General features: G+C 46.5%; 2 protein-coding genes across 4 annotated transcripts in view; one reads left to right on the top strand and one right to left on the bottom strand.

Moving 5' to 3' along the window:
* Positions 1 to 57019: 57019 nt before the first annotated feature.
* On the bottom strand, positions 57020 to 226129 carry PAX5 (paired box 5). Its single transcript, XM_063081683.1, has 10 exons — positions 226048 to 226129; positions 221758 to 221923; positions 216323 to 216520; positions 209265 to 209329; positions 205804 to 205932; positions 172783 to 172958; positions 133946 to 134075; positions 98613 to 98714; positions 63967 to 64053; positions 57020 to 57096 (listed from the first exon to the last, which is right to left on the bottom strand). Exons 1-10 carry the CDS (start codon positions 226127 to 226129, stop codon positions 57020 to 57022), a joined length of 1212 nt encoding a protein of 403 aa, XP_062937753.1.
* A 47684-nt stretch (positions 226130 to 273813) lies between these two features.
* Positions 273814 to 288358, top strand: part of ZCCHC7 (zinc finger CCHC-type containing 7) — a 267332-nt gene continuing 252787 nt past the window's right edge. For 2 of the 3 annotated variants that reach the window (XM_063082280.1, XM_063082278.1), the window contains exons 1-2: positions 274141 to 274230; positions 278614 to 279240. In XM_063082280.1, the coding sequence (XP_062938350.1) occupies positions 278634 to 279240 (607 nt within the window). In that variant the 5' untranslated portion in view covers positions 274141 to 274230; positions 278614 to 278633. Of the gene's footprint in view, positions 273884 to 274140; positions 274231 to 278613; positions 279241 to 288358 lie in introns of those variants that run through there. The other variant, XM_063082279.1, reaches the window with a different exon arrangement.

The following is a 288358-nucleotide window of genomic DNA, read 5'->3' as shown; positions in this document are numbered from 1 at the left end:
TCAGAGCAGAACTGAATGAAATTGAAAACCAAAAAACAATTCAAAAGATCAACGAATCCAAAAGTTGGTTTTTTGAAAAGATAAATAAAATTGACAAACCATTAGCATGGCTAACAAAAAAAAAGAAGAGAGAAGACTCAAATAACAAAAATTAGAAATGAAAAAGGCGATATTACAACTGATTCATCTGAAATACAAGGAATCATTCGAGACTACTATAAACAACTATACGCCAACAAATTTGAAAATCTGGAGGAAATGGATAAATTTCTGGACACACACAAGCTCCCAAAACTGAACCGTGAAGACGTAGAAAGTTTGAACAGACCAATAACAATAAAGGAGATTGAAGCTGTTATCAGAATGCTCCCAACAAAGAAAAGCCCAGGACCAGATGGATTCACAGCAGAATTTTACCAAACATTCAAAGAGGAATTGACACCGATTCTTTACAAACTATTCCAAAAGATTGAAACGGACGCAAATCTCCCAAACTCATTCTATGAAGCAAACATCATCCTGATACCAAAACCAGGTAAAGATATAACCAAAAAAGAAAACTACAGGCCAATGTCCTTGATGAATATAGATGCAAAAATCCTCACTAAAATACTAGCAAACAGAATACAGCAACACATACGTAAAATTATTCATCACGATCAAGTGGGATTCATCCCAGGGATGCAAGGTTGGTTCAACATACGCAAATCAATTAATGTGATACACCATATTAATAAAGTCAAACACAAGGACCACATGATCATCTCTATAGATGCTGAAAAAGCATTTGATAAAATTCAGCACTCATTCATGACAAAGACCCTCTATATGTTAGGTATAGAGGGAAAGTATCTCAACATAATTAAAGCCATATATGACAAACCCACTGCCAATATCATCCTGAATGGGGAAAAGCTGAAAGCTTTTCCTTTAAGAACAGGCACTAGACAAGGATGCCCACTCTCACCACTCCTATTCAACATAGTGTTGGAAGTACTAGCCAGAGCAATCAGAGAAGAGAAGGAAATAAAGGGCATCCAGATTGGAAAAGATGAAGTCAAACTGTCCCTGTTTGCAGATGACATGATCCTATATATCGAACAGCCTAAAACCTCTACAAAAAAACTCTTGGAATTGATAAATGATTTCAGCACAGTAGCAGGATACAAAATCAACACACAAAAATCAGTAGCATTTCTTTTCTCCAATAGTGAACATGCAGAATGAGAAATCAAGAAAGCCTGCCCATTTACAATAGCCACCAAAAAAATAAAATACTTAGGAATTGAGTTAACCAAGGATGTGAAAAATCTCTATCATGAGAACTACAAACCACTGCTGAGAGAAGTTAGAGAGGATACAAGAAGATGGAAAGATATCCCATGCTCTTGGATTGGAAGAATCAACATAGTGAAAATGTCCATACTACCCAAAGTGATATACAAATTCAATGCAATCCCCATCATAATTCCAAAGACATTTTTCTCAGAAATGGAAAAAACTATCCAGACATTTATATGGAACAATAAAAGACCACGCATAGCCAAAGCAATGCTGAGCAAAAAAAATAAAGCTGGAGGCATAACACTACCTGACTTTAAGCTATACTACAAAGCTATAATAACCAAAACAGTATGGTACTGGCATAAAAACAGACACACTGACCAATGGAATAGAATAGAGAATCCAGAAATTAACCCACACACTTACTGCCATCTGATCTTTGACAAAGGCACCAAGCCTATTCACTGGCGAAGGGACTGCCTCTTCAGCAAATGGTGCTGGGATAACTGGATATCAATATGCAGGAGAATGAAACTAGATCCATACCTCTCGCCGTATACTAAAATCAACTCAAAATGGATTAAGGATTTAAATATACACCCTGAAACAATAAAACTTCTTAAAGAAAACATAGGAGAAACACTTCAGGAAATAGGACTGGGCACAGACTTCATGAATATGACCCCAAAAGCACGGGCAACCAAAGGAAAAATAAACAAATGGGATTATATCAAACTAAAAAGCTTCTGCACAGCAAAAGAAACAATTAAAAGAGTTAAAAGACAGCCACCAGAGTGGGAGAAAATATTTGCAAAATATATATCTGACAAAGGATTAATATCCAGAATATATAAGGAACTCAAACAACTTTACAAGAAAAAAACAAGCAACCCAATTAAAAAATGGGCAAAAGAGCTAAATAGGCATTTCTCTAAGGAAGATATCCAAATGGCCAACAGACATACGAAAAAATGCTCAACATCACTCAGCATCCGGGAAATGCAAATCAAAACCACATTGAGATACCATCTAACCCCAGTTAGGATGGCTAAAATCCAAAAGACTCTGAACGATAAATGCTGGCGAGGTTGCGGAGAAAAAGGAACTCTCATACATTGTTGGTGGGACTGCAAAATGGTGCAGCCTCTATGGAAAATGGTATGGAGGTTCCTCAAACAATTGCAGATAGATCTACCATACGACCCAGCTATCCCACTGTTGGGAATATACCCAGAGGAATGGAAATCATCAAGTCGAAGGTATACCTGTTTCCCAATGTTCATCGCAGCACTCTTTACAATAGCCAAGAGTTGGAACCAGCCCAAATGCCCATCATCGGATGAGTGGATACGGAAAATGTGGTACATCTACACAATGGAATACTACTCAGCTATAAAAACGAATGAAATACTGCCATTTGCAACAACATGGATGGACCTTGAGAGAATTATATTAAGTGAAACAAGTCAGGCACAGAAAGAGAAATACCACATGTTCTCACTTATTGGTGGGAGCTAAAAATTAATATATAAATTCACACACACACACACACACACATATAACAACCACAATTATTTGAGTTGATACGACAAGCAAACAGAAAGGACATTGTTGAGGGGGAGGGGGGGAGGGAGAAGGGAGGGAGGTTTTGGTGATGGGGAGCAATAATCAGCCACAATGTATATCGACAAAATAAAATTAAAAAAATTTAAAAAAAAAAATGAAAAGGGGAAAAATATTAAAAAAAAAAAAAAAGATAGATATGTTCTAGACCTACACTGTTAATATAGTAAGTGCTAGCCACATGTGGCTACTGAGCTCTTGAAATGTGGGTAGTGCAACAAAAGAACTGAATTTTTAATTTTATTTCATTTTAATGAATTTATCTAAATGTTAATGAACTTGAATTTAAATGTAAATAGCCACTCGTGGCTAGAGGCTAACATATTGGACAGTGCAGCACAACATTACTATTAAGCTTATCAGCCCAAACACACTTGGGGCTCTTAGGAGGAACCAATGGGGTAGGATGGGGAGAAGAAAGGATAAAGGTAATAGAGACAAAGGAAGGAGTTTAACTAAAGGTAGCTGGAAGAAAGTTAGAGAGGATGTGTGTTTATGTATAAGAGGGCAGCTGAGGTGGCATAAACTGAGTTGTTAACAGCAAGGGGCAAGGAGAAGGGGGTGCTCGACATATTCAATATTCAATAAGGCAGGAGGTGGTGAAGAAACAGTGGTCAGACAGTTCCATGTGTTGGCCAGCAGGGGCCCCCACTGGCTCGGTGCAGCTTGGTTTCTGAGGTGGGGAGACGGAGGATGACACACAGAAAGCAACAGCCTTTGAGAGAGTCAAACAAGAGCAGGATGATGGCTCATCACTTTGTGCAAAGCACCACTTTAAGCACTTTACAAATAACAATCCTATGAGGTAAGTACCATTTTATCATCCCTATTTTACACATGGAGCAACTAAGGCATAGATAATTTAGACAGATAACTTGGCCAAAGTCATAAAGTTTGGGTTAACTAATATGCTCTGCCATATGGGGATCCTGCCTCTCTATGGTTCTAGAGCCCTGCCGAGAATGTGGAGGTAAACTGCTACTCAACTGGGCTATCGCCACCCAACTCATAGTATGAAGCTATTGGGAAGGTTTATGTGAACTACTGTATTCTTTTAACTTTTGTTTTTGCCTACCATCACTCATTCATTTATCCATTCAGGTGTTCAACAAGTCAACATGGGACCTGCTATGTGCTGAGGCTGGGGATACAAAACATCGAAGGAGGCTGCCCTTGGGAACTCACCGCTCAGCAGAGATGTGAAATGGATAGAGGAACTGCTGCACAGTATGGAGGGCATACTACCTTGGGATAGGGACAGAGACAGGAGAGAAAAAAGCTTGGCCAGCCAGGGTGTACCAGAGACTTCTTAGAGGAGGGGGCCCTAGAGCCGAAACTTGAGGGCCAGGCAGCATCTGAACATGTCCACATGTCTCTCTTTTGGGTTTCAGTGCCCTCCTGCCTTGGACTGACAAGCTATGCTGCTGCTGGGAGCATGACCTTTGAAAGGAAATTCAGAACTCAAGTCATCCAATGTTCAGCTGCTGCTGAGTTCCTCCTTTGCCACAGCCTGGTGTGCTGTGAGAAGCTGCCTGTTCAGGCTCCTCCTGCCTCAGCCACACCCTGACCTCCTCCAGCCTTGCAAGAATAGCCAGGGCTGCCTGCTGAGGCCTGACCTTCTGCTCAGGCCTTGTCCACACTCCAGATGCCTGGATTCCTTGGAAGGCAGCTCTTGGGGTCTGTCCAGCAAGGCTTGGAAGCCCAGGTCCCCACAGACCTGCTAGTTAATGAGTTCTGCAAAAACTAGGTCTGTCTGTAATCGAAATGGGAGTATACGGCTCATGCAGTCCCTGAATTAATTCAGTCCTGTTAGAAAAGGAGCAAGGCAGAGTTTCCGCTGCTGCCTGCAGGACCCGTGGAGAGGTTCTGGGCACCAATACTTTCATTTTGGGACCCAGTGTTTTTCATTACTTCAGCACAGTCTGGAAAATAGTCTCCCAGTCTATTATTTCTGTCTCCTGCTGCCACGCTGAGGCAGTTGTTAACAATGCCCTCTGCCCACCCCAGACACCTCCTCCATTTAAATACCAGTCTGATGGGCAAAGAGAGCATTTTATGACTGCTCCAGACTAAAAAGTTCCTATTATTTTATTCCCTTCTTACTCTTGTCCAACTTCCTTCCAGATGGGGATAGGTGGGTATGAAATAAATGATACTAGGATTACAATTGCAAGAAGACAGGTCTGGATGCAGAGGGGAAATTGGATATGGCTGGAAAATTTGTCCAGGTTTCTACGGATGAGTCCCTTGAGATCTCACAGGCCACCACCACTACCACCCCCTCTCCCTGCCCCCCAGTCTGGCTGTTTTCTGAATGGTCTGGGAATGGAGAATCAGAATGACTGAAACTCCCCCTCCCGTTGGAGTGGTCTGAGCATCCAGACTGAATGAAAGGAGAAATTCAGCCCGGGGGTGCTCAAAATGGTAGCCTTCAGGAGGCACAGGCAATGCCAGCCTCAGGCTACCTTGATCACCTGACACTGAGCCCCCGGTATGATGGCACGTGGCCTTTGTACCATTCTTCTGGGATTGTCTTCTCTCCTCTCTTTACCCAGATGCCATCTCCACTGGGAAGCCTTCCTTGATTACCCCAGAGTTAGTTACTTCCTCTTTTGTTCTCCCCCCAAACGCTGTTTGTGCCTCTATTAAATGTGTAATTGGCCTAGGATGCCCTTCTGCAGTACGAGCCTGTCTCCACTTTGATGGCTGGTGACTTTCTATAAAGAGCAGGCTTCTGGCAACATGCGCATTCGAGAATGGCTCCTGTTGCGGGGCTTGCTTGCTGTGTGACTTTGCATAAATTCCTTTTATCTCTGCTACACAATAACTCCCTCTGCAACATGAGGATGATAAAATCTGCCTTACAAGGCTGTTGTAGGAAGTAAATGAGATCCCATTTCCCTTCTCTCTACCTCGCAACCCCTTATATCCACTACTAAGGAACTGGGGTTTTGGTGTCAACCTGGGTTTGAATCCTGGCTCCATCATTTTCTCACAGTCTTGGGCCCTGTTACAACCTCTCTGTGCCTTGGTTTCTTTATCTGTAAAATGATGATGATAACCCCTAACCTGAACCTCATACATTTGTTGGGAGGATAAACTAGGTTAATGCCTGTAGAGTGCTTAGCATAGGCCTGGCACACATTAAACATTCAGAAGTTTAGCTATTATTATCGCTGTTGTTGTTACTAAAACTGTGTGTTGGTGGGGAAAGAAATCTCAGCCTAATCCAGTGCCCAGTGCCCAGTGCTCAGTGAGTGTTGAGTATATAAAGAAAACGAAAATGTTTTGTTATAAGCTGGGGAGCATGATACAAATGTAATGCTCAATAATGTCACCCTTTGTCAATCAAGAATGATTCGAGCGGGTGACCAGAGGCTGCACCAAAGAATATGAGCCTTGGATGGTGCCCGGGGTACCTGCCTTCTCCGATTGTCACAGCCCTCCTCAGCCTCCCAGCTCTTCTGGGCTTTGCTGGATGTAGGTGAGCTGGAGGTGACACTAACCTACTGATAGCCAGAAATTTACCCTGGAAGGAAAGAAAATCCATGGCTGCCAGCTCACATGTGGCTGGGAGCGATTACTAGTGGGTCAAGGTCGATGGCCAGGCAGACGGGAAGAACAAAGGGAAAGACTGGCGTTGGCTGAAGGTTGCTGGTTCCCAAGCTCTGGCCTGTGGTGGGGCAGCAGAAGTGTGTGAAGCTGAGCCACATGGGGCTTGCAGAGGCCTCGGTCTTCCTTGCAGGCTGTGAGGGCCTGGGGCTGTCCTGAGTTGTACCCTGGGAAGATGTAGAAGCCCAGAGTCATGTTCATGTTTATCTCTATGCCTATGTCTCTAGCTATCTAGGATATGGATGTTTACACAGCTCACATTTATTAAGGGCTGATCATGTTCCAGTTTACATGGGCCAAACTTTGTAATATTCAATCCTATCCGTGGTATAGGTGCTACAGTTTCCTCACTGTGAAATAAGGTCAATAACAGGCCCCACAGGTATTATTCAGGATCAGCCACTTTATGCTGTGATAATGAGCATCTCCCAGATCTCAGTGGCCCAAAGTAGCCTCAATCACATGGCACACGTGGGTCAGCCAAGGGCATTGGTCCATGCTATTGTCATTGCCAGCCCAGGGCCCAGACTGACAAGACAACCATTATGTGGAATAATGCTGGTCACTGTGACAGAGAGAGAGAAAGAGTGGCAAATCGTGCACTGGCGCTTAAGGCTTCCTCCCGGAAGTGACAGGCACACTGCTGCTCACGTTTCATTGGCCAAAGCGAGTCTCACAAGCACATCTGTAGTGGATTGAATTATGTCCCCCCCAAACTCCCGAAGCTTGAATTGTGTCCCCCAAGTTTTATGTATTAGAATCTTAGCCCCCACTGTGACTGTTAGAAGGGTGGGAAATCCTATTATGGTAATTGAAAGGTGGAGCCTTGAAGAGGTGATTGGATTGTAGGACCATGCTGTAGTGAAGGGATTAAAGATGGTGGTCGGGGATGTGGTTTTGAGGGCTTTGAAAGAAGAGGAGAGTCTGTCAGTCTGTCTGTCTGTCTCTCTCCCTGCTCTCTCTGCTTCCACCATCCTGCATTGTGAGACCCCTGGCTCACTGTCACCACCACCAGAGGGACTTTGGACTTCCCAGCCTCAGAAACTGTAAGCAGTAAATTTCATTTTTCTTTGTATATTATCCATTCTCAGATATTCTGTCATAGCAACACAAAACAGACTAATAAAACATCTAACTCCAAGGGAGCAGGCAAATGTAACTGTCGAAAGGAGAACTGAAATGTTTGGTGATCAGGAAAAGGCTACCCTATCACCTGATAGTGTGTTTAGGGGATTGAATGAGTTCAAGTACTTCAAGCACTAAAAATGTGCCTGGCACCAGTAAGGCCTGCATGGATACCAGCTAGGAACATTACCACTATTCTATTACTTGCTTTAAAGATGAGGAAACAGAGCATGAGAGGCCAAGTAACTTGCCCAAGGTTGCACATGTGGGTAGCAGAGGCTCCCTGGAGGTTGCACTCCTAACCAGTGTGCTATCCCATCCCACCCCTGAGTGGCGAGCCACACTGCGAGCTGAGGCTGGGTCGAGATGGACATGGGTGCCCCCTTTGCCCTCGAGGAATTCCCAGTCAATTAGGGGAAGACAAGGGAAGCTGTTATTTAGTGAGTGCCACTCACTGAATCTCACTGAATTCTCTCAATGGCCCCGAGGTAGGGATTAGCATTCCCATGGGTAGGATAGGGAAACTGAGGCTCAGAAAGGTAGAGTGACTTGCCCTAAATCAAAGGCTAGTTGGGGGTGGAGCCAGGATTCACATCCTGCCTGTCAGACTCTAAAGCTGGTGGGGCTCCCTCTACTGGGCCACTGCACCTGGGGAGGAGGCACAGACAGAAAACGATGGCAAGCGACCTCTTGGGTGTTTCCCTCAGGGACAGTCTTGGCTGTTCAAGAAGAGTCAGGGTGAATTCAGGAATGAACAAGCCCCACTTTCTACTCCCAAGGAGGAGCTGGGGTGTGTGTATGTGTGTGTGAGAGAGAAAGAGAGAGAGAGAGAGAGAGAAAGACAGAGAGAGAGAGAGAGAGCCCCTTGTGAGTCATCCTGGTGCTGACTTGCTGAGGGAGAAGTACAGGGGAGGTTCTGGGTGATCCCCGAGGAAGCAGGCATAGCTTCCAGTCAGTGCAATCTGGCCAGCCTCAAGGAGGAGGTGGCGTTTGTCTTGGACTAGATTGGGTGTACGTGGAGATGGAGGAGGAAGGTTAGGACTTCCGTTCAGGGTGCTGGAGGAGCCAGAGCATGGGCTGTGGGGACGCAAGAGTGGGACTGGCAGTCAGTTCTGATCATAGCAGCATTACTGCCAATGGTCATACGGACCAACTTTGGACCCGCCATCCACAGCAGAAACATCGCAGAATAGAAGGTTTATCATGACATTCCGGCAGATGGCAGCAAATGTCTGGAGGAAGGGGTGCTGGGCCGGCCACCTCTGTTTGCCCCCAGACCTGCTCTCCACCCTTCTTTCTGCTGCTCTGTGCCCTGGAAGGCCGACAGAGAACCAGTGGGAGTCACCAGCACAAGACAGGAGGGCGGTGGAGAGAGGCTGGAGTGTTTATTCCCTCGGTTCCCTCCCTGTTGGCTTGATGGTGGCTTTGTCCGCCTGTCAAAGACCCCTCTCCAGATGCCACTCTAGTGGGATTTCATAACTGCTTTTTCCTGATGTCCCTTTAAGTCTAAGGGTGGTAACGGTTCCCCTCTGTTGCAAGGGTGTTCTTCCTCCTTTGCTGGGTTTCTTAACCATGGCCACACCTTCGAGAATAGTATCTTCACTAAACTCACCAGTCACCCCTTTTGAGTGAGCCATCTGTCTCTTGCCAAAATCTTGACAATACAGGTTTCAAAATTGACAAAAAATGCTATTTGGACCAGCAGCTTCACAAGTCTTCTGACCTTATTCTGTGGGCCTTTGGGGAGTTATTCTGAGCAGAGGGTGGGGGTCAGGGAACAACCCGGACTCTGTCATTCATGGCGTGGCTGAAGCAAAGATGCAGAGAAAAGGGCGGGGGCATCATGGTGATATCTTTTGTCTTTTTTCAAGACTTCTGGTACCTACTAGGATCTCTGAAAGTTTGTTTGCTATGTTTAATTGAATTCTGCAAGCCAGGGTGGGAGAGGTGGGGGCTAAGGGTGTAAGTCACAGTGACCAGCTTGCCCCTCACTGCTCTTACCTACAGGGTGCAGGCACTGCCTCAGTTTCCCCATTAGATTGTGAGTTCTCCAGAGCAAGGCTTGGCCTCTCCCATTTCTGTCTCTACTGGCACAGTCTAGTGGGAGGACACAGGAAGGTAGCTGGTGAGATCACCTGAGCTAGGCTGAACTGGTTTGAGTGACTTGGAAACCTCCTTTTGGGTGGACCCCTGGTTTCCACTAGAAGGTACACCTTCCCATATCAGAGAAAAGTCTGACTTAAAGGGATTTTAGAAAACACCATTTTATTCTTTTTCAAAATGTATAGCAAGTAATCAAGAACATTCCTCCTGAGTCCAGTGCTATTTCCTCTCCAGCTCACTGCCCCGCAAGCCAAATCCCAAGTCTGCTTTAATGAATATAGAAAACTCACTTGTCATTAGCTGGACAAAAGCTAATGGACTGGAGTCCTTGAGGACAGTGGGTCTCTTGAGCAGATTAAACACTCCTCTTGCAATCTTGACGTCAATGTTAAATTGTTTATCAAACCTTTCCTTCCCAGGTAGCGTTAAGATGAAATTTCCCAAGTTCTGGTCATTAGATCAGGAAATTTTATTGAGCTGGAGACAAGAAGAAGAAGGTAATTTCAAAACGGTTTTGTTTTGAAGAGGAAAAAGGCATGTTGGTTAGGGTCTGGGGAGGGGTCCATAAATACACATCACCTCTGGCATTACTCTTGCCTTTGCCCATGGCAGACATTACTGATCAATCACATGCTCCTTCCTATTAAAACAAAACTACGTGCAAACCAGAGCCTAGAGTAAGTGGGTCTCCATGATTTGGGTACTTGGAAAAGAAGATGAATCCTGGGGCAGAGGAATGAGCACTGGGCTGAGCATTAGAAAGCCTGGCCCCAGTTCTGCTGTATAACGAGGAACACTCCCTAGCCTGTCACCTGAGGCTGTATGAGGATCTGTCAAGGGCTTGGCAGGAGGAGCTTGCCAGGGCTGTGGGGCACTGCCACTCCAGCTGCAGAGTCATGGCTGTCCTGGGCATTGCCATTCAGTACATACAGAAATGAGCTCTCCATAGGAGGGGAGATGGAAACTCCTTCACAGATTTCCTCCTCATGGGGCTTTTGATGATCAGGTCCTGTGTGCTGTGTAACCACATGGCAGCCTGTGGGCTGAGGTGTGTGGTTTGGGAGGCTGTCCTGTGTCCAGGGCTCCCAGGGCAGAGTCAGAGAAGCAGAACGATGGAGCGTAGAGGGGAGGAGATAGGAGCCTTGTCCTAAGTGGCAGAGATTCACTCAATTGTCCATTTATTCATTCATTGGCTCACTCATTAATTCATTCATAAATGTTTTCTGCCAGGGCCTGGCTGGACTGTGACAACTCCCCATCAGCTCAAGTTGGAGCTGGCTAACACCTTCCATGGCCTTGCACAGTCTCATGGTTAAGAGGGGCCCTGCAAGAAGGCGTGGCTTGGGAGACAGGTCCTCCATTGTCCTCGGGTGAGCCATTTCACCTCTCTAAGACTCAGTTACCTTGCCTATGAAGCAGGGGCAATATCCGCCTCCGAGGGTTCTTGTGGGGATAAAATGAGATCATACATGGAAAAATGCCTGGCACATAGCACTCGAGGAACATCAGTCAACTGCTGGGTACCAGGACCAATAACACCTCAGCAAACACAGAAACGGAAGTCAGTGCAAATACCCAAAAGAGCAGCTTTCAGGGTGCCGGAAACATTTTCATATTTGTTCAGGGAGAAAACAAATATTATTTGCCCTAAAACTGTGAGGAGACTGCTAATGGCTCAGAATGAGGCTGTTGGAAATTGAATGACTTCGCTTGCAGACGTTGCATCAATTTCATTCAATTTGTAAGCACTTGTCTCTGTGTTCAGAAGGAAAACTGAATTCAGCTCAATCAATCAGCCTGTTCCTGGGTGGTTTGGAGGAATCCACCCTCTCTCAAAGGCCCGAGAGGTTCGGTGTCACCTGGAGCAGAGCAACTGGAACGTGGTTTTCAGTGGTAAGTCGGGGATAGCAGGCATCTCGTCAACTCCCTTGTTCTTTCTCTGTACTCCCAGGCCAGGCACCTGTAAGGAGTGGCTTTGGGGTGTCTTGGCCCCATGTGCAGGGCATTTAGAGAAGACCAATGAAGGCATGCTACCGCTGCCCCCGTGGCCACAGCTCAGTACCATGGGAGTAACACATGAGCAGAATGGGGTGTGTTCACCTGGGAAAGGCAGAGTGGACAGAAGAGAATTCCAGGAGGCAGCCACTCTCTCTCTTGACCTTTCCTTCCTGCCTCTGTGTCACAATAGTTAAACTACATTGCCCTTAAGCATGCCCCTAGCCCTGGTCAAATACAGAAATACTATTTCTTTGGACATGGGCATTGCTTTGAAAGAACTCTAGAAATGGGTTTCCAATACCCACCTTGTCATTCCTCCCCTGGCCCATAAGAAGAAGTGTCGAAACCAGAAACCAGAGACTTGAAAGGAAAGGAGATCCTAAACACAGAAACCATTTAAAATGACTTTACTTAAAAAAATTTTTTTTTAATAAAATAAAATGACTTTACTTATCCCTTTGCAATTTTCTTTCTCCCTTCTCTCCCCTTTTCCAAACATGCTGGCCCACCTGAAGTTCCACTGGGATTCTTTAAGTTAGGATTTTCCACCATGAGCTGCATTTCGGTGAGTCGAGAGTTCAGGCACAACAGTTGCTACTGAAGGCGTGAAGAAGTGTAAATGACCGATTTTCCCCACTCCCTGGCCACTGACTGTCCTGCAGCGATGAGCAGGTAAGAACACAAATGAGAATGGAACATGTTAGAGTCAGGAGGTATTGCCATGGTGGGAGAAGTGAGCACTTGAATGGGGCCAGTGTTTGCATGTGTCTTGCCCTACCTCCTTGATAAAAGGAAAAAAGGAAAGCGGGGAGGAGAAGGGGTCTCGTGAGAGAATCTCTTGTTAGGCGTTTGTGCTCAGTAGAGAGGACAAGCCGGGCCAGCCTCCAGCACCCCGCAACCCCCCGCAATGGAAGAAGCTCTGATTGTGTTAAATGTTGACTATTCTCATGCCACAGCCCCTTGGGGACAGATTCTGGCAAAGATGATAGATAGACCTTGGAGTGGGAACACAGATGATGTTTGAAAGCACAGCACCGGGGGAGAACCAGTCTGGATCTTGTTCAAGGGAGGTGGAGGGGAGGTTGGAAAATGCTCCTTTTTTGGTCTGCTGTGGAAGCTCGGGCTTTGGGCAGCTGGTATTTAGCATCTTATGCTGCTGTGTCAGACAGAAGCCTCCACTCTGGACAAGGTCTTGTGGGGTCTCTGGGGACACAGAAAGAAATCAGATGTGGTCCCTGCCCTAGGCACCTAAGTCTGGGGGGAGACAGAGCATGCACAGACCAGGATGATAAGAGTGACCCATGCTGTGATGGAACGGGGTGCCAGGGGCTGGGGAGTGGAGGGAGGGAGCCACAGATGTGCATGTGCATGTGCGTGTGCGTGCGTGTTGTGTGCATGCTGGTGTGCAACTGGCAGAAGAGGGACAGGATCAGGGAGGAGGGGCTTCCTACCTGTTTGTGCCTCGAAGGTCTGGGTAATGTGAGGTTTCTTGTGGGTGGTGGCCAGTGCTAGGGTCTCATGAAGAGGAAAGACAGGAGTAAACACTGGAAAGGAAGCAGGAAGCGGTTCATGGTGGGCCTTGAGTGCCAGACCTTTCTCCAAAGGGCACCGGGGAGACATGAAATGGTTTTAATAATGTGAAAATTCCAGTGAGACTGGAGTTTTAGGGGAAAGGTTCCCTCAGTGGGAAGGAGAATGACAGGCAGAAGAGAATGGAGCCCCTGTGAGAGGCAGTTCCATTCAGTTCCTCCCCTCCCCTTGGGGTCCAGGCTGCCTCTGTAAAAACCATGGTTGCCCAGGATCGTTTCCAGGGGCCAGGGAAGTACCTGCTAGGCAGAGGCAAGTGGGACCATTTTCCTTTGGTGCATAGTTACCCAATCAGTGGGCTGGGGCAGGGAAGGTAGAGGGGCAGAGAATTAGGGCGAGAGGAGGAAAGGAGCCAATAAAATACGGAAGTGGTTGGAGCACAGGCTTTGAATGAGACAAACTTGGCTTCAGGTGAACTCCACAACTGTATAACCTTAAGCATATTATTTAACATCTCTGTATCAGTCAGGGTAGTCTAGGTTCTGCTGTAGTAACAAACAGCTCTGAAATCTAAGTGGCTGAAAATGACAGAGGTTGGTCTCTTGTTACATGTTCACTAAGGGTTTGCTAGAGGCTCTATTCATAGCAGTGGCTCCAGAACTCAGGTTTATGAAAGTTTCTTTAGGCTACTGCTTCTGCAATGACCAAAGCATTGTGAAGAGGGCATGGTGACTCACTTATTGGCTCCTAAAGTGAGCCACCTCACTTCCACTGGCATTTCATTGGCCAAAGCTAGTCTGGTCTTACCTATCTTCCCAGGGTGTGGAGAAGTGAGAATTGAAATACTGTAGTTGTGAGTAATCCAGATGATCACGAGTCTCAATTTCCTCATCTGTACAATGGGAATAGAAGTACCAACCTTAGATGGGCATTATGAGTCTAAGAGATAGTGCATGCAATGGTCTAGGTGAAATATAGTCACACTCAAACGAAGACAGCCAAAAGCAAAAAAAAGGTATGGACAAAAGGAGAAGAAAATCAAGCATTTGTTGCTTTTGGAGTCTCCTAGACAGCATGGTTGATTTGCCCAGAAATATCCACCGTGTCCGAATCAGCTGTATTGGGAGCTGCTGCTTCACATGTGATACCAGGATCAGTCCCTGGTGCTCCTGGAACTCCTGCTAGTGAAAGGCTTTCTCCTCCTTCATAGTCTCAGAGCTGAGCTGGGGGTGTTCTCAGAGACAGCTTCAGGCCTCCTCTCAAAGACTGTGCATTTCAAACACCAACCTAACGCCTTTCCTGTGGCTGCCTGCAGCCCTCTGGAAATAGCATTTCTATTCCAAGAATCAGTTCCCATTCATCACCATGAAGCACGATACCTGGGGGGAAACGGTAACTGAGACTTTGTGAGTCTCTAAAGACAGGAATGTGTCTGCATGAGCTGAGTAATTACAGCAGTTTTCTGCACACATGCCTAATCTTTATTTAAGATATTTCACTTAGGTACACATCTAAGTTATTCAAAAGTCAGTTAGATCTGAAGCATGTATATCATCAATTTCTCGTCTCTATTTTAGAATCATTAAATAAGCATCAATAACCATAACTGCAAGTATTTATTGAGGCTAACTACATGTTAAGCAACTGTACTCAGCACTTTACTGGAAATAACTCATTTAATTTTCATAATAATCCTGTATTGTTTCTCATATGAGATACTTATAGGACTCCCCAAAATTTTTCATATGAAGGAGTCTTCAGTAATCCTTAAGGGGAAAGTGGTGAATAAATAGAGTATTTAGTCTGTTCCAAGCATCATTATATATTAGCTCATTAATTCTCTTAATACTCTATGAGATAGATACTATTATCCCCATTTTACTGTTAAGGTAACTGAGGTACAGAGAGATTATATAAGTCTCTCAACATAATAATAGCTAGTAGAACCAGGATTTGAACCTAAATAGTTAGGTCCTTAACCACTATACCATACTACCTCTTGGGGTCTAGCAATCTCAGTGTCTTAAAATACCAGAGAGACTGTCATGTGGAAGGTGATGATAGGAAGACTTTTCACAAACTTCTAGATCAACAGAACCACGACCAATGGTGTAAGCCACAAGAGGCCAATTTTGACTCTTCCTAAGAAAGAACTTCCCCCTTGAGTGAGGTTGCTCAAAGACTAAACAGAGTTCCTTGTAGGTAGTAAATTCCCCGTCACCAGAAATCCTCAAGAATGAACTGGGTGACCACTCCCAGAGAGGTGTGGGTGGGATTCCTTCCTTGGGCTTGAGGTTGACTTAAATGACCTCTCCCATCCTTTAGCGTAATGATCTTATGAACACAACAAGTGCCATGACATCTGAATATGGCAAAACATTTTCAGACTATTATATCCTCTCCCTACTTAAAATTGGGAGCAGATGACAAAGTTACATGGCAAATAAGAAGGCCCAGGATACTTTACCAGAGCTCCATGATATCATCAAACTAAACTCTAGCAAAGCTACTCTGACACGTGATAATGATGCACATAATTGTTGTTATCTGGGTGATCAATTAACCACAGTGCACTTCATCGATTCTAAGTAGTGTTATTTTCATTAGTCAAACCCACATTTTTATGTTTTTCTTTTCTAGCTTTATTAATTTACCTGACTTTTAAAGCGATGCTAAATGTGGTAGTTTCTCTTGATACTACGTAGAGCTTTTTCCTTCTTGGTGCAGCTGTAAGAGGATAGGAAACTTGGGCTTTGCTCGTTGGACCAGAAGAGCCAGCATGAGCCAAGGACCTACATGGGGAGCAGGACGCAAGGGGGCAAGGGTGGGGATGACAGGTACACATGTCAGGTGAGCCTGGGTCTGAGGGGAGCAGACATGCTGGCAGCACTTGAAACTGTAGCAAGCCCATAAGAGGGCTCCAGACCCTCAGGGGCTGAAGCCCAGGGCAAGGAGTAAGGAATTGGTCAGAGGTGGATGAAACAGGGCAAAAACAGGGGGAATGGTCTGGAAGAGACTTGGCCCCGCTTCAGCTTCTGGGCTTTTGTCTGGCTTCCCTGGTGAAGGAGACAATTCTAGGTGGGTGGGCTTAGGCTCTGGATGAGGGACAAGAGATTGCTGGTAATTGATGAGAGCAAAAAGACCCAGCACAGGGGTCCCGGGAACTCCTGGTAGCAAGTCCCTATAAATGTTCACAGACAAACCTCCTCCCTCCCAGATCTTACCCCAAAGGAGGCCGCAGGGCCAGGATTCCAGTCTGAGGGCCGCCCCTGACTCAGGTGAAGACTAGGCAGCATCCCTTCCTTCTCTGGCCTCAGGTCTTCATCTTTACAGTGGGAAAATTTGTCTAGCTATTTCCTAAGGAACTCCTAGTTCTAAAACATGGTGGAGGCAACCCTCAAATATTTTCTTCCCCTTCCAAAGGGCTGGCAGAGAGGTTAAACCAACTATGGGTCTCTCTCTCCTCTGCTTGAGAATTGAGGATTTCTGTGAACTGGAATTTTTGATTTACAGTCTCAAGAGCAATATGGTACAGGAGGAAATAATAAGCTCTTTAGACTTGGAAGCTCCTGCAAGAAATGATGAATGTCCCCAAGGGAAGGTACATCCAGGAAGGTGTTCCCAGGCCTCCAGCAAGAATCAATCTTCCTGTCCCATGAATGCCTGACATTGCCCTAATAGCATTTTCTACCTTGCATTTTGAGCAGCTGTTTATGTGTCTTGTCCCTCAATTAGGTCACAAGCCCCCTGAGTTCAGCGACTGTGCACCCAGTAGGCTCTCAGGCAAGATTTGTGGTATGGCTGCTGACTGGCTAGATGGATGGGACTTCTCTGACTTTCAACCAAGCCTTGAGATGAAAGTGTCCCATGTCATCTTGTTGGGATGATCTACCAAGATCTGTGCTGTTTTTAAAATGGACAAAAGCCCTGGTACTTTGGGGTTCTCTGCATATAGAAAAAATCACGGTGGGGGTGGGGGCGATTCTAGGGGGAAGCTGTCCAGTCACCCCTGGAATGCAGACCCCTTTAGGCTTCGTTTCTGCTAGCTATGGCCCTGACTCCATCAACACTACGATGTGGACCCCTGGGGGCTGGCCCTCAGCCTGCCCTGGTGGCCTCCCAGAGCCTCCTTGCCACTTTCTTAGTGTTGGAGGATCAAGAGCTGAGACCAGGTGGCATCATCTTCTAAATAATAAAAATAATTATAAATAGAGAGCTTACATTTTGACAAAGTCTGTGCTAAGCTCTTTCCCTATGGGGTCCCCACCACAACCCTATAATGATAGAATTATTGTCACCCCCAATTCACAGATAAGGGAACTAAGGCCCAAATCCACACAGCTAAGGATGCTTTTCCTCTGGCTTCTTGCATGAGTCCTCATTCCTGAGGCCTCACCTGTCATTTCATCAGGCAGCCTTTTCGACCACCCTCAGTAAGAAGCTCCTCCATACCCCATCACTCTAGGTCCAAGATCCTCACCCTTGAGCGTGCACCTGAGGCACCGGGTCAGCTTGTAAAAGCACAGGTGGTTGGGCCCTGCCCCAGAGTTTCTGATTCAGTCCCTTGCACATCTAACGTGTTCTCAGGTGATTTGATGTGGTTGATCCAGGGCCCACACTGTAAGATCCACTGCTCAAAGCACTCTATTTCCTTTGAAACACTAATCAGAGCCTGTAGTTATTTAATTTATTTACTTACTTGATTATTATTTCTTCCACCAGATTGTAAGTTTCAGGAGGGCAAGGATGACATCAGTTTCATTCACCTCTCTGCTGCCAGGTCCCAGCACAGTACCTGGCACGTAATAGGTGCTCAATAATATTTCTGGAATGAATGAGCAAAGTGGTGGAGCTGAGATGAACCCAACCCTGTCTGACTGAAGAGTCTGTGCTCTAACTGCTACTCAGTACTATGTCACCCCTGACTTTACACCCTCCAGCTGGTCTGGCTCATTGTTCCAAGGTAAAGGAACACCAAACCTCTAATTATGTCCAAAGTGACTGTTCTGCCACAGTTCAGTCACGTATACCCTGGAAACTACCCAGAATCTAGAGTTACCAAGTATGTGAGGTCTGTGAGAGGCAAGGCTTCTGGTTTCTGACCGTGCCCACATGTGGCAGGACAGCCACGAGCCCAGGACAAGCTGACTTGCCACATCATCTGCCCACCTGGTATTGCTGGGGCTGTGTAGACCCAGCCCAGAAGGCCCCAGATACCCAGGTCTGACTATGGAAGACAGCGGATGACATTGGGACCCTTGGCTGCATGTTCAGGCACAAATCTTGTAGATGTTTCCTCCTGAAGAGGAAGGCAGAGGAAGGAGAAAAAGAGGAAAGAAAGAAAAAAAAAAGACATGAAAGCAAATTGCTCACTGTGCCACTTTTTGGCAAACTAAGTGCTCGTTGAAATTAAGATGAGCTTGATAGACTTCTGTTTGAAATTTTCAGGGCTTATCCGAGAATATCTTGCCTTGAGAGACTTATATTAGAAATGACTCCACAACTAATAATGTGGTCTCTGTCACTTAACTCAAAAGTCCCTCCTGGACCCACACAGTGAAGCGTTAAGGAAATAATTTTTTTTTTTAACATATACAGCAAAGTTTGATTTGTTGAGAACATTCTTCATCTGACAAGTTACAAGCCATGTCTGAGAGGCCCACTGGGAACTTTCAAAATTTGAGCAGCAGTTTCTAATCACTGACGATCATTAGCATTTTAGTGAATAGATTTTTGATAAGAAAATCTTTGCTCTGTGGAAAGAAGGAAAAAACCCTGACATTTGATAATGCAAATGGGGTAGCAATTTTAATTAGGCCTCAGCCCTCCTTGGTGTAGCAAACAATGCACGAGATCCAGATGTTTTCCATCTTGGAGGATGTGAACTTCAGGGTGTATCAAGGACATGAGTACCGTGCACTATACCACTGACTGGATCTCCAGGGCAAACAGCAATGACCACTGTTTCCTGAGCACTCGCTATGCACCAGATGCTCTGCTGTTTCACGTGCATTATCTCAGTCAATCTTCCTGTCAGCCTTAAGACTTAGCTGCCATTATGATCATTCCCATTTTACAAATGGGAGAACTAAAGCTCAGAAAGGTTCACTAACCCAAGGTCCACCGGCTAGTTAGTGGTGAACACACTAACCCAGGTCTGGATGACTCCAGAGTCTCCACACATACCCACTGGGCTGTACTGCCTCCCAGAGACCGTCAAATGGGGACAGGCTGGGTGAATGGGCAGAGGAGCATTAGGCTCTTGCCACGGCTCTGTCACTGAGTGCGCAATGAGTCACGTGATTTCTCCTGGCCTGAGTCTCCTTGTCTGTGGAATGGGGATACTTTCAGCCACATCTCCCTCACTGTACCCTGGGGGTGCTCTGAGGAAGGGGTGACCAAGCTGAGGAGAATGTTTTTTCTCTCATGGAACTAGACTCTGACACGGTGTATCTTCTTTCATTGAGCTTAGCCCCACCCTTTGGGGCCACCCAGAAGAACTCTGATCCCTTGTCCTGTAATCTGTCTTCGGGAATCAATAAACTCTTAGGTCCTCTCAATTTTATATTCTCTGGACTAAACACCTCTGATTCCTTCAGCCAGTCTCCATCTGCCACGGCACTGAGTTTCAATCTCTCTGTAGCAGAGATCTGTTCATCTGCAAAATGGGGATAATAATGGTCATCGTGAGGATTAAAGGAGCTAATGTGTGATGCTCAGAGCAAGGCCTGGCACGTGAGTGTGTGTGTGCATAGCTGCCTGCTCAATATCCATTGTCTCCATTCACGTACTGATAGAACCATGATTTTATTTGGAGCACCTGGAGGACATTATTGCCCAGCTTCTCTTGCAGATAGGGATTGACCTGTGAGGTACAATTTGCCTACAGTGAATTGCTCAGATTTTAAATGTATGTTCCATCAGTTTTCATGAATGAATATTAAAGCAGAACTTTTCCAGGCAACCCCTACTCTCACCCCCAAAGCAACCATTGATCTGAGCTCTGTAAATATAAGTCAGTTTGCCTGTTCTAGAATAAGTGGAATCATGTGTTACGCACTTCTTGTGTCTGGCTTCTTCCATCCGTCATAATAGTTTTGAGATTCATCCATGTTGTTGCATGTATCTGTACTTTGTTCTTTGCATTGCTGAGTGGTATTCCCTTGAATGACTATACAACAACTTGCTTATTCATTCTCCTGATGGTAGACATCTAGGTTGTTTCCAGTTTTTAACTGTTATGGATAAAATTTCTACGACAATTCTTTTTGTGGACATATGTTTTAATTTCTCTTGGATGAATACATAGAAGTGAAATTGCTGGGTCATAGGGCAGATACAATGTTTAGCTTTTCAAGAAATTGCAAAATGGTTTTCAAAAGTGATTGTACCATATTACTCTCCAAACTGCAATACATGCAAGTTACAGCTGCTCTATATTGTCTCCAACATCTGGTGTTGTCAGCCTTTATCATTTCAGCCATCCTAGATAGTACGTAGTGATCTCTGGTTGTGGCTTTGATTTGCATTTTCCTGATGACTGATGAGAAGTGACTTTTTGCGCACTTATCGGCCATTTATATATCTTCTTTTGTGAAGTGTCCGTTCAAGTCTTTTGCCTTTTTATAAATTGTGCTGCTTATCTTTATTATTAAGCTGTGAGAGTTTATACATTCTGGATACAAACCTTTTGCTGGATAATTGTGTAGTGAATATTTTCTCTCATTCTATGGTTTACCTATTAACTTTCTTTTCTTTTTTTCTTACCTATTAATTTTCTTGAAGGCACTTTTTGATGAGCCGAAGTTTTCATTTTGATGAAGTCCATTTTCTCAATTTTTTCCTTTTATGATTTTTGCTTTCTGTGCTCTTTCTAAGAAATCTTTGTTTACCCCAAGGTTACAAAGATATTCTACGTTCTCTCTTAATAACTTTATTGTTTTCACTTCTATCTCTAGGTCTATCATACATCTTGAATTTATTTTTGTGTATGGTGTGAGATAGGGTCATGATTCTTTGTTTTTCATATGCATATGCAGTTGTTACAGCACCATTTGTCAGACATTTTCTTTTCCCCATTTAACACTTAAAAATAAAGTGAAAAAATCAGGGTGGAAAAATGGAACTGAAAGAGAATACAAATCTTTCCAGGAATTTTTTGAAGATCTCTTGTAGCTGTGTGGACCTACGTCTAGACCTTCCATTGATCATAAATCAGTGTTCTATTGATTTATTTGTCTATTCTTTTGCCAAATCTACACTATTTTGATTGTTATAGCTTTACAGTTAAGTCTTAAAATCTGGTAGGAAGTCTCCTCATTTTGTAATTCATTTTCAAGATTGTTTTAGTTATTATTGGTCTTCTGCCTTTTCAAATAAATTTAAAAATCTTTTTGATTGGGATTATATTATATCTTTAGATCAATTTGAGGAACATTAATATAATAATAATATTGAGTCTTACAATTCATGATTTTTTAATTCAATTTTAATTTACTCAGTTTATTTAGGTCTTTTAAATTCCTTTCAGCATTGTTTTATAGCTTTAGTATAGAAGAATTTGACATTATTTGTTAAATTTATTCTTAAGTATTTGAAAGTTTTTTCTTTCTGGAGGGGGGTGGCTGGCCAGTACAGGGATCTGAACCCTTGGCTTGATGTTATAACGCCTCCCTCTAACCAACCGAGCTAACCAGCTAGACCCAGTATTTGATGTTTTCAAATGCTATTATAAACGGTATTTATTTTAAATATCATTTTCTAATTGTTTACTCATAATGTATAGAAATTCAATTAATTTTTATATTGATTTTGTATATTGTGATATTCTAAATTCATTTATTAGCTCTAGCAGGTTGGTTTTAATTTATTTTTTGTAGATTCTTTAGGATCTCTAATGTACGTAGTCATATCATCTGATACAATTTTAGTTCTTCCTTTGCAATCTGTATCCCTTTTATTTATTTTTCTTGTCTTATTATACTACCTAAGCTTTTCTGCTTTAATGCATTCCAAGACACTCTTGATTTTGGTAGAAGTCCGTCTTTGGTAGAAGCCCAGGTCTCAGGTTTTGTGTGGGTTTTTCTTGCCTTCCTAAAAAAGCACAACTAATCAGTTGCAAAAACTCTTTCTACCCACAGAATTGGTATTTTCTAGACTTAAGGACAAGCTCAAGAATTTGGCTTTAATTTTTATTCTCAGCATGGGATGAAATTTAACTTGTATAATAGTTATTAGTGCTGTTTGCCAAGTACTTCTGGTCCTCTTACCTTCTGGGCACAGAAGCATTGCCCTTCTTGGATGCCTTATGTTTAGGTGGGGCCATGTGATTAATTTTGGCCAAGAAGCAAGTGCTGAAATGATGTGTCATTTTTGCACTAGGACATTGAACTAATACTAATGCAAGAGTTTCCAGAACTCTCTTTTTCCTCTAGCACATTAACCAACAATGTCTGGAATGAAAGCTACTCCATCTGCCTGAATCTCGAAGTGTCTACAATGAACAGCACCCCTCCCCCAGCCCCTACTGACACAAAGTGGACATATAGCTTGAGGTAGAAATAAAATTGTCTTGTTTTAAGGCACTGAGAATTTGGGATTATTTGTTTACCTAGCCTATCCTGATTGATACAACTTGCACGAAGTGTTAAATGAAAGATGGCCGAGCAAAGTGGTAAGTGGAGGCAGTGTAAGATAACATTGTTCTCTTTTCTGGGTGAAACAAGGGACATATACCCCTAGAGAAATGATTGGTGAGCCAGATCCCCAAATCTTTATTTTTTAAAAATTTTTTCCAGAAATGGTGTTCCATTTATTCACTGAGAAAAAGAGAGATTAAGCTTTCTTCAGCCATTTCCTTCAATATCTCAAAGTTCCCTACCCTCATTTTTCCAAGATAACAACACACTGAGAAATATGTTTGTACAAAAACCACATATTATTCCCTCCCTCACAGAATTGAGTGGCTGTATTATAGGAATGTAACCAAATTAAAGACATGAAAAGAAAAAGTCACAACTTATACTGAAACATAACATTTCAGAATTCAGGTATTTTAAAGAATTATTACCAGCACAGTAAGAATATTTCCACCTGGATCTTTCAGATTTGAAAGTGATCATATTAAAGACCTGAGGTTACAAGGAACCACAGTATGAACCAGAATTCCATTTTTCTTCTAATACTCCGGGGGAAAAGGTAAGAAATCCTAAGATATCGGAATGAATTTCCTTTGGGAAGGACTGGCAGGAAATAGGGAAAACCCTGGCCATTGAAAGAAGGCACTGGGGTCTTTCTGGAGACAAATGCACTGGAACAAGCTCATTTCCATTTCAACTCCAAGAGTCCAGAATGAACACACAAAAGGAAAAAGGTCTCCTCAGTTCCAGTATTCCAGTACTCTGAGGGAGACCAGGGCTACCTAGGAGAGGCAAACCTGAGGGCTTGAAAGCAAATCTCAATGGTGGTTTTATTTTTTTGCCTTCTGATACTAAGATGCTTTACAAACATCCCCTTAAGCCCCCTACACCTTCTTGTATGTAAAGCTGTACAAAATATTTAGAAAAAGATATCCAAAAGATGCCCCAACTTGGATTCTAAATAATAAAACTGCCCCTTGAGAATGTAAAGTGCAGAAGTCAGGTGTTTCGGAGACCAAGTTCTACCAAAAACACTTTCCCTACTCATGGAAGGACAGAGGGAGGGAAGAAGGACAAGAGAAAACTAAGAAGTCACTCATGAGCAGGGGTAGACATGGAGAGCACAGAATCTTATATAGGTTTGTGTGTAACCGGATCCCTAGTGCCCAGCACATGGTAGACGTACAAAAAAAAAAAGTGCTTGCATTCAATTAAGACAGAGTCCTCCTTTCAGCTTGTGCTCTGTGTAAGTTGAAGCACAGAACCTTCACCTTCCCCGACTATGTTCTTCTTGCCTGCAAATGGGAATGACAAAAACAACTTGTCCTCCAGAATTGTTGGGAGAAATTGTGCTGATTACAAAACGCTTTGCAAAATGTAAAATCCTATCTAAGTGGCAATTTTCTCCATTGCTCTGCCAATTGTAATAAATAAATATTGTTTTTTAAAGCTGGCTCCTGGCTTGCTTTCCCGCTGCCATCCCATCAAACACTCCACCACGCCTGGGGTTATTGTCCACTCTGGATTTGCATGTGTGTGCATGGTGCTTGTGTAATGCTGTTTACTAAGGAGCTGAGTAAGCCCATCTTGTAGCAATAAAACTCGAGAACGATGTCATACCCCATTGGAGAGGTGATGGGTCAGAACAGCTCACTCAGGACAATTGTGCTATGTACTCCCCAAGGGCAGGAAGCCTTGTTTCAGTCATTTCTGTGGCCCTAGTGTGCCTGGATTAGGGAATGTTCTCTGTGGTTATTAAAAATTTTCAGTTCCTGGCCCAGCTTGGATTGGGGCCCTAGGTTCCTGGCTCATGTTATAGCCATGGGTAGAGTCCAAGAACTCCCATAAACTAAGCACCTGCTGGTGGTTAAACTCATGTTCACTGACCACTTACTATGACTATATTCTAGGAACAATGAGGGGTATAAAGATCACTGACATAGTCCCTGACCCCAGCCAGCTCCCAGTTAGTAGGGGACAGGGGAGACATCCATTCATGCATTCACTCTTATACCTATTTCGTAATTGACAGTTACCAATACTGATACACTAATATTGACTGATGTTCCAGGTACAAAACAAAGTCTCAGCTCTCAGGGAGCATATGTTCTAATAGAGGGATACAGGCATTAATCAAATAATTACAGTAATAAATATTTTATTGTAAATTACAATAAACACTATTGAAGAAGAGTTTAGAGTGCTGTGAGCACAAGAAAACAAGGGGAACAGACTTTGTTAGGGGAAGGCAGCCAAGGAAATTTTCTCTGAGCAAGTGACCTTTGAATCGAAACATAAAGGATGACTTAAGAGTTACCCAATCTGAGAACTGACTGGTTAGCTCAGTTGGTTAGAGCATGGTGTTGATAACACCAAGGTCTGGGGTTTGATCCCTGTACCGGCCAGCAAAAAAAAAAAAAAAAAAAGAGTTATCCAATCTAGGGGTGGGATGAGGTGGCGGGAGAAGAACAGCGGACAGAAGAAACAATACATTTAATACAATACAGGCCACATGATAGGTCACAAAGGAGGGGCAGACAAAATGCTAGGGGTCCCAGGACAAGTTGCCTTATTACAAGGGGAATGAGGAAGGCTTATAGGAGATGGTGCCTGCACTGGGCCTAGAAGGACAGGAAGGACTTTCATAGCTGAGTATTCCAGAGGAAGGAAGAAGAACAGCACAGTAAAGACCCAGAGGTAAGAAAGAGAGGATGAGGAATCAGGGCGGACTGCAAAGAGCATTGAATGCCAGTCTCAGTAGTCTGGACTTTTATCCATTGGCAGTAGAGAGTCACAAGATTCTGGAGCAGGAGAGTGATGTGATCAGATCACTTGGGTGAGAGGCTCCATCATTTCCCCTAGAGATAGTCTTGTACATAACCCAAAAAGATCTCAGAACCTCTGGCCACCCTTGAACCCAGAGAGGAATTCCAGTGACAAGCTTTCTTCTGCGCACAAGGAGAAAACCCAAGGCCTTGAGGATACAGTGAAGGAGATGAAAGAGGGGACACAGGGTCCTGCAGCTGGATCCTTTTTCCCTAGCAGCAAGAGAATATGTATGTGAGCCCTGTACTCAAAATGGCTCAGAGTGGAGGATTGTGTGCATGCCAATTGTTGTGTAAAACAGGCCAACATGCCAAAGAGACTTGTGTTTGTTTGGGGACTCTTTCAGATACAAAAAAGAAAAAAAAAAAAAAGAATTCCAACTCAATCTAAAATAAAGACTAAAGAGAATTAATTGATCCACGGGAGTGGCTACCTCCAGGGGGTGACACTGGCGTCAGGCATGGCTGAATCCAGGGCTTAAACCAAGTCATCAGAATTCTTTCTATCTCCATTTCTTGGGTTTGCTTTCATTTTTATATTGACCTTATTGTTTCCTACTACAGTTGGGCATCCTTGATGCAGATAAAGAAAAGAGGTAACTTACATTGCAGTAGAAAAAAGCACTCTGATTGGTCCTGATGGGTCAGATGCCCATTCCTTGGACCAATCACTGTTGCCAGTGGTTGGCCAGGCTTGTCCTAAGACTGGCTGGTAGCTTCAGCCAAATCACACATAGTCAGAGCAGAGCCCCAGTGGAAGCAAATCTGAGCTGATAAAAATAACTCAAGACCCATTATGGTCCTTTTCTCAGGCTGTCCACTGTAGAAGAAATGATCCATGAAAGAGTGTTGACAAATCAGATTGATCATCCCTGAAATCTGGGACGTCAGGTCATTTAAGGAGAGAATAATAACAATAACATCAACTGTATACACACACACACACACACACACACACACACACACACACACACTTTCTTTAGTGGACTTTTGAAGACAGACATGATCAATAATTTCTATATGACAAAATTAATTAAAGCTGTGGAATTCTGCTTTTAGTAGGGATCTAGCTGCTCTTCCATGGGGTTTTGATGCCAAGGGGACAGTAGTTCTGTTATTTGGGAGAAGAGCCCCAGTGGGAAGTCAAGTGACCTGGGCTCCAGCTCTGGTTCACTCTGTGATCTTGGACAAGTCCTTTCCTCTCTTTGGTCCTCAGTTTACCCATTTTACATTTTACAGTGACAGGGTGATGTCTGCATGGACTATGTCCCACTCCTGTAGTATCAGCTCTCTCAGTTAAATCTCTTTGCAGGAGAGATCCACAGCCCCCACAAGCACTGGAGACCCCCACAGAGAACAGATGAATTCTGTCCCCACTGGTTTCCCTCTGAGCACTGAGGAGTCTGGAGCACAGGACTTGTGCTGAGGTTAGGAATGAACTAAAACTCAGCGTTCCTTCCACTGATGGGAGCCCACAAAGAGGGCGTTTACCAGCCGTGATTTCTAAGAAGCAGATGCACAGAGTCCACAGAGAGCTTGGGCTGGAAGGTCCTGAGGGATTCCTGAGCCAAGACCCCTGGCCTATGCAGGAGGCTCCTCCCACACTAGGAGGGTTCTTGTCCAGCCGCCACTGCACAACACAGTCTATCACACAGGCTCACTTCCATCCTTGGACTCCTCAAAGAGTCCAATTTGCCTGAAGACTGAAAGGTTGGCTGAGCAGCATTTGGTGACCCATTAGATGTAAGATACTGCCCAAGTTTGAGAACAAGGGTCGCAGGTGCCATTGGCTGGGATGGGGAACCCAGGAAGGCTTTGGAGAAGGAAGTGAGTTCATTTGGGCTCATGGGGCATATGAGATGTGCGGGGAGCCATCTGGAGATTTCAGGGATAGTAGTAGAGGTGGGAGGTTCAGACAAGTCCCCAGAGTCATGCCAACTCCACAGAGGCCTCAGCAAGGTCTTCTCTACCCTGGGCCTCTGAGGGAAAGCAAGCTCAACTCCAGCTGGTGCCACCGGCTGGTGGCATTCTGTTTAAAACAGGATTTTCACTTCTTCTCTGGAACTTTCTCTGGGAGGGCTCCTAGTCATGGGGTTCTGAGGAGTCAGCAGAGCCTGTGGAGGGCGGCCCACTGGGGACCTGGGCAGCCCTGAGTAGCTCCTGACTTTCTAGGGACAGGGAGATGCCCCGGGGTTTCCCATCCTCAATGACAGCTCCTGGCCAGCGTGGAAGGGGTGGGAGTTGCGGGGGAGGGGGAGGGATGGCAGAGGAGGTGCAGACTGCCCAGTGGGCAGGGCTTGCCACCAGCGCAACCTGGGACAGCACCTTCCTGTTTTACTGAGCATTCCTGGTGAAACATTTCTCATGGGCGGAGGGTCTTAGCACCCACCTCTGCTTAAGAACGGAGCTAGCTTCTTGGGTCCGAGAGGGAGGAAATGAGAGTCGAGGCCCTTTAAGAGGCTTAGGAACTGCTGAGAGCGGAAAAGAATGGATTCGAAGGCGTGAAAATGAGTTTACATACAAAGAAAAAAGACACAAACACTGGCGGGCAGGACCAGCCTGTGTGCGGGAATTAGCAAGTGTGACGTGAGCTGAAGAGCCGGCGGGAGCCCGGTCAGCCCTGTCCCTGTCCTCCAGCCCCGGGGCGGGGAGCGAGGCCGGCACGCAGGCGGGTGGCGACCCCAGCCCTGTCCTCGCTGGCCTTGGCCTTGGGCCGCCTCCTCCGCAAAATGGGACGAGGCGCCTGCGGGGCGGGGGTGGCGGCTCCAGCCAGGGGCCGAGCTGGTGTCGGGCTCGGGGCAGGGGACGAGGGAGCCGGCTGGAAGGCGGTAATTAATAAATGAAACGCCCCGGGACTGCCGCCGAGCCGCCTCAGATGACGTATCTGTCGTGGGCTCGGCAAACCGTTAAATGACCATTTTCTGACAGAACGACTTCCCCGCCGCCGCCGCCGAGCTGCCGTGACTTGCGGGGACGTATTTTCTCTCCCCGCCGTTCCCCCCCGGCGAGCCCCGCCTCGTGCCTCCCCGGCCCGCTCCGTCCACCCGCCACTCGGCCCTGCCCATCGCCTGCTGTGTGTGCCTGTGTGTGCGCGTGCGCGCGTGTATGCCTGTGTGTGCGCGTGCGCGCGTGTGCCTGTGTGCGTGTGCGCGCGTGTGTGTGCGCGCGAGTGTGCGTGTGCGCGCGTGTGCCTGTGTGTGCGTGTGCGCGCGAGTGTGCGTGTGCGTGTGCCTGTGCGCGCGTGTGTGCCTGTGTGTGCGCGTGCGTGGGTGTGTCTGCTGCTGCCCTCCTAGTCTCTTGGTCTCTCTGTCTCCCTTATCTCTGCGTGTCTCGGCCTCCTCCCCCTCTACCCTGGCATCGCTCCTCTCTCTCTCAACTCTCTGGCTCTCTCTTCTCCCTCACTGCTCTCTCCCATTCTACACTCTGGACCCTCCATCTCTCTCTCTCCCTCTCTCTCTCTCTCTGCCTCTCTCTCTGCCTCTCTCTCTGTCTCACTGTTTCTCTCTCTCTCTGTCTCACTGTTTCTCTCTCTCTCTGTCTCACTGTCTCTCTCTCTCTCTCTGCCTCTCTCTCTCTCTCTGCCTCTCTCTCTGCCTCTCTCTCTCTCTCTGCCTCTCTCTCTCTCTCTCTGCCTCTCTCTCTGTCTCTTTCTCTGCCTCTCTCTCTCTCTCTGCCTCTCTCTCTGCCTCTCTCTCTGCCTCTCTCTCTCTCTGCCTCTCTCTCTGTCTCTTTCTCTGCCTCTCTCTCTCTCTCTGTCTCACTATCTCTCACTCTGTCTCTCTCTCTCTCTCTGCCTCTCTCTCTCTCTGCCTCTCTCTCTCTCTCTGCCTCTCTCTCTCTCTCTCCCACTCTCTCTCTCTCTGCCTCTCTCTCTCTCTCTCCCACTCTCTCTCTCTCTGCCTCTCTCTTTCTCTCTCTCCCCCTCTCTCTCTCCCACTCTCCCTCTCTCTCTCTCTCTCTCTCCCTCTCTCTCTCTCTCTCTCCCACTCTCTCTCTCTCTCTCTGCCTCTCTCTTTCTCTCTCTCCCTCTCTCTCTCTCCCACTCTCTCTCTCTCTCCCCCACTCTCTCTCTCTCCCCCACTCTCTCTCTCTCTGCCTCTCTCTTTCTCTCTCTCCCTCTCTCTCTCTCCCACTCTCCCTCTCTCTCTCTCCCACTCTCCCTCTCTCTCTCTCTCTCTCCCTCTCACCCTCTCTCTCTGCCTCTCTCTCTCTCTCCCACTCTCTCTCTCTCTGCCTCTCTCTTTCTCTCTCTCTCTCTCTCTCTCTCTCCTCTCTCTCTCTCTCTCTCTCCCACTCTCTCTCTCTCTCTGCCTCTCTCTTTCTCTCTCTCCCTCTCTCTCTCTCCCACTCTCCCTCTCTCTCTCTCTCTCTCTCCCTCTCACCCTCTCTCTCTGCCTCTCCCTCCCCCCCAGCCTCTCTGTGTCTGGCTCAGCACCTCACCCCCTCGCCCCCCCCGCGGCCCGCTTCCCCCCTCCCCGGCTGCCTGACGGCTCCAGTTCATTTCTGCCTGTTTAATTGGGCCCCGGATGAGTTTGGTCGACAGGGCCATTCATCATGTGGCCGCGGCTGGCGGCGGAGCCCGGGGGAGCGGGGCTGACAGCTCCGCCAGGCTGGGATGCGGCCTGCGTCGGGAAGTTCACATATTTGGGCATTAGTGCAGCTATTAGTTTAACAAGCTTCGTTTATCCTTGTCACTACCACTTCAGCTTCCCATGTAATCATTTGAAATGTAGATTACAGCCAGACAAATGGGACAGCGCAAGACGGGGGTGGAGGGAGTGACATGCAGCTCGTTAGGGCCTCCTTCCCCACCCCATCTTTTCCCAAGCAAGTCTTAGATTAGCTTAATATTCGCATGATTTCGGTGGGAAGCGTCAGTCACCTGTGCCGAGCCAGGCACTGGGCAGAGGTGCCAGGGTGCACCTAGGTGAGGGTGCAGGTCCTCTGATCCAAAGACCACCCAGCCCTGCAAGGAAACATGTCAGTGGCCAGGGACCCTGCAACACCTCCTGAAGGGGTCTTCCTCCCAGGAGCAGGTGGCTTCCAAACAGGCTCTGGCTGTTCCCTCCCACCCTGATTTCGGCGGCCTGGATCCTGGGCCACTGCCTCCCTGTGTGACCTGAGCAATATCTTGCCCTCTCTGAGCCTTGCGTCCCCCTCTGGAAAGTGGGGGACTCAGGCTAGGTCAGGTAGGCCCTTTTCTCTGCATTCCCCTGCCAAGACCAGTCTCACCTTGTTCCTCGGAAGGAGCTGGCCAGCCTCGAGCCTTATTTCTGTTCTTCACACCCTGGACCAAGGGCTCTTTCACAAATGTAAATCTGGCTGTGTACAAAGGCCAGGAGCCCTCAGGATAAAGGCAGAACCCCTTAGTAGGCTTTGGGGAGCGTGGGGACAGGGCTGCTCATCTAGGATTGCCCACCCTGCAGCTCTCCCTTTGGCCATCCCTTCCTTGTTTACACATTTCCTCTCCCTGCACCCCTGTCCCCTGGGGTTTTGTACGTGCTGTTTCCTCTGCCAGGAACACCACTGTGCTCCCTCCCCCAACTCCTTTTCTCAGACACTTGCTTCTCATCCTTCAGATTCTCAGTTGGATGTTCCTCCTCCAGGACACCGTCCCTCCGGGGCCCCTCGGCCCAGTGCTTCTCCTGTGTGCTCCTCAGAGGCCTGGGCCTCCCTGCGACGGCACTTCGCATGCACGGGATCAGACGGGCTGTCTGCTTGCCACCCCTGCTGGACTGTAAACTCCATGAGGGCGGGGCCTGCCTAGCATGGAACCCGGCCCCTGGAAGCTGCCCAACCAATGTTCAAAGAATAGAGGAAGCACAGCAGTGACTTGCTGAGAAGCCTCGAATAAAGAGGCAGCCACGCACCGATGTTCTTATACAGCAATTGCGTGATGCCAGCCCTCCTTCCACCTGGCCCCTCTTCCAGGTCCTGCTGGCTCTGCGCATCCCACATACACATGCCGCCGCTCTGGGAGGATCGGAGTCTGGTTCTCATTGGGAAGGCCCCACCGAATGAGCCAGGGTCCCAGGAGAAAAGGCCTGTCCCACTCAAAGAGTTCAGCTGAGGAGAGTTTTGTTGGGACTCTGCGTGGAGTTGTTGGCAGGCAGGGCTGGGGACCGCCACCACCCCTGGGCCTGAAGGGCAAGGGGGAGGGAATGTTCCCAGAACCCAGGGAACCACCAGGAGCCATGGAAGAGGGACTGCTAAAAGATGTGGCTCTTGAAGGCAGCCAGCACGAGAACAAGGTCAGGTGAGGAGGGAGTGGGCATAAATACTCTGACCTCTTACACTTCTCTCTCCAGCCTCCTGCTGGCCCCTCCCACTGGCTGGAGCCATCCAATCAGAAACCAGAGGGCCAGGGGGTCTGGGCAGTGTGGTCCACAGTGATCAACCTACTGGGATACAGAGCAGGGCAGAGAAAAGTGATGGAGCTTGTTGGGGTATGGGCAAATGGAACATACCCAGCATACCCTGCCCCCTGCCCCCACCATGGTGCCTCAGGCCAGCCCCAGAAGAGCCACAGGAAGAGGTGTCTCAGGATCAAATGGAGATGCTTCTACAGAGGGTTCTACATGGTGTGGACACAGTCATCCCTTCACTGTCACATCTCCCGCCACGCCCAGCTGGGCCAGAGCAGTTCTAAACTCTGAGTTTCTTTTCTCACCTATCCCCCTGCTGAGGAGCTTGTCTCCGTTTTCTTCCTGACACCTTCTGAATAATGACACCAGACCTTGAAACCAACGAGTCGTGAATCAAAGTGGCTTCTTGCTATCATAAAAGAGATGTTCTAAACCCCAAACATAAAGATCGTTTTATCTTTATTAATAGTTTAATGCATCTGAGAAAGCTATTTGACATTTTTTACACCTCCAACTCTTTCCTTCATGCATTGCTGGTCAGATTACACGAGGGTTCATCCACTTAAATCCACTTAATAACTGACTAAATTCTACACTGAATTTACATGGAGCTGCAAGCTGATTCTAGGATACAGATGAATTTTCCAGCACAGGGTCGGGGTGGGGAGGAACCAACACCCTGACTTCAGAGTTGTAAATCTGCTCTAATAATGCAAAAGGAATTAGTCAAACTATTGGGATTGCTGGTGGCGGGGGGTGTCCCGGGCCAGTGTCGGGAGGGCAAGGAAGTACCCGTCACTCCACCACACCCTGGACTCCGGCCCCAGGTAAACTCCCTGTTACTGGGAGGCAGATACCATCTCTGCGGCCACCAGTTTGGAAAAAAGCCTAACGAATTTCTGGTTGGGAATAGTGTGGTAGGAGAGTTCCCAGGTCCGCTTGAACCTGCCGGAGACCAGGCTGCAGGCGGGCACTAGACTCGGTTTATACTGGGGGGATACAAAGGTGAACAAGACCCGAGAAAGATCTACATAGTGCTACAAAGGCACCCAGAGAGACCAGTCGTCTGTGCCCAGCAGAAACCTGGTAAACTTCCTGGGCGACGTGGTGCCGAGCAGGGTCTTGAAGGCCCAGCTGATAGACGAGGGGTGCAGAAGACACGCCCCAGCCCAGCACAGTGTGCACAGAGTGGGGAGACGTGCGGCCAGGGAGGCGGAGACTCGACAGAAACCACACACCCGGTGGGGTCGCCACTGCACGATCTAACAGCCTGGGCCAGAGCACACGGAACAGGGAGAAGTCCTGCACAGGAAGTGAAAGCTCAACAGAGATCACACACCCTGTGGTACGTGATCCACCAGCCCAGCAGAGTCCAAGCTGACCAGAAAGGTGGCTCCCCGGAGAAGCCCAAGACCCGAGGCAACCACACACACAAGGCACTAGAGGCCAACTGAGCAGTCACGGAGGGAGCCATATGAAATTGGCAACCACAGCAACATCCTAGTTAGTCATTAGTCTTAAACCGGTGAACTGTGAAACTCCCGGCCATAATGAATAAACACCAAAAAAAAGATACCAGAAATACAAAAAATCAAGAAAGTACACCACCAAAAGTTAATAAATCTCAAACTCTAGATCCTATAGAACAAGAAGCCCTTGAAATGACTGACAAGGAATTTCGAGGGATAATTCTAAGGAAACTGAATGAGATACAAGAAAACTCAGCTAGACATCATGATGAAATGAGGAAAAGTATACAGGATCTGAAAGAGGAAATGTACAAGGAAATCAATGTCCTAAAAAAAAAATGTAGCAGAACTTGCTGAACTGAAGAAGTTATTCAACGAAATAAAAAACACAACGGAGAGTTTAACCAGCAGGCTTGTCAAAGTTGAAGAGAGAACCTCTGAACTTGAAGATGGGCTGTTTGAAATAACACAAGCAGACAAAAAGAAAGAAAAAAGAATCAAGGACATTGAAGAAAATCTGAGAGAGATATCAGACAACCATAAGTGATCAAATATCCGAGTCATGGGTATTCCAGAAGGGGAGGAAAATGGAGATTCCATTGAAAACATATTCAACAAAATAGTGGCAGAAAACTTCCCAGGTATAGGAAAAATCACAGATCTTCAGATCCAGGAAGCTCAACGATCTCCAAATGTATTCAACCCAAAAAGACCTTCTCCAAGACATGTCATAGTCAAATTGGCAAAACTCAGAGATAAAGAGAGAATCTTAAAAGCTGCAAGAGAGAAGCGTCAAATCACCTATAAGGGAGCCCCAATCAGGTTAACATCAGACTTTTCATCACAAACCCTAAAAGCTAGAAAGGAATGGGATGATATTTTCAAAATACTAAAAGACAGAGATTGCCAGCCAAGAATACTCTACCCTGCAAGGCTATCCTTCCGAAATGAGGGGCAAATAGTATATTTCTCAGACAAACAAAAACTGCAGGAGTTCACTAGCACAAGACCACCCTTACAAGAAATCCTCAAGGGAGTACTGGGTTTGGTTCCTGAAAAATAACTACCACTGCCATAAAAACCCAAGAAAAATCTAAACCCGCTAGTATAATAAAAATGGCATTCATGAAGAGAAAACAAGCTAACAAAAACACTATCTACAACCTAAGGAACCAACAAACACAGAAACCAAACAGTAAATCAGAAAGCAAGGAACAAAAGACACCTAAGACAACCAAACAACCAATAAAATGCTAGGAATAAATCAACACCTTTCAATAACAACTCTTAATGTAAAAGGCTTAAATTCCCCAATTAAAAGACACAGACTGGCTGACTGGATCAAAAAGCAGGACCCAACTATATGCTGCCTACAAGAGACCCACCTCACCCATAAAGATTCACACAGACTAAGAGTGAAAGGATGGAAAAAGATTTACCATGCAAACAGAAAAGAAAAACGAGCTGGAGTAGCTATTCTTATATCTGACAAAATAGACTTTAAACTAAAAACCATAAAAAGAGACAATGAGGGACACTACTTAATGATAAAAGGACTGATCCATCAAGAAGACATAACAATCATAAATATGTATGCACCCAATGTTGGAGCAGCCAGATTTATAAAACAAACTCTATTAGACCTAAAGAAGGAAATAGACACTAATACCATAATAGCAGGGGACCTGAACACCCCACTGTCAATATTAGACAGATCATTTAGGCAAAGAATCAGTAGAGAAACACAAGATCTAAACAAGACTCTAGACCAATTGGAATTGGCAGATATCTACAGAACATTCCACCCAACAACCTCAGAATATTCATTCTTCTCAGCAGCACATGGATCATTCTCCAGGATAGATCACATATTAGGTCACAAATCAAGTCTCAATAAATTCAAAAAAATTGGAATTATCCCATGTATCTTCTCAGACCACAATGGATTAAAACTAGAAATTAATAACAAACGAAACTCTGGAAACTATACAAACACATGGAAATTAAACAGCATTCTACTTAATGACATATGGGTCCAAGAAGAAATCAAGCAGGAAATCAAAAAATTTATTGAAACTAATGAAAACAATGATACATCATACCAAAACCTGTGGGATACTGCAAAAGCAGTATTGAGGGGAAAATTTATTGCATTAAACGCTCACTTCAAAAGAATAGAAAGATGGCAAGTGAACAACCTAACACTTCACCTTAAAGAACTAGAAAAACAAGAACAATCCAAACCTAAAGTTAGCAGACGGAAAGAAATCATTAAGATCAGAGCAGAACTGAATGAAATTGAAAACCAAAAAACAATTCACAAGATCAACGAATCAAAAAGTTGGTTTTTTGAAAAGATAAATAAAATTGACAAATCATTAGCATGGCTAACAAAAAAAAGAAGAGAGAAGACTCAAATAACCAAAATTAGAAATGAAAAAGGCAATATTACAACTGATTCATCTGAAATACAAGGAATCATTCGAGACTACTATAAACAACTATACGCCAACAAATTTGAAAATCTGGAGGAAATGGATAAATTTCTGGACACACACAAGCTCCCAAAACTGAACCGTGAAGACGTAGAAAATTTGAACAGACCAATAACAATAAAGGAGATTGAAGCTGTTATCAGTAGGCTCCCAACAAAGAAAAGCCCAGGACCAGATGGATTCACAGCAGAATTTTACCAAACATTCAAACAGAAATTGGCACCGATTCTTTACAAACTATTCCAAAAGATTGAAACGGACGCAAATCTCCCAAACTCATTCTATGAAGCAAACATCATCCTGATACCAAAACCAGGTAAAGATATAACCAAAAAAGAAAACTACAGGCCAATGTCCTTGATGAATATAGATGCAAAAATCCTCACTAAATTACTAGCAAACAGAATACACCAACACATACGTAAAATTATTCATCACGATCAAGTGGGATTCATCCCAGGGATGCAAGGTTGGATCAACATACGCAAATCAATAAATGTGATACACCATATTAATAAACTCAAACACAAGGACCATATGATCATCTCTATAGATGCTGAAAAAGCATTTGATAAAGTTCAGCACTCATTCATGACAAAGATCCTCTATAAGTTAGGTATAGAGGGAAAGTATCTCAACATAATTAAAGCCATATATGCCAAACCCACAGCCAATATCATCCTGAATGGGGAAAAGCTGAAAGCTTTTCCTTTAAGAACAGGAACTAGACAAGGATGCTCACTCTCACCACTCTTATTCAACATAGTGTTGGAAGTACTAGCCAGAGCAATCAGAGAAGAGAAGGAAATAAAGGGCATCCAGATTGGAAAAGATGAAGTCAAACTGTCCCTGTTTGCAGATGACATGATCCTATATATCGAACAGCCTAAAACCTCTACAAAAAAACTCTTGGAATTGATAAATGATTTCAGCACAGTAGCAGGATACAAAATCAACACACAAAAATCAGTAGCATTTCTTTTCTCCAATAGTGAACATGCAGAAAGAGAAGTCAAGAAAGCCTGCCCATTTACAATAGCCACCAAAAAAATAAAATACTTAGGAATTGAGTTAACCAAGGAGGTGAAAAATCTCTATAATGAGAACTACAAACCACTGCTGAGAGAATTTAGAGAGGATACAAGAAGATGGAAAGATATCCCATGCTCTTGGATTGGAAGAATCAACATAGTGAAAATGTCCATACTACCCAAAGTGATATACAAATTCAATGCAATCCCCATCAAAATTCCAAAGACATTTTTCTCAGAAATGGAAAAAACTATCCAGTCATTTATATGGAACAATAAAAGACCACGCATAGCCAAAGCAATGCTGAGCAAAAAAAATAAAGCTGGAGGCATAACACTACCTGACTTTAAGCTATACTACAAAGCTATAATAACCAAAACAGTATGGTACTGGCATAAAAACAGACACACTGACCAATGGAATAGAATAGAGAATCCAGAAATCAACCCACACACTTACTGTCAGCTGATCTTTGACAAAGGCACCAAGCCTATTCAGTGGCGAAGGGACTGCCTCTTCAGCAAATGGTGCTGGGACAACTGGATATCCATATGCAGGAGAATGAAACTAGATCCATACCTCTCGCCGTATACTAAAATCAACTCAAAATGGATTAAGGATTTAAATATACACCCTGAAACAATTAAACTTCTTAAAGAAAACATAGGAGAAACACTTCAGGAAATAGGACTGGGCACAGACTTCATGAATACGACCCCAAAAGCACGGGCAACCAAAGGAAAAATAAACAAATGGGATTATATCAAACTAAAAAGCTTCTGCACAGCAAAAGAAACAATTAAAAGAGTTAAAAGACAACCAACAGAGTGGGAGAAAATATTTGCAAAATATATATCTGACAAAGGATTAATTTCCAGAATATATAAGGAACTCAAACAACTGTACAAGAAGAAAACAAGCAACCCAATTAAAAAATGGGCAAAAGAGCTAAGTAGGCATTTCTCTAAGGAAGATATCCAAATGGCCAACAGACATATGAAAAAATGCTCAACATCACTCAGCATCCGGGAAATGCAAATCAAAACCACATTGAGATACCATCTAACCCCAGTTAGGATGGGTAAAATCCAAAAGACTATGAACGATAAATGCTGGCGAGGTTGCGGAGAAAAAGGAACTCTCATACATTGTTGGTGGGACTGCAAAATGGTGCAGCCTCTATGGAAAATGGTATGGAGGTTCCTCAAACAATTGTAGATAGATCTACCATACGACCCAGCTATCCCACTGTTGGGAATATACCCAGAGGAATGGAAATCTTCTAGTCGAAGGTATACCTGTTTCCCAATGTTCATCGCAGCACTCTTTACAATAGCCAAGAGTTGGAACCAGCCCAAATGTCCATCATTGGATGAGTGGATACGGAAAATGTGGTACATCTACACAATGGAATACTACTCAGCTATAAAAACGAATGAAATACTGCCATTTGCAACAACATGGATGGACCTTGAGAGAGTTATATTAAGTGAAACAAGTCAAGCACAGAAAGAGAAATACCACATGTTCTCACTTATTGGTGGGAGCTAAAAATTAATATACAAATTCACACACACACACACACACACACACACAAACCGGGGTGGGGGGAAGAAGATATAACAACCACAATTATTTGAAGTTGATACGACAAGCAAACAGAAAGGACATTGTTGGGGGGGCGGGGGGGAGGGAGAAGGGAGGGAGGTTTTGGTGATGGGGAGCAATAATCAGCCACAATGTATATCGACAAAATAAAATGAAAAAACAAACAAACAAACAAACAAACTATTGGGATTGATGTCATGTTTAACAGCACTTCCTGATGAAGACTCCACAGCACATAGTGAAGGAATGTATCTCGATTAATAATTGAGAGTGAGACATTTTCTTCACATATATAATTAAAGTACCACATTTGGAAACACGTGTGAAATTAATTGAAAACGCATGAAATTTGGGGCATAGAAAACAATTTTATTCTTCCCAACTGCTGGCAGGCCCAGCCTACATTAGTGCATGACATTGTGAGGAGGAAGGTTTGGTCATTAATGACATCTGAATTGGAATAACATTTAATTGGCTAATTTTTCTGTTGTAAATACACACACATACACACATCCCACCACCACCACATTGCAAACACATATCTAAATACATAGGACTGCACTCAACATATACACATACACACACTGCAGCCCAGCACACCACACACAAACATATAACCCCACACCTTGCACACATACATGCAAATATTCTCTCAATAGACACATATGCATAGGCCTATATATTACACACAAATACTCCCAAGCAAGACTTAGTGGAAAAAGGTGGAAAACACATTCTTCCTCTCCCCAACTTCCCTGAAAAAAAAATTGTAACTGTCAGAAATGTGATAGGACTGTCAAAGACACATGGAAAAAATCTAAACAAGCCACGTAAGTGGTGAAACATAAATCCCAATTCTATTTGTTCTGCGACAGTGTATAAACCACACATTTTTCATCAAAATAGAAAATTAAAACCCTCCCAGGTTCAGAATTGCTGAGGAAGTTGGATGGAAACCCTAGTGTCCTGGCAAAAGGAGAAACATCTGTTGGCTGGCCGGGAAGTAAAGGATGCTTCAGGACCATGGACAACAGGATTTAGCTGCTATAATGGCCAAACACTCCATAGGCACATTCCCTATTTTACAAATTCCTTGATTAAGCATAGGTTCAACTTCGGAGGAGTCCCAGAGCAGCCTTCATCTCCATATGGCTCCTGGGCTATGTTTTCTACTCCTGCAAATCCATGTTAGTTCTTTTCCCCAACTAAAGCTCACCTGATTCATTTCAAACCTCCAAGTAGCCTGGGAGCTCTTCCAATGCTTTAATTCTGATTGGCTTAACTTCATCTTCACAACAAAGTCTCCCCAATTGCTATCAAATATTAACTAAAATCAGTTTATCCCAGTCCCTAGAGAATTAGATAATGTTATGACATTTCATTTAGAGAAGTGTCTATCCCCACATCTGGTTTCTCTTTCCCCAAGCCAGTTTGTTAAACAAGAGGAAATGTCCCAAGACTTTTTGAAAAGCTCAATGTTTTTAGTAAATTTCCTTTAGAATGTCCCCAAAGCCATTTGAAGACTCAATAATAATATCCTTTGGTTTATTCTCATCCAGACATTATTCTTCCTCAAAGAAGCCTCACGAATCAGGCAGGCAGGCTCTAGTTGCAGAAGCCATGCTCCTCCTCCTCCTCTGCCCCCGTGCTTTGTCCCTCAAGGACCCAAGTCACCATTCTTGAGAGTTGTCCCTTGAAAACTTCTGTTGACAGGCAGTCTGCTGCTATTGGCAGCTTGACACTTGTTTGGCATGGGGTTATTTCCAACGGCAGGTGTCTCATTGTGGCCAGAGCTTTGCAATTTCATTCTCTATGTTCTCCCCAGCTTTTAAGTGGGTGCCAGCATTCATCAAGATCTAGCTTATTGGCCCAGCAGGATAAAATGGCTGGGAGTTTTGGAGGGTCTCTTGAGAGATGAGGGATGATTCCCTGCAGGGAAGGCCAGACCCAAGGGGCCCTCAGTTGCTTTGATTTCTCACCTTTGACTGTGAGTCCTCATGGACTTGATTCCTTGGCTGTGATTCATTTAGAACCACAGACTCACTGGGCTTTGGAGATGGAAGAATTGAAGATCATGTGGTTCAATCTTATGTTCTCTTCCCCATTGTGCAGGTGAAGAAATAGACTGGGTCCCAGGTGAAGACCTTCTGACATGGGTGTGAGAGGAATCAGGAAGGAAGATGACAGTTCTCTCTTGGTGGGGGGGAGGCAGTGTTTCTGCTGGATCCTTGTAAGGTTCTGAAGCAGGCCTGGGTCCTCTGGCAGCCCCACACAGGTTCACCCTATCTCCCATCTCTCTCCAATTCACTTCTACAAACATTTTTTCAATGGCAATTGGTTGAATAAATGAAGCAATATGTCTCTAGGCAATGGAGAAATAGCAGAAATTGCTACTCATGTTCCAATATCCACTCTCTCCTTTTCCCAGACTAATAGAATTTGTAGCTGAACAAACAGGGCCACCCAGTATAGAGATCACATTCCCCAGCCTCCCTTGCAGCTAGATGTGACCACGTGATTCAGTTCTGGCCAATGGGATATATGCAGAGTGTCAGGTGCCGCTTCCTTGAACCTGACTCAAGAGACAGCTAGTTCTCTTTTCTTTGTCTCCTCTGTCCTGCTGCCTGGAATCCTGATGCTGCCATCTTGGGCCTTGGGACTAAGGGACACACGCTCGGAAGGGCCAAGGATGATCGAGGATTGTCCTTGTGGGCCTCCTCAGCCGTGTTGTCATATCAACCATGGACCACTGACCTTCAGGCTCCGTGTGTGAGAGAAGATCATCTGTCTTATTTTAGCCACTGTCATCCTGGATTTTTAAGTCATTCATAGCTGATCTAATTCTAAACTATTACAGGCAGTAAAATGAATATTTCACAAAGATTTGCAAAAAATTCCTATTCTTCCTAACTTTGCCAAGAAAAAATTAGATTTTTCAAAGGGAAATTTTACTGAGAAACTAGATTGTAAATATTTTAAATAAACTGATATATGTATATATGCACATACACATACAATCTCTCTCTCTATATGTGCTTATATAATACATGCATAAATTATCTCTGGAAGAATACAGAGACTGTAGCCATGGGAAAGAGATCTGGGAGCCTCAGGGTTAGAGTGAGAATGAGACCCACTGCCTACTTTTTATTCTGTTTGAATTTTTTAACCACATGTGTTATTTAAAAAATTAAAAACAGAAATTAAAAAATAAATGAAATCCCACTTTACATCATAGAGGCCCCCCATCCAGTTGCTATAAGATGAGCCTTTTCAGTGTCGCCAAAGGGCTGTCCAGCTCCTAGGTGGGCATCTCAGAGACAGGGCACTCACGTCCTCCCCAGACAGCTCTATCTGTGGAAAAGGAGACAAACATGCCAATCTCTCTGAACCCATCTTTTCATCTGGGAAAAATATAGAACCTCCTCACAAGGCCATGGCAAGTGCACCTGCTAGAACTGGCACATTCTAACTGCTCAGTAAAGGTGCTGATTGCTGTTAGCATGCCCCATTACTGTGCGGTCCGTCAGAGCCTGTCATGCCTGTCCCACAGCACCTCGTAGACACTGCTTGCGTAACTACTGTCCTGTTACGGATTTGCCTCCCCACCCACCAGATGGGGCGCTCTCCGAAGGCAGCGACCACGCCTGATTCACCTCTGTCCCCACAGCCCCTGTGCCTAACTGAGACCCTGGCATACAGTGCAGACTGAGGAGGGTTTGCTGGCTAAAGGAAGAAGGCACTGGCAATTCATTTAAAAATGCAGATCCTGACAGCAGTTTCAAGTCGCCCCAGATGTTTCAGGATCTTTACTGAAATTTTAGTTTTTCCTGGATTCAACTTTCAGCTGCATCAAGAAGTGCTAAGGTGGGGCATGGAAGAAGGGCCCTGGGAACAGCTGGAAAGTATCACCAGTAAGTTCTTTTCTTATGAAGGGAAAGAAAATCCACTTGCCAGGTCTTCACCACCTGCTGCTGCAGGGTGCAGGCGCTGAGAGCTCACTCGCTGAGCTTAGCAGCTGTGTGACCTGGGGCGAGATAGCCGAGGCTTAGTTTCCTCAACTGTTAAAGTAGCGATGATAATAACTGTACTTACCTCACAGTGTTACTTGAAGGATGAAATGAGATAATGCATGGAAAATCAATTGATTATGGAGAAACAACTCTTTGGGGAGTGAACAGGAGGGTTTTTTTCCTCCCAGCTTTCCCAGCTGTGCTAGGTAGAGCTATCCCCTCCTCGTTTCTGGTAGGGTGGTAGGACTTTTATGGACATCCTGGTCAGATTCCAGAACTTTCTAGTATCTGTCAGCTACTAGAACAGTTTGGGTTTGGTATTTGACACTCTGTCCTTTTGGTTTTGAAGCCTCATTCCCGAACATGATTCAAAGCTGTTATTCTTCCCCCATCCCCCAGAGCAGACTGGACCTTTCTGTGGCTCCAGCAGCCTCTAGAGAAACTGTATTAGTTTTCTATCGCTACATAACTAATTACCACAAACTCAGTGGCTTAGACAATAGAAATCCATTGTTTCACAGTTCCCGTGGGTCAGGAGTTTTTGTTCTTGCTGTTTGTTTTTTGTTTTGGTGTGAAAGGATGTTTATCATTATTTTTAAGTGGGGTATGGAGTCAATATATGTAGACAAGGTGTGATGATCAAATCAGGGTAATTAGCATATCCATCATCGCAAAACTTAATCATCTCTTTGTGATGAGAACATTTGATCCCCTCTCTTCTGGCCATTTGCTAACATGCAGTAAATTATTGTTAATTATGGATGCCCGTACTATTGTACACCGCTAGGACTTATTTTTCTTCCCTAGCTGTAAAGTCATGTCTGTTAACCCATCTCTCCCTACCTCCCGTCCCCTGTCCCCTTCCCAACCACTAGTAACTGCAGCATGACATAGCTGGTTCTTCTCCTCAGGGTCTCACAAGGCTGCAGTCAAGGTGATAGCTGGGGCTACCATCTCATTGAAGGCTTGGGGTCCTTTTCCATGTTCACTGGTTGTTGACAGAATTTGGTTCCTCGTGGTTATACAACTGAGGCCTTCAGCTTCTTGAGGCTGCTCGCCATCCCCCGCCATGTGACTCTCTCTACAACAGGACACTCTGCTTCTTCAAGGCCAAAAGGAGGCTAACTCTTTCTCTGGCCTCTAGACCCTCTTTTAAAGAAATTGCCTAATTAGGTCAGGGCCACCCAGGATAATCTTCTTTTTGATTAACTTAAAGTCAACTGATTAGGGGCTTTAATTACATAGCAGAATCTCTTTGCCTTTATCCATATGCCTCCCCGCCCCCCCACCTCCTGCACACAGTTCCTGGATGGGAGGTAGAAGTGGCTCTGTTTCTTCTGCTCTTTCTCCCAGCCTCCACCAAAGACCATCCGCCCACAGCCTCCAGCTTCCAGTTGTCCCCTCACTGGAGAGAGGCTCCTTGGGGTGGGGTTCTAGCAGGGCAGCATAAAGGTGGCTATCATCAGTGATGTCACCCCAGCCCACAAGGCACGTGCCTGTCTTTGCCCATTTTCCTTTCTCCTGCTTCAGTAAACACAAGGGTGGGGGAGTGGAATTCTAGTCTCCCTTTCTTAAAGAAAGCTCCAAACTTTCAAAGGATTCTCTTAAAGCCATTGTCCCTTGGCTTTGGAAAGTGGAAGCAGCAGCGCTGCCCACAAAGAGAAAAGGCACTAGCCTGTCTCCTAAATCTACGTATTCCCTGAACTGACCACCACTTCCTCTCTTGGTCCTCTTATATTTATGCTGATGGCGGTGGGGAGGTGAATGGGGGATGTTATTGAGTGGTCAGTTCCTTCCTCGAATTGTCACCTCTCAGCACTGCAGGAGGTGACTAAACGCAACTGTTGGAGGCTTCGTGAACTTTTGGCTTCAACTTGGGGCCTTGACTGTGCAATTCTGGGAGAACAGGAAAAATTCCATTAAGCATCCATGCCTGGTAGACAGTTAAGGCTCATTAAACCCTAATAGGTATTCTTGCTCCACAGCTCAACCCACAGAGTCCTGTATTTAGAAGCAGAGCAAAAGATCAGAGTGGACCAGGAGCAGGGCTGCTGATGACAAGCCATGCAACTCCTTCAGTTCTCACAGGCCAGGAATACACTTGTTCCCCAAGACTGGTGTCAGATTGAGTTGAGCTGAAGGTAGGGCAAAGGTGAGGGGCAGGGAGTGGGGCAGCCAGGTTCATGCCATTCTTCTGCTTCAGCCTTTTCTCTCCTTCACTGCCCCAGAAATGGCAGAAGAGAACTGAGTGGAGCTAAAGTTGAAATGCTCTGGAATTCACAGATGTCACGAAGATACCGTTTAGCTGGCTGTCCACCAGACCCATTTCCTCTTCTCCCTCAGCACGTAGCCAGACTACATTTCTCAGCCTCCCTTGCAGTTGCTTGTGGCCATAGAACTGGGTTCTGGCCAATAGAATGTGAGTGGGAATGATGTGTATCACTTCCAGTCCTGCCCATGAAAACCTCCAAGGCACAATCCTCCAATCCCTTGTGCTCTTTCCTTTTTGGAAGACAAGCAAGGTGAGAACTTGGAAGTTAAAGATGGCAGAACCAAAAGAAGAAAGGCACCTGGATCCCTGAATCACCTGTGGAAGACTGCCTTCATACTAGGAATGCCACATCTAACAGTTATATGAGAGAAAAACACATTGCAATTGTGTTAAGACATTGAAGTTATGGGATATCTTTGTTACATGAGCTGACATCACCTTAACCAATACACAGGTTCAGACAGTAAATGAGAAAATAACTCTGCATCTGCATAGACCATGCTTTAAGAACTTCTCTGAGTCTTAGGCGTTTACTTGCCATCCTCTATAAAGTATGCACAATGTTTTAATTCCACTTCCAAGAAAGGTTTGCTTTCCAAACCCTCTTCAGGGGCCCTCCCTGTTAAAAAGGCCCATTTATAGAAACTACTACTTAGCATTTTTGGAACTTGTTATCCTATTCAGCAGAGTCTAAGTCAAGAGGCTTTGAACTTGGACAATTACTGCTCTTGATTAACAACAAGAACTGATGAGTTGGCCTTTCCAGTGTGCTAAGCAAACTCAGCCAAGCAGAAAATACCACTGAAGGGGAAACAACGGGAAGTGATTTTCTTTTACATTATGAGCCGTCGCGATATTTACACATGTTTGTGGATAATGTGGGAACCTCTGCTGCTTGCGTGCCCTTCCAGATGATACTGCTGGGCTTGAAATGCCGTGTTTCCCACCTGCCCTGGGCTGTAAACATCATCCTGTGATTGCAGGCTGCAAGTCTCATGGAAAAACCACAGACTTGGGAGTGGTCGGGTCCTGGTGTGAGATGCTCACTCTGCCCCTTCCAAGTCTCTGCTCCTCCAGGTGTCTCTGGGGCCCGCACCTAGGCCTAGAGATTAACAGGCAGCTTTTGCCTCATATTGTCAGACAGCCCAGAGGCAGCACAGAGCGCCTATTTCCCTGCACCCTTGCCAGCATTGTGTATTTTTTTAAAAAGATCTTTGTGAAATTAAATCATGTTTTTAATCTTGGATTGAACACTTACTAATATTTAGTATGTGTTTATTTGTGAATGATCTGCATATGTCCTTTACCCATTTCTCTATTGAGGATGGTAGTGCTTTTCACATAATTGCCCATAAAATTTTCATGTATGAAGGGTATTGCTCCTTTTCACATTTTTTAGATTTATTTTTCCAAGTTATTTGTCTTTTGCTAAATTTTTTGGACACATAAAAATAGAAAAAAAATCAAGTACTCAATCCTTTTCTTAAAAGCTTACTAAGTCACATGCCATATGATTTTGAAATATATTCATCTATAACCCCACTAGTTTTATCTAAAAAAAAATTTTAAAGCAACTCTTTAATCCACCAGGAATTTATTTGAATGTAACGTGTGAGGTAAGGATCTTCCTGAGCCTACACTGGAGAGTTGATGTCTGGGGGGCAGAAGCCTCTGGCTTAAACAGATATGGTCAGATGTCTCTGGGTAGAGGTGGCATTGGACACAAGGCATGCTGGGCATGTGAAGAGCAGAGCTAGGCTGGAATTGGATCTGGGGGTCTCTTTATTCCCAGGTGGTGCCATGAACTGAATTGTGTCATCCCCAAATTGATATGTTGAAGTCCTAAACCTCAGTACCTCAGAATGCGACTGTATTTAGAGGTATGGTCTTTAAGAGATAATTAAACCCTAATCCAGTATGACTGGGGCCCTCATAAGAAGTTATTAGGACACAGACACATACAGAGGGAAGTCTGTGTGAAGACACAGAGAGAAGGCAGTGTCTGCGAGCCAAGGAGAGAGACCTCAGAAGTGACCAACCCTGCCAACACCTTGATCTTGGACCTCTACCCTCCAGAATTGTGAGAAAGTTAATTTCTGTTGTTTAATCTACTCAGTCTGTGCTAACTGCCCTCAAAGCTGATCCAAAGTGGGGTTTGCAAAGGCTCCCATTACAGTCTCCTGGTAAGACCAATTCAAGATAGCGACCTTAATTTTTAAAAATTGTTTTAAAATTGTGTATAATGCATGTTCATTGAAGAAAAATTAGGTCATACAAATAAGCAAAAAATAAGATCACCTGGGGTTCTAATACCCCCAATGGTCCAAAATCCTCGGGGCTGTGTCTCCTGCAGAGAGGGGCTTCCCGCGATGGCTCCCAGAGATGCCATCCCTTCCCCTGAGGCTTTGCGGACCATGTGTCTCTCCCAGAGACACCAGTAGAGGCAGTGTGCTGGGGAGGCCACAGCAGTGCCCAGTTGGCCAGCAAAGTCCCCTTACCCACATCACCACACAGCTGGCCAGGAGGTTCAGCTGTTCCTACAAACTCTGAAATAGGCACCCCTCTGAGGCTTCCGAAAGAGGGTCTTTGGCCTCTGCTTGCTCTTGCCACCTCCCGCTCCTCCTTGAGCAGCCCCATCTGCTAGAAATGACACGAGCCTGGGCTAGCCCTCACCTTTGATCCAGAAACCAGGTGAGCCCTTACCTTTGACCTAGTGGCACCCACAGAGCTTTAGAAGGCAGGCTCGGGAAAAGGCCACAGTGCCTGGTTAATTCAGAGGTAAACAGTCCAGTCTCTTCTCTCAACACACCAATTCCCCAGCGCTGGGGCTTTGCTCACTCTGTTACCTCTGCCTGGAACGCCTTTCCTTCCTGCTTTCTCTAAGTTTTCTATTGAAATCTTATCCACCCTTCACAGCTCAGCTCAAAAGTCCTCTTCCAGGCCTTCCCTGACCACCCCTCCCCCAACTGAATGGAATCCCGCCTCTGAGCCCACACCTCCCTGTCTGCCCCACCTGTATGTGACACCGGTCATGTGATGCCTAGAATTAAGATATGCACACTACCTACCCCCGGACAGCAGACTCCTCGTTGGTTCATTTTTGCATGCTACCCTTCTTATGCACTTAGCACAGAGGAGGTTCCGACTAGAATTTGACCCTTGGGCATAAAATTTTGACTTCTTTACATCAGAGAAGGCATCCTGGCAAAATTCACATTTGTCATTTGGAAAAACTTTCACACAGTGCACACTATTTGTTCCTCACAACGCCCTTGAGGTAAATGTTATGAGCTTTATACCCATTATACAGATGAACAAATCAAGGCTTCTAGAACTGAAGAGACTGCTTACATCAGCAAACTGATCATCAAGAGATGGAGCTGAGACTCCAGCCAAGGCTCTCAGGAGGCTTTATCCCTCTGCCCTGTAGCAACCTCATCCCCCCACTGGTTACCTCTGTACTCAGCACCTAGCACTGGGGCCTGGCTGCAGAAGGAGTTTGAGGAATGAATGGGCCTGAGGCTAACACCTCAGATGCAGACCTCAGGCACCCTCCTCCACCCCTCTGTGACTGTCACTGAGTGCAGAGGGGCTGCTGTAAGCTGCCTGGGCATGTTTGGGGTTGGCACTTCCATCCTCCTTACCTGGAGGCCCTGCCCATCACCTCCATTGCTGGTGGCATGTGGGGGCTCCATGTGCCCTGGTTACTGCTGATACTGGTGCCCCACTTTTGAGGAGGGCAGGTGTGAGTCATCTCTCCCCAGAAAACTAAGGACAAGAGCCATGTGCCAGGGACTGAGGCACCTGCCCTGACTCACCAGTTCCTGTAGGTTTGGGGTCCAATTCCAGTTCCAAAACATACTGCTTCTCTTTGAAGTTTGTGCTCTAAGTCAGGAGCACTGGGAAGAAAAGGGCCCGCACTCTGCCATGGCTCTCTCTCCCCTGCAGGAATAACCTTCGTCACCATCCATTGCAGAAATGAATGGAGGCCATGCAGCCTGCTTTATTAAATATGAATGAGTCGCAGTCCACAGCCCCCACGTGGTCACTCGCCCACTCCATCTCTGGCAATTACTGAGTCGCACACACTGTGCCAAGGGCTGCAGTGGTCCCCAACTGCCCTTGTAAACTGACACCACCCGGCAGGGGCAGGGCTCAGGTCTGCAGCTGCCCTACCCCCTGATGAAAAGCCACTTCCAGCCTCCCATGCAGCCAAAATGCTCAGTTCTAGAGGCTTAGGGACAGGGCATCTCTCACAGAAGGATTATGGACCCTTGGGCTCTGAGCTCTGACCAGATATGACCTGTGGCTTTGGGGCTCAGAAGAAAGGTCTCTTGGCATGAATGGCTTCTGAGCTGTCTGCACCAAGACATTTTAGATTCCAGGAGGTTCAGTCTGGATCAAGGTTAAAAGCACATGTGCAGGTACACAGAATTTGCTGAGCATTTTATGTGTTAATCCTCACATCAACTCACTAGATTGTAAGCCTGATGTTAGCAGGGTCCTTTTTGCTCTATTTACTGCTGTAGCCCCCATGCCAGGGACGCAGTAGATGCTCAATCAGTATTTGTTGAGTGAATGAGTGAGGTGGGGGTTATGACTAGTTGGGACTAAAGAAGCTGAAGTTCATGAACTTGGCCAAGGTTCCATAGCTAGTGAGTGTCATGACTGGGAGTCAAATACAGGATGGGGTCTCAACTGTTATTCCACCCTGCCATGATGCTGGCAGCTTGCCTGGGGACCTCTCAATGGCCGACTCTGCCCCCCCCCCCGCCTATGTCAGAGTTCAATGCCTCAACATATCATCCTGTTTGTATGGACTTGTTTTGACCCCGATTTATAGGGAGAGCCATCAAATTCCTCATAACCTCACGTGGTTTAGATGAAGTTGTCAAAGACTGTCTACAAATTAGTAAAAACAAATGAGATCAAATTATTTTTCTGAACTTAAAAAAATTACTTTTATTTTAGGAACCAATAAAATTATGGCAAATATTTACAAATAATTATCTCACATAAAGGTTACATAAAATCAATTCTTCACAAGTAACAGTCACTCATGAAAAGACACACAGATATTGAAACTACACGAATCTTATTGCATGTTTCTTCAACTAATCTAAAATAAAGTTGTTTCAGTCAACCATTTAACTTAAAATAAAACCACAAATTCCAGATTTGACAATTAAAAAAAAAAATGAAAAAAATTAAACCAAAACCCCACCCTTGTTTTCTCCCAAGTCCCTCCCCCAGCCCCTGCTCGCCTCCCAATAAAAGAAAAATATGTCCAACATCTTTGGCAAATTGGCACTGCTGTAATTACATTCAAATATTTATTATACACAAAAGCAACACACGTCACTAAGAAAAAAAAAAACACCAATATTTCAAGTCAGTTATTTTCTACTAGAAAAAAAGAATACAAAACATACACATTTTTAAGAAGCATTTTTTTTTCAATCTGTTGGAGACAGATCATCTCCCACTTTCAAAGGCAATCAATTACGGGGTTTTTTTTTTGTTGTTGGGTTTTTTGTACTTTTTTTTTTTTTTTTTACAAGTAAGCGTCTATGCAGGCATCACAAACTTTGGCGGATACAGTAGATATGTATTTCTTTGATGCTGAAAGCTCAGTCCCTAAGACAAAATCAACTGTCTCAAAGAATGAAAAGCAAAATCTATGTGTCTTCCCGTCAGAGTTCCATTTACAATGTAATCTGCATTTCTACAAATACTCAACATCCAAAGGCCACTAGAGGGTGAAAAACCAGGGCAGCATCTTCCAGCAGGAGTCAGGGCAAAACCAGAGGCAGAACTCCATCCTCAGCCCAACCTTGGAGCCCAAGCATCTGAGGCCGACAAGTAGGACCCAGAGAATGCCAGGGCCTCACCACTCACTTGCTACCCCACTATGCTGGTGGCTTGGGGCCAGGGGAAGGGCCTGCCTCTTCCTGAGCCCCAGGATTGGCTGCTGCCAGGTCTGCTCACCTTCTCTGACCAAAGGCAAGGAGAGCAGGCAAGAATTGGCGTAGGAGACTCAGTGCTTTTTCTGAGTTTCAAGTATGTCTGAAGTGTAGGGGGTGCGTGCACCGGTGCACACTCACATGCACGTGTTATGGAGGGAAAGGCCAGATTCTGAGGCTATGAACTTTGCAGTCTATTTTAAAATAGACTCAGGATTTATTTGCTTTATTTTTTAGCTTTATAGCAATTAATTGGCTATTGATTGGTTGGAATGTTCAACTCTCCATTTCCTCAAACACAATAAAGTAGTTTCATTAAAATGTATTCAAGCTTGAAAACAAGGGAGTCATTAAGTGGTTTCCTTTCTATTCCACTCCAAGGGAAATGTGCCATTTGTAAATCAAATTCCATCATCCAAAATCACTTGTCCTTAATGGTGCTTTTGGAGAATATGAGGGACATGGCCACAAGCATGATGATTTGGGGGACAATGGTGGCCCACAGCCATAGCCACAGGGTCCGGAAGGCAGGTGAGACTGCAGTGTGGCCTCCTCCAGACAGGCCCCAGAGTTGGGGGGGGCACATAACTGCCAAGTCACTCTGGCTCTGCTGTTCCACATGCTTCCCTCCCTGTGCCATGCTCAGAGCTGCCCAAAGCTGAAGGATGGGTTCCTGCTGTCAGTCACTCCTGCCTCAGGCCAAGTGCACTACCTGAGACCAACTCCACTTGAGAATTCATTGAGAATGATTGGGAAATCATCGATTCCCTCAATAAACAGATATGCAGTTGCATTTTCTCCTTGTACTGCTCAGGGGACTAAGATGTGGGAAGAAGACTATCTAGACTTCCTGAATGGTGGTTATGTTTATCCCCAACTTGGAGATGAGCTAATGGGACCCCTGGACTGAAACTCTACAATGGCAGTGATGCGCATGATTCCAAGGTCCCCTTCAATCCTGGGGGCATCAAGGAACGGAGTCTCAGTGCTGAGGAATTACCAAAGACTGCCAGCAAGGAGCCCGTTTCAGGGAAGCTACAGCCTCATCAGGAGAGCTGGTGGGCCAGGACTACCTGCCCGTCCTCTGCAGCCGGCCCCTTGGGACCTGGCCACCACTCGAGGTGCAGCCATGAGCTGACCGTGGTGAAATGCAGATCAACACTGTGGCTCCCCCATGAATATGCAAGAGGGAATCCTGAGGTCCAGGGACAGCAGGAGACAAGGGGTTGAAGGGGCCGCTGGGTGATGGGGCAGGCTGTGGGCTAGGAGTCATGGCCTGACTGTCCAACTTTCCAATAATGTATTTTGTTACCTTTTAAGAAATGTGCTTTCCTCAGACCTCTCTGAGTCCAAAGAACTATGGGAATAAATTCACCAGGAATGCTGATGTGCGTGCCTGGAAACTATCAGAGGCAGGTTCTAGATGGGTGAAAAGGCCAAGGCCGAAGAGCTGGCCTCTTAGCAGGGCCACCATAGCTGCTCTAGCCCAGATTCCTATGGGATCCGCCCATGCTAGCCAGGGTCTGGCCTATGCAGAGGCCTGGATTTTTCTCTAGCCTCCTGGGAAGCTACATCTCAGACATATCTTGTTTCCAGGTATTTGTCGGAGTGCTTGGCTTGATTTTAAGATTTGCTCCCCATGGCTTGGAGCTAAATCCTAGCTGAAATGTCACCCAGAAGGGGTAGCTGGAGCCACAGACTGCCAAAGGCAGGGCAGTCACTCTGGAGTATGATTTATCATAAAGGGATCTCACCCCTCAGTGTCCTGTGGTCACACCCAGGGTTCTTCCGAGTACATGAAAGGCACCTGGCAGCATTTACCCAAAAGCCAACAGCTCCTTCCCATCCCATCACTTCTGACATTATACCCTACCCCACCTTCAAAGCCCAAATGGTTTGCAGGAGCCCAGGTTGAGGCCTGGGAAGGTTGGGCTGTTTCCCTACTGGCTTGCTCTCACCTCTCTGGGCTCCTGCAAATCTGTAATGAAGGACCAGGAGGCAAAGAAGAAAGGATTCAACAAAGATTGGGGGTCACAAGCTGGGGGCCAGTGGGTCAAATTTGGCCCACAGACATATTTTTCTCTTGGTGGACAAAGTGTTTTAGAAGTGTTTACACTTGAATGCCACTCAGTGGGGCAAGCACCCTTCTGGGCGTCTCGGACCCCACCATGCCATGCCACCTCATGCCCTGCCCAAGTGGCAGGGTCACACCACCTGGCTGGCCAGGGAAGCACTTGTTAGTTCAGGGCCCTTGACATTGTGACCTGTGTTTCTCAGGCCTGTGGGCACCCTGATGGCCCTGGCTCGGGCACTCTTGCATATCATCACAGCCAGGCCTGGAGTCTGTTCCAAAGAGGGAAGGGCAAAGAAAAGAAGTGAGGAGACGGCTCATGACACTGGTGCCGCAGACACTGGGAGTCAGCTTTGGGCCCATGTCCAGGCCCTGTCGGGATGGTAGTGTGGCCTTGGACAAGCTCTGATTCCCTCTGAGCCTCAGGGTGCAGTAGGGAAGGAGTCTGGATGAAACCTCAGAAGCGCTGGCATGAATTTGGTCAAAGACTCTGCAAGTTTCAGTGTTAATGGAAACCAAGTTGGACCAGCGAAACCACCAACCCCCAGGCCTCTCTGTCAGGCCAGTCTTCGGGTCCCTATTCTTTCTTTCCTCATTGTGAGTCTGGGGGTTTCTAGGGGACTAAGGGTGGGTGTCTCTAAGCCATACACTCCCATGACAGGAACACAACTCTGTGGAGAATGGGCCCAGAGATCTGAGAAGTCACTTCACCTCTATCATGCCATGTGTGCCCCAAACATCAATTTCTCTGTCCATAAAGTGGGCACCATGGTCTTTGCCCCATGGGATGGTCAAGGATTAGAAAGCACCGTACAACCTCGTAATGAAAGGGCTCACCCTAGCTAAGGCGCCTTGGAAAAGGAATGTTGGGTTTGATATGCCATCAAAATTATCTACATTAGAGCTAGACTAATGGTATGAAAATGTTTCACAAAATCCGCAATGTCCTTTTCAAAAAGTCAGAGCTGGAACGTGGGACTGAAGACCCATGGGGAATGCCCAGGCCTCCCGCCACGATGCTAGTGAAGCTCCTGACTTGTGTTTCCATTCCAATTCACTTACATCTACTCAACAGCTTGTGTCCTCTGGAACCCCCCTCACTGAGCCCCCAGGCAGCTCCGCCAGGCCGCATGGGAGCTCAGAACTGGTGAGAGCAGGTGTGCGTGTGCGTGTGTGTGTGCACTCTGTGTGCATCCACGTGCTTGTGCTTCTGCCTGGCAGCCCAGGTATCGAGTGGCTGTCTAATAAATACAAAGCCAATCTGAGGACCAGCAGGGCCTCAGGAGAGAGGGGAAAGGCCTAGAGGGAGCTCATTACAGGGGCAACAAGAGGAGCAGGACAGGACGGGGAGAGGGGCTGCTGCCGGCACATGGGCTGTGCCGAGGAGGGATGATGTGTGCCTCAGGCATCTGGTTCAGGGGAGGCCGACCTCCTCCCAACAGCCTGAAGTCACAGGGAGGGACCAGGATCCAAAGATATGGGTGCACATCATTCCAAGAGAGGGGTGACAGGGGCAGAGCTCAAAGGCCTGTGCTGAAGACCCCTGACCCCACTACTTCCTGCAAAAGCAATGGAGGGAGGGAGGGTGGAGCCAGGTAACATCCCTTCTCCTACCTTACCTGGCAGGTGGAGGGTGCAGCCAGTTCATCCTGTCTCCTAGAGGCAGGCCCTGGCCCCAGCTACCACCCTTCTTTGCCCAGCAGGTTCCAGGGGTGTGGGAGTGCCTGCTGTGAGCTCACTGGCCTGGGTGACCGGGCTTCCTCAGCAGTTCTGAGTCTGGGGCATTGGGCCTAGAAACATCTCCTGCTGCCCTCACTATTCATTTCTCTTCCCAGGGATAAGAAGTGGTGACGGGAGTGACAGCAATCATCCTGTGTTGGGGACAGGGGTCCCAAGCAGCCAGTCACTGATGGGGGACACCACCTTACTGAGCCTCAGTTTCTTCTTCAGTCCCACCATGCTGTGGGGGTGTTGAGGGACAAAACACTTGGTGGTGGCCTGAGGAGGTCTGCTCTGCCTTCCTGCATGGTCCTGGGCTTCCCCAAGCTGGGCCTCAGTTTCACCCGCAGGGAGCTGGCCTAGGTCTTTTTCAAGGCTCTTCGGATTCCCACCCCTCTGGATGTTCTTGTTTCCTATTTGGTCCAAATATTAGCAGGACTCAGGTGCTCACCCCATATGCTTACTCAGAAGTGGATGGCCTGTCCTAGATGACCTTGTTATAGTCCCAGCTCCCTGGGAGGGAGAAAGGGAAGGAGAGAGCTGTCGGGTGACTCTACAGGTGATGCTGCTGTACAGACAGCTAAGCAGAGGTGTGGCCAGGACAGATCTGCCAGGCCTGATGACCCCAGTCCAGGCTCTCTCTGTCCCATCTCTCTGCCAACCTAGTGACATACAGACATCAGGGACATCATCACACGAGATGACCAAGCCCACTGTCATTGCTGTAATTCAGCCCAGGTTTGGATGGGGGCTCCACCTGGCTGTTCTGAGTTGGCAGGGGAGACGAGTCAAGGAATTGAGGCCCCAGGTGAAGAGATGGTGGCGCCTGGCACCCCCATCTCAAACACACCCCCAGGTAACACACTAGTTCCTCACTGCTTGTCCTGCCCCTCTCCCAGGAGACCTTCTTCTGTCTCCCAGATCTTCCCAGCTGGCTTCCTTTGACCACCCTAACCCACAGTGAGTTCGCCAAGCTCCTGTGGCCCCTGGCCATGGCCTTGACCATCACAGCCCCTGTATCAACACTATGCACAATTAGGCATCTGACCCCAACCCCAGCACCTCTGTGCCCAGCCACATGCTAAGTTCCATATGGATGGGGAGGGACTGGCCAAGAGGACGCTCAGATGTTCTGGTTGACCGCTGTAGAGTGTTTGTGGTCCTTGGTTCAGGGGAAAGTCCTTTTTGCTAATAATTGTCTGTATCGCTGGAACAGGTTTGCCCAGGATCCATTTGCTGGGGTCCTGGAGAGTGGGTGAAGTGGCAGGTGTCCAAAGTGAATTGAGTCCAAGCATGCCTAAGAAAACACATTCCAGCTCAGTTCAGTGGTTCCAGGGGCTGAGGGAGTTGGGAGAGCCTCAGGCCCCTCCTTGGCTTGGATCAGATAATCTCCCGCCTTCCATCCAGCCCTAACATTCAAAGTCCACAATGTAATCAACACCTTGGATGACATCTTACTTTAGAACAGTGGCTGAGGAATCACCCAGACATTTCTCTTTGAGTCCTTTGATCTGAAAAAGAGCTGCTCACATTGCATTGGCCCTAGGGAAATGGAGGCAGGAAGCCAGGGCATCTCCCCAAAGTGTCTCAGAGGAGGAGTCTCAGGGGGAGCTTGCAGCACAACCAGCCCGATGAGACTCCAAGTCAAGACATTAAAGAAGTAGAGTTGGCAGAAGGCTAGGGCCCCAAGGTGGGCATCTCAAGCACAGCTCCAAGCCCATCCAGCAGGGGGAATCCAGGGCAGAGTGGACACTGGCACACAGGTCTAAGACGTCCCTTGACGTGCCATGAGTGTGGGATGCATACTGGAGGGGCAGGCAGTCTGCTCAGTAGGACCCTCAGGCCCACAAAAAAGCAAGAAGGTATTTACATGGGTGCTGTTGAAGCAATAAGAGCAAGCTCTCCTTCCTAGGCCTGGGGTGGTTATGATAGACAGATGGTCAGACAGCTGGGGGACTGGTAGGCTGGGCTGGGCTGCAGTTGTCTGCAGAGTGGTCGGTTGGTTTGCAGAGACCCAGCTGCCGTAGGAAGAAGCTCAGTGATTGACTCTGAGAAATGGACAAGTGTCCTGAAGTCCAGCTGCCCTACCATAGAATCCCAGAGCCCCTGGCAGGAAAGGGGGAGGGAAGGAGTTTCAGGTGAGTCAGCGGGGGGAGGGGGGTTGTTGCTAGAGGATGGTCTCATTGGACCCCTCTGGCTATCTTCGGAGGGGGCTGGGAGGCTGTTACCCTCAATGATATGTGTCATAAGTGCTTGGCGGCTGCCTGGCTCCGAGGGTCAGTGGCGGTCATAGGCAGTGGCGGCTGCAGGTGGGGCAGCTCCTCGTGCAGCAGCGCTGTAATAGTACGGGGAGCCTGGAAGAGACGTGAGAGGGTGCTGAAGTAGGATCTGAGGTCCCCTTTGCACCAGTCTCCCCCCCCCCCACTGTCCCTTCCTCCCTCTCCCCCAGTCCAGGCCATCGTCATCTCTCACCAACATCTCTGACCTGGTCTGTTCCCCAAACTGCAAGTCTGAACAGGGCCACTACCTGCTCACAAGATTTCAAAGCTCCTTGCCAGCTAGAACTGGGGTGGGCAGACTGGGGCCCTCGAGTCCAATGCTCCCAGCTGCCTGTTTTAGTAAATAACATTTTACTGGAATGCAGCCTTGCCCATTTGTTTATGTACTGTTGATAGCTGCTTTCCTGCTACTATAGTATAGTTAAGTAGTTGCAACAGAGACCCAATAGCCCGAAAAGCCTAAAATATTCACTATCTGGCCCTAAACAGAAAAGTTTGCCAGCCCCTGACCTAGAAGATGAAAAGCATTCACTTCATTTGGCTTGTGGTGCTTTGTGATGTAAGACTATGCCCGGCCAGTTTGTTTGGATTTACTTCCCACAACAACTGCTCTTCCTGCCAACACTCACATACCACACTCAAGCTAATCCGAACCCTTTGTGGCTTCCTAAATACACCATAATGCTAACAGCAACTACCACTGGTGGAGCATTTCCCCTGGGCCTGACACTGCCATGTCCTTTCCCTGTATGATCTCATTTAAACCTGTGGGGTAGGTGCAGATAAGCCCACTTGATCGTCCTCTCATGCCTCTGTGCTTTTCCCACGCTGGCCTGTGTCCTCATCCCTGTTTCTGCCTGTTAAACTTCTATGCCTCCTTCAAGTCCCAGAACCCCCATTTCCTCCTCTGGGAAGCCCCCTGCCCTGAGCTCCCATTCTTCTGTAGGCTGGACCACATGCTACGATCACTTCTTTCTGCGCTTCCCCTATCCCTGGACGGAGAGCCCCACAAAGGCAGGGTCTGGATTCTGCTCTTCTTGGTGTCTGTCTCCAGTTCCCAGCCTGGATCCAGGCAGGTGGGATGTGCTCAGCTGGGTTAGTTGTGTGAATAAACAACAGTGCTGAGTGAGCAAACAGTAGTGGAGATCCCCTCCCCATGCATTCATTCATTCACTAACTCATTTTCTGGCCCTGCTGGGCATAGGGAAGGGCAATAAAGGGGCAAACATCAGCCTGACACAGGCTAATGTCCAGGATCAGGAAGGGGATCCAAGCTCTGGGGAGTGCAAGATTGGTCTGGCAAATCAGCTTCCTAGAGGAAGTGGGGTTGGGCTGGGCTTGGAGGATGTGGGGAGACAGGGGTGTGTGCGTGTATATGTGGGAAAAAGGCAGGGTGCCTTTCCCTGTGACCCAGGACCGAGCTGATGTGAGAGCCCTGGTGCTGATGCTGGGTTTCTCCCACTGCCCAGGCTGCTTTCTTTGACTACACCCTTTGGATGAGGTGTCCAGGAGCCCTAAGTGTGTAAGCCCTTCCCCAGGGATGAGGGAGCAGATTCTTAGAACCACAGAGGTTAGAGCTGCTAGGCCAATCTCTTCCTTTACAGGTGAGGAAATTGAGGTTCAACAAACCAAAGTCATGTGCCCAAAGCCACAGAGCCTCCCAGTGCCAGAGCCCAGCCAGAACGTAGGTTGTCTGCCCCCGCTCAGGACTTTCCACCACATCGTTCACAGCCTACACAGCTGACACTAGAGGGGCACGTTTACGTGAGTAGGCAGCAGCTGGGGTCCTGTCAGCCATCGTAGACCACATGTCTGCTGGGGTGGGACTAGCAAGTTTCTTAATCCCACAGGTGAAGTGACTCATTTATTCTGAAATTTCGCCCCAGTCCAGACCTATCCTGGCAATTCTCCCAAATACCATAACTGGGGACTGAGACTCAAGTTTGCATAAAGGCTCTGCCACTTCTTGGCCATGAGGCCTTGAATAAGTGACTTCACCTCCTGAACCTCAATTTTCTTATCTGTAAAAGGGGATCCCAGTGGGGCTACTATGAGGACACCATGAGATAAAGACGTGAAAGTGATGTGCGAATGGTCACTTTCCTAAGCACTTCATGTTCATTAACTATCTTAATTTTCACATCAGTCCTATCAGGAAGGAACTATTATTGCCCCCATTTTACAGATGAGGACAGTTGAGGCACAGCAAGGTTAAGTAACTTGCCCAAGGTCATACAGCTAGGATGTAATCAAGAGGCTGGGACTGGGGGGGCACTTTAGCCTGTGCCTCCTCCCCTCCAAACTCAGCCCTGATTAGCAGACACAGTACTCCACCCCCTATCCACCCCCTAACTCAGGAAGGCAGGATGGCCTCAGGCAGCAGTGACAGTGGTAGAGCCATCACTGTGCTGCTCCGGGAGGTATGGAAACCAGCCCTGTGCCTACATGTTTCCAGAGCAGATTTTTCTGCTCCTCCTCTGTCACCTCCCCACCCAGAGCCCAGACTCAGAGACACTTGACAGCCTTCCTCTGCTCTCTCTTCTGTGGGATGGGAAGAGCATCAGGACAGCTGCGGTGCCACGAAGCCTCTGCAGTGCCAGCCCTGCATCCTGCTTGCAGACTGGCCCAGAGGAGAGGGGATTTGGCGTGGCACAAGAGCAGGAAAATTGCAGCGGCTGCCCCCACAAACGAGCCCTAAGGAACAGGAAATGGAAGCAAAGAAGATCCCTGGCTTGGCCCTCCAAGACTCCCACCTGGCCCCCTCTCACCGTGGGCTCTGACTCAGTCTGCTCCCAAAACCTAGTCTCCCGGTCAGACCATCCAGGGCCTCCGCATGAGAGTTTGGATTACTGTGAAAAATGAAACCATCCCCTCACAAAGCACTCTGCCTTCCTGGTGCCATTACACTTCCATCTAGAATAAACTTGTCCTTTCTTCTGTCATTTTTCCTCTCTAATTCACATTATCATCAATTTACTTCTTGACACAAGTCATTCCGGCTCTGCTCCCTCTCTAATCCCTTTACCGCAGCCACACAGGCGCTCCCATTCTAATCCTAATTGACCAAAGCAGCCCTTTCTTCCCACCAGCCCCGCCTGCCTGCTTCTGCTGTCCCCTCAGCCTGGGGGCCCGAGGGGATGCTGCACGTGGCGAGGGACATTCTCCCTGGAAGACAGCATGCAGTGAGTCCTTTTGCTTCACTCCATGCCATTGCTGATCCTCACGTTGTCCGTGTTTCTGCAAAGGAGCCTTCATACAGGCCAGCGGAGGTGTCAGCAGCGCACGTGAGGGCGTGTGCGAGGGGAGGAGGGGTGTGAGGGTGTGAGCATGTGTGCGTGTGTGTGCAGGGCTTCACCTGTTCCTAGTTACAGCTCTGCGGACCTTGCGGGAGCACTGAGGAGCCTCCCGATGGGTTTCCACCCCCCTGGCACCTCCCCAGATAGCAGAAATAAGCAGTCTAGGTTTCGCTGCTATGGAGTCAGGCAGGCTGGTAGACATGAACGGGCCTGGAGCTACTTGCGAGGCTATGGTGGGGTGAGCCGCGCTTCTCGCTCATCTTTAGGAAAGTGGGCCCACTGCTTTCTGGGGGTCATGCAACCTCAACAGAACACTGCATTCAGCTCCTACTTGATTGAGGCTGCCACGGTGACTGTCCTCATTTTACAACTGAGTGCCAGACGGGTTGATGACCTGACTAGGATTCCCCGGGTTATAGACTTGGGCAGCACAGTGGCCATTTCTCATGTCTGCAGCTGCCCGACATCCTTTCTACTCGTTTCTTGTGGTATGAGGCCTGCCTCTTTGAGCTGGCAGTCAGAGCTCACTCTCCCAGCTTCCCTTGCTATTAAGGCACAGGGGGTTCTGCCAATTAGACTATCTTGCATATGATCTTGATTGGGAAGGTGGCAACTAGAGGAAGTGGGCTGGGGGACTCCATCTGTTGGAAGTGAGTGGCAGAGGCATGCAGCTTTGGGTGGTGGCATGGCAGAGCCTCTGATGCCCAGTCTCATGCACTTGGGTAAAGCTGCAGGGTGAAGCGAGCTGCAGGGGGGCGTCAACTGGCAGCAGCAGGCGTGTCAACTTGAGCAGCCCAGCGGTGTGACTGTGTGCTGTTCCTGACCATATGTCCCGTGCTACCCCTTTGGATCCTCCTGGACATCCTGGGAGCCCCTAATATCCCTTAATAAATTTGTTCTCTCCTTAAACCAGCCAGAGTGGATTCTGTCATTTGCAACTTAAAGTCTGACAGATACATACAGTAATCTGGTTTTCAAAAACATACCAGAGTTGTTCTCATCACTCAAGGTTTGAGTACTGAGGACTCTCAAGGCCTGCTTCTATGGAGATGAGGCCTCTTTTCCTTGCTGTAGAAATTAGTCTGGGAGAGTAAGAGTATCACATCACATACTGATTATGAAAATAGGCTCTGGAGTCAGGGTGACCTGAATTGGAGTCTTTGTTCTGTCACATGCATGCTATGTGACCTTGGGTGAATGTATTAACCTTTCTGAGCCTCAGTCTCCTCATCTGTATAATAGGGATAATAACATGTGCTCCATAGGGTTGTTGAAAGGATAAAATAAGATAACCCATGTGAAGGGTTTTGCCCAGTGCCTGGTACAATCAGCAAGTGCCCATTTAGATGATGGGAGTTTTGATTCTTCTTTCTCCTTTCCACCCTGTCTCTGGCCCCCCCTAAACACATTGAGCACCTCCCAGCACAGACACACCAGCCTGAGGCTCCCTCACCCCCAGCCTGTGAGCTCCCCGGGACAGAGTCTGCATCTTTTCTACACCAGGTACACAGTCCAAGCCTAACGACTAGGGATGTGAACTGGATTTTACTCCAGCTTGAGCAGCAAAAGCCTCAGATGCAGTCTAGTCCCCCTTCCCCTGCCCATCCCATTGGACACCTGGCTGCCCACACAATCAGGCCCAAACTTCTCAGCTTGGCATTCAAGGTCCCCCATCTGTGCACATTCCATGGACCGCCCCTCCTCCTACCCCGTCCCTTTGCCACACCTGCATGAACAGTTTCTTCTCCACTTCTCTGACTCTTGAATTCCCAGGCAAATACATGAGGGCCACTGCCAACTTATAGGACACCTTGTGAAAACTAGAAAAATGTAACCCTTCTGGGCAGGTGTAGCCCTGTGCCAGAGCTCAGGGCTTTGTGTCATGCACAGGCTGTATTTCAGCCCCCACTTGTCCCCTTGGGCAGTGCACAGTCATATATGGCAGCCTTGGGCCAACATGGTCTCCTTGGGGTCACATCTGCATCAGAAGGAACCATACCCACAGGCTGATGCCCAGGCCTCCTTTGTGCCATGCCACCTGCGGATCTCCTAGCAGCAATGGGAGCAGGGCTCTGTTTGAGGCAGACTCTGGGGAGAAAATCCCAGGCTCAGGTCTCAAGACCCATCTCCCTACCCGGCCTCTGCTGAGACACTGGTTCAGGGAGACCACGGTCGGCCCCTACTGTTTCCTGAGAATGAAAGCTGTGCCAACTCAGAGAGTCTGTTTAAGAAAAATCATCAGGAGACCCTGGTTAAATCTTAGAAGTGATTTTGACAAAACCCCCCCAAAAAAGTATGGGAAGAGATCAATCCCCAGATTCAGCCCCTCCAGGAGACCACAGATAATAAGAGGCTAGTAGTCTTCCGCAGGGCTTGGAATTTCCTTCACACGGGGACCTGGAGCACTAATCGGCATTGTTCCTTGTTTCATCCACAAGTTATACACGACACACCAAAATGCTTTGGGCAGCCCAAGGTCCCAAGTGCATGGAATGGTGGTAGCAAGAGAGAGGTGGTGTCCGTGTTGGGTATCTGTCCTAATCACCAAACCAGTTTAGGAAGGAGTCAAAGCCGAGACTTCATGGCCTCCTTCACAGACCCATGGTTTGGCAACTTGAGTTTGAAGACACCAGGTTATTGCTTTTCTGATGAAGTCTGTTTTTCAGTCCTAAAATAATTAAAGATCCGGGGAATTAACAAGCTCTCTGTTAAGGAGGACTTGCTAAGCTGGACAGATGAACCTGGGAGGTCTCAGAGGGCCCTTCCCTATCTGATCTTTTGCTGCTCCAGGTGGAAAATTCTTAGCTGACTGCTGGGGGAGGGCTCAGTGTTGCTGCCTGCAGGCTGTTTAGCTGGCTCTACCCCCAGGTGATGAGTGAAATCTGTGAGCCCTGGGCCTCTGCTTCATGTTCCAGAACCTTTTGCTACAGATGGCACTCACTAGCTGGTTTCATGTAAGTTCATTTCAACAAAGCAAAAGGCTCTTCTCGGCCTTTTGAGGACTGACTTAGTTCTGCTTGGGCTTTGGAGTGGCCCAAATATCTTGACGATATTCACAGGTCAGACTGGCCCCAGCCATGGATAATCTACCAATCTGAGGCTTGGGCACGGGTTAGGCACTGGCTGAACCCTGAATGGCATGCCTTGGCAGCCTTCAGTCACAGGGCAACCAGTTTCCAATGGAGCTGGCTTTGATGATGTCCATGACAGACATCACTAATCAATTACTGGGCCCCAGAGTACTTGTCAAGACAGCTCTCCATGCAGACACTCTCAATCAACCCAAGTTGGCCTCTCTGCTTCCTCTTATTTAGAGTGTTCTTGCCTGAATATTTAATATTTCTAAGAAATGCAAGTTACTCAAGGGCAGGCACTTTACCTGCCTCTTCTTTCTCCCTCAGTGCCCTTTTTTTCTCTGTTCCCTTCTGTGCCATTTTCCCTGATCCACCAAAACATCTGGGGGAGGGATGAGGGTACGAGCAGGGCTGAAGTAGTGTTTACTGCCCTTAGGCCCCCATGGCTACTTCCATAGTCCATGTGTCTGGGCAAGTTGCCTACCCCACCCCAGTGCCCAGACTCAGGATCCAGTGAGAGGGCCCAGATGGGACATCCAATGGCCCAGGGCCCAGAAGGGCTCTCCAGTACTCACCAAGCAGCCCCGGATTGGGGAACCTCCAGGAATCGTTGTATGAGGAATACTGAGGGTGGCTGTAGGGACTCCCAGAAAACTCACTTCCTGCATGTGATGGATGGAGAGAGAAACAGGAACCAAATGTCAAATCAAATTTGGAAAAGGCCCTGGGTCCCAGCCCACCTGAGTGCCAATGGCATCTGCCTCTTATATGAGCTTCAGGTACTTTTTGTAATCAATAAAGGCAAGTCAGGTCCATGCCCTTAAGTGGACAGTTGTCATCATCATTGTCTGTATTTCTCCAATACTTTTCATCAGTGGGAGTGATCACCAGCCTCTCACAAGGATACATGGAACTACCATGGGCCAGGTGTTCTCTGGTGCCAGTGGCACATTATACAGTGAGGAGACTGATGCCCAGGGTCTCTTACAAAATGGCCTGCACATACCAAAACAAGTCCACAGCCCCAGGCTACTTGGTTCTCATCCCTGACTGAGGCTGCTTCAGGACCCCAGTGGCTGTTCCACTCCCCACATGCTGCTGAGAGCCTCTGGACAGAGAAGCCAAAAGTAACTTCGGCTCTAGTCCAGCCCTCTGCACTATGAATTCAGGGGTGGTTGCTCCTAGAACCTCAGTCCAGTTGGGGAGATGAGACATAAACCCAGGCCCACTGCCTGAAAGAGGCAGATGGCACTTTGCTGAAATGAAGGGACAAGCCAAAGGGCTGGGGGAACACAGAATAGGGAGTGGGCTGGGGTCTTCTGGGCACTGGGGAAGGGGCAGATGGTGGAGGCTCTGAGCATGCTCAAGGCAGGGACAGTGAGGTGTGCCAGGGTGGGGACAGCATTGGGTATCGGGGGGGGCATGGTGGGACCTGGGGCCCAGCTGCCCATGGAGCTGTAATGCTTGCCAGTCCCAGGAGAGCTTTTTTACCACTGGCCAGATCACAGGGAGGGAAGTTTACAAGTCTGTCCTTCGCAACCTTGCTGCCTTGGCCTTGCTGCTGGAGGGCCTTCCTGTCTCCACCCTGTGGCTGTGGGCCCCCAAAGGGTAGGCTTTGGCCCTGCCTCATTGCTGGGTCACTCAGTGCCTGGAAGAGGATGTGCCCAGCAGAGGTCCTGGAGTGCCACATGGAAAGCTGGCTGCTGAGTGGCTTAAGCCACTGGGTACAGAGCACGTGGGCCTTTTCTCCCAGAGGTGATGGGAGTTGCACAGCCCTGTGAGACCACCTGCAGCCCAAGCATGCCTCTGCGACTCCCCCCAGGGATGCCTACAAAGGGGCAAAGGGCAAGAGCTGGAGGGACCAGCCAGAACTCAGGACTGGGAGAAATGCTCTCTCCCTTTGTGGCCTCAACTCAAATGTGGGGCCTGTGGGACTCGGCCAGATGGGCAGGAATAATGAGACATGACTGAGGGGCCACCCACTCCCACTTCCAGGGCTTGGCTGGCCTCTTCCCCACCTCCACAGGCAGTCATAGGCAGAGCGAGTCCACACACACACACACACACACACACACACACACTCAGAGGCACTCCTCCTCGGGCCTCTCTGGGGGCCACTCCCAGCCTGACAGGCTGAGCCTTCCAATTCTCTGTTTTTTATGCCTCAGTGGTCAGGGTGTCAGGTTCAGGCATACGGAGGGAGAGCATGGTGACAGTGCTGGGCTGCAGCAGCCTAGCCTCGGCATATCCATCAGCGCCACGGTGCCACCTCCTCCTCCTCAGGGCCAGGGTGGGGGAGCAGGGAGACGGAGCAGCCTGGAGAAGGGGACAACTGCCCTCCCCTCTGGGCTCTGGGTGCCCGCGGAGCTGTCCCATCAGAGGCACTTCCTGACAGCGTTGCGCCTGGGCCCACGGCATTGGCCTACTGTGGCAAAGGCTATCTCTGTATCTCCATTTAGCAGCACTGCTCCCCCCGCCAGGCCCAGCTCCAAGTCCACCTCTTCCAGGAAGCCTCCCTGATCTCCAGCTCCTGAAAGTGCAAGTCACAGGTCCATTTGACTGGAGCTAATTAGTTAATGGTATACACATTATCCATTTCCAAATGGGCACTGGCTCTTGGAGGCTTGTAAAGGGCCATAAACAGCTCCCAACTCCTTTAGAGGACATACCTAAGTCAGTGTCACTCACCATTCTCAACCTCGTCCCCACCTGCCTGGCTCCACAGTACCATGTATAGAAGTACTCAGATATCTCTTCATCTGGGAAGCCCCTCTGCTGCCCCTCCTCAGGTGGACCTAGTCTCCTGCATCATTCCACAGTACCAGGTTTTCCCTACCCTGCCCTGCATGGCAGTCCCCTGTTGCACGGGAGTGCTTGCCCCTACAGGTCCATCTGATTCCTCTGCACCCATGTGCCACTCGCACCTCCCAGCTTAATGCCCCATCCACAGCAAACAGTGGGTGCTCGATAAGTCACTGGCTCGTCTGGTGCCCCCATAAACAAACGATGCTCTTTCACAGATGTCCACATGGCTGTCTCACCTCCTTCTAAGCTTTCTTCACCCTATTCTTCCCTGTGAAGTCTTCCCTGACCATCGCATGTAAAAAGGAAACTCTTTCCAGCCTGTCCCTCTTTCCTTCTTTACTTTTCCCCATAGGACTTGTCACAATCCAGCCTATCTGTCTGTCGGGCTCATCTTGTTAATTACCTGCCTCTCCCACTAGGATGTAAGCTCCATGGGGGCAGAGAGGTTTGTCTGTTCATGTCTCTACCCCGACCTCTAGTGCAGGGCCTGGCAAGAGCCTGTCACATCATCCTGCCCCTCAGTGGAGGAAATGAACCCACCAGGGACCTCCCTGCCTTGTGTGCTAGGAGTGGTGGTGTGGCGGGCACCCTTACAGGCACGGGCCCCACCCTGTCCCATGAGGTGCCCTGTGAGAGTGATGCACTCTGGTAAGGGGAGCTTGACCATCTCCAGGGCATGACGCTGACCCAGAGGCTAGTCCAGCCACCTGTCGAGGACTCTGGGATGGTGTCTGCTTATCTGGAGTGCCACATAAGAAGCTGGCTGAATGTAGGGAGCCCTGACCCTATGAGCTATGGGGAGGTCAGGTCCTCAATCATTAAGGAAGCTGCCTGTTTACAGACCTGGCCTAGCCAAGCCACAAAGCTGACTGGGAAGTAGCACATCGCCCAGGTGCAAGCCCATGTGCTACCACTGGACCCATGGGTCTCCGTCAGTTTGGCACAGAGGCAAGGAGCAAGGGCTCTGGAGCCAGACTGCATGGGTTCAAATCCTGGGCCTACCTCTTTCTAGCTCTATCATCTTCGGTAGGCTACTCAACCTCTCTGTGCCTCTGTTTCCTCCTCCGTAAAGTAGAAGCAATTAATAGGCTATTGTGTAGAGACCAAATGAACTGATATACAGAGTGCCTGGCACACAGTGAATACTCAGCAGTCACCAAGGCCTCCTTGCCATCTCATTTAACCCTCCGGACAATCCTGTGAAGCATTTTATATTCGAGAAAATGGAACTGCTGGAAGGTGGGGGTACTTGCCCCGGCCAGGAGACAACTCCAAGGCCAGGCTCCTGACTTCCAGCCCAGGACTCTCTTCTCTATATGACACTACGCTCCCACCCTGGGCCTCTTGTTTCCCCATTTTTAAAAGGACAGATCAAACCAAATGATGTCTAAACGCCCTGCTTGTCTGCTGAGCCTGACTGCACTCAGCAGCCACGGTGCTCCTAGCAGGGAGGGGGGACCCTCCTGGGTGCTCTGTAGGCCTCACCTGATCCTGGCTTCCCTTGGGTCTGGGGCCTCCAATCCTTTGCTTCATTCCCCCTGCTTAAGCTCATCACCATCACCACATCTGAGGAGCACTTGCCTTCTTTCCTGGAACCTCACAAGAGCAGCCCAGAGAAGGCCTGGGGATGCACTGGGGACACTTTCTGGGGTGGAAGGGAGCATGTGAGCAGGCCTTGAAGGATGGGTAGCACTTTGACAGCAGAGAAGGCAGGCATTCCAGGCACAAGCAAAGGTCTGGGGATGGGGCTCAGCAGAGTGTGACCCCTGAGTGGCCAGGTCTTCTGTGTGGTCCCAGCAGAGGCAGCCACAGAACAGAGTGGGCAAGGGAAGAGGAACATTATATTTTTCTGCCGTTAGGACTGGGATGTGGTGAAGGCTTCAGACCAGGGGGTGCCCAAATCTGGAGGACAGGCTGGAGGATGTGAGCCTGAGGTCAGGGAGACCTGCCAGATGACTGCTGCTACAGTTCAAGTGAGAGGGAACAGGGCCTGAGAGATGACATAGCTGCCATACCCACAGGCATAACATGATGATCTCAAGTGCAGGAATGGTATTCTCGGGGAAGAAAATGAAAGTCCCTGGTTCTGGCTTTTACTGGGGCCTCCAGAGGTGCAGCCAGCAGGCCCAGGACAAAGATCACACAACAAACACCTTTTCTAATGACTGTGCCCAGCACAAAGGACATCGTGGACCCCTTACCTCTTTCTACTAAATGATCCATGCTTTTAGCATCTCTCAAAAACACTAACCCCATAGACTGGGAAAGCTTTTCTTCTTATATTAATAGAAAAGCTCTGTGAGACCTGTTTGGGGTGCCAGCTAGTGCCTAGTTGGCTGTCACTCAGTGGGCGGTGAGACTGCCATCTGGGAGGCACACAGCACACAGTCCTTCCTCAGAGACAGCCCCCCAGTGCTGTCCAGAGTTGGTCACATGTAAACCCCTAAGATCTCTTTCAACAACAAAACATGAGCCATGTTCTTCTCCATCTTCAGCCCCCCAAGAGTGAGCAGTCCCGAGGAGAAAACAGAACCGGACCCAGAGCCTATGAGACCAGTTCTGAGTCCACACTGCAAGTCGGGCCCCAGATGGTACATGGGAGCAGCAAGCAGGGGATGGGCAGGAAGGGTGTGCACAGGGGGAGCACAGGCATTCCTGTGGCAGGGCCGAGAGTGGGCTCCGCATTTAGGCCCTCTGCTCACTAGCTGTGTGGCCTTGGGCAAGTGATTGAACCTCTCTGGGCAGAGTCCCCTCATCTTGAGTATGGGTCTAATAAAAGCACCTACAGCATAGGATTGGTGAGAGGTAAATGAGATTATGTTACTGGAAGGACAAAACTACCTTCTCCCCATGCCAAGGAGACTGGGGAAATTGGGGAGAGAAGGAAGATGAAAGAGCCTCCTCTAAAAACTGAATCAGGCCCTAAAAGTAATTTTATAGCTTTCACTGAGTTCTCAGATATGCACAAAGGAAGCCCAGAACTGGGTTTAGGGGTGTAGGGGAATTGTAGAAAAATATAACTTTAATATACGCAGTTTGCTTTTGTAAATGCTTGCTAAAAACATTTTAAATGAAGTAGCTTCTAAAGGGCCCCAGAGGTCAGGCGGGCCTGAGCACACTAAACATTCCAGGAAGGGAGTGACCCCCACCCGGTTCCAGGAACTGACTAGTTCCTTATCTAAAGGCCACCTGGCCAGACCCCAGGGAAGATAAACGATTGAGAAATGCGCTGTTCCTTATCGGGGTGCCAGCCAGCCTGCTAAAGCCTACCTGTAAATCTAAAGGCGCCACAGATAACCAGCAACTCATCCGGTCACAAAAGTCTATCCAGAAAAACTGCATAAAAAGTACTTGTGTTGTAAGCTCGTGGCCGTTTCTGTCCTGAAGACGGAGCGACCCCAGCATGCTGGAAGTAAAAAACCTCTTGCTTGATTGCAGCGATCTCTGTCTCCTGGTCTTTGCGAGATGAGCCTTCCCAACAAGTAAGATTCGCGCTTTCGGGCCAGTCTTACAGGGGTAGGGGTAAAGAAAGCTAAAGGGCTATGCGTCAGAAATGGAACAAATTGAACTGTGTGTGTGTGGGGGGTGTCTGTCATTGAGGGTGAGAAAGGAGGAGAAAAAAGAAGATGCACACGCCTCATGGTGGGTGGAAGAACGTTTGAGAAGTGGGCTGTCCCATGTCCCATCTTCAGTTGCCTGTGCTGGGAGCTTCACCCACCCCTGCCCATTTCCCATGCACTCAGTAAAGCCTGCATACTCTCCAATGCATTGTGTGACTGGGTTGGTGTTTTCTCCCCACTTGGAAATCAGAGGAAGCGGTTGAGTGCCATGTTGGTGGCCTGTGGGGTTGAGATGACAGAGCCCAAGAAGTCTGAGCCAGAGGTGAGCACGGAGAGTGATCCTCCACCTGAAAACATTGCAGAAATCTTGCAGAGGATGTTGGACTTTTCTACTGGGTGGCCAGTGAGGGTTGAATCGAACTTATCTTGATTTCAAGGGGCTGGGGGATGCCAGACAGCTGTCGGTATGCTTTGAACTAGTAAAGGAGTGGTGGAGCCAGAGGAGGCAACTGCCTGAGCAAAGGCAAGGAGGAGGGACCAGCAGGTGGTCCACGATGGGATTCCAGGGCACCAGGGACCGATCCCCCTTCTTCAGCTGCTGTCAACTGGGCTGAAAACAGAGGGCTGGTCCCCTTTCACGCCCATGACCAGGATCACACCCACGGTGTGCTCCATCCTCCACTCTTGCCCAGAGCTGCCCACCCTGGCAGAGAAGACAGAAAATAAACAGAACCAGGCTCCAGGCCAGGCTCTCCTGCTTACATGCTATGTGGCCTTGGGCTCTTGAGGCTCAGTTTTCTTGTCTGTAAAAGGGAAGGAAAATCCCTACTTCTGAAGCTTATAGAGAAGATCAAATGACTTCCTGGTTACAAAGGATCATTGCATGCTCCTCTGTGGGGAGGATTTGTTACCTTCTCTTCATGGATGGTAGAGAAAACAAACCCAGAAATTCTGCCCCCAAACAAGCCCTCTGATCCCAGCTCCTCCCCACACCTTTTTGATCCTGGGGTGGTGTGAAGAGGAAACCTGGGGACAAAAAGAAAAACAGAGCTGCAGAAAAGTCAAAACAGGAAGGAATCTGAGAGATCACTACACTCAACACATTTGTGTTACAGACTGGGAAAGTGAGGCCCAGAAAGAAGGGATTTGACAGAGGCCAGGCACACGGAGACCCACAGAGATAGAGAAGACAGAAAGGGAGGGCTGCTTAGCAATTGTCTGTATTTGGGCCCTTGGAGAAAAAATTATGAGGGTGGGATTAGAAACAGAGAAAGAACAGTTAGGGAGCATCCCCGAGGGCATGGTACTTCATGCACACAGTAACCCCTGCCCAGCACTTGTGACAGCCCAGAGCCCAGAACGCTGGGGCTGGGGCCCAAGGCACTTGGCTTCTCACAGCACATCTGAGGGACTGGCGATCACTCCCTCATTCCCACCCAACGCGAGCAGCTCACTTCTTCCTGCACTGATGGGAAATAAAATCGGCCCACCACCCTTCACACAGCAAATTTATCTTACATAGAACCTCACCAACCTGACCAGAGCTCATTAGGCCTGGGATGAACCTTAGAGATAACTTCCCTCAACCGTCCCATCCCTGGGGTCACACAGCCAGTCAGGGACAGGGTAGAGCCTGCCCCGGGGCTTCCACCATACCAGGGAATACCTCGCTGGGCTGGGCCAGCAGGGGACGAGGGAGTCCTCCTGTCAACGCCCTTCCCCAACCCCTGTTGTGTCTGGAAATTTTCAAACAGCAACGTTGAAAGAATTTTATAGTAAACACCTATGTGCCCACCACCTAATTATACCATCAATATCTTCTTATGCTTGCTTGTCATATCTCTCCATCCCTTTCATCCATCTTTTTTTTCTTTTCTTTTTTTTTTGCATTTCCAAGTAAATTGCAAACACTAGTACACTTTCCCCTAAGTACTTCAGTATGCATATCATTAACTGAAATTCATAATTTGGTTACAAGTTTTTTCTTTGGACATAAAATTTACACATAATGAAATGCACTAATCTTAAACATACTATTGCGGTGTTCTGACAAATGTATACACTCATGTAACCCAAACCCCCACCAAGATATAAAACACTATCATCTCTCCAGAGAAAGTTCTCTCATGCCGAAGAAGGGGGCCTATTAACTGAGAACCGAGCTATCGGGGGATCTAAACAAGTCATCCCCCATGAACACAGAGCTTCAAGATTAGCACTGACAACCCAAACCCCAATTGCTAAAAGAACCCCCAACCTGAAAATTGAAATCTCCTCTAAAGCCTCTGAAAACAGCAAAGCTAGAGGAATGTATGTTCTTTCCTCAAAGACTCAGAAAGCAGAGGCTTATGAAACTTAGGATAAATGGCAGCTTTCCCCTGAACAATAACTTTCAAATATAGAAGAACTGACTGTAGAAACCAATTAGGTAACTAGAAAATACTGATTAAAATAAAAAGTTTAAAGGGGACTGTGATAAAACACACTCAACGCAGCTGTCTGGAGATTCAGGGGCAGGAACATTGCCAGCATCAGAGGTGTTTTCAGCTTCCTCATTGCTAAAAGCTCGGAGATGGCAAGAAAGTCAAAGTTTCCTAAAATTCTCAGAAGTGACAGGTAAACGGGCTCAATATAGCTCTTAATTAACCCAAAACGACACCTGCCAGATGATGGGGATTTGCACAGCACGCCGGGGGCCGACCGCATCTGCAGATGGTGGGCTCCCACCTCTGCTCCAGACCTTGGCCGGCTATAATTAACATAAGGAAAGTCTTTCAAAGTGACTTCGCAGCCAAGTTCTATTTCTGAAGGATTCAAACTGGGCTTTGAGAGAAAATCTTTGCAGAGGAGGAGGAGGAGGAGGAAGGATGGAAAGAAAAACTGTGAGATTTCTTCAGCTTTTCCCTGTGGCTTTGTGGAACTGCCTGATGTACAGTGGCTCGGAGATCTGTGGATTCCTGGGGCATTGCTGTACAAAATTGTCTGTGACTACAGTGGTCATTAGTATGGCACCACACACAGACACAGTCATCCTTTCATACAGACAGACAGACATACGAGGATACTTCCAAAAGTTCATGGGAAGATTCACATTATTTTTTAATTCTATTTTTCCACAAACTTTTTGATGTGCCCTCGGACATACATATATATTTGAATAATATATGTGCATGTATTATTACATTATGTAACATATTATACAATATACAGTATATATACATGTGATATATACATACATGCAAATGCATGCGTGTATACATAGTAATATGTATAATACATACATATATACGTAGGGATGAGTATGTGTGTATATATATGTATACACGCACCCATACACACACTGGATTCTGGGGCTCTGTCAAAGCCCTTCTGAATGACCTTAAGCAAGACACTTCTCACCAAGCCTCAGTTTTCCCATCTGTAAAAGTGGAGTGTATGGGAGAGATTTAAATAAATGTCCTCAAAAGGCTTTCAGCTCTCAGGGGCTTCCCTTTCTTGTCTTCACTGCACCCACCCTGGCCCCCTCACAGGCTGAGGCTTCTCACCCTCCCTCTGTCCACAGCAAGACCTTCCTGGGCTCCCAACAGGGAGACGAAAACCCAAGCTCAGCAAAGGTCAGCCCTGTCAACCTGACAGCCTGGCACACCGAGCATCGATCCATTGCTGGGAAAAACCTCTTCTCTCACCAGCTCAGGCCAGCCACGAAGGCCTTCAGAAAAACAGAGGGAAGAGAAAAACCGACAGAGAGGGCAAGAGTGAGGGAGAGAATGCAGAATATGCCTCATTTCTGTCTCTCCTGGAGAGCCACAGGCTTCGCAGCTGGACGGCCGTACTGGGATAGCCACAGGCAGCCCAGGCTGGAGCCCAGGGCTGAGCCCTGACTCTGCCACTGGCCAGCCGTGAGATGGCTGAGTGATCTTCCTGGGCCCCAGTTTGGTCCTCTGTAAAGAAAAGGCTGCTGTGCCTATTTCCTGTTGCTTAAACTACAAAAACCTGAATGCAAGGATCCTTCAGGGAACTCAACATAAAAGGACCCCACTGCTGCATTACAGCACCTCTGCCACAGGCTACAGGGCACACACCAGATGCCACCAGCTGACAGTCCATCAGAGGTGAGAACTGGGGCCCTTGAGCCACATGGGGCCAGTAGAAACAGATTGAGGGGCTGCCCAGTGTTTTAAATGGGCAAATGTGTCCTCAGCCACAGAACAGGCAATTTAGGTTTATTGTCTTGCCCCACAAGGCTGACTTCCCTTCTTTCTGTAACCTGCCTGGCTCTTGCAGGCATTTCAATTTGAGACCCCTGGCTATGCTATGGCACATTTTGAGCAGTTTTGGCCCAATTTTAATCCATTCTTCTGCAGTGGTCTTATTTCAAAATTCTGCACCATCCTGCTCTCACATAAGCAAACAATGGCAAGACAATGTGCAAATGGCTCGCACAGCCTCACTAGGGAGCAAGATGACACCTGATTTGTGTGTAGTGTGTGGGGCAGGGGAGTTCCCAGCTTCTCCCTGCCGATTTCCGGAGTACTGCAATGCCCTCACCTGGGAGTGCCCACAGGCAGCACACTTGTGAGGACCAATGCCCAAGAAGCCTCATGGTCAGGTCAAGGCCCTCTGGGGTCTGGTTCCCATGGAGCTTCCCAGCCACACCTCCCACTGTCCTCCTACCATGACACGTTCTAGGCCAACTGCACCCCAGCCATTCCCTACACATACTCCATGAGCCATCTCCCCCTGCCCATGCTGTTTCCTTCATCTGAGATGCCACCTTCCCTCCCCTCCTCATGTCCAGTCCCCCAACTTGTCAAGATCCAGTTCAAATACCACCTCCTCTAGGCAGCCTTACTGGATCAATCATTCTGGCTGAGAGCATTCCCCCACTTGCCTCTGAGGCCTGCCCTGGGTCCATCACTGCTCATGACCCAGAGCACTTTCTGACCAGATTTAGAGCCACTTACGACCCGACCTGTTTCCCCTGCTGTTGAGTCTGTGGCTCCTCCTAAAGGGCAGGAACCAAGGCTGACCAGCTGTGACTGACAGATCCCTGTATCCCCGCTGCCCCTAGCACAGGGCCCTGCCCACAACATAAATGCCGCCTGAGTGAGCACTGAGTGTGCCCAACAGATGTTCCTTGAGCCAGTCCCTTTCACAGACAGAACAGAAACAGGTCATGAGATCATGCTGGAGAGAATTAGTAAACACTGGTCCTTGATCTTTGATAGAAACATGGAGACAGAGAGGCAGAGAAAGAAAAAGAAAAGAGAATTGAGCTGTGCTGGCTGCAGGAACCACAGTGCAAGTCCCACAAGTGGAAAAGGACACTGGATGGTGCTCTTCTGAGGGGCTTAGCACCCCCAGCTCAGGCTTTGACAGGCCTCCCCTGCCACATAATGAAAGCACTAAGTTTGGCTCACTCCAGAAGAGCACAGAAGTAAAAAATAAAATAAAAAATAAAATTTAAAAAAGAGGAAGGAGCAAAAAATTACTGGTAGTTACAGCTTAGAAAAGAGCAGGACCAGACTGAAGCTGGACTGGAAAGATGGGAAGGTTCTAGGTTTTTTCCTTAGTGCCATTTCTCTGCACCCTTTTGGCCACTGGAAGATGGCTGGTCTGGAAACCTGAAGACTTTCTTTGAGTGACCAGAATTTTGCCAGAAGCCCACATTCCTTGGCCTAACCTGCCAGGCCCCACATTCCACAGAGTTCAGCTGGAATAGCATTGAATTGTATCACCAAGAAAATCCAACTCACGTATCCATGATGGATGTCTAATAAGCTCACCAGGTTCTTGTGTGTCCAGCCTAAACTGGATTCATATGCACAAACGAGTCATGACCCACTTCTCACAGCTCTACTCAGAGTGACTTCAGAGTTGGAATGAATGGTTAAAAAGACAGTTCATGGTAAAGAGTAACATTTCTCTCCAAATTGCTAAAGTTCCTCACTGTCCTCATACACTGAATTTGGGGGATACTTATACTACATCTCTGATTTGGGGAGTACACTTTACTTTTAGACCCACTTACTGGTGATGGCCTTTATTTTGGTAAATTCATTGAATTCACCATTCACAGTGGCCCTACTCCATTCAGAGTTCTAAGTGAGGCCCCCTAGGGGGTGTACTCAGTTAAATGAGCCCAGGTCCCAGTCCTCAGGGAACTTCCTCCATCAAAGGGATTCTCAGACTCAGAACTAGACATTTGGGTACCAGCAAAGGGTGAGGTGGATTCAGAAGCAGAGTGGAAGTTGAAATTCATCCTTGCTGGGGGGTATAGGAAGGCTTCTTGTAGGAAGTGCTGCAATCTGGGCTTCAAAGGACATTCAAACTTTAGTGGGATAGCAAAATCTGTTCCTACCCAACACCTGCTAGTCCAGGCTGCTTTCTGAAGAGTCACTGCCCCTATCTTTATGGAAAGGAGTCCCCAGCTCTTCCCAAGCAGGTGGGGGCCTTCCCAAGCCAATTCAGCAGGATGCAGTGTGTCCTGGCATGGAATGGTCCACAGAAACTAAACTCCTCTCTCTTTCAACTCCCCAACAAGGCAGCTAATGTCGGACATTGGCTGAGAAACTCAGAAACCCTGACAAATCTAAACTACATCGTGGTTTTTGTAAATAATTGTAAAAAGGTGAGTGCTGATTTTCTGCACAGGTACCGAAAGCAGCAGTGGTGGCACCCTATATTGATAACTGGGAGGCGTAGAAAGCTCCTGGATTTGGAGCCAGTCAGTCCTGGTCAAGTCCATCAGCCACTTAGCTGAGTGACATTGAGAAGTCACTTTAACTCTCTGAACCTGAGTTCCTCATTTGCAGTGTGGTTATTACAACACCCACAGGACTAAATGATATTGATGCATTTCAATTATTCAAGTTAGATGGCTTAACTCAATTCTTGGCACATAGTACATGCTTCACGTGACTGTTGAAAAATAAATACACTGGAGCTTGCTTTTTTGGTGAAAATTAAATTTCCAGAGATTTTTCTCATATTTCAACAAGTGCTAAAACTTGATTGTAGGAAAGCCTCAACTAGGAGCCAGGACCCCTGAACTTGTTCTATCTCTACCACAGTGTGACTTTGGGCACGTCCCTTCCAGGTTCATTTAGCCTCAGTTTCCCCAAATGGACAGTGGTAGGATGGGAAGTAGGCAAGATTGGTTTCCAGTCTTTCTGCCACTAAGGAACACATTTTCTCCTCCTGACTCCTGCCCAAATGACCCTTTGCTTGCTTAATGAGTCCAACATCACACCCTTTAAAAAATGTTTGCCCTTTCGTGGGCAAATAGACAATTTCCACGAGGCTAACTGTAAAGCTGAAACAAGTCCCTAGCCCCTATTACCAGCTCTCAGACTCAAAAAATGGCCCAGTCCCCTCCAGCTCAAAGACCCTCTAACCTCCCAGCACATTACCAGGGCCTTCAGGGACTCCTTTTCTCAGTCCGAAGTCAGTCCAAAGCTGACTTACTTTCCTGTGGCCTAGACCTTGGCCTGTCCCTCAGCGCTGCCAGGGGTCCTCCTCCGAAGAAATCACCTCCCCCGGCTTGGCTGGGCTCGCGCTGAGGCCTGAACGTCCCGCCGCTGACTAATGAGACGGAGGGCGAAGGTGTCATACCTTGCTGAGAAGTCGCAGTGCTAGTCCCGACCCGCGCCGCCTGCCATCAAATTTTAATGCTGCTGCTGACATATTTATGGAATGTCTCACCAAACGTCTGCGAGGAGACCAGACAAGATTTACCTCCACAATTACTACCACAGTGGCGGCGTCGCTGTGCGCCAGGAGCTCGGCGACACAGAGCCCGGGAGCCGCTGCGCCCCGGGAACGCACTCAATTCTGCACACCTTTCCCGCTCCGGCAAGCCGGGCCTGGGCCCGGAGACTGGGGAGACGGAGATGAATCAGACACGGTCCCTGCCCACCGGAGCCCGCGGTCTGCGGGAGGCAGCAGCACACATATAAATCACGTGCATCCCGGGGGCTGGGGACCGGCGCAATGATACAGGCACAAGCGCGGGCGGAGGTGAGGCGGCGGGAGGGCGGGGGTTGCTCCCGTCAGAGTCGGGATCCAGAAGGAAGCCAAAGATTGGGCGCACTGGGCTTGTCCAGCTGCCTCAGTTCTCCGGGTCACTCCTCCGCTGGAAGGGCTCCGGGCTCTCCATCCCTCCCGCTGCCGGCCTCAGTGTCTCAGCGGCCCCCTCTCCTCCAGTGCCTGTGCCCTCCACTCAATCCCTCGGGGTTCCCTCTCCTACGGCTGTCTGGGAGTGGGATGCAGGCCGCTCCCTATGCTCCTCATCCTTCCTCATCCTGTCAAAAAATCCCTTTCTCTTTAAGTTTTACTGTTCTCTCACAGCAAAGCTGCCCCAGGAGGCAGGAGCAATGTGCAGGGACCCAGGACAGTGCTTCTCAAACCTTGCTAGTTATTAGAATCAACAGGGGAGCTTTAAAACATCCAGATGACCAGGCCAGAAGCCATCCTAGTCAATCAGGGTCTCCCAGGGTGAGGCCAGATACCAGTATTGTCCAAACTTCCAAAGTGATTCCTGTGTGCAGTGGGTTTGAGAACCAGTAAGCAGGGACTTGGTACTCAGAGTGTGCGGCATCGGCCTCATCTGAGAGCTTGCTAAAAACGCAGCATCCTGGGCCCACCCTAGACTTACGGAACCAGAATCGGCTGTGTAAGGTGATCACCAGTCATCTGTGTGCAATACAGTCTGAGAATGCTGGTCCACAGTGAAGAGTTACCCAGCGCCCTCAGAGGCACTCTAGTGTCTAGACCCATGGGCCTCTGAAGTGGGACCTCCATGAAGGCTAACTTCTAAGAACCGGCTTGTGTGGGCGGACTTCAGACAGGCCATTGAAGCAGCCACCATGATTACTCCGTGACAAGGCATGTGTTCTATGGAGGCAGCTGAAACAGGCCACCCATCAGGACGGTCCTCACAACTCCAAGGCTGGGCCAGGATGCAGGAGCCCTGAGCAGTCCCATCTCTACCACGAACTCACTGGACCAAGGTTCCCCAGCCCGGGCCTCAGTTTCCCCAGGAGTGCAGTGAGTAGGTCAGCCTCAAAGTTGGCTGTGCTGATAGGGATCTATTCTTTCTTATGTTCAACTGACACTTTCATTTGTGTCCTCTGTGACCTGGTTGAGAGGTGGCTTTCTGGGGAGGGAAGGGGAAAGGAAATGTCTTGGGGCCAAGGAAGGAAGAACAGAGAAGCCTCCTAAGGGAGAAAATGCAGGGCTGGGTGGGGGAGCCCCAGAGGTGTGCTGGGAAACCTGGAGTGTGTCTACCTCGATGCCAGGTACACTGCAGACGGTCAATATTTCATACACTCATTCAACCACCAGGTATTGACTGAGCGCCTGCCTCCTACATACCAGGCACTGTTCTAGACACTGAGGATACAGCCCTGAATGAAACGGACAAAAGTCTCTGCTCTCACTAAGCTTAAATTGTAGGGATACAAACAGACAATATACAAGACAAGTAAGTAAAAATAAAGCATGCAGTATTCTTGATAATGACAATGTGTTAAGGAGAAGACTTAAAGAAGGAGATGGAAAAAGAATGATTGGGCAGGAGGTGAAATTTTAGACAGTGGCTAGGGACAGCTTGGCTGAAAAGGTAACTTTTGAATAAAGGGCCAAAGGAAGTGAAAGCAAGCCGTGTGAACATCTGTGGGAAGAGCACGCCAAGCAGGGGAACCGGCAAGTGCAAAGGCCCTGAGGCAGGAGTGTGGGTGGTTTGTTGGTGGAACAGCAAGATGGCCTGTGCGGCTGAGGAGGCGAAGTGAGAGGTAGGAAGGGAGGAGATGAGGTCAGGCAGGGAACTGGGGAGGGGGGGATTATGTAAGGACTCTGAGTGAGCAAACAGGAATGTGTCCTGACAGATTATAACAGGCTCACTTGGGCTGCTATGTTGAGAATGGACTGAAGGGGGCGAGGGTGGCCCCAGGGAGACCAGCAAGGAGGCTACAGAAAATATTTAATGAAAGATAGACCTGTCCACAAAGTAATACCTCTGGCCATTTGGGGCCTGATATCATAAGGCTGGGAAGGGCCAGGCCATGTGGCCATTCAAGCAGATGGTCAGCTGGCCAAAGCCAAGGACACTCACGGAGTGGGGGCCATTTGTGGGCTGCTAGGTGGAAGGGAAAGTACCTTGGTTCTAGTTCTGGCTCTACATGACCTTGGGTCAGCCCCTCCCTCTCGCTGAGCCTATAACAAAAGCAGTAACAAAGGGTACTTACGGGGTTGTGGTGAGAATTCTATGAGAACATGGATGTGGGAACTCCGGTAAACTGAGGAGGGGTGTGCACGAGGGAGGCAACCCTATCTTGCCACACACCAGGAAGCAGGAGGGCGCTGTGTCCCTATCCTCCACTAGGGGGAGCCTGGGCAATTCTGCCTTGAGCAGAAATGCAGTTTGCAGGCATCAGTCCTGGCCATCCAGGGAATTTCAGAAGTCCCCAGCATGGCCCTCTTGGGTGGGAACAGGTGTACCCCTGAGCTGTCCTCAGAGTCTTGGGATCCTGAGGTTGTCAGGACTTGTTCTCTCCAAAAGACATTCTGAAGAGCCCAGCAGCAGCTGTTTGAGAGGCTGGTACGTGGAGCCCTAAAGTTCTATCAGTCTCATGCCAGGACTCCAAATAAACAAACCAAAGAGTAGGTGGAAAAGGAAGGCCACATGGGGAAGAAAAGCTACCTCTGGCTCAAGGCATTCGGTTGGTCTGAAGCAGCCAGGCCCGATGGCTTTTGGATGGCCTCTGCACGTGCTTGTGTGGTTGTTTCATATCTTGGTCCACAAGTTACCAAAGGTGGTTCCTCACACATTCACTAGCATCGACCCTGTGCCAGGCTCGGTGTTGGGTGGTGGGTGTTCCTGTGATGCAGAAGAAACTCAAGCTCATGAACCCCCTTCTGTCCCCCAGAGAGCCAGGAGCCAGTTGGGGTTTTGAACTTTTCAGGGTCTCTCTTACCTCTCCTATTATCCAAAGGTTAAAAAGCCTCAATAAGATGCCCTTAAAACAGACAAAGGGGGCAGGGCTGCCATGTAAGGCTGAGTAGGTTGTTCACTGCACAAGAGCAACCAGCTAATTGGGCAAGTGGGGACTGAGATACAGCCTGCTCTCCACTCACCAAACCCTGAATCCTGCATGAGGCTGCATCTGCTCATGAGAGGGAAGAAACAAGGTCCTGAGAAACAGCCTGAGGACAGCCCAGGTGGAACTTTGAGATTAGCCCTGCATCACCTCTCCCTCCTGCAGCAGTTTCTTCCTTCTGTTGTCATGGGTCAGCAGGAGAACACAGGACAGATATGGTAGGTCCCCAAGGACAGGAATATATGTGCCCACCTGGGTTCTCTTCTTTCAGCCTATATTTATTGAGTACCAAGGATGTACCAGGCACCAAGAGACACAAATCACCTGCAAGGCAGTGCTGTCATGCCTTTCAGAGAGGAGGAAGCTGAGGCCCAGCACCAGTCAGGACCATGCTCTAAATCTCACTGCCAGGCAGAAGTGTGATCCAGCTCTGAGGACCTTACATTTTCTCTTGCTAAAAGGGCTCTGGAGCCAGCAAGACTTCTAGGCCCTATCCTCACACTGCCACTTGGGCAAGTCACTTTGTGCAAGCTGGTGCCTCAGCTTCCTCCTCTGTGAAATGGGATAACTGCAACACCAACCTGATGGGGTTACTGTGAAAGGCAAGCAGGCTGGGGGAGGTAAGGCAGCTAGCACAGGGACTGGCATATTGAAATTCTCAGTAAATGTCAGCTACTGCTCCTACAAAGTAGGGCCTTCTCCCTCTCACTCATGCTCACAACAGCCTTGGGAAGAAGACCGTAAAGATGCAGAGACTGAGGTCCAGAGATAAGAAGATGACTTCCCTCAAAGGCTGGTAAACCTGTGGCAGGACCAAGGCCCAAGGGTGTTAAGTCCGAGTCCACGGTGTTCTGCCCACTCCACACAGTCTCTCAGCCTCCCCCAATTCCCAAATATGGCCTGAGGAATTCCATGCGTAGGTTTGGAGAGACGTTCCAGATATGGGGGAGGGTGAGGAGGGCTATGTTAAGACAGGCCTGGAAGACAAAGGAGGGGGAGCTGGGCAGTTGAACCTGCTCCTCGTGGATGTGCGGGTGGGAGAAGGTGCCCTGGAGCCCCCACAAGGCCACTTTTAGAACCCACCAGCTGTGAGGGTCCCTGTGCCCCAGCCAGGACCTGAGCCTGGGGGCTGCCCCTCCACCCTCACTCTGCCCCCATCGCCCCAGGCCAGCCAAGGCTGGTGGACCTGAGCGTGGGCCTGCCTCCCCCAGCAGCCCACCCGCTTGCCTGTCTCCACTGGCCGGCCGGCATGGTGGCAGGCCCTGCCTGCTCCCCGGGGAGCCCGCCGCCAGGCCTGATGGCGCTGACGGAGGGAGGGAGGCCGCCAAGCTGTCAGTCTGGAGGTGCCCCTCAGAGCCCCTCCTGGCTGGAGCAAGGAGGGTGGGCTGGACGCCGGAGCTGGGCTGTCAGGGCCTTCACAGAGATGAGGCCGGAGAGGCGCTGCCTGACAGCTCGCCCACCGAATTAGGACCATTTGCATGCTAATTTCCAGCGCTCTAAGGGGCTGGCAGGCTGGCTGGGTTGTGTAGAGTGTGCAGAGAGAGGCACCACAGCCTCCCCGCCCGCGATGGAACAATGCTTGACTGATCTAGCTGTGTTAACGAGCAAATTATGGTAATTTTGTTATTACAAATGCATAGAAATTTCCAAAGCAGGCAGCCATTCAGGGCAGCTCCCTGCTCCTCCCCGCTCCTAAATACTGAGCCCCTGTTTGTACACATGGGCCTGTGGGACAAAGATTTCCAGGGACCAAGCTCCCGCAGAGCTCTCCCAGGAAGGCCCAGGATGAGCTGGGCCAGAGCTGGCCACCGGTCAGGGCGTTCATCCCTGTCGGCAGCTGAGCCCTCAGCTCCTGCATCCCCCAAACCTCACCCTCAGTTTGTCTCCTGGTAGTCTCTGCGCCTAGCAACCCAGCATAACTGCCACATTCAAGCTGGTTTCCTTCTATTCGGAGCAGGTAACATGGGAAATTTTCCTCATTGATGATCCTAGGTCTTGAGAAATTCATTCAGTCGTTTCTGCACCCACTCTATGAACTGGGCTCAGCACCTAGGAGGGACTCAGGGATTGTATGGTGAATGAATGGATGAATGAGCAAAGGAAGGAGGGGGGGAGGAAGGGAAGAGAGAAAGAAAGTGGGAGAGGGCTGGAGAGGGAGGGAGGAACACCAAGACATATCCCACGAATGAGGACAGTCAAGAGAGACCCCACCCGGTCAGCTCACTGCTGGTGTAATTAATCTAAGACGTCACCAGAGGGGTTTATTTGCCAACTGGCAACCCCTCCTGGTATTTATAATTGTCCACTGTCAAAACTGCAATTTGTCCCAGTTTTTCCGGTGATCTTCTTTTTGATTAAAAGTATGTTTTTGGAAGCATGCTCTGGAATGCATCCAGATAGGAACTGTTTCCAAGAAAGTGAGCTCTCAGCTCCCAGCTGCAAAGCGTGGGTCGCTCCAGGGCAGGGCTGGGCATGGAGGGTGGCTCGGTGGTGCCACACTGTGAAAAGCCCAAGGGTCCACTCTCAGGTGGCGGGGGGGGGCAGATGTGTGTCCACCCCTGCGCCTCTGCACGGAACCACCAGCCGTCCTCCTGTTTATGACGAGGATTTCAGGTTGGGGCTGATGTTACTGAAAGGTCAAGAAGCTGCCTCAAATCCATTTTGGAAGTCAGTGGGGAATAAATCATCAATTACGGAGGAAACCAGCAGTGAGGAAGATCTGCTCCTGGAGGCTGAAGAAACCTGAGCAGGTTGGGACTTGTCGACGAGCGTGTGAGGCAGAGACCTAAACAGGAGCCAAGACTTTGTTCATAACCTCAGCCGGGGTCGTGGTCACATTTTTCTATTTGTCTGATTTTCTAATTCGGTCACCACTTCCAGAGGGAACTGAACCCAGGAAAAGAAAACAATGATTTTTTCTGGACTAGCTACCTGACTCTGAGGGAAAAGCAGAGAGTCCGGGGGGAGCTGGGGCCTTGGCCAGCTTCCAGGGCCCGGGGGAAGGATCTGGGCTTGGGAAGAGCACGACAAAGGCTAGGGTAGGTTGGGGTCTTGATCTGAGCTGTTGCAGAAGCCAGGGCCCCTGGGGATCATCCCATTAATATCAAGCATGCAATAGGACAGGAGACAAAACTGCCTCCTTTTCCTTGCTGCCTTGAAGAACTGAGGGGATGGACACAATAGGCAGGCTGCTGCCAGAGGAAGAGGCCAGCCTGGCTCTGCCTTTGACTTGCCGTGTGACCCTGAACAAGTCCTTTCCTTGTCCCTGTCTGCACACTCCTGGGCTGATTGCTAAGGTCGAGTCCAGCCCTGTCCATCCATGATGGAGGGAGAAGTAGCCACAGGATGTACAAGGGCCATCTCCACCCCTCTGCGAGGTACATGTTAGAACAGACACCACCCAACACACACAGACACACCCCAAAGCCCTCCACGCTCCTCCTACAGGGCGATTCCTCCAAAGCCAAGGGCAAGACCCTCAGCGGGGCCTCTGTTAGGTCAATGCCTTTGCTGCGGCTCCCAATGACGGCTTGACGAAAGGCCCTGGGTGGTGGTGGGTGGTACATGGCTGGTCTCCTATTTCCCATGATGCAGATTCCAATTTTTTTTGCACCCATTTTTCCAAGTGTCTCTGGATCACTCCTGGGGAGTTTTCTTTCTAGGAAACCCTCACCCCAAGTGCTTTCAGAAAGGCTGCACATTCACAGAGCCCCAGTGCAAAGTTCTAGGGGCCGTGGGAATTTGCTGCAATTGAAGACTTCTCAGTATAATAACATAGTATCTCCCTTATAGATCTGCTCGAGCCACAACCTTCTCTTATGTCACACAGGGAAAGCATTTTCTAGACTTTAACACAGTGTTTCTAAGAGTCAGACTCCAAATTGGCAAAATCCTTCCCTTGTCTTCTAGACTTATCACTTACTAGCTGTGTGACCTCACGCAAACCTCTTTTCCTAAGTCTCAGTTTTCCTCTCTGTAAAATGGGGCTAACAACCAAGTCTGTGAGGATCTGCTGAGATTAACCGTGAAAGAGACTTGTAAATTGTAAAGCTCTGTCCAGATGGTGGTTCATATTCTTAGCATTGTTGTGAAGGAGACCTCAAAATGGCCACAACTGTCCCGCATCCTGCTCTGGCAGGACAATGCCCAAGGCATTTTTTGACCTGGAATAGCTCTTTAGACAAAAGGATGTGATAACACAGCTGTCATTTAAAATTTTTCTTTCCTCCCTCTTTTATCTATCTTGCTCTCTTTTCCATTCCTTTTCTCTTTCTTTCTCTCTTTTCTTCAACTCTGGATTTCAGCCTCCCTGTTTCGGGTCCTGTATTTGTGCCATTGCACATAGACTCCTTATAAAGAAAATTCATTTGTTCAGGGTCACCGCGTGGTTTTTCATTAAAAACAAATTACCCACATTCAGGGAGGACATCTGGGCTTCGCGGGTCCCATTAATGACTATATTTCCAGCCTCCCCAGCCCGGTTGGGCTCCCCTTGCCTGTCACCCTGCGTTCCCGGCCCCCGGGAGGACAATGAGAGTGACAGTCAAGTGAAAGGGAAAACATGAGGGATGAGGGCGAGAGGTGAGTCCCCCGAGAGGAGAAGGAGGGAAAAGTGAAAAAAAATAAGTAACTCAAACAGAGGGTAACAAGGGCCATTGTCTCAGCGTCTTCCAGGGAGAAGCCTGAGCAAATATTGGAGGGAGGGGTGCGGGCGTTGAAGCAGAGCTCAGGCCCTGTCTAGTCACACAGTTGGACCCTGAGCCCTGGATTCTGGACCAGACAAGACAAGACACAGAGGGGCAAGTGGTGCATTCAAATAAATTCCACCCACATCCATTGAACACCTACTGTATGCGGGGACTGGGCAGGTGGAGGATTCTGAGAAGAATTCAAGGCAGGTCCTGACCTTGGAAACAACCAGGAAATGGGAGCACTTGGTCACTCAAGCTCTGGCCGACCATGGGCAGTGCCCTAGGGGTGCACTAAGTGGGGGGGTGAGGCCCCTGGGGAGGGGTCTGGGAGAGTAGGCTTCCAGTAAGGGGGAGCACTTCATTTAAGCCCAGGAGGATAGGTTGAACACGGACAGGTGAAGACAGGGAGGGAGAGAGGAACATACTGGAACGTGAAGTGTGAGTTTCCTAGTGTCCTAGCAGGAAGGGTTTTTCCTGAGCCATAGAAGAACCCTGGGTCAGGAAGGCCATGCACAGCCCTGAGGGAGCAGCAGGGAAGTCAGGACCTTCCCTGGGACCCAGAGCCCCTCAGGTAGTCTCCATTCCCTCTGTCTTCACAGGCACCAGGGCCTTGGTGAACTCGAGACACCAGTTCCAGGCCCAGGCCCAGCTGCTCCCTGACTGGCCGTGTGCCCCAGAGAGGCATACCATCTCTCTGGACCCGGTTAGCTTGCTTCTGAAATGCGGATACACATCCCACCCTCACAAGATGCTTTCAAGTGACAGCTGGGAATGACAGGTGTGCGGTCCCTTTATAGACTGTAAAGCCCCCAGTACGATGGGGCGGGAGGGGCCTGTTGGTAGAATTAGTTTATGGTCATGGGCGATCCGGCCTTGCTTGAGAACACTCTCTTTTTCAAGGGCAGGAGCCAAGCCCCACTGGCTCTCACTGCCCCAAAGTCTCTGCGCATTGCCAGAGTTTCTCTGGATAGAAGTAGAGTGGCCCTCAGGGCCACAGGCAGTGAGTGGCTGGTGCAGCTGAGGGCTGGCAGCAGAAGAGGTCTTGGAGACGAGGCTGCAGATGCCAGCAAGTCAAAGGGAGTCCACCACAGACAGCCCCAGGAGATGAAAGCAGGTCTCTGGAAGGACCCCAGTATGCACAGGAGCAAAGCATGCCCAGAGCCTCTGTCCACGCTGTCCTATCCTGCCTGAAATGCTTCTCCCTCCTCTCCACGCCCCACTGGCTAAAAGGTGCTTCTCTCTCAACAGCACACCTGAGAACTGCCTCTTCCCACGTTCCTCCCCTGCCCCAGGGGCAGCACCAGGATGACTTGGAAGGCTGTAGCTATGTCCCTAACTTCCCCCATTCTTGGATGTGGACAATGCTGTTTTCTCAATCTTAGCAAAACTCTCTGCAAAAGCACCTTCAGACATGCCCCCCACCCCCAGTCCTTCTCTACAGAAATTCTAGAGCCCTTGATACTTGTCATCCCCAGTCTAAGCTGGATTCTCTTCTCTGTGCTCCCAGAGGCCCTGGGCTTACCTGTTAGCACACCTGTCCCCCTACGGACCCTTACTGACTTACCTGACAAGGGTCATGGCTTTCAACCTTGTGTCCCTAGGCTTATACCTGGCACATATCAATGCTCAGTAAATGTTGGAAGGAAGAAAGGAAAAAAGGAAGGGATGAAGGGATGGAGGGAGGAAAGGAAGGAAAGGAAGGAAGAGATGGATAGATGAGTGGCTGGATAGATGGATGATGGCTACGCAACCTGATCTGCTCAAGGCCGCACCATTATTTACTCCATTCAATAGGGTTCACCAGGAAATCTGTCTCTCCCAAGCCCCTCCTTCCTAGATACGCAGGTGCCGTCCTCTGGAGGCCCCTCTCCACCCCACCTTACACATTAAATCACACATTAAATGCACCACAGTAATGATACTTTTCACTCTAAAAATGCAAAAAGCTTATGTTCACAATTTTGCTTTTGAAATTACTTGGCCACATGTAATTTAATTGATGATTAGCTTTGATTTCTCAGCAATCAAGGCACAGACCTGGGAATTCTTGCAAAGTGGGAAAATCTACCCTAAAAATTATTTTCAAATGTCATGAAATTTTTATGAGCTCTAAATTGAATAGTTAATGAAGTTAACACAATGTTACAATTTGTACACATTTAATATAACGTTTATTAATGCCCGTTTTCCAGTTTCCTTTTTTAATTTTAGAGGCAAAAGGAGTTTTGTTCAGGCCTTGAGTTGTTGTAAATTCCTGAAAAGCTCTTAGGCTTTTAGCCCAGGGCCTCTCTGGGGACATGTCATGGGCAATCTGGCCTTGCCTGAGAACACTCTCTTTTTCAAGGGCAGGAGCCAAGCCCCACTGGCTCTCACTGCCCCGAAGTCTCTGGGCACTGCCAGAGGTTCTCTGGATAGAAGTATCCCACTGTTCATGGTACTGTGTGAAGTCCCAGATGGGACACCAAACCCCTCCTCCAGGAGCTCAAGTTTGGTGGGGGTTAAGACACACTCACAAATAATGTGATAAAAAGACAACTGGAAAGAGTGAGCTGGGCCCTAAGCCTTAGGTGGGCAGATTGCCACTGTCCAGTGGATGAAGGGGCTGGACGCTCCTGCATGGGGAGCCCCTCTGGGGGGCTGCCTGGCCTGGGCTCCTCCCAGAACATCAACCTCTCCCTTTCTAGCCCATCTGCAGGTAAGCCAGGCCCCAAACCCCTTTTCCTTGTTTGCCCCCAACCAAAATTCAACCACGTAAACAGAGAGAATTGCCACCCGGCCCCCTTGGCAGGCCGTCTAGCAAGAAGTGATACTGGGAGGCATTTAGAGCAGAGTGGCTTAAACTTCAGGTCTGGAGTCAGGCTGCTCCGCTGATTACTGTGTGGCCTGTGCACACCTGGGCTGCAGGCCTTGTCCAGTCCTTAGGGTTTATCTCCTGCATTCACATCCACTTTGCCTCTGGTCAGAATCTGACTTGGCCATCAGGACTTAGGAGGAAAAGGCCCAAGGCCCAGCGAGGCCATCCATTCTCCTCAGGACATCCATACTTTGGGCTGTGTACCCCTCTGCACTAACTAGGGACCCTGACCTCTCAGGGCTGGGAGGATCTTAAAGACCACCAGGCCCAACCTACCCTTACTTCATCTACCCAATACTCAGACCTTCCACAAATACTTCAACTTCTTCTAAAGCAAATCCTTATTGTACTCCCCATGATCTCCTAAAAAATTATCACAGTCCAGTTGTTTTGTTTGTTGTTTGCTTCTGAGAAACACCAGTAGCAGAGGACATCAGGAAGAAACTAAGTAAGGAGTCCAAACACATGGTCTCACATACTCATGACCAGGTCTGTGCAGCTTGATCTGGGTCCCGCCAACCACCATCAGAAGGAGCTGGAGACTGGTGAGAACTAGCAAGTGAGCTCAATGCAGAGCAGCATGGAAGGAGACGAAGGTGGCCTCAGCGCCCCAGCTCCAACTCCCAGCAGCGAGCACCTGGTTTCAGACAGGGCCAAAAACCTCTTTCCTGGCTAGGACTCAGCCTCTCACCTGTCCTTACAACAAGGACTCTGATGTGTGAAAAAAGAAGATTTCCCAGCACCTGCCTGAGTCTGGGAGATGCTCCCTCCCTGCTTCCATGCTCCCAGAAGGGACACTTTGCTTCCCACAATGGAACAAATCATGGTGATCTTTGCTACTGCTCTTGCTCCAAGTTCCAGATTCCAAAGTCTGGGAGCACCCATCCCAGGTGCAGAGGCCCTGAAAGCCACTCCTGGCCTGCCACAGCAGCTGTAGGGGCCTTCCGTATGGAGACTGCGGTGGGGATACAGGGTTAGCACATCCTCAGGCTCCCTTCCTTCAGCTCTACCCCTCGGAGGTTATGACCCAATCACACGACTGCCAGGGCCACTGCCTGATCACTTCACAGCCCCAAATCTGAAGGGAACCTGGAAGCATCTGCTGCCCACTTACAGCAGAAGTGGCAGGGCTCAGGGAGCCCTCCAGTCTAGCCAGCAGTTGACATCATTAGACATGGATGTCACTGACTTAGAAGCCCTTGAGGGGCAGGACAAGAAAGTCCCCTAAGAAGCATCCAGTCCAGTCTCCCCATCCCCCACCTCTTATTTTGAGAGAGAGCAGAAAGCACAGTGGTTATGTTTCAAGGTCATACTGTGAGTATCTGGCAGCTGGAATCAGAACCCAGGTCTCTTAAATTCAAGTAAGACCTTCACGCCTCCAGTGTCCTTTCCGTCTCTGAGTCTTTTGCAATACTTTTCTTTCCAAATGCAGCCAAGGGCTCAGAAACCCTCCACAGGGGTGTCAGTTTCTTCCCAATCCCAGCATCACTTCAATGCAGGGCTCCTGGTGTCTTTAGTCACATACACTGTCCAGATCAGACCACTGCAGACCCCTTGTCTCATACCCTGGTTGGGGGAGGGCCACAGGCAGTCTCACCTCTCAGACTCATGTCCTAATCTTCCTGGGCAGAACCTGCCATCTGTCAAGGCTACTGGATGTACCACTTCATGGCCAGAGGTTCCCAGCGGTTGAGGCTTGGATGCTGGCTGAGGCCCTTCTTCATTAGGCCCAGTCTGCCCTTCCTGCCCATCTCCTGCCAGTTCCCCCAGGCTTTGGTCACTCCCAGCTCCTCCCTGATGCCCATGCTCTCTGGTTCCTCTGGGGCTTCTCACACACTGATCCCTTACACAGCAATGCTCCTCCAGCTTCTCAGACTGGCATACTCACCCTTCAAGGTCCAGCCCAGACGACCTCCTCTGGGAATCCTCTCCTGATTTCCCCTCCCCCCTCCCCCCACTGACCGAGCAGACTCAGCAGCTCCCTCCCCTGAGCTTCCTTGGCACTTTGTACATTCCTAGGCTTTAGTTCTTAACATAGCACGCAGGAATGATTTTTATATCTGTCTCCCCTACTAGACTGTGAGCTCCCTGAGGGCAGGGGCTGCTTTGCAACTCCACACCTGGCCCACGACTGGCACCCAGTGTCTCTGAGGAAATGTTTGAAGAATGAATGAATGAACAAATGAACGGCTACGTGCTGTTCACAGCATCCTGGCTGTGTCTGGCATTGCCCGAGGTCAATTCTACATTCCTGGTGTGGCAGAGTGACTGGAGGCCACTAGAGGGCAGCAAAGAGTCAGGAACGAGCAACAGGTGTGCACCTCAGCACCCAGGACAAGGTGGGCAAAGGTGTGGGCTTAGAAAGTGCCCAGGCCAGAGAGCCACCAGGAGCCCCAGCGAGGAGCTTAGGAAGAAAGCCAGGGAGAGGAGGAAGTAAGAGCTAACTAAGGACAAAGCCACTCATTCCCTGAGCAAACACTCCCCGAGCCTAAAGCTTAGGCCAGGGAGGCACCTGGAGAGCAGTGGTCCAATCTCCCATGCGATGCTCAAGTCCCCTCCACCAAGTTCTTGCCAGCTTCTTCTGGACACCCCCCCCCCCAAGCCTGTCCAGTCCAATGTCTTCAGTTTTAATTACGGGGAAGGTTCTTTATACAAGAATTAAAAAGTCCCTCTGGCTCCCATTAGCTGGTCCTATGGAGTTGTGCAGAACATATTTTACCTCTGGTTCACATGCTAAATGAGACCCAGAGAGTGAAAATGACATGTCAGATCACACACCGAGTCCCTGGCTAAGCTGGGCCAGAGTCCTGCCTGGTGCTGGGCTCCCACCCTTCAAGCCTGCATGCTTTCCACAGAGCAGGCCTGTCGAGCAGGCAAGACTCAGAATTAGGCATGGTCTCGCTATGGACAGACAAGACAAACCTTCCTCTCCTCCCCTCCAGAACCTCAATACTCTTCCTACCTCACATGGCTGGTGCCTCTGCAACTGTACAACAACCATCTCAGTCCTGACAAACAGCAGGTGAGGCAGGCTCAGAGAGGTCATGGAGCTCGTACATGGTCACACAGCTACACTCTCTCCACAGTGCCCCTCACTTCTCTTGGGGCATCTCCACATCATTCTCCCTGTACCAGTCCTTGCCCTTGTGCTCTTGGTCTGCTTCACCACTTGTCTGCAGAGAGCCTTACCTGGATGACTGCTTGGCCTCCAAAAGTTTCTGAGTTCAAATCCTAACCTTGCTGGCCACCAGGCTCCTCCCCAAATAGCTCCCCTTCCTGCCAACCCCATTTACCCAGCATGGGCATACTGCATCCATGAGTCATGCCAGCCACTAGGCTCAGCCCCCTCCCCTACCCTGATGCCCCCCTGCCCTGCTCTTCAGATAGCCAAGCATATACTTTCCACAGCCCAGCTGAAGGGCCCCCTTCACCAGAATTCCTTTCTCAATTGTGCCAACCCCAGGCACCTCTCCTTTTCCTCCAGGCCCCCAGCATTCAGTCTGCCCCCACTCTTCCTTGGCAATGCTCTTGTCTGTGACTGGACTCTTCTCCGATTGATTCTCCCACTGATCCATGGGCTCCACGGGGTATGAGCTCTGCTGCAGAGCACTTGGTTTGATGCCTGCTAGGCCAGGCCAGTGTTAGGCATGCCTGCTAGGTTTCTCTCTCCACCACCAAGCCCCACTCAGACCCCTGAATAAATAATAGTAATAACCATTAACACTTATATGGCACTTAATATGTGCCAGGCAAAGTTCTCGCAGTTTTTATTCATATTACATCATCTAATGCTCACATTTATTATCATCATCTCCATTTTATAGTTATGTAACTTGCCCAAAGTCACAAAGCTAGTGAGAAGAAGAATGGTGATTCACAACCAGACATTCTGGCTTCAGAGTCCATGCTCTGAACCACACAGCCTCCCACTGCTTCCCCACACAGCTGCCAATCCAGTGGCCCTGCCCCTCCCAGCCCTTGGTCAGCCCCAGCACCCCTAGCTGCACAGCCACAGCTCCAGAATCATTGGGGCCACAACAGATTGGACGGAGCTCTCATTGGCAGTCTAAAGTTCCCCTTTTTTATTTCAGTACTATTTCCTGAGTGCTAGTAGGTGCTGGGCACTGTGCCAGGACCCAAGGACACAGCAGTAAACAAAATAGACATAGCCTTGATTATTGTACAACCCTTATGTTCCACACAGGTCTGAAGGGAAGCCAGGCTAGGAACAAGTAAACCATTCTTTAAATGACCTTAGTTATGCTTAGTACCGTGAGTGAAAAGAACAGGATGCTCTGAGAGAGGAATGATAGGGTCCTAGTTTAGATGGTGTATGGTAGACAGAATAATTGTCCCCCACCAAAAATGTCTATATTCTAATCCCTGAAACCTGTTAGGTTACATGACAAAGGGAAATTAAAGTTGCAGGTAGAATTAAGGTTCCTAACTAGCTGACTTGACAATAAGGAAAATAGCCTGGATTATCCAGGTGGGTCCAATGTAATCACAGAGTCTTTATAAGTGGATGAGGGAGGCAGGAGGGAGAACCAGAGAGATGGCAACATGACAAAGACTGAGCTCAACGTTGCCGGTCTTGAAGATGAAGGAATGGGACCATGAGCTAAGGAATGCAGGAAGCATCTACAAGCTAGGAAAGGAAAGAGAATGATTCTCCCCTAGAGCCTCCAGAAGGAACAAACCTTGTAGACACTTTGACTTTAGCCCGGTGAGGCCCATTTTGGGCTCTGACTTCCAGAATTGGAAGATGATGAGTCTCTACTGTTTTACGTCATTAGTTTGTGGTGATGCACGATGGCAGCAATAGGAAACTAATACATATTTGGTCACTGAAGAAGGCCTCTCTGAAGAGGGGAAATCCAAATGGTGAGAGGGAGCCAGGCAGGCTGGACAGAGAGCAGAGAGGGGCTGAGGGCTTTAAACACAGGAAATGGCAGGTGCCTCTCCTCCAAGAGTTCAGTAGTCGCTGTGCTCACCTGGCCTCACTGCTGTGCTGTCCAAATCTCCCCACTGGCCTCAGGTCCCCAGTGTACCCTGTACCCTCACCTCCTACTTCAAGAAAACAGTGAGTGACATAATTGAAAGACTTCTAGAAATGATGTCCACCAATCCATGGCAAGTAGAGAGCCCAGGGATCCAGCCAAGTTCCTTTTGTGCACCTTGCTCTGGTGGGTGGTAAGGGATGAGGCTCATGGTTCCTATACTGGTTCCTCTCAAAGATTGTTAGTTACCTTGTTTCTTAGACTCCCTGAAGCCAAAGGGCAGTAAACTCCCCTGCGTTTTTCCCCCAGCCCAGAATTTTAAGAGTTTTAAATGCTATGTCGATATCTGTTAGGTTGCACAAATATCTTCAGGCAGGAATCAACTAGTTACACTGATCAAGACATTATGGAATCTTTAGTGCAAAACTTTTGGCATTTGCTGGGACTTGATGGAAATAAAATCTGAAAATTGTCTCCATTCTAAGCTGATATAATATGCTGTACTTGCTTTCTTCAATGTGACTGATCAGCAAAGTGCTATCCAGAGTCTCCAGAATTGCAGGAACTGAATCTACAAGTACTAGAGAAGACCAAGAAGCCATATTCTGCAGATGTGAGGATGCCCTGAAGCCAGAAGGTGCAGACTACATGCAGGTGACAAAATCAGGTTATACAACCACAACTTGTTAATATAGAATAAAAATAAAAGAAATTTTAAGAAAGAATGTGGGAGGAAAAAAAAAATAAAGTAAAGGTGAGTCCAGCCAACAAGCTGACATTTAATATGGAAAAATGCTACATCTATTTTTTTCAGGTCCCAAAGTTCAACTGTCAAAGTGTATCCCAGAGGCAATTGCTTTCCGTATGTCCTAGAAGCAAATCTTACAAATGGAAGCTTTCACTTATAAATGGCAGTCAAATGTTTCCCAAAGCCTACAGTGGGAAAACAACCCAGGAGATTTCCAGTTTCCCTTGAGATTGCACCACCAGCCTGCCAGAGGCGAGGAGGGAGAACCATTCCATGCAGTGAAACAGACCTTTGCAGTGCAGCAGCCTCAGAGAGATAAAAGCAGGAAACACAAACCTCCCAGAGCCCTGCTCAGCTTATGTCTCCAAATGTGCCACCAGGCCCTCGGGGTCTATGCAACTGTCATCGCCTTCAGCACTGTCACAATTGAATGAATACCTCCCAGACTCAGAAACCCAAGAGGCTGTGGATCAGAAATCTGAACAAATACAAAGCTGAAATCCTCAAACCCGTTGTGGTACATCCATGTCCTAATCCCTCCAACCTTACATGTAAGAGGTTGTACATATGAAGGTTCCTTATGTGTAACCTGTGAATGTTACCTTACATGACTGAAAAAAAGCCTTTGCAGATGTAATTAAGTTAGGATTTTGAGATGGGGAGATTATCCTCAATTGTCCTGGTGGGCTCTAAATGCATTAGTATCTTTTTAAGAGAGAAGATGGAAATTTGGCACCCACAGAGTAGAAGGTGACATGAAGATGGAGGAGGGAGAGATTTGAAGATCCTGGCTGTGGAGTAATGCAGCCACATCCAGGAGCCAAGAATGCTGGAAGAGGAAAGGAACAGATCTTTTCTTAGGGCCTCCAGAGGGAGCGCATCCCTGCTGACACCTTGATTTTGGCTCAGTGATAATTGATTTCGGACTTCTGGGCTCCAGAACTGGGAGGGAATAAATTTCTATTGTTTTAAGCCACCTAGATTGTGGTGATTTGTTACAGCTGCTGCAGGAAACTAATACACAAGTCAGTATAATTTTCCCTGCCTCCCTCCTTTAGCCAGCGCTCACAAAAGGACCTAGCATGTGCAAGGGGCTGTGAACGGTACAGAAGACCAGCCAGGTCCCAGCGAGAGATGTGGGCTTGGGCAGAGTTGACTGCGCCACAGACGCCTGAGTCGTGTGGTGTGACAGAGCCAGGCATAAGGCATTGTCCCCCAGGGAGGACCGGGCCAGAGGCTTCGTGGGGCAGGGGATGTGTGCTCAGCCCTGAAGGGTGAGGCTGGAAGGACAATGACTGGGAAGAGACCAAGGCGTGCTGGGAAGCAGCAAGCAGCCAGGAACAGGGAGGGCGGGGAGAGGAGCTGAGAAGGCAAGTTGGGCCAGACCACAGTAGTGCCTGAAGGCCAGACCAGGAACCCTGCTCTGCCAGGCCCTCTCTGTGCTGTGGGACAGCCCTGGGGCCAGTGCCTGCAGAGAGATTAGGAAAGCATAGGGGGAACAAGAGTCCCAGACACATGACACTGGTTTGGACACTGAGGAACAGGAACTGAAGGCTGTGCCCCCTAAGCTTGGGATCCTAGCCCTGACACAGGCCCAGCACCATGTAAGTGCTGGGGGACGCATGAGAAGAGAAAGCAAAGGGCCAGGCAGGAGGAGGACGGGGAAGAGAAGGGAAAGAGGACAGAGAGAGATGCAAGAAGGCAGGAGTGCAGGGAGAGAGAGGAAGAGGGGTCGGGGGACTCCCGAGCAGCAGGCTCCCCTGGCAATATGCGTGTTCTCCTTGCTCCACACCGTGTGCCTCCCACTGTGTGCCCCATGCCGCACCGCTGTCCAGCTGCCACCAGCAGGCACGGTTAGGCTGTGCCCTTGCTTGGGGAGTGATTCCTGCTGCCACCGTTAATGGACAAGGAGCTGTCATTCCGCTGCTTCTCTGAACTAGGCCTCTTCGGGGTTTGCAGTGGGGAGCTGAGAGGGCCAGCTGGATGGCCTCAGTGTCACCTGCCAATGTGTCCTCAGGACAGGGGTAGGGGCTGCTGCTGTCTCCCCTTCTGCCATCACTGAAAAGCTGGAGTTGATAGACTCAGACACACAGGCAGCACGGTAGGGAGGATGCAGAAGACCTGAGCTCAAGACCTCCACCTGCCAGCCGTGCAGCCTGGGATCGTTCCCTAACTTCTCTGGGTCTCGGCTAGCCCTTCTGGAAAATGGGGATTGCACTCCAGACCTTGCCCACCTCATAGGGTGATTACCTCAAAGGGCTCCAGGGAAAGCACTATGCATTCTAGAAAGTGTTGCACAAATGTAAGGGGCCATTAATGGATATGGCTTGGGATTCATGTCCCAAGGCTGCCCTAACTTGCTAAAGGTTGGGAAATGAGAAGCCGAGTGGGGGACTTAGGGAAGACTGGTGTATGTCCCATCCCCTCTGTTTGCCTCATGCACAATATTTCCATGTGATCTGCCAGGGGCCCATCCTTGCAGCAGAAAAGGCAAAGGTTTTGTAGGTGGGAACCTGGCAGGCCTCCCTAGCATTGGCAAGGCCCAGGGCAAGAGTACACACGGAGGGCATTTCCCATATATCTCATATTTAAAAGTCATAAACCAAGCTAACAAACCATTAAATGAAATATGCTCCATCCTCCTACCTTGTTAGATACATCTTCGAAACAACCTGGAAGGCCATGATCGAATTTAGAATTCAGGGACTCCTTGGCATTCTGTGCCAGGACATGGCTGCATGGGAAAAGCCCACCCTGGCTAGGATCTGACCTGCTCTCCCCACCTCCACTCATCGCTATGCAGGTCCTAGTGTGGACACCCAGCCCTCATATCCCAGCTCTGTTTACACCCCCCATAAAGACCCAGCCCTCGAACCCAGGGGTGGCCACACTGGTGACATGGCAGTTTTTAGGAGGATGGACCTGGGGAAGAGGCTGGAAGAGACTTGGACTTTTATGGCTAGAACTCCAGGGTGGGCTAAAAGGAGGGCCGTGAGCATGTCCCCCTTGGTTCTGCAGAGTCTCCCCAATCCTTGGGGGTGGGCATTGTTCCAGCAGGACAGAGTGGGCCCTCTAAGGAGTGGCTCCTAATGACTCCCAGGCCCCTCATGCTTGGTCTAAGGGCAGCTCCAACTGACTTCTAGTCATGGCCCTGCCTCCTACTTGCTGGGTGACTTGGACATGTCCCAACCCCTTTCTGGGCTCAATTTCCTCACCAATACGGTGGGATGGATGATCCACCTACTTCTAAGAAGCCACCTACTTCTTAAAGCTGTTATGAGGCTCCAGATAGAAAGCGGGGTAGGGGGACTGAAACAACCTTTATTTTTTTTTTTTTTTTTTGGCCAGAGAGAGACAACTGCTTGTGTTAGGAGAGGATTGGACCCTTAGAGCCCCAGGCACTGAAACAAGTGGTCATTGACTCCCGTAGTAAATACCTCCAGACAAGAGACAGCATGGTGACTACAGTTAATAACAGTGTATTGCATATTTCAATACAACTAAAAGAGAGGATTTTAACCGTTCTCACCACAAAGAAACAATAAATATTTGAGGTGATAGATATGCTAATTAGCCTGATTTGATCATTGCATGGAAACACTACATTGCACCCCATAAATATATTCAATTATTAATTGTCAATTAAAAATAAAATAAATGAGAATGTTTAAAAATAAAAGAAAAAAGAGTCAATGCTAACCCATAAAAGAAGTGCAACAACATTCAACAAAGGCATGATTTTTTTCCCCTGATTTTTTTAAAAACACTTTTATAAAAGGATACCTTGGCTATCCCTGCTAGGCTAATGCCCTTAATACACAGACAGCCAGCACCATGATGATGTGCAGTCTTGTCCCCACACCACCCCACCATGCAAGCAGACATGGTGGCCTCCTTCCCAAATGTCTTGAAACTGACACATCACTGGCCAGAGGAGATCAGGTTTCAATGGCCACAGGGTATTCCATCTACAATTAAGTGACAAACCCACCAGCCAACATCCTGTCTGTCTCGAATACATCTTTCTCAACCCCAAGGAGTAAGTCTGTGGAGAGCACTTCACGGGCTTCTTGCTTGGTCATGTCACACAAATTGGGTGGGAGAGACAGGGTGGGGGAAGGGAGGGGAGGAAGGATGGAGAAAAGCTCCCCCCCACACTAGCTGGGCGACCTTCAGCCAGGCCCTGCACCGCTCTGTGTTCAGACTCCCCATGTGGCCAGTGAGGTACTGTTTGAGTGACAGTCAAGGACCCCCCTCTGATATCCTCCCAGGTGCCAACAACACTGGCTAGTCCTGGCCCCACCACAGGCCCAGCTGCAGAGAGAGGCCGAGAGCGCGGACCTCTGCTTGATTTATTCAGATCCACTTCTCAGAAGCGTGGAGGTCACCTGGGCTGTTGCAGGGATGCCCCCCGACTGAAACCCCATCCGCTGCCTGCTGTGGAGACGCGACAGTGGAACTCACCAGGCACCATCCCTGTCAGTGTCGGTGCTGAGTAGCTGCCCTGTCCAGCGGGGGGGACGTGCGGAGGGTACCCGGGGAGGGTCGTGCTTGCCAAGTCACGGCCTGAGGAATCAAAGCAACAAATCACAGGGTGAGCATCTCTGTAGCCAGCCACTCATGTCCACAGCTCCTGGGACACTTCTGCACATTTGTCACGTCTGGATGCTGAATGCCAATGTGCACCCCCCCCCCCAACTCCTCCCGTCACTCACACACACACACGTACACACATCTCCAGCCTCCCTGGCTACACCCGGCAAGAACTGAGGCAGGGTTCTTGCCTGTCCCCGGGGAACAGGGACCCCTTGCAGATGTAAGACAACACAGGTGCCAGCACACCCTGGCTCCAGCCAGCTCATTTTGCTCTCTACACCCCCAGCGTGCCTTGGGCTTGTCCACCTCCTCACTGTTGCTTCTGCTCTGCTCTCTGCACAAAGCCCCTTCCTCCAGCTGCACACAGCCTCACACCCCCTGCCTTCTAAGACCATCTGAAGTGCCTCCCTCCTCCTCTTCCTTGACATCCCCCACAGTGAGCAGGGGGCACACCCGCCTCAGACCCTACAGCTCCATTTCTAGCCTTGGACTGAATTCTTCCTCTTTGGCCTAAAGCTGTTCTTTCATTCAGTAAAGATGCAGGAAGCACCTCCTGGTACCAAATACTGTTCTGGGTGCTGGGACATGAAGGCTGAGGCCTTGCTTGCAAGAGGTAGACACTCCAACAGGTGAGTGCCAGCTCTTTGCAGGCTCCTATGTTTCTGACCACGAATCCAGAGTCTCCATGTATCTCAGCTGGGACACTGTCACCATTACTTATTGACTCCATCGTGCAGAAGGAAATTCAATCGCACAGTTTTTATGGGTGTTCATGTTGAGGTGGAGGCCAGGACCGCATAAGGGGGTGATGCCAAATCTGTCTTCTGAAAGATGGAGGGTATTATCCTGGTAGGAGCCTGCCTGGTACAGGTGTCCACATCCTACCTGGCTGCCTGAGATGAATAAGAGGGTCCTGAGAGGGGAAGAGACTTGCCCAAGGATACTCAGCTGATCTGAGACAAGGCTGGGACTGGAATCCAGCTCTCCTGCCTCCTAGGATTGAATTCTTCCTTCAAGAGGGGGCTGCTCTTTTGGTCATATCTGAACCCTGATGGTTTCTGCTGCTTTAAAACTTTGATCCCTAAAACAAAGGTTCAGAAAATCAGTGCCTCACTGAAGCACTGAACTCAAGAAGCCAGATATAAAAGCAATAAAATGAACTTAGGGAAGGGAGGAGGAAGGAATTGATAAAGAAAAAGCAGAAAATAATGAATTAACAAACAGAAAAGCAGACACAATAATAAATAGAACCAAGAATTGTTATTTGAAAAGACCGATAAAATAGACAAACCGAGGTCAAGAATTTTTTTTGTTCTTTTTATAATTTCTTTGAACCTGTGGCCTTGGTGTTATCCACACCACACTCTCCTGAGTGAGCCATGGGCCAGCCCCAAGATTTTTTTTAAAGGCACAAATATCAAGATAATGAATGAGGAGGAGATATAACCAGAGAAATGGAAGAGATGATAGAAAAACAATTTAAAAAATGCACTCCCCTCTAATACTAATAAATCTGGAAATCTCAACAAAAGGTAAAATTTTCAGGAAAACACGAATTAGCAAAATTAACTCAAGAAGATGTAGAAAATACCAACAGTCCAATAACCTTAGAAGAAATAGAAAAAAAAACGTTTTTCTAAAAAACAAGTGCCTTGTCCATTTAGCTACTTGGGCAAGTTTTTGTTGGTTTGTTTCTGTTTTTTTGGCAAATTCTTTTAAATCTTTAAGGGACTCATAGTTATGTTATTAAGCTATTCAGGACACATAAAACTAAGAAAATCTTCTCAATTCATTTCATCAAGTTAGCATATCCCAATATAAAAACTTAACAAAGACAGCATAAAAAATAAAAACTAAAGGCTAGTCTCACAATTTATTAATATAGATGCAAAAAGTTGTCTATGACACTGATTGAGCAATATTACAGAAAGAATAATATACCATGGCCAAAAAAAAGGTTAATTCCAGGTATGCAAGAATGGCTCAATATTAAAGTATTAGTCAGGGGATAATACCAATGTATCAAAGGAGGAAAACCATAAGATTTTATCAAAGATTTGGAAAAGGCATTGGTTAAAATTTGATATTAATTCCTTATGATACCTTTTAGTGAGTAAGAATTGAAGTATACTTCTTAGATCTTACACTGATCTTAAACCTAAAGTCAATATCATATTTAATTGGTGAAGTACTTGGAGAATTCCTATTAAAGTCAGGATCATATCAAGGAAACCTATTATCAATGATATCACTGACAATTATTTGGAAAATTTTAACCAGTACACTAAGAAAAGATAGAGACATAGGGGGATAAACATTGGGGGAGAAACACCAAAGTCCTCATTAGCTGGTTATGTCTTAGACCTGGAAAATCATAAGAAAATCAGCTCATCTACAAGAAGCAATGAAAAAGCTTGGTGAGACAGCCAGGTAATGGACGTCTACAGTCAATAGTTTTCTAGATTCAGCAGCTCCCTGCTGCCTGCTCAACTAAGTATGGATTTTTCAGTTTGGCATCCAAGGCCCTCCACAACCTGTGCCCTCACCTGCAACTTTGCCAGCTTCATCAGTCCTGCTCTATGTGCCATTCCCCAAACCTGCCCGCCCTTTCCCACTCCCATGACTTTCCTCGTGCTGTTCCCCTTTCAAATAGCCCTTCTACCATTCCTACCGATGAAACATTTCCTCCCATCTCTCAAGAGCCTGCTCCTCTGTGAAGCCTTTTCTCAGCCCTTCCAGTCTTTCTAGTATCTGCCTCTGCTGAAGGTCCCCCCGACCCCCGACCGCCCTGTCCCAGTGTGAAGGGGGCATCGTGTCAGGGGAATAGACAAGATAGAGGTGATGATATCAGTAATGAAAATATAGCTCTTGCTTTGTGACAGACTCTCTTACTCTTTTACATAAATTAACTCATTGTATTATCCTAACAACTCTATGAGGTTCAAACAGTGATCATGCCCACTTTATAAAAGAGAAAACTGAGGAATGTAGAGGTTAAGTAACTTGCCTATGGTCATACAGCTAGTAGAAAACGGAGCTGAGATTTGGCCCCAGGTGGCTGGATTCCAGCCTGAGCTTCTATTGATGGCGACAGCAGGGCAGGGTGGGGGGAGGGGGGGGGATTGGAGACAGCAAAGAAGGATGGCTGAGAACTAGGAGGATTAATTAATCTGGTTAGCAACTGGAGGGGGTGAGCAGATTAAAGCAGAAAAGAGAGCGAGAGTCAAAGATGGGCTGTCAGAAGCCAGAGCTCAGGGTGGGTGTCAATGCCCATTTGGGAAGAAACTAACCAACATTAGTCTGCCATGCTATAAGCTCCGCAGGGCAGGACTGCAGGGCACCTAGCACACAGCAAGCGCTCATAACGATCTGTAGGAGAGCAGGACAAGCCAGCCATCCAGAGCCCTCTCACTGATTCCAGTCCCAGTTTTGCTACTGAATGTCTGTAGAACTCTGGTCAAGTCACACCTCTCCTCTGCCGTCAGCCTCAGTCTTCCCCAACTTTAAAAAAGAGCTCTAAGCAAAATGATCTCCAAGAGCCCCTGAAGCTCACACTGGTCTGAGTATGCATATACATAAAGGATAGTTTAGCTGTGAGTGTATTTTTCTACCTTAAAGTTCAACTGTACCTGGAGCTCCAAAACCTCTCTAATCAATCCCGTAACGTGTGCTGCCACCCAAGGAGGGCTGATAGTACCCCTTGGGACATGGGCAGGCAGATCTCCAAGCTTACAGCCTCAGTGTGGTCTTGTGTCAGCTCCAGTCTTATGCAGGACTTGGCAAAATGCTGGGGCTCATTCCATCCCCAGTCCCTCCTCCCAGCCCACCAGAATGGCAGTGTGCATCATGAGGAGCTGACAAATGGCCACATATACTCCACAAATAACTCTGCCCCTGAGTTCCCCATTGCCAAGGGACTCCCTTGCATTGTCCACGGCTCCATTTTTATCCTCAAGTGTCCCTAGATCCAGAGGCTTCACCCTGTGGCCACATTTACTTTCAGTGGACTAGTCACAGAAGCAGAGGGCCTGAGTTATCACTTGTGGTGGGCAAGGACGGGCACACTGACAGCTTTCTGTGTCATCTCAACCTCCTGAACTGCTACTGTGTGCCAGGCATTGGGGTAGGCTGTTAATACACATTGTTCCATTTAATCTTCATACCTTACAAAATTCCCAATATAAATATTATGGGACAGTGAGGGGAAGTTGTAGGGAGATGACTACAGCTTAACACATGAAGGAAGGCAGCAGAGCCCAGTGATGAAGGTGCCAGTCTTCCCAGGCTCAAATCCTTGCTTTACCACTTACTAGCTCTATGACCTTGAGAAAGTTCCTTAATCATTCTGAGCCTCAGTTTCCTCATTTATAAAATGAGGATAATAATAGCCAACACTTATAGAGAGCAAACTGTGAACCAGGTACACACATCCTCATTCATTCCTCACTGTAACCCTATTAAAGAGTTACTATTAGCCCTGTTTTACTGAGCGGGAAACTGAGGCATGGAGAGTTTAAGTGACTTGCTCACAGTCACATAGCTAGTAAGTTAAAAAGTGAGGTTTCAAACCCAGTCAGTCTGGCTTGCAAATCTGCACTCTCCACGCCTCCTCTGGGCCCCCTCTGCAACCATAACGACGATGCCTCTTTTACATGGCTGTTGCAATGCGATGCATGTGAAACAAAGGCACAGGGAGCCGGATGGCATTACTGGCCCAAATCCTTGGCCCCACCCTCACCACCATTATCTTGAAAAAGAGTAATTTGACACCAAAAAGTAGAAAGGATAAGCTGTTTTTAAAACCAAACCAACTTAGTTTTATGAAAAACTGAAAGGAGTTTTTTTTCTGCAGTTCCTCCCACTGGAGCAGAGTGTGCTCTTCTGCCCCTTGAGGCTCAGCCGTGTGCCTTGCTTAGAGCAGACACTGGGTGGGCAGAAGCTGGAGGTATGCTTGTGCAGCTGCATGTGTGCCTTTGCACTTCTTGTGCTGCCATGAGAACATGCCCGGGTAAGCCTCTGGTCCAAGAAGTGGAGAGACACGTAGAGCAGAGACAGACCTAGCCTACACCAGGAGCCAAGCCCAGCTTGAAGCAGAAGCCCCAGCCCACCCCCAGACCCATGAGCAAGAATAAATGATCTCTGTTTTAAGCCCTGGGTTTCTGGGTGGTTTGCTAAGCAGCAGTGTTGTGACAATCACTGATCAACACAAGACTTAGTAAATGTTACCTGCTCTTGCTTTCATCGTTATTCTTTCTCTACTTAAGAACATGCTGCCTGGGCCCTTCTAAGGGCATCTATCCAAATCCAAGCAGAGGCTGGACTCCCTTTGTTGGGAAGCCCACCAAGGGAATCTAAGCTTCAAATTTGCTGTGATGGCATATAAAGACTCTCCAGGCACTGAGCTGAGAAACTGTGACCTTGGAGGGTATGGGCATTTTTATCTTCTTGGTTCCTTCTCTAACATGTCTCAGGCATGTCACCAGGGTTGTAGTGTTTAACAACCAGCCAACACAAGGCAGCTAAGGAGATGCTACTGATCCTTTTCAGCTTAGATTCAGGCTTCTGGACTGGGATGGGTAAAGCAAAATTGATGCTTCTGAACTCAATATGACATCAAAGCACATATTTATATCATTTTTTATCAAGGAAGAAATTATTTGTATTATTTGCAATGGCACTGAATGTTATCGGTGGCATATAATACATTTGCAAAAAATAAGCAAACTTAATCTGTGTTACTAACATAATTCCTATTATTAATGGCATGTAAGTACATCTTGTCCAACTCACGTATGGCCTTCTCTTTCCAGAGAGAACGATCGAGACTTGGCCTTGCTTACTATTAGCAAGGAGTCTATGCAGAAGGCAAGAGAAAGACCACTCCTCCAGAAGAGATATAATGGTTTAAAATAACTCACTCTTTTCAACCCTGAGAGGAATGGAAAGGATGAGGAAACTGAGGCAAAGAAATGAGTTTGTTTTTTTTTCTCCTTCAAGTTTTAGATGTGTAACACAGTTTATTTTATTTATTTATGTATTTTATCAGAATATAGTTGATTGTACATACCTGTGGGGTACAGCATTGAATATCAATACCTGTGTGTAATATGTTACATCCAAATCAGGATAATTAGTATATTCAACAACATACGATGTAATTGATTTTCATGGAAAAAAATGAGTTTCATCAGAAATGAGTTTTGACTGGCCTTTATCAGAAATGAGTTTTGACTGACCCAAGGTCACAGAGTAAGTGGTAGAATCGGAACTTCAACTCAGATCTCATGACTTCTAGTTAAATGCTATCCTTTCAGGATTACTCAAAATGCCCCCAGGTGTTAAAACACTCTACAAAGTCTTTGTAATTAAAAGTGTGATAGTAGTAATTGAATAGAAAACCAATGGAATAGAATAGAAAGTCTAGAAACACACCCAACTATATGTGAAAATCTAGCATATGATATAAGTAGAATCTCAAATCACTGGGGCAAATACGGACTTTTTATAAATGGTGTTAGGACAACTGGAGAACCATTTGAGAAATAAAAAATAAAAAATCAATTTTTCATACCAGCACTAGTCAATTTTTCATACCATGTACAAGAATAAACTTCAAGTGGATCTGAGAGATAAATGTAAAAATACAACTACGCACGTACTAGAAGAAAACATAGGCGAAATCCTCTGTAATCCAGGTATAGAGAAAGACTTTCTAACTATGGCTCAAAACCAGATGCACACGATACGTACAAGAATTAACTCAAAATGGATCAAAGACCTAAATGTAAGAGTTAAAACTATAAAACTCTTAGAAGAAAACGTAAGCATAAATCTTCATGACCTTGGATTAGGCAATGCTTTCTCAGATATGACACAACAAAAGAAAAAATAGATAGATTAGACTTTATCAAAATTAAAAACTTTTGTGCTTCAAAGGACACCATCAAGAAAGTAAAAATATAACCTACAGATAAGGACATGCAGGCTCCAAGTAGCTGACTTGCCCAAGGTCACACAGCTGATAATAATGATGACAGCTAACATTTGTGCAGCACTTATGATATGCCAGGCACTGTTCCAGCACTAGGCAGTGTTCCAAATACTGCTCACTGTTTGCAATATTAATATCATTTTATTGATGTTGATTCATTTATCCTCAAAAACTATATGAGGTAAACCCTATCACTATCCCCATTTTAAAATCTCGAAACTAAAACACAGAGAGATCAGGCACCTGCCCAAGTTCCCACAGTTACTAAGAAACGGAACCCCGTCCAGACCCACGCATCTGGCACCAGGTTCCTTCACATTCTCCCAACACTGGGCATTTGTCTTCCTTCTGCCTCTGGACTGGATGTCACCAGAGATCAAGAGCTGCTCTTGTCCCCCCTTCCCCCGCACTGGCCCAGCATACAGTAAGTGCTCAGAAAATGACTCCCAAGATGAAATGAATCAAATAACATTGGTTCTACTCATCTGAACTATGGTTCCCATCCCACCAACATCTCAGAAAGCCCTTCACGATGAACTCCACAAAACATCTGGCCTGATTTATCAGTTTTTGCTTAAATGCAACTTTTTCTTGTTCGTAAGCCCATTTCTAGGTAGGCTCTCTCTATGTACACTAACGGGGGGAATGTGAATCCAATTAACTTCAAATTTAGCTCATAATGAACTTATCTCATTTTGCTACCAGCTCGGTTCTCATCGTGTGGCAGTAATTAACCACTGGGGGTTGTCACTCCCAGACACATGACATGGAGATCCTCCTAGCTCCTCACTTCAAACCCTTGCAGAATTCATTACCCTGACAGTGTGAAAACCCTTCACTTTGAATACCACAGGGCACCAACCAAACTCCCCCTCCATCTACCTGACTGTGTGTGTGAGTGAGAGAAAGAAGAAAGCAAGCCATTAATTATTGTGAACAAGATGGAAAGTGGGGGCAGGATACTAGCGATGGCTCAATGGCCGAAGAGGGTCTGCCAGCCCCTGACTGCCTCCCCTGCTCAGAGGAGGAAGATCTCGGCACACAAGGCCCAAGCTATAGGGGAATATGGCAGAGTTGGTTGGGAAAGGCGAAGTCCTATGGCAGAGTTGGTTGGGAAAGGCGAAGTCCTTTCCATAGTAGCGATCGTATCCACTGGGGACTCTTAATGCCCAGGAAGCCTGCACACCCCAGGCTACTGGAACTTGCTGTGTGACCTTGGGTAAGTTCCACCTCCTCTCTGGGACTTGGTTTTCCCATCTGAACCCTCAAACAGTGAGAACAGACGGCCTCTGAGGGTTTTTTAAATATTCCAACATTCCCTAAGTCAGTGGCATCACTGCACCCCGTGCTGACAGAGAGGAAGGCTGGTGCTGGCCACTAGAGAGACACATACGGCAGTGCCTGCCTGCCTTGGCCTCGGCACTCCTGCCCACAGCATCGTGCTCCCTGGAGCCCCTGAATTAAACCCTAGTCTTGTTTTCATGTCTCCAGGAAAGGAAACTAAAAGTCAACCTGCAAATGGAATAAAATCTTCATTTCATAAATTGTTCATTTTATATTTGTACAAGAGTTATGTTTTTAACTTTCTTATAAGTATGCTTTTTACACCTGTTGTAGAAAAAAGTGAGCCATGCCTGAGTCAGTGACATGAACTGAAGCTTTTCGACAAACACCAAAGCAGATGACAATGAACAACTGCCACCGTAGGGGAGGGGGAGAGAAACAGCCAAACACCCAGGATTCGGGGAGGGGATTAATCCTGCCACACAAGCCTCGATGTCTGTGTGCAAGTACTGCGCGCACCACCGGCTCATTGGGAATGTGTGGCAGCTGAACGGGGGCTGCTCTGTAGTCTGCCTTTGTTCAGACCCGCACTCGTAGAGGGAGTGCTGACCTCAGGAGTTGCAGAGTGGGAATATTTCACTCAGAAGGGAAAGGCGCTCAGGGATGTAACAGCCCATCTCTCCCTGCTGACAATGGATGCGTTAATTGCAGATGAGCTGTATCCAGTTATTAAAGCAGATCTGGCAAGCTCCTAATGACAGGTTTATTAGACATTAGTTGAGGTGGTGCTATTTACTTAGAAATAATAACCCTAAATTTCTCTTCCCAAAATTACTTAATCCCTACTTTTAACTAATTCTGACTGGTCCCCTGTAATTGTCCTGGCTAGAGACCTGCTCTGGATTTGTAGAGCCAAAAAGGCAAATCTAAGAGCTCATTAATCAGGGTGCTATTTACTTTGCAACCATCCCCCGTCCCCATTCCCTCATTCAAGCTGGCCTTGTCAACTTCCTGGAGTCACTGGGAACTTTCAGACTCCAATACTGTTTCTTTTTCTTTTTTTTTTTTTTTAAAGATGACCAGTAAGGGGGTCTTAATCCTTGACTTGGTGGTGTCAGCACCACACTCTCCCAAGTGAGCGAACTGGCCATCCCTATATGGGATCCGAACCTGCGGTCTTGGTGTTATCAGCACCACACTCTCCCAAGTGAGCCACGGGCCGGCCCCAATACTGTGTCTCAATTTTGAGAGCATGTTTGAATTTCATCTGCCTGACATTTTAGAGCAGACACTGGGACTCAGTCAATATTTCCATGTACAGTTATGACACGATCTTCCTCGAACTAGCAACTGTTGATTCAATGTAATAAAATGACAAAGGCAGGGTTCTAATTAGTAAAGCTGCAAAGCAGCTCTATCATGCTGATGGCTCTGGGCCTCCCTGCCAGGACAGGCACTGCTAAAGGCACAGGAGGAAGGCATACAAGCAGGAGGACTTCCTGGGCAACCATGGGCTAGCTCATGTCTTCATTCATTCATTCACTCTTTCATGCATTATCTGACACTCACTAAGCTCTAAACACCATCCTGAGCGCTCCAGAAAACACAAAGATGATAATAATAGTAATAACAATAATAACCACAACAATAACAACTCTCATTTATGCAACTCTTAGCATGTGCCAAGCACTGTGCTAAGTGCTTTGTATGTATTATCTCATTTAAGTATCCCACCCACTCTGGAGATATAAATCTTTACTATCCCCAATTTGCAGATAAGGTACCCAGCTAGAAAGAGGTACAGCTGGATGCAAACTTAGGCTCTGACTTCAGAGCTTGTGTCTTTCCCCCCTGCACTATTCTGTTTCAATAGGCAAATCACAAAATACAAAACACAGCTCTCCTTGACCAGCAATTCTACTCCTAGGACTTTACTTATGGAAATACACAGAAAAGTACACCAAGAGTTACATTTAATGAGAAGAAAGGAAGAAAGCAATCCAAGTGTCTATCATAATGGCTGGGATAAATTATGATACTTCCATATGATGGAATATTATACAGTTTTGAAAAACAATGAAGTAGAATTGAATGTAGGAATCTGGAAAATATCTCCAAGGTACATTATTAACTGAATAAAGCAAAGTGCAAAAGAACACTGTGTACAGTATGATTCCGTTTGTGCTAGTAAAAATATTACTGAAAGAATATACAAGGCACTATTAACTTTGGGGAGAGGGACTGTGGATGGGAGGGCTGAGGTTGGGGGAAGGAGATTTATTTTTCATTTTATATTTTTCTAGTTTGAATATTTAACCACATGCATGTATTACTTCTTATTCAAAATTGACTTTTTAATTCAAAATTAACTTTTTCTTAAGAACCAGATAAAGTGTGCCCCAAGGGGCTCACTCACAGCCTAGAAAGGGAGATAATAATGAACCTAAGATGCATGAAGTGCAGGGCTCCTACCTGCCCCTTGCTCCCACCTTAGCAGCTCTCAGGCCAGAGCTGCCATCAGGCCAGAGCTGCCACAGCAAGAACTTCTTGCTTTCAAGGACAGCATCATGATGCCAGCAGCACCTTGGCCAAGTCACATACTTAAAGCTCATGGTCCCACCAGGCCTCTCCCAAGCCAGCATCCAACACTCAGTGGTGCCCCGCCTGGCCTGTCTGAAATTCTCCATCCAGCAATCTCAGCCCCTTGCGATCTGGCATGAGTAGCCAAAGGCAGGCACAAAGCCTGTCCCGCTAGTCCCTCTCGGCCCCAACTCTGGCAGGCCTAATCTTCATTTGCACACAGTTCCAACAAGCTCAGTGGCTTGGCTTCCCAGCCCCTAGTAGATTAAAAACAGCAAAATAAGAAGTGGGGAGAGACTTCTAGGGCTAGGCAAACTGACATTAGAAGTGACAGGTGACAGGTGAGCTGCAAGAACAGAGACAGGAAAACAATATATTCAAACAGAAGAAGTCCACACCCCAGCATTCTGGGGTTCTTGGAAGAGGGGCAGGTGCTTGCTTACAGGCCCCCAAGGTTTTGCTATTATATCAGGCAAGGTTCAGTAACAGTGATTCACAAAGATGAGCTTGGGTTCTTCCATCAGAGGAAGGTGACATTATATCACTCCAGCGTGATTATGTGCACCTCTTATCCAAGAAACTAATAGGACAAACCAGTGTTTGAGAAACCTATATAATCATAATGAGCAAGTAAAAAAAAAGCGTAATTGTCCACCTCTGTCCAGAATGGCTCCCTGGAGAGCCCTTGTACAGTGCATGGCAACAGAAAAGACCTCCAGGAAATTAGATTGCTGATCATGACCCACCATGTGCCCACACCTCGTTAGGGTATGTGCCATACCAAGCCATCTCAAGCTGGCTGCAGAACATCCAAGACATATCTTTGCCTCTGATATTTCAGAATCCTGGAGTCCCAGGGCTGGGCTGAAACTTGGAGGTCACCCAGTGTCCTCCTCTGCAGGGCTGACAATATTCCCATCACACATTTGCCCAACATTTCTTGCCAACTCCCAGTGACTGCTAATGCAGAACACACTTCCCAAATCTAATAACGGTTGGAAAAGTCTGCCTTCTGGAGAGATAGAGTCTACATAAAGCAGATGATTGCTACATGAAAAAGCAGCATGAATAAATGAGTACACAGAAAGCATAGAGTCCTCCTAAAGTGGCCTTCTAGATTTGAGGACATTAAACGTTTGTAATGCGAGCAATGTTGCATGGTAGTTAGAGACAAAGGCCAAAGGGCTGGTGGTCTCTGTTCAGATCCTGGCTCCACATTTGCTGGCTGTGTGATCTTCAGCAAGTTGCTTAGCTTCTCTGTCTCAGTTTTCACATTTATAAAATGGAGATAATCTCATCTGCCACATAGCGTTGTTGCATGGATTAAATTAACAAATGCATGTAAAGCCACTGGCACAGGGCCCAGCACAGAGTGAACACTCAGTAATGCCACTGTTGTTCACTGTGCTTTTCTAGCTCCACAGCCAATCACAGTCCACCTAAGAGCACAGCCAGATCAGTCTTTGAAAGTGCTGTCAGAAATCTTCAATGGCTCCCCACTGCTTACACAGCAAAGTCCACACTTAGCTAAGATAAGAGCATGGGCTCCAGAGCCAGCCTGCTGGGGCCAAAATCCCAGCTCTGCCACTTACCAGCTGTGTGACCCTGGGCAAGTGACTCAGCCTTCCTCTCCTCACCTGTCTAAGGAAGGAGGAAGGAGGCCCTGACAGTCCCTCTCCAATGGAGCGAGTGTGAGGACTGAAGGAGGTAACTCTGTGAACACCCTTAGACCAGTGCCCGGCCTGGAGGCTCCCTTACTGCCCACTAGCCATCCACGCCCACTGCGCGTCCCTACTGCATGCTGTGCTCCAAATGTTAGTGATGCCTGTCATTACCTGCAACGTACAGTGGAGGCAACTGAGGCTGCGCAAGGTTAAGTAACTTGCCCAAGGTTGCACAGGCAGAAAACAGACCAAGAAGGGGGGCAGTGGGAGCAGGATTAGAACCCCCAGCAGCCTGTGCTCTTAACCACTAAGTTCCACAGAACAAGGCCCTTCCAGAGGCTTGAATCTAGGATGGGTTTGAAATAAAGTCAAGCATGGTGGGAGGGACCTACTGGACCTTTCAAGCTTAGGCGTAAGGTCAGGGCTGGAGGAGTAAGTACAAAGCCCATTGAGGCACAACCAGCCCTGGACTGGGAGTCAGAAAACCCTCCACTTCCTTACTGTGCCTTCAGGCAGGTCCCCCACCTTCTCTAACGCCCTCACCTGTAAACCCAGAGCCCAGCCCCAGACCACCTACATGGGGGGAGATCAAGAAATGCTACAGAGACAGAGAGGTGAGAAATGCGTAGTATTCTCTGCCCTTCCTCCAGGGCTGACAGCCCATTCACTTTAAGAAAAAGTCAATAGTAAACATCTAAGCTTCTGATTGGCTTCTGATCTCTTGTAAAGGCAGTCACAAATCCTAAACCAGTGCCTCAGCCAGCCCACTTCCGGTCCAGAAGGCAACAGGACGGTAAATGTCACAGGGCCAGGCCTGGAATGGAGAAAGCCCAGCCAGACAACACTTATATTTTGCAACACCAGCTCCCACACCTCCACTTGTTTTCCCACATCAAGCCACGAGCCCAGTACTGGTAACCAGACACTGAGGAGGCCCGCATGAGAAAGGCAGCTGGGCAGGTGCGCTGCTCAACAGGAAAAACCAAGTCTGCCCCGCAGAGGCACCTCCCAGGGTGCGCGGCAAATTAATGTGCTGCAGAAAACACGCATTAAATCGCACTGCTGGGCTGGCACTGCTGGCTGCCAAAGCAGCAGCCCATCTTTCCCTAGCCCTCCCTTCCCAGAGAAGCACACATCAGGTGCCAGGTCTCAACTATCTCAAAGAATTACTGGCTGCTTCTGAGAGCCCCAGTGGAGGTTGGACGCTTGCTTGCAAGTCCTTGCCAGTTCTGGGTCTCAGATGCCCACTTGTAAAACCCAGATGACCACCCCTGACCTGCCTTCCTTGTGGGACATTGGGAGCCCCAAATAGGATCACAGAAGTGAAAGTGCTTCATGCAAGGCAGGGGTGGGGTACTACTGGACAGGGAGCATCATCATGTGGGGACAAGTGCATGAGTCAGTCAGGCCTGGATTCAATTTGCCAGTTATTACCACCTCAGCACCCAAAGATAGGGAAACTGAGGCTCAGAGAGGCAAAGGGTCCTGCCCAAGGTTTCAAAGGCAGCAAAGAGCAGAGCTGAGACTCAATTCCTGCAATGCCTGCAGACTTCCTGGAGGAGGCAGCACTGGAACTGGGCCTCAGTGGGTAGGGTTCTTTCAGGAGGATCTAGAAGTAGGGCCCTGGCTGAGTTCAGGCAGGGTGAACAGTGTGGGGGGGTGTCTGAACCTGCCCACTTCCCGTCACACAGTGGATGAGCCTGGAGGGGAGATGTGCTCAGAGCTGAGTCTGAGCTTCATCAGGCACAGAGGTTGTAGTGAGGTGGGGCAGCTGGGGTGTAAGGTGTGAGAGCTGGGGTCCCAGCGGTGGGAACTGAGAGCCAGGATGAGCAGAGGACACTCATAATCTGTGGGTGGCCTCTACACTGGCTCAAAAACCACTTTGGAATCAGGGAGCACTGGAGCCAAAAGGACGCTAAAGGTCAACCATCCAGGGAGTTCAATCTGTTCCTCTGAGCCTTCAGGGGACCTCTGGGGCCTCTGGGACTCCCATTCATCCCGTGAACCTCGCTTCTAATTAGTTTACGTAAAGCTTCCCAGGAAGGTTCTATCGAACAAAAGTTTTCTTGGCAACAAAAAGAAAAAACCTTAACAATTGTTGGAAAATCATTAATTGCCTATTCTGCAGGGAAGGGAAGAAGGCTCTGCAAAGCCAGGGCCTTGCCCAGAGAGCTGTGCACAGCCAGTCCTGTGTGCTGTAGCCACCATGCACCCCCAATCCAAACTTCCTTTGCCTTGTTTTCTCTATTCCTTTCCTACCTCTTCCATCTCTCTTTACAGAATGCCTGGCAAGCTCAAGAAATGAATTCTCAATTTTTTTCCTTCCAGTAGTCCAGGGTACCGATGTTCCTTATGAAGCGAACCAGAATGTTTGCTTTCATGAGCAGATCTAAGAATGCCAGCATCTTCCTGGGCTCTGTAGGTGTGGCCAAGGTCAGCAGTGTCTCTGCAGCCCCAGAGATGGAGCTGAGTCCTCCTTGAACCCACTGGTCAGGGCCAGGGAAAGGGAACACACATAGAAATCAAACCTCACAGAATCTGCCACAGACTGTCTCCCTCTGTGCTACCAGCAAATGACTGTACCTCACTAAGCCTCACTTTATAAATCTGCAAAATGGGAATAATACCTCTTGCTCTGCTTCCAGGTCTCCTGGGCTTCAGAAATGGAGGTAGGAGAGAAAGAGAGAAAGAGAATGAGAAGGAGGAAGAAGGCAGACCTTCTGGTGAAAAAATGGAAACATTCAAATGTGCAACCTGTGCTGATGTGGCACCAGCTTGAGTTTTAAAGTTCGACAGGCCAATGCTTGGCATCCTGGCCACCTGGGTACTATTTACATGGCCTTAAGGGGGTCACTTAATTTCCACCCCTCAGTTTCCTTGTCTACAAAATGGGGTTGATAACATCTTCTCAGGGTCTTTTGAGGTCTGAACCACAACACCCTGGAGCAGGAGCTGCATGGAGTATGAATTCACATGCATAAAAGACCTCTCTCCCCTCCAGCCTTGGGGCCCCAGGACCCCAGAAACCCCCTCCCATCACAAGCTCCTTCTGCTCCAGCCATCCCCACCAAAATGAACCTCACCAGGCAGGAGGACTTGGAGAATTAAAACATGCAATCAAACAGCTTCTTGACGGGAAATGCTCTGGAAATTTTCGGCTCCATTTACTTCTCAATCTAATTTTGTCCTCGGATGCACATTATGCGTGAGATGGGATCTCATGTGGTTTGCCGGGCGCTCCGCACACCAGCAGGAGGCACCCAGCAACTCAATAACTGCTTGCGTCTCTCCCTGCCACATGAGAAGCATAATGAGGGCACCCAGCAGCTTCCAGGGCACCCCTGGGCAAGAAGACCTCCTCGCCTGGATACTCTGGCACCCACCAGACCAGCCTCTCCCACCAACACCCCTGGGGCGGAGCTGGAGGGTGTCATCCACAGCCAACTCCAGCCACAGTGCAACTCCCATCATCACCCACCCCCAAATGTCCCCCTGACCACTCCAGCCTCCTCCAGTCGGACCCTGCCCTCCTCAGCTCCCCATCACCTCTGGATCAAATTCAAACCCCTCACTGCCCTCCTGTCCTGTATTTTTGCAACTATCCCACTGGAGTTGTGTAAGCTCCAGTCCCCACCCCCACCCTGGCCATGAATGGCTTGTTTTCTCCCAACTCACTAGTGTGCCTTAGTCAATGTTGCTGCTGTGCACTGGCAGGCACCCGGCAAACTCCACCAATGTCACTTCCTGTGGAAGATGCCCCCAGATGCCCCGGCCCTGCCCGCCCACAGTACCATGCTCCCTGCTTAGTGCTCTCAGAGCCCCTGAGCACAGCTCCACATCCAAGTACTTGTCAAACTGCTGGGACTGCTGTCCAGGGAAGACACTAGACTGAACCCTTCCAGTGAAGGGACCGTGTCCTATTCATCTCTGTTTCCCTGTGCTGCCCATCACAATGCTCAGTGCAGAGCTGAGGCCAAACAAATGCTTAGGTTCATTCATTTTTTCACTCAGAAAACACTTGCAAGCCACTCCTCTGGGGCCAGCCCTGTTATGTGCTGGGGATTTTGAGCCCATAAAGAAGGGAGAGGCTTTTTCTTTGAGCCCAACAGGTGTTACTTTCCATACTCCCCACTGGAGAAAAGCCACCAGCCAAAGCTCAGAAGCTACCCAAGTTCTCGCCAAAGGAAATGCCTCCCAGCCAGCCCCATAACCCCAAGTGTTGTGACAGGGCCACTGTGTCCTTGCTTCTTCCTCTCTTTCCCCCAGTCCAGGCATTCACTACAAGTCACTTAAAGCCAGAAAGACAGCCCCAATCCCACACGCTCCTGGGCCAGCTGCCTCTCCTCTCTAGGGCTTTTCTCAGGCTTCAACTGTCACACCCCCAGTCCAGAATACAGTGCAAACATTTCCCCCTTTCTCTGGGTGGTTTCTAGCCTATATGCAGATGCCCTTGGGTTTTAATTTAATGCTGCCTCAAGTCCTGAGGAAAGGGATGGACTATAGTTGATAGATGACTCAAAGAAGGCCCTGTTAACTGCTAAAGCCAATGGAGTCTTTCCAGCCCCTGCTGTCTGGGATCTCTTTGCTCTCTCTATAATTAGTCAAACATTTTTGGCCACCTGAAACCATTGAACACACTCCTTTATTTGGAGAATTTTCCACTTTGAAAGTTTAGACCTCTCAAGGCAGAAGTCAGAAATGTGATTTCCCAGCCTCCCTTGCAGCTAGGGCTCAGGCATATTTCTGGGTCCCCCAAGTAGACACACATGTGTGAGTCCTTAATTCAGAAAGCTAGTGACACAAAGAAGCAGGCATCACATGGAGTCCGTCTGCTGAAGCAGAGGTCCTAGTGGTGACAACCAGTGTCCAGCAATGGCAGTGTGAGCTGAAAGGTCTGTGTCCACAGGCCATGGTGTGACATCTCCATGAGAGCAGTCCTGCAGTATGGTTCAGGTGTTACTCCTGGCTGTGAAGCCTCCAAGCCTGGTCTGTGGCCCTCTTGGTGTCCTAATAGCCTTAGACAGTCCCTTTTCTGCTTCACCACCAGAGAGAATTTTGTTGTTTACAATGAAGACCTGTGACTGCTATAGCTTCCAAGATGGACAGCACTCATGGTCTGTGTAGTGGATTGAATTGTGTCCCCCCCAAACTCCCTGAAGCTTGAATTGTGTCCCCAAGTTTTATGTATTGGAAATTTAGCCTCCACTGTGACTGTTAAGAGGGTGGGAAATCCTATCATGGTAATTGTAAGGTGGAGCCTTGAAGAGGTGATTGGATTGTAGCACCGTGCCATAGTGAATGGACTGAAAATGGTGGTCAGGGATGTCGTTCTGAGGGCTTTAAAAGAAGAGGAGAGTCTGTCTTTCTCTCTCTGCTCTCTGCTTCCACCATCTTGCAATGTGAGACCCCTGGGTCACTGTCACCACCACCAGATGGACTTTGGACTTCCCAGCCTCAGAAACTGTGAGCAATAAATGTTTTTCTTTATAATTACCCAGTTCCATGTATTTTGTTAGAAACAACATAAAACGGACTAATACAGTCTGCTTTGTCCTTCACCAATCACCCCTTCCCAGACTTCTCCATGGCTTCCTCTTCCTCCAGCCAGTCCCTTCCCAGATCTCTGCTCCTGCCAACCTTCCTTGTCTATACATCTTCACCAAGTGGCCCATCTGCTCCCACCACCTCTGTGCCTATGACTTCCAAACCCATATCCCCACCCTCACTGCCCTCTGGATGTTTCCCCCCGGGTGTCCCTGGGGTACCACGAAGTCAAAGTATACAGACCAGCTCCTCTTGCTGGTGTCTTTGTCTCAGCCAGTGGCTCCATTGTGTACCCAGTCCCCAGACTCCAACCAAGGGAGCCATTCTTGACTTCTGCATCTCAGCTTGCCCCACACTTGAGTCTTGCCAATTCCACACCTCGAAATTTCTTCTCCCTCCTTATTTCCACAGCCTCACCCTCTTCCTTTTTCTCCTGGATTTTTACAACCCCCTTCAGTGGAAGAGGTCTTCTTGCTGACTCTCATCCTTGTTACATCTACCCTCTGTCAAGACCCCAGGACAATCTCTTTAAAGACGCCATTGCCTGCTTAAATGCTTAAAGCCCTTCGAGGCTCCCAGCCTCTGGAGGTTCTGGTCCCAGGTCCTGGTAGCCTCCCTGACCTGCCCCTCGCTCATGTCCAACACTCACCCTTCATCGTGCCATTCTCTCTTCCCGCCTCTCTCCACAGCCTGGCTAATTCCTACTCATTTCCATGTGCTCACATGTCACCTCCTGCAGGAAACCCTCCCCACACAACCTCGGGAAGGCGTAAGTGGCCCTCATCGTGCTCCTGTGACATGTGCCCCAGGCCTCTCTCACTGTATATACTTCCATCTTTTAAAAACTTTTACTGAGCACTTTTGATGGGCCAGGATCCTTGCTTAGAAACTTGCGTACATCATGTCATTTAATTCTCATAACAACCCCATGAAGAGAGTGTTATTCTCACTTCCAGGTAGGAAATTGAGGGTCAGAAAATTTCAGTGGCTTTCCCAGGGTCAGCCTCTAAACGGTTGGGGGATCTAAAATTGGAACCTAGGGCTATGTGACTCCACACCCCAAATTCCTAATGGTGATGCTCTGTTACTTCACCCCAGGGAGCTCCCTCTGATAAGCCTTGTGTGGCATAACCCTGGCCAAGCCATACCACCTTGCTGAGCCTCAGTTTCCTCTTCTGTAAAATATGGGTCAAGTCTCTCCCTGCTGCCCTCCCAAGGATGGAAGGAGAATCTGAAAAATAACAGGTGTTAAATCACTTGGTATACTATAAAGAGGGGTGCACATGTATTAGGCTACTTTTAGGATTTTGTCTCACCGAACAATTTCCTTGCTCACTTGAGAATCAAAGGTCTTTCATCTGCTCCTTCTTTTAAAGAGAGGGTAAGAGGAGGACTCCCATTTCCTCCCTAGACCAGGATGTCTCCGGGATTTTTAAAGTCACCATCTAGCTATTCCCATCCCCCCTCCCAAAACACAATCCTGACAGTCAAGCAAAGAAAGGCAAGAGGGAGAAAAATCCATAAAGGCTCGGCAAAGCGGTGGCTGGTAGAATTCTCCAGCTCCTGACCACCAGTTAGTGACGTCAGGATTTATAACTGTATTAAATGGTGTGACAGGCAGCCTTGATATATCAGTTCCCCCTTCTTCCCAAATCACAGACAATAAAAGCTTTGGCAGTGAAAGTCATTCATCATCATAAAGACCTGAGACATCCCAGTCATCAATTTCACTCACATCCTTAATACACTGGAGAGAGTGCAGGAGTTGAGCACCTCAAAAACGGGGGGAGGAAAAACCACGAAGGAAGATTGAACAGGAATAATTACAAAGGTCAAAGAAGGGATTCCTGCGGGAGGGTGTCATGGGCAGAGCCGCTCCCTGCTGCAGGTGTGCTCAGGCCACAGAGAAACTGGGCAGCTGATGGGCCCAGCCCTTGGATGGGCCCTGTGAGCCTGGGGTCAGAGCGAGTCCAGACAGGACGTTCTGGGGAGGAGGAGCCACACCTCATGCTCTGTGGCCTTTACTCCATCAGCCTCATTAGTACAAAAGAAATTTTAAAATAACAATTTAACCACAGGTATCTTTTCATAATCTACGCCCATACTGGCACAGATGGCTATTTGTCCCAGCTGTGGTCTTCTTCTGGGCAACACTTTTGAGCAACTATCCAGGGCTGATATCACTGGTTGTGAAAGATGCCGTAATACTGCCAGTCCTGCTGGTGAAGAGTCACTGCCCAGAGCCCTAAGTGCACCCTCTGTCCCCCACCTCCCCCAGATCCAGCGGCTTGACCATGTGTGAAAGACAGCGATCCAAGAGAGGAGAAGACAGCTCCATGGCTCCAGCTGGTTAGGTGAGTCCGCCCACCCCAGCCCACCCTCAGAGTGAGGACAAGAGCCCGAGTTCCCACCCCCCAGACCTCCCCATCCCCCCCATCATCCTCACCTGGGGTCCCCACTTGTCTGCCCGAGTCCCCAAGCCAAGGTTCCCCACCTCTCGCCACCTGGACTATTGCTCAGCATCGTTTTCCTCTCAGGTGGACAGGGCAGTAAAGGAGGAGAAAGTGGGAACCGCACTGGGTGTGGATGTGAAGAGAGGAGGGCTCCCATTTCCTTGCTCCTGAAGGAACCAGACAAGTGGCATGACCCCTCTCCCAAAGGCTTGGCCCTCCCTCTCCTGGACCAGGGAAGGAGGAAGGAAGTCTAGTTAAGAAAAGCAGCGACAACCACTTTTCTTTTGCTCTTTTTCCTGAAAACAAAGCAACAGAAGAAAGCTTTGGTCTAGGCTTGAAGTGCTTTAGTTGCTTGAAGTGCTGGGCTCCCCACACTGGACAGCCTGGGGGTTGTGGAGGCACTGCAGGGCTGAGAGCCCTAGGGTTGCTGGGGCATCTCCAGGAGGCCTGGCCCACGTAGGAGCATGCCAGAGTGTACACAGTATAGTTTTCCCAAGTAAGAAGGAACAATAACACCTGCTGCCGTCTGCCCATCCACTCAACCTGCACTGAGGGCCTACTATATGCCAAAGCCCGGCCAGGCTGCATGAGGTCTGCTTGAGCAGGAGGCTGACTAATGGGCTTTTGGAGGGTGAGTCAACTCAAAGCCCTGCAACCAGATGTCACCCAAGACTAAGACAAGGCTGGTCAGACCTGGCCCCCACATGAGGCCCTAGATCCACCCATGGCCTTGTTTGTGCTCTGCTCCCCAGGTCAGCCCTTGTCCTACTCAGAGCTGCTCAAGTCAGGCTTGCTGTCTGCCACTGACACGCCAGGCTTGGTGAGAGCTGTGTGGCTCTGTGGTCAAGCAGGTGGCCTCTAGAATCTGGCTGCCTGCATTTGAATCCTGGTCACTTACTGGTGACCTTGAGCAAGTTTCTACGCTCCTCTGTGCCTCGGTCACTACACCAGTAAAATGGGGATAATCAGATCAACCCCTCACAGGGTGCTGTGCAGGTTAGACAAGCTTTGTGAGTGAAGCGCTCAGAGCAGCACCTGGCGAGAGAGAACTGGCATGGGCGCTCCCTCTCTCTCCTGCTGGAGACTCTTGGCTTACTGGGTCCTAGCTTGGGCCTGCCTCTCTGGCTGTTCAGGATTGAGATCTGCTCTGCGAGGGAGCCCTTACCCTAGTTCCTAGCCTAGATACAAACCCCCCAAATAGGCTGCTTGGCCACCCTATCCCTGAGATTGGCATGGGACACCGTACCAGACCTGCGTTGACAGAGGTGTTCAAAAAGGATCAGTGGGTCTGGAAAGGCAAACGCTTCTCCGCACAGGCTTGTCCAGACAGGCGGCAGGTGCCCCTGAGGGTTCATGCCAAAAGCAGCCTTACCAAACATTTACAGACGATCTCAGGGCAGGAGTAGAAGTTCCACATCCTCTCACTTAACGAAAATAAAAGCTAGTAGAGATAAATTAGAGAGAGGTGTTTTCCTCGGCTACAAACATTGGTTTAAAGAAAAGGCAGCAGACCAGTAGCAGCTAATGCATTTGGGGAAAAATAATGATTATGATAATATCTTGAATTCAAACGTGACTTTATGCTTATCAAAAACATATAGGTGAGTGTATGAATTATGTTAATAATCTTGACAAGGACCTAGGAAGGTGAAGTACAAGCTGATTAGTAACAACCAATCACAGTAGACAGCTCACTCATCCGTTCGTCCATCCATGCAACAAACACTTCCTGAAGAGCTACTAGGCTGTGCTGGAGGAGATGGAGACAATCCAGAATCTCGAAGTCTAAGGGGAATGTTAGGCTGGACACAAAGAATCACAGCTCAGGGCTTGATGGACTAATAGGCTTAATGGTGGGCTGATTCAGGGCCCAGATGAGGGGGATATCACTTCTAACCCAGGCAGCTGGGGAGCACTTCCTGAAGAAGGCAGCACCTGGGGACTCCCAGCAGACATGGACTGAAGGCACATGAGCAGAGACTGGCAAGCCTGCTGGTTCCTAAGTCCTCAGCAGGTGTTGTGAGAGCCTTTTACAGGCAAAGCCCTGGATCAGCTCACATTCACCATCCTACTGGGGAGGCAGGACCTGAGCACCTAGATAGTCGAGGTGCACTCTCTCCATGAGCTCCCAAGAAAGGACACAGCTGCTTACAGTTTATGAGACATTTTCACACACTTCCTCTCATGTGCGCTCTACCATAGTTCTGCAAAGACAGGATGAGCCAGGATTATAATTCCTACTGGGGAGATGGGAAAATCTAGGCTCAGAGAAGGGAAAGGTGTTCTCAACATGGCCAGGAGTACAGCAGAGCTGGGATGAAGATCTGTGATCTTGACTCCAAGTCAGCCCAATGCTCTTCTTCACAGCAGACTGCCACTACCTCTGGGCAAGCGACAGAAGCAGCTTAAGAAGAGGAACCAGCAGAAGCAGAGGTTTGGAGTCAGGACCAGGCATGAGTGAGTTGGGAGATGGTGGAAGGACAGGCCTGGACACAGGGTTCCATTGGGCAGCTTCACAGATGAGGTAGACAGAGGGGAGTAGATCAAGCAAGCTGAGAAATGAGGACAGGAGAGAAGAAAGGTCCCATTCTAGAAGGACAGAGGCTGAGTCTGGCATGGAGGACAGAGCACTAGAATAGGAGTCAAGGGATGTGGATTCCAGAGCTGCCTCAATTTGGGAGAACTTGAGATCTCAGTCCTCGGCGTCCCCATCTGTTCATTGATGGAGTTGTACTGGATGATCTCTTAGGGCCCATCCAACACCAATATTCCAGTCTCTCAACCCTGGGTACCTGGCAGAGGGCACAACTTGTCACAACATTGGGGCAGGTGAAAGAGACAGGGTGAGGACAAGCCAGTGCTCACAGAGATAGTGGGGAAAGCACAGGCAGAAACAGAGCAAAAGGGGTACCCAATCCCCAGACAGGTGATGGGTCACCCCAGGGTTCTAGGGGACACAGAGCGCTCATGGAGACTTTTGCATTGGGACCCTGGGCGTGTGGTAGACAGAATAATACCCAATCCCCAAAGATGTCTACTTCTTAATCCCCAGAACCTGGGAATGTTACCCCACATGGCAAAAAGGACTTTGCAGATGTGATTAAATTAAGGCTTTTGAGATGTGGGGATCATCTTGGATGATCCAGGTGAGCCCAATGGAACCACAAAGGTCCTTATAAGAGTGAGGCAGGACAGTGAGAGTCACAGAGAGAAGATGTGACAACAGAAGCAGAGGTTAAAGAGGAAAGAAGATGCTACTCTGTGGGCTTTGGAGAGGGAGAAAGGCCTCGAGCCAAGGAATGTGGGCAGCCTGTAGAAGCTGGAAAGGGCAAGGGAAAGGATCCCCCTTGAGAGCCTCCAGAAAGAACCTCCCTGGAAACATTTTGATCTTAGGACTTCTGACTTCCAGAACTGTTAAGATAATAAATTTATGCTGTCTTAGCCACTGAGATTGTGGTAATTTGTTATAGCAGCAACTGGAGACTACAACCGGAGACCAGTGGAGGATCAAGAACAGGAAGCCCTCAGGCCTGCTCCATGCCGGACAGACCCCACCCCTGCAGGCTATCCCCTCATCCCCTCTCTGTGGTGGACCACTAAGTCTGACTCTGACTCAGGCTGTTTTCCTGAGCTCCAGATTTTTGAAACAACACTTACATAGCCCAGGCAGAGAATTTAGTGCTTTTCAAATTTCAGCTCATTTAATCCACATAACAAGGTTCTATCCCTGTTGTACAGATGAGGAAACTGAGGCATACACACATTCTCTCTCTCTCTCTCTCTCACATACACACACACACACACATACACACACACACAGAGTTGAGAAACTGAGTTCATTGATTCATGAAGTGGCACAGCTGGAGTTTGAAGTCAGGTAGTCTGGCCCAGAGTCACTACAAGAGACTGCACAGTTCAATCAGGGTCCACAGACCCCAGTGGACACTGCTAGCTGTGCTGCAGGCAAATGTGAGAGAGCTCTGCTTAGATACCTGTGATGATGCAGCGCTTAGTACCAATAGAAGCAGGTCAGGATAGGGGTGAGGAGAAACCGGCTCTGCTATTTAGCAGCTGTGTGAATTCAGGCGGTTTCTTTAACTGTTAGTTGGGACAAAAATATTACCTATGTTTCAAAGAGTAAAGGATTAAATGAACCGAAACACATAACAAATGCTCAATAAACATTAGCTATCATTGTTATTACCTCCTGAGGCAGCCTATTCGGCTTTCTGAGAGCTCAAACGGTTCAGAAGTTCTTTGCGCTAAACTAAAGCTTGCCTCCCTGTGGCTTCCCTGATGCACTCCTGGCAGCCCCACCTCCTCCTCCCGCAGCCCTGAGCACACAGGAGGCAGCAGCCAGGCCCCAAGCTGGCTGTCTCTAAGCCAGCAGCCCTGGGAGCCCTCTCCCCTTCCCGGGCCTGTCCACCTCTGTCTGCAGCCTCATGCACCGTATGAGCCTATCTGTAGGACACAAACAGTATGTGTATAACCCTATATATGTTTTTTATGCATAGAAAAGGTTCTGGAAGGACATGTTCCAAATCAACTCTCACATCTGCAGAATGGGTTAGGAATGGAGTGAAGGGATATGGTCACAGGTCACTATACATACTTCTGTACCATTTGAATTTATTTTACAAAAAGCATGTATTAGTCTGTGGTTAGAAAGAAATGATTTTTAAAAGGAGGGGAGTGGTGAGAGACGAAACCAAACTTCAGAGCAGAGAAGCCTAGAGCAGCTCGGATAGCGCCTCATCCACAAAGCCTTCCCCAAGCCCCACGGTCAAAGAGAAGCAATCATTCACTCCTCCATGCCCTCAGAGGCACTTGGCTTCTCCTGTGGTATTTATCTTTATTTTTTTGTTGTTTTGTTTTGCCTGGCATGTGTATCTATGTTTGCTTCCCCCATCAGACTATGAGTTTGTTGAGGGCAGGTACTTTACAACCCTCAAGACCTACCCTAGGCTAAGGTCTGACATGAAGAGGGAGGGCACTCCTGATGGGGAGATGAGTGAATGAATGAATGAGTCAATGAACAGCAGCAGCTCCGCAAATTGCCAGGAGCCTTTTCTCCTTCAGACAATGACAAGGCAGTGGAGATCTCCGACCAGAACAAGCTAATGAGATCGCTGTTTTAGGAAGATGGATCACAGCAGGGTGGGCTGGGAAGCTGGAGGCCCAGAGACCTGCTCGAAGGCTATTTGGAAAGGTCGGCTTCCAAGCTGCCCGCAAGTGTAAAAATCTATGAGTGCATTACCAGGAGGGCCATCCAGCTTTGTTTATTTTTATCCTACAGAATACAAGGTCAGAAACAACTAGAGTACTTTCTGCTGAAATTATTTTTTTTAATTGACACTGCACTTTACACAAATATTAATTCATTTATTCAACAAATAGTTCTTGGGAACACTGTGCTAACCTGAAAGCAAATTATATTTTTCTTCGGTGTGCATTTTAATTATGGAGATGCTTGAATTTGACTCTGGCTTTAAAATGATCAGACCTCTAGCATCTTTGAATCTCTGAGTATCCTTCCAAACACTAAGATTCCAAAATTCTAGGTTTCTAGGAATCTATAATTGTGAGTCTATTTAACAATCTAAAAACACATACTTTAAACCTCAGTAGGATTCACCCTGTATCATTCTTGAATGCAAATAGCCCTGTATCTCTAGGGAGCGTTCCAATCTTGCATTTTGAGGTTATGCTGCACTCCAGTAGTGGCTCTGTCTGAGCTGTGGTGCCCTGAGCAGGCCACTACTGTTGCAAAGGGCACACAGCATTTAGTTGGAGAGAGTGTGATGTCACTGCACCGGGATAAAATGCTGCATTGTTGTACATCCTCAAGAACTCTGCACTCCGTGCTCCAGGCCCTCTCCACTGAATGTTTACACACCAAGCTGATATTGGAGAAAGCCATTCCAGGCAGGCAGAACAGCCTGAGCAAGGGCCTGGAGTCAGACAGGCAAGGCCAGCTGGAGAGCCTGTGGGCAGGCCTTCCTGACCTGACAGAGGGGTTTTCTGTTGGGCAGGAGTGAGATTAAGGAGACAGGAAGGATGGGGTGATGGTTAGAGCAATGTCGAAAACCCAGATGCCCACAGGTGCCAGCAGGCAAGGGAAGTCAGTGAAGCTGGCCAAGTGGAGTCTAGGGCAAGCAGGAGACTGCTGGTTCATCCAACCTCTTCTCAGCTATCTGCAGGTGTGGCCACAAGGGAATGTAGACCCAAGGTGAACAAGTCTTCCAGTTTTTTGAAGCCAGACATTTTAATCTTTATGTTAAATTTCCTGATTTTAAAGCACTTTTAAATTTAACTTTTTGATAGTTGATATATTAACAAGGTTCAAAAACTTAAAAATGTAAATGGTATTCAGTAAAAAGTGCTCTTCCCACACACCTGCCTCAACACAGTGTTATGTTCCTGAGCATCCTTCCAGAGTCTCCTCAACTTGCACATGTACAAATATGCCTTTGCATTGTCCCTCCCTTTTTCACACAGTGCACACTATGCTTTACCTGGATTTCTTCATGAATAATGTATCTTAAATCCTTCCCCATCAGGACAAAGAGAGCTTCCTTGTTCTCTTCTGCAGCTGCACAGTACTACAATGCGTGGATGAGCTGTTCTTTAACGAGTCCCCTACTGATGGACATTTGGGTTGTTCCCCTCTAATCTTTAAAATGTTAGGTCTAATTTTTTTAAGTTTAAAAATCACTGTGCAGACCAAACAACCTTTGGGCTGGACCATGGGGGCACGTTCCAGGCTGAAGAATGGGCTGGGCAGGGCCTGGTCTACGAGTTCACAGCATATGTGCTGGCCTGGACTTGGCAGACACTTCAGCTTCTGGCCTGACAGTGGGAAAGGAAATCACTTCAACTGAGAACAGCTTCAAGTAAGTACTGTTTGAAGAATCTTTGCCATTGAGGTAGTGACATCCCGAACACCGGAGGTCAACAAGCCCTGACATGGAACTGATGGCTGGGGTGGGTGAAGAGTCAGGTCACCGAACCTCTATGGTTTCCATTAACTCCGAGAGTCCCTGTGGCCTGGCTTATCGGTTGAGCCCAAGTGGTAGCAGAGAGAGAATCGAGATATGGCCACATCTTTTAGGCATCTCATTCGTTCATTCATACATTCATTTATACATTTAAAAGGCAGTTCTGAAGGCTGTATCTTCTGCCAGGAATGCCTTCCCTCCAGATCTTCCTAAAGCATCTCACCATCAGATCTCAGATCAAACACCACTTCCTAAACACTCAGCTTCATCCTCCATCCCACCCTCCTCGCCACCACACCTAACCCCAGTCTCTCTGTATTCTCTCCCCACTTTATTTTCCTTAGAGCACAGGCCATTATGAAGCTACATTGCACATTTATCCTGTGTTTACTGTAAACTGTCTGACTCTCCAACAGGTCAACCCAGCGAGGGCAGAGACTGTCCACCAGGGTCACCATCATACTCCCAGCCTGGCATGCAGTGACTACAGATATTATCCTCCTCTTCCAGTGCACAAAACCACTTGGATACCCCAGCATCGTCCACGGATTCCTCGGAAAGCTGCACGGCTGAGCACTTGGTTACAGGTACCGCACTGTGATGAAGCTCTTACTGTAATTTTTCCCAGCACCTTTTGGCAGCCTGGATACGTAAAGCATTTCTCATATTTTTGCTTTCATTATTCATTATGATTTCACTCTGAGGGAAGAGGTATTTAGTTGCATCTGATGAGCCTAAAAAAGGCTCATAAAAAATGGGTCAAAGGAGGTGCTCCCCACAGAAAGGTGAACAAACAGCCCTTCAGCACTGCCTGGTGGCACCCAGCCAGCGGGGAGTGTGCTGCAGAGCAGGCCCAACTCCTCTGAGTCAGAAGCCTCCTCAGCAAAGCCCCAAAGTCGCTCAGCTCGCGGTGGGTCTCCCACCATGCAGCCGAAGCTGCCCCAGCCTCCTCGACCTTCGCAACTACTCCAAGGTCTGGGGTCCATGGGTTCACGGGCTGAATGGAACATGATGCACAGGTCTTGAGTGCTTCCCCCAAATCCCCAAACACACAGCAGATGTCACTCTCCTGGTGATGGACACTGGGACTCCAGACATGTGGGAAAGAGACCCTCAACCATACCTAGACCTCCACTCTGCCTGCCCCTCAGATTTCTGCAGGGTCAGGGCCCTTCTGAGAAGGTCTTGAGAGATAGCATCCCCACACAGAGTTGTTGCTGTTGTCTTATGCCCCCAGGGCAGAGGTAAAGGAATCTTTGGTAGATGAGCCCAGAAACATAGTAATAACTACCATTTATTGAGTGTTTACCATGTGCTAAGCACTCTGCACGGCCCACTCATATAATCCTCACAAGAAGCCTATGAGAGAGTTTTAGTGCTGTCCGCATTTTACAGATGGGAAACTTGGGCCTGGAGGTTAGTAACTTGCCCAAGGTCACTCAGCTAGAGCATGGTGAAGCGGGGCTCCAAGCTTGGGCAGTCTGGCTGTCCTGCTGACATTCTCAATTACATGCTAAAAGGCACTGTGTGAGCCCCAGTTCCAGCTCTAACTCACTGGCTGTGGCCTTGAGCCAGTCACCTCCCCTTTCTGGGCCTCGGTCTCCCCAGCTGAGAAGTGACAAGTTGGACCACACAGTTCTCCCACCTGCCCATGTATGGTCAGGATGTGCGCTCTGAGGAAAGCTGCAAAGTGCCAACACTGGATCCCAAACCTCTCCAGATTTCCTTCTCCCATAACTGCCCTCATACTCTCAGATGCCCCCTTGGTGGCTCTCAAACCCTACCCTCCCACTGTCTCATGTTATCCTCAAAACAACCAAGGGAGGCAGGTGGGGCATCCCCATTTCATAGATAGGAAAACCGAGGCTCAGAGAGGATAATCAATTTTCCCAAAGACAGCACCAGTTAGGTGGCAAAGTCCACACTTACACCTGCCCCTCTGACTCCAGTTCTAGGGCTCTTTCCTCCAGCCCTCAGCTGTCACAAAGATTAAAAAGGCAGAAGAGGGTAGACTTTCTCGGGCTGCCTAGTTTTGGGTACTGAGGCTCCAAACATTGAACCTGAGAGATGCAGCTAATCAGAGATGGTGGGCTTGGGAACTGGGCAGCCATTCTGTCTGTCTTTGTGGGTGTCTGTTGTTAAAGGTGGGCAGTGCCCAGGAGAGCCTCAGACCTCAGGACCTGGGTCACCTATTAAGCCAGTGCTTCCCAAACCTTTTTAGCCAGAGGAGGCCTCTCCCAATCTCCTTCTGACATGCTGACCTGCTGATGCAAAGAGATAGTCCTCAGGGAAGGGGCCAGCAAGGGTATGGGCTGGCCCATTTCTTTGTTCTCCCAGGCAAAAGGTCAGGGGGGCCCAGCTGGGGGCAAGAATGATATGTCCTTCACCAATAGGGAGGTGAGCAGAAGCTAGGAGCCTGGTGCCCCACCTGCTGTCCTCTCTGGCAGGTGGGCACAGTGGCTGACCCATCAGATAATTAGTCCCAATCAGGACGAGTCCAGACTGCTGATAGTGCAATAACAGGCTGGCCATGTCACCAGTTTGCAAATGGTGAGCAGTTTCTGAACTGTGGCCCTGGCTGGTAGAACAGGGGTTTACCTTAATATTTAATGTGGCATATACACGATGGAGAGAAAGGGACTCACTCTCTAATGAGATCTTCCCTGGGCAGAGTGGAGTGTGCAGGATGGGATGGAGCAGCACAGGGGCCACCTGCCCCCCAGACCACAGGCTGGCACAGCCTCCCAGACCCCGGTAGAGCCCTGAGGTAGGCTCACAGTCCAACTGAGCACTTACTATGCTCTGGGCTTTGTGTAGAGGGGAGAAGGGAGCAGGGCTAGAAGACTCCAACTCTCCCCTGAAGACTTCAGAGCTGCTTCGGCACATCCATTAACACAGACAGAGGTAAATAAATGCCACATGGAGACACAGAGACCTACCTAATAGCCCCCGGGGGGCATTCCTTCAAGATGTGCTACAGTTCTCAGTGGTGTTGGTAACTGCCCCCTAGAGGGTGTTCTGAACATTTGTGGAAGATTTTATATGACTGAGAGGCATTATTGGCTTGCAGGGGAACGGCCCTATACAACAAAGAATTTTTCTGCATCCCTCACTATTCTCATGTTCTGCCAAACATTCAGGTAGGTGAGAAATCTGTTTGTAATTATTTGAATCTAGAACTGAACTTCATTTACATATAAATGTGAACTAGCAATTTCCATGGTCTTAATACACACTGAATTTTCTAGGAATGCAACTACCGTGTCAATTGAGCAAAGCTTGTACAGTACTTTGTTTTACTTGGAACATTGCCAAGAGTTCCTCACCTATTTGTAGAATCACACTCACAGTGTCAGTATGAGTCCCCAGTCCGCACCCCTGCACAGCTCTGTGTTCAGTGCTGTTGCATTCATGGTGATTGTGTGCGTGAAGAATGCCCTGGACTACTTCACTACGTCTTGCAGTTTAGATACAAAGAGTATTTACATATCAAAGCACATAGTATTTAATTACAAATAATTTTGCTTTCACTTCTTTTACCTTTTAGTTGGGGCATTATTTTGATTTTATTTGCAATTAGATGTGAAGATAGGCTACATCCTTTATGAACTTAATTTCAGGAGAGTAAAGGGACATTTAAATATTTGGTATCCCAAGGGGACACCGCATGGGACTGGGTGGAGGACCCCACAGTGATGAATCCTTACCACAGCACTGCAAAGGCCCATAACGCAGAGAAAGGGGAGCAGAGATCTTCTACTGAATCTTCGTACATGAGCATCTGATAACACGTGTGTGTCTGTGCATCTGTGTGTCTGTCCTTTGTATTTTTTCATACAAATGGAATCATACTTATTATTCTACGACTTTTTTTATTTAAAAGTATATCTTATTCATTCATGTCAGTACAGACAGTTCCACTTAATTCTATTTAATGGTTGCATAATATTTTACTGTGTGAAAGAGACATAATTTATTTAACCAGCTCCTATTGATAGACATTGCATTGTTTCTATTTGTTGGCCATTATAAATAATTTTTTAATTATTATATAGATATCATTTGCATCTGTATGAACATATCGGTGAGAAAAATTCCTAAAAGTGTATTTAAAAGTTCTGAGTCAAGAGGATAGGTATGTGCATTTAAAATCTTGAGAGATACAGAAAGAGATTGCACCAATTTATACTCCTATAACAGTATATGAAAAGATCTGTTTCTCATACCCTCTCGAACACTGAACCTTAATCTTTGATAAGATAACATTATTTTTTAAGGGTCTCATAACTGTTTTAATTTGTAGTTTTAATATATGAGTCAGGTGCACATATTTTTATACACTGTGGGACATCTGCATTTTTTCCAATGAACTACCTATTCATATCCTTTGCCTGTTTTTTCTACTAATTTTTTTCTTATTCATTTTTAAAAGCTCTTTATGTATTAAAGAAATAAGCTTTTCGTTATCTGTGTTCCACTTTTTTTTTCAATTTTGTCCTTTGTCTTTTGGATTTTTTTGCATACATGAAAAAGATTTACATTTTTAACAGTTTTGTTTTTGTTTTTGTTTGTCTTTTGTATCTGGAACATATTTTATAAGGCCTTCCCCACTTTAAGATTATAAAATTTTTCTCTTGCATTTTTTTCCTAGTTTTATTATGGTTTTCATTTTTTAAAGTTTTGATCAGCCTGAAATTTATTTTGATATAAAGAGTGAGGTAGGGATCCAGCAGGCTCAACTGTACCAGCACTATTAACTGAATGACTTATCTTTTCTCCACTGATTGAAATGCTGCATTTATGAATGCCCACATATATCTGAACCTGTTTCTGGACTCTCTGTGCTGTTCCATTTGTCTGTTTACTTCAGTTTCAGTAACACAGTTCTACTTATTGTAGCTTTACCATGTGTTTTAAATATTAGGGCTGTTAGTCAAATTTTAGAATTTTTCTAGCTATCATTGAGTGTTTATTCAGTATTTAGCATCATTTTGACAAATTCCAAAAAACTTTCTGTTGATACATTGATTGGGATCATTTTGAATTAATAGATGACTTAGGGGGAATTGACATCTTTATGATATTCCAGTTTTTCCTATCCAAGAACACACTACATCCATTTATTCTTTTATGTCCCTTAATGGAGTTATAAAGTCGTTTATTCCTAGGCATTCTATATATATATATGAGGGTACTTCAAAAAGTTAATGGAAATATTTGTATTATCTTTTAATTCTATTTTTCCATGAGCTTTTGAAGTACTTTCAGGTATATATACATATACATATACATGCACATATACATACACATACACACATATATACACATACATATATATATATATACATATATATACAGTTAATGGGCTGTTTTATTCTATTATGTTATTATTCTATTATGTTTTCTAGCTAATTATTGTTTACTTGCAAGAAAACTATTGATTGTATTGATATTAGAATACTTCTAATATTTCAAAGTTAAGCATAATTCTAGCTTAACCTGGGTTATTTGCATTCTTTTTCTACTCTATAATGTGACTTCAAAATGGATAATTCAATACACAAACAGGTCTTTGGTCAAAGGTTTGCCTGAAAAACCAGTCCATGCCCAGACTTGCTGCCTGGGCCTACTGAAGCCTTCTCTTGCAGACCCTGGGACAGCTAAACCATGCAGCGGTTCTTAGCACCAACCTTCTAGAACAAGGGTGTTCAACTCAAACCCTTTCCAGGTTAGGCTGGTGAGATAAATGAGGGAGCTTCTGGGTGGGGACCAAGAGGTCCTGTCTTGAGGGCTACTGCTACTGAGCACCAACCTACCATGACCATGTATAAATACGGCCCAGTGTGGCCAGATTTTCTGACTTTCCAAGGGAAGCCAGAAACCCAGATTTTCATTTTTTAAATGTTGGCTCAGATTTTTTAGAAGCCCTATGTGAGCCCAGCTAGAGTAGCCCTTTGCCCAGACAGCCACCAGTTTACCACTTCTGTAGATAGAGTCTCAGAAGGGTGACAATGGCCTCCACGTTTGCTGGATGATTTTTTACCTACATAGCTGTGTGCACAAGTGATAGAATGTAGTATCCTCTTGTGATCTGCCTAAATCCAAGCCTCCCTTGAGCCCTACTTCCAATAACAAGCAAAGCAGTCTCCTCCAGGATCTCATGTGATCCTCACAAGAACCCTGAGAGACCAGGACCATTTTACAGATGGAAAAACTGAGGCTCAGAGACATGTCCAGAGTCAGACAGCAAGGAAGTGACAGGGCTGAATCCATCCCCTGATGATCTGTGTGTCAGAGTGGCCTGTAGTACACGCCCTGGTGCTCAGTCACAGCCCCACTGCTCACGAGCTGTGATCTCAGGTGAGCTACTTAATTTCCCAAGCCTTAATTCTTTATTCATGAAGTAGGCATGATAATAACAGCTCCACCTCCCAGGGTTCCTCTGAGGATAAAACAAGTCCACTGAGCATAGTGCCTGGTACTCAGTAAGTACTCAATAAAGTGCCAGTTGCCACCTGCATGTCTAGAACCCCAGTCTCTGTCATCACTTACGATGTCCTGCCTACCAGCCAACAGGGACATCCTGCTACCTCTGGCTGGAACTCAAGGCTCAGGCTCAAGTGTGGCCCAGAGCCCCCACTATCTATTTGTATAGTATCTGAGAGTGCCTCCTGCCTGTCAGGTTGGACGACCTCCCAGAGCTGGTGGCTGAGGCTGTCCCAGTGCTCCTCTTATCCCAGTGCTGCGAGAGCCAGCGGGTATCTGCCTGGCCTGACCCTCACATCCAGCCCTTCTGCAGCAGCGAGCCCATGACCAGCAGCCACCATGAGAGTGCTCTGGGAGGAATAATAAGAGCTATACTTACTGGGTGCATGCTGTGTGCTGGACAGGAGTCTAAGCACCTTACATAAGGGTACTTCAAAAGTTCATGGAAAGATTCATATTATCTTTCAATTCTATTTTTCCACAAACTTTTCAAAGTGCGCTCGTATGTGTGAGCCTATTCATCCTCACAAAAGCCCTGGTATCACTATTCCCATTTTACAGATTAAAAACCACAGCCCAGAATTCGTAGATCACGTATCCAAGATTGCACAGCTAGTAAAAGGCGGGTTGGCACCCAGCAGGGTGCCTCCAGGGCCCACACTCTCCTCTTTACACCGGCCGCTAAAGAGGCTGCCCTGGGCTTTCCAGAAAGGCAGCTGCTTTGCGCACCCTGAGCACCTTCCAGGCTGAGCCTCCTGCCATTCTTGACTGAGCCTAGAAACCTGAAATGCCTATGACAAACTGTGCGGAGTCCTGTTCCTCCCAGAAGCTGGAGCCACCCAGGGCTGCCTTTCTCATGAAAGGGATAAATCCCAGGCTTCTGAGCACTCAGCTCCACCCATGGGGATCCCTCTGACAGGAGGCTTCCCTGCCCCCTCCCAGCCTACAGTGAATGTGGCATTTGTTCTCTGGCTTTATAGGAACAATATATGGCTATGTCTCAACATGGCCACAACCCCGGGCCCCACAGTTTCCCACCTGACCTGCTCCAGGCCGTCATAACCTCATGAGACAAAATGGCCAGTCATGTCCAAAAGCACCAAGAAGCCATTCTTCCCACCACACATGCATTCTCCCTCTCTCTCTCTCTCTCTCCCTCCCCCACTCACTCCTCACATCCTCACACCCCAGGGGCCCTCACCTGTCACGATAGGGTAGGACTGTGGGCCAGGCACGCTGCTCCCGATGTCAGCGGGGGTGGGGCTGGTCAGGTTGGCCTTCATGTCATCCAACCCTCCAGCCAGTGAAGCCATGGCAGAATACTCGGTGGTCTGAAAGAGTAAATAGAGACATCTCAGCACCAAGACTCCGAAGCACTCTAGTCAAATGCTACCGCCACATTCTGGGCTCAGCCACCAAGTTGGGCTAGTGCCAAAGCCCACAAGGGGCTCACAAACCCCCCAGTGCTGAAAGGGAAGACTCTGCTTGACAGATAAGACAGTTGTCCAGAATCGACAATTCTTCCCAGGTGAGGAGGTGGGCAGGATTCAGTGAAGCTTCACAAGAATTCACACCTGGCTCTCCTTGTCTCCTGCAGGTTCCCCTCGCCCAGCTGCAGCTGGGCAGAGTCAAGCATCCTCAGTGCATGCAGAGAGACATCAGTAACAAAAAGCAAGGCAGAAATAAGAGTCTTCTTGCCAAGAGGATAGAAAGAATGGATTCTGATTTCTGTGCTCTTAAATCACAGAAGTAGAATCACAGAAACAAGGATTAAGAGGAATCTGAGAGATCACCCAGTCCAAACCCTTGCTTCACAGATGAGCCAACCGAGGCCCAAAGGGAGAAGGACTTTGCCTGTAGTAGAGAGTCCAGGGGGTGGATCATCAGAAACTCTCGCCTTAATCCAATACATCAAGTCAAATGAGCCACAGTTTGGTAAGTGTTTGAATTCTGCAAGCATGTGAACACCTGTATGCTGAAAACTGTGGGGTACATACATCTGATTTACCAAGTCCAGCCCAACCATGTGCATTTGGCCCATTAGTGTTGCTCCTTTCTTTAAGCCATCTCATGAAACCAGAGCTTGCAATGAGTCACTTCCTGGCCACCCAAGCCATTGTCAGATTGGTCTCCAGAGAAGGCAGTGAAGATGCCAACCTGGGTCTTCCCATCGAGGACAGACTAAATTATAGGCATGAGTAACATGTTTCTTCCTCCCACCAAACCTCCAGCCCTATTTTCCAGTATAGAAAATATGTGCAAATATTCAAGCTAAAGAATTTGCTTGTGTGTGCCAAGATTTGGTGTGGGGAGTTTCCTCCAGGACCCTGGCACTGCCAGTGGAGGACACATCCTGTCTATTCAGGGTTATATCCTTGGCAGGCAGGGACAGGAAAGCAGGCAGTCTTCTGGAAGGAGTTGCAAGCACCCTGGGTGGGATGACAAGGACTGAGCCACTGGGAGAGAAACCAAAGGAGCCACTGGGCAATTGGCAGGCAGAAGAGACTGAGACTCAGGCCCATTCCTGGTGCTTTTCTCTGCAAGTCAGTCAGAAAGAACTTCCTGGGCAGCTTAAATGCCAACCAGGGTTGATGGCAGCAGTTAGTCCAATAGGACTGCAGGCAATGCCCTCTGAGATGAATCTTGCTGAGGACACCTTGTTCACAGCTTCCTGGGGCTCTCACTCATCTTCCCTTGGAGGCTGATTCTGAAACACACGGAGGACAGCACAGGCCCAAAGCAGCCCAGGTACTTCTAAGGGAGAACAAGGCTGGGAGGACAGGGCTGCCAGACCAGGAATCACTATAAAGCTACAGTAATTAAGACAGTGTGGTATTGGCACAGGGATAGATAAATAGACCAATGAAACAGAATCGAGTCCAGAAACTGATCTATGCACATATGGAACCTTGATATATGAGAGAGGTGATGTACAAATCAGCCAGAAAGGGTGGACTCTTTATTAAACAGTGCAGGGGTAACCAGTTATCCATTTAGAAATGGGGGGAAAAAAGAAATTGGATCTTTACACTGGACACAAAAATCAATTCCAGGTGGAATTGCAATGCCCTAAATGTGGAAGGCAAAGGCATCTAATGTGGTCAGCTTGAGGTCTAGCCAAATTCTTAGGAACAAATCTGCCTTTCATGGAAGAGCAGCAAGTGCCTTTTCTGCCCTGGTATGCTCACACAGGGTTCCCGGCCATCCTGCTATCCTGCCTCAGTGCTTTTTCCTACAGAAAGTCTTTCCTGACTACCATTTCCCAGGAGGTGAGAGTCCCACCTTTTCTCTGCTGGCCCTGCCAAATGGTGCTGGGGCAAGAACCACCACAGTCTTCACAACTGCATCAAAAGCTCACGCTTACCAAGCACGAGTTTTACCTGTATTGTCCCATTTAATCCTCACAGTCACCCCATGAACTAGGCTCTGTATTATCCCCATTTTACAGGTGAAGAAACTGAGACTTCCATTATAGAAGGGAAATGACTTGTCTAAGGTCACACAGCTTCTAGGTGCCAGGGCCAGAATTCAAACCTGAATCCCTCTGACTCCAAAGTCTTACAATTACCCTACTGATTTTCATACTGTGGCTCCTGATCCACTAATAGGTACAGAAATCAATTTACTGGTTCCACCATGTTTTTAAATGAAATTAGGATGGAATAGAAAATATGTAAGGGTCTCACACACAGAAAAGGTAAGTCCTACTTTGTGAATCTTTGTTTCACAAATCAGTGGGTATGTGTGTACCAGGTAGAGATGAAAATATATTTCTTGTTATAGGTCACAACCAGCAAAGTTGGAAAAACTGCCTTCATTCCATGCAGCAGGGAGCTGATGGGAAAAGGTCTAGACTCGATCCCCCGCAGAATGGGACTTGGTCACAGCATTTACCTCCTAATTTACTAAGATGGAATTCGTAATGAATTTGGGATTCTAGTCACTGGAAGCTTCTTCAGTGCATTGCCATGTGCAAAGATGGGAGGTCAAAATGCTTCGTATAAGGTCTCTTCCTACATGGCAACTTCTAGAGTTTCTGGGCCCCTGTTCCTCTCTCTTCTTTGTGTTCCAGAATGCCCTAGTAAAGGTCTGAGCATAGCGGGTGTGCACTCATTCAACCTTTATTGAGCCCTGTTGTGTGCCAGATGGTGTGTGAAGACCAAACACACTCTTTGATCCTCATCCACAAACCCCAAGAGAAAAGATACATGGCCCCAGAAATTCCATTCAGGAGGGACGAGAGCATGGAGCCATTAATTTACACGGGGCAGAAAGCAGTCAGGAAAGGTTTCTTGGGGCAGGCTGTATTCAGCCTGGATTGAGCAATCCCTGACCTCCAAGGCAGAGAACAGCTGAAGGAAAGCTCAGAGGTAATAGCACAGGAATGATCCAGGAAAAGGGCACATGCAATAGCTGGAGGGGGTGGAAGTATAAAGGGTGAAGATGGAAAGGTTCCACTGTGAGGGACTTGCACAAGGAACACGTGGATGAACAAATGAATGAGTGGTCCTTTGGAGAGCCAGGCAGCATCCCAGCCGAGAGCCAGCATCCCTTCACCCCTCCCCACCCGACTCCTCACCCTTCCCCATTCCTAGACTCCAGCCTCTCCTCTCCCACAGGCTGGGCAGCTGGCTCTCAAGGGAAAGCCTCTATTCTCCCAAGACAGCAGAGCCAAGCAGGGTTTTAGAGAATTGCAGGAGGATGGCCAACAGGGATATCCTGCCTCTCAACTTATTTAATTTCCAAATAAAAGGACCTTTTTTCTATCTGAGTTTGCTTTAGTCAATAAATTTAGTATCAGACAAAGTTCATCCAGTCACTGAAACAGGTGGATTTGGATCATCTTTTCAAGACAAGAAATCTTCCGTTTGTGTTACACACGTAGTGGGAGGTCCAAAAACCTAGTCACCCAACCACTGTTGGCTCCTAGAAAGTAAAGCACCCCCCCCCAAAGATTCAGGACTTGGGGGACAGTGGGACCAGAAATGGGTCCTTGGCTGCCCTTTGCCAGCTGTGCCTGCCACCTCGCAGGGCTTGCCCAGAGTCCAGCCTCTCTTCTTTGGTGGGATTCCATGGCTCTTACTCTACTCCTGCATAAGACAGGGGATGCTGTCATTTAATTTAGGTGCTTAATTGTTACCTAAGTCCTCATCACTGTCTGTTCCTTTGAGCTGCCTGTGATTTTTAAAGGCAACTGTGTTCTCCCTAATCTCCTGGGCTCCCTGGAACATCGCTACACCAGCTGCTCCTCAGCTATTTCAGACACGCTCATACCTCTGCCCGGAGGGCTTATCTCACTCAGTCACTTAGAGAACTCCTACATTATCCACAAGACCGAGGTCAAATGTTACCTCTTCGGTGAAGCCATTCCTGAGCCTCATACTCCTACAAAAAATAATCGCTCCCTTGTCTATGCTTCCACATTTAGTGGCATTTTACACAGACCTCCATTATCTCACTTCCTTTCATGTATAATGGCTGTTTGTCTATCTCCCTCCAGGTTGCTTTGAGAGCATGGAACATGGAACATCCCGAGGGGCCCCTAAGTGCTTGTTGAATGAATGAATGAATGTATGGTCCAGTAGCATGTCATTAGCCACAACACTCAAAAATTAACTGGGAAGTGTCTGAACAAGAGCTGCAAGGGATATGCTAACATCCCCCCCCCACCTCTACCTCTTCTCAAGTTAGATGACCAGAAAGCAATGTCCCTGTCCAACATTCGTTAAAGCCCCTGGGGTAATGCCTTCACTGGTCTGTGATAGAATATCAGGCCTTCAACATTTGTAAAAGTTAATATAAGAAAATAGCCATGCAAAGAACACTTTTTTAAAACCTCTGGAGACATTGCCCTTTAGAATATTCAAATTCTTTGTCAATACTTCCTCTAATTCAGTACCAACAAAAAGTTTCTTCTCCTGATGAATCATTAATCTGCCTCTGACTGAACAACAGGAAAACTGAAAACCACTGCATATCCCTTTTTGCTTTGGCTGCCAAGAAGCTCAGTCAAATTTAGTACTCAGTCAATACCATCACGTCATTGCTGACTTCTGATGCAATGATCTTCCCCTTTTCCCTACGTAATTTCTGAACTTTCGGATTTTACCTTAAATACATGAAATTGTTTATTCTGCAGGCCACCTCAAGTTTTTAGTGAAAGTGAAGGCTGAGAATGATAGACTGATGGGAAAAGACGGGAAGGAAGAAAGGAAGATCAGGGAGAAAGGACAAGAGTGAGAAAGAGAAGAGAAGAGAGAAGGCATTATTGGTGCCTCTTTTCCTGGTAACAATGGCAATCTACTTCTGTTTCTCATAGTTACCTGGGGAACCAAGGGCTGAACAGTGGGGTGCAGAGCTATGCACACAGTCACACATGCATAAGTGTGCTGGTACACCTACGCACTTAGGAACACCACCCGTGCCCCACCCCCCCACCACTGACAGTCACCAGCAACAGCTGTGTTCCACATTTCCTACTCCTCTGAGCCCTTAGGGTTCTTTCTTAGGATGTCATTTTGGGCTTCTGCTCCGTCCTCATCAGATCCCCCTAGTGCAGTCCTTGACTATGACCCAGGAAGAGAAATAACTAAGGTCAGCAGTTCACATACTGCCTACTCCAGTGCAACCAATTAGAATAAAACTTCCTCTGTCTGCAACCACAGGCTCCTGTAAGGCCTCAAAGTCAAGACCACCAGCCCCAGGTGTGTGCACACTCCTCACAGACACCATGCTCCACATGATGGAAAGTCTTGCTCTCTCAAATGTCAGAGCTAAAAGGATTCCCAGTGTGGAAAAACTGAGGTAGAGAGAGGGGGATGGACTTCCTAGTTAATTTTTACCTGCATCCTTCATGGCCTTTGACCCAGTGGTAAAAAGAACTCATTTCAATAGGAGTGATAACACAGGGTTCTTGTCCCAGCTGTACCTCTTTCTCACTCATGTGACCTGAGGCAAGCCAGGCCAGCTCTCTGAGCTTCAATTTCCTCATTGGTAAAATAAGACTTTAATTCAAATCCCTAGCTGTCTGTCTGCCTGGGTGATCCTGAGAATCTAAGAGATAAGGATAGGGATAGCACTTTGGAAACTAAGCAACATGAGAGGCCAAGGAATCCTAGCAAAGGACTCAGGAGGCACGTGCCCCAGGAGAGTATGCGCTGGGCGTCATTAGGGTCCTTAGGAAATTACCTGGAAAAGGACTGCCTGGGGCTGCACCAAGTATTGTCTCATCAGCACGGGGCACCACTGCCATAGCATGGAGGAGAAAAGAAACACAGACACGTGAGAAGGGGGCAGCAGGAAGGAGGGCAGCACACGGGGACGAGGCTGCAGGGCTGACTACCTCAGAAGGCCCCCTCAGACCAGGATGGGGAATGTCACCTGATGAGCTCCTGTGGGCTCAGTGCCAGGCCTCAGACTTGCCCACCTCCACACCTACCCACAGGAGGATGGAAGCTGGAGTAGGGCAGGGGGATCTCCAGGGCCTGGCCCAGTGAACTGGGACTGAGGAGGCAGAGGGATCTGGATGGCCCTCCCTTCACTGGTCTCTGCTTCTCCATCTTTCTGGGGACTCCCACTTGATGATCTCTAAGTCCCACTGCCGATGCCCTTTGCCTCTACCACTGGCCATGTGACAAAGTATGGACTCTCCAACACATGAATTGCAAGACAAGAAAGGGAGGTGGAGGCGAAACCTATAGGTTAAGAAAGACTTAGAGACATATCAGTTGATTGCAGTGTGGACCCTGATTCAAACAAACTGTAAAAAATACAAATGTAAAAAAAAATCATGACATGTAATGAAACCATTGGAAATTTGATACTGATTGGGTATTTGATGACAGTGAAACATTTGTTAATTTTTTAGGTGTGATCATGGTATTGAGGTTATGTTATTTAAATGGTCTTGTCTTTTAAAGATTCATTCTAAAATACTTATGGATGAAGTGATATAATGCCTGGAGTTTGCTTCAAAATAAAGTACAGTTAAGAAAATGTGGTGTATCTATACAATGGAATACTTGTTCAACAATAAAAAGAAGCGAAGTATTGACACATGTTACAACATGGATGGACCTCAAAAGCAGTATGCTAAGTGAAAGAAGCCAGATATAAAGACATTCCATGAATATGGAACGTCCAAAAATGGCAAATCTACAGACACAGGAAGCAGAGCAGTAGTTGGCTGGAGCTGGGGGTGGGAGCAGGGATTAACTATAAATCGGCATGAGGGATCTTTTTGCACTGATGGAACTGTCCTAAAACCAGATCGTGGTTCCACAATTCCTAAAGTTCACTAAAAATCATTGACCTGCACTCTAACAATGGGTGAGTTTTATGGTTTAAAAATTACACTTCAATAAAGCCAATAAAAAATAAGGCAGAGTGTGGCGGGAGGAGGGGTATCAATGAGACAAGACTAGCCGTGAGCTGATCACGGCTGAATCTCCTGAGGGGTGCTTAGCGGCTGATTAGACTATTCTATCTACTTTGAACGTCCCCATAATTAAAACAAAAAATCTCAAACAGCACGTATTTGACTTGTGGCACTGCTTGCCGGCACTCGTCAGCTGTCCAACAAGCACCTGTGGAATAATGAGAGCCCCCAGCAAGCTGAGGCCAGTAGGAGCTGCTTTCTTGCTTCCTTGTCCTTGCACCCTTCCTTGCTCCTTGAAGGCCATCACCCCTGCGTCTTGACCTCTCATCTGCTCAGCACTTTCCAGTTTGCATAGCCCTTTCAGGTCTGTTATGCCCTTGGGAATCCTGGGGTGGGGGCAGATGCAGAAATGGAGCTCAGAGAGGGAGCTCACATGAGCCAATGCCAAGCTCAGAGCCAGTCCTGTACCCCAGAAGCAGAGTTAGGGTTGGAGAAGACTTCACACCAGCTCTGAGAGGAAAGCTTGACACTTGATGGTGGGAGACCCAGCTCTACTACTCCAGCTACAGAGACAGCCCTGAATCTGCAAGCAAGAAGGTGGAATGTTCCACATTTTTAAAACCTGGGTACACCAAAACCCCATGCAGCAAAGCATGTGTTAAAGAGTAGTCCTGGCCTGACTACAATGGATTAGATTGATTGGTAGGGATCTTTGAGACCTGGCTCTGCCTTGGACTCCCAGGCAACGTGGGGCAGACCCCTCCCCTCACCAGCCCTCAGTGACTCCATCTGCCATGAGGGAGATGGACCAGGACTGACAGGGCCCTTCTTGCTCTGAGGCCTCACCAATGTCTGTGTCCCACAAAGGTGGGGTCCTCGCCCTGCAGAATGGGGTTCCCCTTGACCTGGCCTCAGGCTGGACTTAGGCTTCACTCTGTGTGTTGGTGAAAGTGTTGCCCATTCTACCCCAGGCCCTCAAATCCAGAGGTCTGACAGCCATTGGGGAGGCAGGGTGGCCGAGGAAGCCCACTGGGCCTGAGGTCCAGAGAACAGAGTTCAAGTCTGACACGGCCAAATTTGTGCTGTGTGCTACTAGGTCAGGCACCTCCCATTCTCAGATCCTTTTCTCATTTCTAACATGGGATTATATGACCTATCTCATAAGTTCATGAGAAGGCACAAAGCGGGTGATAAGAATATCAAGTCTTTAAAGGCAAGTCTTTTTATTTTCATTTTATGAGTCTCTAGGGCCAGACATGTAAAAAAAAAAAAAAAAAAAAAAAACGACTTGAAAAATGTCCCTTCTATCGTGATGATGGAAATGTTCTGTATTTTGAGTCTATCAGTATCATATCCCAGCTGTGATACTGTCCTACAGTTTTGCAAGATGTTATCATTGGGGGAAACTGGTAAAGGGTATATGGGATCCCTCTGTATTATTTCTTACAACTGTATAAGAATCTATAATTATCTCAAAATAAAAAGTTTTTTAAAAAAAGGTAAACAAAAACCAACTAGGTTTTAGCATTTTGTCTCTACAAAACCAAATGAATTAAACTTGAAAAAAAAAGGGTCTGCTGAATGGAGGGACTATGAACGATGCTTGCAAAAGTACTCCATAATCTACAAAGTGCTACTATTAGTATTAACTAGGGGGAAGAACTGCCTTCCTCTTCTTCCAGGAAGTCCTCCCTGATGTCCTCTCCTCTGTGTTCCTGAAATACCTGAGTGTGCATATCTCTACTACAGCACTTATCACTCTGCATTGTGCACTTAACTGTTGATGAGGGCCCTCATCCCCCAACTAGAGGGTGAGCTTCATAAGGATGGGACTGTGTCTCCCTCATCTTTGTGGCACCAGGTCCTGGTCCAGCACTCAGCTCTGAACAGATGTGAAATAAATGCCTGTGGAACCAAATGAACTGGGACAGGTACCATGGCCTGGCTCTGCTGACAGCACCAGAAGTGTTTCCCAGGGTCAGTAAGAGGATAAGTGATGTCAAGATGCTTTTATTCACCAGAAGGTACCACAGGCATGCAATGAGACATGCTTTGTTCATTTGGTTCTCCAGAACTGTGCCTGGGTCCAAATGGTGTACAGTGGAATTGAGGGGCTTCCAAGAAGAGATTTGCAAAGTTGACGTGACTCATCTCCCCCTGTTCTGCTTATTGCCTGCAGGCACCCTCCAGCACACCCCAGACAGGCTCCCCAGTTGTGTGGAACAGCAGGGAAAGCCCCAGTGGGGAGGGTGAAGTCAAATATTGTGGCTTCTGTCCAGGAGGAACTTTCCCAGCAATTACTAATCAGGAGGCCCTTTTTTTCTCCAGCCCTTTACATAATTTTAGTGAGCCCAGATCTCAGGGCCCAAAAGAGCTTGGGGTTATGGAGGCTGGTCTTTATCTGATGCTTCAAACCCAACAAATAGGTGTCTCCAGTAACAGGGAAGTCACTATTTCCTGAGGCAGCCACTCCACAGCCACAGGACTCTGGCTCTGCCCCCTGGAGGCCTCCCCATGTTGGTTCTGGGTGTGCTCTGGGGCTCCAGCACCAACAGATGTCCTGCAGGTGCCAGTGCCCTCCCCACCTGGATCCAGTGTGGGGCCCCCAGTCCTCTAGGTCTCATTCTGGACAGGCCCTCAAACTGGAGCATGAGATGCTTGCAGCTGCTTTCCTGGTGGCTGTGTCACCTGACCAATCCGTGCCATTCTCAGTGAACAGAGCTCACTCCAAGTTCGTTAGAAATGGAAAGTGATTATGTATATGAAAAAAAAAAAATGCATTCACTTATTTCTCCTTCCCTTCTCTGGTGTGCTATTTGCAAGCTCACAGTCTTCCCAAATGCAAGGACAGAAAGGTTATCCTGACAAGGATATCATTGTTATTGTGACAGGGCTTGGAACACAGAGCTCCACTTCTGGAGAATAAGAACTGGAAGACAGTAGTCAAGGGCTCCTGAACAATAAGATGCCAGTGGGGCTAAATCCTTGGGGGAGGGGAGGAAGACTTCCAGTCTGGGGATCCCCTGTGCTGCTCCGGCTCTGCCTGGCTGTGTGATGAGCAGCTCTAAATCCTGAAGTGGACAAGAGGGAAGGAGAGTTCCAGAAACAAAGCTCCATCTCCAAGCAGCCAAATTCCACAGGCTTCTTCCAGGCAGTCCCTGGTGGGGCCTCGTTGTCCTTTTCTGCTACAGGGCTAGTGACTGGCAGGGAGGCCCATTACCCCCAAGGGAATGCAGGACGTTTAGCTGCCAAGGGTTCTGAATCGGGGAGGTGTGCAAAGGGAGGACCCCCATCCTCAAGTACCTGGCACAGAGGGAAGGAGGCATCCCAAGATGCTCATAATTCACTTCCTTTCAGAGTGACTTCCCAGCTGTAGGTACGACAGAAAGGTTATCCTGAGCCATAAAGAAATGAAAGAGAAGGCTTTTTCCTCCACATTGCCAGATGAAGAGGGCAGGGGCAGGGGGAGGGGCAAGGGGGGCAGGGAAGTGGGCCTGGATGCACCTCCCCTCCACCACCACCTCCTCTGGCCGTGTGGGGACGCACATGCACACACACACACTCAGGCCAAAGGCCACCTCTCTGCCCTTCTGCTCCCTGTCAAAAAGAACTTTCTCACAGGCGATGCTCTGCAAAGGCATACACAGACAGCCTTGGGAGGGAGTGCCCTCTTTGCCACCAAAGGCTCCTAGGGCCAAACAGAAACTGTGCAAAGGAACCACCAGAAAAAGAAGGCTGAGAAAGCCAGGCCTCCCATGGCGAACTCAGACGACTTGGTTTGCAATTCAGAAGACTCTCACCAAAACCCTCACACACCTCCAATAAGAGTCAGAAGAACCTGAACTTAACAGATGCTTATTACACACCAGGTACTGTTCTAGCTGTTTAAAAGCACTAATTCATTTAAGCCTCACAACAACCCTATGGGGTATTACTACCCCCTTTACAGATGATGAAAATGAGACACAAGGTGTCAAAATAATGTGTCCAGATCACCCCCCAGCAGTGTGACTCTGAAGTCCAAGATCTTCACCACCACTACAGACCACCTCTGTTAACCCGGCCACTGTTAACCCCATCACATTACAGATGAGAACACTGAGATTCACAGAAGCTGAGTAAATTGCAGAGTGGGGGCTTAAGATCAGGTTCTGTCTGACCCCAAAGTCCGTGTTCTTTATCATGATTCTAAACTGTCTCATGAGGAGGCGCTAGAGCCCAGAGGGGACAGGCACTGCTTGGCCAGGCACATTTTCACATGACAACCTACCCGTTCCTGCCTCTACACCTCTGACACCTCCCTCCACCCCAAGTCCCTTTACCTTCCTCCTCTCCAATCCGTCTGTCTACCCCTCCAAATCCTGGCTCAAGAATGATCTGCTATGGGAAATGTTTCCAGACTAGTTCAGCCGTGAATGTCGTTAACTTTGTCCTTTATCCTCCCCATTTAGACAGAAAGTTCCTATACAATAAACTCAGAGGACAGTGGTGCTCACATTTAATGTCAACATTAGCAATTAATCTTATCATTAGTGGGAAACAATAGAGAAATAGTAACATGTGCTATTGTTAGCACCACTAAGCTAAAAAATCAGGCATCTGATTGCTCGGTTGGTTCAAGCCCTCTCTGTTCTTTGCTGAAGGTGACATTCCGGCTTTTAGAAAGATCAGAAACTAAAGGAAGGAAACACCAGGCTTAGGTTTTAGCTATTATGTGCAAGCCCAAATTTTAGCTAATGTTAATAACAGAAAAACTAGCACAGTGACAACAGTGTTTCTGCTTATATACCTTGTTATCAAGGGTAACTTTACTTAAGAGCCTTTGCTTTTAATTATGGGAATATGTTTGCATTTTGCAGTTATGTGTTAATTCCATGAATCTTGCATTTCATACCTAGGAACAAAGAATAATAGTAATTTTTTGTGCTAATACCTATAATTTACTTAAGCAAGCCACTTGCCTTGAGACTGGACATGTAAACAAATGCACCCTCCTGAAGGCTTGGTTTGAGTTTGATTTTTATCAATTCCTTTTTCTCCCTCATACATACACATACATTAATTTAGCCTCTTGATTTTATTTCCTTCACCTTTCTCCCACAAATCAAACCTCAACTAACATACAACTGCTGGCTAGAAACAAGCTTTGCAGGAACAAACAAAAGCTTTCAAGCCAAAGGCAACTGAGATGTTCACAACTCCCATCCAACCATGTCCACCTCCTCCGCCTGGTCCAACAGAACAGCCTCCCTCTGCCCAACTGCCCTGGAAAACCCTGAAATACCTCATTTTCATTTCCAGGAGGGGAAGAGGTTTGATTCCCAAATAAAATAAAAGTTCAGTATAACAGTAGGCTGGGAAAACCCAGGCAGGCTCCTCCTCGCCACCCTGTGTCAAGCTCACAAAGAAAAAAATCGCACCATCCGACATGGTTGGGAGAGTTTAATCCAAAGCAGTGCTAATTAATATCCCTGGCTTTCCAGAAGCCAGTGCCACATACAGCTGCGAGGGCAACAAGGCTGTTCTCCCTTCAATTTTATGGGAAGAACATTTTCATTACAAAGCCTCCTCCCAGACCCTCCTCTGTCCGCCAAATTAGCTTCGAGAAGGAAGCGGATGATCCATATATCAGAACTCCTCTCCCCATTAATTTTATTATTTATATCCCATTTTAAAAGTTTACTGGTGCAACTCCCTGTGCATCTGGCCAGAGCCTTTCTGACAAGCAGTGGTAACTTCCCTAATCCCTTTCTCAGGTGGAGTTTATGCATCTGTCAACAGAATGTGCCAACTTTTTGAAATTTGCCTTGGAGAAAAAGTTGACTGTGGTGGCAGTCCCCCCCCCCCCCCCCGCCCATCTTTCTAAAAAAATTAAATACAGGAGGTTCTAAACACACCCTTTTATGAAATACATGTGGACTTGTGGGCTCAGTATGAGTTATGGGTGCACTACGTGTCCCCTCCAGCCCCGACCCTAGTCAAGCATCCGCAGCTGTTTGGCAAGGCTTGGCCCATTTTTAACCCAAACCACCAGACTACCGACAGGCCTGGTGAAGCCACATCCTCCCATTTTGTTCTAAAACCCCACGTGCTCAAGGCTGTCTCCTCCAGCCTCCTAAAGGGACCCCAAATCCAATCTAAACGTCTCGAATTTACCTGTTTGTCTTTTATACATATAAATAGCTGCATTTCCATTCTCTCTTTGTTTCTCATTTTCATTTGGTTCTAATATCTGCATGTAAATGACGGAAAATAGCATCTGTAATTGGAGATTATGAAGTATGGCCAGCTCCTGACAGGCTGCTAAGGAAGATGGATTATCCTCATTTTTCTGTAAATTTTGTCAATTTTGGAATTCATAAGCTATCAACACTGATCAAAATGGGACTTCACAGCTGTGTCAAAAAAAAAAAGAAAGCAAGAGAGCGAGCGAGGGCACGCGCAGGCGGGGGCGCGCAGGCGCCGAGACGGGCGCGCACCCCAGATCCGACGCCCAGCGCCGCGCCGACCCCCTTCCCCCTGCCCCCTCCCCTCCACGCTGGCAGCTCCCTCAGCACCGGGCCTCGCTGGAACTCGGGCTGGGGCTGCCTAGTCCCCTGCCTAAATCAAATAGCTAAATCACGAGACTGGAAGGCCACAAATCCTCCAAGGCATCCACTCAAACCCGAGCTTAATTTATTGCCCTGCGCTGCCTTCCTTATTTATCCTGAGGAGTGCGTGGCTCGCTCTGGTCGGCCTCGGAGATGTTCTACTCCTTCCAGACCATCACGGCCCACTTGAGGCAATTGTGTTGGTCTCTCTCTCTCAATTTTCCCATTACTGGGAGTAAGTACTGTTGGGACTCTGTAATAGCCCGACTGCAGCCCATATCAATAACAGATGAGGTTTAATCGTCCAACACAAAAATTATTTAGGCGCAGTAAGGACATTCAATGTCATTTGCATAATGGCATTTCTATCGCACGCACCTAACCCGTCTTGCATAAACAAGGCCTTGGGACCATAAATAATAATAAATCATGACGTCTGCACGCCTCTTGCGGTAATAGGAGCCACTCTTTGTGGAAATTATTTCGGCAGGAAATGGGCACTGTAATTTTAAAGACATGTGGCGCGGTGAGGCGTGGTAAATCACGTGCATGTGCATACCATCTCCAGGAGCAGCCCGGGGCCCACGGTGACATCCCTGGGGTGGCAGGAGAAGGAAGACAGCCCTCTGGGGGAAACGTCTGGGACCTTTAGAATGACACCAGAATGTGTCACTCTCCCGGAAACAGCAGGCTGGAGAGGGCAGGACACTCGGAGCCCAGCAGGAGGGATTTGAACCTGGAGAGGCACCCAGGCCTCAGAGTCAGAAACCGCCTTTGTTCCAGGAGAATGGAAGCTCCATGAGGGCAGTTTTTCATCTGCTTGTCTCACTACTGAATCCCCAGCACCTCAAGCAGTGCCTGGCAACCAGCAGGTGCTCAGGAAACATCCATAAGAAATGCACCGAGAGGATAAGATCCTGGTCCTAGATCCTTCAAAACTGCTGATGGAACAGCAGCAAAGGGCCAATCCAGTGATTTCACAACAAAATCCACATTTCTCTCCCAAAGGAACTAAGGGAAATGGCAATCATTTCTCCATGGGTCCAGCCTTGCCAGCCTGGGAGGCCCGGGCCGTGCAGCCGACGTGATGGGGATGATGCACAGCCAAGATCCCTGAAAACAGGTTGAGGTGAGATAGACAGAGGCACAGACCCACAGGGGAATTAGGGCAGGAACTGACACAGAAGCACTGGCATCACTGGTCTGGTGAGCAACAAAGTAAAAATGACCAGTAAACTCTAAACCATACTGGGAGGCAGCTTTGGGGTAAGAGAAAGAGCAGAGATTGGGGGAGGGGAGTAGCCAGCAAAGCGGCGAAGCCCACAGGCTCAGGAGGCAGATGCAACCGGGTTAGAATCCCAGTTCCACCCATCTCAGACCCCTGCCTCACCCCTCCGTGCCCCAATTTCCTCCTCTGTGGAATGAGCCCAATAACAGTATTTACCTCACGGAGTTGTTCTGTGCGTTGAATGAGATAACGCGTGCAAAGTGACCAGCGCTTGATGGAGCTTTGCTGTCATTATTATTCTTCAGGAAGCAGCGCAGATGAGTTCAAGCACAAGTTCTGCCTCTTACTAGCTGTGACATTTGGGACACTCTTCTGCACCCCACTGGGCCTCAGCTTCCTCCACCCAGGGACAGCATAATGAGATGGTCCCCACCCACCTCACGGAGCTGCTGTGAGACTCAACTGAGGTTGTGGCTGTGAACCTCCTTGTTAGTATAAAGTGCTGCCTGCATGCGAGAGATGAACGTTAACATTCCTCACGAGCGCGAGGAAGAAGGGAAGCTCTCTGACACCTGCCCAATGTCACCTCCAGCCACCCCCAGCCCCTGGCAGTGTCCCAAAAAGTTCATGCTTTCCAGAAAAAGTTCTGTCAGGATACCCACCAAACCAACCACAGTGTTCCCTCTGGGAAGAACAAGGGACTGAAGTGGAAGTTGTCATTTTAAGTCTTATACGTAATGTGTTAATTTTACAAGAAGAGAAGGACTTGTGTCACTGAGATTTTTGAAGTTGAAGTTTCATACCTCTATGCCTTGGCACATGCTGTTCCCTACACTGGAATATCAAAAGCTATGAAAATGCTGATGCAACACACAAAAAAGTGCCAAACCAGTGATTTCACAACAAAAACTGTACTTGAGAAACGGCAATCATTCTCCATAGGTCCAGCCTTGCCGGCCTGGGAGGCTCGGGCCATGCAGCGACATGCTGGGGAAGATGCACAGTCAAGGCCTCGTGCAGGCGCGCACCAGCCATCTGCAGCAGGGGAAGCTCTGGCACCCATGACACCACCTACAGCTCTGCAAACACACCTTATCCTCACCAAAATATGAAAACTTTGCTCAAAAGCCGAATAAAGGCTGGAGTTTAGTTTTTAGTATTGTGCAATGCTGGTTTCTTGGTTTTGACAACTAGACCCTCATTCTGTAAGACAGTAAAATGAGGAGTAACTGGGTGAGACATACATGAGAACTGTCCCATCTTTACAACTTTTCTGTAAATTTTAAATTACAGAACTCACTCATAATAAGAGAAAAGCAAATTATAACCACAGCATATCATTTTTCATCTATAAAATTCAAAAGGTCTGTACTACACTGTGTGGCAGACTGTGGGGAAACAGGTCTTCTCACTTAGGGGGATGAACTTTTTTTGGAGAGCAATTTGTTTTCCCCTTTCAAAACTCAACGCACACACGCTGAGCGAGCCATTCCAATTCTGGGAATTCATACTGCAGGCACAGTCCCATGTGTGCACAAATAAAGGTGGACAAGAATACTCATTGCAAACTGTCATGAAAAAGAAAAATATTGGAAACAACGAATAGGAGACTTATTAAATAAACTGTGGTACCCCACATAATGGAATACTGTTGTAGTTGTTAAAAAGAATAAAGCAGCACTCTATTGATATGGAATAATCTCCAAGAAATACTTAACAGAAAATATCAAAAATAGAACAATGTATACAGTATGCTACCATTTGTGTTCAAAAAGGGGGAGTTACATGTTTATATATTTACACATACATTTTTTTGCCCTCATCAAAATATTGTAGATTCATACAAGGATACTTCAAACAGTTCACAGAAAAGAATTAAAAGGCAGTACAAACCTTTCCATGAACTTTTTGAAGTACCCGCATATATACTTGTAGGTATATTTTTTAAATCTCTAAAGAATACAGAAGAACTGGTAATAGCAGTTACCTCCCAGGAAGGGGACAGGGTGGCAAGAAGAAAAGAATGGAGAGGAGACTTACTTTTCATTGCATACATTTGGTATTGCCTAAAATTTTTACCATTTTGCATGTAGTACCTATTAGCATTTTTTAGATGAAAAAATAAAAGTATTGTTTAGGTAAGCTGTAATGAGCATGTGCTGCCTGGATTTGAACAGGGCCATGGCTGTGTCCAGAGGCCCTTGGGGACCCCATCTGTCTTGAGGCGTGTCCTGAACACCCCTGCATCAGCCAGAGTGTCTGGCATGAGTTTCCCAGGCAGCGTGCTTGGCAGCTGGTGGCTGATATATGAATCCGTGTGCTCACCTGTGTGCCCAGGCACCTGCCCCCCTGCTCAGCTCAGGGGAAGGACCCAGGCCCTCCTAGGTCAGAGCCACAGCTCCAGACAGTATATGAGCTGGAAGGGATTTGGGGTTCCCCCATTCGCATCCCTGCAATTTTCAGATGGAAGCTGAAGCCTGGTGAGGGGAAAAGACTTGCTCATAGGGACACTGTAGTAGGACAGGTGACCCCAAATCAGAACTCGGGTCTCAGGAAAAACAACATTTGCAGTTAGGAGAAGGAAAGAAACAGACTGCATTTCTCTGGCTCTCACCTGCTTCAATGGCACCATGGGAATAATAGGTCCTGTCTGCTCTTGTAACACAAAAGTGTTCATGGGGATCAAATAAGGTCATGGACACGAAAGCAGTCAGGGAGCATCACAGCACCTTTCAGGGACAGATACTGAAACACCACTGCACTCCCCGCCCATGAAGTGCTGGGTAGGACTTGAGGAAGACCCAGGGGTGGTAGGTATGTGTACGAGTCCTGCTCCATTGCAAGGGTGATGCTTAGCTGCTGACACAACTTTTATGTTGGGCTTTGCTCTAACTCAGAGAGGTATTGTTATTCTCCTTCCTCTATTGTAGATGCGGAAACTGAGGCACAGGGAGATGAAGTAAGTTTCCCATTATCACACAATCAATAAAATTTTAACCTACATCATGTGGCTACAAATGCTAATATTGGAGGCAGAGCTTTAAGCAGAGAAGCTGCTAGAAGTAATGAAGCCTGGCTTTTTCCCTAAAGTGGCTGAGCACAGGAGGACCGGTTGCCATGAAAGATCATGGCCAACTGGGCAGGGCCTGGTGGGTCGCCTTCAGCAACCCCAAGGGGCTGCAAGTGCCTCAGCCATTCACCAGGGACCCTTGTCTCCCAGCCCTTCTTCTCTGCACCCAGTCCTCAGTTCCCCCCACCCCCAAGGCCTTCTGTGTCCTTGGGCTTGACCTCCTCCAGTGCAGGCTCCATCCCAGCCCTGCTGAATCTGTCTATTCTTCTTCATCTCAGTCCCACCATCCCCCACCTCAACCACTTCACATCTTTTCTCCTCATACCCTGTGACAAGACTAGGATCATCTTGCCTTGTGGGTCTCTGGTCTGTCTGCAGGATGACCAAATTTTGCCTCCCCAGGGACATTGCCTTGAGGCGAGTGCAGACCAAGGGTGGAGTCCAGACAGAGAAGGCAGTCTGAGGTCCCTGATACCCCAACCAGTGCCTGCCTGGCTGGCTCCCGGCATCCCACGGACAGTGGCTCTAATCCATTTCCCACTCTTTCCTATCCCTCATTTCAAATGGTTATTATGCCAGGACATAAGTCTGAAGTGTTACACACCCAGTGTTAATTTTAAAAATCAGAACTTTACGGTAGATAAAGGTGATCTTACTTATTTACTTCAAGTCTACTGAAGACATTGCTGAGGATTTGTGCATTAGTTCAATATTCACAAGAACACACACACAAAAGCCACATCTTTGAAAGCTATTTAATACCAGAAAAGAAGGTTTAAGGATCGCTGTATAAAGATTCGGGGTAAAATAATGATGCAATAGAATTTTCATAATAAAACTAGAAAAGATACATGAAAGACTTGAGAGGAATGAATGAGTCCTCAAACAACTTTGTGCCTATCAGCCATTGTTAAATTCACTAACTTTATTCACACTCATTCGTTCATACCTCAGTGCTTCTAGAAAAGATTAAAGCGGGTCACAATGATGCCAAAGTACATGGAGACACGGAGGGAAGAAAGGAAGGCAAAAGGGAGAACACAACATGAGACCAATAATTGACTGGAGCCAGCAATGAACACGCATGACATGGTTGCATTGACAGGCTCCACATATCCAGGGACCCTCACATAAACCTCCAATAGCCCTAGAAGGCAAGCACTGCTATCCCCATTTTGTAGAGGAAGAAGCTGAGACTTAGTGAGGCCTTGTGACCTACCCAAGGCCACACAGCCAATGGGCAATGGAGTTGGAGCACAACCCAGGTAGTCTGGCTTCAGGGTCCACACTCTCAGCCTTCATGCTCTCCATGCCCCCAAAGCCAAATCAAGGCTAGAGGTTTACAAGCTTTTTATAGGATGGGCCACATTTGGCTCTCCTGGCTGCCAACAGAAGAAAAACCTGGTGGCACAAGATGCAAACTGTCCATTACTCAGAAGTCTCCCGACTGACTCTCAGACCAGGCAGGAGGATTTCTCCCCAGGACCCCCTAAAGAGCAAGCTGAGAAATCGCTAAAAGCCCTCCAGATCCAGGGATGATCTCCACAGGTGGTTTCTTAGGGTGTCCCTAATACAGGCTTGGGGGTCACCTCCAAAGTGCAACTCAGCAAAAGTAACTCTAAGGGGACCATACAGGTGGTTCAGTTACCTAATTGAATGGCTGTATCTGGGAATGATTTTACAATGGATGGAAGACACATAGATTATATTCTCCAACCAATCTCCCCTAAATATTGCTTCTGTGAGACAAACTAAGGGTCATAATGGGAAGAATTCTGATTCCTAACAAAGGGCAGGAGGGAAGTTTCTCTGTGACCACAGTTAAATAGACCCAGCTGGGAGTGGCACTGACACCCTCTTGTGAAAACTGAGTGGCTTGACGGACCCAGACCTGGAGCCATGCAGAGGTGAGAGCCAAGCAACTAACCCCGGGCAGGGACAGGAATCTCTTTCGAAGATTGTTTTGGATCCTCTCCAACACAGAGAGCTATCGATGATGGAGACCCCAAGGTTCTTCTCCATTTAGCACAGTCACGAGGGTTATGAACCGGAAGATATTTGGGGCAGGTGTAGCCACACTCCCGTCTCTGTCATAAAAAGCAAAGGAAATAAAACTCCTTTTGGACAACTAGCTTCAATCAATGCTACTTCCAGTACCTGCCAAGATGAAATCTATGCCAAGATAACCAAATCAAATAGCCTGTCAATAAGGATTGTTATCTATATATCTATTCAAACACAGGAAACAGGTCCTAAAAATAGTGACTTTTATTTTAGAAGACTTGATCCACAGCTAGTCTTTCTGGCAAATTACATCAGCTGGTCTAGCTGTTCGGGCCACTCCTTTAATGAGATAGAAGAGCCAGTCTTCAAATTCCAGCACCACAACTTACCAGCTGCATGGCCTTGGAAAAGTTACTTAGCTATTTTGTTCCTCAGTTTCCTTTTCTGTAAAACTAAGATAATAGTCTCACCCTATATGGCTGCTGAAGATGTTAAATGAGTTAATACATGCAAACTTCTTAGACCAGCTCTTGGCACATCATAAATGCTCTATTATCATAAAGCAACATGGTCAGGGACCAAAGAATATTTAACTCCAAGTTCTCTACAGCAGGACGCACATACACCTCATCCTCAAAGAAGAGTGTGCAGGAAACTTTGCACTGCTGCATCAGGAAGCGTCCCCTCCAACCTCAAGGCTCACAGAGGTGCCATGGCCTGGCTTCCCCTGAGCTTCAGGAACTCTGCAGTGACAAGCGGTGCTTCCTCTGTGTGTCTCCTGGCACACAGATGATCAGCTTGAATTTTTAAATCAGGGAGCTGTTACTGGAAACCTGTCAGAGATCTAGAGAAATCCAAGCAGTTGACCTCAGTTTGTAGTGCTGGGAAAATAAGCTTCCCCAGAGCCAACTACAACTTGGGTTACACTCACTGGTTGAAATCTCTAGGGATTAAGACCCCAAATCTGTCCCATTATGGTATCTAAAGGCTAATGTCAGGTCTTCCCATAAGATTTTCCTGTAGCTAAGTGTCTCTGAGATAATGAGGGGTTCATCTTTCAAGGTCATGTGTGATAGAAGAGAAAACCAGGCACTGGTGATAGGTCACAAAGTCACCAGGACCCTTTGCAGTTTAAGTCCATTGTAGATTACTCAGAATTCACTGGTGGGCTGTGAGGCATCCCCAGGAGTCACTTGAGGCAACTTTATTCTTCATGTCTATTGAGACAGGTCCCCAACAGAACTTACTGCTTCTTAGCTCCGAACCTTTCAAACCATAATATATCATGATGAGTTAACCATGCCCAGGGCCAAAACAAGAGGGAAATGGTGATTTTTTCCAAATCCCAAATATCCATTCTAAAGAGAGTCAGAAGCCCAGAAAAAGGATAGCAGGAGAATTTATAGTGCTGCCCCAGGGCACAGATCTCATAGGGTTTCTCCAGATTTATCCCATATACTTTAATTTGACGCCCAGATTCTGTTCATAAGCAAATTTGTTGAGAAGAACCCATAGAAATTAATACATCTGGTCCCAAAAGAGTGTCCCATAGGGAAGTAATGCTTCCTTCCCAGCAGCACCAGATGCGGCTCCATCAGCCTCACCACCAACCTTCATACTTGAAAATCCACGATGATAAAAATTAGTGTGTATCCAAACCTACCATATATGTATTACCAGGCAAGTACGATGTAAAAATTTTACATCTTGCTGTGTATCAAGTACCAATTCCTCAGTTTCCTTGCTTTTCTTTTTTTTTTTTAAAGATGACCGGTAAGGGGATCTTAACCCTTGACTTGGTGTTGTCAGCACCACGCTCAGCCAGTGAGCAAAACAGCCATCCCTACATGATCAGAACCACACTCTCCCGAGTGAGCCACGGGCTGGCCCAGTTTCCTTGCTGTTTAAACAAGGAAAATAAATACCTACTTGGAAGGGTTTGTTGTAAAGATTAAATGAGATAATACAAAGTATTTAACTATATGCACTGCCGAGATATTATATACACTACACTTCATTATATTATGTACGTATATACAAGTGTGTGTGTGTGTGTGTGTGTGTGTGTGTGTGTATTTTTTTTTTAACTTTCCAGAGTCATCACCCCCACCACACTTCCTACCCTGGCCACCTGAAGCTTCTCACTTTCCCAGACAGAACATACGTGTTCATGTCTCCAAGCTTTTCCTCTTCCTCTTCCTCCTTTCCTTCTTCTCCACCCAGCAACCTCTCACTTCTCCTCTCCACCCAGTTCTTGCAATCCCCCAAACCATAAGCTCTGTGGGGGCAGCAGCCCCGTCTGTATCATTCAGACATTCTCTGCGGATATAGATAACAATGAGAGGTAACATCCACTGAATGTCTCCCACATGCCAGGCGCTGCCCAAGAACCAACACACACACATGAGCCTCACGCCAGCTCTGTGAGGGGCACACCAGCATCGCCCCCCCTCCCCTGGATGGGGAAACCGCAGCTCAGCAAGGCTGAGCACCCTGTCCAGATCACACAGCCAGCAGGTGTGTGTGCCAGGTCCAGGACCAGGCCAACTCCAGAGCTGTCGCTTTAACTGCTTTGCCTTGTGGCCAGCTCAGGTGCAGCCTGAGCATGAGTGGAAGCAGCGGGAGTCCCTGAGAACCCTTCCTCCAGAAGGGACGTTCCAAGCTCTGCTGTCCCTTAGAAGTGTCAGATTCTGGGTTTTAATACCTCTTCCATTCCTTTGAGGCAGATTTAGAAGATCAGAGAACTCCTGTCCTCTGTTGCACCAAAAGGAAATATTAATTTGTTTGTTTGTAGGGGGAAATTCTTACAGTACAAACTGGAATAAATAATTTACTATAAAGATTTCTTAGTTCCTCCCGCAGAAGTTCTAAAAGTGATACAAATTGTTATTTTGATTGCTTTAATGGGATTTTCCCCTCGAAGCCTGGGCTCATTTACCTGTGTAATCTGTAGCCAGGCAAACAGTGAAAACAGAGAAAGCCTGCAGGGGAAAAAGTTCCCAACAACTCCACAGCGCAAATGTTCCGTCATGGCAGGTCAAGTCGGGCCTCTGGTCTCTCTCCCATCCCTGCTTCTGACAATTCTTAGCCTCTCTGACTCCCTGGAGCAAACTCCCTCCTGCCTCTCCAACTCCCTTCCTGACCGACCCAGCCCCACATACCTGGGCTTTCCTGACCCCTTTCCCACCATGATCCCGTCTCTCTGCCCTGTGGAATCTCTGATGTGCAAAATGCTCCTTAAAAAATAAAATTAACAATAATAACAAAAGTAACATTTATTGAGTGTCTATCATGGGCTGAACCCTCTGCTAAACCCTCCTTATGTTCATGTCATTTATTCAGTTCAGCCTAGGTCCTGTGTCTGCCTCCTGGGGCCATAATGAACTCTGCTCTCTTCCACAGGAGCCCTCCTGAGATCAGACTACACTCTTGTGTGTCCACTGAGTTTTCTTTCCTCCAGGCCAGCCAGTTCCAGTTCCTCTACAAGGTCCTCCCAAGACAGGTTTGGGAGTGGGGAAGTGGGCTGGTGTAAGTGGGGGACGGGATACATGGGAGTTCAAGGTACAGGCCCTGGACTCTGCCTGGCTTCAGGATCTGGCTCCAAATGTTTCCACCTATGTATCTTGGACAAGCTGTTGTCCTGTCTCCTCCCAGTTTTCTCATCTGTAAAATGGAAATAATTTTACACCATCTAGCCCACAGAGGAGGGAGGGGATGGGTAAGGAACTACATAAACAGCTCCATACAGTACCTGGCACATACCAAGTGCTTAGTAAATATCAGCTATTAGGCCTAGTCGCTTCCCCAACCTGGGCACCTCCTCTGGACATGTTCCAATTAGGCAACATCCTTCTTAAGGTGAGGCACCCACTTGGAGTCCTGCACACAGGTGTGTCCTGACCAGCAGAGAAGAGAGAGCAGTGCAGAGTTTGCTTTCACTGGCAGCCACAGAGTTGAGCTCACAGGTAGCAAAAATGCTGAGATCTTTCTTACCAGGGCTTCTGTTCAGCTTCACATCCCCTTGCCCCAGTCTTCTGGAATATTCCTTTTATAACTGCAAAGTTATTGTTATTTATAAAACCACTAATCCGTTCCTATATCTAGGTCAGTCCACTTACTGCTATTGTATAACTATTTACCCACTGCTACTTTTATTAGTTAACACTGGCTCTCCAAGGGGACAGATTAGGCAAGGAGTAGGAAGAGGGTCCTTCAATTTCATTTAGTAAGATTCTGCATTGTTTGAATATTTTTAACATGGTGTTACTTCTGCTTTGCCATATTGGAATTTATTCTGCTGCTCTTTTTCTAGCTTCTTGAGTTAAATGTTCGATTCATTAACCTTTTATCTTCTTTTTTAATAAATGGATTTAAGATTATGCATTTTCCCCTACGAACCACATTAAATTCATTGCACAAGTTTTGATATGTAGTGGGGCTTGGGGGGGGATTTTTTTTTTTTTGGTAGTTCAGTTCTAATATTTTGTAATTTCCATTAGGATTTCTTTTTATGACCCATGAATTTTTCCAGAAGGTTCATTTTGTTTTTAACTTTCAAAGATACAGAGATTTGGAGACCACATTTTGCTTTGGACTATCCATTTTAAATTTTATTGCATGGTGATCAAAGAACATGGTCTATGATGTGGAGTCCTGGTGTGGCTGAGACTTGCTTTCACATCTAGCACACAGTCATTTTCTGTAAGTGTTCCTTCCATTTGTGTTTAAAAAGCACATATATTCTCCAATTTTTATCCTTTCACATATCTATTTATTAAGCTTATTAATTATGTTGTTCAAATCTTACAAATATCCTTGCCAATTTTTTGGCAGCTTCATCTATTCATTATTAAGAGGGATGTATTAAAGTCTCCCCAAAATATCATGGGATTTGTTCATTTGTTCATTGACAGTTTCTGCCTTAAATATTTTGAGACTCTGTTGCTAAGTACATACAGGTTCAGGATTGTTGTATCTTCCTAAGAATTGTCCTCATTATCATTAAGTAATGGTCCTCTTTGTTTTTGAGGATGTTTGGGTCCATAAAGTCTGTTTCATCTGATAGTGATGTTTCTCTATAACATTTTATTTGATTAGTATTGCCTGTCTATATTTTCCTGTCCTATTTCAGTACCATTTCATTTTAGGTTAATTCCTATAAACAGCATATTTCTGGGTTTTGGTGATTTTACATATCTTATTGTCTGGCAAATTTAATCTATTTATATTTATTAAAACTACTCAAATATTTGTATTTATTTCTATCCTCTACTACCTAATTTTGTGTTTTAAATTTACCATGCTTTTCCCTTCTTTCTTTTTCACCCTGTCTTCTATTGGATTCACTGAGTATTCTATGTTTTGTTTTGTTTTTTTTTTTTTGCCTCTTCTGGTATGGAAGTTGTACATTTTATTACTATGCCTTTAATGATTATGCTTATTGCTCACCTAATCCAGTCTAAAGTTTATCAATATATCTACCCTGTTCCTGAGTATTGCAAGGATCTAACGATGTTTTAACTTAGATCTGCCCCCTCCCAATTTTACAGATTATTATTGTCTTTTTTTTTCTACTTTGTTTTAAACCCCTAAAACTAGTCATTACTTTTACAGTCAATATCCTTTACTAGATAATCCAATTTAGATTATCCTTCAATTATCAATGTACTTGGTTACCACTGCTTTTTAAATCCATTCTCCCCTTCTGTATTTCATATCCTTCTTGTAGGCAACATACAAGTATAATTGAGTCTTGTGTTTTTTTATATACTCTGACGATCTCTGTCTTTTAATAGGTTTATTTAGACCATTCACATTCAAAGTGATTATTGACATAGTTGATTCATATCTACTATATTTACAACTTTTCTTCAAAAGTTTATTTTCTTCTTCTGTTTCTTTTATTCCCCACTTTTTCTTCTTTATCTGGTTTTAATTAAACATGTCATGTGATTCCATTTTATCTCCTCTTAGCATTTCAATTATGTTTCTTTTTTTAAAAGTTTTACATATTTTCTAGGTATGCAAACTAGAGTTTGCAGTATACATTTATAACTAGCCTAAGTCCCCCTTCAAATAACACTATTCCTCTTCAATTGTAGTACAGGTGCCCTCTAACAGAGTATCCCAATTCCCCCTTCCTGCCCTTTATGACATCGCTGCAATTCATTTCACTTATCCACATGTAATAATCACCCCATACACTGTTACTATTATTACTTTACACAAAATTACCTTTTGGGTCAATTGAGAATAAGAAAAATCAAAGGTTTTACTTTACCTTCATTTATTTCTTCTCAGTCTCCCTTCTTTTCTTTATGTAGATGAGTTCCTAACCTATATAATTTTCCTTCTCCCTGAAGAACTTCTTTTAGTATTTCTTTCAGGCCAGGTCTGCTGGTGATAAATTCCTTCAGTTTTTGTTTGACTAAGAAAGTCTTTATTTTCTTCCTTCATTTTTGAAGGATAATTTCCCAGGATATAGAATTCTAGGTCAGTGAGTTTCTTCTTTCAACATTTTAAATATTTCACTCCACTCTCTTCTTGCCTGCATGGTTTCTGACAAGAAGTCCATAATCTTATTGTTGCTCCTCTATAAGGAAGGAGGGGATTTTTTACCTTTGGCTTCCTTCAAGATTTTCTGTTTGTCTTTGATGTTCTGACATTTGAATATGATATGCTTAAGTGTAAATATTTTGGTATGTACCCTGCTTTGCATTCTTTAAGTTTCCTGAATCTGTGGTTTAGTATCTGAAATTAACTTAAAATTTTTCAGCCTTGACTACTTCAAATATTTCTTCTTCTTCATTCTCTCTTCTCCTTCTAGCATTCTAATTATGCATGATACTCCTCTTAAAATTACCCCACAGTTATGAATGTTCTGTTCTGTTTGGGGGGGGGGTGTTTTATTATTCTTTTTTTTTTTCCTCTTTGTATTTCAGTTTTAGAAGTTTCTATAGACAAGCTCTCTAATTCTTTACTTGGCTGTGTCCAGTTTACTGGTGAGCCCATCAAAGGCATTCTTCATCTCTATAATTGTGTTTTTGATTTCTAGTATTTCCTTTTGATTCTTTCTTAGAGTTTCCATCTGTATGATAACATTACCTATCTGTCCTTGCATGCTGTCTACTTTTTCCATTAGGGCTGTTAATATATTAATCATAGTTATTTTAAATTCCTAGTTTAACAATACCAAAATCTGGGTCATATGTAGGTCTGGTTGTGAAGCTTACTTTGTCTCTTCTTTTCTTTTCTTTTTCTTGCCTAATTTTTTGTTGGAAGCTGCATGTGATATATCGAGTAATAGGAACTGAAGTAACTAGACGTTCAGTGTGAGGTTTTATGTCTGGCAGATCTCAGCTATAACTCTGTATCCTCATGCCTCTCCAAATTTTGGAGCAGTTGTTTGCCCTGTGACCTCAATTCTCTAATGGGTAAAGAAAACCCGATGATTTTTCCATTTGTTCAGCTTTATTTCTTGTAAAATGGGAGTGATGATTTCCAAGCTCTTCACTTGTCAGAGCTGAAACTGGAAGTCTCCCTTTGTCACTGAAGGACATTATTTAGCAGTTCAGCAAGAGTCTGTGAGTGATAAACTCTCCCTGTCTTTGTTTGAAAATGTCTTTACCTACCTTCCCTATTAAATAATCATTTATCTTAGTATAAGTGGATTGCTACTATCTCATAACACTTGAAGATATTTTCTGTTGTCTTCTGACTTCTAATGACGCTGAAAAAGAGTGTCTTGACAGTCCAAAAGTTATACTTTCTCTCTGGTTACATTTACAATTTTCTCTTTGTTGTTGATGGTCTTCAATTTCACTACAGTTTTTCCTAGATGTCCATTTATTTTTATTTAGCTTGCTTGGGATTTAGTATGCTTCTTCACTCCAATTATACATGTCTTACAACACTTCTATAAATTCTTTAGTCATTATTTCTTCAAATATTGCCTCTCCTCTCTTTTTTCTATCTTATTTTTCCAAGTCAACTATTGGATGTATGTTGGACTTTTCATGATATTTTGTTTTATCTCTTACCCTCTTTCATATTTCCCAAGCCATTAGCTTTCTATGCTACATTACTGATAATTTCCTCAGCTCTGTCTCCCAAATCACTAATTTTCTATTCAGCTATGTCTTATTTGGTTAATTCATCAATTGAATTTTAATTCTGATAGCTATAAATTTTATTGGTAGAAAATTTATTCAGTTCTTTTTCTAATCTGTTTATTCTTTTTTCATGGTGTTTTGTTCTTTTGTAATGATTTCTAGTCCTTCTTTCATCTCTTCAATAATTTTATAGTCTCTTTCAAATTATCTATTATCTTAGGTGCTTAGGGTAATAATATTCTTGGTTATGTCTCCTGATTTGCACTCATTTCCTTGTGTGGTTTGCAATTTTTTTAATTAAGAGGTCATCTTCAGTATTTATCACTTATTCTGTAGGTATGCTATAAATACTCAATTGTAGAAGAATCCAGATGAGAGTTTTTCAAAAGCTTCTGCAAGGCATCTCAGGGATTTCACTGATACACATTTAATTTTTATATTAGTTTCTATTCTTGGGTTTCTTATGAATAATGTAAAGTGAGATGCCACACCTGTATGTGGCACAGGCTTGGGATTTCAACTTCCCATGGAAAACTTTTGTTCTACTCTGTCTCACACAGAATCGAATTTCCTTACTGCTCCCCTCCTCGGCTTGTAAGTGAAATCTGCCTAGCACCCATTTCATGGGAAGTACAGTCCTACCAGGTGTCAAGTTTTTTGCAGGAGTTTCAGTTCCAACTCCCATATCACATAGGTCTAAGGCCATATCTTTTGTCCCAACATCAGCATTAAAAGCCCAGGCACTGTTCAGTAGGGACTATATCCAGGACTGGTACCCTGGACCACCGGAACGTTAGCTCATACAGTTAAAAGTTCTGGCTCTGAGCTCCCTCTTAATTTCCAGCCCCTGAGGATTTCTTCTCTTTCAACCTCAGATATATATCAAAAATATTTTATTGTTATATTTTACCAAGTGTTTCTATTGTTTGAGATGGCAGGGGAACCTACAATAGCTCAGACTTTGTTATCAGAACCAGAAATCTACTTTTTAAAAAATAATTTACAGAACAATAAAAGTTTGTTTTTGTTGTGGTGGGTTTTTTTAAGAGCTTTGTGAATAGCCAAATTCCTTAAGCCAAACTTCCAGTGCATCTTAAAAACAAACAAGCTATAGGACTAGAATTATCTGTTCTTTTGTCTTTATTTTTAATTGCAAATATTGGTTAGCCTTGTTGGGGGAAAATATCTCTACCAATAGTCAATTCTCACACAGTACCTTTGGCTGCATCAATTGCTGTTACTTTATGCCACACAGCACAGCACAGGTGGTCAATGTCACTGACAGGGCATATCTGTAAAAATTTCTTGGATGAATGAATGAATAAATGAATGAAAGAACATCCCAGCAAGGTGCAGGCAGCTCTTTGACAATTTGCTTGTAATCTTTAAACCCCACATACACAGAATTTGCCTGTCAACAAAAAGAGTGGAACAGACAGGAGGAAAAACTATAAACAAGTCAAAATAAAAATAAGTGATGGATTTCCAATTTGTTTTATCACTCACAGAATGTCAGGGCTGGGATGGATCTGAAGGATGACCCAGTCCAACCTCACCACAAATGCAGAAACCATGACCCAGAGAGACTAGCCCAAGAGCCATCACTAAAGCCCAGGTGCCCAGGTTTTCCCCTATGCAACTTGCTCAGCATGCCCTCAAACATTACCTAGTCTTGCAAAACAGGCAGAATGATCTTCTTGAAAAACCACCTTTGTGCTTGATCCACAAGAAGACAAAGAATACTCAGAATATTCAGTTGTTTAGAAAATATTTTAAAAGCTGTTTAGGAACAAATGGGCATGCCCAAGCAAGACTCTAGACAGCAGAGGAAGGGAAGAGGGCTGAGGCCCCATAGTGTCCATGTACTCTTCACCTTTGGTTCACTTTGAAATGATGACAGTAGAAGTATATGGGAGAATATGGCTGGTCTAGAGGCACCCAGTATCTTTAGAGATCTAGGGAGCAAGAATTCCAGAATAATCCATGTCTCATTCTGAAGGCAAGATGACATCCAAGTTAAATCTTGCTTTAGAATCTCAGTGTTCAGGAAGAGATTTCTACCCCTTCTCCCCATGCTCAGAGGAACTGGGATGAGAACTCCTCTCCCCTCCCTGCTCTGACCACTTCCTCTGCCACAAGAGGAGTCACTCATCTGACTGGTCAGAGCCCAGGACATTCACTGAGCCATGTTCACTAGTGGGTGGCATCACTATGCCTTGGAGGTCAGAAGTCTTCCTCTGGAACTTCAGGCTTCCAGGTAGCAACTAGGTCAGGCCATGCCTGCTTCCCATGGGAAATCCCAGCCATGTATCTTTTCCATCTTTCTCTACCTGCAACTATGTGGGAGCCAGGGAGGGTCTGCTCTACAAGACAGTAAGATTCCGATAATGTGCCAAAAGCTTCACTTGGGTCTCCTCTGGCATAAGTGGTGCTGTCCAACTCAGGTTTTCAAAGAATCCCAGAAATGGCTGACACGGTATGGAGTATTCGAGCACTTGCTCAGATACCCAAATCAGTACCTTGTCTATTTTCCCTAGGCTGGCAACCCTAGAGAGGAGGACGAGGGAGAAGATGCAAAGCCCTACCCAAACCTCAACTTTAACTGTCCATAAAAGCAGAGCCTCCCAAATAGTGTGCCAGGATATGAAGTCCTCTCAGCCTTTGGGTGACCAGTGGGACTTGGGGAAGCCAAAGCCTGCAGGCCAGATGCCTCCAGCCACAAGCACCCTCTGTTTACCTCAGTGTGCCATACAAATATCAACATCATCTATGTGTGCTCTGCCATGGAAAAGATTAGCAAGTCCTGAACAAAAGCATGTATAGCCTACCATCTGCTTCTTTAACATCTAAAACATATGACTCCTCCCTCCTTGAACATCCCCAGGTCCCCACACACCTCATCAAAGAAGTCAAATGCAAACTACTAAATTCTTGTTCCCATCAAGAGCTGAGCTGGTGGAGTTGGGTTGACGGTGACCATCTGAGGTGCCTTCCTATAGACTGAAACTTCTCCAACAGGAGAGAACATTTTCCCAGGGGTACACTTTTGGTAGCAGGAGGTCTCAAAGCCCCAAGGTAGTAGCACATCCTCCTGGACCATCAAATCAGAAAATCTAGGAAGAGCTGGCCCAGAGTGTCTGGGATTTTTCTCAGTTTGAATTGGGCTATTACAAAGACTGTATATTAGAAAGGCCACATTGAGCCATGTGGCCACAGCCTGCAGAAATGCACTGATTAACACGTGGTCATTACATTCACCTATGAGACAGAGCCCTATAAAACCTGCTGCAGGACCTCTGCATGTGCTGTTGAGGACTGTGACCACTAGAAACCAACGTGAAAATTTTCTTTTCACTCTGTCTAGGAAAAAACACAACTTCTTTTGAAGAATTGGCTTATCTTCCCCTGGTGGACAATGAGAAGAACAAAACTGTTTCCCATTTTGCTTTGACCATCAGGAAGTTCAAAATCAAATTTGAGCTCAACTCTAGTAACCCCGAGGGCCTGGCTAGAGAGTTGGCGGGTTGGGGATAGGTCGGAGGAGGTTGGGGTGGAGGGGAGAGAGCAGAAGCATTGCATCATGGGGCCACAGTTCCTGGACAATGCCACGGACTGTAGAGAAGGCCAGCCCCAGGCAGGGCAGGCAACCATCTCCAAGGGTACAGTGACATCTCCTGTACCTTAGCAATAGCCATCTGGTCCCCCAACCCTCCAAGTCTCCTCACAGCAGCCAGAATAATCTTCTAATCTGTGTTGGACTGGATCCTGATTATTCCCTGGTTTAGAATCTTGCAGAGGCTGCTCCTAGCTCTCAAGATAAAACCCAAGGCCCTATCCCTGTCCCACAAGCCCCCTCACATCTGGCCCCCACCACCTCACTAACTGCCTCACATACCACTTTCTGCCTCCCACACTTACCAGTTCCACCCTCCCCCATGGGACCTGGCCCTGAAGTCCCAGGCAGAGGATGCCAGGTACCATCTGTAGGCAATGAGGCTGCGAACAGCCACTAGTATCCAGACCTCTGGCCTGGCATCTTCACCAGAAACCCCAGCCCTGCTCTGTGTACTACAAGAGCTGGAGTCCTCCACGGGCCTCCCAAGACCTTGCAGCCTCCACTCCTTTGCTGCTCAAGGCTATGGCCCCCCTGTGACCCAGGCTGACCCTCGCTGTCCACTCTAGTGAGGATTCCTGGGGACTGCCCTTCAGTGCCCACCCCTATGCTTCAGTGTAAAGGGTCTTCTACTTTCGATGCCTGCTCTTCCCACCAGACCCTTCTCACTTCCTATCTTTAGAATCATTCTTTCGAGTTGGAAGAACCTTGGCGTTTACATTATCAAGCCCTCTGGATTCTTAAACTTCTAATATGGCATTATATGAAAAAGGATAGATTCTACTTGCATGCCTCTGGTGACAGGAAACTCACTACATCATAAGGAGGAGCCTTGTGAGCACAGCCCTGCGAGGGGAAAGGCAAGGTGAGGGCAACGAGTCAGCTGAGATTAGAACAGGACAGTCACCGCCCTGACTGCTGCTCATACCTCCAGAGACCACACTGGTTTGTGTACAGCTCAGCACATCCTAACTCATGCTCAGCTCCCAGCATGAGTAGACTGCACCTCCATGTTGTGTCCCCAAGAAACTGCCCACCTCTAAGAACCAATGGGCAGCCTGACTGTGCTGAAACTGGGGGTTGTCCAGTGGCTACCAGCCTGGGCTCTGGAGCCAGGGACTTGGCTTCTGATCTTGGCTCTGTACTTACTACGTGCCCTTGGCTAAGTCACTGCACTAATCTCACTAAGCCTCAGTTGTCCTGTCTGCACAATGGGACCATAGGAGTGGTTGTGACTTTGTAATGAGATGGAGCAAGTAAGATTCTCTTCAGAACAGAGCCAGGCACATGGTAAGCAATGAATACGCAGTAGCTACAACAGTTGCTACAGCAATGATTAAAACCCAGCGCATTTGTGCGCTCAGAGAAGAGACAAGTCACTGAAGTGAGTCAGTGAAGGTCTCACAGGGCAGGCAGGACTCCTGCTGGGCCTGGACAGGGTAGGATTCGGAAACAGGCTGAAAGAATGTTCCATGCAGGGAAACAGCGAGCAGGAGCTTCGAGTGTGAACAACATGAAGAAAGTAACAGTAACTGCAGTACCCGCTACCGAGCGTGTTCAGAGCCATCCCCTGGTGTTCACGTGTTCATGTACACATGTGTGTATGCACACGCCAGCCCTGGGAGAGGTAGGGCTATGGTCAGTAGCCCCTCGGACAGAGGAGCAGCCAGCCCATGTGAGCTCAGGGAGGGTGAGGCCTGGCCACAGCCAGACCTTTTCATGGGCAAGCAGAGGGACATGGAGGCAGGGAAGGGTTGTGAAGGGGAAGAAGGTCTGGGGCTGGAGTGTGAAGTGGTGGGAAACCATGAGGGGCTCTTATGTGGGGACGGGCTTCAGGAAGAAAAAGTTCCAACAATAATGGCACAGGGTAAGAGGCAAGAGATCCCAGTGAAGATGGCTTCCAATGTGAGCAGAACAGTCCAGGCCACAGCCCCAGGGCTGCGTGGGGCACGGTGTCTCCAGAGCAAAGTCAAACCTCCTCACGTCCTCATTCCAGCCCTCTGGGATTTGGGTCCCCTCTTGCTTCTCTAGCCCCCACTGCCATGGACTTCCTTTCACTCACCCCACATCCCAACCACCTAGGCCCCTGCATGCAGCTCCCTGCCCACACCTACATCCCTCTGCGCTCTTGCCCATGCTGCTCCTTCCACCTGGCATGTACTCTCCAGCCAGCTCTCCACCATCTCCACATCTGCCACCCCTCAGGGCACCTCCTCCAGGAAGCCTTCCCCTTTCTTGGCCTGGCACATCTGTCTCCTCACCTCTGTCCCCTCTCCCCCACCTCCTCATAGAGGGACATGGATCCACTGTGGAGGAAAATGAGCTCCCTGAAGAAAGGAAACCTGTCCAGAGCCTCATCCTTCTCCCCACAGTGCCAGCCCTTTTCCTGACTCATGGCTGGGGCTCAGGCCATCCCTGATGACCAAGCTCAATCATGCTTAGAAACACAAACCTGCCCCTTCCCAGGAACAGGATGCCCACAGGAGTAAGCAACACTAGAATTCCATCCAGCCACCAGCCTGGAGAAATGCTACCATTCAGAGGGCAAAGCAGCTTATGAGAGCAGGAGGTAGTTCTGATGGCTTCCTCTGTTAGACAAGGGACAGGCCTTCTCCTGGTTTAACCCCCAGTGACCTTTGAACTTCCTGGGAGGTCAGCAGCACGTCCCCCTTCCCCAGCTGTCTCTCTGTCTCTGGCCCGATGGGAGGGAGGGCCCTGGGCCTGTTCCATTTTGTGCCCGTATTGATCTGTTGGCAGCAATGGGCTGGATAATTAGCCAGGAATTAGGGTTTCTATTACAGCCAGGAGGCTGCTCCAGCTGATTTATCACCTGAATAATTTACTGTGATTGAAAGGAAATTAAAATGAACTCCATTTGACAACTGTGAGCTTTTATGGGCTTTAGTGAAGGCTCAAAAGCCAGATTAATAGCCTGGTGTTGGTTAATAGTCTGCCGAGAGTAAATACGGCAGGCTGTGCTCGGCAGCGGCCTTCCTGTGGCAGCCGGAGGAGAGACCCGCTCCCGCCAGGAGCCCGGCGCCCACGACAGCGTCAATGCGAGTTTTACTGAAACAGATTCCACTGCTGGAAACACACACACACACACACACACACACACACACACACACACACCAGCAGTTTCTTTTTTTCTTCTTCTCCTCCTCCAAGGTGATTTTTACTTACTCCACATGTAGGGAAAACAGAATTGCTTTTTCAATAACCATTTTGAAAAGGAAGTGTTTCATTGCCCAGGAGTGGGTCTACATTAACCCCTTCCACTCAGGCAAAGGGTTTACTAGGTTTCCCTATGAAAGCCAGAAGCCAGGGCAGATCTTGGTGGGAAAACAGCAAGGTGGAGGCAGGCTCTGAGCTCATAGAAGAGATAGGCAGGAGCCCCGCCTGGCCCTGAAGAACCCGTGTTCTAACCGTGGGCGGGGAGGGTGATTTGGGAGGATGTGACCTCTCCAAGCCAATGTAAGACTCCGAGAGGCCTGGAATGACAGGCAGACTCTAGCTGCAGAAGGCCAGTCAGAAAACCAACCAGTCCACAAACTGGCTCCTAGAATCACCTGGGACATGGAAGCCCATGGAATCATCTTGTATAAGATGAAGACAGAAGATCCCGAGGCCAGTTTCCAGCCTTGTGGCCTCAACAATCCTAGAAACTCCCTGGGCCTGAAAATAGGGTGAACATCTGGGAGAAAAAAGTTCCCATCTATAAAATGGGGCTCACAAACTTTGCCCAGCCTGCTTAGTGTGCATTTAAATGGAGGGTCCCATGAGACACTGGATGTGAAAGACCTTTGAAAACCGTCCATGATCATGCAGAGGTGAGGAATGTCGTGTTGTTATTGTTAGGCTGCTGCGGCTGCTGCTGTTGTTGCTGCCATCAATTTCATGATCACTACTACCAAAGATGTGGAAACTGAAGTCCAGAGAAAAAGTAAATTGCTCAACAGGGCAGAGCCAGGACTCAAATCAAGCTCCCCCAACTCCAGGGCCAGTAAATGCTCTTTCTTCCCCACAAGGTTGCCTAGTGAAAATGACAGCAAGGACCCCACCTAGGCCACCAGGCCACAGAGACGCAGACTTAGACAGCTTGATCTGCTTGCAAATGGAAGGTGGCCAGCCTCCGTGGCCAGCAGCTCAGGGCCTCCTTCCTGGCGCCACCACCATGCTGCTGTGGGGCTCACACAGCAAGGCCTGCGGAATAAGCACCTTGCAGAGAGAGAGCATGGGGGCTCAAGGAACCAGTACCCTTGGTGTGCATCCCTTCCCGGTCCAAGGCCCCTCCCTTGGGCCATCATTTGTCCAAAGTGATTGGGAGTCGGGCGCGAGGGTATGTCATTCATAGTCCAGTGCCTGTGTGTGTGCAGGGCAGCCCTGTGGCCTCACCTTCCATCTCTCCTCATTAAGGCACATTAATGGGAGGAGAAGCAGATTAACCAGAAAACACTGAGTCAGTCATTATCCTGCCACACCGTTTGCCTGCAGGCCCCGCCTCAGAGCCCACACTGTCAGAGACACCCGAAGACGTGCCCGCATCATTCTGAAGGACACTGCTAGAAACGGAGCCCACACAGAGTTTGTAATTCTGGTCCCCTCCCCTCAGGTTCCCATCTCTACATGAGTCCATTGGACCTGTCCTTCAAGACCCCCCATCCATACCACTCTCCTTGATGCCACCAACTGAGGCAGCGTCTCCTTCCCTGGTTCGACACTTTGTCAGGACCCACAGAAGCTTCTCTCTCGTCCTGTGGGTTTTGAGTCCATGTCACAATGCCCCTGTGAGACGGCAGACAGAGCTGATGCCTGACTCAGCCCTCCATCCCCTGAATATGTGGCACTGTCCCAGGCTCACAGTCCACATGCGAGAAACATGTTGGATAAATGAGTATATGAGTGTCTGAGCAACTGAGTGAATGAGTATGTGGCTGGCTTCTGGACTCCTCCCAATTACTCCCACAGTCTCTGCCCAGTCTTTCTGGGCATTCTAATTAAATGAACTATGATTCAGATTCTGAGTTTCTGTGAGAATAATGTGGAACACAGAGAATCCCTAAAACCGAATGTCTGTGTTAAGTAAATAGGATTTAAAAGAAATGCTGAGGCTTTGTGCTGTGGAGGCCAGGCTGAGTGCAGAAGCCCAGGCCCTTCCTCCTCACCACTCACTTGCTGGGTGACCTCAGACCAGCTCTATCCTCTCTCTGGACCTCTAAAAAATGAGAGCATCAAAAGCTTGCCTCCACAGACCCTGCTAGCTCTAAAATTATGTGATCTTGCCAATGGTTAGAGGATAAATTTTCTCCCAGATTCTGGAGGGAAAGGTAGGCCTCATCCAAGAAATTGTCCTGATTGAGTCCCCTCTTTCTACTCCTGTGTCAGATGAAACATGACTTCCACCATCTCTCAGAAGGGCTCTGAGCAGTAGGGAGAGGCTGTTTGTGACAGAAACAGACTCTTCTCCCCGAACCCCAGTATCTAGAGTGTACGGCACCCACTCTGTCCAGCACCTACAACCACATCATTCCCAGCACAGTCTTCACTCCACTTAAAAGAGAAGGACTGGAATTCCCACCGTGGTCTACAAGACCAGGCCCATCTCCCCAGCATCACCTCCCACCCCATTCCCTGCACCCAGCCACACTGGCTCTCTTTCCTCTCCTCACTCCTGCAACGCCCTCCTCACCTCTGGGCCTTTGCACTCACTCTGGCAGACACGTTCCCTCCACCCCTGCATCCCTTCTCCTTGTTCTGCCCAACTCCTTCAGGGCTAAGCATGAATGCATCTCCCCTAGGAAGCTACTGTGGCCTCTAGGCTGGCTCAGTTTCTGCTTTAGGCTCTTGGAGAACCTTAGACATCTCCTCCTTGGCACCAAGCACACCTGTAATCCACAACAACCCTCTGGGTATTTCACATGACTTGTTGGGTGGTTTTAGGCAAGTCACTTTGCTTCTCTGGGCCTCAGTTTTCCCATCTGAAAACAAAGTGGCTAAATGGTTTGTAAGAGCCCTCACAGGAACTGCTCTGAGATGGCCAGACTGGCATAAGATGGCGGCACTGGAGGCCTTGCTCACTCCTCTCCACACAAGTTCCCTTCCAGCACCTCTCCTCTCCATCGGAGCTTATGCACATGGCTTACACTGTTTTGATTGGCCCTTTAGAAAAACTTCAGAAGCATCATCTAATTTGCATTTGGAGGAAGCTGAGCGAGGCCAGGCCTCACCACCAGTACCAGCTGGGAAGTGCTGGGGAAAATTTTCGCCCATAGGGTATCTCTCACTCACCCACCAGAGGGAACTCTCGGCAGGCCAGAACCATGTCTTAGTTCCCGGTACCTGGCACAGATGGCATCAGAGAATATTATCCTGAGTTGAATCTGGTACTATAGAGACCTTAATCAGGCCCTGAGAGCCTCTCACTGCAGCCTTTCTGGTCCTATCTCTACAGCCACAGGCAGTGTCTGCACCTCTGCATGGGGCCACAGCAGGCTGGCTGGTCAGCAAAAGTGGCACCCTGCTTCCTTCCCTCTCTTGCAGATAACCCAACTGGGAGTCTGTCAGTCACTTCTTCATCTCCAGACTCTTGGATTCAGTCTCTAAAAGCATGACAGGGTGACCTGACAAGAGGGGTACCTGAAAGTGGGGTACACACTGGTACTATCATAACATTGTTTATAGCCAGTGAGCCCCCAGGCCAGAGGGTGGTTACAAATTTCAACCATCACCCAACTGATAGGATAATGATCCAAGACCATCTCAAGTGGCCCAGGAGATCATTACATCCCCCTGTCCAAAGAGCCCTGGGAAAGGATGCCGCTTGGCAGCGGCAGAGCAGCCAGACAAGTCACATGCCCTGGCTGGCCAAAGAAACGGACGCAGCAGACAAGAAGCTGCCGGAGCCCCAGACCTTGTGGGGGGTTGTGACTGGCCAAGAACAATGAAAAGCCCACTCTGAGCAGGACCTGGCGCCTCTGCCCTCGGGAGAGTGCCCCAGGCCTGCCCCACAGTGGCAAGAGTGATGGGTGGGAGTCACAGGGTGTACCTGCTCAGGCTTGATGGGCTCCGTGGTAGTGAAGATGTCCGAGTAGTGCTGCCTCTCAAACACACGGTCCAGCACCTCCAGCTGCTGCTGCGTGAACAGCTCGCCCCGCATCTGCTTCCGGAGGAAATCTCTGCCCGGCAGTGAGTGGCCATTCGGCACCGGAGACTCCTGAATACCTTTGATGAGCGCAAAAGAGGAAGGTGAGTGGAGGTTATCCAAGTTGCTAAAGAAAGACAGGTCAGACCCTGAGACTGGGAAGAGGGCCTGAGAGACCCTTGAGTCCAGCTCCCTCCCTGACAAGAGAGGAAACAGGCAGGTGCTCAGGTAAGGGGCGGCCTTGCCCAAAGTCACCTGCTGGTGGGTGCAGAGCCAGCCTCCATAGCCACGTGCCAGACACTGTGCAAAGCCTTTTTACATGTGTCATCTCATCTAATCCTCACTATGACCCCCAACGATGTTATTATTTTCCCCATCTTACAGATGAGGACACTGAAACCTACAGAGATTGAGTGATTTGCCTGAGGATTCAAGCTCAGACTGACTCAGAGGCTTAATCACCAGGTGCTACTGCCCCTTCTGTACTGAAGACCCTCCTTGGAGGTACAGGTTTTCCTAGAGCTAATGTCCTTACCCTGGACATTTGCTACCACATCATGTGACCAGTCAACAAAACACTACTAGGAAGAAGACTGGCCGGTTAGAACATTTGGTTAGAGTGCAGTGTTATAACGGCAAGGTCAAGGGTTCGGACTCCCCTACCAGCCAGCCACCAAAAAAAAAAACGCTCTCATACAATTCTGGTGGGAGTAGTCACCAGAATTGGTGACTATGCTAGACAGTCTGACAAAAATCTATCAAAGCCACAAATGTATATTCCCTTTGATAGAGTAATCACACTGCTGGGAATTTATTTTACAGCTAGACGTACACATATGTATGGCAAATGATGTATGTACAAAGTTCTTGCAGCAAGAGACTGGAGACAACCCAAGAGTTTATTTGTAGGGGATTGGTTAACTAAGCCAGGGCACACCTGCAATCCAGAACACTCTGCGGCAACAATGAGGAATGAGGACAGCCTCGAGGGTCACCATGGAGAGATCTTCAAGATACATTATTATGTGAAAATAAATCAACAAGGTGAGGTACAGCACGTATAATACACAACCTTGGTGTAAAAGAGGAAGCAAATAAGGCTTTCTATAATATCCATATCCAAAGGATATGTGAGAAACACCTACAGTGGTCACCCATTCAGGGAGGTAGGAACGGAGTGGACGGAGGAGAGCAGAGAGACTTCACAGCGTGCTTCTTGTTTGCTTTTGTTTTGTCTCAGAACTTTAAGTGTATTGCCTATTCAAAAATGTAAATTAAGAAAGTACAAGATTAAATTCTCTATGTGTTCTATATTGTTAACCATTCACACTGTAACAGACTTTAGAAACGATGGTTACATCTCAAGGAAAATATTGTGAATTATCAATAAAAAAGGCAAATGGGATGAAATATCTTTGGTGAGTCTTGGGCTTGAACTGTTTGAAATGAACTGAGGAAATGGCCTTGGGGGCACATCATTGTCCAGGGCTCTCTAGGGCCACGGTGCTCATGTGGGGCTGACCAGAGGCACTGTTGAAAGCCAAGCCCAGCACAGGCATCTGCTTGTGCCGTTGGGAAGCCCCGGGGCACAGCAGCACGATCAGCTCTCGTGCTGATAGGAACCCTTACACAAGGCCTGGGGCAGCCCCTGGCCCCCGCCAGCACTCTGCCGCCCTGGACTTCATCCATCATCTCAAAACCCCACCCACGGGAGGAATGAGGCCAAATCAAGGAGCATGAAGCAATGGGCTCCTGTGTCACTGAGATGCAGCCAAAGGTCAGTGCTGCCTCCACTGTCCTGTGCAGGGGCAACTGCAATGCAGGGTTGACATCTGAACAGTGACACCAGGCTCAGGGGTTCACATGAGTGTTAGCCTTTCAGAGCCCCCATAGAGGCCAGCAGCTCAGAGGACCCAGTGTCCTCTAAGGGAAGGGACTTCAGAGGTGGCTCATGAGCCCCCTGAGAAAATAGATCTCCCATCAATTTGGACCCACGAGGATACCATAGGCTGGGCCACAGCCTGAATGACCAGGCACCCCCACCTGTGGGCCAAGGCAGAAGCTGGTCTCTCTGACCAGTGACCCCCAGACTAAAGCCTGGGTCCCTCCTCTGGCAGCCTGTGACATTGGCTTTCCACAAGACAGGTGCCTACTCCTGCCCACAAGACATCATCCTTAGAGACCCTTCTTCCATCATGGCCCATCCCCATGGGGACCATTCCCACAAGGTCACCAAGACTAGCAGGATGTGGGGGTTCATGGCCCAGTCTGTCTGCCCAGTGGTGTTCTTCCATTGTTTAGCATCTACCAAATGACCCTTTTGGCAAAGGTTCCATGCACATGTACATATCCGAGAGCGGATGGTTCAGCTCGCTCCTACTCAGCTATTGCTTTGCCCGGTCACCCTGGTCCCAGACACTCCTGACAAAGCTTGACCTTGGCTATGATCCCCAGCGCTCCCCAGTTTCTCCCTGCCAGAGAGACCACATCCACTTTTCAGAGACTTCTGTCCACCAACTTCGATTGCACTCCCCAGGCCCCAAGCTCCTAGTGAAGCCTCCTTCCTGTCAGCCAGCTCCTGGGCCTCACTCTGTCCCCCGCTGAGCAGTGCCCAACTCTTCTCTCCCACTCGGACTGCTGTATCAGACATGCCCCAGCTCTGCCCCTCCGGGAGGTTTCTCCCAGGTGCCAGGTCTTCCTCCCACAGATGTCCATGGGCTCAATCCCTCTCCCATGGGATGCCTAGGCTGGGCTCTTTCCACAGTTCAGAGCCCTGGAAGGATAGAGTTTCACCTCCACTGGGGAAGTTCAGAGAAGGTGGCTCGACTGACAGACCCTGTGGGCAAGGTCACTATGTGGTCACCGAGTAGGGCCCAGCATATAGTAAAGGCTCACGGCACAGTGCCGACTCAAGTGTATGCACCAGGGGTCCTTGGAGACCCTCCACCAGAGTATGCACCACACATACTCTGAGTATAGGCAGCCTTGCCAGGACCTGCACTGACCTCTGCAGAGTCTTCCAGGAAGAGGATGGGCTGAGTCCTGCTCTGGCTTTCAAGAAGTCAGCCAGGGCACCCGTGGGCTGAGCTTGTAGGAACACCCAGGCTGGATGGAACACCCACATCTCAGTGATGTGGACACTGCCAGTGGAGGACGGTGAGCTGGGAAGAGCCTGCCTCTCCAGGCTCACCCTGACCTGTGATCACTCCTGCTACCCCCGCCCCTGGCCAGCCCCTCTACTGAGGGAGGTGATATCTACTCTGTTACTTTGTACAGAAAATGGCTCAAGTTTGTCATTTCCTTAAGAAGGCTTGGGGCACTCCTAAATACGTAGTCATGTATTCCTTGACTTAACAAAGATTGTTAAATGTTTACTCTGTACCAGGTAATATTTTAAAAATTAATGAATTTTAAAAATAAAATAATAACAGGGGATACAGTGATGACTGAGACAGGCCTCTCCTTACCATCTGGAGAGGGCAGCCCACATTAGTCGGTGATCACACAGATAAACACAGGATTACAAACTGTGATTGATGCTAAGGAGAAAAAAGTGCACAGAAATAGATACATCTGACCATGTTTAATGGGGGAGAGGCCAGAGAAGCCTTTGCAGGGGAGCCAGGCTGGAGTGAGAATAGAGGGTGAGGACTCAGCAGGGCAAAGAAGATGGGGGGAGAGGGTATGTCCAGCAGAGGAGACTGCCCAGCCAAAGGGCCCTAGGGAGGAAGGAGGTGAAGGGAACAAGGGAAGTGAGGGAAGAGACCCCAGGAGAATCTGCAGAGGCTAGCAGGGGCTGAGCCAGACAGCCACAGAGGCCAGGAGGCCACAGAGACAATCTGAGCCTCACCGTGGGAGCCGTGGGAACCATGGGAGGGGGCTGGGGAAACAATCGCCTCCCTCACTTCTCAGTCCCAGAGCCTGAACTGCTTGTTCCTTTAGGTCAGGCCATACTTTCCAAACTCCATTCCCAAGCCTCATCTTTCAGTAGAGACTAGGGACGTGCAAAGATAACATTTTGCATTTGTGGGTGTTTGAAGGTGATGTGCTGGAGTTGACCTGTCAGCCACAGGTAACCAAACGTGCCCACATGGAATGAAAACATTCCTCATTGACATGTGCATTGTTTCCCAGGACAGATACAGCCTGCAAGCACACATGCCTCCTCCTCCAGGACGACTTCCTTCATTCCCCTGCCAGTTCTCTGTCTCCCGTTCTTAGGGGTCTGACTACTTTCTCCCTTATCTTAGGAGCCAAGTCCACTGGGCCCTTCACTCCCACATTGAGCAGATAATTCATTTTGTCTATGCCGCAGGGAATATTTGTGGAATAAATAAACAAATACTTGTTACAACAGCTCTTCACTGTGCTCTCCTGGTCTGCAAATGTCAGCATCCCTCCATGTGGCCTCATTCATTCATTCATTCTTCCCTCAACCACGCTTAGTGAGCACTAATGTTAGGGATACAGCGATTGGTAAAAGCTGACTCAGCCCTTGTCCTCACAGAATTATGTTCAGTAGAGAAGGCAAACATTAACTGAAAAATAATCAGACTGGTAACGGTGCAAGTATCAACTAAGATAAGTACCCTGACAAAAAGTGCATGGTTCATAGAGGGCAGGGTCATGCTGACTCGCTTCTGGGTGCACACAGTCAGCACACAGTGAGAATGGGCCAAACAGATTCTATGCTCAGAGATAGCTACAAAAATGAATACCAAAAATCATCCCCTGCACAAGGGCAGGTCTAAACCTCCAGGCCTCCCGTGTAAACTTCCATAGCATTTTTCACGTGCACTGCAAAGATACTGTCTGACTTAACAGAGAATGTGGTCTTGGAGGCATGCTACACAAATACTCATTCCCATTTTATTCCAGCCAGAAAAATCTGAACTCACAATGTGAATGGTATGCTTAAATATATGGACAGACATGGGCAAAAGTACAAAAGTATACATGGGGCATGGTATCTTTAAATCATTTTTTTTCTACTCCAAATCAAATAATATGTAATAGACCCAGTGCTGGGCTTAGTCAACCATGGCTCGTAGAATTAACATTCTGGAAGCCAGCTTCAGGGGAGCAAGGGGCAGGAAGCCCCGTCTCAGGGAGCAAAGAAATGCTGGCTTTATATTTCAGGTTAAACCAATGTTATTCACAAGCTGGCTTTGAAGCTAAAAGCTTTACACAATCGGGTCTGGTCACGCAAAGAGGGAGGAAGCAAAATAGCCTCAGATTCCCATCTGTCAAGAGAAAGCTGTCTCTTGCGTGTCTTAAAAGATCATAAACCCATTGCGTTTTCTTCAGAGCACAGCAGATTCAGGGGTTTTGCATTTTTCTCAGAGGGTTCTGGTTTGTTTCTTTAAAAATCATCATGCACTTTATGTCTGCAGATGCTCACTGGGAGGAAAATATAAAGACAAACAGAGATCTCCGAAATCCCTTCTGGCACCATGGACTTTGGAAAGCAGCCTCAGTTGGAGGCTGAGGAGCCCCAGGAAAGGAGGCTAGAGCCAGTGGGTCAGCCTCCAGCTTTTCTCAGAGCCCCATTTCTCTACAGAGCCCGGGCCAAAGCCAGAGCCCTTACAGAGCCTCCTTCATCCTCACAGCTGCTCCTCAGCATGGCAGGGCAGTGGCAGGGCCCAGTGGGAAAAGGGTTCGGAGCCAGCAGACCTGGGTTCTAGCCCCAGCTCTGCCCTTAATTGCTATGTGAGCCCAGGCAGGTTCCTCTCCCTCTCTGGGCCTCTAAAAGCTAAGAAGGCTGAGTCAGTCATTTCTAACCCTTTTTTCCTCCAAAATCTACCTAGATTTTGTCTACTAAATAGTATTAAATGAGCATTAACTTATTTTCCCATTTTGGTTGTTTGTGCCGTTTTTGTAAGGGACCCTCTCCCCAATATCCATTCCACCGCTAAGTGATTGCCCAAGCCAACCAAGGGGGTTCTGTTCTCTTTGCCAATATTTGGCTTAGGAGCAGACATACATGTGAGGAAAGGCCTGTTGGGGTTTCTGGGGAAAAGTCACAGACAGGATGGAATCTCTTTCTTTCCCACTGGGATACATTTACCCTTAAGCTTTTTGAAATTGTGAAAGTAACTCCCAGATCCCATACTGTTTTTATGCATTACATCAACCCACTCCTTACCCAATGGCCCAAGGTCATTTCCAGATAGGGCCAGTGTGCTGCTTCTTACCCACAGGACTCTGGCACCCACGGTACTCCCAGACCTGCCTCCCCCAGTGAGAATGGGGGTAGAGCCGGGTCTTGGCAGGCCATCTGCCACAAGAGATCAGAGTCAGAATCACCGGGGTCATTCAGTTTGGGTCAAGTGAGCCCAGGGAGCTTGGAGTTGGTCTCCTCAGGTAGCTGCAGTGGCTAATTGTGAAAGCAATCTATAAAGCAGAGACCAACCAAATTCAGACTATGCTAATTGCAACTTTAAGAAATTGTTTCATATGCAATTTTTAAAGAAGTTTGCTAAGGGCAGTAGTGGCTCCAGAATTTCTCCATAGGAGGGGCTAGGCATGACCATGGTTATAAAAGGGGAAAGGGGCCAGGGGATTTGTTCTGGGACTACGTTAGCAAAATTTCCTGCATAAGATTGAGAGAGCATCATCTGTCCCTAGCAAAGAAAGAAGGGGGAATAACAGAGATAATGGGAACACAAGTGTCTCCAAGCCCCCCTGACCTCACCCTGGATGGATTACTGTTCAGTGCCAGGCACTCAGCCAAGTTACAGTCATCCCTCGGTATACACAGGGGACTGGTTCCAGAACCTTCTGCAGATACCAAAATCCATGGAGCCTCAGGTCCCTAATATAAAATGGTATTTGCATATAACCTACACATATCCTCCTGTATAATTTAAATCATCTCTATATTATTTATAATACCCAACACAATGTAAATGGAATGTAAATAGTTGTTATACTATATTGTTTAGGGAATAATGAAAAAAAAAGTCTGTACATTTTCAGTACAGATGCAATGTTTAAAAAGTACCTTCAATCCACAGTTTGTTGAATCCATGAATGCAGAATCCACAGATACAGAGGACCAACTACATTTTCAAATCCTTTAATTTTGTTGGTCCTGAGAACATCTGTGTGAGGTATGTATTCTTATCCCATTTTACAGATGAGAAAAACTGAGGCTCAGAGAGGTTGAGTCACTGAGGTCACTCAGCTTATAAATAGTGAAGCTGGGATTTGTACCGAGATCTTGTCTGCAGATTCAGCGCTCATGACACTGCTCTTTATTCCTCATGAGAAGAAAGACCCCCATTTCTTCACCTGTAAACTGGGAACAATGGTATACAGGATGGTCCATGGGGCTTTTGTAAGTATTAAGTGAAATAATCCCCCGATGTGCTTTGTACAGTGCCTGGCATGAAGTTAGTGTCCAAACAATGTTAGCTGCTAACAATGTCATCATCATTTTCATGAGGAAAACCCTTCCAAGGCTCCAGTGGGACAAAGCCCAAGCCCCCCCAGGCCTCCATGATCTGCCTCTCCAGTCAGGGTCTCTCCGATGCCACTGTTCATTCTGTTCCCATCAAGGCTCATCCTAAAAGCTATCTCCTCTCTGAAAGTAGTAGCCTCCAAGTCCAAAGACTGACTTGATCACTCTTTCTTCTGGGTCTTCTCATGGCTACCACTATGGCCTTGATTTTACTCTTCACAACCCATCCTGCGAGCTCGGTCCTCTTGGAATTCTCATTTTATAGCTAAGAAAACTGGTATGAAAAGATTAAGTAACTTACTCAAGTCACACAGCAAACACACACCAGAGCACTTGCACGCCTCCTACATGCATCAGAGTGAAGATGAACGTGATGAATGTGGTATAGCACACCAGTGATGCCTGGACACTGAACTCAGTCAGGCCCAGGTTCAAATCCCCACTCTGTCTCTTATGAGCCCATGATATTTGAACAACTTCTTTAATTTCTCTAATCCTCTGTTTTCTCATCTGTAAAATGGGATAATAATAGTTCCTGGGGTTGATAAAAGAATTGAATGAGAATAAGTGTAAAATACTTAGCATAACACCTGCCACATTTTCTTTCCTTCCCTGCTAAGAGTATGAGCTCTCTGAGGGCAAAGCCCATGTCTGACTCTTCTTGAGCATAAGAGACGCTAATTAGTGTTTGTTGACTGAATGAGTAACCTAAGAAGACTTGAGGGGTTATTGGGCTGCATGGTTCAGAGTTGCTCAACAGTCAGACAGTCTCTGGCATCATCAGGGAACTCAAGAGAAAACTGTCTGGGGGTGATCTCCATTATATAAGTGATCCCGGAGGAGGAAAGAGTGAACAACTAAGGGTTTACGTTCTGCCAGCTTCTGAAAAAGAAGGGTTTGAGGCAGTTCATAAAATTTTGAGCTAGATAGGATGATAAACTACCAAAACTCAACTGAGCTCTAAGCATCCTGGCAGCACACACCAAAAGGAAAAAGCAGCAAGTCATGTATTACTCAGAGTCCAACAATGACAGCAAAACGCCATTTTTTTGGAGGGACCACCTGAGCCAGGCCTGGGTGAACAGAGACAAGGTCCAAGATAAGGGGATGCAACTCCAGGCACAGGCAGGCAACCAAATTCAGTTGGCAAACATTTCTAGGGCATCTTCTATGAGCCAGTCCCCATGCTAGGGACCAGGGTGACAGGGCTGGAAATGTTCCATGGTAGCCCAGAACCAAAATCAACGTTCCGGGTGAATTTCTAAATCCCGTTCTAAACTGAGGCCACAGACTGAGTAAAATCAAAGCGGCATGGAGGAAAATTCCATTGGAAGTACTATTATTCAGCCATTAGTTTCACTCAATCTTTCTTCTCAGAGCCAGAAAATGCGAAATTGTAAAATTGCCAAATACGTTCAGGTGTAACCAGAGTGAATCTGATTGTGCCGGGTGTTACCCGATGAGTCATAGGCTGTCAGCGAGAGAAAGGTTCCAAGAGACTGATGCTTCCACAGTCAGAGATGGCAAAGGTGAGGCCAGGTGGCAAAGGGACTTGTCCAGGGCCAGACAGCAGATCCGAGGCAAGCTGGCCTAAGACAAGAGGCCCCTGCTTCCTGCTCCAAGCCTCACACATTCATTCATTCCTGAGCAACATGCTGGGCGTCAGACCCTGCCCTTGACACCAGAGCCGGAGAGGGGTTTAAGTCTGAGCCCCTGCCCTAGAGTGGAGGACACAGACAAGTGAACAATCACAGGGCAGTAAGATAAGTGCTGGCAGCCTGAGAAGCAGACACAGCTCCGGGAGCCAAATGGAAGTAGCCAAACCTTACTCAGAGCTCACTCTGCAAGCTACTGCTCTAAGCACCTTACCGATTGGATCCTCACAAAAACCCTATGATGTCAAATCCGTTATTGCCCCCGCCCATTTTACAGATGAGAAAACTGAGGCATAGGGAGGTTAAGGGTCACACAGCTAAGAAGTGGAGAAGCCAGAATTTCAACCCAAGCAGTCTGTTCCAGAGTCTGCCCCTAACCCTCCACTAAATCACTCCATTTAATCCAGCCTGGGGGCACGGGTGGTCCAGGAAGGCCCTCTGGAAAAGATGTAGCCTGAGTCTTAAGGATGACTAGGAAGGAGTTAGCCAAAGAAAGGGGCAGGGAAGAGGAAGTGCATTCCAACCAGAGGGAACAGCATATGCAAAGGCCTGGAGGCACGAGAAAGTCGAGGTGTCTGCAACAGCTGTAATTCAGAATGATTAGAATGCCGGAGTTGGGAGAGGGGAAGGGGAGCGAAGAATGCAAGGCTCTTTCCTCTCTGCTAGCCACTCAGCACTTTTATTCATTACCCAGAACCTAATATTCACTCTGATGCACAAACAGTGCAAACACATTATTGAAACTCTCATGGTGCTGGTATGAAGAGAAAAGATTTCTCTGTGCTTAAATGAATGAAGATAACGTCAAAGAATAGGCAGAAAGGAAGTAATACCTTGTGCAATGCCACAGGACAAGTCTGTTTTCTCTAATCCATACTGTCCAAGTTCATTACCTTGAACAGTAGTACCTAATTACTCCACCTTGCAGAGAGATATGCACACTAATTAGGAAGGATGTTAACCACCATAGTGAAAATATTCCAAGCAAATGAAATATTGCTAGGAGCAAAAGAGTGATTGTTTCTGTGAATTATGCTTTTAAATGAGATCGAAGAATGCTAAAGGCTTCATTTTAATTACACCTGGAAGGACTTCTGCATACATCCTTTTCTTGGCTTACACGCACACAGCAGTCTGTCCCCCACTCCCACTGTGTGGAAATAAATAAAAGGTTTAAAAATCATATTTACTCTGATATCTTTGCATTATCCCCATTTGAGTTTTGAAATTACTGTATTTTTTCCCCGAGGACAATATAACTAAAAAGAAGGTTCATATTTTGAAGTGTATCTGTCTGATCATTGCACAAATGTTTTCAGGAGAAATCACTATATTTCTCCAAGATGGGTATGGGTTTTGTCATAGATCAAAGTGAGAGGGAGGAAAAAAAGATAAATCATCAGAGGTCCAAAAATACTTTTCATTTGGAGAAGATATCAGGCCATTTCGATGGAGCTGATGGAGTCCCTGTTCTGTCTCCATTACCCGCAGCAGGCAGCCTCAGCCAGAAGCCAACTACCGAGATTATATTCCCCATAAGATGGTCCCCGATATATATATATATATATATGATCTTCAACCTCTATTGATTGACCAATTTCGCAAGCAAAGACTGGTGAAATGAAGCTGAAATGAACATCATGCTTTAACTCATTGAACCTATCAGGCCTGAGTTAATCTCACTGTCCACTGTCTCTGATAGAATTCAATTGATCAATCATGTTTCGGTGATAGTACCATTTCACTGGCTTATTGCTTCTTCATTTCAGAGCTTGACCTGTTAGATATACTCAGACTGGCTCGACTCCTCTTGGATACACAGAGATCAGCCTCTGTCTGCCAACGTGTGTCATCTCCCGTCCCAACTGAAAAGAACTCAAGAGGCTTTTGTGTATATTTCTGGTGTGTTTTCCTACCAAAGCCACGCACATGAATGGTGGATTTATGATGGAGTAAAACTGAGCAAGCACGAATTCTGAGAGGGGCTCTTCATTCTGCATGGATGCACTTTTACTTGGTTAAATTGACTGGTTCGGGCTCTGTACTCAATAGAGGCATATTCTTGCATTATACTGGCAAGCATGTATGCCTAGACTGGGGAAAGCACATCTGAAAATGATAACAACAACAATAATAATAACTACCAGCCTTCAAATATATGTGTTCTTGCTGAGTGTGAAAACATTCATCAGCTTATCTGATTCTCATGACAACCTCAGGGGATTGGCAAGAGATTATGGTTCACATTTTACAAATGAGAAAATGGGATCAGAGAGATGGAATTGGCTTGCCCAACGTCACACAGCAGAGTTATCATGCCAGATGAGACTGAGAGCCCTTGCGCCTCAACTCCTCGGTACCTCTTGCCCCACCAAGGCCAGCTTCTAAGCAATTTCAGAATTGCCGAGCAGTTATGGGAAAACTACTTTTTCCCTGACTACTTGAACAAGAGAAATGTCCTCGAAATCCAATTCAGAGAATTTTAGAGCTTAGAGTGGATTCCAAGATCATCTGTAGCTTCTTGTACAGCTTGAAAACTGAGGCCCAGAGGGCAGTAAACAGTTGCTCAAAGTGACCAAGATACTCAGTGCCTAACAGGGACTTGAACCTGGATCCTGGGCCTTCGGCTCAGGGCATTTTCTGCTTTCTCTGGATGCATCCCTAATTTATGCCCAACCAATGAGCTCCTATCAACAGACAGAACTTCATTCTCCACTGTCAGCATGACCCAATGTGCTGTTATGGTTCCTTCACTGCATTTAATTTAATTTTCCCAACTCCAAGCCAAGACTGAGCTTTGGGAAATCAGGGAAAAGCAGCTCACCCCGGCTGGCTGCCTGGGGGAGGTGGCTCTTGGAGGCACAAGGCTGAGCCCAGCATGAGGGTCTCTGGAGGAGGCCAGGGCAATGACAGTTTGCAAATAAGCCTTGCATCTGCTCAGAGCTGGCAGTATACAAACACACTAATGAACTTTCCTCTACCCATGGGGAGGTGGGAAGAAGCCATAAATAAAGCAGGCGCCTCTGGTGGGAGCCACTGCTGAAGCCAGAGACAGTGCTAGGGATTAGAGGCTTGCTGAGGGTGGTGAGGGGCTTTGAGCCACCCCCTGCACTGCACTGCCTCCTTTCCCTGCAAAATCACAACCCACCTTCCAGCAGCCCCAATCCTCACATCTCAGATTTTCCCCAGTCTCTGTTCCAAACAGTTGGCCCCTTGTCTGGTCATACACAATGCACTCCAGACACAAAAGGTTGGGGGGTAGTGGGGACTCATATGGTTTGATCTGGCCACAGTGTAGAGACCCCATTGGAAGGAGTCAAGACAGAAGCACAGGGGCGAGTCGGGGGTCCCTCACCCAGGAGAGAGCTAATGGTGGGAATGACTACCAAGAACAGGGGGTAGGTTCGAAAAATGATTAGGAGAGAAAGTCTGCTGGAGTTAGTGATTCACCGGAGGTAGCGGACAGAACACACCTCTGAAGTTCCCCATTAGAGGTTCTAGGCTGCCATCCACTGGTGCCCCATCTCACTCTGAGCAAAATCCACAGCCTATCATAGCTTACAGGGCCTTGCTGTGTCCAGATATTCCCCCTGCAGCCCCACCTTTCTGTCCTCCTCTCCTCCCACTCTCCTCACTTCTTCTGCTCTGGCCACACTGGCCTCCTTCCTGCTCCCCAGTGGTGCCAGGCATACTCTGCCCAGGGCCTTGCATTGGCAGTTTCCTCTCTCAGGAGCACCCCTCCCCCAGACATCTGTTTGGCTCACTCCTCCCTCCCTGAGGGTCTCTGCTCGAATGTCATCTCCTCGTTATGACCACCCTCCATAAAATAGCAGATATCCTACCCCATCCCTGCTTCATTCCCTGTCTCCATACCTAGCTTTGTTACCCTGCGGAGCACTTAAAAACATGCCATTTCCTTATTTATTTATTCTCCCTCATTTGAATGGCACTCAGGTGGGCAAAGGCAAACACTTTTGTCTGTCCTGCTCATTGCTTTGTCCCCAATGCCTAGAACAGTGCCTGGCACACAGCAGGTACCCAGTAAATACTTGCAGAGTGAATGGGTAAAAGTAAAAATTTCACTGAAACTAGGGGGTGGGGTGGAACAGGTACAAAGAAGACAGCTGCTCCTTGGTGACCTCCTGCTGGGAAACAGTGGCCAGTCCTTCCCTGGGGGCATCTGACTTCCCCTTCCATCCTGGCCTGGGGCTCGGGAGACAGAACTCCCTAGGGGAAAACAAAGAGGACTGCCAGAACTTGCCCACCACAAAGACCACAGTGCCCAACACCAAGTCAAGAGCCAGTAAATGGATGAATGACTCCCATGGAAGAGGCTCTGCCTTGGAAGTGTTTAATTGACAAAGGTGGTAGAGCACAGGGTGCAAGCTCTATCTCTGCCACTTGCCAGCTGTGTGACCTTACACTTCCCTCATCTCATCTGGGCAATGGGGTCAATAAATCATGCCAAGTCTACAGAACTGGTCGGAGCAAGCAGGCTGGTGGGCTCCAGATGAGATGGCGCTGTCTGCACAGCAAGCATCTCCTGTCAGTCGAAGAGGAGCAGGAGTGAGGACAGGAAAAAGGAAGCCATTTGCTTAATTCAAAGGGACAAGATGTGTACAGAGAGGGGTGGCTGGCTAAGCTGAATCCTTTGTTTCAAGCATTCATTATCTTTTGCTGATGCTCTGATCCCAAGCATAACCCTGTAAGGGAACCCAGTCTCAGCCCTCATGGAGCCCATTCTCTGGCAGGGACACAAGGCCTAGGGATGGAGTTATAGTCCAAACATGGAAACTACACTAGGAGAGCCCCAAACAGCAGGCAACGGGAGCCCAGAGACAGGGAGAACCTGTTTGGTATGGGAGGAAGGGGGGTCAGGGAAGGCATCCTGGAGGGAGGATGTGGCATTTGAGCCAGGATTTAGATTGGGGGGCATGAGAGAGGAGGCAGAGGGCATCACAGACATGGATAAGATGTAGGTGGGGCTGTGCTCACTGACTGAGGCCCCCTGAGAGCTTGGCACCCATGGAGCAGGGTCATGTAGCTTTCATAGCCCCACATATAAATCAGGCCATGCTTCTACATCTCCTCAGTACAATACATACACACAGTAGGTGCCCGATATATGCAGATTTTGCTTTTTAATAGACTCACAGAACTTCCCAAAGGAAGGGGCCCTAGAGAGAGACCATTTGTTCCAGTGGTTCTCAACAAGAGTGATCACATCCGAGGAGATTTGGGAAATCCATGAGTTATTATTATTATTGTTACTGGGGAGGAGTTATGGCATTTAGTGGGCAGGGCCAGAGATGCCACCCAGCACAGTCCAGCACAGTGAAGAGTTGCCTGCATCTCACATATCTTTGGAATGATCCATCACACATTCAGGTTGGTGAAGACCCTCTATAAATATTTGAGCCATGAACCTAACTCTCTTTTACTTATATACACAAAAACTTGACATTTTCATTTATACTGACTTTTCCAGGAATACAACCATCATATAAATTGAGGGAAGATTACGCTTTGCTTTCGTTGGAATTTTATAAGGACATATCCACAATTTCAGAAATCAGTTCACTGATGGCAATACTGCCAGAAATAGTTATATTGCCAAAAACTACAGCTGTCCACATCTGTAGCTGCTGCGTTCATGGAGATTCTATGCATTAGTGCAAGCAACTAACTACTTTATTGCATCTGCTGGTGTAGTCATGCCTAAGCATTTACATGATTAAATACATCATTTTATTATGACTTTACTTTTCTTGCCCCTTTTTGTTCTAGTTGGGGCATTCGATTGATTTTTAAATTTTGTGTGTAGGTAGATTAAATTTTTTCTAAATTTCACTTTAGAAAGGAAGCACTACTAACTATTTGCTTGAAAGAGAGAACACTGAATTGACAGGATTTAAAATCACTGTATGTGATTTCCAAGGCCTCTCCAGTCCTGCCTTTTAGGACTATGCCATATAAGGGACGATATTCTTAATCTGTATTGTTGAAAAGGGGGTATCTCTGTGGAGACAGATTCTCCAGACCCTTTTTGAGGGACAGAAAGACAGGTGCCAAGAACAACTCTAAAATAAACTACAGTTGACCTTTGAACAACACAGGTTTGAACTGCACAGGTCTACTTATGCAGATATCTTTCAATTAAAGAAACTTAATAGTATCAATAAATACAGTACTGTAGATGTATTTTCTCTTCCTTATGATTTTCTCAATAACATTTTCTTTTCTCTAGCTTACTTTAAGACTACAGTATATAATACATATAACATACAAAATATGTGTTAATTGACTGTTTATGTTATCAGTAAGGCTTCCTGTTAACAGAGGCTATTAGTAACTAAGCTTTGCGAGAGTCAAAAGTTATACATGGATTTTCGACTGCATGGGGGGTCAGCTCCCCTAACCCTGTGTTGTTCAAACTGTGTTTCTTTGATCATGAATAGTGAGAGCTTGTTCCTAAAAGACAAGGACTGGATCCCCCCTTCACTTTCTAGAAAATCATTACCCAATACAAGAATCCAGCTAGGACTAAGCTAAGAAAGGATCCAGGTTGCTACAGCAGTTTCTCCTTCCTGGCAGAATCTTCTCTCAGCTGTCTGTACCAAGGTAAAGAGGGAAAGGCCAGGGAAGAAAAGACACCTTGAAAAATCAGTGTTACAGCTGCCCTGCAAACATGCAGATTGAGTTTTGGAGCTGCAAGAGCAAGAGAGGAGGGACTTAGACTGAGGTGAGGTATAAGAGGAGGACAGAGATCTAAGGAGGTTTATGTGCTCCCTCTGCCAATTAGCAGAGTGGTTAAATGCACAGGTTCTGAAACCAGGCTAGTTGGGTTTGAATCCCAGCCATGCAAATAACTGGCTCTGTAACACTGGGCTGGTTATTTAACCTCTCACCTTTTCCATCTGCAAAAGGGAAACAGTAATTATACCTACACTGTTTACAGCTGCAGTGAGCACAGTCTTCTCACATAGTAAGTGCTCCATTCTCACTGTCAGCCTCATAAAGCTGAGGAGGGGGAGCATTTTTTTCCCCCTCAGTGGTCACACTGTAAGACCAGAGAGCACTGGGCCAGGACCAAAGACCTATAGACCACTCACTCAACTGAACCTCAGAGACCATCAGTTCCAACTCCCCCATTTTATAGATGAAGATACAGAGGCACAGAGAGGGGAAGAAAATGGACAAAGCTCACACAGCAAACTAATGTTAGACTACCAGTCTAGACCTTTTCCACAGCATCATGCTGCTTCTCAAATACACTGAGCATCAGTCTGTACATCTGTAAATGGGGGTGGTAACTGTGGAGCTGCACCAGGGATCACTGAGTGCAATGACAAAAGGAAAAGGTCCTCAGCAAGCTTTTATTAAGCCTTTGCCAACTCAATGGATTTTGGCCATTACTCAGCACAAAGTGGGTGCCTGACACACACCTATTACAACGCGTGACATTATCATTTCTCACTGGCCAGTAAGTTCACCAAAGGGCAGGGCCTTGTCCTATCAGGGTACCTAACACAAGGTTGGTCCTCAGTCAGTGTTTGGTGAGTGAGTGAATGAATGATATCGTGCCTGAAAACAGAAGTGGAAAAGGAAAAGAAAGAGGAAAGAGGAACTCTTTGGCATCTGTTACCAGAGGGAAAGCAAGAGATTGCAAGACAGAAGTCCACTCCCTCACCCACTCCTCTGTGCCAGGCCCCATGCTGGGCGCTGAGGGCACTTGGGATGAATCAGAGGTGGCCCCCCTTGGATCTCATGGTCTAATGGGGAAGGGAGTGGGGAATCAGGGGCAGCAATGTCTATGTGGCAGCCTTCTCTGGGGGTCAAGGAAGACTTCCTGTGGTAGTTGCCATGCCACAGAACATGGGGATGCAGACAGGGCACAGAGATGGAGGGAAGGCCATCTCTCCAGGGAGCAGGGCATATATGGTGAAACTGAAATCCACCCAGAACTCCCCAAGCCGCGGCCGTGAAGAAGGGTCCCCTTTGCGCCTTTTTCTAATTTTCCACCCCGGGGCAAGAGACAAGAAGTTTATGTCAGGGCATCACCCAGCAAGACCAGAACCCACCCCAGGCTGGAGGACAGAGGGAAGGAGGGTCGGAGGCACGCCCGGGAGGATGGCCGGCCCAACAAGCCAGCAAGGAATCCGATGAACCCCCGTCCCAATTCCGCACTGCGTGTCCACCCTCCATTCCAGAACCTCGGGCCCAGGCGGCCTGGCGGCGGCCTCCCCTCGGCAGGCGGGGCTCTGACGCTTGCTCCGTGGCGGCCCGGCCCCCAGCGCCCCTGTGCTCGGCGCGTCCTCCGCCCCGCCGCCAGCTCCCGGCTGCGGCCGCCCGCGGAAAGCGGCATCCGTTGTTACCATAACAAACGCAGCCGTTCTCAGCAGGGCCCCGGCAGCTGAAGTCGTTCCCTACGTGGGCGGCGCGGCAGTCAGCGGGCCGCCGGCTGCCCCCTCGCGGGCCCACGAGCTGCGTCTGGGCCGGCAGCTGACCGCGCTGACGGGCTTCCCTTGCGCCCGCTTCCGCCGCCGTTCGATTTCCCTTTCCACGTCGCGCGGGGAAAGCCGGTGCCCTCCCGGAAGGCGTCTGCCCTCCGTCCCGGGCCGCAGGGCCGCCCTGGGCCGAGCCCGAGCATTGAGGGCCGGGCTGGAGAGCGGGGGCGAAGCCCACAGGGGCCAACGAGGAGGGTCTGGCCTCTCCCCGGGGCCCTCGGCCTCTTTGAAGGGGGTATTGGCAAGGTGGCACCGCGCAACCCTGGGCATCCCTCAGAGACCTCGGGATATGGCTCCTGGTGCGACCTTGAGCACACCCCTCCCCGTCCTGGCTCTGGCTTTCTTCGCCCGCCGAGGAGGGCTTTAAGGAGGCGGTGGCTGGGTGTGTCTGCATGTGGGGAGCCGGCGAGGGCCGGCGGAATCGCCGACACTCACCTGGTGCTGACTCCGTGCCCCCATGTACGGGCACGGCCGGATCTGCTCGGCAAGCCTCCGAAGCACAGACGGTTACCACGCCTCTTTCACAGAGGAGAGAACCGAGGCACAGGTTGGGGAAGGTGCCAGAGATCTCGCAGCCAACGAATGGCCAGTTGGGTTTCAGACTGGGCAGCCGAACTTCAGAGCCTGTGGCTTAATTACTGCGCACTACGCACAGGGGGAGGCATGTGAGGAAATACGACAGGGAACGGGAAAGGGCCCTAACCGAGACTTGGGCACCTGCCACTGCCGAGAACTGCACCAGGTGTTTTACATCTGTCAGGGAATTCTCACGGTAATTGTATGACCCAAGTATTATAGTCCCCATTTACAGATGAGAAAATTGACCCTTGGAGAAGTTAGGGAACGTGTCTAAGACTGCAGAGCCGGTGTGTGAGATGAACTACAGCGATACCCTCATGGGTACAGACAGCTTTACAGTCTGCAAAGCACTTTCTCGTGCATTGCCTCTCACTGGATTTGCACCGTGACTCCAAGCCCCACCTCAAGGAGGCTTTGAACAAGGATGGCTCAGGCACAGGCTCTGCTCTTGCCGCCAACCCCGTTTTTCAGAGAGCTAAGAGGGGACACAAGTCATACACTGGGGTCAAGCTGGAAGATGCTCCGGCCACGGGAAGAGCGGGAAAGGAGATCCCAGGAAAGAGGCATTTGCTGGAGGGACCATAAATTAGGCCCCCAAAAGGTTTTGTTGTTTTCCCTCCATTGTCTCATAAGCCTTTCCCCTCTGCCACTTCTGCCTCCTGGTTGTCTCCAGAGAGAGAGGAATTCAGGTTCTTAACTGATAAAATGTGCCGGCGTTTAAAAGATACAAACCTGACCAATCGTCCTTTTCAGGAAAGAGATGTTCACGGAACAAAAGTACCATTCAAAAGTGCTGGATGGCGTTTGTGTCTCAGAAAGAAAGGACACGAGGAGAGAAGATGGACGAGGAGGGAGGGAGAGCAGCAGGGAGGAGGGAGGAGAGAGGAACAGGAGCTGGAAGGGTTGTCCAGGCTCAGTGCATCCAAACCGAGGCTCAGAGAGGGCAGGGGCCTGACTGAGATCACCCAGCGAGGCGGTGGCTGAACTGGGACGAGGGAACCAGGCTTCTACAAACGCCTGTCAGGCTCACCCTGCCTCTGCCGGCTGCCCTCATCTAAAGCTTGAATTCCGTGAGTTTCTGAAACATGGAGCTAAAATTCTGCGAGTACAAATTCTTTTTCTTCTGATCATAGCTTGAATAATCCTGTCATTAGATTTAATGACATAGATTAAACGTCCATTAAAAAAGAGAGAAAGACACACCAGCCAACCACCAAACCACCAAAAAAAAAAAAAAAAAAAAAAGAGAGAGAGAGAGAGCAAGAGAGAGAGAGAAAACAATAAAGCTGGGGATTTAGAATGTTCTCAACAATATCATCTTGAGAAATCTGGATTTGGGGTAAAAATGATTTGCTCTGATAATAGAAATAATAATAGCTGTTATTTTTTAAATTTGCTATGTGCCAGTGCTAATCAAAATATTATAGGTAACATTCCTTTTTTAATTTTAGCATTGTATGAAGTTTTATTCTATAAAATAATTTTAGATTCCCCACCACCATCCTCAAGACTCCTGGTTTCCTGTCAGCACCGGTATGTTGGGTTGTTGGGGGTTTTTTGCCTTTTTTCTTTTCTATTTCATTTTTGGGTTTTGTTTGTTTGTTTGTTTGGGGGGGGTTGTTTGGTTTTTTTAATGAATATTCATGAGATACAAAGCTAATTGTGACCCCTCATGCCCACGATGCGAGGGCCAGATTCATAGTGGCAGCATACCCATTACCAGAAATTATTTGTGTACTCCGTATCCCACACCCAATTATCCCCCAACCTCCCTCCCCCTCCCCCTTTCCCCGCCACTCCACTTTTTTTAATTACCAGAAAAGGCAGAAATTATTATCCCTTTTGACAGATGAGGAAACTGACAGTCAAAGAAGTTAAGGCCCTTAAAGCTCACACAGCTAGTGGATGAAAGGTCTGTGCCTGAACCCCAGTCTGCGCAAGCACTACCTGCTGTGGTTTTAAACCCACATGTAATCGGCTGGCTGCACTTGAAGCTGACCAACTTGAAAGTGTCACATGGAAGTGTGCACAGTAGTGTTGGGGAAGCCCCAGAAATGGGGCACCAGAGTAATGACATGGGCTCTGAGCCAAGGTGCCCTGAGCTCAGCCTTTCAGAGCAGAACTGCAAAAAAATGTAGAATTGAAGTCCCATGTTGGAGAACTGAGGACATTCCCATGGGAGACACTCAGACTCACACTGATGCCATCCTGTTGTGACACTGTGAGAGGTAGACCAGGGTGGCAGGTAAAGCTACTCTGGAGCCAACTGCCTGAGTGCCATTCCCAACACTGCCACTGTTGAGCTGTGTGACCTTGGGCAATTTCCTTGATCTCTCTGAATCTCCATAAGATGGAGATAGTAAGAGTACCCACCTCGTACAGTGGTTGTGAGTATTAAATGTGTTAATAATTTAAAACATATACAGTCAACACTGGATAGATACTAGCCATTATAGTTGTGTCATATTGTAGTTCCTATTTGGGGGCATGATCTATACAACGTCTGAAGCATACACTCAGGTAAGGCGAGTGGAAAGAGGACCACAGGCACAGCATATATATCTGTGCATGTATATGCAAATGTGCATGTGTGTGCATGAATGTATTTAGACCATGAAAGAGCTCCCTTCCCCTCTAGAATGGTTGCCACAGATCTTTTCTATGGGGCCAGACAGCGGCAGCTGGAGGTTAGAGGCTTTGGGGTCAAGCAGGAGTGGATTGTTAAACACTGGGTTCCACTCAGCAGCCTGCACCCACTGACCAGATGGGCTCGTGGCCTCCGGAATATCCAGAGCCCTCTATTCAGCACATATTTGCTACCATGAGCCAGGCCCTATGCTGGGCACTAAGGCAACAATGGTGACTGCTACCCTCATGGAGTTCACAGTCCCACACAGAAAACAGACAAGTAACAAATGTGATAATTATATTAACAGGTTCCTTGTATTGGCAAAGTGGGAGATGGGGGCGGGGGGGGTAACATTAGGAGTGAACATCAGGGAAGCCTTCACTTAGTAAGTGACATTTAAGATGGACCCTGAAGGTTTGGAATGTCAGCTAGGTAAGTAGGTGGGGTAGGGGAGGAGGACAGTTTTTCCAGGCACTGGAAACAGCACCATAATAAAGGGCATCCTTTTACTGGGCCTCAGGGGCCATCCTGAGCATTTTCCACGTGTTACTTCATTCAGCCCACATGACAACCCAATCATAGGCACAATCGGTGCCCTTGCTTTACATGTAGGAAAACTGAGGCTTGGAGCTAAAATAACTTGCCCAGAGTCATAGGAGTAGTCACTGGTGGAGTCACCACTATACCCTGATTTTCTGATTCTGCAACCCCTGCATGTAGAAGGGGTTGCAAGCAGGACAGAACATGTGGTGTTCAAGGAATGGGTTTGGTATGACTGGAGGGAGCAGGAAAAGAGGAGAGGAGAGAGGGCCTTGCAGTCTTGTTAAGAAGTTTGGATATCTTCTGAGAACAATGGGCAGATCTGAAGGGTTAAAATCCTTTAGGTGAGTCACCGATCAGAACTGCATTTCAGAAGTGCCTCTGAGGCTGCTGTGTGGAGAGCAGACTATTTGGAGAAGTCAGGGACACTGGAGGTGGGGACCAATGAGCCTGTAGCAATAGCCCAAACAAGAGAAGAGAGTACTTGGAACAAGACAGTAGCAATGGAGATGGAAACAAACACACAGATTCAGGAGATATTTAGGACAACAATGCAGTGACCCTGAGCAAACACTTGCCATGGGGCCTTTTTCTGTGGTCACAGGCAGAGGCACAAAATTTTTAAGCAGTGTGGATGGTGCAATCCTTGCTCCTAGTTAACTTAAATTACAGGGAAATTCTAAATAGCAATCCCTCCCTCTCCTACAGCACCAAAAAAGATTTCAAAGCATTCTCCAATCTGCTATTTTACATGAAAGTCTGTGAGGGAGATGTCTCACAGATGGGAAGTGACCTGCCCAAGGTCATACGGCTGACAAGGAAAGATCAGAATCTAACGCCAACAGCAGTGCTCTCTGATATACCACAGAATGTCAGAGCCCAGAAGCCTCTCAAAAATCGTCCATTCAAATCTCTACATTTCTCCACCTGAAGAAAACTTCTGAGAGAGAAATGACTTGCCCAAGGTCACAAAGCATGTAAAGTCTTAGAGTTGAACCAAGGACTAGACTCCCAGAAAGGTTTATATCAAAACGTTTGGGCCATGGAGGTAAAAAAGGACCAGATTAATTCCCAACAACAATGGCCCAGCCTCCACATCCCCAACTGAAAGCTGGCAGAGAAGTGCGACTCCAGCAACTGGTCCGCCTACCTAGGCACTGCCACTCCTACCCAGTTACAAGCATACGAAGCTAACAAGAGGCCAGTACACACTGCCCTGTTACCCCTCTTGTCCCTAACCCTGGACAGCAACTAAGCTGTCCTGGGTCGATGGTGCCACCTGGTGGCTGGTGCTGGGAAGTGTTTGACTCTCAGCACTTTTTAAGCTCCTCCTTTGTAGTCCCTCAAGGAGCCTGCCTTTCTCTCTGCCTGTTTCCTCTCATAGATCAGTTTCATTGCAAGCAGTCTCTTTCTCACACAACACCTTCTCTAGCACCTTTTATCCTTCCTCTCTCAATTCTTCTCAAATGACCTTAGGACATTCTCTTTTTCTCCCTTTCTCCCAGGGGAGGACCAATGCAAATGATAACCTGTACCAATGAAGATGAAAACCAGACATTTCAAAGTGAAATTAGACACACGTACACGCACACACACACACACAGCACACACACACATGCACATGCAGGTGAATCACTGCCCACTGATATTCCAGAAGCACCTAGAAACTCCCATGGAATCAGAACAAAAATCTTCCTTTTCTCAACTGCCTTTCAGACCTGCTTGTCCTCAAATGCCAGGAGTCAAGATAAATACCAAACCCACTTCCTTTTCACATTTCATTTTGTTTCATTCCCAATCAATATCATTGCTGGATTTTTTTCCCACCAGAAATACACCTAGGGTGGTGTCTGAAGGCTACTGCAGAGCTGAGCTGGGATGGGAAGATGTGGCTGACTTCCAAAACACCCACTCCCCAGACTTTAATAGAGTGGAAGGCTGCTGCTGTTGGCACAGAAGGAAGCCTGCTGGAGGGAGCTCAGACCTCAAACCCTGTAAACATTCTGCTGGAAAGGAAAGAAGCCTCAATAGCTGTGCCTTTCTGTGAGAGCTCAACCTGCAATAGGAGGAAGAAGTACTACATATCCCAATCTGCTAGAGAAGGGATTTCCAAAGCCTAGCGTGTCTTGTCACTCCCCACCCAGCTCAAAGACCTGCCATAGCTCCCACTGCCTTTAGGAGCTAAGAACAGGAGAAACTGATGGAGCCTTTCTTTTAACTAAAATCACTTAATTGCTTTCCCTTCCTGTGAGCATGATAAGAAAGCAAGTTCAGAGTCTGCAACAGCCTGAAGCAGAAATTCTCAAAGTATAGTCCAGGAACCCCTGGTGGGGAGGGGAGATTCCCAAGGCCCTCTCAGGGGGCTTGTGAGATCAAATCATTACAATAATGCCAAGATGTTATTTGCCTTCTTCACTTTCATTCTTTCACAAGCATACAGTGGAGTTTTCCAGAAGCTATAGAATGTATGATATCACAACAGATTGAAGGCAGAAGCAGATATGAGAATCCAGCTGTCTTCTGTCGAGCTAGACACTAAAGAGATTTGCAAAACTGTACACCAATACCACTTTTACTAAATTTTTTGTTTGGAAAACATGTTTCTTTCTTATTTCAAAAATATTATTTGTTTTACTTGTTTATTACTGCTATTTTTAATGAATAAATATTTCTAAATTTTATATTTTTATTAAACTACATAAACTAAAGCTCCTTGGAGTCCTCAATAACTTTTAAGAGTTTAAAGGAGTCCCAAGACCAAAAGTTTGAGAATTGCTGGTCTAAAATAATGGAGGAGGACTTGAGATGTGACCAGACAGGAGAAGCACAGAATCTTGGTACCAGAAAGAGCCTTAGAAATCTCTTGATCTCATATTATAGATGGGGAAACTGAGGTTCAGAAGGAGAAAGGGATTTTCCCAAGGTCATCAGCAAGTCAGCCAGAGTCAGGAACAAGACTGGAACCCAGAGCTCTTGGCTCCTGTCTCCCAGGGCTCCTTCCCCTATCCCACAAGCCTCTGGTAGTTTGGAGCCTTGTAAAATGCCTGAACTGCAGACTCTGTGGCCAAGGATTAAACCATATTCCAAAGCTAGAGAGAAAGGACTGCGGGATTCTCTTTCTCCAGGGCAGCAGGGCATGTGGGGTGAGGAAGAAAGTCAAGTGCATCCCACTTTGAGTTCCAGACTGCCTTGGCAGGGCCTGTCCATCGTGGATGAGGCTCTGTCCCCCTCCACTGGCCTCACCACTCATGTTCTTGTTGACCCCAAAACTGACTCCCTGAACTCAGATCACACTGTGCCACCTGCCCTCTCCTACACCCCAGGGCTCTCCAGAACACCAGTGCACAGCCCCATGGGAAAGGGAGCTGGGGGAGGGGGTCTGGGCACAGCAGGTGTGCAAACAGACAGGGTGGGGGTTCAGTGGCAGTGGCTCTCACGCGGGCTCTCACTCAGTGAATCAAAGTGAAACTCAGGGACCCGGGAGCTGGGAGGAACCGAAACCTGACCCCCCACCCATGGGACAGGCCCCAGGCATGAGGGAAAGGCCCAAGGAGCCCCTCCAATTGACCACCTGACTTTAGATGCGCTACTTTACCAAGGAGGCCTCTAGCAACTGTCTGCTGGGCTATCTCCTGAGGTGCCAGTGGCTGCAAGGCCAGGACAGGGGAGAGCGGCCAGCCAGACTGGGAGATGGAAACCCAGGTCCTTACCGTCTCTGCCACTAACCAACTGCCCCCTTCACAACCTTAGGCAAAGCCCGCGCCTTCAGTGCATAGGCTATCCTATCTGCAGGGTATAGAGTAAACGACCTGCCAAGGAATGTGGCACCTAAGTAGCTGCCTCCCCAATCCCACCCACCTCTGGGCTGTGAACCTGACCATTCACTTCCCTTAAAACACACACACAAACACACAGTCCCACCAGGCCAGCTCCAGGACATGCCTCTCATAGGCTTCAACTGCCACAGACTGGACTAAACCAAGTTGTTTCTTTAGAGACTATGTTAGAATTCCAGAAGCTCAAAGGTCTGCTGGCAGAGAAAACCAGAGCACAAGTGCCATGAGCAAGATGTGTGGGAACGGTCTGAGAACTTCCAGCCCAGCAGCTCCAGATGATTGCTGCCACGCAGGAAAGCCCATCCAGTGTTACTGGATGTGATTTTTTTCCCCCAAGAAAAGCCAGACACCCATACATGAGACTGCCTGATTTTGAAATGTTGATAGCTAATTTAATATCATTTTAAATACATGTCAAGTAATACAATTGCCACCTGGGCTCTAAGTGATGCCCTCCCAGCAAGAACCTTGGTCCTGGCCCCTATTTAGACAAAAAGAGAATTCAGGGAATGGGCCCCTCCACATGAGGATACATCCAAGGGACACCTCACTGAGCGCCAGTGTAGGGGATCTCCCTTGGGGAAGCTCCAGCAGAGGCCAAGACAAAACAGCAGTCACCTCCTTCCTGCCCCCAAAACAACTGTGGAAGAAGGGGATGCTTCCCTCTCTGCAGAGCCTGCCTGTCCCCAATGTTCCACAATGGCCCTTGATAAATCCACGGGCCTCAGTCAGCTGTGAAGGATTGATGGCCCAACACTGAACATCCCCCCAGGGAAGTGGGCTGGCTCTGAAAAACCAGGCCTGGTCAACAGATCAGCCTCAAGGACAGCATTCTGGGTGGAAGGCCCTGCATGGTTGATGGCCTAGAGACAGAAAGCTCAGAGAAGACACAGGGATTGGAAGCACAGAAGGGATGAAGAGGAGGAGCGGGAGGCCAGGGTGGGACAGTCAGGGTTCATTGTCAAGAGCTGAGGCTAGTCCTGGGGGATTCATGGGTCAGTCGCCCTGTAGGGTGAGAGACTGAGGGGGTCAGCTTTCAGGTGGATTTCAAGTGGGGATGGCAGATGGACCTGTGAGAGGAGAGGAGAATTGAGATTTGTCACATCAAAAGACAATAGGATGTCAAGATTTTTCTGAGGAGCCAATTCTCTCCCTCCAGGTTTTCTGGGTTTTACTATGTGACCCATTCAGATCCCTTTACTTCTCTGAATAATGGCTGGAGTGGGATGTCCTAGATGCTCTCCAAGGCCCTTCCAGCTCTGACAGGGAAGTCGAGGTCCAAGCTGGTGGCCCCAAAACCCCTGAGATGTCCAGGCCACCCAAGCCCAGGGCCTCTGCCTTGTGCCCTGCGCCACTTCGTGCACCCAGCGCCTCTCTCTGTGGATGCCTGAGGCTTGACCCTTTTATTCTTCCATGAAGGAGGCTGAGAGACTCAGTCCTGGAGGAAAACGCAGAAAAGGAAAGCAAGTGGCCCTCCATTTTGCAGCCAACACGTGGGGGCACTGTTGTTCAGTCTTGGTGCCCATGGGCTCCGGCTCCCAGGCACACAGTTGTGCAGTGCCCGTAATAGCAGACTTACAAACAGGAAGTCGGTGGGGGGGCAGAGCAGCTAGTTTCAGCTGCCAAATAGAACTGTGGCTGGAGTCTGCTGTCCTCGCCTGGGACTGGCCTTGTATCCTCAAGCCCTAGACTCCCTCACTGGGCATTTATTAAGCACTTACCACGACCAGGCCCTAGGGCTACACCCTTTCTGGAAACCACTTCATTTGACTCTCATGATAACCTACAAGGCTGTGTCGCCTCTCCTTTCCAGATGACAAGATGGAGGCTCAGAGAGATTAAGTGGTTTGTCAAAAATCACACCAGAGGAAGTCCTCAGACCATTCCATCCCTGGCCCGTGAGCCTGCGTTCTTGCCTCAACACCTTATGTTGGTCTCTCCAGAGACCAGAGACCTGTGGAATCTTGGTGACCCAAGGGCTGCCTATAAATAGCTCCTGACTTAAGAATTCTGAGCTTTTCCATATACCCATTCCCTTCTGGGAAATCTGAGAAGGGTCTCCCCAGTTTCTGCTCCTGCCTTCTGCCCCAAGCTCAGGCACAGCAGACAGGGTCTGAGTGTCCAGGGATGGAAAAGGGTCCTGGGAAAGAAAGACCAGGGTATGCTCATGGTCAGAGGGGTCCTGGGACCCAGTGTGGTCTGTGAGCAACTGAAACCCCTTTCCTCCCCACCATGGTTCCCATGGAGGTCTTCAGGGCAGGGCTAAGCTGGGGCTGAGGGAGAGAGAGAGAGAGAGAGAGAGGGAGAGAGAGAGAGAGAAACAGGAGAGTGAATGTGAGAAAAAGAAAGCTAGTGAAAGCCAGACCAGGAGACAGAAGCAGACACAGAAGAAGGTGCTATAAAAAGGACACAAACAGGGCCAGACAACAAGAATGAGAGGTACCCCCAGACAGACGACATGAGGAGAGACAGAAAGACAGAGAGGAGACAAGCACCCCCAGAAAGAGGGCTGAACACAATCATAACAGGAGCCCCCAGCTAAATGCCCCCAAACCTCTCCATAAGGTTCTCCCTGGACTTGGCACCTTCTGAAAAAGACAGGCCACCTCCAGGTCCTGGCTGCCCTTCCTGTGCCCTCCTCAAGCAGGGGGCAGCCCAGAGGGCCAGAAATTGCACTTGCGATGTACCCAACTGCCCGAGCAGAAGCTGCTGGCCCCACAGCCCACACTGGTGCTGGACTGGTCGGCTTCTGAGCTGGTGAAAGGGATTCGCACTCCACTGACCTCGGTGTGTTCAGGGCCTTTCAAACTCTGGGGGTCTGAGGGGAGGGAGAGGTCGAGGGGACCTGAATGGGGGCACTTGAAATAGGAGGAAGGAGGCCTCACCAGAGATCAAAGGCCCAGGAAGGAACAGAGTGTCTGGGGCTGCCCTTTCACCCTTGGCTGCTAGTCACAGCCCTGCCTGCTCTGCCAAGTCCAGTCCGCCATCGCCTCCTTTGGGTCTTCCAGAGAAGGAGGTAGCACCTCAGGCTCTGTCCCTCCAGCCCAGCGGGATTCCCAAGGCCAATGCCACAGCTTCCTCCATGAAACCTCTCCATTCACACCAACCAAAAGCCAAGGCTGCAACTCACGACTGGGCAGCATCCCAGTCTGACTCTCAGAGCCATCCCATGAGCCTCCAGAGCATCTCCTGAGCATCTGACTTGGGCCGGGCTGGGGTTAGAAATGCATGAGATGTGGCCCCTGCCCGGTCAAGACCATGCGAATGGCAGACTCAGAGTCAGGCAGCAAGAGGGAAAAATGACTGGGTAGAACCACTTGCAGACACAGCAGTCACAGAAGCTCACGCTACCCAGATTGTAACAGGCCTTTAATCATGGAGTCCAAACCGAAATGCCTTCTTTGACTCTCTGCCCCCCATTTGTCCAGCCCCTGCTCACATCTCCAATGACGGGAGTTCACTACCTTTCCAAGGTAATGCTTTCGTCCTTGGCCCAGCCTGGCTGTGGTCCGAAAGCTATATGTTCCACTCAGCCATAATCTGCCTCCCTGTAGCTTTCTTTAACCAGCCCCTGCTCTGCCTTCAGAGGCCAGAGGAACTTATCCGTTGCCTCAGCTACAGAGCAGTTCATCTGAGACCTGGACACTGTGGCCATATCCCCAAATCTGGTCTTGGAGGTGAACATCCTGGGGAAAGTCCTAGAATTTCTAGACTGAAAGGGCCCTTGTCAATCCACTGGTTTAACAGTGTTCTAACTTGTTTGCTTTTGCTACAGAACTCTTTTCTCAAACAGAGCTTTCTGTGGAAGCCCAAAATACCAAACAGAAGCACCCACAATTGAGGAGACTACCCATTGACCCTCCTTGCTAACTGTGAACCTCTAAAGGTATGTGACTGATCCATTCCACTAAAGAACATTTATTGAGCAACTACTATGTGCATTTGTATTAGAGCCATGTGGCTATTGAGCACTTGAAATATGGCTAGTACACTGAGAAACTAAATTTTTAATTTAATTTTATTTGAATTAATTTATATTTTAAAACAGAAGCAGTGTAAAATATTTTTCCATTAAACACAACTTTGTTGTTTTGGTAGGACTACATTTAACTTTAACTGTCAAACATTTAGCATCCAAATTAAGATGTGCCTTAAGTGTAAAACACACTCTGGATTTCAGAGATAATACACATAAAAAACAAAAACAGAGGGAAAACACTTCATCAAATTTTTTTATATTGATTACATGTTGAAATAATATTTGGGGTATACTAGGCTAGATAAAATACATTATTAAAATTAATTCTACCTGTTTCTTTTTACTCTTTGTAATGCGGTTACTAGAAAACTTAAAATTATATATGTGGCTTGTATTCTATGGAGAGCTCTGGACTAATCACTCTCACATCCACCCTTATGTCCAAAACACTCTGCACAGTATATGTGTCTTGAATCTGTAAGACACACAGCTCAAAAACGTCCTCCCACTGCTTCCAGACTAAAAGTTCAGAGGCCTCGGCCAGTGTCTGGGCCACCCGAGTCCCTTTCTGCCTCTCTCCCTTTCCGCATCCTGCTGCACTTGTCCTCTCCCTGAGCATGCTCACTAGAGTCCCAGCCTTGGCACCATCTCTCTTGCCTCTGATTAGAATGCCCTCTCCTCCCTCTACCCAGCCCTCAAAGGCCACCTCCTATGAAGAGCCTTTCAGACCCTTTTGATCAAAATTGGCCCCTCCCTGCCTTGCTCTCCCCTGCTATTGTCACCTCACACTGCCCATCAGAGGGACTTTGGGCTTGCCAGCCTTGCCCACCAGCCCACCCTCTGTGATTGGACCCTATCACTGCCCGCCCTGCCCTGAGGTCTGGGCAGGAGAGTGGCCCCAGGAGATGCCCACAGAGCAAAACCCAAGTCCAAGCTGGAGACAACTGCAAACCAGAAAGCTGGGCAAACAGCTCTACCTCAGTCACCTGATCTGAAAAATGGGGGCAAGGGCCCTCAGCTATCTTCCTCTTGGCCCTCTAATGCCTCTCTTGCCCCATGACTCTTTTCTCAGGCTGCGGAGGGCTCCTGAGAAAAATGGTACCTGCTGGTGGCCAACACCCTCCCAAATCCTTGGTCTACAGCCTCCATGGGCCAGCCCTCAAGTGTGCCCAGCAATTCCCCTGTTGCTCCAGTGGCTGGTTCTTTCCTCAAACCTCTGACCGCCAGGCTCACATCCCTACACTCTTGGCAGCATCCAACCTACTAATTGTCACCTTTTGCTTGAAACCAGACAATAGCAGGGAACTAAGGCCTCGGGGGTCCCTCCAGCTCCTCCTGACTCCCCAGTCCACACAGAGCTCCCTGGGGCCTCGGTTACCACCCCTCTAAAATGGGGGTGGCTATCTCTGCCTCTTCATCTCCCCCTGAAGTCAGTGCAGGGACCCAGGGAGATTCAGAGAGAGGATGGGAAAGAAAGGAGGAGAACTATGCAGTAGCCCCCCCAGACACGTTGCTGAGGTGAGAAAGGGCATTTCTGCCCACCTCTTTGCTCAACCACACACATTCCCAGTGATGAGGGGCAGAAGTGAGGAGAGGCTCTGGTTGCTGCTTGGGTCCCCCACTCTTCCCAATGCTGACAGCTTCTAGGACCATCAAGGCATTCTTCCTTGCCCACAGATGGGACTACCTCCCAAGTCTTCCTGGGAATCTGGACCCTACCATAAACTTCAGAACTGGAAGGATCTCAAAGATCACCCAGTTCCACATCTGATTCTTGATACTCTTATATGGCAGCCCAGCAGGTGACCACCTAGTCTCTGCTTGCATACCCCTAGAGATGGGGCACTCACTACCTCCTGATGCATCCCTTTTATCTCCAGACCACTCTCATGTTCCCAAGTTCTTTCTTATGCTGAGCTGAAGTCACCTCTGCATCTGCCACACACTGGCCTTTGAGACCACACAACAAAGACTCACTCCTTTCTCCTTCCATGTCAGCCCTCCAAATACTTGAAGGCAACAATCCAGTCCTACTTTCTCTCTTCTTTGTGCCAAAGCATCCCTAGAGCCTTAGGGCATCTCCCACGTGCTGTGTACAGATTACACTCTAGGTTATACTCATTTGGACACAATCCAATTTGTCACTGTCCCTCTTAAAGGTCAATACCCCAAATAGACCACAGTCCTCAGGGAATGATCTGATCAGCATAAAGTAGTCAAGAGTAACACCACACACGTTCTGACTACCCTACACCTTTTAAAGCAGCTTGAGAAGCCAAACAGTGACCATTGACCAGAGACCGCAAGCCACTACAGCACTCCACAAATACAGGAAAGCAATCCCCCCAAATCAGGATCTGTCTGTTTGGTAGTAAACATCAAACTAGACTTTTTTTTCTTCCAAAAATCTCTGAGCAAGCCTCACACAACCCGTCCCTCCACCATGACCAAACACCACCGGATCCCAGCTTGGGCACATCTGCTGCGAGTCCAGGTGACAATGAGAGAAAAGATGACATCATCAGCCCCATAAACCAACAGAGATGTTAGGCCGCTGCTTCCTGCAGCACCATGGCACAGCAACCCTCTGAGTTAAAGACTTCTGACATCTGCTCAGGAGTGTCTGGAGCACGGGAAAGAGGTGGGGCAGGCCCCACAAGCTGTGAGACACCTCCACACGCCCCCAGCTCCAAACAGAGGCCACAGGCCCAGCTTCTGCACTTCCTGGAACACGCAGACCACAGGCCAATCCACCTCCGGCTGACTGAATTTTCTAGTTACAGATCTTAAGTACTTAGGCATGTGCTCACACGAACATCCATCCCTTACACGGAGCTGAGAAAGGGAATTGTGCTGAGGAACAGAATAATTGAATCAAGATTTCTGTCACGCTGCTCTCAGGCCCTACACTATGGCTGGGTTTTTTTTGTTTTTTTTTTTTCCCCCCTTCCTAAGGTTTTACAGACTCCCAAGGGGTCATTCCTCCTCAAAATCCATTAATGTCAGCCAGCACTGGCAGCCTGTCCAGGGGAAAGGAGACCCGGGTTAAGGTGGGCCCATGGTGAATACAGAGGTGGCTGGCCCAGGTGGTACACAGCACACTGAGGGGTTGAGAAAAACCCACGAGGAAGATTATCATCTTTGTAATCCCCGCGAGGCCCCCACGCTCCTTCCTTCCAGGCCCAAGGGCAAAGACGAGAAGATTATTAATTTCTTCAACCCTCCACCATCACCACAGGCCCTCTCTGCTGAGAGGCAGGCACAGCCCCTCTGAGAACGCTTCCTCTGCTCCCTCCACCTTACTTGTGCCCCTTTCACAGCAGGACAGGGAGGCAGCTGCTTTGCCCAGCCCCCTCTCTGTCCTCTGAGCCTCCCCTACAAAGGGGACATTGGTGTTGTGCTCAGACCCTCCCCCCACCCTGCCCTCAGGCATCATATCTGAATGCACAGGGTCTTCTTAAAGGCCACAAATCTCTGGCCGCAGGGCTCTGCCAGGCTGGCTTTCTCCACCCAAGGGCCAAGATCGGGTAAGGCCCGCAAGGATTCCACAGTCCCACCCTGCTGCCTGTCTGCCCTCCAGGAGGGCTCAACTCCTTCCCCCTGTTCACCGAAGGGACTGAGCCTGGGCCAGGGACTCCGCCCCGCTGCAAGTAAGGGAACCTTTGCTTCCACCCCTGGCTGAGCCCCCAAACAGATCTCGCAGAGTCCATGCGACAGGGCTGCGTGGGTGTCTCTTACCTTCATCTCTCTTGCGCTTGTTGGTGTCAGCGCTGGGGGACGTGATGCCCAGGATGCCGCTAATGGAGTACGACGAGCCAGCCGAGTCCGTGCTCACCGACGACCCCTGCGTCACGGAGCCCGTGGACACTGCGCAGAGGGAGAGGGGCGTCAGGGCCGGCAGGAGGGCCGGCGGGCGGGCGGGTGCCGGGTGGCAGGGAGCTCCGGGCGGGTGGCCGCTGGCGAAGGCACTCACCGTCCGCTGGGCTGGGCGCGGCCGCGGAGCCAGCGGGAGTGCCGGGCGCTGGCGACACTCGCCCTGCGGCTGCGGCCACGCCGGACCACGACAGCCGTTTGCCCAGGTTCTCTGACGCCGGGGGGCTTTCGGGGAGAATGGCCAGCGAGGAGGACTGACCGTGTAGAAAGGAGCGCAGAGACAGAGTAGGGTGGGCACTAGCTCAAGTCCTGGCCTGTGCGAGGATGCCGAAAGCAGGGGGAGGGAGAAGAGAAAGAGGGGAGCTGGGGCCACCACCAGCCAGTGCTAAAAAGAAGACCTAGACTTACTCATTAGGCATGTTCACTCCCTGATACACACCAATCCATGCACACAGACCTAAATTCCTGTGCACACACTCATACACGGAGCCAGCAAAACTCCAAACGGCAGGCTGCCCCTTCCTTCTGCAGTTTCTGTCTTTTCTCCTTCCAGTTTACCTGGATTTTATTTTTAATATTAATTATGATAATAAGAACTAACATTTTCTGAGAATTCACTCTGTGCCAGGCATTCAGGCAGTATCTCATTTAGTTCTGAGGACAATCTTATAAGCTAGGTAATGTTATCCCATTGGAAAGGCAAGGGAACCAAGGTTCAGAGAAGGTAAGTGACTCACCCAAGATCACACAGCTAATAAGAGGCAGAGTGGTGATTGGAACCAGAGACTTAACCTATAACAAATCTGCTCCTCACTAATTAGTAACGACAAACAATAATATACTTCACCTTAATGCTGTATTTTTCATTTGATGATTGCAACAGCCCAGAGTGCTATTATTTATCTGCATCTATCAGATGAGAAGACAGGCTCCACAAGGTGAAGTGACCTCAGCCTCAGATCTACTGACTTAAAGTCTAGATTTCCCCTGCCGAGAAATGGGGGCAGAGGTCATGACTTGTAACTGAAGTCAGGTCTCTAAGTTCCTAGGGATAAGAATGGGGGAAGGGACTTTCATGCAAGTTTCACATTAGCTCCTGGCCCCAGAGTGCAAGGGAGAGGCCAGTCCATCATCAAGGTCCTCTCCAGCTGTTCAGCTGAATTTCCATTTCTGGGCTGTGGGAATTCTTTCTTGGTTCATTAAAACCTACAGACCAATCTCAGACACATTTCCTTGGGCTATAACTAGCTGGAGGCAGGTGGAGCTGCCTTTGACTTTAAAGCATAGGAAATTACTAGAAATAGTGGTGGTTGTGTGAGAAGCTTTGTGTGTGCTTTCCTTGGAGCACGTCCAGCTTCTCGCTTCTACAGACCTAGAGGGAGCAGTGCCTTTCTTCTCATATTTGAGTTTGATTTTAGATCTTCCTTAAGAAACACAAAAGCAGAAATCGTTAACTTCTCTTTTCTTCCACCAGACGAAGCTCCTCAAAATAGATTTATGCAAATCTCACAACCTTTTCTGTATTAAGGTGCAATGAAGAGAGGAAGAAAGAAGATCACAGATCACTTGCTACTTTAAACAACAACAGTCACATATAACCAAGGCTCACCATGTTCTGATGACATTTGTTTTTGTATTTTGTGATTGCACTAGGCTCAAAAGATCCAGATTCCAATTGTGGCTTCGTGACTTACTGGCAATATGACTTAGGGCTAGTTATTTAATCTCTCTAAGCTTCAACTTCCTTACTCCTCAATAAGTTTGTAAACTGTAAGGGGCTGTATACATGTGAGATGTAGTTTTTAATAAAAATTTCTGGGACAGAATAAGGCATTCTGCTCACCCACAGTAGAATTTCTCCTCTAAACATGTTGAAAGAATATTTTCAGTTACTCCTACTTTGATTTTCATTGCTACGTCTCCTGAAATAGTTAAAGCCGCAAGTGAAATCTCAACTACAAACATTCCCCCAGAAGGCTTCCTCCTCTCTCTTCACCCCAGCCAAACAGAGCTGGTTGTCCCCTCTTCTGCTCCCCACGACACCCGTATTTTTTTCTTGAGCTTCTTCAGTGTTTTGCAAACTACTCTCCATTGCATTCCCCCATTAGACTGAGAAGCCCTTGAGAATGGGGATTTTGTCCTGCCTCCTTCGTAGCATTGGTCTCCAATGCCAAGGTCTGCATAATGGGTGCTTAGGAAACACTTTCTGAATGAATTACTAAATGAAGAATTATTTCGTGGCAGGGAGGAATTCTGTCTTACCTTCATCCAGAGAGGCAACCATGGAGGATCAGAGACCTCAGAGAGCACCTGGTTTGTGTTCCTCCATCCACAAATGAAGAAACTGAGGCTCAGAAAAGTGAAGGGACTTTCACATTCACTGGGTGAATTAATGACAGAGTTGGAACTATAAGCCAGGCCTGTAGCCTATCACCATGGGGAGTTCAAATTTTCAATTAAAGAGAGAGTGCTGGAGGTGTAGAAATGTTACATAATCTGAGGTGTGATGATGCAGAATTGACTGGGACTGTGGTAACCAGCACTGTCAGAGTCTTGCTGAATGACTACCCACTTTCTTATAATAAAATAACATTGCCCCCAGCTGATTTGAGGTGCTTCCTCTATCCCAGGTGGAGAAATAATACACCTTAAATAGACACATGTCATTTTCTTCTCACAATCTTTGAAGGAAAGGTGAGGGAAATTTCTGAACTCTTGAGTAGTAGGAAATGTGACTAATGCCCTTACGAGTCATGGTCATTCTCAGACTTCACCTGTGAGCGTCCGAAACCCCACTGGCAGCCCTTGACAGTTCACAGAGTATATGAGATCGCAGCAAGAGAGAGAGAGAGAGAGAAAGAAAGTTTTGGAAGTTTTGCCACATCTTCACTCAAGACTGCAAGTGCACAAAGAATTGTAGAAGGGCTGGTTGATAGATGGAAAAAAAACATATTCAAAACTACTTACTGACTAATGATGCAGAAAATGTTATGAATAAGTATCCCTTTCTTGATTTATTACTTTAATTATCTGACATTCTATAGACCCCCATTAGTGGATTTTTTTTTTTTTTTTTGGCTTAGATTTCAATTTTCTGTCTCACGGTGAAAGCTATTTATCATAATAATCAGTAAAATTCAAAACCTTTTAGCAGTATTTATAAAATTCATTTACCAGGTTCAGCCCTTGGAGAATGACAAAGAAGGCGTATTAGTACGTGTGCCGAAGTGTTTTATGCAGAATTATCTGTCCATAAGAATGATTAAAAGTTCTTTAGAATATTTGGAGCCATTAGATTTTTAAATTTTTTAAAAAGTTCTTCTTACCTATGCTGTGACTGGAAGCTGGGACCGGCTGGTTGGGTGGCTGCTGTACTTTTGTCCGGATGATCCTGTGGGCAGTTGGGAAAAAACAAATGGCTATTTACCATGAGGAGAAGAAGAGACCTCAACCAGCTATGCACAGAAAGCCCACAACCAAGCTGGGCATGGATCAAGCTGGGGCAAGGGCCAGAAGTGGGGGGAGATTATGAACCCAGATTGGGAGTTAGAAGGTTGGAAGAATTGTGGACTAGTGCCAGGTCAGCCTCTATATCCCTGGGGATCTTCGGGTAACGTGCACCCCCACTGTGGGTCTCAAGTGCCTCTTCTAAAGAAGGGGGATGATGTGTTAACGTTACAAGTAGGCATCCCTTTCTCGGGTACAGCTCCAACTCCATAAAGGGCTCACTGAGTGACTTCAGGGAATTCCTTTAATTCCCTAGACCTCAGCCTCCCATCTGTAGAATGAAGGAACTGAACCAGGTGACCTCTCTGTACTCTGGCAGCTCTCTCATGTTGGTTTCTTTGCCCCAGAGAGCCCACCACTACTCATGAGAAATTGGCAAGCCCATCTCATACAAAACCTTATGGAAAGGGTCCACAGGACTGGGTGCCTGTCTTTCCAGAGTCCTTGCTCAAGTCTTAATATGAACTTGATTGTGACCTTAAGCAAGTCCATTCCATTGTGTACCTCAATACAATGAGGGAGTTGGAATAGACCATTCTTTGCTTATTTTAAGTAATCAAATCCTTTTGGGGGGAAAAAAATCAGATGGAAAATCCCAGTGTATAAAAAAGATAATAGTGGTACTGCCTTCCTTTTGTCACCTGGCAGTTCTGGTATCTTGCAGAACCTTGGGCTCTAGAGAGCCTAGTTTGTAAACTTCCAACTGCGACAATGCATGGGGCTTCCACGAGACCACAAGCCCAGCACATCTTAGAGCAGCAGAATATGGCCAAGCCAAAAGTCCCTTTGGAATCTACAAGAAAGTTCTTTCCCTGACATTTGGGAGAAGGGTGGGTCATAAGAAAAAATTTCAGCTTCTTTGGAAAAGTTCTATTTTAGCCTCAAGCCTTTTTAAATGGACATTTATTAGAGATTTTCCTCATTATAAAAGTAATACGTGTTCATTGTAGACTATTTGGACAGCAGGAAAAAGTATAAAGAAGACATCAAAAATCACATTTTGGTGGATTTCCTTTATGACAACATTCCTGTGCATACTTAGAAATATCCATTTCCTCCTATCAAAATCAGAATCTGCTTTCACGCAACATTCTATGAGAAGCTTTTTCACATTCCAGACTACTACATCGGGAAGTTCGTTTCAAGGCTGCACTGGGTCTCCAGCTTGTGCAAATGAAGACCAGAAGTAGCAGGTGTCTCCCCTTAAACTCAGTGGGCAGTAGCCTCTGCCTTCTCTGATATTACTGCTTGGCACTGGGCACTGAGGGCACTCACTGTCTTCAGCTGACAGCCTGGAACGGACTTTTCTGTTCACCCTATACCCTAACCACAAGCCCTCTGGAAATCTTGCCCCTTGAGCTCAGCAAAGGGTTGCTTGCACTTTTCTGATGAGTCAGCTTGTGTTGCCTCAAATATATTCGGAGTGTTTATTTGCTTGTTTGTCTGTTTTCTCCAATATTCAATATTGTTTGTTTGTATTCTCCAACATTCACTTATTTTAACTAAGCAGAGCGTATAAGACAAAGACCTGAGAGTGAAGTAGTCTTTCTGAGCTCCTAGAATTAAGCTGGCATCTGATCTAATTTTTGTATTTTTGTGTATGTCACCTTCTCTGTGTGTATGAGTCTACAGAGATATAGCTAGATATGCAAACACATGGATATATCAGATATAAATATAGTTTACCTATATATAAATATATTATAAAATAAATTATAACTATTTCCCACTGTAGTCCAGCTTAAAGTCCTAACTTTTCAAAGCGTTATGTGCCTATTAAATTTGTACATAAGCAAAGTGAAAAAATTATGTTTTCCTCATTTTTCTTTTAAAATGTTTATAATCACTGGTAGAGCATTATCAATTGTTAGAAATCACTGAGAGGCAGCTGTAGCACAGTGATTAAGTTTACAGGCTCCAGAACCAGACTGCTAGAGTTTGAATCCCAGCATTGCAATTTACCAGCTACATGACCTACTTAACCTCTCCATGCTTCATTTCTTCATCTGCAAAATGGGACTAAGAATCATTCCTACTTCATAGGGTTATCATTAGGATTAAATTACTTTACTTAGAACAGTGGCTGCTACATAGTAAATGCTCAATAGATGTTAGATGCTGTTATTTTTAGTGGCATCTTTGCAGAGATTAATGACCAACTTCAACCTTAAACATTCATCTTTTTCACATTTGCCTTAAAAAGCACAAAGGGTCCCCTTGGAAGCTGTGGAGGGGAAAGTAGCCATCCTCACACCCTATTTTAAAGCTGCAGTGGGGCTGTCCTTTTTGGGGAATCCTAGAATTATGGGGAATCCTCCAAAGCTGTCCCCAGGGGTGAGAGATTATGCCCATCTGCTTGCAGCAGCCCCTCCCCCCAAAAAACCAGAGCATCATCTTCCATTGGAAAGAAATGGTAGTGGGAAGAACAAGACCATAAATGAATCATAGCAATTCTAAAACAAATTAATAAGAGCACACTCAGGACCTTCTCCAAACGAGAGATAGTTGGGGCTAGTTGGCAGTCAGCACTAAAAGGCTGACTCTTTACTTTGCTGAGCATGAGTGTGACCCTGGATGCCATATGAACATCCTAGATGGTCCAACAGAAAAGGGATCTCTGCAATCAACCTATTCCTATGGATGAGGAAACTAAAGCCCAGAGTGCTCAAGTGACTTGCCCAGGGTCACACAGCAAGTCAGCCTAGACTCCCAGCTCCCAGGCCTAAGCATTTGTCTTTGAGCCACATTCAGAGGATGAAGTCCTCTGCTATACACTTCCCATATGAGGCATAAAGCCATTTGGACTAAAAATCCATTTAGAATTTGAGGATTAAAGCTCCAAGGGACTTTACATATTGCAGGCATTTAAGGATCCTATTTCAACATCACTCCCCCTCCTTTGAAAGGCTAGGTCTTCTCACAACCATCCCTTACAAAATTACATTACAAGAAAAAATTGTGGTGTCTTGAAAAAAGAAAGGGGGAGATAGCACTGAAGAAACACCCACATCTACAGCACTGATCAAATCGGCATCAGTGCAGTGAGAAGCTTGGGCCATCAGCTGTGCTGAGAATCCAAAACCCAGAGGTCCAGCTGGACCAAGCTGGAAGGGGACCCACAGGTAGCATCCAGGCCTGTAATGGTTGTGGAGGAGAAAGTGGAAATGGGTAAACAATCTCAGAAGGCTTGCCAGCAATGTTAGAATTAAGAGCAGAATTAACAAACCATCGTCCCCAGGGCACATCCAACCCCGGACGAGTTTTGTTTGGCTTGCACAGTATATTTATTTTTATTTGAATTAGTTGCCATTATTTACAAGTTTGGAGCTTTTCCATAAATACCTGATTTCCAGCTTCTCTTGAAGAATCAGAACACCCAGACGTACTGGCCCCACATTCTCACATGACAATAATCAGTTGGCACTAAATAGAGCTGTCCCTCTAAACTGGGAATGCCATTTGTAGTCCCCATCACTTGGCCCCTGATTTAGAGCTACAGACTGGAACAGAATAAGGAAGACCCCTTCCCATCCACCATCTGGGTCCGCTCTGGGCTGGCCACCTTCAACTGACACTTGGGCTGGATTCCAAGGATCCCGCATGTGGGTTGTGCAGCATCCTAGGACACATCATCCTCAAGAAGCCAAGTGAACGAGGTGGCTTGCATCCCAGGAAGTCTCCCACAAGCCTAGCAGAACAAGGACTACTTCAGTGTTGCTTAACCCAATGTCAGCAGCAGGAAGGTATATACTTCTAGGAAGGACAGTAGAAAGGACCCTGTGGCCCCCACTTCCCCCCCACCCCCAGCTGTTCTAAGTAGGGGAATAGTGGGAAGTTGTCACCTAGGAAGCGGGGCTGGGAGAGAGCTGTGGAGCCTCTTGCACAGCGGCACTTGCAAGGCAGATATTTAGAAGCTGCATGCATTTATATCAGTGGGAATTTTGCTGGCAGATGGGAAGTACAACTGTATCCTGGGATGGATGGCTCAGGCTTTCTGGGGCGGGGATGCAACAGCATGAGATTGTCCCACACGTAGTGAACTCTCATTGCAGAGTGCAGTGCAGTCAGGGGCCAGAGTGTTCCCAAAGTGGAGCCTCCAGAGAGCAGCACTGGAAAGGGCTAAGGATCTGAGGGAGCGGGCAGACAGGCCACAAACCATGCAGGCTGCAAGGATCTGAAATGCAGCAGGAATAACTTGTACTCTCCCTTGCTCTAATCACAGATCCTCAGTACTGTCACTTGCAGAGTCCTACAGGACAGTGGTGGAAAGAGACTAGCCCTCCTCTTACCACTGGGAGACAGGGGCTCTTCTCCCACCTCTATCTCAAACTCATCGTTCCTCCACACTCCCTACCTAGGCCCCAGTTTCTATACCTGGGATAGTCACAGGTTAGAATCAGGCCTTGAGGACTACTGGGACCACAGATGTGAAAGCGCCTGAGAGGCACGGCCAGGCAGGCCAGATAGGAGCACCCAGAAGGCTCCTGAGGCTAGCGATGGCCCCAGCCCCAGCCCCAGCAGCCAGAACCTCCGCATAGCACAGCTCCAGGCACAAAGCCTCAGCTGGTCCGTGACCTCCTAGGCCACCCAGTCCACACAACTTCACAGCCTTTGCCACAGCTGTAACTGCTGCTCTATTTGCTTCAGTTATTTTTTTCAAATAACTTACTTTTTGACTTGAATAAATTTATTTTATAAGGCGATTTTAGTTCAATCCTATAAATGGGGGGGAAGATTCACATAGTTCACAAACTCACTGGTTTGGTGTGCTAGTTATACTTTCTAAAATACATTAAAATAGGGCCGGGCCCGTGGCGCACTCGGGAGAGTGCGGCGCTGGGAGCGCGGCAACGCTCCCGCCGCGGGTTCGGATCCTATATAGGTAATGGCCGGTGCACTCAAAAAGATAAAATACATTAAAATAAATTCATCACAAAACTATTACCATTCTTGCCTTACAGAGGATGCAAACTAGTGCCCTGTAAATGGGTAATGCTTGTCCTACAAGACATTTTTAAATTGAAATTAGTTGCCTCCGTTTTAAAATACAGAGATTTCACATACACAAACACCCATACATACATATACACAAGTCCTAGTTTCTGGCTTCTTTTGAAGAATGGAAGAAGTCTGGCAAACACTGAGCCCACATTCCTGGCAGCATTCCACTGGGGCTAAGAAGCAACTGCCCCTTTAATAGGGCTTGTGCTGTCTAGTCTGCCACAGACCCAACCTGTCCCTATCATCTTATGCTTGGCCTGCAACCCTCATTACATTATCTGCCTGGCCCCATGTAAGGCATTAGAGTTTGTGACCCCCATGGACCTCCGAAAATTACCTTGCAAACCACCGATAGTATATATACCCTACAATGGGAAACCTGGGGGCCCCCAAAGCTGACCAGGGGTTAGCTGAGATTTTTCTGCAGGGCAGGCCAACTGCTCCAACATTGCTTTAGGCGTATGGGCCTCGCCCCACGTCCATGCTTTTGGAGGCCCAGAAAACACGTCATCATGTTGTTTTGTGTCATGTAAATCTTGCAATGAGCCAGAAGTAGGGAACTTACAAAATACATTGGAGCCCCTAATAATCCAGAAAAAAGAACAGTAGTTATGCCCCCAACAAACGCACCACAATCACTGTATTCTCAGTGCATGTCAGAAAGCCACCCTGGACGAGGAGCCCCTTTACAGCAGACTGAGAAACTGTATGCTTGGTTCTCCTCTGTCTCCTCAGCACCTTGCATGACATCAGGGCCTCTGTAAAGGCTTGCTAAGAGAAGAAAAACAGGCTAACAGTTTATGAACTAGCAGGACTCAGAATGTCAACACAAACACTTACACAGTTATACTGTGCATTTGAGTCATTGCAGGAGGAACGACTGTCAGGACCAGAGGTGATCTCAGAGACATTCTAGTCTGACCACCTCTTTCTGTTGGGGTGAAGAGACCCCTATGCCCAGACAGGCTCCACACTGATGACAGTAGGGCATGGCCTTGGAGACATAGGAACTGTTCAAGTTTTCAGTCTTCTGGCTTTTCTTTTTGTGGAGTTTAGAGAACAATCATCTCTGTTCATGTCACAACTTCATCCCTGAATCTGCAGGCTTAAATGGAGTTGAGACTGCACCATTTACAACAGCGAATTTCCTTCCAGAAACTTATGTTTAAGACTCTGAGAGCCCCGTTCAATGCATCTTGGATCAGATTGGAGAGGAGAAGGAGCCACAGTGGCTCCTCTGCACCTGGCACCGAGGGTATTCCTCTGGTTATTTCTCTCTATGGGTAAAATTCAGGGGAGTTGGAAGAAGGCAATCCCCTAACTTCAGAGCATCTTACATCCCGGACACCACCCTTAGGGATTGGAGAGTCACATCAGAACCACCAGGGCCCTGGGATCTCACAGGGAGGAAGAGCCTCCTCAAGGTCATACTTCGAGTTTGTGGCAGAGCTGGAACGAGAAGCCAAATCTCCCAACTTCGGGTCAGGCTTCTGTTCCCCACATTCACTGGCTCCACCTCTGTCCAAACTGGATGCAGGATTTTCTTCCTGCAGACCTCTGAGATGGCCGGCTGATGAGCCTAGGCCTGCAGGGACAGTGACATTGGTGAAGAAGAATCAGAACAATTCACTGTAAAGTGCTCCACACACATGGGTGGGTGGGGAAGGGAGTGGTGGGAATCACTCCGGGCTCCCTCTCCTTGGGCCTAGAACTCCACCCACTTTGGAGAGCAGAAGAGAAGGAGAACAGAGGCCCCGTAAGCCCTAAGGGGCCTTGGTGAAAGGAGATACCAGATCTTCAGGGAAAGCACACGCAGAGCCTCCAGGATCCCCCACCCCACCAGATCCCCACTCCCTCACAAGCACCAGCCCCTCACCTGTTAATGGAACTGACGCTGGGCACTGTGTCATTGTCACACACCCGCTCCGCCAGCAGCCGGTCCCTGATCTCCCAGGCAAACATGGTAGGATTTTGGCGTTTATACTCAGCGATTTTTTCCACCACTTTGGGTGTGGCAACCTTTGGTTTGGATCCTCCAATTACCCCAGGCTTGATGCTTCCTGTCTCGTAATACCTAGGACCCAAGGAGAAAGGAGTTTGGCCATGAGGAACCAGCTAAATGGATGTTGGCAACAAAATACGAGGCCACTCTGTCCAGGAAATGTTCAGATCTGCACTGTCCAATGCAGTAGTCACCAGCCATAGGTGGCTTTTGAACATTTGAAATGTGGCCAGTCTGAATCAAGATGTGCTGTAAGTATACTATACACACCAAATTTTAAAAACTTAGTACAAAAAATGGAATATAAAATATCTCATTAATAATTTTTATATTGATTATATATTGAAATGATAATTTTTTATATGTTGGGTTAAATAAAATGTATAATTAAAATTAATTGTACCTGTTTCTTTTTGCTTTTCTTAATGTGCTACTAGGAAATTTTAAATTGCATGCATGGCTCACATATTTCTATTGGACAGTGCTGGTAGGATGCTATGCATTAACAAAATTCTTTCACATTCATCTACCATTTGACAGTTTACAGAAAACATTCAAGTCAGTTTTCCCATTTGATTCTCAGCAGTTCTAAAGCATAAAAATTGTTTGGAATGAATGAATAAGTGAATGAACATATAAATAAATAGGTCCCCATCTGTGGGTATAAAACAGAGATTCATAGAGATTAAACAGCTTCCCCAGGGTCACACAAGACCAAGTCGCCAAGCCAGGACTGTGGCCCTGCCTTTTGAACTAAAATTTCCCCAGAAATGTGGCTTATACCTTTGATCTGCCAGCTTTCCCATCCCCTAGCAGAATCTGCAGCATTCTGTGAAAACTGTCCCCTAAAATGCAACTTATTTTTCCGTAATGTAAAAAGAATAACGCGGCTGTAAAATTAAAAGGAGTGTTGGATCCCAGAACTAACTGGAAATATGTGTTGTAAGTCAAAACCCAAGCAATCAGAAAAACCAACCACAAGTAGCAGAAGCTCTTCCAGGGACCTCCCCTGAGGTAAATGGCTGATTCTAAGGACATTTCCATGCTATCAGCTTTTCCTCGTTAACGCAAATAGGATGTCAGGGTTTTACAGTAAAACCCAGACCAGGGAGAAGAGTGCCATGAAAGACCATTTCAAGAGAAAAAAAATGACTTGATTCTTTTTCTGAATCTGAGCCGTCACTGAATGTCTCTCTCAATATTTACAGAGGAATTTTTGACTTCCTCTTCCAAAGGAGATTATCTCGCAGTTGAATTTTTTTTTAACCAAAGAGAAATTTTAGAAATGACTACTAGATTTTTAAATCTAACAAGAGTTTATAATAACTAAGGGAACGAGGTGATTCTGGGATGGGTAGAAAATGTTACCCAGGAACAATGACTGGTCACTTTTATAGAGATGCTGAAACTCTCAGCCTGGGAAAGTCTGGTTAGGACCAAGTTAGTGAATATCTTAGAAGAGATGAAATAATTTGGGAGCAATAATGTGGAAGTGAACAATCTATTTTTTCATTGAGAAGAGTGAGTCATTTACAAATTTTGACCATAAGGCAAAACTCAACCTACTACCCTCCCTCTTTCTGTAATTGCTCAAAAATTATTACTCACAAACAAATTTTTTTAAATATCCAAGAAAATACTTTTTTGCCAGGATTCTAGAAAAGTACCTAAATCAAGGCACACAGCAATCTCCACAGCCTCTAATTGTCCTGTCAATTTTACAATAGAAAGTCAATTTGTACTATAACAAAACAACACATTAATTAGGCACAGCACTCTAAAGTTTACAGAGCTCTTCCTCAAATTATTTTAATCCTCACACCCATCCTGCAAGGCCAGCAGGATTTTATTGAAGGGAAAATAAATGATCAGAAGACTAGGTGACTCCTGGAAGTAAGAGGCAGCCCCATTTTTCAAACCTGACTGAATTCAGTGCTCTTGCCACCAGGGCAAAGTGCTACTTTGGTTACAAAATTTAAAATAATAATAATAATGATCCCTTGCAATTACAGAGAGCCTTACTGTTTACCAGGCATTTTCACATGCATCTTTCATTCATTCACTCCACTCAATTAATAGACTGAGTGCCTGTTCGGGTAGGCACAGTCTCGAGGCAGGGGTTATAGACAAGTAGACAACCCTGTGCTGGATACTTAAAATACGTTGGTTGAATGAGACTGCAGCAATATTCACACAACAACCCAGAGAGGGCAGCAGGATGAAGCCCCCCCTTACATGGTGAGTGGATGGCAGCATTCAGGTCTCCCTGCCCATCCCACCTGAGCAGTGCCAACCGTGGGAGGCTGCAGTCTTGACACGAGAGGTCTCTGTTTTTCCTTTGACTGACACACGGGCCAGGCACTTAGAAGGCAACCCTGACACTCCGGAAACCCCAACTCGCAACTGTGTCAAGTGAGGATTCAGACTTAATAACTACCCTTTCATCTCAGCAAAACAGCCGTGCAGCCCTTTGGCTTACAGACAAAAGACAAATGGCAGCCACCAACACACAGTGTCCTTTGGTGCAAAGAGCATTAGTTTGGGAGTAAAGAGGTTTAGGTGCTAGTCAGGAACTCTGACACTAACTCGCTGTGTGATCTTGGCCAACTCACTCAGCCTTCCTAGGCCTCGGTTATCCTATTTATATAATAAGGGGAGGATGTTTGCCCTGCTAACCTTATAGGACTGCTGTGAAGACAAAAACATACAATGGTTAAGAAAAAGCCTTGCAAAAGTAAGATAAAGAACATGTGTTGAGGATTAAAATCCCCTGAGTGTTTATTATTACAGTGGAGCAAACCACCCAATTTCAAATGATCTGAACCTCCCAACCAGGCTCCAGTGAAAGAAGGCAAAAGCTGGGCTCTGGGTGGATTTAACTCAGCCTCACATGCCACCAAGCTGTGCCTCTCAAGCCCCTCTACAGCCTTGAGCTCGTAGACTAAATGCCCGTACTCCCAGCAAACCGCCCACCTTCCTGAGATGACGGGGGTCCCCGCCTGCCCCAGGGACTTTGCCTGCCTTGCCACACAGCTCTGAAACCACAGCCACGACACACCACACGCTCTCTACAATCTGTCACCTCATGTGCGCCCATCAAATCCTTGTGTGACAAAAAAAAAAATTCTGTGGATCGAATAGCCCCAGTTCGGAAATTCCCAGTCACACTGTTTTAGGGCTGAGCTTGTTTCTTAAAAGGCAGTTCTAATTAGAGTGACATTTTGTCCACTGTGGTTCTTAGTTATGAAAATAATGAGCTATGAAATTCCAATTTATTGTTGACAACTTAAACGGCCAGGCACCGGAGCGGCGCGTAACTTCCGAGTGCCACTCTACCTAGTGACAAATCTATTCTGGGCCGCGGGAGGCTGCCAGCTGGGCTTGGAAGGGTCCCTGTCCCCCTCAGTCTCCATGGGAGATTTGGAGGGCTCCAGGACACCAGAACATGAGGACCCGGCATCTGGACATCCCCTCTGAGAAAGTCTCCATACCTCACCCTGAGAAGACGACATCGTGAGCAAAATGTCGGCTCAGCAAAAACAAAGGAAGGCCCTGCTTCCTCCCTGCCTCTCCCTGGCTGCCATGAAGAGGCTCCACAAGAAGATATTTGAGACCCATTCGGCTTTAGAAGTCTGATCCTGAGATAGTCTAAAATATTGCTCTTCTCTCTTTCTTTCACTTTCTTTCTATCCTGTCAGTTTTTGTATCTCTTTTTGTCTTTTTAAAATAATTTTTTTCTCTTTGTTTCCTTTTTCTCTTTCTCCTGTTTCTATCTCCCTGTCTTCTACTCTTCTGCTGCTCTCACTCCCATCCTCCTGCCTAAAACCAGCATCTAACAAGAACCCCACGCTGATCTCCTGTGTTTCTCCCTGAACTCAGGCTGGTGCTCATTTTCTCGCTGAGTGCTAAACAGGAGCGAAGCCCACAGCCGCCACGGCTCAGGTGACCTGCTCTGGGCAGGAGGATGAGGAACAGACACAGGGATCAAGGTCCCAAAAGGAGCTGCCAGACCATGGCCTTGAAACTTTCTCCCTTGGCCTCAACCAAAGCTCCCCAAGGTTATTGGAAACCTTTGCTCCCTCCAAGAAGATTTCTTAAATTCTAGCAGATGGAAGGGAAAGAGCAAAACGAAAGTAATGATGTCACTGACATACTTCAAAATATTTATTTCTTATTCAGGCATCTGTTCTCAAACCATAATTCAGCTACAGGACAAAAGTGATTTTCTGACCCAGGCAAAGAAATAGTGAGAGATCGCTGAACAGCTGAACATGAGAATGCTCCTGCCGGCCAGGGCAGCACATGTCCGGAAACAAACCTGTGGCTTTGTTTTGGGGGTGTGGTGAGACACGATGGCCCAGGAGCCCTTTAGTCCTCATCTTAACCTGAGCACTGACTGGCCGATAAGCCTGGGACAGTCACTTTGCCTCTCTAGCTTTGTTTCCTCATCTTAAAAACATGCTTCTCTGAATCATGCTGAGGCTACTGAGAAAATAAACGGCGCTAAGAGGCTGTCCAGCCCTCTGGGAGAATCGTCATTGTTAGTATTTTGCTTGCAGCAAATCACCGGGTCAAGTGGCAACTTTCAAATGTCAGATTTGAGAGTTAGTGTTTGGTTTTTATTTTTCTCCTCTCTAATTTAATACACACTTGGGATGACTGTCACTATGAAGGAAACAAAACCTACAGAAGGTGGGGCTAGCCGGTTAGCTCAGTCAGTTAGAGCACGGTGTTGATAACACCAAGGTAAGGGTTCAGATCCCCATATCAGCTAGCTGCCAAACAAACAAACAAACAAAAAATGGAGAAAAAAGAAGGAAAATACTGTACTGCAGCCCAACAGAATAAGGTTGATGATAACACAAAAGTGAAAATGATTGGCTGACTTTTAAAAGTGGAATGTGCTTTTTGAAAACATTAAAATAAAACAATGAACTCTGGTTGTGTGATAATTTAAGGATTTTCTGCCCAGCCCTGCTCAGGGCCCTGGGCTCACCTAAGATGTATAGGGGAAATTCTCAAAAGCCTCTTACTCTTGGATTCTTCAAAATAATTCACCAGACTTTGAGAAAACATGCCATCCCTCATGACTAAGTCACCCTATTCCACATGTCACTTGAGACATGGATTTCCCAGGGCTATTTTAGATTGGATGGCCTCAAAATGTTTGCAAACTCTAAAGTGCTATACATGCGGAACAAAACACCACCATGATTCTCACTGCAACCCTGACATGTTGGACAGCTGCTGGGTCATGTTTTAAGTTTTTATTTGAAAGATCAAGGGAAGCCTGGAGCTCCTGCCTTTACCTGCCAAGAATTTTGCTGACACAACCATGGCTGACCCGAAGCTGCCTGGAGATGTCGCAGGGCCTGACACCTTGATGAGCAAGTTCCACTATCCTTTGGCGGACTACATCCGGGAGTGGCCGTCCATTCACAAAAACCCCCCCAAGCTGATTCACTCCTCCATGTCCTGAAACAAATCAGAAACAAAAGGCAAGGGAAAGGATGGTTAGAACCAGTTACGTAGTAGAAGCACCATTGTGAGCACCCAGAGCCCTTCTGATCACAAATGGCCAGCAGGCTGGATGTCTGGCACCTGGAGTCCAATCACGCAGACTCCATGAGGACCCCAGAATGCTTTTTAAAATTCATCTTGGTCTTTGTCCGTCTGCAGCCAGTCAATTGAGCTATTGATAGCAAGCATCCCCATACTATTTTTCCTTTAGTTACTAGCATTTTTATTTCCTTTTTTAAAAAAAAATAATCGTGTGTATGAAGACCCCAATCTATATTAAAGGGGCACAACTTATAACATGATGCTCAGGTCTAAAAAATATTCTGGGGAGAAAATACATCTTAAAATACATCAAATTTAAAGAGAGAAAAAAATGAAACTCCCTTTTAACAAATGTTTCTACTTCAGTAAACCTATATCTCAGAAAAAAAATTTTTTTTAATCAGCAATCTAATTCAAGGGCTAAGGGCTTTTTAAAATTTTTTAACAGCATCTTCAGAGTACGTAGACAAAACCCAACCACTGCCTTGATAAAAACCCTTCCTTTGAAAAGATGAGGCTAACGCACAGACTTGACCACTGTACGCTCTCAGAGCACACAATAGAAATGGGTTATAAGTTCCTCTACACACAGCAAATTCCATTCCTTTGCATCAAGATTTGTTATAAAGGAGTTTCCTTGGAATTTTTGGAGTGTTTTGCAGTTGACAAGCAGCTTTAAGTTGGTTCAGGGGAAACGAAACCAAGAAAGCTTCTGAGTCCCAAGTTTTACAAAAGCTCTGGGTTAGATTTTAAGTAAAAGGAGTATGGGAAAGTGCCTCCTCCACACATACGTTCTCTTCTCTTACATCAAGGTGCATCTGGAAAGAAACAGGGACCCATGTAAATGAAGAGCCAAACCGGTAAATGCAGAGTGATCCAATGTAGCAATATCATTGACCTTGTAGCTGTTAATCAGCCACTAACTAACATTACTGAGGACTGGAGCCAAAAGCCAAGTCCAAGCATTTACTGATGCTCCTGGCAGCTCAGAGGCCAAGGAGGAGGGAGTCTTTCTCCTAAACTGCAACTGGGCTGGGACTGGACTATTCAAGGAAAGCCAAGGCACCTCAGAAGTCACACGCATGTACACACTGCAATTCTAAAATACAAAATAGCCACCTCATCTCACCTATTTCCCCCCAGCACACAATTACTACCCAGGTTCATGATTAACATCTGAAATGGAAGGGCAAAAACACCCATAACATAACCTATTTCCTAAAAACTGTCCAAGCAATCTGCTGAAGTTTTCTATTACTATTTCTCCAAATTTCCAAGCTCAGGCTTATTTCAAGGAAAAACACAATTTTATAGATAACTGCAGTACTTAGTTCTAGTTATAAGCTGAATTTCTCTCTGATTTCCAAAATGAGCTTTAATCAGTTGTGATTGTCCTAAAACACTCCATAAATAAGAAAAAGGAAAACTATTCTGAACAGGATTTTGCAGTTAGAAACACAGTGGCATAGTTTGAGTAAAATAGAAAGACCGCAGCCACCCTGGTCAAGAGCCTTAAGAAGCCTTTGTTCTGGAGCTGAGAGCACCTAATAAAAAAAGGTTGACTGGTGTTTTAAGATGAGGCTGGATTTAAGTATAGGAAAGTAAATTCAAAATTGCTATGAGCTCATCTCAGAAGACAAACAGCAGGAAAAGGAAACTACAGCACATAGCACACTTTTGACATGACCTGGGAGTCCAGACATTGTGGCCTTTCTTCAATAGCCTGTTCTCTATACCACTGGCAATTGAGGCTTTCTGCCCAAAACACAGTCTCAACCTTCAGAGGACTTAAATTTGAAAAGCAGTCCTGCAGCATACCTGTGAGATCTGGGGCCTGTTTTGTATCGTGGAAGAAACCCAAGGGTCCCCTAGAGCCTAGTCTCTCTAGGTGACAACAGATAACAAGCCCTCGATCCTTACCACAAAGTCTGAGCTACTGATGCTCTTCCAGAATCTGATGCACATGTCCACAGTTGACACCAGACCCAGGATGACCTGGGAGCCTCTCACCTCCCTCAACTTTCTGGAAAGGCCCCCAAAACCAGTTGGCCCTCTCTGCCTCAGTCACAGTACTACCTAATAGGTCTTTTCAAGGATGGTGGTTAGAAGACTTACAACTGTGGTCTGAGGAAGGCCACTTACCCTGGGTATGGAAGGAAAAGAAGCTCAAAGCTGAGAGGGGGGAGGCAGGACAGGGATAGAAAAGAGGGAAAGAGAGGAGTGTGCAGAAGGATACAAAAAGTGGGAATGAGATAGACAGCAAGAAGAGAAAGCCTGGAAAGGAAGCCACAAGTTAGTCAGGAAGAGGAGCAGAAAAAGAAATGGAGAAGCCAGAACAGTCCAAGAAAAGAAAGATGAGTGTGGTATACAACAGGAGGCAACAAGAAGAGAAAATGGAGGAAGTCCAGGAAAGGGGTTATATGAAGGACAGGGGTCTTCTGTTTTCTAGGGCCCCAGCTCCAGCCCTGCACCTTTTTGGAGAAGCCAATTCCCAGCCTCTACTTCTTGTGGATCCCAACTAGGTGAGGTCTCATTCCACAGAAGGGTGCTGGGGGAAGACACAGACTCAGCTATACTTTTCAGGGGAAGTAGAATTTACAGAAAGACTGACACAGAGACAGATGCAAAGAAATCAGGTGAAGACCTAGAAACAAACACAGAGATACAAGGGAAACACAGGCCAGCCCCAAAGGGCAGACTGAGCTGGGTTTGGAGGGCGTTGCGGGTGGGGGGGTGCAAGGAAGAAGGGTTGAATTGAAGATGCTCCTTTGGGCCTTTGTGGCTCTGGTCTGGAAGAGGCTGCCCTCCACAGGTGCTCCTCAGGCCCTGATAAGGACATGCTGCCTGCCAGGGGCCCTGCCCACACCCCAAAGACCATGGTGGGCATAAGGTCTTGGGGGAAGGTCTCTGCAGACTCAGCTGCAGATGGAACTTCAGGACCCACAGGATCATTGAAATTCCTCCCAGATGCACCAGAGAAGAAAAAGGAAGGTGGACACAGATATGCAAGCAGGGATGAGGGAGAGGGCAGGGATGAGATCTCTCTAATGGACTCTCCAATGGACAGACAGGGGCTGACACACATGGACAGTTGGGCTGTGGACACAGATATGGTTGGACTAGACCGAAAGAGAGCCTTGCACATGTGTGTACTCACCCACACAGTCCACTGACCTGTATCTGGAATCTGAGTTCTTCCCTCTCCCCTTCCAAGAATCCTTCGAAACCTCATTTCTAAGCCTCTGTTGGACAGTGAGGGAGACCCAAGAACCTGCTCCAGCTTGGCCCATGTGAACTTCCTGTCAGTTCTTTTGTCTCTCTGACATCAGTATCATATTCCATAAAGTGGGTGTAGCTGAAGGTTTACGCAACACTCAAGTAGGACACTGGCTACAAAAGTGCTTTACAATTAGTAAAGATACCAGGAGGAGGGGGGAAAGGAAACATCTGCGGGGGGGGGGGAGGTGCGGGGGAGGCCATTGTACTGATAAAAATGATAAGCCTGGTTTAGGAGGTGAGGGCATCTCAGAACTCAGAAGCCCATTTCCTGGTAGTGTGTGCTCCTCCCCACAGAAGCTGTCCTGCTCTGAAGCGGTGAGGGTGGGGAGAGGTGATGGGAAGAAACTGACTAAGGCCAGGAACGAAGATGAAGAGGTGGGACTTGGTTTGAACCTACAACCCTAGTCACCTCCCAGTATCTACTGTGCCCCACCTCCACCCCCATCATTGTGCCAGCAAACAGCTTTGGGTGTCAGAACCAAGGGCACTTAGAGGGAAGCTCAGGGCTTGCACCAGCTCTGGAAGACAGGCTGAGTGGGGCCCAGCCCCCACTGTGCTGCCAAGGAAATTGAGAACGGGAGGAGGGAGCACTTCCCCAGGAGCCGGCAGATTGAGGGCCGGGACAAGGAGGCAGAGACATTAGCGGTCGGCTAACCTGCACCTGGAAAGAGCTGTCTTTTCCATGCTGAGGCACAGCTGGGGAGACCACCAGGTCTGATGCTATCCCCCCAAAGGCCAGGGCACAACCTCTGGGCCACCGAGCTCTGGGCAGGAGGAGGCAGTGAGGGCCTGTAGATTCCCGCCGGCAAGGAGAGAAGCACAGAAGCGGGCCTTCCCCATCTTGCCTCCCAGTCACTACTTGGCTGAGCCAAGGACTTGTCCACCTCTCAGTGTATTGCCCCCAACTCATTTGTTTTCAGGCTCACTCTGTGAGATCAGAGCCTTCCTAGAGCCAGGCTCAAGTCCACGCAGGAAAAGGCTGCCGAGGGTGCTGGGGTCACCATGGACTGGAAACCATTTGGGCACAGGCACCAAATGGTGAGGAATCGTTTGTGCTGGGACCAGAGCAAGCAGCTTCTCTGCGCAAATCTCCCCACCGCTTTGGTGGATTACTCGGACTCGGGAAATTGACACAAAGAGAAATTGACCTGCCCGCAACCAGCCCGGGTGCCTCGACCAGCCTTTCCCTGCTTGTCAGGACACTTGGCCCTCGGTAGCAGACAGGGACATACTCGCTGGAAAGCTCACCTTCTCTGCAGCCGGGTCTCTGCTGCCTTTGTTACATAGGGGACATACAGCTAGGGAAGTTGGATCTCCGGCTGTCTTGAGGGGAACCCGGCTTGGGGAGGGCTCCCAGTCCCAGAGTAACTCACTGACCTGCAGCCTGCAGAGACCCGATCCGGGCACCCGACTGGAAGCTGCCAAAGCCTGGCGCTTTCCTCTGGTCCCGCTCTGCAGCGAGCAGAAGGGAAACGCAATTCGTTCCACTTGGAATTTCCTTGAAATCTCCGAATCTAATCCAGCGTTAACTCACCATGAGAGAAGCGCTCATCTCTCAGGAGGCTGTGCTAATGGGTGAACGGGGCAGGATCCACGCTTAGGCAGCCGGGCGGGCCTTGCTGGTGCCCGAAGTGACCCTTCCCGTCTCCTACACACACGGAGTCTTTCAGAAGACAGGGGCGCCTGTATGGTGACAAATTGCTTCTTTCTTTTTTCTTTCTTTCTTTTCTTTGATTTCCTTTTTTCGTTTTCTTTTTCTTTCTTTCTTTCTTTCTTTCTTTTTTTTTTTTTAAGGGGAGAAGCCATCGTGCGCAGGCGTCCTGCAGAAAACAACCCTATGGGGTCTTTGAGGGTCTCTGTATGAACCGGCCGGCTCCTAAGCAGAAGCTTAGCTCAGGGACCACTACTTCGTTGATTTTTCAAATCCCCCTCCTCAACTCCAGGACGCCTTTAGAGCCCTGGACCCGGTGTCCTCGCTTAGCTCTCAACCTCTTCCTCTACACATACAGGCACTGGTCAGGGCCCCACTTTCCCTCCAGGCGCCAGTCTTGATCAGCCCCGTGGCTGAAAAAGGCGCAGTCGGGGTTGAGGTGCGGGACGCTGTCTGAGACTCAGACTGACCTCTCCCTACAACTTCGTGCCTTCCAATTGGCCCGGCCCGGAGCCCTCTACGGGTCCGAGCCACGGTTCTCTGGACGCGTTGAGATGTCGCTGCAGAAGCCGCTGAAAGGCTGCAGCGCGCTGCCTACACTACGCATTGCCGGAGGCGGGATTCCCCGACTAGGTTCTCTGGCCCCGGCAGCCAGCGCCTTGTTCCACGTCCCCTGCCTGGAAGCCCTGCACTTTGCAAAGTTGTCTGCGCGGCTACAGAGGTACGGGATCCTCCCGGCCTTAGCACCTGCCCCGCGGTCCGGCACCCCCAACCCGGCCCCGGCCGGAGAGCGAGAGAAGCGAGTCGCCGCCTACTTACTATGCATGGATGCAAACGGGTCGTGCTTACAGTGTATTTCCATCGGGGCGCTCCAGACTGCAGGCCGGCCCACGCCGCCGCCTCCCGGCGCCAGGGGGCTGCCCAGGGCGGCTAGGGAGCCGCGCCACCAGGCCGGGCACCGTTAGAGCTGGGCTCAGAAAACACTGCTGGAGCTTCGGGGTCTCTCTCAGAGCCTCCCGGCTGGAGACCGCCGGAAGCTGCGCGGAGAGGCGGGAAACGGCGGTAGCACAGTCCGGCTGGGAGCAGGCGCCCAACTCTGGCTGGCTTCCCTCCCTGGCTGGCTCAAGCGGCGGCTCCCGGCCCAGCCCGAGGTAGCTGCGGCCAAGGCGCCCGCGGCTGCGGGGGCATAGCGTAGGGGCCCGCTTCCGAGACGGCTAGGAGCCCCCGGCCCTCGGTAGGAGCAGCTTTGAGGAGACCGCCAGGCACGCGTCCCTTGGCTTCACTCGGGGGGCAGCGAGGCCCGGGATCTGCCGGGCTGGTTCTGCGGCCTCGCTGCCTCCAGGGTCGCTCCTCGATCCGTCGGCTCCGCCAGACCCTTTCTCTCCGCTTCCGTGAGTGTCTGGGGCTCGCACTTGCCGCCTCAGCCTCTCTCCAACTGGCTCTCCGACGTCTCGGCCGAAGTTGCAAAGAACTTCCTCTCCGGCGGCGCAGGGGCCCCGCAGGGTTCGGAGGTGCTTCCGCCACTGACGTTGGGGGCGAGACGCCGGAGTCCCCAGGAGCTTGCAGCCCTCAAACCCCGGGGACCCGCTGCCTTCAAAGTTCCCGCGGCCCCCGCTGCTCCCCCATCGCTGGGACCAGGAATGAAGACAACAGCGGCGGGCTGCTCCTCGCCTGGATATCTGCTTCACACTGGCCAACGCTTCGAGCCCCGCTGCCCTCTCTCGAGGGTCTGGCTCGGCTGTCTTTCAGCTGCCTCTTCCGGGACGACCGCCGCGCCTGCCCCAGGCGTGGAGCGAAGAACGGAGGAGAGAGCGGAGGGTCCCCGCCACCAAGGCCGCCGGGACTGCCAGTGCCGAGACGGAGCCGCTGCCGGCTTTGACTGCCCGCGCTGCTGCTGCCGCCGCCGGCGCTAGCCCTACGCCTGCTCGGCGCGCACAGTGCGCCACCGCGCCGCCCCGGAGCCGCTTTCAGGACCCGCTGCGTGTGGACAGCGCCGCCCGGGGCTCAGCCTCCCTCCGGGCGGGGGCGGGGGCGAGGCGGGGGTTAACCTGCCAATCACGCTCGATCAAGCCAATCAGAACAGCGGCAGCCGGCCCTGGCCCGAAACACCGCCCCATTGGCTGAGCAGCCTACGGGCTCCGCCTGATTAGCCGATACCTGGGCAATGGGAGAGAATGGGGGGCGGGGCCCGGGCGGCGGCGCCACGTTCATTGACAAACGCGTGGCGCGAAGGCCTAGTGGATCTCAGAAGGGGGGAGGGGGCAGGGGCCCACTCAGCAACTGGGGAATACCGCCGCGGGTCTCACCAGGGCCCGATTTTCCCGCCGCAGTGTTGGGATCCTGGGAAGCCCTGAGGGATTGGGGCAGCCGAGGCAAGGGTGAAGGGTAAAGGTAGGGGAAGAGTCTCTAGAAAAAAAAAAAAAAAAAGGTGATGTTGGAAGAAGATAAGGAGCGTGGTGTAGTGTAGATCCGGCTTTCAATCTGCTGGCCATCACGCTCGTGGACATATCTGCCCATTCCGACCTCACTTTCCTCATCTGTAAAATGGGCGGAGTTGGGTTAGCTAGTCTTTGATGAAGGCTCTTCCAGCGGAAATGTCGCTTAATTTTATCAAGCCCTTACTAAGCCGCAGCCTCCTCGTCCACCTCCTCCCTCATTTTACCATCAGGGCCCCCAATTCTGCATTAAGCGAAGGCAGAGACTTTGAGCAGGGAGGATATCTCACACTCCTTTAAAGTTAGAAACCAGATTGCTCCTGCGGAAAGGGGCTTTCTGAGGCTTTGGACCCCAAGCACGGAGCTATAGGCGCTCTTTCCAGCCTCAAACCAGGAGCCACCAGACACTTTGGCGGCTGGCGATGCGCGCAGCTGAAGCCTTCTGTCGGCAGGAGCAAGTCTGCATCCGGCGCAAGGCCTCTTGGGAACCGAATGAGTCCAGTCGCGTCCAATGCTAACCAGATCTGAAGCGGACGGCTGGGCGGGCGCATTCTATGTGCAAGGGTAGAGCAAAGAAGCACCAACCACGCTACGAAGCTGCAACTTCCAGCTCTCGGGAAAACTCGACCTTCCCCCAGTAGGGGAAGTTCCTATAGCTTAAAAGACAAAATGGATGGATTTCTAGCAGAACTCTCCTTGACCAGCAAGTCTCAGTTTTTCAGAGTTGTAAAGCTCTAGGACCACAATCAAAGGAACTGGACCTTGAAAAGGAAGCATATGACAGCCATTTTTCACTCAAGAGGCCATAGTTTTGTGAGCCCTACTGTGCGCCAAGTCTCAGCCCTGTCAGGAGACACTAAGGATTCCCCTGACCCAGCAGCTCATGGGAGTGGTTCGAAACTCACCATTTTGAATTCACAAGTGATGATCCTCTAATATTTAATATAAATCCACCAAAACAAGGGCTCCGAGATTCCCGTTCCAGATCTGAGCTTGTAAGGAGGACAAAGTACAGGCTGATTGATCCTGGGAGGACTTCAGGGTGGACGGGGTCCACCTCAGGGTCATGCCTGTTTCCCCTGCTTCACTTCTCACACCCCAACACTGTGTCGGCTTTGGGGCCCACCTTCTGTCCCTGTCTCAGACCCAGCTGCCCCAGACCGGTAGACAAGTTTCCGGTGGTGCTGACACTCGTCGCCACCACCTCCGGGGCACAGCTGCGGAAAACGGCTCCAGGCCGGCCTCTGGGGACCCAGAAGACTGCGGTGTACAGGGGGGTGGGGTGGCAGCGTTATCTCTCCCTTGTTTGGAACCCTGCTTGTCCGATCTTCTCCCTCCACCCCAGTTCCTTGGAGCAGGAAAATCGCAACAACAGAGAGGGACCGGGATGGATTAGGGTTCCTGAGTTTGCTCATCCAGTGGCGCCCAGCGGATCAGAAATGACTAGAATTCAGAGGCCCAGCCCAGACTCGACTGGCTGCTCCACGTCCGCACTAGAGAGGCGGGAGTGTGGGGACACCTTGAAGGACACAGCCAGTGACAACCCCCAATCCCAGTCCTGCTCACTGAGTTCGGGCCTACAAACCCAGATTCTAGAGTCTTAGAGTTAAAAGGGCACTTAGCTTATTTCCCTATTTTACAGATGAGGAACCTGAGGCCCAGAGGCAGGATGCGACTTGTCCAAGGTCACACAACAAGTTCGGGGTAGAAGAAAGGCTGTGGGGTCGGAAACGCCTTTCTCAGAAGCGCCTCACCAGAGCCACTCGGGATGGCAGGGGGTTGGCGGAGGAGGGGAGATTCTGCCAAATCAAAGAACCCAGCTGGGACACGCAGGCACAAGCCGGTTTTTCTTCCGATACTTGTGTGGCTTGAACAGAATCCCTGGGTTACTGCCCAGATGCGATGGAACCGCAGATGTTGCCCGAACAGAAGTAGCTCGGATTCCCCATTTCACACAGTAGGTGTTCAGCTGCAGCACGGTGTTCCGCTGCGCGGCTTCCACAGGGCCAACCTAACCTGTACCCCACGAGCATCCCCTCCCGCACCTCGTGGTACGCCAGACAGAGGGAATTTCCCTCTCAGTGGGGAGAGGCTAGAGAAGGCCGACCTCCGGGAACTTCCAACTCCAAAAGGCGACACCAGACCTGATACTGTGGCCACCTAGTCCAGCCTTACAGGCCACCAAACGGAAGCCCAGAGAGGCTGCGTGACTGCCCCGAGATTACACAGGGATTCCATGACTGAGTCGGGCTTTCGCACCCCCGTCCGCCTCCGAACGCCCACGAGCCGCAAGAGAGAGAGAGACTAGCAGGGCGCTGGTCTCGCCGCTGCGGTGAATGCAGTCCGGCCTCGCTGTGCACAGCCGTCGCGTGGTTTCTTCCAGCAGCCGGGCTTTGGGCCGGGCCCTTTGCTAGGCGCTGAGGACAGAAGATCAGAAATGAAACCATCCGGGAAGAAACTCAACTTATGTAAATCGAGTTGCCTTTGAAAGTTTTGCTATTGAAAGAAAGCCCATTGAGAATAGTGTTTGAGAAGCCAAAACACACCTCCGGAGAGCCTCCACCTCCGCCGAGCCTCCACCTCCGCCTTCAGCCGGAGACCTCGCTGCACTCCGGACACACCCCCCTCTGGGAGTCTCCTTTCTAGCCTCCCTGCTACCCTCTCCAGAGCACAGCGTTACCGTTGCGTTAGTGCTCTACGGTCCTGAGATCGATTCCTGCAACCCAAGAACTGCCCATTTACCCGCTCCTGCTTCGGGCAAAGCGAGGTCCATAAGGCTCAGACTGGTTTCTCAGTTCTGGAAAGAACAGAGATGCGGCAGACATCGCTTTCCTAACCCAGTGGGTTCTCTCTAACCCTCATAACAAAAGCATCAAAAATGGAAAGGAACTGACCCTTGATTACAAAGCAAATTGGGGCACAGCAGATTCCTGCATGATTCCTGCTCCTGGATCAGGAGTCTGCCCTACTGGCCCAGGTCTGTTTGCAGAAGAAGGGAGTCGGGGTGGGGGTGGGGGGGTGGGGGGAGAGGTTTTCCAAGAACCCTGTAAACCACCTTTGTCCAGTTTGTTATAATTACCAGCGGGGGTCCCCCAGGCCAGGGGCGCTGGGACCAACTCTCCCAAATACTTAAGACTAGCAGCCCTTCTTGTAGGGCCTCAGCTTCCGGATGTCTCTAGTATGCACAATAACCCCTGAGATACCACCTCCCAAGGCTCTGTGAGGTGAAGTTCCATGGATAAGGGAGTGTTATGATCATTCCATCCAGGGCTTATTCTGGTGAGACTGGATGCCAATGCCTAGTGGGAAAGTGTTCAGCCTGTCCAGGTCTCCCTGGCCTACAGACTCAAGGGCTCCCACCACAGGTAGTTTGCCCTATACTGGTTTTTCTCCAAGGGAGTCCATGGGGCCTGTAATGTATCTCCTCTCCCAACAGAAAATATCCAAGGGCAGAGAAAAGTCACCTTTCAGTCCTATTCCCTTCATAAATTGTGCTTTATGATCTCTTACAAGTCCCTGCCCCTCTCCGGACCTCAGCTTTTCCTTTTCTGTACAACAAGGAAGATGCTAGAGGAGAAGATCTATAAGGGACTCCTTGCTAAGTGCTGAACTCACTTAATATTGGGCTTAGAGGTAGAAGGACATACTCTCTCTCCATTGTACAGATGAGAAAACTGAGGTTGGGGGAATTAACGGGATGTGGTTCTGAAGGAAGGAAAGGGAGACCTAGTGGCCCATGAATGGCCTAGAAGTTGAGAGGTGGAAAGAAGCCTTCACAGAAACCAGACCTGGACCCCCTCTTTGAGCACCAGCCTGGACAACTTCTCAGCGCCCTCCTCTTCCACAGCCCAGGTCCAGGCTGGTGCAGACAGGTGGAAGTGCAGTGTTACCTGAGCTGTCACCCTTTACTGGGCAGGCAGTCCTTACCCCAACCCACCCTTGAGGAGGGGGTGTGGCTCTCTAGATTTTAACCTCCAGCCAGCCTGGAGCTGCCTCCACCCAAACCCCACCCATTCTAGCTGGGCTGAGGAATGAAATGCTTTATTGATTAAACGATTATTCAGGCGATTGAACTAATCAAAGAGCCCATCGACCGCCATAAATTACGTTCTTCGTTCTTCTTCGTAGACAGCTCGTCAGGAAAAGCAACCCAGCTGACTGCACAGACCCTCTCCCTGACCCTCACACGCCTCCAGCCTATTCCCAAAACATACACAACCCCTAGTTCCATGCACACACAGCTCTGGAAGTCCCATTTACTGAGGGGCCCATCAACTGGGCAAAGGAGGGCCTTCTGGGAATTGGGGATGGAGAAGAGGGGGGTTCCAGAGTCCTTATTCTGCAGCCTCATCCTGGGAATGTTCTTCAGGTTCCCCTGCCTCTTAGATCTCTGCCCTCACTTCTCTTCTGTCACAATTTTGGAAACACATCTGTGCCCAGGGAGTTGTCCTGGGCTTAGGGTCTAAATTAACGCCTCTCTGCTCTTTGACTTGTATTTAGGGCTGGCGTAGAGGTGGGGGGCTCACAGATGGGACAGGTATGGGGTAAGGGGTTCCTTGCCAGGGCCAAGAGTGTATTTGTGTGGAGGTAAGCACAGTGGCCTAGTGAGTGAAAGAGGCCACCATACCTGGCTTATGCCTCAGGGCAGAGGCCTACTCCCCCTGACATTAACACACCCTGCTACCCACTGCCTGGACCTGTGGGAAGCACAATGGGCCCCCGTGCCAGGAAGGCCTGTGTTCATGAGGCACTAGAGCTAAATGCTGAGGCTAGGCACACACTTCCACCCACTTGTGCTCTCCTCCATTGGAGCGGCACCCACAGGATAAAACCTGAGCACACAGTGTGTGAGTATGTGCATGCGCACACCACACCGGTGTCAGAGGCTTGTCTAGGTGAAAGTGAAGGCAGGCTGGGGGTCCCTAGAAATGTTTACTAGCCCATGGGCTTCCCATCCTCACCTTCCAAGGTTGTGCCTGTCACAGGAGACACTTCTGTACAAATGGGAGGCTCAACAGTGCCCACAGAGTGAAGCAGTGCACACTGTACTCTTAGGGGTACACACCCTGAATTCATACTTCCACTCCTGGTTCTTCCAACAGAATGGGACCTGGACTTGGCTGTGCACATGCTTAGTGCTGCAGACCCCCATAGGCCGCAGACCCATGTCTGTGCCCAGAGGCAGGCACTTTGGTGTACATTGGCGTGTACACATTGGACAGCTGTTGACATCCAAAAATGGAGGACTCAGTGTAATCACCTCTTTCTGACTTCCAAAATCACTTAGGATATAACAGTTGATCACAGAGCCTTAAAGCAGTAGATGTGCACTCAGACACTTTCCAAATTATATGTACAACACTCATAGAAACATTTTGGATAGTCAAAAGAACATACACATAAACACCAACTCATAAACACACACTACTACGCTCATCGGTATAAAGATACATACACACAGCCACACAAACTCTTGGACACAAACTCAGACATTTTAAAAATACATATGCAGGGACACACAAACTCGTTGTCACTCATCCACACACTGAGCCCCTTATGTAGACTTGCAGACCCCTAGATAGACACCAATATAAACATTCAGAAACAGAGAAAAACACAGGCAAACTCGTAGACATTTGGACTGATGCAGGAGCGTGTGAACACATCTGTAAAAAGACATACTAACAAGCCACAGACAGATCTACAGTCAATCCCTTCGAAAATGCGGCGCACCCCCTCCTCCTCTGGGGTTGCCCTTCGTGGGACCAGAGCCCGGCTATGTCCCAGAGTTAGAACGTCTGGAGCCCGTATCGCGGTCCTACCTGTCCTGCCGGTCCGAGGAGTCGCGTAATTTTTCTCTAAATCCATTTTGATTTTTCAGGACTTGATGGAATGGACAGGGGGAAAAAGTTTCCACTTTTTTGTGCCTTTTTTTTTTTTTTTTTTTTTTGGTGCCAGGGGCCGCTCACAGGTCGGAATAATTCAAGCCTTCCGCTCCCCCGCCGAGCTGGGGTAGCTGATCACTGAGCTGAAACTAAACGTTTTAGGTGGAAAAAAAGCGTCCGAAGGCACCGTGAAATGATTAAGGAACTAAAGAGCTTCTCGCCATGTGAGATCATGTCCTGTTCTCGCCAACATCACAAGATGTCCCCAGACACGCCGCGCCCCCAGTGCGCCGCCCCGCACTGCCGGCCCGGAGCGGGAAAAGGGTGTACGCGCTGCGCGGCCGGGCCTGCTTAGAGTGCCAGACGGGGCGAACCGGGCCGGGCCGGGCCGGAGCAGTGCAGGAGGCCGGGAGAGCAGCAGTGCTGCCGCCGCGCCGCCCCAGACTTTTATAGGGGGTTGGGGGGAGGGAAGGAAGGCTTCAGACTGCGCCCGGCTCTAGCCCGCGCGCCTACGGGAAGGGGCAGACCGAAGCCGAGAAGGAGCTCCGGCCTCGCGGCTGCACCCTCTAACTATCCGGCGCCTGGGGGCCGCGGCCCTCTGCTCTGTGCTCGGGACTGGAGACCCCTCAACGAGCAAATCCCGCTGCGTGGGTGGGCGCAGGCCGGGTTTTTGTAAAGAAATTAACCACTTTGTCAAGCAGGTGCTTCGGAAAAGGGTGCAAAGGCTAGCAATGTTGCCAGGCACAGGGGAGACGCTCCAGTATCATCAGATTCACCCCTAGGGCGGCGCCCAACCCGCCGGGTTCCCAGCCACCCAACCCCCACCCCAACTTGTAGCTCGGATGCTACCGCTGGGCCCCTGACTCTAGAGCAGCGCCAGGTCCCTAAAGCCCCCAAGTCCCACTCAGCCTCCTGGTCCCAGAACGCCTCCATACACCACGTTCCATTCTGGGCCGGAGCACAGAGGTGAAGCTGTGAAATTCTGAAGATAAAATCCTGGCCTCCGCTTTGGAGCACCCGGGCAGAGCAAAACCATCTCAGTAGGTCTTGGAGATAGGCGGGAGTTCGCACACCTTACCCCGGCCCATGAATGGAATCCCATTGCCCTCAGGCCCCGAGACGTTGCGGAGCCCCCGAGCCCCAGGACTTGATTCCAGAGGGGAAATCAGATCGAGAGAGACAGGGCAGAGGTATAGCATGTCCAGCACACTCTCTTCGGCCCAGGCTCAGGGCTTCCCTCCCGTTTTCCCTCCCTAGTCCCGAGCACAGCTGCACGGCTTGGCCACTGGAAGCCTGTGGGGCCCCGCTGCAGGGTGGTCGCAGGGAAAAGGTTCTCCAGGGCGGGGGAGCGCTCCGCAGGAGGACTCTTGGCCCGCCGGACAATGGCAGTTTCGAAGAGTGAATCGTCCTCAGCGAGAGTGTTGTTTGTTTTTTGGAGGGGGTGGTCACGAGGCTGGGCCGCAACCTAGGGGGAAGAGCCTAGAGCTCCAGGAAAGGGGGGGGGACGGCGGGAACCGGACATCGCGTATCCACTGAGCAGATTTCGGCACAATCGGAAACGTGGCTGTAGATTCCCGGGCGGCCCCCCCACCAAGTGATCTGCGCAGTTCCCCCGCGCCGCCTCCTCCCTGCAGCCTGCGGGTCGGGGTCCCTGCCCGGCGATTTGATTTTTGGCCCTCACCGAGCGCTCGACTCTTGCCCTCTGCAGCCCGGCCTCAGCCGGGGCTTCCCGCCCTCCCGCCCGGCCCGCGCCGGGAGGCAGCGCCGGGGAGGAGCGGCCTGTCCGCGCCTGGAGATCAAAAGCCCTCCCGGAATTGACATTTCACCCCGGGTTGGGGCGGAGGTTGTTTGGCATATTTCTTTTTTCTTTTTTTTTGTATTTAATGGTTTGGTTTTGTTTTTGTTTTCTGTGAGTTTTCTTTTCGTTATCTATGAGAGAGTCTTTTGTTTTGGGTGTTTTGCGTGGATTTTTTTCGTGGAATTGATTTTAGCGTGTTTTGTTTTGTGAGTCTTGGTCTTTTTCGTGCGTTTTGCTTTCTGTCTTGCGTATTTTTATTTTGTGTGGGTTTTGTACTTTGTCCTTGTAGGTTGTCCTTTTGTGTGTCGTTTGGAAGGCTTTCTCCTCCTGCTCGGCGTTTTGATGTGTTCTGGTTTTGTGTCAGTGGGTGTCGTTTGTGTGTATTGTTGGTGAATTTTGTTTGTGCGTGCTTTCTTTTTTTCGATTTTGATTTTGTGTTTATGAGCTGTGCGTTTGGATGGGGGGTTGGGGTTATGTTTTCGTATGTTGGCTTTAGTTTTTGTGTCTATGGAAAGCTTTGGTAAGTTTTGAGTGTGTGTTTTGGCTTTATGGGGCTTTGGTTTAGGGAGGAGGCACCGGCCACTACTTCGTTCTCCCGCACCCAGGAAGGATAAAGGATTAGGCCAAGCATTAGGAATGATGGGCTCGCCGTGCTCCGAAATGCCCGATGCTAGCGCCGCCTTGTAGCGCTCTGTGCGCTCGGGACCAGAGTGAAAGAAACGTGCGTTCCCGAGGGGGCGCCCGCTGCTAGTCACAACCCCGGGAATCCTGCCGCGCCGGTGCTTGGGTCGGAATTCACGGAGCCCCCCTCGCTGGGTAGACGGGCCCCGCCACCGTCCCCTTGTCCGCCCTGTTCGCTGTGGGTTGGTCTTCCCTTGCTCCTGGCCAGCCCGCTACGAACTTCCCTGACTCCAGCAGCGTTGGGCCGAGGGGCGGCACCCCGCCGCGGAGCAGGTGACGAACCACTTCGGAGGATACGGAATTGATGCTCAGCCCTAGAGACACGGGGCAGGGGCTAGGGACGCGTGGAGTTTAGGCGCAAATCAGCGTTGAGATCCCCGAAAAATCTCTTATCTCCACTGCCAGCAGCCCTAGAATCCCAGAAACCAAAGACCGCTCAGCTTTCGGTTTGGAGAACCCGCCTTGGTTCGCAACCATAGGTACATATATCACACCCGAGCACACGCATACCCAGAGAGCGAGAGAGCGAGCCGGCGCCTCGGCGGCAGCGGCCTGCATGGCGAAACCAGCGCTGGCCCCGCCTCAAGGGGAAACCAAACTGTAGTGACCAGAAGTGTTCCGAGGACAGAATAAGGCATCCTTTCTGTCCACGTTGCTGGGACTCCTCCAACCTCAACACACCTCAAAGGAAAGGCAAAAATTTAGAGGCAGGGAAATAAGCTGGCTAAACCGGCAAGGGAACGCGAGGAAAACCTGTAGAGAAAGAAATATGGAATGGAAGGGACAACACTGTGCGGAAAGGCAGACTGGAGGCCCAGGAAAGGCGCTGGTGCGGAGGCTCCCCCAGGCTCCTGCGCGCACTGGCATTCTGTGAGAGGGAGAAAGCGGAAACCGAGAACAGAGAGTGACAGCGAAAGAAAAGGGACGCAGAAGGGGTTGGCCTAGGCACGCCGCGAGCTTCCCTTCAGCTAAGACAGTGCAGTCACGGGAGGGGGGAGGCCGACGTCGGGAGGCGAGGGGCCAAGGTCGGGCTCTTCAACTAAGCCAGGAAACACTGGGGGGCTCCAGGGCGGGTGGAGCCAGACCCCCAGCCGGGAATATAGCGAAGGTTGGGCCATCGCGGTCCACTGCTGGGCCTCCTTCTGTGAGAGCCCCTGAGAGAAGCCTTGGGGGACGTCTCTGGCCCTGGGGGTCCGAGCAGGAACCCGCGCTAAGGGCGGGTGGGAGCCGACGTCCAGGCTGGAGGTGAGGAAGAGACCCCGCCCTAAAGCTGGGGCCCAGTTTTGCGAGAGCCTGTGGCCGGAGCTGTACTCGCAGGATTCGGGGTCGGCGCAGCGCGCACGTGGTACCACACCTTCGGCAGGAGGCGCCCCCAATGTCCAGCCCCGCCCCGCTTCGTTTGCTGGGCCTGGATGGTGACGGGATTGAGGGTGGACGCCGAGTCGCGGCGAGTAGGTCCCTCGCTGTCTAAGCTTGGTTTGCCAGGGGCGGTGCGGGGATGGATCGGGACAACTCCCCCCGCGCCTAGTGCAAAAAGCGCACAGCGCGGGCTAGCTGCGGCCGCGGGGTTTCAGGCGGCACCCGCAGCAAAAAGAGGCTGAGGAACGGTTTGGGTCAAAACACCAATTTCTGCTGCCGGTGGGGTTCCCTGCGCCTAAAGGGCTTTGAGCTCTGGCTGCTGGCTCGCTGGGGTACCATGTGCCAGCGCTCACCACCTTGAAATATTCGGGTAGCGCTGGAATACACTATGGAACTGTGTTCGGAGAACCTGGTGCTCATGGGGGGTTATTGTTACTGTTGTTTTACTTTATCGCTTTTCTTGCTTTAATTAGAAGTGTTAGTGAGAGAAGCCTCAAAGAGTGCAGACCTGGATCGTTGGGATGGGTTCATTTCAACTCAAATCCAGTAATTCAATTCAGTTCCACGACTGGTTTCCAGCGCACAGGTACACATGGCAGACGTCAAGTGTATGCCGTATACATATGCACAGAGACGCGCTTTGAAGGCAATTCTTGGAGAATTTTGAGATAAAAATCACTCTCCTGGAGTCACATTTGTGATATATGAATATGGAAAACAGGCAGTCAGTTGTACTTAAAATTTGCCAACACGTCCCAGCAAGCCACTATTATCTAAGAATCCAAAACGGGGCATTGAAAAGATTTCCTGGCATTCTGATTGTTTAACATTGGAAACAAATGTAAATCAGTTTATTTCTCCAAATATTTTCTTTCAAATTTAACAATACCATAATTTGTAAGTAATAAAATCATATTTTGCTTAAAAAAGAAAGTTTGCATGCAGGATATTTTATTTCTATCAGTATTTATACAATGAACTGTTAGCTCTCCCACCCCTTTTTCTTTTATTCCACTGCATAATCTGACCTTTAAATATTTATGCGACAGCCAGCCTTACAGTTATTTAATGTTTTAAACTAATAACATTTTAATGTGATATAATTTGATTCCATGAAGTATTGGAACATAAAGAAGCCTACTTCACAAGTGATTTTGAGTGAGGATGAGTGCTCAGCCTAAATGATTCTTTTAGTTTGGGACTCAGATCAGAACGTTAAATGGAAGTGAAGCAAGCCTTTTTAAGTAGGCCCTTTAATGTTCTGACTTCATTCTCCACTTTTCTGTAATAACTTCAGAGCTGTGACACAGAATCATAGCAGGATTGGGGTGCTTGCCCTGGAGCCTGTAGTGTGAACCCATAAATCACCAAGTCAATACCTCAGTCTCAGGGCAGGTTGTGGGCTGCATTTTTATTTTTTTCTTTTGGGGAAGATGTCTATGGGGAGGTGTGTGTGGGGGGACTGTAGGATATAAAGTCTGGATTTGAGAACATTCCTGAAACAAAATTGTGCTCTAAAAATCTTTCAGATTTGCTGCTGATTGCATATATTTAGCAACTTGACCAGTCATTTGCTGGTTCTTTCTACCAGAACTCAGCACAGAGAAAAATGGAAAAGAGGAGCTAGTTTGGGTCCAAAAGGCCTTTGAGATGAGCCCTGAAGCCAGCCCCAGTGTCTACCAATCACCAGAGACACTTCCCAAAGCACTTAACTTCTCCTTTTCTTTGTACTGGAGATAGAGGCCAGACTTTCTGACATTGAATGCAAATCTACTTAAAAAATCATCTACAAAAAGAAAAAGATGTTTCCTAATTTATTTTCAGTCAGATGAAAGCCATTTAGAATATCAAGTTAATATGAGGAGCTTATGAACATAGGACAAAAAAGTCATTTTCCCCCTAAATCATGAAAGTATTTCTAATGGGAAATCATAACATCATATTCTCTTTATAAACATAGTGTCTATCACATCAGAAAACTCTAGCAATCCACTATTACCTAAGAATCCAAAACAGAACATTGAAAAGATTTGAGGTCTGAGGACAAAATATTTATACTAAAATAACATATACTAAATTATTCATACTAAAATGCTGCTATAATTTCAATTAAAACAATTTTTAGAACAAATCTTGGTAATTTTCTGGAGAGATCTTTATAAATTGCCCCAGAAAAACAATTAAGGAACATGTACTCAAATTTTATATTTACAGTATGTGTATATGTGTATGTGTGTGTATATATATATTCTTTTCTTTGCATATATATGTAAGGTTCTCTGCATAGGCAGGCTGAGAACTCACAGATGGGCTTCTTGTTAGGCACAAATTCTTATAAACAAAGTATGAGATAGAAACAGCTTGGTAAATTGAAAGGGGAACAATTTTTTCCCAGTTTGGTACAGTAGTTGGTGTCTCGTTTCTCATGAAATTTGCATGTAGATTCATGTACCCCTTGAAGTGACAGAAGAGAATTAGGTGGTGATGAAAACCTGTGGGTGTCTGCAGGCGGTGCCTCAAGCACTCCCTTGGACACATGTTCCTGGCAGTGGGGAGTTTCCTGCCTCTAAATCAGGCCTGACCTTTTGTCTTTTGACCTCTGATGCATGAAATTAGGTAGCAAAAGAAAGTGCGAAGAAAAGGATAGAAAAACATGGAAAAACAGCTCTCCTTAACAATAGTCATTGTATCAGATCATAGAGAAGCTGCCCTGCACAGCCCAAAGTGCTTGTTTATAAGGCTGCAGATCTTCCTGGCCACTGGCGTTCTTGTTCTCCTTTGTAGGTGATCTGCATTTGTTGGGGGAGGGATTAAGCACTCTTTTTAATTAGGCACAGAGCTGGGTTTTGTCCTGGCTCCTTTCACCAAAGCCCATTTCGCAAGTGTTTGGTTCCTCCATTTCCTCTGAGGCCCTCTGTGCAGGCCAGGTGCCTGGGTTGCACCAGCCAGGGCAGCTTCTGAGATGCAGAGGAAAACTCTGCGCCTAAAGCCTTTCTGGCCACCCAGGCCAAAGCTGATTCCCAACTTGTATGGGGGGACAGGATGGCAATATGCTTCCTGGTCCTGAGGAACCACATACCCCAAGGGGATAGCCCTCCACTGTTTCCCCAGACATAGTCCAAGAGCCCGAGGTACTGGGGTTCCCTGCTTCTCAGCCTGATGGGCAAGCCTGGTGCCCTCCGCTGTCATGAGGGCCAGGGAGAAGGGCAAAAACCTTTGCAGAGAATCTCTCAGTGAGCCTCCACACAGCATCCTTTGATCCTTACAGATACCCTGGGAAGGGGTGCACAGCCCTGTGTCAGGAACCAGGGTATAATGTCGCTTGAGCCTCGAGCCCTGTCCAGAGGGGAGACAGACCTGTACTTAGACCACAAAAGTATGAAGATGGGTGTAAGTAAAGGGAGCTCTGAGAGAACCAAGCAGAGCAAGGTGGTCAAGCCAGACTCTGGAAAGGGAGAGGTTGGAGGAGACCTCTCTGAGGGAGTGACCTGAGGTGAGTGTTGGAGGGTGAGTAGGACTTTGGCAGATAAATAAGGACATGGGGGACATAATTAATATCCCCATTTTGCAGATGTGTCTACTGGGTATCAAGGTACAAGCAAAATGCTATGAAAAGAGCTGACCAAGGTCTTGGGATGGTGGGTGGTAGGAAGGGCAAATGCTCTAAGAAAAGGAATTCAAGGTGGTTTGGGGAGTGGGGAAAAGAAAGGAGGATGAATAAGGTGAGCGGGACCCTACCACACCTCACCTAAGGAATAAATGGACCCAAGGGCCAAAGGAGAGAGACAAGAGATGGGCCCCAGGACCAAAGGAGAGAGACATAGGGAAGCTTAATTTCTATCAATTTTTTTGCCTTCTTTCTTGGGAAGTTTGCAAAGTTCCTCAAAAACCTCAACCTGGAAAAACAAACAAATTTCAGCCTGGAATATTCCTCATGTATCTTACTAAAATCCTCCTAGGCTGTGGGGGAACCTTTCAGAGCCACAGTTGGTGGCCACCACTCTCTGCTCAGGCCACACAGCCCTGAGCTCTCCCTTCCTGTTACCCTGTGGGTTGGAGATGAAGTATTTGTGTCCAAACTTGACCACTCCTCCCAGTCTATAAGCTCCCGTAGGCAGGGCTCCACCTCCGGGGGCCAGTTCTTCCAGCAATAGGTCATTCTGCTCCCTTATAATAGTAGCTTCTAAATTTCAGCATGAGAAGAATCACAGGCAGATCCCTGGTCCCCAGCCCCAGAGAGCTTGACTTAGTGCTATGGAACAGAGTTTGGAAGTTGAATGTTTAATAACTTCCCCAGGTGAATGAGATGCAGGAATTACCTAGACTATCCGTTAAGAAACACTGGCTTAAAAGCTTTTCCAAGGCAAAGACTAAACCACTGTGATTTACTGCCCCCTGCCCACTCACCAGGTCTACGCCCGTCCAAACATCGAGAACTTGGAACTTGTCAGGGTGGCAGCATCCAGAACCCAAAAGTACCAGCAGCCATATTTGCAAACCATTCCCAATATTCCCTAAAAGGACCAAAGAACCATCTGACTTTGGAGAGGGATGTATCCTCTCCTCCCATTTGTAATTCAATTTCATTCAGCAAAGACAGCCCAGTCCTCAGTCCTGGAGGGAGATGAGAGCCTCCTGCCCTCAAGTTGCTCCCAGTCAGATCAGAGGAATAATATAAAGTAGAACTATAATACAAAGAAGAACTTGATCAGCCTTTTAAATAAGTACAATTAGGAAAATGGAAGAGGAGTCCTCCCTTCCTGCTGAGGGGTGGGGATCTATGAAGATTTCTTAGACGAGTCAGCATTTGATCTCAGCTTGGAATGCTCAGTTGGAAAAGATGGGAGAAGGATGCTACAGACCAAGGGTTCAATATGAGCAATGGCTTGCAAGTAGAAAATGCTTGGTCTATTTAGGAATTGAAAAAGCAGGAGGATGGAGAGAATTCCCTGGTGATGAAACTGGGACCAGGTAAGGAAACAGAGTCCCCCAAGAGATATAGTAAGAAATGCGTTAGAGCAATTTTAAGGTTTGGGCTTACCCATCACTCCCAGGCAGTACCCATGGGAACATCTGAACTTCCTTCAGAGCTCTGCAAGACTGTCTTTCTTGCTGGATCTCCCTGGCTGAGCTCTCTGGTTGAACAGGAGTTACTACTGCCTGCTTTTGTGAGCTCTTGTATTTACAAAATGTACTTGGGGTCACTCCATGAGTGAGTATTTTGGGCTCCCACTAGGTCCCACACTCCTGCTAATGCCTTTGTTACACTGTCATAGCTCCTTGTCTTCTTGTCTTCCTCTCATGAAAGCAGGACAGTGTCTGTCTGATCCATTTCTGCAACCCCAGAAGAGCACAAGACCTGCGCATAAAAGATGTTTATTTAAGAGTCTGATGTATGAATAAATGTGGTAAAGGGGAAATCTTCCCTGGACTGCAGCCCATGGCTGCAGCTCCTGCTTCATCACATCCTAGAAGTATGACTTCACCTCTCTGCCCTTCGGTTTGCTAACCTGTATAATGGGGAGAATAAATTCTGCCCACTCAATCTGCCTCTCAGGGATGTTGTGAAGACCAAACGATCTTACAGCTGGGCACTTGCTTCATGAAGCATTGTTAGGATGGATTTAGATTCCCCAATGCTGTTCAAAGAAAATCTTTTTTGGTTGACTAAATAAATTTCCCCTTTGGTAGAGGAGCCGATGACCCAGCATTTGACAGGAGATATGAGTGAAGGTTTGTATAGAAAGAGGCCGACAGTACTCATGTGTTGAAAAATTCTGTGTTTCTTTTTAAAGTATCCTTTTCCAGCACTGAAAGAGAGAAAGCAAAGAACAAAAAATTCAACTCAAGCACATCTGAGAGCCGTAAGGTTAACAGCTGTCATGATACTACTGCTAACATTCTGAAAGGACAATGGTTGGATCTAGACTTGCAGGGGGAAGAAAACCTCAGATCATAGAGGGAAAATGAAAAGACATAATTGCAGTCAATAGCGCATTAATGAGGTGAATTCTACTGTCTGTGTGTAAATATGCACACACGCATCCTATAAATTGTGGAAAGGATTTCACTCTGTGGAAAAGAAGGCTCAAGAAAATGAGTCATAAGTGTTCTTTCTGATTCTCCACCAACCCCTACCCCCAGGATTCTTCCAATTGTCATTTTCTTTAGAGAGAAACTAGAATAGGCCAGAGCCTTTAAGATGGCACAACCAGTAGTTTATCAATTAATATGTTACTAATTAAGTAATATTAAATCAGTAAATAGTTCATTAATAGCTCAGGGACTTGGGGTAGTGGGCCTCATTAAATTGTGTGAACTGTATCTAGATTGGCCACTCTATAGCACCCCAGTAAACAGTCATTCAGCCTAGGGTTGAATACCCCAGGGACAGTGAGCTCACTAGCCCCTTGCATTGTGGGATGCATGCCAGGAAGTCCTTTCCCTCACCGAACACATAGCTTCCATGCAGCTTCTGTCCATTGGTCCTAGTTCTGCCCTTTGGGGGTCATTATCCTCAGGCAAAAACAAACAGTATGGTACAGTTAGGGTTCCTGTGAAAATACCTATGCAGACAGTGTGAGGGAAATACCAACATCTCCCCTATGTCTTAGGATGAAGAATCCAAGCAGGAACGGGTGGATGGTCTTGGAACATCAATTGGAAGCAGCACATTCAGGGGCAGAATTACAAGGCTGAGAGCCCAATCTGCAAAAAAATTCTGGAACCCCATTGCCATGGCTGTATCTCCATGGGCTACAGATCCCCACACAAATCAATTTTCAAAGGGACATTGTTACAACCACCACTGTGAAACCTAGGCTCGGCCTATCTATGCTAAGACAGCCCTGGGAGACCATTGAATCTAGCTCCTTGCCCCATTTTATAGATGGAGACATTAAGACCCAGAGAAGGAAATAGAATCGCCAGAGGTTCCACAGTGAGTTAGCGGGAGGGGCAGGACTAGGGAGAGTAACTGACATTTCTTGAACTCACATTCCATCTTTAAAATGAACCTATGCAGCAGGTTTTATTAGTACCCCTGTTTCACAGATGAAGCCTCCACTGTGAGGCTCAGAGACAGCAAGAATTGCCCAGGATTGCCCAGTTATGAAATGGCACAGCTGGAATTTGGAAGCCAGTTTTGATTTCATAGCCAAATCTTTTAACCACTAACACTATACCACTTCCCTAAAAGCCCCCCTCCTTTCCCAATCCTCACCCCACTTCTACCCCTGTGTGTCCTCCATTATGTCACACTGACTTCCAAAGAAAGAGATCCAGCTGGACACAGTTCTGGAGGATTTGCAAAGCACTTCCATGTCTTCCTACACCTTATCTCAGGGGATCCTGACACCAGAGCCAGGTTGCAGCCTGGGCAGAAATGAGCATGCTCATTGCACAAACAAGAACTGCTGGAACCCTTCAGTCTGACTGGAACTTCACCACTGTCTGTATATCTGAGTGGAGGTCAACAGATTGAGGAACACATATGGTAGGAATGGAGACTCATGCCCTGCCCACAGGGAAAAACAGACACATGGAATTTGTCTGGGGAAACTTTCAATCCAAAAGAAAAAAGAGTGCATTTTCTTTCTTTATATGTTTTAAATAGAATAATGAGATAATCCTGGATTCTAAAAACTCAACTCTGGTGTTTATATTTTAATTTATTCTCAGAAGGGTAGGAGGGTCTAGAGGAAATGCAATACATGGGTCTTATTTTATGATTTGCTATGATAAACCACATTTGATCCCTTTCTTCAGTGAAAGGATTTATAAAGGATACAACATAATGTACCTAATTGTTGCTTTCATTGCATTTTTTCCAGATTTTTGTTTAGTTTGTAATGTCATAACAGTAAGGGAAATTAAAAGGAAAGAAAATTATCCGTAATCCTACCATCCTAACAAACAGAGGAACTGTTTAGTGTTCCTCTTCCATTTTTTCTTAGAGGCAGGCAAAATTGACATAGGTGATTTATTAGTGTAGTTATAGCTTTCTATTCAGCTTTCTCACTTAATAGTTTAACATTATAATGCTACATGGTCTTCATAATTATTTTAAAATAAATGTTTTAATAATTGTTTTAATGGCTGCTTTATATATATGTATATATACCCATTTAAGTGGATATATAATTCCCTAGTATTGTATATTTAGGACTCCAATTTTTCACTATCATAGATAATCCTAAAGTGCATGTCTTCATACATATAACTTATTCTTATTTTTGTAATTTCCTTAAAATCCTCAGATCTAATTTTGCTGGGTTGAAGGACCTAAATTCTTGCATGGGCAAATCACTTTGCAAAAGGCTTTTATAAACTTACTTTGCCTCCAGTAATGGGTGAGTGTGATAGTTTCATACCATGCTCTTGTCACAACCTAGAGAAATATACCAACAAATGAAGTATAATTTGATAAGCAGCATTTTTAATGTCATTTTTAAAATGGTTTGACAAACCCGTCGTAGGCTCTGTATTCTGTTATCTCTGTTGCTGCCATAAATTAAATGCCTATACCAAGAATTTTGGAAAGCAGCAAAGCAATGATTATACCCACTTCATAGTCGAGGAAACTGAACCTCAGCTCAGGGTTTTGTCCAAAGATGCACAGTGAATAAATGAAAGCGTTGAATCTTTGGCAATATCATCAGTAGCTGTTGTGAACCAAAGCTGACTGCATTGGCTCTTATCACCACCAGCAATATCCTCTGGGTTTTTGTGTGTGGTTTTTGTTCGTTTGTTTGTTTGTTTTAATCTCTTGGGATTTTGGAAAAGCTGGGAAAATACATCCACCTCAGGTACATTTGTAACTACTTTTAACAAGCATCATAGACCTCCTTGTCTCCAGTTGCTACTCAAAGCATGGGCTCACTTTGGAGGAGAACTTTGATATGTTCTTGCCAAAGAATCCCTAACATTCATAGCTGGAAGGTACATCACATATATTCTCTTACAGCTGGCTTATGTGGGGAATAGAGAAACTAAGGCCCAGAGAAGAGAAAGGACTTGGCCAGGTTCCTTCATGGAGCTGGCAGCAGAGTCAGGATCTGGTTTGAAATGTTGCCTAGAGCACATCAATGGGCTCCTCGTGTTTTGTGAGATATTAGTAAGTGAACATTTTTGAGAAGGGTATCAGGGTCAAAACCATTTCAGAAACACTGAATACCTTATGTTTCTTTTGGAACTCCCTGATGAAGTAAGTCTCAGTAACACCCAGTTAAAGTGAAACAGGTTTAGTTTTAAAGGAGCTGCCGAAGTCTAATACTCTGTGACATTGGTTTCGTTTCTACTTATTTGTTTTATTTTGTCCTGGTATTTTTTACTTGGAGCAAATATTTCCTTTGTGCTCGGTTTTATTTTTGGATTGGGTAGTGTTCTATTTTATGACTAGGGCATACCTTCCTGTAGCTCAAGTCCAGAAGATACGAAAGGGACCTCAGGAAGAGTGTTTTCCTACCTGTCCCTCAACCACCCAGTAGATCTCCCTGGAAACCTGGTAATCAGTGCACCAGGACATTTGCAGAGGCAGTGCACACGTGCACACTAGCAAGTGTACCTCGGTTCTTCTTCCACGTTGATACATAAAGTCAACACGAGGTTAATACCTTTGTCATTCTTCCATGTGGGCACATAAAGAGCTCCGTTTTTTGTTTTGTTTTGTTTTCCTGTAGCACGGTATTCTGATCCACATACATTGGAATCCGCAGTTGGAATGTAGTCTCCACCCTCAAGGAGCACACAGTCCCCTGCAAAAATGAGGTAGTACATTGTGACTACGAAAAGATGGTAGAAAGTGCTCAGGGAGGAACATATAAAGTGTGGTGGCCAAGCAGAGGAAAGAGAAGATCACTCTCAGCTGGGTTTGGATGTTGGGTGGGAGCTGAAACCCAAGAAGGTGTCTGCTGCAGGTGTCTCTGGCTGATGGATAGTGACAAGCAGTTATTCATCACAGACCTTTGGATTAGAACAAAGAAGGCCAGCATGTGTGAATCTGGCCAACACCAACATTTAGATGCCAAACATAAAAGCTTGATTTTTGTTAGCTGTACTTGTTGCCCATATATTGGAACCAATCGTAAAGTGGAAGTCAGACGTGTATATCAGATATCATTTGGAGTAATGAGTGTATTTTCCTAATCTCTCCAACACCAACCTAACAACTCATCTCCAATAGCATGCATACTAATTAATTTGTTTTCCATATAGTAATAAGATTAACAACCTTGCATTTACACGGGGTACTGAGTCATGTTCAAATAAGACAAGTTCTAATGAGAAAAATTGGATGTGGCAGCAAATCATGTCCCACCCGGCAATCCAGGTTTATGTGTGTTTGTCTGTCTTTGCTACACGTATTTCTCACTGTAAACAAGATGATTTCTTTCATGTTGGGTTAGTCTGAGTAAATTTGTTTAATGAACAACAAAGTCATTGTAAACATTGCACAAATCTGGGTGCCTTGCAGCATGGCTGGGAATCTTTTAAGCTGCTTCAAAAAATGAAATGTGTTAACCACATAAACAATATTGGGGGAAAACACTATTAACATATCAAGGCTCTTAGACATGCAGCCTGACTATATTAATATATAGTGGATATATTAATAGTGGACAATTGATGATTTTGTGGTGAAATCAGATGTGACCTTACACAGTCACTGTACCTCCCCTAATCTGGGCCTCCGTTTCTTCCTCTGTCAACTGGACAGAGCTATCTACGACTGTGAATGCCCTATATGCTAATCATCAGAATCAGCTGGGTGGTGGGAGGAAGCAGGGACTTTAAAAACACACATGGCCAAGCTGTCCTACTAAATCCCAGTCCTACTAGATCCCACTTCATATGAATGAGATCATACCAGATGTATTCTCCGAGTCTTGCTTCTTTCACCCAACATTACATTCTACTTCCTGAGTAGAGTGGGGGTTACCAGTGTTCACTTTTAATTATCCATTAAACCCTGCACATGTGCTTTAGGCATTTTTCAGTATCTGCACTACACTTCATCATAAAAGAAGAAAAACTGAGGGAGTCCAATACAGTTACTGTTCAACTTTGTCTTCAAGAGGCAACCTAGAATGAGTGCTCTCTTTTTGTCTCGGAACAGTGGCTTGGGAACCTGCAAGAATTGTTACAAAACATAAGATCCTTGGGGAACTTTTTCACTTGGTGACAATGACTGAGAACTTGTCAGTTGCCTTCCCTTTTTTTCTCCCCTTAGCAAGTATTCAGTCAACAGCTGCATGGCCCTCACTTCATATATCACACACTGCAGGAGGCTGTTCTTCCCCTACCAAGCAGCCTAACCTGTCTAAGCTTCAGTGTCTTCCTATGTAAAATGATGACGTAGCCTGCAGCATGGTGGGGTAAAAGGGGGGTGCACACATAAGTAAAGTATCAAGACCTGACTTGCCACACCTATGATTGGGTCTGCATCTGCACATGTGGCAAAGTAACAGTGTGGAAAATGGGGGCTATAGGCTTTGTGTTGATAAATCTGAGAAAGAGTGGGGAAAAATCATTTTCCATTAGGAGACCCAGTTCAGCAACATTTCAGTATTACCTGCCTAGGCTGCCTTATGCATTGCTCTGTGGGGAGTCAGGGTTTAATGAAGTAGGATAAACCACACACACACATTAGCCTCAGCACCGGCAGGATTAACTTTACACTCCATTTGCAAGAGCAAAGCTCCTCTCCTAGAGTTTGTTATAAAGGGATTTAGAATCACAGAATGATAGAGCTGGAAGAGAGCCCCTAAGACATCATCATAATCCTCCCCCGTCATTTTACAGAGGGTCAAACCGAAGTCCAGAGAGTAGAAGGGACGTGCCCAAGGTCATCTACTGAATTAGTGGCAGACCTCAGGTTGGAACCTAGTGTCCTGATCCCCAGGACTGTGTCCTCTGTACATCATCACAGATTATGTTATGATTGCCATGTAGCAAAGGTGGGGTAACGCATTTCTCTTTGGCTTTGCCCCACACCCCTTTATATTCGTACTCTCTATACTCAGTTTCATGGGTGTATGAGCAAGGTTTGCATTTACCCAACCAAGCCAGGCTCCCTCACATCAAGTGTGGCTTTGCACGTGCTATTTCCTTTGTCCAAATTGCTCTTCCCTCTCTGCTTCTTCCAGAAAGACTCTGCTCAGTGTCACTTCCCCCAGGAAGTCTTCTCTGGATCATGCCCTTTCCAACCCCAGTAGACTGTGAGCTCCGCTACAGTAGGGACCATTTCTTACTTGTCTTTGTATCCCCATTGCCTAGTACAGGAACCGCCATATGCAAGACATGGAGTACATGTTGAATGAATGAATACATGACCAAATGAAAAAATTAATCAATAATGAAAGGCACGAATGAATGAAGAAGTCAAAGGCAAGTAGGAGACAGTATGGGTCTCAAGCAACCCTGAGTTCTTGGCAACTTGCCAATTTTAGGTCATATCACTACTTGTGGAGGTCTGGCCTTTTCTGGCTGGTTTCCATGACTACCATGGCCCATGGCCTGCCTCTTTGGGATGATGGCCTGGTCTCTGACTACATATCACTGAGTTGAGTCTACCATAGCCCTGGGCTTTCAGCTCAGGCCCCAAATAGACCTGCAATGAGCCATCATTTCCCTCCTTACCTTCATCTTCAACCAGTTTCTGCACTGCACTGGGGGGCACACCTAGGGAATTGCCACGTGAGACCTGAAGCTAGACTTATAGACTGAGTGACAGAGCCCCTTAGGATGAGATGTCCACACCAATTCCCCCTGGGCATCCCAATTCTAACAACTCTTTATTGAAGAAGGTGCCTCTGTATGTCCCTTATTTGTATACAAATTCCTGAAAGGGAAACTTGGGAGTGTGTATATGTAAGTACACATATATGTGTACATGATCATGGAATAAGCATTGAAATAGAAGTCAGGAGGTTCTGTCAATATAGCAAAATGTTTGAGCATATGGACTCCAGAATTGCACTGCTGGGTTTGAATCCCAGCTATAGCACTTACTTAGCTGTTCAGCCTTGGGCAAGTTCCTTAGCCTGCGTGTGCTTTATCTCCCCACCTGTAAAATGCAGGCAATGATGTCACCTGCCTCATATGGCTGTTATGAAGAATAAATGAGGTAATATAAGTAATGTGTTTAGAACAGTACCAGGCACACAGTGTTAAATAAATAAATATTAGAAATTATTATTAACGCAGAACGTTAGTTCATGCTATTCCTTCTACCCAGAATGTTCCTCCCTCTGGTTTTGCATGTTTAGCTCCTTCTCATCCTTCAAGTCTCCACTTGAGAGGTCTCCTCAGAGAGACCTTCCTTAACCTTATCTACATAGGTTCTCCCCCTACACCAGTTATTCTGAATTACAGCTCATTGTTTTATTCATGGCACTCAACATAATTGGTAATTGGTTAGTTGTCTGTTTGTTGTCTCTCTTTCTTTTCTAGACTGAACATTCCTTGAGGCCAGACTGGTTTTGTCCAGTGCTCAGCACAAGGCCTGGCAGATTGTAGGTGTGTGATAAATGTTTGTTGATTAAACAAATGAACTTCACTATGTGACCATGGACTGCCTCATCCTCTCTTTGGCCTCACTCTCTCCATCAGTAGATTGAAAGGTCTCCGAAAGAGGCTTCCAAAGTTCTTGGACTCCAGGATCTGCATATTGGGAGACAGGGTTCTTGAGGGAGCCTGGCTGGTATGTGTGTAAGGGTAGGCTTGGGGGATGTGGGGGCTGGAATGCTACATTAGCATCTGAAACTAATGTTGGCTGAAGTGACTGGTGCTGCCCAGGACTCAGTCCCTCTCTTTTCAGCTCAAAGATCATTGCCCCTGGCCAGCAGTCAAAAGCCCTGCATACACTCTTGGCTCATCTTCTAACTTGTTGTGCAGGCTTGAGGTAGGTGTGCTCTGTAAATCAAAGCCAAAATCCTGTGGGCCATGGATTTTGGCTTCACGCTTTTTAAACAAGGTTTCCTCACTTCAGTTTTTTAGCCCTTCCCTTTTGCAGAAATCTGATATCCATGCCCACTTGAATATCTCGATCACCTTACACTGAACCTCTTGCATCTCTACAACCAGGACTTTGTAGCAGAGAAGGATATTCTCTCTCTCTCTTTGGTTTCTAGAACTACATGCGTAGTAGAAAAAGGGAGAGGGTTGAGGGATGGCTCTTCAAGCCTTAAGTCTCAGCTTCACCCTTTACTGGCTGTGTGATCTGGCAAGTTGCTTAACTTCTCCAAGTCTCAGTTTCTTTGTCTGAAAAAAGAGAATAACAATACCCACTTTGCAGGGTGTGTTGTGATGATTACAAATAAAAATGCCCACATTTAGTGGATCTGTGGTCACTGGGCTACCATCTTCGAGCAACAGTGAATAGTCACCTCTAGATCCTCTGCCCTGGGCCCAAGTAGTGAGCAAAACCCATCTCTTGAAGACATAGCATCTCTGGTAGTCCTCCTGAACACACTCAGTGGAGAGTGCCAGGCTGCCTGGGACCAGGGACCTCAAAATGTGAGGAATGATTGAAGGCCATGGGGTTCTACGGTCCTGAGAAGAACAGGAAGATGAGGGGAACACAAAGGCTGCCTTCATATCTTGAGGGCCATGAAAAGGCCAGACATCAAATCCCTTCTTTGACAAGGGGGGCCAGAAATGCTTCTGGCCAGTTCCTAGGGCCAGAGGCTTTTGCCAGCATCACATCCTGGAGGGGAGAGTCAAGGACAAGCCAGCAAAGCACGGTTGAAGAGAGCCTAAGAGAAGCAGTGGGAGCCATAGAGACATCAGGCACTGGGGAAGGGGCCAGAGAGGTGCAGCAGGGCCAGGGAGGGCAAAAAGGGTGACCTGAATTACTGCTGGAGGCAGGAAGAGCTGCATGGGATGGGGAGGGGACAAGACTTCTGTGGGCCCAGAGTTGAGAACCAAGCTGACTGGAGGGAGGTAACAGAGAAGCAGATCTGGGCTGCCTCAAAGGAAAGTGTTTTACTAACTAAATCTGTCTCTTTAGTCAGGCTTATTTTGGGGATCCGAGTGAAAGAAACTCAAATCAAGGAAGCCTAAGGGAAAAAGACTATATTGGTTCATGTGCATGGGAGTTCAGGATAGAGCTTCAGGGACTCTAGGAACTTGAGGGATGTCATTAGGTGTCTTCCTGTCTCCTTGCCAGATCTTTCTCTGTGCTAGCTTCATTCCAAACTATGCAGATGGACATTACAGACATGGCTGCAGACTCCAATCTTACCCTGTCCAAGCTCAGTGATCCTCATCAGAAAGAGTGTCTACAGCCCCAGAGAAGGACTCTGATAGGTCCAGCTTAGGTCATATGCCCATCCCTGAGCCAATCGTTGTGGCCAAAAATAGGCACTATGATAGTCAGGGCTGGGTCATATGATGAACTGTATCAGTCAGGATCTAATCAGGAAATAGAAACCACTCCGAGTACAATATTTAACAGAGGGAATTTATTGGTTATACTCAAGTGATGGAAGAGCATCAGAAGCCTGAGAGTAGTGAAGCAACCTAAATATCATCAACAGCTAGAAGCCACTGCTAACCCGAAGTTGGGGTGATAAAGGGAGAAGGTGGTGTTGCTGGGGTTACCCAGTGGAAGTTGAAACCATGGTGGATCTGTCCAGTGGGAGCTGGAGCTGAACCATGGAAAAAATGCAGCTGTAGTCAGAGAGAGAAGGGGGAAAAGACCTTGGCTTCTCCCTTTCCTCACCCTCCAATCTCCTGCCAATGCCTCCATAGGTCAGACCCTTCAAAACCCAGCTGACACGGGAGCCTGAGACTTAGCTCCTATGGGGGTCAGCCCCCTACCCTCTGCAACACAGAGACAGACAAGGGAAAGGCAAATAATAATGATGTGAGTGCAAACAGGCCAGGGAGCAGCACACCATCCCTGTGGCCAAGGAGGCTGAATACTCCTGTGACTGCCTGTCCTGTCAGAGCCACACAGAATGAAGAAGTAGCAGTTCCTCAAGGAAGTTAGTGCTGTTATTGCTAGAAGGAAAGGATCCTGGGCAGTATTTGCCAACTGTCCAGATATGAAACAAGTTGTTTCCTGAGGTAGTGAGATGTCTATCACTGGAAGTGTTCAAACAGAGACTGGATGCCCATCCTATAGGGTTATTGCTGAGCATGGAGGATGGACCCAAGTGTCTCTAAACCCCTTCTGATTCTTATCTTGTGTATTTTCTGCAATGTTATTATGTTTTAGGCATGCTGTTCCTCCCACAAGCTTAGGCTGTTCATTTATGTGATTAACACAGAATAACAAACTTGTAAACTTCAAGCATATTTGATTTGGAACATGCTGAGAAACCTGGCACCATCAAGTGGGCCACTGATTGTATTTCTAGCTTGCATCTGGTTCTTGTTGTGACATCTTTGCTCCTGCGCCAGAAGTGTCATTGCCAAAAATGGTCAGAGACTTAAAAGTTTACTTTTGCCTTTTGGCAGAATCAGTAAACTGGATTATTAAAGTTTTGTCTTCCCTCTTTGAGATTCCCAAAAGAAAAGAAATCACAAGAACAGATCTTGGCATAGAAAGAAAATGAGACAAAGACTGTAATCATAATACTAGTGAATGGTTTTCAGAGTGACATCTGTACATTAAGAATATGTAAAAATACCAATTTCATGCTCTGACAACTTATTCTGCATCAGGGGTGGGGTAATGCCTTGGGAATGCCAAATGTCAAAGCATTACATAATGTCAGCTATTCATATGCTCCTTTGATGAGATATCACTGGGTATGGGAATTCCTTAAGGGAGAGATATCTTATAAAGAGGGAGTGGAGAGGGAAGGCACAGAGAAAGGAAAGAAAGGAAGGGAAGAAGAGACAAAGGAAAAGAGAAGCTGTCAAATCAAAATAAGAGCGACTGCGTAAAGTTTATGTATATATTTTTTAACAATATGTACAATCTCAAATCTAAGCCATCAGGTATCATGTTTTGATTTTACACAGTTAGACTATCCATATTTAATGTTTTTTCTTTCATATGGGTAACAGTGCAATTTTTGCCTGAATTTTTATAATATCAACAGAAATCTAGGCGTAAACATTCATCTATGATCCTATTATCCCAACAAATCAAACTGGCTTAATTTTCTCTGTTCCATTCTAGTTCTTGTCCAAATGCAGAATACCACACAGTGGATATCATGATATAATTAAAAATTCACATGCTTCCTAAAATTTTATCATAGAAATTTCAGCATATTATCACATGGAGTTCATAATGACCACTTTAATTCATAAGAATATTCCAAGGTATACTTGTACTATAATTTACTTACCCAGTCTTGTGTGATTGTACTTTTAGGGTCCCTCCCCAATTTTTCACAGTTAGAGGTAATATCTAATGAGCTCAATGCATTCAACAAACTTTTATATGACAGGTCCTGTGTTAGACAGTAGGGCTTATCTGGAAGGATCTTGCTTCAGGGTCTAGTGAGGGAGAGAGACAAATGAACACACAATTGCAATTCAGAGCTCTAGCACCTTGCTACCCAAAGTGTGGTTTGCCAATCAGCAGAATCAGCATCACTGGGGAGCCTATTAGAATGGAAACTCTCAGTCCCCACCCCAAGCCTACTGAACCAGAATCTGAATCTTAACGAGATTCCCAGCTGATTTTTGTATACATTGAAAGTTTGAGAAACTTTGCCAATTGCAATGCCCTCTTGTCTACCTTGGTAGGTCACTTGATTGATAATTCCCAGTCTTTCCTATCTTTCCAACCTCTCTCTTCTCTAGAGCCACAAGAGATCAGGTCTCTCCTGTCTTAAAAACACCACTGAAAAACCACAAACCTCCCTTGACCTGGGTCCCTCTCTAGTATGGCCCTCAAAAAAATACTTTTCATGTGTTTCTCCATAATCTCTCCTCTCCCATTTCCTCCTCAGATCAGAGCACTCTGGCTTCTGCTCCCATCACTTAGATTGCCCTGAAGATGGACTCAGAGGCTTTGGTTTTCATTTTACTTTATCTCTTGGTGTTATGACACCCCAATCAATCCTGTCTCCCAAAGTCTCTTTCTGAAGTCACCACTCCCTCCCAGTTTTCTCCTACTTCTCTTAGTGAGTAGTTTTCTCTTACTTACTTCTCTTAATTCTTTTCTCCCTCAATCCTTTGCTGCTAGCTTCTTGGTCTGCCTCTTAAATGTTAGGTCCAACTCCCAGGGTTCCATCCTTGAGTATCTTTTCATTCTTTGCATTGTCTCTCAATAAGCTCATTTCCACCCAAGGTTTTAATTACTATCACTCAGCTGAAGACTCCCAAATATACAACACATGTGTACATACGCAGATCACTCTCTTTTGAGCGCCTTTCCACTGTATCCAATTGCCTATCACTTGGATACGCAAAGGCACCTCAAAGTCAGGTTCCAAGTGACCCCCTTAAAAATCTGCTCTTCCTCTGGTTTCTCTGTATCAATAAATCATTCCACCAGCCACACAGTTACTCTCCTCCTCCCCTGCACTCAACAGTCACTATGTATTGTTGATTCTACCTCTGCTGCATCGCTTGGTCCATCCTCCACTGACATTTCCCTGATTCAGTTCTTGTTACCTCTTCCCAGGATAACTGCCACAGTTGCTTGACTGGTCTCCCTGCCCCTGCTCCCATCCTCCTTAGCCTATCCTTCTCCAATCTAAAGTGATAGTATTATTTGTTATGTGAAAGTGTGATCTTACCCTATCCCTCTCATCACTGCTACACCTTCCCAAGGATGTCCAGACCTATCCAATCAAAACCTAGGTGAAGACACGGGATTTTCATGCTTCCACTCTTCCTTGATTGCAAATTACTAGCTAATAAAATAACATCCTTGGTCCTGCAGAATCAGAGTCCTTGGGGATTAAAAAAATACCTGCTCCATACATCAAGGTCCTTGATGGTCTTTAGAATAACACCCCCATGGAGGAAAGCTACTGAAACTAGGTGAGCTTTTAAAAACTAGCACATTGACTCTGTCTGCCCAGATAATGGCCAGAAGATAGAAGATTCTACTACTTTCCCTTTCACTGAGCATATCTCTCCAGGCCATGGTGACCCCATCCTGTGGTGTGCTGGTAAATGTTTAATAACTAGCTCAGGGGGGTGGGGGAGCGGAATGCCCTGTTTTAAAGTAGCTGCTGATTTCCATAGTATAAATATTCCCACACAGTTGATTTCAAGTCTCTAGCATGGTGTAGTTGAATGCATTGTTGGGAAGAGATGCTCAGCAGCACACCATTATAGAGTACTTCTACCATACGGATACAATAAATGTAAATTATCTTAAGGGCAAAAATATGGTATAACAATTAGGAAGTGATGAATTTTGAATATCTATTACCACCTGAAAAAATAATTTATTTAATTGTAAGTTTACATAATTTAATTTTTAACAATGACTTTTAATAACAATTTTGCAAAGTTTCTAAAAACTTGAAAATCAGCTTTGCTGAGCCGCTAGGAGCCAGCTCAAGCACATTACTGACCCGTAGTCCCCATGATTGTGTTACTCTTCACCTGGTATAAGGCTATTGTCTAACTGGCCTTTTACCTCCACTCTCACGCTCCCCACACTAGCTACTACAGAGATTGTATAAAACATGCATTTGGCCATGTTACCCTTCTTAAAACCTACCATGGGTCTTGATTGTCCTGAGGATATAACTAAATTCTCTACCTAGCAGGTCTTTGTGACCTGGCCTATGCCTTCTTCTATAGCTTCCCAGCCTATTCTTTCATGGTGCTGCTTTTCCTCTCTCCCTCTATCCTCCAACACACTGTGCTCCAGTCAGACCATCTCACTTGCAATTTCACAAATGCACAAGGCTAAGCTATGCCTCTATGCCTTTGCTCTGGCAGAGCCTCCTGCCCAGCATGCTTATCTTCTGATCCTGGTTTCACCACTTACTCCTCTGTCAAGATTCAGAAAACACTTCTTCTGGAGACTTTCCTCATTCTCTTAGTTATATATGAAGCCCCTCCCCACTCTTGTGTCCCCATGAACTCCATAATACTTCTATCTTAGAAACTGTGAACATCTCATTTCACATTTATTCGTAACCTTTCTATAAGATTATAAACTCCTGGTATAGGAACAGGACAGAGTAAAAGCTTAAGTAGTTACCTGTTAAATGAGCAAATGAACGAGGGCCAAGGAAGCTCTAAAGCTGACATCCCAAGGGCCTGGTTGCAAAGACAGTATGGTGAAGACCAGGAGGCTAAAACAGTCCTGTTCTTGCTCTTGATTAACCAAAAAGACACATCTTTCCGCAGAGGTAGAGGATCTCAGAGTTGGAAGGGAATTTAAAGGTTCTGCAGCTCTCAAGAAGAGTCAGTTCCTAATTGACACATGCTACAACATGAGTGAACCTTGAAGACATTATTCTAAGTGAAATAAGCCAGACACAAAAGGACAAATACTGTGTGCTTTCACTTATGTGAGATACCTACAATAGTCAGATTTATAGAGATGAAAAGTAGAATGGTTGTTGCCAAAGGCTAAGGGAACGGGAAATGGGGAATTATTGTTGTGGACTGATTGAATTGTGTCCCCAAAGTTCATATATTAGAAGCTTAATTCCTACTGTAACTGTTGAGGGTGGGAAATCCTATTATGGTAATTGAAAGGTGGGGCCTTGAAGAGGTGATTAGATTGTAAGACCATGCTGTAGTGAATGGATTAATAATGGTGGTCAGAGGGGTGGTTCTGAGGGCTTTAAAAGAAGAGCACATGAGAAGTTCTCTCTCTCTACTCTGCCATTTTCTGCCATGTGAGACCCCAGGGTCACTGTCGCCACGACCAAGGCCTTCATTAAATGTGTTCCCTGGACTTTGGACTTCCCAGCCTCTGAAACTGTAAGCAATAAATTTTTCTTCTTATAAATTACCCAGTTCTGGGTATTTTATTATAAGGAACAAAAACGGATTAATGGGATGGGTACAGAATTTTAGTTTGGGAAGATGAAAAATTTCTGGACATGGATGCTAGTGATGGTCACACAACAATGTGAATGTACTGAATTCCTGTGCACTTAAAAATGGTTAAAATGGTAAATTTTTATGTTACGTATATTTTACCACAATTTAAAAAACTACTTGGGGGAGAATGGAAACAAAAATATACCATATCAAAATTTATGGGATGCAGCAAAAGCAGTGCTCAGAGAGAAACTTGTAGCTATAAACCCCTATATTGAAAAAGAATATCTCAAATCAACAACCTAACTTTACACATTCAGTAACTAGAAAAAGAAGAACAAAGTAAACCCAAAGCCAACAGAAGGAAGAAAATAATAAAGATTAGAGCAGAGATAAATGAAATAGAAAATGGAAAAAATACAGAATTAATGAAAGCAAAGTTTGGTTCTTTAAAAAGATAAACAAAATTGACAAAACTTTAACTAGACTGGCCAAGAGGAGAGAAGATGTAAATAACTAAAATCAGAAAAGAAAGTGTGGAATTTTACTACTGAACTTACACAGTTAAAAAGATTATAAGAGAATACTATAAACAATTATACAGCAACACATTAAGTAATGTAGATGAAATAGACAAATTCCTAGAAATACAAAAATTACCAAAACTGACTCAAGAAAAAAATAGAAAATATCAACAAACCTTTAATAAGTAAAGTTATTGAATTAGTAATCAAAAACCTCCCAACAAAGAAAAGTTAAGGACGACCAAATGGCTTCAGTGGTGAATTCTATCAAACATTTAATGAAGAATTAACACCAATCTTACTCAAACTCTTCTAAAAAATTGAAGATGAGGAAATACTTCCTAACACATTCTATAAGCATTTCCCTGACATCAAAGCCATACAAAAGAAACCTACAGACCAATATCCTTTATTAATATAGCAGAAAAATCAACAAAATACTATAACACTGAATTCAACAGCAAACTAATGCAAGAGTGGTTCAAAATAAGAAAACCGATCCATGTAATACACAATATTAATAGAATAAAGCGGAGGGGAACCACATGATCATCTCAGTAGACTCAGAAAGTCATTTGAGAAATTTCATCACCCTTTCATGATGAAAACACTCAGCAAACAAGGCATAGAAGGGAATTTTGTTAACATGATAAAGAGCATTTATGAATAATCCATAACTAACATCATACTCAATAGTGAAAGACTGAAAGCTTTCTCCCTATCAGAGCAGAAACAATACCAGGATGCCTGTTTTCATTACTGACATTCAACATTGTACTGGAAGTTCTAGCTAGAGCAATTTGGCAAGAAAAAGAAAAAGATTGTCATCATTTGGGCTGGAAATCCAAATTGGAAAGAAAGAAGTAAACTACAATTGCAGATGACATGATTCTACATACAGAAAATCCCATGGAACACACAAGAAAATCCACCAGAGCTAATAAGTAAATGTAACAAAGTTGCAGGGCAAAAGGTCACACACAAAGAACGGCTGTTATTTTATATGCCACTGTGATATTTAATTTTATTTGTCAACTTGACTAGATTAAGGAATTCTTAGAAAACTGGTAAAGCATTATTTTTGTGTATGTCTGTGAGAGTGTTTCCAGAGGAGATTAGCCTGTGAGCCCGAGTGGACTAGGTGGGAAAGATTCACCTTCAATATGAGCAGGCACCATTCAATCAGCTGGGGGCCCAAAGAGAACAAAATCAGAGTAAAAGGAGAATCTCTCCTTTTACCCACTAGAGCTGGGATACACTTTTCTCCCCTGTCCACGGACATCAGAACTCCAGGCTCCCCAGCTTCTGGGTTCCAGGACTTAAATCAGCAGCACTTCTGGGCATTCAGGCCTTTGGCCTTGGACTGAGAACTACACCATCGGCTTCCTTGGTTCTAATGCTTTCAGACTTGAACTAAGCCATACTAGAGGCATCCCAAGGTCTCTTATCAGATAGCCTACCATGGGACTTCTCAGCCTTCATAAACATGTGAGCCAATTCCCCGAATAAATCCCCTCTCATATATCTGTATACACATCCTACTGGTTCTGTCTCTCTGGAGAGCCCTGACTAATACAACCACCAATGAACAATTCAAAAGGAAATTTTAAAAATTTCATTTACAATAGCATCCAAAAGAATAAAATATCTAGGAATAAATTTAACAGAGGCAAAAGACTTGCACCCTGAAAACTACAAAAATGCTGAAAGAAATTGAAGAAGACTTAATTAAATGAAAGGACATTCAATGGTTATGTATCAGAAAACTTAAAATTATTAAGATGGGGATAATCGCAAAGTGATCTTCAAATTAAATGCAATCTCTCTCAAAATTCCAAAGACTTCAGATCCCTATACAGGCCAGCTGCCAAAAATAAATAAATAAATAGATAGATAGATAAATAAATAAATGAAAATTCCAATGACCTTTTTTGCAGAAATGGAAAAACTGATTTTCAAATTCATATGGAATTGCCCAAACAGCCAAATCAGTACTGAGAAAGAAAAACAAAGTTGGAGGTTACCCACTTCCTGATTTCAAAACTTATTACAAATCTTCAGTAATCAAAACAGTGTGATACTGTCATAAGGACAGACAAATAGATCAACAAAATAGAATTGAGAGTACAGAAATAAACCCAAACACCTATAGACAATTGATTCTCAATAAGGGTGCCATGACCATTCAATGAGGAAAGAACAGTCTCCAAAAAACAGTGCTCAGACAACTGCAAAACTACATGCAAAAGAATGAAGTTGGTCCCCTATCTCACTTCATATGTAAAAATTAACTCAAAATGGATCAATGACCTAAATATAAGAGCTGAAAGTATAAAAGTATTAGAAGAAAATGTAGGGGTCAATCTTCAGGACCGTGGGTTTGGCAATGGATTCTTAGATTTGACACTAAAAACACAAGAAAAGAAGAAAAAATAGATAAATTGGATTTCACAAAAATTAAAACTTTAGCAAATCAAAGGATACTATCGAGAAAGTGAAAAGGCAACCTACAGAATGGGAGAAAATATTTGCAAATCATATATAAGTATCTCTTAAGAGTTTAGTACCCAGAATATATAAAGAACACTCACAATGCAACAACAAAAACATAACTCAATTTAAAAATGGGTAGTGGATTTGAACAGATATTTCTTCTAAGATATACAAATAGCCTACATGCACATGAAAAAAATGTTCAACTTCATTGGTAATTAATAAAATATAAATCAAAACCACAATGAAATATGAGTACCACTTCCCACCCACTACGACTATAATAAAAAAAAAGAAAAAGAGAAAACAAGCATTGGTGAGTATATGAAAAAATAGAAATCCTGGTACATTACTGGTGGGAATGTAAAATCATGCAGCCACTGTGGAAAACAGTTTGGTGGTTCCTCAATAAGTGAAACATCAGATTACCATGCGACCCTATAATTCTACTCCTAGATACATATCCAAGAGAAATGAAAACATATGTCCACACAGAAATTTGTTTGCAAATGTTTATAGTAGCATTAGCCATAATAGCCAAAAGGTGGAAACAATCCAAATATGAGCCAACAGATGAATGGATAGACAAATTGTGGGACATATATACAATGGAATATTATTCAGCCATTAAAAAGAATGAAGTATTGATACATGCTATAACTTGGATAAACCTCAGAAATGTTATGCTAAGTGAAAGAAGCCAGACCCAAGAGGTCACATATTGTGTGATTCCTTTTATATGAAATATCTTCAATAGGCAAATCCCTACAGACAGAAAGCAGATTAGTGGGCTGACCGGGGATGGAAAGGGGGGATGGGGACTGATTACTTATAGAGTATGGAACATTTTTCTGAGGGTGATAAAGTTTTGAAACTAGAGAGAGGTGGTGGTTGCAAAACGTTGTGAATGCACTAAATGCCATTGAGTTATACACTTTAAAATCATTAACTCTATGGATGTGAATTTCACCTCAAAGAACTTTAAAAAAGAAACATAGAACTATACTCTGTCTACAAGATATGCACTTTATATAAAGGCAAGTTGCAAGTAAAAGGATCAAAAACAATGTATAATGCCAGTAGTAAGAAGGCTGGAGTGACTATATTAATATCACACAAAGTAGATTTCAAGAAAAGATTATTACAAAGATAAAGAGGGACTTTTCATAACGAAAAAAGATTTATCAATGTAAGTGTATGCATTTATCGACAAATTCAAAACAGCCAAGGCTAAAATTGTCTCAACTAAATTGAGAAATGTAAGTTTTCTATATGGCTATACCATATGTTATTTAATCTGTTCCTTATTGATGGACATTTAATTTGTTCTTGATTTTTTTTTCTTTTTTGCTATTGCCACAATGAATGTATTTGTATATATACTTCTATGCTAGCATATATGTAGGATAGATTCCTATAATGGATTCGCTGAGTTAAAGGTCATTGTTTCATGTGTTATTTTATTTTGATGAAGTATAGCCAAATTTCTTTTCTGAAAGAGTTCACCCCTTTAGCCTTCCTCCAACATTGTATGAAAGCCCAAATTTTGTCTAACACTGTTTTCCCATCGTTCCTTAAAGATCAACCTTCTCACCATGGCACTCAAAGCCCTGCAATCTTGCCTCTCCTTATGTCTCCAGCCCCTCCAGTGCTTCTACTCCCTCTCACTCCATTCTGCAGCCACACTGACCTTTTTTCAATCTTTATTAACCTGCTCCAAGACCTTTGCACCTGCTATTATCTCTGCTTGGAATACTTGACCGATCATGCTTCTTTTAGTTTATTCCTACTTATCCTTTGGATCTTATGTCACTTCTTTGTGGAAGCCTTCCCTAACCTTCCTGTCTAGGTCAATTCCCCTTCTGTAGTTTCTCACAGAGCCTCTCATATCTAGCATTTATCTAAGAAACAATTTTGCATTGTTTTTAAATGTGGTTATTTAGCATCTGTCTTTACCTCTAGACCATGACCTCCATAAATGCAAGGTGTGGGTCTGTTCTCAACATTTTTTCATGCATGACACATAGTAGACACTCTATAAATATTTATTTGAACGAATGAAACAATGAAGTTTCCTATCAATCTTTTAAAATTTGTCAATCTGATTTATAAAAAATTGTATTATGTTTTAATTTCCATTTATCTGACTATTAAGGAGATTACTTATGTTAATTGGCCATTTTTAATTACTTGTCTATAACTACCTGTTCAAATCCTTGACTCTTTTTTCTAGGTGGCATTTAATTTTCTAATTGATCATTGGGAACTCTTTATATATTATGGGTGATAGTGTGTGTGGGGGGGGGGGGCAGCTGGCCAGTATGGGGATCTGAACCTATAACCTTACTGTTACAAAGTTGCACTCTAATTAACTGAGCTAAACTGCCAGCTCCTTTTTTTGTTATATGTGAGGGAAATATTTTCTCCCTCTCTGTGGTTTGTCTTTTAACTTTGTTTATGGTATCTTTTTCCCTAAATTATTACTTTTCAAAATATTTTTTTCTGCTATTTATAATATCATTTATCAGTAATTTATTTTTTGAATGGTATGAGGTAGGATCTAACTGCAGATCTTTCACAGTGTTTATTGAATATTCCATTTTTTCCCACTGATTTGAAACGCTATCTGTATCATATACAAGATATCAAGTCTGCTGTTTCTGGCCATTAATTCTATACTCTTGATCTGTTTGTTTATTCCTGCTCCAGTACCATGAAATCCTTTTTTGTCCTGTGCATCTGTGGTTACACTGTGGATCCTCACCTGATTGCAGTGTTCCTCGTGGCCTACTGTTACTTTCTTATTCTCACAGATACATGGCATTTACCCTCTAATGCCCAGTACAACTCCTACCAACACCTGCCCACTGCTTTCCTGGACCCACTTCACACCATTCTGTCCTGTCCTAATCTGGTCAAGGTTTGCCCAGACGGTCTTTGAAGACACGAAACTGGAGCTCTTGATAATGCGACCTGAACAGAATCAGTGTAAGTGTTGTTTAAGCAGCCTGGAGCTTTCTTTGGGTAATATTCAGTCAGATATAGGTAGACTCTCTCTCTGTGCCAAGAAACCAAGGTAGACAAAACCTCTCTCACTATTCCCATATAGCTGAGCATAGGCACAGAAGAGGGTAAGTTCTGAGACAACAGCACAGTACAGAGAGAAAGAAGCCATTCTCAGGAGAGAGGCATTGAACATTCCAAAGAAAATGTGTGGTAGTTCCAGCATTTTAATAGAACTGTCCATAGCAAAGCAAGAACAGGGATTGCTGGAGCCATTCAAATATAGTTGAAGATGATACAGATGAGGTATTAAAGATAGGGAGACTAAGGCTTCTGCAATACAAAGGTCTGATACTAGAGATACATCATCCAAATGCAGACTGGTATCAGTCATAGAAGAGTATCAGATCCAGAATGGAGGCAGAGAAGAGGATATGGACTATATAGAATAGGGACAATCCTTTTTAAGCCTCACATTGCTAATGGTTTCACAAATTTAGTAAAAAAACAATGAATACTAATGGTTGAAACACACAACATAAAATTTATAGTTTATTATATATAATTGTGCTTAAGTTGACTCTAGTAAATTGTCTATGGCTCATATGATCTTAATTATTCTCAATTAACTTTTTTCTGCTGTCAATCTAAAGTCCTCAGTAAAATAATTCATGCTAGCCTTGTCACAAAGACATGTCTGGACTGAAAATTGTAAGCATGATTCTGGGGTCCAGGATGGGCAGCTAAAGAAATTGGATGAGACCTAAATAAGGTCCGTCCCTGTTTGAGCATGTGTATGTCTTCATGCATTAGAATCTGTGGATCTAGATCTAATGGACATTTAAAATAAAACCATGCCTTTTGGAGTGAACAGCTTCTTAACACAATACTGATGACATGCTTTGAGATTTCTTGTACAGAATCTGATGACTTTTAAATAAATTAGAATCTCAATAGTTTTGCTAGTCAATGTTCATTATATAGTAACTTAGATCTAAGCCTTGCGGAATACAATTCCAAATAGGAACAATAACGAATAGGAATGGAGTCCTTGAAATACTATCTCTTTATCCCTAGGATTTTATTGTAATGAGAATATTATCATTTATATAGTTTAATTTATATATATATATATATTACATTTTGTGATTTTATAAGGAAAGGCAGTCTCCAAGAAAAATTAAAAGTCATCTATATGAATGTCCAAATTTTTAAGAATGATTTCATAGTCAGGCTGAAAATTGCATGCTCCCTCCATCAGCTTGCAATTTGAAGAACTAGAAAATCATGAATAATAAAAAAGGATGTTAAACTTTTCAACAAATCCAGATGGGTACCAATGTCATTGAGAATTCCTGAGAATCACCTTGATTGCTGCTTCAGATGTAGGAGCCTGAATTGAATCACAAGTTGCAATGTATTGACTTTAAGTGACAACAGTTTCTATAATCATACTGCTTACTTTAAAAACTGTACATACTCTAAATCTGTGTTTTCGGCAAATGAGAAACATCCAAACTTTAAAGGGTAACATTCAGTACTTTCAATTTTATTTCTGCCTCGTCCTCAGACTTTGGTGCAACAGAAAGAATGATGGATTATGAACTAGAGGCCAATTTTAACACTAACATTTGCTGGAATCTTACAAATCCCTTCTCCGTTTTGGGTCTCAGTTTTCCCTTTTGTAAAATGAGGGAGTTAGACTAGATGTCCCTTTCAGCCATGATTCAAGGATTTCTTGTTCTGTAGAGACACCAGATGAAGAGAAATTACGAACGATTTGACTTAGCAGCCATAAGAATTCAAGTTATTTCTTGCAGGGCTGGAGGTTGGGTACAAAGATGGCATACAATCTTCATTTCCAACATTAGGTGGCAGGGACGTGTGTCCATCTTGTGTTGCTCATCATTCCTACTCTCCCCAACTCCCCTTCTCCCTACACCATACTATGTTCTGGACATTCAGAGCCAATGGTTATTTCTCAACACACAAGACTCTCGTATTTGTCAGTTTTCTTTACTTATCTTATTCCTTTGCCAGAAGATCCCCATGCCTTCTCTAGTTGGCAAACTCTATTCATTCTTTTTATTTTTCCTTTTAATTTTGTATTTTGACATAATTTCAGACTGAGAGAAAAATTGCAAAATTAGTACAAAGAATTCTCACGTATCTTTTATCCAGATTCCCAAAATGTTAATTTTTTACTGTATTCCTTCCTTTTTCTCTCCCTACCCCCCCAACCCTACAACTTTTTTTCTGAACCACTTAAGAATCAGTTTCAGACATGATGCTCTTTTACTCCAAGTACTTCAGTGTGTATGTCCTAGAAAAACAGACATTCTTTTACATAACCATGATGTAGACTATTTCCGCTGGAGCAGGCATACACTCTTCTCTCCTGCCCTCGGATATCTGAACTCAAGACTCTTCAGCCTTTGGGTTCCAGGACTTAGACCAGCGTCACTCTGGCTCTCAGGCCTTTGGCCTTTGACTGAGAACCACACCATCGGCTTCCCTGGTTCTGAGACTTCTGGACACAGACTAAGCGATGCTATGAGCATCCAGTTTGCAGGCAGCCTGTTGTGGGACTCCTCAACCTTCATAATGGTGTTACCCAATTCTCCTGATAAATCCTCTTATGCATATGATATATACATGATCTATTGGTTCTGTCTGTTGGGAGAACCCTAATACACAGTTCAATGAATTGAGACAAATATGTATACCTGTGTAGTCAACATCCAAGAAACTTTCCATCACCCCATAAAATTTCTTCCTATCCTGTCCAGTCAATACCCCCGCCCACCTAAGCAACCATTGTTCCAATTTCTGTTACCGTGGATTTGCTCTTGAACTTTATATGAAATCTATTGTTTTGCTTCTTTGGCCCAACAAAATGTCTTTAAGACTATGTAAAGGAATGGGGTGTGTGTATATACACTACTCTCCTTAGTCAGAAATCTCCATATTCTTGGGACCCCTGTAGCTCTTTATATCAGTCTTAATGCCATGCAGCCATGATGTTTTGTGTATCAGTAGTTTATTTCTTTTTATTGATGAGTTATTCTATCGAATGAACATACCACTATTTGTATATCCATTTGCCTATTGATGGGCATTTGGACTGTTTCCAGTTTTTTTTGCTATTGTGAATAAGGCTGCCATTTCTGTATAAATCTTTGTGTGTATATGCTTTCTTAGGAGTAGAATTATAGATGTATGAATAGGTACGTTTGTATATGTTTAACTTTACAATAAACTACCCAACAGTTTTCTAAAGTGGTTTTACCGTTTTATACCCCTACCAACATAACCATAATAATGAGAGTATAAAAAATCAGTAAAAGAACATTGATACACTACTGTCATCTACATTTAGATTTCACCAATTGTTTGCCTTTATGGCAAAAGAAAATCTTAGATCATGCATTGCATTTATTACGTATCACGTCTCTCTAGTCCCCTCTAATGTGACAGTTCTTCAGCCTGTCTTTGTGTTTCCTGACACTGATACTTTTGAACAGATAAATCAGGTATTTTGTAGAATGTTCCTCAATTTGTGTTTGTATGATAATTGTCTCATGGTTCAATTCAGGTTATGCACTTTTGGTAGGAAGACCACAGAAGTGATGCGCTGTTCTTATCAATGAATCACATCTCTCTCTTTTTTTTTTTTTTAAAGTGAAAATCCCTCTTAATCCTTCTCCACTCCCATCCTAAGAGGTAAATAATCATTGTTATTGACTGGTACCCATCCAGTATTTTCTCTATGCATTCATATACACACACACCTATATACAGGCACACACATATCCTTTAAAAATATTATAAAAATGAGTACATAATACACTTACTGCTCTGCAAGTTGACTTTTTTCATTTGACTGTATGTCTTGTAGATCTTTCCATGTCAGCACATTCAGATTCACCTCATTCTTTTAAAAGCAGCATAGTTTTTTAAAATAGTACGGTTATGTCCTTGTTTTTGTTCTTTGTTGATGAATATTTATGTTTTCATTTTCTCTATCACAATTGCTGTACATACATTTAAGTACATAGCTCAATTACAATTTTGATAGATACTACCAAATAGCTCTCCTAAAACACTTTTCCAATTTGTATTCCCATCCACTTTGTATGTGACAGTTTGCATTTTTCTGATCATTAATGATGTTGAGTACCTCTTACCATTCATGGCTTTTTGGATTTCTTGTTCTGTGAATTGCCTACTACTGTTCTTTACTGTTTGAACACTGAATTGTTGGTCTTTTTCTTACTGATTACTTATTTGTTCAGCCCCATTCAGTTCTCCTCTTCTGTGGAGGCTTCTTCATTTCCCACAAGCAGCCAGCTGCTCACTCCTCTGCTGTCCTACAATAGTGGTGATACTCTGCTCAAGCCTTCATTTACCAACCATTTCATACTAAATTCATTCCACAAGTGTACACTCTGAGCCCACTATGTACTCGGCCTTGGGCCAGGTGCTAAGTGGAGAGATAGAAGCAGGTCAACATAGTCTCTTCACTTAAGTTTAGTTTTGATGTGCAGCTTTGGGCGTAGAAAATAGCATGATTTTTGGATTCAGACAAGACTTGGGTTTGAATCCTGCTTCACACTTCTCAGCTGTGTGATTTAGAGCAGGTCACTTGACCTCTCCAAGTCTCAATGTCCATGCTAGTGGAGTCATTTTGAGGCTGGGTGAGAGACAATATATCTGTAGCGACTAACAAGGGACTGTTACACAGTAGGCTCTTGGTGAATGAATAGCAATAAAAGGCAGCCGTTAAGAGGTCAAAATGATTAGTTAGTCCTCAGAGGTTCTAGGAGCTACTAATAAACTGGAAAAAAGAAAGGAGGTAGCTCCTCTCCTTGCAATGGGAAGGATAAAGATGAGTAACATGTGTCACTTGCCCAGGTCTTGCTACAGTATATCTCCCAACTTGCCTGTCCTCTGCAGCAGGTGTCTGCTTTGTCCTGACCCTTTATCCCAATTCAGCTGCTCACTGTTGATGGAGAACTGCCACTTCCCTGGGGAAAACAGGTGCTTCCTTCCTCAAATAAGTAGTCTCTTTAGAACATTCTCTGTAAGAGAAGCTTCAGGATACTTGTGCATGCTGCCACCATGAATTCAAGAAATGGGGACCAGAGACAGCTTGAAGTGGAAAGAGAAATGCTCTGTATGTGTGTGTGTGTGTGTATGTGTGTGTGTAGGTGGCGAGAGACTCAGAGATCCTGATTATATACACAGCTCTGTCTCTGCTAGGTGACTCTTGGCTAGTCTCTTCCTTCTTGGCTTCAGTTTCCCCATCACTGCAATGAGAGATTGGATCTCATGATTCTAAACAGTTTCTAAATGAGAACTCACTATGCAAAGGAATGGGGTGTGTGTATATACACTACTCTCCTTAGTCAGAAATCTCCATATTCTTGGGAGCCCTGTAGCTCTTTATATCAGTCTTAATGCCATGCAGCACCACATAGCATTACAGTTATTTGGGGTCATGACATGGTTTTCCCATTGAGCTGACAGCTGATGGATCCAAATCTGGTTCTTGGATTCCTACAGCCTACATTTGTATTGAGTGCTTTGTTGTCTGCCAGGCACTGTGTCAGCTGGTGAAGATACAAAGATAAAACATCAAAGCTTCTGCCTTCAGAGAGTCCACAGTCCAGCCAGGAGACAACTGTAAGATAAATACAATATTATTGCCTTGATGCAGGTTTTTCTGAAGTGTAAGGAGTCCAAGGAAAGGAATGCCTGTTCTGTCTGGCTGAGTTGAAAGGTTTCCATGAAGATCCAGGACTTCAGCAGTTAGAAGGACAGGGAGAAAGACTTCACAGGCAGTGGGAGCATCCTCTGGAAAGACAGATGTGGGAGAGCATAGTGTATTCTGGCAACTGTTCAAGATTCAACATGGCAGTGAACGGGTGGGCACGCGTCAGCTCATGAAGTGCCTTTTATACCTTCCAAAGGACCCTAGGTTTTAAGACATGACCTAAAGGGAATGACAAGCATTTTGAGCATGTGAAAGCAATAAATCTTTTTGAATGCATGGGTAATAATGAGAGAATGGGGCACGGTAACTAGGAAATTTTCCTAAATTTGCAGCCTGTAGCAAGTTAACCTTTCTGAGTCTGTTTCCTTTTTTAGTGAAATAGGAACTAAAAATATCAACCTCAAAGAATTGTTGAAATTTAAAAGAGATTATATATAACATGAGGGTACTTCAAAAAGTTCATGGAAAGATTTATATTATCTTTTAATTCTATTTTTCCACGAACCTCTTGAAGTACTTTCATACACTTATAGGAGTAAGCCTAGCACTTTACTTAATAAAAGCTCAGTATTTCTTAAAAAGATGTTTGTTTTATACAATACACATTTCCTAAACAAACAATCCAGTAATCTGTGACCCACTTCTATGCCTGTTCCCTTATCTGTAGAATGGCTTCTCCAACTTTACCTTTTCATAGTACCTTGTCCTTCCTCTTCCCAGCACTTATCAGAATGTTAAATTTTCTAATTATTTTCCCAACCACTTTTAGATCTGTAAAAAGCAAAATTTCAACAAATTAGTTTAAAGATCTCAATTGGCTTTATTGTGATTATAGAATTGGGCAACCGTTCATTACATAAAACAGAATAAGTGTTCCAATGAGCTGAGCAAAAGGAGTTGACTTTATAAACAGAAAAAAGGCTGAAGAAAGCAGCAACAAAGAATGAAAGGTGGATTGGTTATTTCAAAGTTACTTTCCTCCTCAGGTGGGGACAGGGAGACAGAACAGTAGCAAAATTATTTCATATCAGGTTATTTCAGGCTTTTTTTTTTTTTTTTTTTTTCTTGTTTTTATTTTCGGGGCAGTACTTTTAATGTAAGAATTAAAGCAGAGGGCACATTACTTTGTCTATTGAAGATTTAAATAGGCCTGCTTGGGAAATTGGCTGTTATTTCTTTCCCTTGATTTCTTGGAAGGTCAGATAACTTAGTTTGTGTTTGATGATGTCCATTTTGATTTTTAGTCTGGTCTGTTGGGGCCTAGTGCAAAAACTTAGTCCACACAATGGCTTCCTATAATTTTTATTTAACAGACCATAACCAAACTATCTGTATTCTGTTTTCCCAGCTAGACTGTTGGCTCTATTAGATGAGAGACCTTTTAAAATTTACCTCTTATCTGCACTTTCTAGCACCTTCTGGTTCTTAACAGACGTTCAATAAATGTTGTCATAAACGTCGAAAAGAATCAAAGTCGAGCTTATCTTTCAGGACTGTTGCAAGGGGCTAACGAATTGGTAAAGTTTTTCGTTATTTGTAAAGTTGTAAAGATAGGTTTCCTTTGACCAAGTATTAATATAAAGTGTGAAAAGAGAACCCAAAGTCAGAGGCTCCCACCACAATCTTGTAGCCTCCAGAGGATTCCAACGGACCGCATTAACTTCAATCTTTAGCTGGAGTACATAAAGGGCTAAATTTGTTACTTGGTATTCCAGAAAGAAAGAGGCCAAAGCGCCCCATTGTGAACTATGATCATCTTTAACATACAAGGTGGAAAGGACCAGCCTGAGGTCACGCAGCCCGCGGGAGAAGCTAGAGGTCAGAACTTCTCAAAGAGGGCTTCCCCTCCCTGCGTTCTCCGGGCTTGTCGGCCAAGCGGCCCGCCCTAATATCCCGAACAAGTCCCGACTACGCTCCCGCTCCACGCGGCACTGGAAAGACGTCCCCCAGAGGCGAGAGAGGAGGAGGAGCCGGTCCCGAAAACCCGCCCAGGGACATCATGGGAGTTGTAGGGTTTTTTTTGCAGGCACGGAGGGCACGAGCTCCCCCTGCTTTTGCCTGGTAAGTAGTATCTTTCGGTAAGTCACTCAAAGTATGCCCCGTCATAGATGAAGCCTAGGTATCTCCAACACAAGGTGTGAAGTGGAAAGAGCTACCCAAGGAAGGCAAACCGAAAGATTATCGGCGGGGAAGAGAAAGGGTTAACAGTTGCTACGCATGCGCACAGAGGGCCTGGAAGCTGGGAGGGGACGGAAGACGACTGCTGAGAGCTGTGTTGTCCCCGGAAGTGCCTTCCCTCCTCCCGGGTCCGCGCGGACGCGGCTTCCTTACCTCATTTGTCGTCGCCCCTCCCCGTCCTTTTACGCGTTTTGGTTCCTGGTTGGTGCTTCCTGGTTGCAGCAGCGGCAGTGAGTATGTGTGTGACGGCCCCCGAGCCGCTCGCGGCCGGGGGACCCCTGCCCGCCCTCCTCCTCCTCGCCCGCCGGACTGTGGAGTGCGCGTGCCCCCTCGCCGGCCTCCGTGTCCCCCGTCTGTCCCCCACTCGTGGCGGTGCGCAACTCATGGCCCCTCAGCTGCGCGCCGCCCCACGCGGCTCGGCTGACCGGCTGGGGTGTCCGTATCTCCCTTTCACTCCATGGCCTGAGGCCTTGATTCAAGAAGGTCTGGGCGTCTGCGGCCTCAGTGGGGGTGGTGTTTCTGTCTGTTTTACCTCTTACCAACGTTCCCCTGTCTTTTAAGGGGAAGCCGGTCAGTCAGTTAAACGTGGAGGTCTCGCCGCACCGAGGAGTCCGGCCTTTGAGGACCGAGAAGTTCTGGGCCAACTCCAGCATATGTTGTCAGAAGCAGCAGCTGGAGCTGTGCCCCTTCCCTCCTGTAAAACAAGGAGACTTGGGCTCAGTTCGCTAAGATTCCTTTTATTCCTCACATCCTGTGAGCCGACAGTTGCCTTCATCTTTAAAAGAAGTGCTACCGGTGCAATGGAAAAACTGTGGCTGGGAGTCAGCAGGCCTGGGTTCTAGCTATGGCTGCAACACTGACTCGTTGGTGACTCTAGAAATCTCTTACTTAGGCTGAAGTTACGATTATTTTAGATTACAGGGTTGAATTAGGAGATCTTTTTTAGCTCAGTGAATAAATAGGAAATCTCTCAGCCCTGTTTCTCCAAGTATAAAATTTGATGACTCAGCACCCTTCGAAAGCTCTTGACTTTGTGTTTCGAATACTTAGGTTATCACATGCAAAGACTTTTTAAAGTGCACTGTGTGTATTTAAGAGAGCATTATGCCTTGGGGACAGTTTAGCATTGCTGCTTTCAAGAGAATCTGAGGGTGGTGAATGAATGAACTGAGGAAGAATTGGAAACGGGTATTGGATGAATAGCTACGAGGGTAAGAGACGCATGGCAAAGGGTGTTTCCAGACAGGGTTCTTATAAAGAGCTGTTATGTATCTCCAGAACAGTTGGGACTTACCTGAATAAATTTGGCATAATTTTCTCACACCGTTTACTGTGTTCTGTCTTCTTTACTGTGACCATTGTCTCACACATTTGGATTCTCTATGCCAGTTAGATTTGATTCGAAGTGGCAGTCAACTTTGAAGAATTGACAGAAATTTTAACCCGATAGTGTTTCAATTGTCATTGTCAGGGCAGCTCACTGAGAATCAGAAATTTTAAGTTGGAAACAAACTATGTATTAATCACTTTCCAATTAAAACTGTGGATTAAAATCAAACTGTAGGTTTGTTTAAGTTTGCCTGAAATGGATGCCTGTGTCATTAAGAAGGAACATCTAGGCTAAAAGTGCTTTGGAAGGACATAAGAGCAAAATGTCCAGAATAACCAGTAGGTAGACTGTTAGAGCAGGATTGGCTTTAAAGATGGTATATGTAAATTCTGAAGGCTTAGATAAGCCTTAAGTTATATAGTTTAAAAAGATTAAGTGAATGAATGCTGCTCCCTCTTATGAATGATGAGAACTTTTGCAGCTATTCTTTATAGCTGTTTTATATTTGTTAAGCCATTTTAATTCTTTGGATAAATTTTATTCTCATTCCCACAATATTTTAGGTTCTTCTGTAGGAACATTTTTTTTTTTTTGATTATGGGATTGACAAAGTCTGAGTACCAATGGGAGGTTCTTGGATGGTAAACTGACAAATTTAAATTTATGTTTTTCCTTCCAATTAAATTCCTCTTTCATAGTGTTTATACTCCGCTGGAAAGTCAAGTGGATATTTGTGAGGTAAATTTGAGTGTTAGAAGCAATGCAAATACAGCAGTGAAAAAGGGTGTTTTTTAAAAAATCTTTATTTGAAATTATTTATTTTGACATTTTATTTTAAAATCTTACTGAATACTTGGCTGAGAATCAGGGCAATGTGAATTAGTTCTAGCTGTGTTCTTAACCAGCTGCCTAACATAGGATAGGCCTTGTTATCTCTTTGGACCTCAGTTTCCTTATACGTAAATTGAGGAGGCTATGTGAGAATCTGAAAGGTCCCTTCTAGACTTAAAATTTTGTGATTGTCATAAGGATCTTACATTATCTAGTTTAGTATGCTGGGTAATTGTGTACAATGATCAAAAAACTGAGAAAGCCTTCTGAGTCAAGGGATGTGTGCATATATATATGTGTGTGTGTATAAAAATTATATATATCATATTCGTTCTCCAAGTATACACTTTTAAAAAAAGTAAATTAAAAGCATTTGAATGTAGTTAGTAATATAAACCAAAACAGTCTCATGCAAACCTTAACTCTGGCGTGCATAAGCTACATAAATAGAAAAGAGCACGTTATGCCAAGCACAATTTTCATGTACAGAAGGTACAAAATCCTCTTAAAGGCCATAGGGGCTAAATTGTTAAATTCATTTTTCTACATTTCAGGGAAAGAGATAAATCCTTAGACCCAAGGAAGTCAGTTTTTATTATGGTTCTGTAGTTATTTTTGGCATACATTCACAGGTGTGCCTATGGCTCTATTCTTAATCCCTTCCCTTTGGGATGGCTCCAAGAATAGTACAAATTTGTAACTCTGTAATTTAGCTCTTTAATTTTTCCTGTGCTGCACTGGAATTAAGTTTTATCTTAAGTCCGCACTGGATCCTGAGGATGGATCTAATGAGGATTTTGAAGGAAGCATAATTCCTTTGACTTCTTTTAGAATTAATTTACCTATTAAATAAAAAGGAAAGGATTCATCTTTTATTTGAATTCCTCTGAGGCTAACATTTCAATATAAACTGATAGATGCTATGAGCATTATTATTCAGACAGCCACATTCAGTTTGTTTGACAATAACAGCATAGCAACATGAAGGACAGTGCTACAAGGGAACAGGTATATTGTACCTTTTAGAAGAAAAAAGGCGTTAAAAGTTGGTTTCCTTATTTCTGTAATATAAACAAAAAACTCCAGCATGAGTGTAATACATTTTTGGCTCTTGTTCATTTGATTCTTGGGGTCAGCTGGCTCTATTACCAAAACTACCATCTCAACACTTTGACATTTTGGGCAGAGAGTTGGGAAACTAAGAAAACAACTATTCTTTTAAAATTATATCTGTATAAGTAAAAGTAGAAGAAAGGATAAATTGGCATTATTCTCTAGGCCATCCCTGATTTTGGAACAAACATGACTTATTTTTCTAGAGCCCTCATTTTGATCAATATTCCATCAGTACCTGATTAAAACATCTACCTTGTATATTTTTGCTTGATATGAGAATTTAAGACTTTGGAATAGCCGAAGACAACTGAGAAATTCATCACATCATACTTTCCATATTTTAGGAACATATTAGACTTATCAGGTCTGAAGAATAAATGCCTGATGGTATAATTCGTTTATTTATTCATTAATTTAACATACATTTATAAAAGTCCCCCTAAATACCTGTTACTCTGCTTGGCTTTGGTGATCTGTTGTTTAACAAGATGCATATAGGTCTTGCCTTCCTGGGGTTTTGTGGTCTGTGCTGCTGAAAGATTTACGATGAATAAGTAATTAGAAATGTGGAAGCCTATCAAAGGAGCGTTTAATTTAGTCTGGTGGGAAGTGATGTTTAAGCTGAGTTGAAGGATGAGCAGGATTTAATATGCTCACAGTAGGAAAGTAAAGTGTTTCTCTTTATGCCTTTATTCCCAAAGCTGGGAGTTTTGTCTTAATTTTAGGTCTTTAGTAAGTTTGTATTGCATACACATTTTTCTAACTAGCACAGAAGTAAACATGCTTATCAGATATTTTTATATATTCTTTTGGCCAAGAATCAGAAGATTTGGCCATGAGATTGATTTTTTTTAATTGAGTGTAAATATCTATACCCCAAAAATAAGTATGATAATTGTTTGCTATGGATTTTAGTCACAGTTGAAGTAACATTTCTGTATGAGAATGTATACCTGAAAAGATGAGACATAGAACCAGAACCAAGGAAAAGATGAAGAATAGATGGACTAATGAGAGCTACTTAAAATGTTTTCGTGATTTTCAGTGTTTTGGAGAACAAGTACTGGATCACCCCTGTTTTTCCTTTCCAATATACCTGCAAAATATTGTATGATATTTCCATTAGTAACTATAACTCAATTTGTTGGTAGTAATTATCATTTGAGAGGGGTGGGCTTTATTAGAGTAGGTCATAGTAGAATTTAGAAATCATTGGAAGAAAAGGTGCTCTAAAAGAAAAAGTTGTTTTAATATGTCTGAGAAAAATTTTGTGCACCAAACAGGCTTGATCTGAGTTTTAAAAATATATTCTTTGTATGACTTTTCTCTTTCACAGCATCAGGTTACTGATTTTCCATGATGTTTGGAGGCTACGAGACTATAGAAGCATATGAAGATGATCTTTATCGGGAAGAGTCATCTAGTGAACTGAGTGTTGATAGTGAGGTGGAATTTCAACTCTACAGCCAAATTCACTATGCCCAAGATCTTGGTAATGTCATCAGGGAGGAAGAACATGAAGAAAAGAACTCTGGAATTTCTAAATCATTGACTAGTAAACCAAGTCAGAAGAACTTAATTGTCCTTTCAGATAGTGAGGTTATCCAGCTGTCTGATGGGTCAGAGGTTATCACTTTGTCTGATGAAGATAGTATTTATAGATGTGCAAGAAAGAATATTAGAGACCAAGCACAGGAAAAGACCCGAAGTCCTCCTGCTTCCCTTCTTTGTAATGAGTTGGCTGATAAGAAGTGCAAGAGGGATATTGAGACGCCTAAACCTGAAGAGAGAACAGGTGTGATCCGAGAGGTCATGATTATAGAGGTCAGTTCAGGTGAAGAAGAAAGCACCGTTTCAGAAAGTGATAATGTGGAAAGCTGGATGCTCCTGGGATGTGAAGCAGATGATAGAGATGATGGCATCCTTCTGAACCTTGTGGGATGTGAAAACTCTGTTACTGAAGGTTAGTATCATGTTGGCCATTTTGAAAAGTATTATCATCTTTAATAAGGACTGCTTTTTCTAGACAGAAGACCAGTAGGGTCTGCTCCATTTAATTCTTCAACTTTCGGTCTTGTTTTTTGGCTTGTTTCTCATGAGACTCTCTTACCAGTGGCTACTGTAATGGTGGTCTGCCTGAACATCAGAAAGAGTATGTCAGAATACCAAAGACACTCTGCTTCTGCTGTAAGCAAATTCATAGCTGCTTCTTCCTGTTTGGCTAGTGCCAGTTCTGGACCTGAAATCTTAGTTTCCCTCTCTCTCTGCCACAGGTAAGTACTCCACCATGTCTGACATTGGTCCTGTGCTCTCATTTGGCCATCTCTGTTGGGACTGCCTTTTCCGAAGTGATTTGCTTAGGCAGGAAGTAACCAGGTAGAAAACATGGGGAATGCTAGGTACACAGGATAGGGAATTATTAGTATTAGGGTTTTAGGAACTCCATACCGTGAGACATGAAAACATGAAGAGTTGTAAGTCTAGGGTAGATTGTAGGAAAGAATGCAAATTCTGAGAGCCATATATCAAGGATTAAAATCTTGGTGTTAGCTTTGTCTCCTCTGTCACACGTAGTCATCGAGTCTTAATTCTTATTCCTTTAAAGGGTCCCTTCCTTTCATTTCCCTCCTTTTATGCCTAATGCCTAGTCTCATGTAATAGTTTCGTAAATGGTCTTCTTTTATATCTGCTCTACACACTGGTAGTCTTGAAATGACCTTTTACTCATGGTACTTTACTGTTGCTCCAAAACCTTTAATGGCACCCTGCTGTCCTCAGAGGAAATGAGGACATTGAATGTAGATCATGCTTGGAGCCCTAGGGATTGGCAGACTTTTTTTAAGGAGCCAGATAGGAAATGTTTTAGGCTTCCAGGACAGAGAACCTCTTAACTACTCAATAGCCTTAGATAATACCTAAAGAAATGGGGGTGGCTGTTCAAATAAAATCTTACTTACCAAAACAGTTGGCTGGCTCAGGCTGTAGTTTGCTGACCTTGAGAATTTGACAATAAAAGGAAGAAGAGATAGAGTAGTAGTTAAAACAGAGCAGAACCAAGTAAAGTTTTGTACAAATAATGAGATTTGATAATGTTTTTAGGTAGAAGGGAAGAAACTTTTGAAGAAGAAAGACTAAACACTGTTTGCTGGATCAGGTTAGAGGGACCAGGCAAGAGATGGGATCAGGTGTGTACATAGTTCAATTAGTCTTAAAAAGGAAGAGACACAGCACTAATTGTTATATCGTCAAATATTTATAGAGGTAGAGAAGAAAGAATGAATTCAGATGGATTGAGGTGGATGTCAGGATGTGTTTGATTTTCTTGGGAAAATGATAGCAGAAGTGGGAGTGGGCAGAGGATAATGGGAAGCTTAGAGTGTGGAAGGATGTTTAAGTACCGTGGGGATTACTTTCAGGCAGTGGTTCTCAGTACCATTCAGTGGTTCAGGTACCTTTTGAAGATGACAACCTCTTTAACTTTGAAGGAATTTGTGGACTCCCCCCCACATCGCCCATGACTGTAGTTATATTTTTAGTATTTCTTAATTGAGAAAATGCGTATTATCAAAAGGTACTCTTTAGTGCTCTCTCACATGACTTAGTATTTTATTAACCACAACATTGACTACACATTTGGTAAATGTTAATATATACATGTTGGAGATAGTCTTTATATAATGCATGCCTCTGGGTACCCATTACGGTAGCTAATTCTAAAGCTTTCCAGGAGTCTGAAGCTCACAGGTTGGAAATCGTTATACTAACAAATGAACAATAAGAGAATAAAGGATTGCTTAGAAGTAGTACTCAGTCAAAATAATGTGAAATTGTATTGAATTCATTTTGAGTTCAACTTTTCCAGTAATACTTGGCAGCCTGGAGCAAGATGAGAGAAACCAAATGATCCAGGTTAGGCATAATGAGGGGTCTTCAAAAAGTGCATGGCAGATTCTTATTATCTTTTAATTCCATTTTTCCATGAACTTCTTGAGGAACCCTCATAGAAGGCCAAAGTAAGCGTTTAGCCTATTCTTCCTCTAAATTGCCTTGTCCTGAGATCACACCTAGTTTCAGTAATTATTTCTGTGTTCATGATGATTAAATTGGCATATCCTTTTCTTAATCGCTTTCTTTAATTCAAGTTCCCTATGTACACCTTACTGGATATTTTCATTTGGATATCTTACTGTTGTTTCAGATTTAACAACCTGAAAAGAAAGCTAGTTATCTTACCTTGAAAACAGGTTTCTGCTTTGCACTAAAGAATCTGCAGAGATGCTGAAGTTGATGGCAGAATATGGGTAGATTGGGAAAAACATGAACTAGGTGCTGAATTCATTGAGGAACTTGGAGCTGTGTCATGACTGTGATTAATGATGGTGATGAGGAAGTGGAGAGGTTGATTTACCTGCTGGTATGGACCTAAAGGGGAAGTAAAATGATGATACATGATGGACATGGTGTGGCACTGGAATGGGAGTGGTGGTGCGGGGGTGAGGTGGCTGTTCTCCTTTCTGTTGACAAGAGGGTAGCCAGTTGGACATGTTAAGTTTTCAATGAGAGAGGGTTAGTAGTTACATGGCATTGTTTGGAAAAAGGCAGGTCTCAGTGAAAAAGACGTGGAGGAGGTACATTTATGAAAATTTTATTGTGTAAGTGTTGGGTCATGGAAAGGCAGTCTTACTGCGTAATGTGGAAAGCCTAAAACAGAATAATTAAAATAAGGACTGGCCTGGAAACAGGGAAGGACACTTGTTTCAAACTAGAGAGTTGGAAAAGACTTGTTGGAAGCCAGGATGCTAGAGTTGAGTTTGAAGGATGAGTAGTAGTTTGCCAGCTGGAGAGGGGGATTAGGTATGTGGGTAGGCTGGGGTTGGAGTGGAAGGTTTTAGGTGAAGAGAACAGCATGTGCAAAAGCATAGCAGAATGAAAACACACAATGAGTTTGAGGATGTGCAAATATTTTAGACTTACTGATAAGGTGATAGTTGGGGAAGTGAGGGATTATGAGCATAGTGAGGCCACTAGGGCCTAGCTCAGAAAAGGGTTTTCTGCATCCATCTTAAAGAATTGTCCGGAAAGTTGTGGAGTCATTGAATGATTTTAAGCAGGCAAGTAACGTGTTCACATTTTTATTTTAGAAATAATTTTGGTGACTTTGTGGAGGTTGAATAGTATAGTTAACAATTTGTATGATGGGATGGGTGGATAGGCTTTCTATTGTAGTAATATGGGCTAAAAGTGATAAGGACAGAATTAAGCTAGGCAGTGGTAGTGGGGCTAGCAAGGAGGAAATGGATTTGAGAGGAGAGCTTTATGTAGGAATATGGACATAACTTGGTAATTTACTGGACGAAAGAGATAGAGGATTTAATGATGACTTCAACATCATAAACCTGGAGAACACAGAAAGATGAGCAAGTTGCCTAGGAGCTGACTCATAATAGAACGAGCTTCTCAGGTCAAAATGAAGGATTGATAGTGGTATAGTGAGGATGGGGTAAGGGACAGCTGAGCCATATGGAAATAAGGATTCTGGAGAAAAGGATGTGATGGATTTAGACATTTATGTCTTACTGAATTGAGAAAAAGAAGATTGGTAATCAGGCATATACAGAAATCTGTGGGAAAACCATTTTATTAATTTAAGTTATAAACACAATAAGCATGTGTCTTCTTGAACTGCATTTTTTGGGGGTGATATTTGTATGTATTTATTTTTATTGAGATGAAATTCATATATAACAAAATTAACTAAAATATTCAATTTGGTGGCATTTTGTACATTCGTTAGTTGTGGAACAATCACCTCTGTCTAGTTCCAAAACATTTGCACTACATCCAGTTGAGCAGATCTTGTACCCATTGGGTAAGTCACTCCCTGTTCTCTCCTTCCCCTAGTCCCTGGCAACCACTAATCTGCTTTTTGTCTGTGTTGATTTATCTATTTTGGATATTTCATGTAAATAGAATCATCTAGTATGTGACCTTTAGTGTCTGGCTTCTTTCACTTAGCATAATGCTTTGGAACTTTATGCACATTGTAGTGTATATCAGTACTTCATTACTTTTTAGGGCTGAGTAATATTTCATTGTATGGGTATACCACATTTTGTTTATGTATTCATCTGTTGACAGTCATTTGGATTGTTTTGGCCTTTTGGCTTTTATGAATAGTGCTGCTGTGAACATTTGTGTACAAGTATTCATTTGAATACCTGTTTTTAATTCTTTGGGTATATACCTAGGAATGGAATTACTGATGATGCTATGTCTAACTTTTTTTTAAAGATCTCAATTGGCTTTATTGTGATTCTGGAATCAGGCAACATTTTATTCCGTGAAATAGAATGTGTTCTTATGTTTAACTTTTTGAGAAACCCCCAAGCTGTTTCCCACAGTGACTGTACCATTTTACAATCCTACCATAAGGTACAGTGGTTTCAACTAACTTGTTTTTTTTTTTTTTAAAGATGACCGGTAAGGGGATCTTAACCCTTGACTTGGTGTTGTCAGCACCACACTCACCCAAGTGAGCCACGGGCTGGCCCTAACTGCGTTGTTTTTTATGATGACTTGTGTTCACATTTCTGTTTTATTTGCTGGTAGGCTCTTTGTTACTTCTTACAGTTCTTTCTCCTAGTGTTTTGTTTCTTATAGTTGTTGTAGTTTATTGGCCTGCATTTTTCTAGAATGACTTTTTTTGCCTCAAATTTTTCTTATATGTTTTTCATCTGTTTATAGTTTTTAAAGAAATTGATTCATCCTTATAGGTATATATTCCTTTAAAGTTTAGTGTGTGTATGTATAAATTTATGCCACTTTTTCTGCAACATAAATAAAAATATTTGGCATAAGACCTATTATCTATATTGTTGTTTATTGCTACTGTTTGCTCCTAGGGTTTGTTTTTTTGGTTCCAACCAAATTGAAATAAATTCTGCATTTCTGCAGATTAACTTGCTTGAATCTCTCAGATATTCAAATATATATCCTCTGTTTTATTTCCTTGATCTGCTAATGCAATAATCCTATTTCTTTCCAATTAATAAACAATATATTCAGTACTGTTGCATATTTGAGAGTGTTGTTACTCTCTAATCGTTATTATCCATTTTATAAATAGATCTGGAGATAGGTCTGATTTATATAATCTTTAGAGAGAAGATTTTTTTCATGTTAGTGCTAGTGTATGGAAATTCTGGCATACCTTTGAAATGCTGATTGTTAAACAGCATCAATAGCTATTTTGTATATGTGTTCCCCCTGTCTCCCCCCAAAAAACAACTCCCAAAACTATTTCATATTTAAAACAGCTATATGATATAAGAGAAAATGTTACAAACTCCTTAAGGGCACATCTTCTCCATACTCATAAGCCTTATTATTATATTTAGAGTAATTCCTTGACATACAGGTATATATTAGCTTGCTTCCCATTAATTTGCTAAATCATCAAACATTCATTGAGCATTTAATCTATGTAGAATATAAATAATACTGAGGGTTTAAAATGATAAAAGATATAGGTTTAGCCTTAAGTGACTTAGTGTTTCATTGAAGAGACAAAATACATTAAGAAGCTAAATAATTTATGGGAATCTCTTAACCATGGGAGTTAAGTCTGTCAAAATCCTGGTGAGAGAAGTGGTTGAAACCTAACACCTTATGAAAAATGTAGGATTAGTGAATTTGAGATAGTACATGCACCTATGAAAGACTATATAAATATGTATTTTATATTTATTATTAAATTTGTAGTAATGACTGCAGCACTACCTCTCTCTGTGGAAATTTCAGGTTCTCCCCTGTTACTTCAATTTCAGTGAGTTGCTTACACATTTGTTTTGCTTTATTGGCAGATAATGCACATTGAGGAGGCATTTTTTTCTTTCTGTTCTTCCTCCAAATGTTCAATACTTTTCTGATTTTATAATTTGAAGTTGCATATTAGCTTCCTGAGGTTCCATTGAGACCAGAAATTTGTAGCATTTATTTAACAGTCTAACTTTCCTCAGTGCTTATATGATGGTGGCTCTGCTATGATAAATTTATGCCAAAGGAGGCTTTCAATGCCTATTACATGTAGTGCTCAGCTCTTCTCTATTGAGGGATGTAGGAGTTTATTTCTAAGGTCTGGGCCTCATTTCTTTCAATTTCTTTACTTTCCTAAGGCTTCTTTATAAAAACCACTCCTGTTCTATCATTTGCTTTCCTTTTTAAATTCCTGCTCTTTACTTTCTTTTGTTATCCCCAGTAGGAATGACATAATTCTCATGTATTAGAAAAGCACATCTCCTAGTAGAAGAAAAGATGCACCAAAGGAAATCATGTTTTTTAATTGTGAGGGGGATCTCAAATTTGTTGTATAAGACAACCAAATGATGAGGAGATACAGTAAGTGCTATAAGAATCATAGAGGAATAATTAGCAATTTATTTTCCTGAATAGGGAAGGGATATTATTAGCTCTAGGAGTAATTGTTGTTAACTCTTCCTTGTAAATTTTTTCTTATGGAAATTTTCAGGTATGCAAAAATAGAATGTTAAAATGGACTTCAGTGCCCTGTAAGCCAGCTTCAACAATTATCAACTGTGACTCATCTTTCTGCATCTATAATTCTGTTATTTTGAAGCAAATCAGAGACATATCATTTCATTCATTCATGTACGTATGTGTATACACACACACACACACATCTCAGTATGTATTTCTGAAAGTTAAAGATTCTTTTAAAAAAAACATAATCTTATCAGTATCACAGCTAACCAGAATTCCAGTACTTCTTTTTTCATCACAGCCCAGTCAGTGTTCAGATTTTCAAGATTGGCTCCTAATTTTTTTTTCCTTAAAGTTTATTTTAATCACATCCAATCCATGTATTGCAATTGGTTGATAACTTGTGGTCTTTAGTCTGTAGGTTCCCCAGTTGTCTCTCCTGATTTTTTTTTTTTTAATTACTGTACTAACTGGATTGTTTGCCCTCTAAAATTTTTCTGTAGTCTGAATTTTGTAGTATTGCTTAACATGCTCCACTGTCTCTTGTATTTCCTGTGATTTGGTAGTTAGATTTGGAAACTTGATTAAATTCAGGTTTCTCTCCCTGTTGTTACATAATTAGGTTTATTTGTTTCATATTGCTTTTGATGTTTTTATTCAGGATTACCTTTTTAAAACTTAATTTTGTTTTATAATTTGTAAAATGTTTATAAAGTTCCAAGTTCAAATCAACAAAACAAAGTAATGTCTATTTGGAGAAGCTTTGCTTATATCCAGTCTTTATCCTATTCCTGCCCTTCCCCTTATGGGTAACCATTAAGAGAAAATTGATTGATTGTTCTTGTATTTTGAAAAATATAAGTAAATATGTGCATATCGTTATACTCTCTCTCCTGCTTTCTTAAATAAATACTATTCACACTTTGCTCTATCTTGTTAACAGTATATCCTGGAGATCAATCTGTAGTACTATGTAAAGATATTTCTCGTGTCTAGGATTATGGGCTGTTTTTGTATGTTCTACACTAATCTGAGCTAGGCACATTAGGCATGTAATAAATACTTTTCAAAAGTGAATGAATAGTAATTTAAAATAGTTATGAATAATATATTTGTTATAGTCGTAAAATGCATTTTAAATAAATAGTCTAATTTCACTTTCAGAAACCTTTATTCTTGTTTCTGGTCTTAATGTTTCTCATTTAGTAATTTTGAAAGATTGAAATTAAGAAAAAAATAGGTTCAGAATTTAAAAAGAAGATGAGGAATATAATATAAATGAATATATAAGAATATAAATGGAGAAGAATGAAGAATATAGCATTTTTAAGAGTTGAAGAAGCCATGTTAGTTCCTGTTTTGTGACTGTTATGGTGTAGAATTTTGCCTTAATGCAGAGCTCCTTCAGTATGTACAGTTTGATACATTGTCCCTTTAGTTTGTCAGCATTTGGCACATAGGGGATACCTAACAAATCTTAGGTAAATTTAATTGCAGTTCTACCTTCGTGTATGGTGTAGTGCTCTTTACATAGTACTATTGAAGTAAAGTGAAACCATGGCTTGATTAATGTAAAATCATGGCTTTTGAAATTGAAGTAAGGTTATGGCTTTTAATAACTTAAGGCAGTGTGTCTTTTAACTGTTTTTGTGTCAAATCCCTTTTCTCCCAAAAATATGCACATAAAAATTTTGGATGTAATTTCAAAGGGTGAAGAACTCATTTAGAATCAGTTGCTGAGTCCCAGGCATTTAGTAGGTTTGATAATTAATTAAAATTTGAATAGAGCGGGTTACCTATTTGAGTTTCAGTTTTTCAAATATGTCATATTTTATTTCATCTGGGTCTTTACATATGCCGTTTTTTTCCTGCCTGGATCACTTTCTGCCATGACTGACTGATACCTACTCATTCCTCAGATCTCAGTTTAAAGTTCACTTCTTTTTTTTTTTTTTTTTTTTAAATAAAGTTCATGAATGAGGTAACAGTCATAGATTCTCAATTAGTGGTAGTTATTAGGTCTGTTACAGCTTCACAGTTGGCTAGCTGTGACTTTGAGAAACTATTGGTAAAATAATAAATTTTATTTCATTAAGGTTATAAAGCTAAAATGAGACAATGGATAGACTTAATTAATATAGTAGGAAACTATTTTGACAAAACTTTTGTAACTGCAAAATAGGTTTATGATCATTTTGGCAAACATGTTTTTATAGCTTTCACTTGGTTTTTTTTGAGTTGAAAGTTCTTAGCTTTTTTTAAAACCCAAGCTGCTTTGGAGCAGCATTGTCTCTAGTATGACACTTTCCTTCAGTAAATTTTATTTGATTTGGTGGTATTTTATGATATACTAGTTTATGACATTAATCTTAATTCTGAAATTTTAAAATCAGTTCAATAATTACTTATTGGGTGCTGACAATGTGCAACCCACTGTACCATTAAGGTGTTGGGATTCAGGAATTGCCATGTAGTTCCTGCCTTTAGAAACCTTCAAGTGTGTGACAATGTAGAAAGTTCGTTGAAATACAAGAGTTAACTACATTTCTGCAAATATGAGATATCCCAGCACAATACATTGT

This window comes from Cynocephalus volans, chromosome 17 (genome assembly GCF_027409185.1).
Source record: "Cynocephalus volans isolate mCynVol1 chromosome 17, mCynVol1.pri, whole genome shotgun sequence".
Lineage (NCBI taxonomy): Eukaryota > Metazoa > Chordata > Mammalia > Dermoptera > Cynocephalidae > Cynocephalus > Cynocephalus volans.
Note: the sequence above shows the minus strand (reverse complement) of the source record. Positions and strands in the feature narration are given on the sequence as shown.

What these genes read in the sequence shown, in the direction of transcription:
- PAX5 (XM_063081683.1), bottom strand. Translation starts at nt 226,129, where the DNA reads ATGGGGAAGGCCCGCTTCTGTGCTTCTCTCCTTGCCGGCGGGAATCTA. An exon ending in CTCCTCCTGCCCAGAGCTCG is followed by an intron (nt 221,924 to 226,047) that starts GTGGCCCAGAGG and finishes GATTTGTTTCAG; the next exon opens with GACATGGAGGAGTGAATCAG. An exon ending in AGCGTCAGTTCCATTAACAG is followed by an intron (nt 209,330 to 216,322) that starts GTGAGGGGCTGG and finishes AACTGCCCACAG; the next exon opens with GATCATCCGGACAAAAGTAC.